Here is a 288,358-nt window from a genome sequence, read left to right on the forward strand (position 1 = left end):
TATATTTTTAGTATCACAGCAGTAAATTATGTCCATACTCCAAAATGCCCAAGAGCTTGAATTCATTCCAAAGAAATGGATCCTCTAACACAGTCACCCTCATGTGTCCAGAGCTTTACTTTTCATCTATTCACATATATTCTATTTGTTCCAGTTTGGTGACCATTCTCCCTGATAAGGAACATAGAGTGTATGAGTTAAGATGCTCTTCATTGGAAGTAACAGAAATCCCAACTCAAAGTGCCTGGAAGGGTCAAGGTATATATAACTTTCAGAGGTAGGTCAGGCTTCATGATTTGTTAATTTGAGGCTCAACAATACTTCGCTGGCTGCTTGTTCTTTATAGTTTTTCAATCTGCTGCTTATAACATCAGCATCACAATAAGCCTGGTTCTGCTTATAGTCCTGAGATGCTATTAACAACAGCAACAGTTTGAATTCCATATTTTCTTATTCATGTTACACTGGACAGGAGAGCAGGGAGAGAAATAGAGAGAGATGGAATGACTGGGTGCCCCTATGTCACAATCCCATTCATATATCAAAGTCGTCCAACTGGCGTTCACCCAGGGAGGTAGGAATAGGGAGAATAAACTTGGAGAAAGTATGATCATCTCCTTTAGCCAGGATTTTGTTAGTAAGAAGGTGAGGGGAAATGGCATAAATGCTGGGTAGGAAGCCAAGTGTGTACACATTAGAAAATAAATCAGAAACAGAGTGATGCTACTAATTATTCTTTGTAATTATTTATCTTTTAATGTTCTACCAGTGACCCCAGGATGTGGTGCTAGAACTTCTGATTACTTGTCCCACACCAAACAATCTGAACACCTTTCTTCAACTACAGCATCTAAAGAAGTGTCAACTTTTTCTAGACTTTTACGTTCTTGATATTATTCTTAGAATTGAGCTCTTAATGTGTATTTATCATTGGTTATAGTCTTCTCTTTCAATCCTGTATTCATGGCTATTTAAAAATGGATATCCAAACCTTCTTTTTTTCAGATGAACAAATAATAATGCTGCCCCAAAGGCTAATGGTTTTCTCATGTTTCTGGCTTCTTTTCATAACAGATGTGGAATTAGAACACAAGTTTCTGCAATCTGTGTCCATGACTATTCCCAGAAGTAACTGGTGACATTCTCAGACAGCTTAATGCAAAAGATCCATTCTTCTTGCCCACTGTCTACTGAACCTCTTTCTTTGTGAAAAGTGCCACTCTTTCAATATCCTCCCTCTTTTAATACATGGGTTAAGGTTTCCAGAATTATGTATCACCCTGATGATTTCTCAATAGCAAGATCACAAACAGCCCCCATATTTCATGATGCTCTGGAAATACAAAGAATTTTTTTGTTCAGTTGAATTTCATTTCTACCACTTTCTTTAGCAAGTTACTTAACCTCCAGGAAGTTTACTCATTTGCAAATTAAAAGTAATGTTACTTATCTGAAATGCTGTTGTAATGAGGCAAATAAAATTAAATATACATAAAGGACTTTGGATGTTAATAGATAGTCAGTAAATGATAGTATGTGAGTGTAATTTTCATTGCTGTTACTACAATTATCTACAAATTATATTGGCTATTTTAGCCAATATCCCTGAAGGCACTGAATTATTTTCCTACCTTTTCTATCTTTGCTGGTAAGAGTTCCTATGCCTAGAATGCCCTTTCCTATTATATAAAGAAAGGTATATCTGCCTTATCCTTTAAGGAACCACCTTTCTAACTTGTTTTTTTTTAATCATAATTTCTTGACTTAAAAATCCAAATGCCTCATCCAGGTTTAGTTTTCTATAACACTTTTCATTTTTTTCATATTACTCATGCCATTCTTTATTTAAAAAACCCTATTAAGCAGACAGAAGTATGCCATTAAAATGAGCTGGGGAGAAAGTGGGTTCATTTAGTTTGCACATAATATGAAAGAGTGGGAGCAATAGGAGGAAATTTTACCTAGACAACAATGTAAAGATGTCATAGTTTTTTTCCTCAAGTTTCTGTATTGAGAGATTTTACCAAAAGTATATGGTGGAAAACTACAAGAAAGCCCTAAGTTATATATTTTCCTTAACTCTGGGGGTAAAATATTTTCCCAGCTCAGGGCAAATTACCTTTGAAACCAAAATCAGCCAAAGGGAGAAATAAAGTGGGGGAAATTTGTTTATTGCTTACAAGCCATTGTCCACTTCTGCTCACCTGTGTCTCTCATGACCCGGCTGCAAAAAGGGGACCCCACCCAACCTCTCCTGGCCAGATATGCCCTTGGTCCCCCTTGTAATTACTTATTGATGTGGAGATGGGCTACTTCTCTCCACCCCTTGGAAACACCTATTGATACAGAGATGCACTAAGGCCAGGTGAGAGATTCTGGAAATAATTCACTTTTACCCCCAGTGCCTACATGAATAAGGCAGTCCCCATCCTATTCTGCAAAAAGTATTTATTATCATCAAACTAAGTTTCTGAGTCACCCAAACTCTTGGATTGAAATCAAGACTTAAAGACAAGTGAAAAACATTTTTGAACAGTGCCTATTAATCAATAGGATTTGATGGTAGAGTCTAAGAAGTGAGTTATGGAAGCCAGAACTTAAAGGTCCTTTTTGGCAGAAGAGACAAACAAAGATGACACACTGGGAGTCCTCCAAGAAGCTCTGCTACGGTGTGAATGGGTCTCACCTACGCCTCATCATCACTCCAAGGAGCACAGGCTTTATTTCTAGGGCCAAATCAGATAGAAAAAAGAGATCTATTAAAACTTTCTCTCCTCATTACAAAATGGTCTAAAAAAAGCATTCAACAAAGTGACATGGAAAAGTTAGCTCAGTAGAGAAATTTGATAGTTCAATCCCAGGTACTGGGGAAATGGTATTCATTACAGAGTTGATTTGTTTCCAAGTGACTACTATGACAGCAAAGTGGGGTGAGTCATGAGAACTTCCCGTGGACTTGGCTGGAGAACTTCCCAATGGCAACTTACACTGAGCGAGTATTTAAAGATGGTCCAAGATAAATTCTGATATATGCCCCCCTCAACCCTAATAGTAGAATCATCCCCTTCCTAGGAAAATGATTTCCTTATCTTGTCCAAGGAGTCACACTTAAACATATCTCTTTCATGTTTCATGTATTTTCTACCCACTTTGCCCTAAGAAAATCAGACTCTTCTGTGTCTGTTTCCTCCTTGGCATTTAGAATTATCTTCTTAGATAATCATCCAGATCAATAACTTCCAAGAAAAATTTAATTGCTCACAATGATGTCTTGAATATATTCACAACTAAATAGATTATGTATTGTTTGAGGAATATGGTACTCCTGTAGCTCATGTCTATAGTTTTGTTACAGTTATTTATATCTCAGCTTCATCCAAAAGTATCTAATAATGCTTTCTATAGTTTTCATGGTATTATCATACAGTATCTCTACCACATACTGAGCTGTCAGTTGCCAAGATGCACGGCAAATTATGTTCCCTAGGTATTTCCCGGACTAGGGAAGGAATATTTAGGTCAGAAGATCTCAGAGAGCCCCATTTATTCCTCCCATAAATATCCCTAAGAAGTTCTCTCCCATTCCTGAAAGTAACGGTACCAAGCACTGAAATTTTCTGAGCAACTCCTAAGTGCTGGACACTTATTTTCTTATTTGAAAAAAAATCTCTGATCTTGATGATTATGGAAATAACCTCGAAGACATTATTTTTCCCAAGTTCAATCAACCAGAAAGTGACAAATCCTGAAGTGGAATATGTGTGGAAATCCCAGTCCATGTGCTTTTTATTATATCCCACCCAGGAGAGTTTTGCTTTGCTTATATCCTCAGCATGGCCCAACTTTATCAACAAGGCATCAACAGCCTGAGAAAGGCCTTGAACTGACCATCAGATAGTTCCAGTACCCCAGACTGGACATTAAGGTGTCATTTGGTGGGCACCTTTGTAAGTCACCTGGGAGTGATAGTGGCTGCACATGGTTGCAGCTGAAGGTCAGGCCAGGAATAAATAGTCTAAAGCAGATAGAGTTACAGGAGTGGCCCTCTAAAACTCAGGAATTACCTCCAGATGGATAGGAATTCATTATGAGCAGAAAAGGATTATTTAGAAGATAGATACAAACAACTTAGTATTAATATGAAGTTGAACAGGGCAAGAGTGGAGGTAGGGGTGAGAGGCATCTTATTTATTCAGATTTTCTTCACTGAAATTCTCTTCTTAATAACAATTAGAATTTAAAACCCACTGAATCATTGGTCATACAACAGAACAAACAAAATGCATATAAAAATTAATCTATGTGACTGCTATAGAATATATTGCCTGTAGGTGGGTGGGGAAGGGATTATTATTTTTAGTTTCTTATTTTTTAAGTTTAGCCTATTACTCTAAGTGTTAAGAATGTGTATCTTCCTATTTTGTAAAATATTTTATGTCATTAATTTATTAAAGACAGTAATGTAGGGTGAAACAATAAGATTCCTGTAGTAAGAGAAAGTCTGTAAGCAAGTGTTGCAAAATGTGAACAAAATTAATTAGCTTTAGTTCTAGTTTCTTTTTGTTTATCGCTTCATGGTCATGATATGTTAGTCATGACTTTGGTAATATTTATTTGTTTCTTTTCTTCTTGTCCACCTAAGGAGACATAAGAGAGAAGCAAATCAATCAACCAATTGATGATTATGGAAATAACCTCAAAGACATTATTTTTTCCTAAGATCAGTCAACCAGAAAGTGACAAATCTTGAAGTGTAATTATAACATCAAATTGTAACATCAGTTATGAAATTAAGTAACGGAAGCCACCAAGGTCTAATGACAAATCCTCAAACAGATGGCCCTTCTTTACTTCAACCACAGTAAGATCAATAGGAGTGAAGACTGTCACATGGCCTACTTTAAGACATAAAGACTATAGGACAATGGAGAAAGTTATATCTCAAGGAGATGGTAAATTCAAAAGTCATCAAAAGTAGTTAGTCACCAAAAATGTTTCGGCTGTTTTCTTCTCTAAGACTACAAGTTGATAGAAGGAATGTTTAGTCTTTAATGAAACTGAAGTACCTATAACTCTGAATCAAAAATATGACTTGGCAAAATTTGAAAGGGTGAATGGAAAAAATGTCTTAGTAAAGCAAAGAAAGTAGTTAACAGAGTAGAATACAAATGAGAAACAAGCTGACTGCCCCACAGAAACCATTCAGACTTGAGGCAGAAGAGAGGCAGTAGGCATGGAGAAGGTGGTGGTGAAGAGGCCGGGCCAAACACATGTGGATTATTGGAAATTCTGGGAAAGGGTTACTTTCATTCCCGTCCTATGCAAATAAATGATTTTTGCCCCTTGTCTCTTTCTACAGGATAGAGATAGTAATACCCAATGGTTATGAAGCACATGCCATGAAACACATTTTTAAGTGCTTTAGTGTAATTACTGGATTTATCCCTCATAACAAGTCCATGAGGTAAAAACCTTTGTTGTCCACTTTTCAAGATAAAGAAATTAAGTTTATTGATGTTGAATAACTCAAGATCAAGACTTAAACTTTAGCAAGCAACTATGACTCAGAAACACATGCTCTTAAATACTGTACTCTACTTTTACCTGCTGGCTGTTTCCAAAAACTTTAAAGTGCACAAGATTCATTGAATTAATTCTGTGACAAACAGGAAAATTGTTATTAGATCCATTTTTAAAATAAAAAATGAAACAAAACAAAACTTGAGTTTCAGAGCTGAAGAAATCACTCAAGCAAGGAACCAAAATGGGATTATATATTATATATACAATAAGATTATATGTAAGATAAATAATAATGTATAATCTTATATGTATCTTATATAGATTATGTATTAATATATAATGTATATTCATAAGGCTTGTATATTATATAAATTATACAAATATATATTATTATATATCATAGTTACATATTTGTGTAATATATTAATCTATATATTTTACATATAGATTACTTGAGATCGGCCCCAAGTCTCCTTTTCTCTCCATTGCCCTACTCTACCTCCCTCATAATCCAGATATCACCAGCAGCAAGTATAGTCCCTCCCTCCCACTGTTTACTGAAGAGAACACTGAACAGTTTATTTTCCTTTCTAAGCTAAAATTTGGAATTTGATTCCAAATTCAAGGTCTTCCAATCTAGTTGATATCCTTGGCAAAACTGTCTTTGTGATATCAAATAGATGTAGATTTAGGGGCTTCTGTAGGACCCTGGGAGGGGTCATTTTGAAATAAAAAATTAACTTAGGATGTGCTAAGCACATGGCCTGTGCTTTCTGACCCAGCCTGAAGCATGTCACAGGGGCAGCAAGGAAAACATAAATAATGCCACCCATCATGTAATACGGTTCAGGAGAAGAAATAAGGTCAAGTCATTAAAGAGAAGAAGGTGAGATCATTATGCTTTAACAAGGCAAACAGTGGCCAGAGGAAGACTGTAATGAAACGCCGGCTGGGATGCTGAAAGCCAGAATGTGAAGACCAGGGGAAAAACAGCTTTCTAATCGAAACCATACGCCCAACTCCGGAAATGAAGACTCAGCTCCAAGCAGTAATGCAAGAAGGGTGAATGAGATTTTAGGAAGTGGGCTGAGGAAGTTGTACATACAGGGAAGGGCAGAGAGCGGCACGTGGCCTGAAGAAGCACCCTGTATTTGGGGAATTAGGAGACAGCTTTGAAACAAAGCTGAAGGAAGGCAAGATTGCATGTGGATGATCAATGCTGGAAATTCAAAATCCAGATTCTAAACTTATGGGAGAAAATCAACCCCAAGAAGGAAATATCAAATCACAGGGAAGAGAAGAGGAAGAGGTTAATAGGAAAAATATTTCAGTTTGCTTCCAGGGGTGTTGAACTGAAGTGTATGGAAATCCATACGTGCCAAGGGAGAGGGTTCTCAAGGACTCGTGTGAAACCCAAAACGCTCTTGATGTTCGGCCTTTAGAATTCTGTTTCCTTGTTGTGACCTACAGCCATGAAAGCTCAAGGGCCTTGGGGGGAGGGCCCAGGAGAACTCAGGTTTCCCTAAAAGCCTTTGTAACTTTCAAAGAACCTACTGTACTTCAAATGCTTCCCCACCTTCATACCCCCACCACCTCTAACACCACCCCTGTAAGGATAGGCACCTCTTCCTTCATGTGGGGGAAGTAATAGGAGGTTTGGTAAAAATTTTCAAGCAGTTAAGACCTTTTTCTAGTGAGCTGATTGATTTGATGAGACAAACGTGGGCAGAATCCATAAGAAAGATGGTATCATCGGTAAAACCACTTCAGGACCAGTAGATATGGGATTTTTAGAGATGGAAATAGTTTTAAAATAAGATCTGTACTAGTCACAGACAGGCTTCCAAAGGAGACATTTGGTTATTTGTTTCACTTGCTTTTCTTCCTAGCTTAACAAATACGATTGCAGGTTTGGAGCCTTCCCTTCCTTAATGCACCTTAGTGTGGAACAACTATACAAATAGAATGCTCTATTTATAGGGAAAGGTGCAATGGAATGGGATTGTTATAATTGGTTGAGAATCTCTACTAGTCATTGTAAGACTTAAATAAATTCATGCCTTTTCACTCCTTCCATTCCCCCATCAATCATTAATGGAATTAGTAGGCAGTGCTGCCTGCTGGGAATCTGACAGTAAACAAGACTAACACAGTCCCTACCAATTTGCATTTTAGAAGAGAAGACAGACTCCCACCTAGTTGCTTAATCAGAGTTGCTGTAAGTGCTGAGGATGGCTTAGCACATCCTGTGTGAGCATAGAACAGGAGACATGAGCTAATGGAGGCAGGGAGGCTCAGAAATCTTCTCCAAAGAAGAGACATTTAACTGAGACTCAGAAATGAATGAGTTGCTGGATATCCCAAGAGCAGGGAGGAGAGCAAGGAGTGCCCTAGACAGAAGGAGCAGCTCATACCCGGGCTTACGGCAGAAAACAGCACATGCTACTTTTATAAAACTGCAAGAAGCCAAGGGGGCACAGTCAGGAAGAGGGGAGGAATCACAGGTCATGAGGACGCTCACAGGCTTCGGTCAAGATTTTGGACTTTCACCTAAGATGACTGGTAAGTAATGATATGTTAAGCAGGGAATCACCAGCTCTAAAGGTTCTTTTGAAGTGTATTTTCATATGTCTCTGGTACTAATGGTCATCATTTTGGCTCTAGTTTCTTTCCTATATTGTGACACGATTTTTCAAGGTGGATTTTCATTACTTCCTTCTTGCTTAAAAGTCTTAGTCCTGGTCAGAGCCATCTGCTGGTGTGTCAAAGCCACCTCGTCCCGAATCTGTGTTCAGTGCCAGCAAGGAGGAAGCTGGAAATCATCTATGGTGGGAATAGTTCCACCATGGAAATGAGCAGGTGCTACAAAGGAGAGCTTTTTAATTCAGTCAATCAAATTTTTCAAACACCACAGGAAATTGCCTACTCACAATTAGAGGAACAGTGATAGAAGGGAGAACATGTATATATTTATATGTGTGTGTATGCATATAATCCCATAATCATATATATATTTACATTTATATTTTATATGTATATATACACAAAAACAATCAAATATATATTTTATAGAGACTATATATATATATATATATACAGTCATATATATATATATATATATATATATATATACACACACATAGAGCTAAAAGAACTTCTTGCTCTTAGAGATGGACAGGCATTTTATTCCTTTTCATATTTTCAAGTACTTTGCATGGTACCTGGCATAAAGCAAATTTCAATGAGTATAGGTGTAATGAATGGGAGAAAATCTAGTATTAAATATACATATTTTAAGTCCCTAACCGCAACTACTCTAACATACACACAGCCATACACACACACACACACACACACACACACACACACACACACACACACACACACACACACACACACACACACACACATACACACACAGCTAAAAAGTCAATCCCAGTGCACTCTGGAAGAGCTCAAAAACCTTGCACATGAGAAAAGCAATCAGTGTGCATGCAGCAGTCTTAATAGGTACATGAATAATTTGCAATGCCATTTTAAAGTGTTCTATTGAGGTCTGAGTCAATGAGCTACCAGACTGGTGGGAATCAAGAGATTATTACTGACACAACTGTGGAGATACATCACATACCACCCATACTCAGCTGGCAGAGTATCTGAAATTCCTACCATTAGAATCATTCTTAAATGATGCAGCAAATCCTGTTCCTCCTTCGTGTTAACTGGCTTTTGAGAATTTTCTGCAGAACTTACAGGAGAAAAGTCTGTCCTTTATGCTTCAGGAGCATTCTGTTTACAGTGCTGTTGTTTCATATCACCACATTTTGCCTTCAGAAATGTTAAGACATTTACTAGCACAAATAAATACATTTGTATCTATTTAAGCACCTTGATTATAGAAATTGTCTTTTAATGTCCTATGACCTCCCCACAAAAACCTTTAATATGTAAACCATTATCTATTTTTATGCTTAGCCTTGCTCCCGGACGAGATGATCGACTAGAAACAAAAGCCCATCTTATCCGTGTTTGTACCCCAGCCTCTAACAGTGTCTGATACAAAGAAAACACTTGATAAATGTGAGTTGAATCAGTGTTAGACTCGGCATCCTCTTGCTGCCGTCCCTGAGAACACGGACCCCCAGCAGCCCCTCTCCTGCCCGCCAGCCGAATCATCTTCCTTTTCCATCCCCATACTTCTCACTCACTCTGAAGTTCAGTCTTTTTTAAAGTCATAAAAGCAGTAAAGAGACTAAACTGTGGGAGATTGACCTACCTACAAAATCACGTCCATTAACTCTGTTTCTTCATCTGCAAAATGCATCCCCAAAGGCCTGCTCTGCAGACTTCCCTAGATGAGATGATAAAGATAATCATGTTTTGGAAATACATGAAAATAGGATGTCACTTCACCCCTTCCTCCTTAAAAAATAGTTTAAATTTAACATTTTGATTTCAGACCCATGAGAATGTGGAGCCACGTGTGGAAGGAACACTGAACCCCACTTATTCAGGGAGCATGCTTTGACTAGCTTCATGAGAACTCAACATGGGAATGCCCCACTAGGTTAATTTGAGGATCTCTCAGACTTAGCCAGACTCTGAAACTTGTATTCATATTTTCAAGTGCCCCGTAGCTGAAGTACCTTACCCCAAAAGACTCATAAAATCATAGAACTTTATCATTAAAATGAACTGCAATGGTCTGTCTTGATCTCTTTTTACATATAGGGTTATAGGTAATCTCAGAGTTTAAAGGCTATCTCATTAAAAGGACATCTACCACAGTTATCACAGTGGAATTTAACTTTATCTTTAGTTGAAATCACTCTTTTTAAAAAATAATAAAGAATGCTTCAGGAATGTACATGTCGTCCTTGCACAGGGGCCATGCTAATCTTCTCTATCAGGGCAATTTTGTTTTATGCGCTGCCAAAGCAAGCCTGATGAAACCACTCTTAAAACCTTATATGGAAGCCTAGCGTGTGAAACAGACCAAGTAGAAATGCTCTGCTTGAATCACAGCGAGGGCAGCATCTCCCTCTCTGCCATCTCAGGCAAACCCTGAGTGCCTTCCCCGTATCTCCCTAGGTTCAAACACAACTGAAAATGTTCCTCAAACGTACTGTGAATTTATCGTCTAGTCTGTTTGAACATCTTTAGACATGAGCAACTCCATACTTTACAAAGTCACTATGTCAACATCTCCACAATTTTGACTGTTTTTTTAAAAGACATTTAACACATGATATTGTGCTCAAATCTCATTGTCTCTAGTTTTGGGACTATCTTTCAATCATGATTCTCAGGGGCATGTAGAATATAATAGTTTGTGGCAGCTGGTGCTTTCCTGTTTTGATCTGTCCACTAAGCTTTGCATCCATCTTCTACCCTATGTGCATGGCCCAGGCTTGGCCCGGTTACAGCATCCAACACACCTACAACAGCAGTTGTTCCAAAGCAAGGAGAACCGGCCTGTCCTGGGTTGGTAACTCCCCTTCTCTGACACTGATACAGATGCTGGTGACATTGTGTTCCGACCTTCTTCTAAAACTGCTAAAATGAGGATAGCAGGAGTCACGTATCCTGCTACCTAGACATTGTCTGCAGTGGGAAAGAATGAGCTTAGCAGGCAATAGAAGCAAAAAGAGAGAGGGTAGGAGTAGCTGGTGGATTTGAATGCTGGGTTCCAGAGCTTCACATTTTGATTTTTACCGTTTCTCCTTCGAATGTTGTGCCTCAGCTTGGTATTCTTCCCAGATATGTAAATTAACAAAGATCTTTTTTGTTTGTTGTTGCTAAACAGAATCTAGAGGTGTATTTGTCCTTTTATACCAAAGCATCCTGATAAGAACAACCATAATGTCTTTTGTACAACGTGGGTCCCTGAAAGTAACTGAACTTTAGGTTCCATGTTTAAAAACGTCAGTGGAAATCCTGTTGACACTCAGACTTCTTTGGAAACTCCTGAGTCTCATTTCCCCTCCTCTATGTGGTCCAAACCACATCTCAGTCCCCATGGTGTTTGGGATGTCCTAGGCCTACAGGACCTCCGTTTTCTTTTAAATGGTGATGAGATGGCCACCTAGGAAAGTCTCTTCACTTGGATGCCTGCTACTCATGAGGCATCAGAGGGAAATTTTATTAAAAGTAAAGAAACTATCATTTATTACTTATTCTTCAACATGCAAACTACAGCAACTGCAGAATCCTATAATCACTACTTCCTATACATCTCAAAAGGAAAATGTCTCTGTAACTTGTAGACCCTGGATGAAGAAACTTTTCCTATTGGGAGGTCCCATATTAGATTTCTCCATATGACTCTGCTAAGTGACCCTAGGATTTTCTTTTATCCTTTGATTTCTCTAGCTATCTAGGGAATCCTCAACTGTTTCTGAACCTTTAGGGTTTTATGAAAGATATGCTAGGCATTCTCGCTTGGATCTGGATATATGTTATAACGTTTTTCAGTCACAATATGTTAGTAGGCCTTTTAGGTTAATACAGTGTTTGTTTCTGAATGTTCAAATTCTCTCTTAGGCACCTTCCCACTCCCCAGCTCTTGTCTTATCACAAGACTTAGACAAAATTTTCTTACAGAGTCAATTACAGTGTCCGTACTTTCAGCTGAAGCCTGGAGGAATACCCTTGACCAAGGTATCTATGGAATCTGACAAATATTCCCCATTTATTTTCATGAGAAAATGGTATCGAAAAATCAAGACACTTAAACTCAGGATAGCCACTAGTGGGATTTGTTCCCAGCCCATGCAACCCTGTGGCTTCTTTCAGAAATTCTGAATTTGCTCATCCTAGAGGCACCTCAGTTCTCAGGTGAGCTAAATTTCTGAGTCTTCTATCAGCCAGGCTGCATGTACGTTAAGGGAAGTGGGAAAGAGAACTACCATTAAATGCACACCAAATGTCTTCCATGAATTGTGGTGAGTTCTTGTGAGTTATCTGTCACAGATCTAAATGAGGATAGCTGAATATAAGTGAAAATAGAATGAGAGTCTACCACCAGCTCTGGAATGCTCCATCAGCAGGAATTTGAGTAGAGAAGGAGCCAGGAAAGGAAACTGAGATGGACTATCCAGTGACTTATGAGAAAAAAACCATTCCATTTTTGCAGTTGTTGAGATATATGGATTTGGAGAATAGACGGAAAGTACGTAAAACTGAGGTCCTTTCAGGAAAGAGGAACATGTCTGATGATAAGGATGCAGACTTTGACAATGGCAATAGTATTGACTAATACTGAGTAATTACAATGTGCCAGGCACTGTGCCAAGCATTTCACATGGACTCTCCCATTTAATACTCAACAAGCTTAATGAGGTAAGGTGCTGATATTATCAGCTCCATTGTGCAGATGGGGAAATAGAGGCAGAGTAAGATTAAGTCAACTGTCCAATTAAATACATGGTACATTTGGAGCCAGAATTTGATAGTAAACTGTTAGCAAAAATGGGTTTGGATATCATTAAGAGAGATGCTGAGATACTTGATAAAATAGCCCTTCTTTCAAGTAGAATTCCTTCTTCAGCTGTGAATGTGAATTCCCCCTGTTCATCAAATTCTTAAGAAATGACTGCACACAAACTTGTTTCTTAGGATTTCTGTATGCATGCACATTTGCCATTAACTACTGTTATTTTACATTTTTAATAATATTCATTTTAATGTCAAGCAATGAATGGTCATTGTGCACAAATATCAAATTTGGATAATCATGGAGAAGAATTAATAGAATTAAAAAATATACATGTTCTTACCACCAAAAATGGAAAAAGAACTGTTCATATTCTAATGCATTCCTAACATGCATATGTTTACACACATGTATAACCCATATTTGCAGCAAGAGTGGAACAAAATGTACATATTGGCTACAATCTGGCTTTTTAGGTAATACTTTTTTTTCAATTATTAAGACATATGTCACATCACTTATTAAGCAAGTCAGTATGTGTTCTGTGACCTTCCATAAAGAGCAGTCAGGGTCTTCCTCTTATGTGTTGATGTGCCTACTTCATCTCTGAGAGGTATTTTCTTGTAGTCTTTTTTCTGGGGGAGGGTATATACTGTGTGTGTGAGGGGGTGAAACCTGGCTTGCACTTCATGTCAAACTTGTGTTCTACCTACATCTAGAAGCAATTCCTGGAGAGGTCATGGGCCTTTATTTTCTTCTTGACTTCTCTACTTTCACCTTTTCCCCTTCCCATAACCTCTGACTTCTTTGTTCCCAGTGTCACCGCTCATGGTTTGTAACGTTGGTGGCAAAGGAAGGAAAGCGTTTATTATTTTCCCTAAGGCCCTGCTTTGTTAAGCCCAGGGTATGTGTTACTTTGTTTTCAGAATTGGGCTTTATGTATATTTTGTTAAATTCCCTAAAGTCTTCTAGACACCAAGGACTAGAAATGAAAAATGACTATTATTGTTACCCTACTTTGCCCAGGACCCCGAGCACCGCATGTTTCTGACTTCCCAGACAGGCTATGCACTCCTCTCACTGACCGTGAGCTGAAGGCCAAGAAGAGCTGTTTACTCCTTTCACAATAATCACAGAGGCTCACGTGGTCCTGAAGAAATTGAAGCTTGTAAAAGTTATTTTAATTCATACATGTGCTCTCCAGTTTTGGCAAGACCTGAGCTCTTTTCTCCCCTTAAAACCGTAAATATTCAAGGGAAAGAAAGAGAAAAATCTCACTGAATTCAGCCAAAGTGATTTGTTTCCTCAACACCAAACACTGACATTTTAGAAGAATCCAGGCAGTGGGTTCATTTATTTACTTTTCATACAGATGTTTGTCTTGCGTATCCAGACCCTGATGATTCTTACTTTATGAGGTTTCTTTTAAAATTGAAAATCAACCCAGAAATAAGTACGAAGTATTTATTTTGCCCAAGACCCTTTTTGTTAGGCACTATGGAAATATGTGAAAGACAGCTCGGAGTAGCAGGAAAAATAAAAACAAAAGACGTTAAATTAGAAATCCAAACACCTGCTTTTGTTCCTTAGAAGTGACAGTATTGTGGACAAGGTAGTTACTTCTCTGGCCACCATTTCCTCACCTGTGGAATAATTATCTTTGTTGTGAAAAGCAAACGTAAGGATACATGTCAAAGACCTTTATATGCTGGGATGTGCACACAAATGATGATGATGGCCAATTATTTGTAAAATATTCTCCCTTAACCTCAAGGAATTTACAGCCTGCTTGGAGGAATCAAGAGGTACAGATTCAAGAATTTGACAGCAATATAATTGTTAAATACTATCAGACAGAGATTCAAAAGATGTTGCAAGACAATGCATGATTAATTGCTGAGGAGACTTGAGAGAGAGCTGTGTGAGCTGGAGTCCCCAGGGGACAAATGGAAGGACTGACTGCTGATTCCCCACAGCTCTCAGCTAAGCATTCAGATTATGGATCTGTGGAAACTCAAGTTAGCACAAAAATGACAGGAGTTTCATGCTTTGAAATCAAATTTCTAGCATTCTGATAAACAGCCTTAATACACGTTCATTATAATTTCACACCTATGATTATGAGTGTTGGGAAGGGAGTCTGTGTTACTCAGTAAGAAGAGAAAAGACTCAGAAATCAGAGAAAATGGAGTTCAAATACCGGCTGCCCCTTTCGTGTTGCATTCCTGACCTTTGCTTGTAATTGTGCATCTCTGGGCTTTTAACTTCTGAAGCCCAGAGTCATACTTACCTCAGAGGCTACTAAGAGTTAATGGAGTTAACTAAGCCGAGGTTGAGTTTTATGTGGGGGTGCATGGGGATATGCCAAAGTGAGGGAATAGCACGCCCCAAAGCCCTGAAGAGAGGAAACAATTTTGAGGACTGGATGAACAAAGAGAACGCCAACGTGTCTACAGCTTGGTGGGTGGGTCGCTGCTTCTGGAGGAAGAGGAAAGAGCCACAGCCACAAGGTGAATATTACCAACTCTATCCTAATGGGTAGTTTAGAGGCCATTGGATTCCCTGAAAGGCATGAGGGGCTGGTAGCAGTGGGAAGATTTGCAAACATGGGAGATTGCTTACCTTGAGAGGTTTTATGGTGTGCACTTCTTTATTCTGGAATATTACAGCTGGAAAATGAGGTACACTGAATGAATAATGTATTTAACCAAATTTAAAATGAAAGACGATGCTGACCCAAGAGTAATTCCTCCCAGGATCCTGTCATCTTGCCTTGGTCACCTCCCACTCTCTGAAGTGACAGTTTCCACACTTACCTTCAACCTTACTAAAATAGAATAACATGGATTTACAGCCTTGGAGTACTAACACATGTGTTTGGGCATTATTTTAAAAGGTGGACTTCCAGTTTTCAAGAATTTTAAGCCCAAGTCAAGAAACTTGGTTTCGGGGGTTAGGGATTAAGGATATGTATACACACACACACACACACACACATGTATGTATCATACATACATATAGGTATCATACATATATGGGTGTATGTACATACATATGTGTGTGTATCTACATACATATATATAAAATTTTGCCCTTCAAGCATCAATTGCTGAACTTTCAGTTTGGGGTTGCATTCATTACATATAGTGACAAACCCAGCAGTCACTGGGATAACTAACAAGAAAAAACACTGTGAAGCAGGACACTGAGGACCTAAAGCCAAGGCCAGCTGGGCCCCTTCTCTGATTTATGTGTTCCTACTGCAGCGAGTTTTCCTTTTAGTTCAAAGTAATATAGTTCCTCTTGTGTGTTTCAACAACTTCACTGAGGAATAATTAGCAAGAAAAAATTCATATACTGATATGGACATAATCCCTAAGCAGACAAACTGCATGGAGAAATAGGGATTCAGTAAAAGCAATGTTGGGTCTGAAACAGATGCCAGCGTCCCCATAATCAGAAATGCATGAATCGAGAAGCCAACATTAAGGATTGTGCTGTTTATTGCAGTTCCCATTTCTAAGATGGTGTTTAACACATTACAAAAAAGTCTTTAAAACATTTTTTTTTAAAGGCAGGTGAGATTACTTCAGTCCCACCCCCTGTCTGCCACCCTTCTCACACACATTTCCTATTCCACTCTAGCTGGATTTGATATAATGATCCAGAAGATGATTATTAGGACTTTTAAACCAAGGAGGAATTATTGCCCAAATCATATTCCTCTTTCCTTCTCTTTATTGTTTATTACTTTCTCACTGCTTGAGGCAGGCAAAATTTGTTATGTAAAAATGAAGTGAAAGTGAAACAGAACCAACATATAGGGAAAAAATCACAAAGTGCTTATCTATGATCTTCTATCCAAGATGTGATGTTAACTAGCTGTGCACAAGCTGAATCAGGAAAAAGCATCGAACTGCATGCGTTAGAGTACAGAAAGGACTAGGGCAGGGAATAAAGTGCAGATTATGCAAGACATCCCCATTCATAGGAAGTATGCCATCATTGTCAAACTATCCTTTTGTTTTTGTTTCATGGGCACAAACCTTGAAATTACTGAAGATGCCAAAGCCTCAAAAGGTGTGAATGCCTAATGCTTCAGGAACCAGAGTAAAGTTTCCAGTACTAGGTCATTATTTTGAGCCCCTTTTGTTTCTACCCATAAAGTCTAAGAATCATAATTTCCTCTCCAATGGAGATGGCCAGATGTGTCCATCATATAACACGCTGTTTGCACAGTGGTTAGGATACAGAATGTGTTCCACAGTGCCTGCATGTAAGTCCTCCTTCTGTGTGCAGTGGCATCGGGGAAATTGTTTGACATCTATGCTTGGGTTCCTTTTCTGTAAAACATGAAAATAATAATACAGCACTTATTACATATAGTTAGTGTATAAGTTATATCAGCTAATATGTATAAAGAGCTTAGATAGTATCAGGCATGAGATAAGCACCACTATAATTATTACTATAATTATCACTACTTCTACTATTACCATGGCTGGACTGAACTGTTCTTGAATGTGGGTTAATTGGGACAACCAAATGTATTTGCAAATAAACACAGTTCATAGCTGATGAAACTGGAGTCCAGAGTACTGAGGGACTCTATCCAAGTTCATTGCATAAGCAGTGTAAACCCATGACTTTTGGATTTCAGACTACTCTTTCTCTGCTTCTTTATCAGTCTTTCAGATTACAAAATTTAATGAGATTCTGTTGATGCAATTTAGAAATTTATAGGTATTCTTGATTCTAAAGAGTGGTAAAACTTTGAGATAAACAATGATCATACAATTTTTGCCCAGTTTTTATGAACTAGGTGCTTTAAGTAAATTATCTGAAATCTTACCGGGTGCAACCTGTTTCATATGCTATAAATGCTTTAAGTGAGATTTCAGATCAAGGAACATACAGCTCAAACTGGAATCAAAATCTTTTCTAATATACCTTCAACACAGATAGGAGGATGGGGCTGGGGTGAATCTCCTGTTTGAACCTTCTGGCTTGTTTTTTGTTACCTTTCTTTATCTTGTTGTAAAGGACTTTAAAAATAGCTGCCTTCGATTTTAAGGCATTATAAAAACAAATACCCTAAAAGTTCTAGGATCAAACCCACCCAGAGAAGTAAACTGTGACAGGGGGTAAGAGTCAGAAGGTAAGAAAGTGATAAGAAATTTGCATTGTGTGGTTCACCCTCACTCAGTTCCCTTGCAGGTCTTTAATACTCTTAATCGTGGGCTCTGACCTGCTCAGTCACCTTTCCATTGCCAAGTCCAAGAATCTCTCTTGCTAGAAACATACTTATCTATAAGCCATGCCTTTTTTCATGCAGTTTAGAAGACATTATTGATGACATATACACCAATTCAATATTCCAGTTGACTTCTTTTCAAAAGAAACTTCACATTAAATATTTGCTCACTAAATATACTAATCTACTCTTAAAATGAGAAAACTTTTGCTGGAGCTACTGATTTTATTTCCTTTATCTTTGCACTTCTTAAAAAATTCCTCCAAAATCTTACAACTACAGACTACTGTTAAAAGAACATATGGGATGTGAACAGTACCCAGGAATGGGTTGTTTTAACTTGTCTGATTTCTCTCAGACTGTTCAAGTTCAGTTGTACAATATCCATCATATCATAGATAAATTCTCACAAATGCCTAGGATGCCTAACAGGTTTTCTTGGTTTCACTGGAGATGGCTGGTTATTATAGGTCTGCTTTGGTTATGTAACTGTATTAATATTATGTTAATGTGTGTGTGCAATTTAATTAGTAGTTTAAGTTACTAATTAAACTTAAGTTACTCTACAAGAAGATATGTCAAAGAAATAATCAATCTTCCCATGTTTTCTTCCCTCTGCTACTTCTATAGCTTTTCTTCTTCCTTCCTAATTACAACCCTTTAGTAGAATTCGTGCCTCATATCGAAAATTACCGAGTATCATAATTCTTCCAAGTGGTAAAGATACCTCAAGACAAATGCTGGGCATAGAAGCCACAGGGCATAAATCTGCAAAGAAGTCAAAAGCTAACCTTTTCAAACAATATTGCTTCTCTCTCACTTACCAACTTAACATTTCCCTGTATGGCCCCGGAAGATGACTGGTTAGCCAGAGAAGGGTAAGATTCCTCAAGGGAGGAACAACCTAAGACAGGCACAGTCGCAGGGGGGCCATCAGGTGGGAAATTGGGGATCAACAGAGGTGAGGCTTAGAACCTCATCCCCCCTGTTTTGAGAGAAATCTTCTGCATCTGTGGATGTTTTATTGCCCTTGTCTAGCTTGGATTAACACTTAGTCTGCAGGCACACACCTGATCATCTATATTTGCTCTCTTACAACACTAAACTATGTTTTCTACCTTTATCTTACATATACCTACCACTTCAGCATTTTATTTAAAATAATAATAATAATAATAATAATAATAATAATAATAATAAGGGAGAAATGTGGGATTCACATATAAATCAAGTATAAAAATCAAACAAATATTCATATTTGACCTGATTGTTTATAGTTCATAATGCGTGATCAAAACCGAAAGATTCTGTGATGACTGCCCTTGTACTGTTCACCATGTAAGAACTTATTCACTATGTAAGAATTTGTTCACCATGTAAGAACTTGTTCGTTATGCTTCAGAAGATTGGAGACTGATGAGAATTAGGCTTGGGGTGGATTAATGATTGTGCATTGAGCATTGAGTCCCCTGTACAGAATCTTATTGTTGTTAACCATTTGATCAATAAATATGAGAGATGCCCTCTCAAAAAAAAAAATTCCGAACATTTTGTCCTTTTCTTTTTCCATTAGTTACTATCCAAATTCAAAATATGATCAATCGGGTAAACAGGAGAGCTGGAAACACAGAGACAGAAGGAGAGGAATAGTCCTCCTCATCGTAACCTTAAGTGAGATGCAATGATTTGAAAACAAGATATGAGATGAAAAGGACTATTAAAATGTATCCTTTCTTTGGTTGAACCTGTGTTAATTGATGAAAAGAAATATGGAACGGTAATTTGGAATTTCATAGACATTATCGCTTACCACAAAGATATTGCCTCAAATATCCCAGATGTAATAAATTCTTTGAGTAGGAACAATGGTTAGACATTCAAATTGGTAACTAAGCAGATTTGAAGATAAAGTTAAAACTACCATCAATCAGATATGCAAGGGTACAGAAATCCAGGTTAAATGACCTGTGGATGGCTGCTCTTCTTAGCTACATCTAAGGGTTGATGCAAACAAAACAACCCTGCATATTTTAAACGCTATTCTCTTCTTATCTAGCACCAGGACTGTTTTATATGATAAAGTGATTAAGAAACCTATATTAAGTAAAACACAGCAGAGGTCCAAGGATTTCCCAATCCATTTCAGCAGGATAAAAAATGATACAAAACTATCGGACAGATGCTGGGTCTAGAAATAAGTCCAGACGTACAATGTATGTAATTGGTGACTCCCTTCAGCTCCTCTTTCTCTCCCTCACTTTCTGCAACAGAGTTCCCTGAGATTTTCTTGATGTTTCTGTTCCTTCTAAAAGACTTCTTTTGTCTTTCTTTGGCTCCCCTGGATGCCAGCTCTCTGCAAATGACTCGCAAACCTGTAACTCCAACCATCTCTTTTATTCTTCTTTGAATAACTGGGTACCTCTAACTGGATGCTCCATATTTATCTCAAACCCAACATTCTCTAGATTGTACTCACATTGTCTTTCTCCCCAACAGTTATAGGACCAAAAAACTGATCATATTACTACTTTACTTAAAATACTCCCATAACATTACATTGCCTTTAGAATAAAAAGCCCAATTCTTTGCCATGGCCTATGAGGTCCTGGGCTCAGCCTGTCTCTCTAAACTCAACTCGTCTCCTACTCTCCTTCCAAATAAATTCCCTCCTGTCATACAGGCATTCTTTCTGTTTAACATGCCAAAGACTGGCTTCTAGGAGTTTGGATTACTTATCTATTTTGCTGGATTTTTGTTTGTTTTTGCATTAATTGGGTAATCAGAAAAAATAATAGTAATATTAGTGAATAATCTAGATTATATAAAGAGCCACATGATGTATGGTGTATTTCTCTTCTGGTATACAACAAGGCAAAAGTCCTATATATTTCATTCTATAAATATTTTCACTATAAATATCACTTTAAATATGGGAAGATTCCTTGCTTGAAGTCAGGAATTAAAATGCATCATTATATCATGTCCCTCTTGTCTCTACTAATTATCTTTGCCCTAAAATCTATTTTATCTGATACCAAGACAAGTGATCAAGTTGTTTTTAATAATGGTTGCATAATAATGTTTCCATCCTTTTAATTCTAAATTATTCATGTTTTATTTGAAATGGATTCCTTATAGACAGGGTATAGTTTTGGTGTCTTATAAGCTCGGGCTGCTATAACAAAATACCATACAATGAGTGGTTGAAACAACAGACATTTGTTGTTTGGAGTTCTAAAGGCTAAGAAATCCAAAATCAAGGTGCACGCAGATTTGGTTGTTGGTGATGACCCACTTTTTGGCTTGCAGACTGCAGCCTTCCTGTTGCGTCTGCCCATGCTCACATGGCAGAGGGATCTAGTGTCTCTTCCTGTAAGGACACTAATACCATCGTGGAGCTCCACCTTCAGGACCTCATCCTAATTACTTTCCAAAGACCCCACCTCCTAATACTCTCTCTTTGGGGTTTAGGGCTTCAAAATATGAATCTTGGCTGGGACATTACAATTCAGCCCACCACAATTGGGTCATGGTTCATTTTGTTTTATTTTGTTTTGTTTTTTCACCCTGTCATTCCCTGGGTTTTTTATTGGTACATGTAGACCATTTACATTTAAAGTAATCATTGATTATGTTAAGGCTTATATCTATTAATTTTTTGTTTTCTATTGTTTGTTTCTTGTTCTGTTTCTCTTTTATTGGCTTCCTGTTTTTACAAGAACATTATTTAGGATCCTACTTTGATTTATTTAATATTTTTAAATATATCACTTTGTATAGTTTTTTTTAGTCATTGCTTTAGGTATAATAATATACATATATACTTAATAACACAATCTACTACTGTTGTTGTTTTACCACCTTCAGTATAGTAAAACCTTACTTCCATTTTTATCCCTTTCCCTTTCCCTTTCCCATTAAAAAAAATATAATTGTCTTAAAACTCTTTCCTCTACAGGCATCAAGCACCATATCACATGTTATAATTTTTGTTTTAACTATCAAATATGATTTAAGAGACTCATGAGGAGAACAGTTGTTTGTTATATTTATTCCTATTTGTATTATTTCCTTGTTCGGCCTTCCTAAGTTCTAAGCCCTCTTCAGTCATCATTCTTTCTGTTTTGAGAACTTCCTTTAACCATTCTTTATAGTTGATTCTGCTAGTGATACATTCTTTCAGTTTTTCATCATCTAGAATTCTTTTCCTCTCTCCATACTTCAAGTAAATTCTCACTGAATATAGGAGTCAACATTGCTAAGTATTTTCTTTCAGTCCTCGAAAAATGTGCCACTTTCTCTGGTAACACAGGTTTCAGATAAAGAAATATATTTGTGTTCCCTATAGAAAGAGTCATTTTTCTCTGGATACTTTCAAGGTTTTGTCTCTGTCTTCAGTATTCAGAAGTTTAATTATGATGAATCTTGGTAAATTCTTTGAGTCTATCGTATTTGTAGTTAGTTCAACTTTTTGAATCTACAGGTTTGTCTTTTGCCAAATTTGAGAACTTTTCAGTCATTATATCTTCAAATAAGTTTCATCTCAACAATCTTTCTCCTTTTTCTGGGACACTGATAGTATGAATATTAGATTTTTGTTATTGTCCTGTAGATTTGTAAGATTCTGCTCTTTTTTTGTTAATTATTATTCTATTTTTTCTCCATTGTTCAGATTGGGTAATTTATATCGTGCTCCATGTTCAAGTTCACTGACTCTTTGCTTTGTTATATTTATTCTACTATCAAGCCATTCAGGGAGATTTTTAAACTTATTCTATTTTTCAGTTCTAAGATTTCCATTTGGTTCTTTTTTTATATCTCCTAATTCTTTGGGGAGATTTTCCAGTTTTCTTCATTGTTTTTCAAGATTTTTTGAAATTGCTCATTGAAGGACTTTTATGATGGCTGCTTTAAAATTCCTGTCAAATTATTCCAACATATGATTCGTTTCAGTATGAGCCTCTCTTGACTGTCTTTTGTCATTCAATTTTTGACTTTTCTATTTCTTGGTAGAAGGAGTGATTTTTAAATATATCCTGGACATTTTGGATATCATGTTAGGAGACTCTAGATGTTATTTAAATCTTATTTTTTTGTAGATACTCACTCTGTTTAGGTTTTGCTTACAGGTCCTTGCCTATTTCTGTGGGCTGTGGTTCCAAAGTCAGGTTTGTTTTCAGAGTCTTTGAAGTGCTGTGTTCTTCCAGGTGACCTAGGCTCTGGTTTGTTTCCTACTGGCACTGTCTAAAGGGATAGAATGTCCTTCCTGGGACCTGTGCTGCTAGTTTAGGGGTCGAGAGAAGACTGGGCCAGTATCGTATTAAGACCTTTTCCAGCCTGTCTGGTGCTAGTCGGGCTCCTGCTTTCTCCCTGCTGGTGCCACCCATGGGTGAGAAAGGATGCTCCCCAGGTGGCTTGGTGAGGGCCTGAGATGTCATTTCCCTGGGCCTGGTCTCCAGGCTGGCCAGTGTTGATGGAGCTCCCACTTGGTCTGCTGGCATACTTGGAGAGGAAAACATTGTCCTGAGCCACCTTCTCCTGCTGGGGAGAGAGTGGGGGATACCAAGCCTATGCCACTTTCCACCACCAGGTTAGAAGTCAGGAGAGAGGCTGGTGTGCTTTTCCTCAAGTCCTGGGGTTCCCAATTAGCCCGCCTTCTTATTTCTGCCTTTCAGAGTGTTTCAGTGGCTGCCTGCTGCATTATTTCCGGATGTTTTTAGTTGTACTTAGCAAAGAGGAAGAGGGACAAATGAATCTATATCATTTTCTCCCAAACTTGAAGCCTCAAAAAAATGTTTTAATAATATCATTGTCATTAGTAGAGACATCTCATTTCAGTTCACACTTTTTAGCATTTTGTTAGTCAGGACTGACATGTGCCTTTTCTTGCACCAAACCCCAGAGAATGATGTGTCTTCTGGTTTTAAATGACTGAGAGTTCATGTTTGTTAACCAGTAAGTCCATGTAACATAAACATAGATTATGTACTTTAGAGACAGACAAATCTAAACTGCTAGATCTCACAAGCTATAGCTGTGTTATCTTAGATAAGTCATTTATATTCTGCTCTCAGTTTCACCAGCTATAAAATGGGAAATTAACTACCATAAAGATCAACTGTTGTGATCAGTTGGGATAATTATATAGAATGCCTCATGCAGGGCCAACTGTATAGTAAATAGGCATTCAAAAGGTCCTAATTGTTTTGTAATATTGTGTCACCAATATTTTACATGTTCTTCATTTTTAATTAAATACATGTCAAGGAGGCTTTTTCTTACCTCAGTAATTACCTATTTCCCAATATCTGTTATCTTTGTAGCACTCAGTTAATTGCTTCTCTTTATTTTAATAATGCGATGAAAATTCATTTCTCTGCTCTATGCTTTTAGCCTCATTGCAGCATAGAAGTTTATAGCCATTGTTATACAATTCCATATTACATTTAAAGGAAAGAGGAGCCCATATTGAGCAGAGTGTGGATAATAACATGTAAGCCTCAAAACTTGGGATTGAATTTACAAACCATTTTGCTTTCATCACCCATTCTTAGGGAGGACACATACACACACACACACACCCCACATACACGAAATGTGACCCAATTCTAGTTTAGATTGTTGAATGAAAAATTCCTTGAAATTTTTTACTACTTCCCTATGTGCTGAGAGAGCACCTTTATTTGTTACAGTGTCTTTTCCCCAGGGCTCTGTGGTCTGGGAAGGGAAACTAGAGAGGCCCGGATTACTGTTAGCTTTTTTTTCATTACTAGCTGAAACCCAGTCCAAGGCTTTCCAGGCACTTGCCTTCCTTAAACATCTGGCAGCGCCCTCCTGTTTCTCTCTGGTTTGGCCCTACGGGAGGAGCCCTTAGATAAATAAACTGAAGCGTGCACGCGGTAGCCAGGAGGTCTCTGCGGAAAGCAGAATCCAACCAAAGCAGCCCCGGGGCCTGCTGTGCCTTTGTTCACTGCCTCTCGGGGATGTGAGCAGCCTGGAGGTGTCTATAGTGAAATCATTGCTGTTCAAGCTGGGTCCACACTTGCCCTGAAAATAACTCATGGCTGGGAATGGCCAGCCAAGACATCCTAACCATCTGCTTTTCTGGAAGAAGAAAAATGTTATTAAGGTCCTGATCTTTTATATGTATTTAAACCAACATTTATTGAGTCTTTGCTTAGTATTTGGATTGGGGTATTTTAGATTTTACCAAGCTAAGCAAAGGATCTTTAGAAGAGCTTATTGGCTGAGACATTGTTTATGTGCCTAAAAAATGAAGGGAGAAAGGAAAAAGGAAAACTAGCAGTTATTGGGTACCTACACTATACAGGGCATGAATCAACCAGAAATAGCTTATTTGTAAAACTGATTTGCAAAATGGGACTGTGGAATTAGAGTGCTGGTGTTAATAAATATACTCTTAATTCTATTCTTGGGATATAGATGACGGAGAACAATTTTATGTGTCTGGATGTTCAGAAGAGATTTACAGTGAATCATGTACCTGGGGAGTAATAGGGCTCTGCAAGAAGGTATTATTTCCACTTCACAGATGAGAAAAATGAGTCTTCCAGAATCATAATATTTTTAATTCATTATTTCCCTCATTCATTAAATAAATATTTACTGAGTGTTAACCATTAGGCATTAATTCTGGATACTAAGAATCAATGAACATAATTGAGAAAATTCCCTCTCCTGAGGGAATTGAGTCCTCTCCTGATATAGCTTACAGTCTACTGGGTAGAAAGTGATAGTAAGTGATATAAATAATATAGCGTGTTGGATGGTGATAAGCAATAAAGAAAAAATCAACATGGAATGAGATAGAACATGTGGTGGGGAAAGGCTGTGATTTTTAAAAAACCGTTTGAGAACTGTTTCACTGAGAAGGCAATGTTTGTGTGAAAATATGAAGGATGTGAAGGAGCAAGCCATGTAGATTCCCAAAGAAGGAGGCATCCAGGCACAGGGAACAGCACCTGTAAAGCTCCAGATGGGGAGGGTCCCTGGTATGTTTGAAGAATGCTACAGAGGCCAGTATGGGTGGAGCAGAATGAACAAGGGGAACTACAAGATGAGGTCGCAGGAGAAACAGTGGGGGACGTCAGACCAGGGAGGGCTTGGGAAGCCGGTGTGAGAGCTTAGGCTTTGACTCTGAGGGAGATGGGAGGCCATGCCATCTGAGTGGAACAGTCTGGCTTGTTCTTTGACCAGATCTCTTCGGCTGCTGTGCAACTGAAGGGCAATGACAAAAGAAGGGAGCTCAGTAAGAAGCCTGGTACCATGACCCAGGGGGCTAGTGATTACCCCCAAAGTCACACGCATGTGGTAGTGGCAGAGTCGGCATTCAAACCTAACGTGCCTGACCTCCTGCAGTGTGATGCCAGTTCTGGCACAGACGGTCTGCCCGAAAGGTCACACTTCACAGGTGTTGATTAATTTTCCATGTGTGGCCAAGCCAGAAAGTGACTCTAAGGCTTGGGCCATTTTGGACTTTTCTCTTATTTTGTGAAAAAAAAAAAAAAGAATTAAAAATTTTTTTTTTAGCATATAACTTAGAATGTATGAAAAAATACTATACAAAGTGTATGCTATGATCTGATTGACTTTGCTCACTCTCATTCCCTCAAGCTTCATCTAGCGTATATCCTGTAGAGGACTTACAATGGAGAACATTTTTGAGCCTAGTAGAAACTGTGATATCCCCTCTGGACTTTGTTAAGTGCTCTTTTTTTTTTTTTTAGCTGATTATCAGCCCAGAAACAAAGGCCCCCCTTCCCTTCCACTTAGGTTCCACTTAACAGCAGGAAGCATGGGGCCACCCTCCACATTCCCTCTGCAGGAGAAATGAGCTGAAGCATCACTGTCTGACGGTCAATCGTTCGGTAACAGCTGACCAAATTACTTTATTCCTGCTGAAAGATTTTCTTGTGGGAGGTGATTCAGCGTAATTTCCCCCCTCAGAGGTGGCTCTGAGGTCTTAAATAACATGCTCATTCATCCTATTTCCTCCGTCCCCAAGACCCTGCCTTAAAATGGGAGGAAGGCAATAACTGTGAATTGGATATCAGACTTCCTAGAAAAAAATTGGACCTTGAAGAGAGTGCATCATCTTCCCATTCTCAGTGGATCCTGATTTGGCCACTGGATTAATCTGCATCAGGGTCAAAGAGCAGGCAGCCTCCTTTGATGGCACATTTCACTGAAGGCCATGGAACCAGTAAGTTCAGGATCCTATTTCACGACATAGATCACTAGACCTCAAAACAGGCTGAGAAGCCAGACCTACACAATCTGAATCTTTGAGAAGGAACTCCAAAGCCAGGCCAATCTGCTGAGCGTCGAGGTCTGAAACCCCCAGCATAAAGGACACACCCAGGACGCTCTCTCCGCTGGCCGCAGGCAGCTGTCTGTAAAAAAGGCTAGATCGGGGCTCAGCAGAGCTTTGTTCTAGTTCTGTCACCATCACATTTTATCTCTAGTTACGTTAGCAATAGTTAGGGAACATTGGGTCTCAAGCTGGGAAGAAACCAAGAGGGCTCCTAAAGAGAAAATCGCTTGATAGAGAGGCTAACCTAGACCTAAAGAGCGTGAGTACCCTAACATCAAACAATGAATTCATTCCAAAGATTAAATGTGGGCCAAGTTTTACTGAGACCATAAAGTCTGCCATTTTGAAATGGTAACACCTGTATAAACTTCACCTTTGCTACCCCTTTCACAGGTTTGCTATATGGACCATATGAGAGAACTGATGTGAAAGGTATGAAAACTTCACTATGGAAGATGTGTATGGTCTGTGGTAGGCGAGGGCATGAGGCATTAGACCTTGATGCAGTCATGGTCACCTCCTACCTGAATAGTAAATAGTGTAACTGACAGAGGAAGGTGGTTCCATCTCTAGGTATGAGCCCCATATACTGAGCCCTATGACTTAAGTGAAATAAGTGATAATGAAATAAGTTAACACTTCAGGATCCTACTAGCTGGCACTAGAGAGTCACTCAGGGTGGCAAGCAATAGAAAGAAGGAAGGTTGATGGCATGATTCATCAAAAGCAAGAATTGTGTGAATCGGCTCATAGCACCCAGAGCACCACTACCATTCCCAACCCAATTCAGAGAACAGCTCTGGTACTTTCACTTTCAAACTTTTCTAATATGGAAAATAAGCTACCAGAATGTCCTATCGGCAGTGATCAGACTAGAGTCACATTTTGAATGAAGCATGTTTTCCTTTAAACTTAACACAGACAAAAAGTATACAGTTGATTGCTTAGAAACCTCTGGTCTCTCACTAGATACCAAGTAGTTTTTAAAATATTAGATCAAAAGAGGAAAATGTAGGCAACATGACACTGGGTATCATGGAATCTGCATGGTAGTTTGAGTCTGTTTAAGTCAGTTCTCCTTCCTAAATTTTATTATTCTTATCTGTAAAATAGGGATGGTTTACTAAATAGCCTTCAATTCTGTGAATTCTATAGAGTGGACAATTCTTTGAAAAGGTAAATTAGTAATATCTTATATTCACAATGAATAAAAGTTTTTCATATCTTCATTTTTATTTGATTCTTAACACAGCCCTGAAATAAGACAGGCATCATTATCCACATTTTATAAATGAAAAGCCAGTGGTTTTCACAATTTCACATTCCTGATCAATGGGGAATGTAGCAATAAAATAATTCAGGTCTTGTTTCTACTCCACTAAAAATGAATCCTTTGCATAAGTAGTTATTGATTGGCTCACCTAAGAAAGGCATTATATTTTTTGCTCTGTTGACTATACAGATGGATCAGAAATAGCTAATGCCCTCAGAAAACAACAGTCTAATAGAAGCAAATATGCAATTAAATTAGAAGTTGGTATGATGTGTAATAAATGGAAATGAGAGGTTTGTGCTGGGAAAGTCAGGGAAGTTTTGTCAAAGGGGAGGTTTGAAATGGGTATTAAAAGTATGGATGGATATCAGCATGTTGAATGCGTGGAAAGCGGCATTCAAGATAGAAGGGCTGAAGAAGGCAAGTTATAAAAAAATGGGAAGTCATTGGGTTTATATGAGCAACAGTCTGGCTGGAGTAATTGGTGCCTGAAGGAGAACAATGACTTCAATTCTTGAGTTAGAGGAAGTTGTCTAAAAGGTCTGGATCAATTCCAAACACCATCTCTTTGATGATGATTAGGCCAAAAAGCCAGAAAAAGCTTTTTGAGAAATTCTTAGACAGAATGACTCAAATGCACTACAGTTCTCTGAACTATATTAGCTGTTCCCACCATAACTAATCTGTGGCCTGTAATTTACTGTAGAACATTGTTTCAGCCTAAATAGCACATGTATGTATGGGAGTCTGTGTGTGTGTGTAGGTGTGAAAGTGAGAATCTGTAACTTCTACTTGATGTCCAATTACTTGGTCTAATTGGGAATTTAAACTCCAGATTTCTGATCACAGTCCATACTTCAGAGGCAGCTTCTACAAAGGTGTCACCTCTTATTATCTCCATTGAGACCTAAGATCACATTAATTAACCTAATGGAAGTTAAAGGGTTTTTATTGACGCAACTAGGGCATAATGGACACGTGAGATGAGTATTGGCAAAATTAGGGGGTTGAATATATGTGGAGTGGCTAGAAATATTGCAGTAACACTCCCTTCTTTTGTAGAGGTAAGTTGTGAGGGATCTATTCATCCAATATATACATTCTATTATATATTCTATTATACCTGTCAGAATAGAACCACATGCTTAGTTCCTAAGAAGTTCTGTAACTTCTGATTTGGACAATCTGTGGGACTCCAGCCAGACTTTTTGCCCGTAACCTACTGAGAATATGGTCACACTTGCCTCAGGGGATCCTTTCATTCAAGGTGCCACTAGAGCACCTAACAAAACCGAGAACTGGGATTCCACTGAGCTTTCACAGGACGTTCTGGGACTTTCTGCTGTTTGCCAGTGGATATTGATGTATAGCTGAATTTGGTCCCATGGTTGCCTGTTTTTGTTTTAACCTGATAGTGAAGTCATGAAGAAAAGACCCACAACCCTAATGTATCCCAGAAAGCTACTCACCAGAAAAAGAACCCAAGAACTGAGAACAGCCAAATTGGCTAAGTGACCTTGGCACCAATAAGCTTCTGAACTCGCAGACATAGCAGAACCCTTAGGAGAGGTGAATCTTGGCAGACGAACTAAGAGATAGACATTAACCTGCTTTTCCATGCCCTCATCCAGAGGCAAATCTCTTTTGCAGGTTCCTCCTAGGGGAGGGGGCCCCAAATTAGGTAGGCGGACCCTGGAAAGAGGCTCATTTATAACATACTCAGAAGAGCACTCTCCAGGTGGTGTGCATGCTCTAAGCTCTTTATATTTATTAATATTAAGTAACCCTGAGTTTATATTTTTATCCTAATTTAATTGACAAAAGAAATGGAAGCAGTGAGAAGTAAAATGTTTACTAAGGTCATATTTCTGGGAACTGGCAGGGCCAAGATTCAGATCCAAGCATTGCCTCCTTAAGAGTCCTTACCTTAATCGTGGGGCACCCTATCGCTTCATATGCAACAGAATATGAAGATCCTGGGAGGCTGGGTTCCCTCACTTCCTTCCCAAACCAGCGGCCAGGAGGCCTAGTGCCTTTCCTGGGAGCCTAGTCCTCAGATTCAATAATAACAAGATCTCTTTAGTTGTGGATATAATAAAGGTTTCAAGTTTCAAAGCATTCTATTTCACATCTCTTGGCTTGCAAGAAGCTTGGAGGGAGATACAGAAGGAACTATTGTCCCTACTTTACACAGATGAAAACAAGCCTTGGGGAATTTAAATAAATTAATGCTACATAACTAGAAAGTGCTAGAGTAAAGATTAGAACCCACCTGGGCCCACTCTGAGGTGGCACAGCCCCCAGTCACCATTAGATGACACCTTGTGGTCACCAAGTGCTTTTTGCCACCTCAAGGTCAGCCTCACACATAATTTTCTCTTACATTTATGTCACTTGATAACTTCCAGAAGAACTTTTCCATATGCTGTCTCATTTAATTCAGTCCTCATGGGCGCGTAGAGTGTGTGTGTGTGTTGGGGAGCAGTAAGTGTTACCCTCTTTCTGCTGGTGGGAAGACTCAGCCTCGAGGAGCATCAATCAGTACATTCTCAGGCCTACAGAACGAATGCTGTGTGTCCAAGACAGAACTCCATGGTCTTCCAACTCTTACTCCACCCATTAGTTTGTGTTCACATGGAGACAAATTTAGAGCTGGAATGCTGCAGATGGGATTTATAGCAAAGTGTCTTCTGCATTTTATCTCCCTCCTTCTCTGTCTACTCTTGGAATACCCCCAGCCCTCTTAAAAGCGCCTATCCATTTTGTTTGGCTATAGTGTTATTACTATTCAGAGCCAGCAAAGAGAGACCATTAAATACTCTTAAAACAGAAAGCATTTTGTCCAGAAACACATGTTGTGACTCCTCACCAAGGAAACGCAGAATTGATGACGTGAGTGGAGGAATGCCTTCTGGCTGTTTAGCAACAGCCTGTGATACACAACTTCACAGTCAATGATTAGAGGCAATGATGGCTTAGCCACTGACCTAATGTCACCGTAATTCCCACCACTATTTGCTTTTGAAACATTAACAGGAATTGAAGTCACTGATCTCAGCAGATTGGATGGAGAGGAAATAGAGCACCAGATGGCAGAACTTCTGTCGTAACAAACTTTTAAGATGAAAGAAAGTCCATTACACTTGGGATCTTGGTTTCTTCATCTGGAAAATGGGAGTTAAGGTAACTAACTTAATAAAAGACGGAGCCAATCTATGCCTGTTTTGTCTTGTAAATCCTGAACCTATGTGACCCAATGATAATGGCACAGAGGCACCGTGGCCTTCACCTTCTTCACCTTTTAGCTGAGGATGAGGTGATTTATGTCGGAATTTGCATAGGCAAACAAACCCCCAGCTGTAAACTGCTTGCCCTAGAGTTTCATGGTTCACTAAGGATTGAGATTCTTGGAGCTCCTTCTGGGTGGCTAAAGGCTCTGACAGATATACTTTCCCAGTTAGTTTCCTGACTGTGGTAGGTATCCCTTTACTTAGAGGCATGATGAAGTTCTGCTGTACCCAGGAGGAGTGAATGAAAGATTTCAGACTGAAATTTTGTGGAACGTAATTGCAAGGGGACTTTCTCTGGGGAAAGTTGCTTTCTTTGCAATGTGAAGTAGCTGGAGGATGGATTACAGATTACCAAAAATACGACCATGGCCAATCTGTTTGGCTTGTAGAGATTCTCTAAAAGAGTAATGAACTTTTCTGAAAGGATTCAATTGACTATGGAAGGACAGACCAACACTACTTCACAGATGAGGTTGTAGAACTAGCTTCATGCCTGACAAAATGGCAGAATGGCAAGGGACATGATCCTTGAATTCCCTGTCTAATATTCTGTTCAAACAGCATCAAGGGCACACTAGAACTTTCAGGGATACAGAACTCACTGAAAAGTTAGGTAGATTAATCTGTCTTTGAGCAACTTGTATCAAGTTTGTTCATTGACATGGAATTTTTTCTTCTAACATATGTATTCAAGTCAGGCCCCAGTGACATGACAGACCTTTCTAGATCTTTCTACATCTGAAGACTCCTATCATGCAATCTTTGTGTCTTCTCTTCATTTCGCTTCCTACTCTCAGCTGATTCCATTGTTCTTCACATAACACGATTAGGTCTCTTAAAAATGTATGTGTTGCATATATTTTTTTATGTATTTATTTTAAGATATATCTTATACATTTTCAAATATGTAATATATATCTTCTATATTTTAATGTATATATTATTGTATAAAACATGAATATCCAAATGGGTATATGATTTATATCCACATAGAATAGGATAAATACAAGACTAAATACAGGCGCCTGAACTCTTCATGTAATGTAGATTTTACTGTTACCTTTGTTCACTTAGCAACTGATGGTCTTCTCAAAGTCATTTCTAGAATCATAGAAGGCTAGAAATAAAAGATATACTGGAAGTCATCAAAATTTTTCCCATATATTTTGTGCATGAGATCTTGTGCCTTTAATGTCACTCTGAAACTCAAGAGTTCTGCCTAAAGTCATGCAGCAAAGTTCCCTGAAACATCTGTCCTTTCTCTACCACTGTCCTTTACCTGACATCAAAAAGTACAAAACATTGTGCTTCACACATAAACACCAGTGGTCATCTCTGGTTTATGTACACACACCTGATGGCAGTGATTCATTGTTTTTATAATTTTTGAAGTCTTTGGCTATGTTAGCTATAGCACACTACTGTTCAGAGCAAATTAAAAGCAATGGATATTAAATGAACGAAGCATATACACTAGGGTTTGAAAAGGAATTTGAAAATCCTCTAGTCCATCTACTGTTTAAGTCATTTTTACTATATTCTGGCCAGTTAGTAAGCCAGACTCTATTTGAATATATCCCATGTCTGGAAGCTAGTGCCTTTCAGGAAGTGTGCAGCACTTTCATATGCTCTGATTGTTACAAAAGGCTACTTAAAAATGAGGCTGAATTGTGTCCCTGAGACTTTTGGTGAGTGAATCTAGTTTTCCTCCATGCCATTCATAAAGTGTTCTATTATAAACAACTGCAAAACCAGAACATCATTCTAGAAATTGGTTCCACACTGATGCTGGTCAGTTGGGTAAATCACAGGCAGCTGTATGGTCAGCACTCAGGAATTATAGTGGCCTGTCACCACTGGCAGAGTGATTTCTTCAGGGGCCATCTCATTATATGGGAAAATGCCCTCAAAGGCCAAGCCTGTTTCTTGTCCTGGCAGGCCTGTCACATCCGATGTTAGAGGAAACAGCAGCAAAGGATTGTGGCTGGAAGAATTGTAAATTTTGCCTGTGGAGAGTCACTGAGGGCAATTCTCCTGAAAAGGATTATTTGTCAACTGCAGTGAGACTCTTTGTTAATAGAGTTTAATTGATATTTGCTACTGGAAAAGAAAGCTGAAAACAGGATATCAGGCAAGCAATTAAATCTCTTTAATAAAGTGTAGTTAATGAGTTGTCAAATTTGGTAGCGATTATTCCCCTGCCACCTTCCCCTCCCTTTTATTGTAAGGATAGGCAGGGCTGTCTTACTGTCCTGGGGAAATGTCAAACAATCACAAGAGAGACAAATTAAATCAAATAAGGCCAGGCAGCTTTTGTGCGATCAAAAGAACAAAAATTAGGAGCCAGGGGACCCAGGTATTTAGCTCAGATTGTTCACTATCTAACTTTTCAACTCTCCTGGGCCTTCATTTATTTGTTTGTCAAATGTGGGTGAGGACTAGGTAATCTCTAAGGTCCTTCTAAGTCTAGTATTTTGATCACATTCTGTATAGTTATGTGTAACTATAGAAATATAGCAGATAAGAATCAAGCATATCTGGATATGTTTGGACATAATTGGAACATAGCAGATAAGAATCAAACATACCTGGCATAGAATCAAATCTCAGCATCCCCAGTAATTAGCTAAATGATCTGGGTTAAGTTAATTAACCTCTGTAATTAGCAATGCTCTCCTTTGTAGAAAGGGCAAATATACCTATATCTACACAGGACTGTGTTAGAATTAAATGAGAGAATGCATATAAACTATCTGACAAAAGCCTGGAAGATGGAAAGTGACCACAAAATATTGGCTATTTTTATTAATATTCTGTTCCATGATGTTTTTTTTTTAATGACAGCAATATATCTAGCCACCAGAGGGCACCGCAGAGATAGCAGCTGGACTTAAACTATACACCTATTTGCTGCTGGAAGCAAGTGATTCCCTGCTCCCTGCACATTTCAGCTCTGAATGTTTGGTCGCCATTTGCAAAATATGTCAGTCTCAGTGACAGTGAGTGCCACAATTTCTTCAGTCTAGGCTCCTCTACTTTTTCTTGCATTCTTGAGGAATCCCTCAGTCAACAGAGTTCTCTTTTAGAGAGAGCCCAAAAATAGACAGAAAAACGCAAACATTTATTATTTACTATGTTAGTCATTGTATTATTCATTGTAATTAATTTTCATAATAGAAATACAAGACATAAGTTATCATTCCTGTTTTACAAAAGGGAAAACTAAAACTCATACAGGTTAAGTAAACTCTTTGTCTCCATTACGTAGCCAGTAAGTGGTAGAAGCATGATTCAAAACCATGGCTGTTTGCCTCCAAAGATTGTGTTCTTTCAAATTGACCATGCTGCCTCCAAAGCTATGTTGAGATAAAACCACAAGATATTGATCATCGAACAAGCCAAAAGTTCCCATTATCTCCTCTACTATTTAATACTGTATTGGACGAAATAGCTAATACGGTTAGGTTATAAAAATCAAATAGAGGAGAAAGGAAAAGTAAAATAATTTCTAGTTACAGAATATAAAATTGTAAATCTGGAATACCTCGATTACTTAATATACAAGCTAGTACAGACAAGATAATTTAACAAAGTACTGTCTTTTCATATTTAGGGTATAAAATCTACATAGAGAAAAACTTAGATATACACAAATATAATCCAATGGAGGAAATAATGGAAGAGCCCACCTAATTTTCAATAGCAAAATAAAGTGAAATAGAACATGTGCATAAACTTAAAAATTAGAAAACCTACACTAGACGTACACACACACACACACACATACTTAAAAGACACAGGGGTAAACTGAATAAACGGGAAACCGTTCCATATCCTGGTTAGAATGACACAACACAAGAAAGATATCAATTCTCCTTATGTTAACTGTTCAGTGTAATGTGATCCCAATGATGATGTTGTCTGCTATTCCAAGGAACAAGAAAAATTGATTGTAACATTTATTTGAAAGAATATTTAAAGAAAAGAAAATGTGAGAGTAGCTGAAAGGCTTAAAAAAGGAAGAGTGGTGGTCCATACAGACCATTAAAACATAAAGCCTTTTTATTCAAAAGACATGTGATATTGGTTCACAAATAGACAGACCAATGAATTGGATGGAAAATCCAAAAGACACAAAAATACACATGGACATTTGTGTGTTATAAAAGGAGTTATCTCACATCAATGGGGAAAAATGGGAATCATTCATAACTGGGCAGACAACTGGTTAGCCAAAAGTACAAACAGAAAATTGGGTATTTTTTCATACCACATACCAGTGAATTTAAAATGTTTTAGATATTGAGTGTAAAACTAAAATCTATATAAATATTTAAATAAAATATGGGTGGCTTCTGTTATAATCTGGGAGATAGAAAAATGATCTAGTATGGCCAAAATCTAGATGAACTAAAGAAAAGTTTGATAAATTTGAGAGCATAAGATTTAAAAGGTAACTTTGTATAAAAAAAGGAATAAAAAAAGAAAAAGGGCAAATGTCAAAATGGAATTAAATATATGCAACATCTGATGAAGGCTATTTCACTGATACATGAAGAGTTTCTAAATATTGGGAAGAAAAATAATCTGACAAAAAATGAGCAAAAGTGTGAACAGGCATTTCACAGGCCAAGACATGTAAGTGGGTCATAAACACTTAAAAATATTCTATTTCATTCATAATAAGAGAAATCCAAAACTACATAGAGATGCCATTTCTCTCTCATAACATGTGCAAAACAATTTAAAAGTTTGAAGACCTAATATTTGTAAAGGCAGTAGGGTATAGGCACTTTCATACATGGCTGGTAGAATTTCAAAAGGATACAAATTCAATGGATGAGAAGTTAGCAATATCTAGAAAATTCCATATGTATTTCCATTTTAACACAGAACTTCCATTTCTTGGAACCCATCCCAAAGATACTTTGGCATCTGTGAAAGGATACATGCCCAAGGATACATGTTGCAGTTGCAGCACTAATTGGAAAAGAATGGAAATCACCCACATGGTCATCAGCAATTATCATGAATTGAATTGAATGTGCTATGTTACAGCCACCATGCTTTAACATACTGCTATAAGGAATAAGGCTTATATCTTTATTACCTCTTTACAAACATATACCGTTAAGGAAAAAGCCAAAGGCATAAAGGAGTACATATAATATAGTAATGTTTATGTAAGGGGAAATATGTATTCATATATACATAAATATATGCATATGTATTTATTTTCATTTTCAAAAGGAAACAATGGAAGAATACACCAAAACTTAATAAAGATGGTTACCTATCAGAGAAGGTAGAAAAGAAGGGAAGGACAAGGAAGAAAGACACACTTCTCTAAGTTAATCTTGTTTTATAGCTTTGACTGTAAAACCTGGAAATATTTTACTAGTCAAATAAACAAAATACATTTTTAAAAAAGGCGGTCTCTGAAAACACACAGAAAAAAAAAACAAATCCACTTATTTTGTGTCAAATTAGTCATATAACTAACTAAATAATCACAGAGGTCTAAGAAGAAAATGTTTTAACTGTACATCTCAGGTGTATCTAAAGGACAAAAAATACAACAAAGAAGCAATACATTGTTAATATTATTAGTGATAATATAGATAATGTAATTTTGAAACACATGTAGACATAAAAAGCATACATGTTAATGTATCAGGAATTGCTAAGTACAGTACAAGAGAAAAGAGATACAAATATAGAATTAGAGCTGAAAAAAATTACATAATCTTTCATTAGAATTGTAATTGTAAATTTTATGCATTTATTGTTTTTCTCTTTCTAAAAAGAAATGCATTGGTTTTGGGCTGTTCTAGTGTAAAGATTTAGAAAAATACAGACTTTCAGTGGTTGATCTGAAAATGCCCCGAAGCAAAAGATATGTTTGGAAAAACACCGAATTGTATGGATAAAAAAAAAATTGCATTTTATTGAGAGTTCACAGTAATGTAAAAGGTGTAAGATAGGAGTGAATGCACTGACACACTAATGACCCAACTGGCTAGCCAAACAGGAGACCACCTTGAGACACATCCTTCCGTGGTAGGTTCATGGAGGTGAGAGTGAATAGCTGCTATCATACCACTGCCTCTAGCGTATCTACCCAGTAAGATGATTCTCTTTCCAGCTAGTCACTGAGAAGACCTTTGGAGCTAAAACTCTGTATATGTGGACATTTCTATATTTGATATTGCATATTTGAGTGTGTCTTTGCTCAGTTTATTTAAGATGTCTATTAATCAGTTCTCAGATTTTTACTTCACCAGCATTATGAAGTGTGAAAGTGGGAAAGACTGATTTTATACAAAAGGTATAAAGTATAACTTCAAGGTGACTACAATTCAACACTGCCAGGTCATAATCATGACTAACTATAATCCAGGGGAATGAGTAATCTATTGAGTTTAGGAGATATTGCTTCAGAATTAACATGTTGTAATATCTTGAACAGTCAGTTGGGTGAATATTCATTGAGTGTCCACTACGTGATAATCTTCTAGCTATAAACAAGGTCCCTGCTCTTATGGAGCTTACATTCTGGTAGAGAGACAGAGAAAAAAGGCGTGTAACTTGTGAATCAACACTTTCAATAAATGTATGAAGAAAAGAGCAGACGGAAGAAAGGGATTAGCATTGAGGAAAAGGAGTTCATTGGATTGGTTAGTCAGGAAACACCTCACTAAGGAGAAAATGAAAAGGAGACAACCAAGGACACATCTGGGAGCAGAAATTATTCCAAGTAGAGGAAATCATCTTCCCTGAGTCAATAATGAGAATTTCAGATCAAGGAACAAACAGGTTAGCGTGATTGAAATATGAACAAGAATAGGAGTATTCATAGATGACGTCAGGGAGGAAGGGAGGGGACAGATTGTGGAGGGCCTACAGGTTTGGATTTTAAGGGCAAACTTTCGGCACGTTTTAAATATGTAATTGTCATGTTGTGATCACATTTTTTAAAGGTCGCCCTGAAGCTTCTGGGTTGAGAACAGAGATAGGAAGACAAGGGTGGCTAATGCGGTGGATGAATTGAGAGAAGATGATCATTTGTATGACAGTAGAGATGGAGAGAAATGAATAGGATTTATAGGGTGAGGCTGAAGTGTTAGGGTGGGGGAAGTAGAAGGAACCAAAGCTGAGTCCTAGACTAATGCCTCAGTCAGCTGGGAGGATGGTAGCAGTTAAGCCATTGACTCTCTGAAGTTTACTTTTAAAAAAAAAAATGTTGGATTACATAACTAAAATGTTTAACTCCATATCTAGGACTTCAGATGTAGATGAAATGATGCCAATACCATTTCCAAGGGAGGTAATAGTAATGAGAGATTTAACAATACAAACTTTGTTTAAGTTCATAGAAATAATTGCCAATTTAAGCTCCACAGTTATTTAAAAATTTTTAACTTGTTAAATTTTGCAAACCTCTGGACATTTGGCATTGTGAAAACTAACTGATCTCCTTTATAATACTGTAAACCCATAAAAATTTGTCCTGCCTTAGGACTTTATTCTTCCTTTTTATTTCCTTTGCTGGACACCATACCCAGTTCTTTGCATGATTGGCTCCTGCTTGAGTGAATGAATTAATAATTAATTAATAAAATAAGAATAACCAAGTACCTAATTCACTGCAGTTTATGAAGTATGATAAGTAAAATACAAGCATTGATTTGAGACTTATGGGAGTTGTATTTTTTTTTGGAATCATTAATATACAATTACATGAGCAACATTATGGCTACTAGAATCCCCCCATTATCAAGTCCCCAAGTGGTAATAATTATCAAGTGGTAATACCCCATTACAGCCACTGTCCATCAGCATAGTAAGATGCTATAGAATCACTACTTGTCTTATCTGTGTTGTACTGCCTTCCCCATGCCCCCTCACCCCACATTATGTGTGCTAATCATTGCTGCTTTTCCCCCTTATCCCTCCCTTCCCACCCATCCTCCCCAGTCCCTTTCTCTTTGGTAACTGTTAGTCCATTCTTGGGTTCTGTGAGTCTGCTGCTGTTTTGTTCCTTCAGTTTTTCTTTGTTCTTATACTCAACAGATGAATGAAATCATTTGATACTTGTCTTTCTCCACCTGGCTTATTTCACTGAGCATAATACCCTCTAGCTCCATCCATGTTGTTGCAAATGGTAGGATTTATTTTCTTATTATGACTGAATAGTATTCCATTGTGTATATGTACCACTTCTTCTTTACCCATTCATCTACTGATGGACACTTAGGTTGCTTCCATTTCTTGGCTATTGTAAATAGTGCTGCAACAAACATAGGGGTGCATATGTCTTTTTCAAACTGGGCTGCTGTATTCTTAGGGTAAATTCCTAGAAGTAGGGGGAAGAAGGAAGGGCATATTATGATTAGCATGCATAATGTGGGGGGTGGAAGATAGGGGAGGGCTGTGCAACACAGAGAAGACAAGTAGTGATTCTACATTTTGCTATGCTGATGGACAGTGACTGTAATGGAGTTTGTGGGGGGACTTGGTATAGGGGAGAGCCTAGTAAACATAATATTCTTCATGTAATTGTAGATGAATGATAACAAAAAAAAAGAGAGAGAGAAAAGGGGGATTGCTCCCTGATAAGATAAAACTAACTGCAAATCAACGATTAATTCATGCTTTACATATCCTTAATTTTGATCTTTTAAAGGGTGTCAGATGATCAGCTATGGAAGTACATTTTCTGGTAATATTCCTTTCTCTTAAAAAAAAAAAAAAGCAGTTCCTGTGTGGTGATCTCCAATAGGTCCTTCACAATGGTATAAAGATCATATCAAAGTGTGGGCAAAGGGTTTGTTTGTGTTTATACAGAGGATCAAAGCCTAATTTGGCTATCCAGAAAACAAATTAAGATACGATATGAAGAAGAACTTCCAACATCAACATCCTCTGGAAGAGTCATTCCAGAAGATGATCATCAAAAAACTTCAACAAAGATCCTGGCGCTGTTGGAGTTGTAGCTGCATTCATCCCACCAGTTCCTGGACTTGCATTTGGAATGAAGAAGGAGATACCTAAGCTGGCCTGTGCATACAGTAAAACAACAAATTTGACTGGATCTATACTGTTGAAACTCAACCAAGAATTAGGAGAAGTGCAAGTTGCAGTGCTCCAAAATCGTGTGACTATAGACTATCTACTGTTAAAAGAACATATGGGACGTGAACAGTTCCCAGGACTGTGTTGTTTTCATTTGCCTGATTTTTCTCAAACTATTCAAATTCAGTTAGACAATATCCATCATATCATTGATAAGTTTTCACAAATGCCTAGGGTACCTAACTGGTTTTCTTGGTTTCGCTGGATATGGCTGGTAATTGTAGGTCTGCTTTTGTTATGTAGCTGTATTCCTATTACGTTAATATGTGTATGCAATTTAATTAGTAGTTTGAAACCTATACATGCTTATGTTACTCTACAAGAAGATATGTCAAAGAAATAATCAATCTTCCCATGTTTTCTTCCGTCTGCTACTTCCAGAGCTTTTCTTCTTCCTTCCTAATTACAACCCTTTAGTAGAATTCGTGCCTCATATAGAAAATTACCAAGTATCATAATTCTTCCAAGTGGTAAAGATACCTCAAGACAAATGCTGGGCATAGAAGCCACAGGGCATAAATCTGCAAAGAAGTCAAAAGCTAACCTTTTCAAACAATATGGCTTCTCTCTCACCAACTTTACATTTCCCTGTATGGCCCCGGAAGATGACTGGTTAGCCAGAGAAGGGTAAGATTCCTCAAGGGAGGAACAACCTAAGACAGGCACAGTCACAGGGGGGCCATCAGGTGAGAAATTGGGGGTCAACAGAGGTGAGACTTAGAACCTCATCCCCCCTGTTTTGAAAGAAATCTTCTGCATCCATTGATTTTTTGTTGCCCTTGTCTAGCTTGGATTAATACTTAAGTCTATAGGCACAGACCTGATCATCTACATTTGCCCTCTTACAGCACTAAATTATGTTTTCTACCTTTATCCTGCATCTACCTACCACTTCAGCATTTTATTAAAAAATAATAATAATAATAATAATAAGGGAGAAATGTGGGATTAACATATAAATCAAGTATAAAAATCAAATGAATAATCATACCTGACTTGATTGTTTATAGTTCATGATGCGTGATCAAAACCAAAAGTTTCTGTGATATGACTGCCCCTGCACTATTCACCATGTAAGAACTTATTCACTATGTAAAAACTTGTTCACCATGTAAGAACTTGTTTGTTGTGCTTCAGAAGATTAGAGACTGTTGAGAATTAGGCTTGGGGTTGATTAATGATTGTGCATTGAGTCCCCTATACAGAATTTTATTGTGGTTAACAACCATTTGATCAATAAATATGACAGATGCCCTCTCAAAAAAAAAAATTCCTAGAAGTGGAATTCCTGGGTCTGATGGTATTTCTATTTTGAGTTTTTTAAGGAACTCCATATTGCTTTCCACAATGGTTGAACTAATTTACATTCCCACCAGCAGTGTAGGAGGGCTTCCCTTTCTCCACATCCTCACCAACATTTATTGTTGTTTGTCTTTTGGTTGATAGCCGTCCTAAATGGTGTGAGGTGGTACCTCATTGTGCTTTTAATTTGCATTTCCCTGATGAGTAGTGATGTGGAGCATCTTTTCATGTGCCTGTTGGCCACCTGAATTTCTTCTTTGGAGAAGTGTCTGTTCAGATCCTGTGCCCATTTTTTTATTGGATTATTTGCTTTTTGTTTGTTGAGGTGCATGAGTTCTTTATGTATTTTGGATGTCAACCCTTTATTGGATATGTCATTTATGAATATATTCTCCTGTGCTGTAGGATGCCTTTTTGTTCTATTGATGGTGTCCTTTGCTGTATGGAAACTTTTCAGCTTGATATAGCCCCACTTCTTCATTTTTGCTTTTGTTTCCCTTGCCTGGGGAGATATGTTCATGAAGAAGTGCTCATGTTTATGTCCAAGAGATTTTTGCCTACATTTTTTTCTAAGAGTTTTATGATCTCATGACTTACGTTCAGGTATTTGATACATTTTGAGTTTACTTTTGTGTAGGGGCTAGACATAATCCAGTTTCATTCTCTTACATGTAGCTATCAAGTTTTGCCAACACCAGCTGTTGAAGAGGCTGTCATTTCCTGATTGTATATCCATAGCTCCTTTATCATATATTAATTGACCATATGTGCTTGGATTTATATCTGGGCCCTCTAGTCTGTTCCATTGGTCTATGGGTCTCTTCTTGTGCCAGTACCAACTTGTCTTGATTACTGTGGCTTTGTAGTAGAGCTTGAAGTCAGGGAGCGTAATTCCCCCCACTTTATTCTTCCTTCTCAGGATTGCTTTGGCTATTCGGGGTCTTTGGTGATTCCATATGAATTTTAGAACTATATGCTCTAGTTCATTGAAGAATGCTGTTGATATTTTGATAGGGATTACACTGAATCTGTAGATTGCTTTAGGCAAGATGGCCATTTTGACAATATTAACTCTTCCTATCAATGAGCATGGGATGTGCTTCCATTTATTAGTTTCTCCTTTAATTTCTCTCATGAGTGTCTTGTAGTTTTCAGAGTATAAGTCTTTCACCTTCATGGTTAGGTTTATTCCTAAGTGTTTTATGCTTTCTGATACAGTTGTGAATGGAATTGTTTTCCTGATTTCTCTTTCTGCTATTTCAGAGTATAGGAATGAAACAGATTTCTGCATATTAATTTTGTATCCCACAACTTTGCTGAATTCAGATATTAGATCTAATAATTTTGGAGTGGATTCTTTAGGATTTTTTTTTTTAGAGGGCATCCCTCATATTTATTTATCAAATGGTTGTTAACAACAATAAAATTCAGTATAGGGGGGTCAATGCTCAATGTACAATCACTAATCCATCTCAAGCCTAATTCTTGTCAGTCTCCAATCTTCTGAAGCATAACGAACAGGTTCTTACATGGTGAACGAATTCTTACATAGTGGATAAATTCTTACATGGTGAACAGTACAAGGGCATTCATCACAGAAACTTTCGGTTTTGATCACGCATTATGAACTATAAACAATCAGGTCAAATATGAATATTCATTTGATTTTTATACTTGATTTATATGTTGATCCCACATTTCTCCCTTTATTATTATTATTATTTTTATTTTTAATAAAATGCTGAGGTGGTAGGTAGATGCAAGATAAAGGTAGAAAACATAGTTTAGTGCTGTAAGAGGGCAAATGTAGATGATCAGGTGTGTGCCTATGGACTAAGTATTAATCCAAGCTAGACAAGGGCAGCAAAACATCCACGGATGCAGAAGATTTCTCTCAAAGCACGGGGGGTGAGGTTCTGAGCCTCACCTCTGTTGATCCCCAATTTCTCACCTGATGGCCCCCCTGCGACTGTGCCTGTCTTAGGTTGTTCCTCCCTTGAGGAATCTTACCCATCTCTGGCTAACCAGTCATTTTCCGGGGCCATACAGGGAAATGTAAAGTTGGTAAGTGAGAGAGAAGCCATATTGTTTGAAAAGGTTAGCTTTTGACTTCTTTGCAGATTTATGCCCTGTGGCTTCTATGCCCAGCACTTCTCTCGAGGTATCTTTACCACCTGGAGGAATTATGATACTCGGTAAATTCGATATGAGGCACGAATTCTATTTAAGGGTTGTAATTAGGAAGGAAGAAGAAAAGCTATAGAGGTAGCATATGGAAGAAAACATGGGAGGGTTGATTATTTCTTTGACATATATTCTTGTAGAGTACCTTAAGCATGTATAAGTTTTAAACTATTAACTAATTTGCACACACATATTAACATAACAGGAATACGGTGACATAAACAAAGCAAATCTATAATTACCATCCATCTCCAGTGAAGCCAAGAAAACCATTTAGGCACCCTAGGCATTTGTGAAAATTTGTCTATGATATGATGGATATTGTCCAACTGTACTTGAACAGTCTGCGAGAAAGCAGGCAAATTAAAACAACCCATTCCTGGGATCTGTTCACATCCCATATGTTCTTTTAATCGTAGATAGTCTATAGTCATAAGATTTTGGAGCGCTACAACTTGCACACCTCCCAACTCCTGGTTGAGTTTCAACAGTACAGATCCGGTCAAATTCGTTGTCTCACTGCATGCACATGCCAGCCTAGAAATCTCCCTCCTCATTCCAATGGCAAGTCCAGGAAATGGTGGGGTGGACGCAGCCACAACCGCAGCATCGCCCGGATCCCTGTGGAGGCTTTTTGATGATCATCCCCCGGCAAGAGTCCTCCAGAGAGTGCTGATGCCAGAAGCTCCTCCTCATATCGTATCTTAGTTCATTTTCTGGGTATCCAAGCAAGGCCTTGATCTTCTGCATAGAAACAAACAGACCCTTTGCCCACACTTTGACATGCCCTCTATACCACTGTGTAGAACTCATTGGAGGTCAGCACACAGAGACTGCTATTTTTTTTTTAATTAAGAGAAAGGAATATTATCAGAAAAGAGTACCTCCATAGCTGATCATCTGACACCCTTTAAGTGATCAACATTAAGGATATTTAAAGCATGCGTTGATCTTTGATTTACCAATAGTTTTATCCTATCAAGGAGTAATCCCCCTTTTCTTTCTTTCTTTCTTTCTTTTTTTTTTTTAATCTTTAATCTACACTTACATGAAGAATACTATGTTTACTATGCTCTCCCCTATATCATGTCCCCCCTAACAACCACATTACGGTCACTGTCCATCAGCTTAGCAAGATGTTGTAGAATCACTACTTGTCCTCTCTGTGTTGTGCAGCCCACCCTCCCATTTCTCCCTCCCCTCCATGCATGCTAATCTTAATACTCCCCTTCTTCTTCCCCCCCTTATCCCTCCCTGCCCACCCATCCTCCCCAGTTCCTTTCCCTTTGGTACCTGTTAGTCCATTTTTGGGTTCTGTAATTCCGCTGCTGTTTTGTTCCTTCAGTTTTTCCTTTGTTCTTATACTCCTCAGATGAGTGAAATCATTTGGTATTTCTCTTTCTCCACTTGGCTTATTTCACTGAGCATAATACTCTCCAGCTCCATCCATGTTGCTGCAAATGGTTGGATTTTTCCACTTCTTATGGCTGAGTAGTATTCCATTGTGTATATGTACCACTTCTTCTTTATCCATTCATCTACCGATAGACATTTAGGTTGATTCCAATTCTTGGCTTGGCTATTGTAAATAGTGCTGCGATAAACATAGGGGTGCATCTGTCTTTCTCAAACTTGATTGCTGCGTTCTTAGGGTAAATTCCTAGGAGTGGAATTCCTGGGTCAAATGGTAGGTCTGCTTTGAGCATTTTGATGAACCTCCATACTGCTTTCCACAATGGTTGAACTAATTTACATTCCCACCAGCAGTGTAGGAGGGTTCCCCTTTCTCCACAGCCTCACCAACATTTGTTGTTTGTCTTTTGGATGGCAGCTATCCTTAATGGTGTGAGGTGATACCTCATTGTAGTTTTAATTTGCATTTCTCTGATAATTAGTGATGTGGAGCCTCTTTTCATGTGTCTCTTGGCCATCTGTATTTCTATTTTAGAGAACTGTCTGTTCAGTTCCTCTGCCCATTTTTTAATTGGGTTATTTGTTTTTTGTTTGTTGAGGTGTGTGAGCTCTTTATATATTCTGGACGTCAAGCCTTTATCGGATCTGTCATTTTCAAATATATTCTCCCATACTGTAGGGTTCCTTTTTGTTCTATTGATGGTGTCTTTCGCTGTACAGAAGCTTTTCGGCTTAATGTAGTCCCACTTGCTCATTTTTGCTGTTGTTTTCCTTGCCTGGGGAGATATGTTCAAGAAGAGGTCACTCATGTTTATGTCTAAGAGGTTTTTGCCTATGTTTTTTTCCAAGAGTTTAATGGTTTCATGACTTACATTCAGGTCTTTGATCCATTTTGAGTTTACCTTTGTATATGGGGTTAGACAATGGTCCAGTTTCATTCTCCTACATGTAGCTGTCCAGTTTTGCCAGCACCATCTGTTGAAGAGACTGTCATTTTGCCATTGTATGTCCATGGCTCCTTTATCAAATATTAATTGACCATATTTATTTGGGTTAATTTCTGGAGTCTCTAATCTGTTCCACTGGTCTGTGGCTCTGTTCTCTGTTCTTGTGCCAGTACCAAATTGTCTTGATTAGTATGGCTTTGTAGTAGAGCTTGAAGTTGGGGAGTGAGATCCCCCCTACTTTATTCTTCTTTTTCAGGATTGCTTTGGCTATTCGGGGTCTTTGGTGTTTCCATATGAATTTTTGAATTATTTGTTCCAATTCATTGAAGAATGTTGCTGGTAATTTGAGAGGGATTGCATCAAATTTGTATATTGCTTTGGGCAGGATGGCCATTTTGACGATATTAATTCTTCCTAGCCATGAGCATGGGATGAGTTTCCATTTATTAGTGTCCCCTTTAATTTCTCTTAAGAGTGACTTGTAGTTTTCAGAGTATAAGTCTTTCACTTCTTTGGTTAGGTTTATTCCTAGGTATTTTATTCTTTTTGATGCAATGGTGAATGGAATTGTTTTCCTGATTTCTCTTTCTATTGATTCGTTGTTAGTGTATAGGAAAGCTACAGATTTCTGTGTGTTAATTTTGTATCCTGCAACTTTGCTGTATTCCGATATCAGTTCTAGTAGTTTTGGAGTGGAGTCTTTAGGGTTTTTTATGTACAGTATCATATCATCTGCAAATAGTGACAGTTTAACTTCTTCTTTACCAATCTGGATTCCTTGTATTTCTTTGTTTTGTCTGATTGCCGTGGCTAGGACCTCCAGTACTATGTTAAATAACAGTGGGGAGAGTGGGCATCCCTGTCTGGTTCCCAATCTCAGAGGAAATGCTTTCAGCTTCTCGCTGTTCAGTATAATGCTGGCTGTGGGTTTATCATATATGGCCTTTATTATGTTGAGGTACTTGCCCTCTGTTCCCATTTTGCTGAGAGTTTTTATCATGAATGGATGTTGAATTTTGTCAAATGCTTTTTCAGCATCTATGGAGATGATCATGTGGTTTTTGTCTTTCTTTTTGTTGATGTGGTGGATGATGTTGATGGATTTTCGAATGTTGTACCATCCTTGCATCCCTGGGATGAATCCCACTTGGTCATGGTGTATGATCCTTTTGATATACTGTTGAATTCTGTTTGCTAATATTTTATTGAGTATTTTTGCATCTACATTCATCAGGGATATTGGTCTGTAATTTTCTTTTTTGGTGGGGTCTTTTCCTGGTTTTGGTATTAGGGTGATGTTGGCTTCATAGAATGAGTTTGGGAGTATTCCCTCTTCTTCTATTTTTTGGAACACTTTAAGGACAATGGGTATTATGTCTTCTCTGTGTGTCTGATAAAATTCCGAGATAAATCCGTCCGGCCCTGGGGTTTTGTTCTTGGGTAGTTTTTTGATTACCGTTTAAATTTCTTTGCTCGTAATTGGTTTGTTTAACTTTTGTGTTTCTTCCTTGGTCAGTCTTGGGAGGTTGTATTTTTCTAGGAAGTTGTCCATTTCTTCTAGGTTTTCCAGCTTGTTGACATATAGGTTTTCATAGTAGTCTTTAATAATTATTTGTATTTCTGTGGAGTCTGTCGTGATTTTTCCATTCTCATTTCTGATTATGTTGATTTGTGTTGATTCTCTTTTTCTCTTAATAAGTTTGGCTAGAGGCTTATCTATTTTGTTTATTTTCTCAAAGAACCAGCTCTTGGTTTTGTTGATTTTTTGCTATTGTTTTATTCTTCTCAATTTTGTTTATTTCTTCTCTGACCTTTATTATGTCCCTCCTTCTGCTGACTTTAGGCCTCATTTGTTCTTCTTTTTCCAGTTTCGATAATTGTGATGTTAGACTATTCATTTGGGATTGTTCTTCCTTCTTCAAGTGTGCCTGGATTGCTATATACTTTCCTCTTAAGACTGCTTTCGCTGTGTCCCACAGAAGTTGGGGCTTAGTGTTGTTGTTGTCATTTGTTTCTATATATTCCTTGATCTCTATTTTGATTTGTTCATTGATCCATTGATTATTTAGTAGCATGTTGCTAAGCCTCCATGTGTTTGTGAGCCTTTTTGTTTTCTTTGTAGAATTTATTTCTACTTTTATACCTTTGTGGTCTAAAAAATTGGTTGGTAGAATTTCAATATTTTGGAGTTTACTGAGGCTCTTTTTGTGAGCTAGTATGTGGTCTACTTTGGAAAATGTTCCATGTGCACTTGAGAAGAATGTGTATCCTGTTGCTTTTGGGTGTAGAGTTCTATAGATGTCTATTAGGTCCATCCGTTCTAGTGTGTTGTTCAGTGTCTCTGTGTCCTTACTTATTCTCTGTCTGGTGGATCTGTCCTTTGGAGTGAGTGGTGCATTGAAGTCTCCTAGAATGAATGCATTGCATTCTATTTCCTCCTTTAATTCTGTTGGTATTTGTTTCACAAATGTCGGTCCTCCTCTGTTGCATGCATATATATTTATAATGGTTCTATCCTCTTCTTGGACTGGCCCCTTTATCATTATGTAATGTCCTTCTTTATCTCTTGTTACTTTCTTTGTTTTGAAGTCTATTTTGTCTGATACAAGTACTGCAACACCTGCTTTTTCTCCCTATTGTTTATATGAAATATCTTTTTCCGTCCCTTCACTTTTAGTCTGTGTATGTCATTGGGTTTGAGGTGAGTCTCTTGTAAGCAGCATATAGATGGGTCTTGCTTTTTTATCCATTCTATTACTTTGTGTCTTTTGATTGGTGCATTCAGTCCATTTACATTTAAGGTGATTATTTATAGATATGTACTTGTTGCCATTGCACTCTTTGGATTCATGGTTACCAAAGGTTCAAGGGTAGCTTCTTTACTATCTAACCATCTAACTTTAACTCACACACTTTGCTATTATAAACACCGTCTGATGATTCTTTATTTCTCTCCCTTCTTATTCTTACTCCTCCACTGTCTATATGTTAGGTCTTTTATTCTGTACTCTCTTGTGTTTCCTTTGACTGCTTTTGTGGATAGCTGATTTTATTTTTTGCCTTTCATTAGTATTTAGTTGGTCTTCTTTCTTTGCTGTGATTTTATTTTCTCTGGTGACATCTATTTAGCCTTAGGAGTACTTCCATCTAGAGCAGTCCCTTTAAAATGCACTGTAGAGGTGGTTTGTGGGAGGTAAATTCCCTCAACTTTTGCTTGTCTGGGAATTGTTTAATCCCTCCTCAAATTTAAATAATAATGTTGCTGGATACAGTATTCTTGGTTTAAGGCCCTTCTATTTCATTGCATTAAATATATCATGCCATTCTTTTCTGACCTGTAAGGTTTCTGCTGAGAAGTCTAGTGATAGCCTGATGGATTTTCCTTTGTATGTGATCTTATTTCTCTCTCTGGCTGCTTTTAATTCTCTGTCCTTTGATCTTTGCCATCTTAATTATTATATGTCTTGGTGTTGTCCTCCTTGGGTCCATTGTGTTGGGAGATCTGTGGGCTTCCATGGTCTGAGGGACTATTTCCTTTCCCAGCTTGGGGAAGTTTTCAGCAATTATTTCTTCAAAGACACTTTATATCCCTGTTTTTTTATCTTCTTCTTCTGGTACTCCTATGATGCAAATATTGTTCCATTTGTATTGGTCACACAGTTCTCTCAATATTCTTTCATTCCTAGAGATCCTTTTATCTCGCTCTGCCTCAGCTTCTCTGTATTCCTGTTCTCTGATTTCTATTCCATTAACAGTCTCTTGCACCTCATCCAGTCTAGTCTTAAATCCTTCCATTGTTTGTTTCACTTCTGTCATCTCCCTCCAAAATTCATCCTTAGCTCTTGCATATTTCTCTGCAGCTCCATCATCATGGTTATGACTTTTATTTTGAATTCTTTTTCGGGAAGATTGGTTATATCTGTATCACCAGGCCCTATCTCTGGCGTTTGAGTGATTTTGGGCTGGACCAGGCTCTTCTGCCTTTTCATGGTGATAGAAGTGATCGCAAGCAAGTGGCACGTGTGTCAGCTAGGAGAACAAAGTCCCTTCCTGCTTGCTGTTCACTTTGTCCTTATCTGCTGCCTGTGCCAGTTAACTGTACACAGGGAGCAGTCTCTGGGTTAATCCCCTGAGCTGCCATGGGTGGGGTGGCCCTTTGGATAGCCGAGGGCACTGCCAGGGGTCACAGGCATGTGTTATGTGCTCTTCTGTGAGAACAGCACCCCTTTGTACCTTCCAGACTTTGTGCCAGCTTCCTCTGCCTGTGCCAGGAAGCTGCACACAGGGGGCAGCCTCTGAGTCTGGCTCGGGCTAGTTGTATGCTGGGAGAAGACTCTGTGTGGTTGCTGTGGGCGGGGCTACTCCCTGGCTGGTCTGCAGCAATGGCAGGTCAGCTGGTTTGCTTGCAGTGCCAGCAGGGTGAATGAACAGCAGGCTGCTTATCACCATGAGGGGCTTCGGAACTGCATTGCCACCCTGGGGGTTAAGGTGCCTGAAGTACCTTAAAATTCCCAGTTTGCTGGGCTGAGTGTGCCAGGACAATTTTGTCCACCTGTCAAACCCTTGTCTCTTTAAGACTTTTAAAGCACCTGCTTTTCTTTTGTTCCAGAGCAGCCAGCTGTGGGGACCTGTTTGCAGTCTCAGTCTTGGATTTTACTTTTCTATTTCTCTAATATCCAGTACACCATGCAATGTGTCTCTGTGCTCCCGGTGCAGATTACTAGGGCTAGTTATTTAGCAGTCCTGTGCTTCCACTCCCTCCCCACTCTGATTCTTTTTCTCCCACTGGTGAGCTGGGGTCAGGGAGTGCTCGGGTCCCGCCAGGTCACGGTTCTGTATCTTACCCTTTTCATGAGATGCTGAGTTCTCACAGATGTAGACGTAGCCTGGCTTGTGCTGTATCTTCTGGTCTCTCTTTTAGGAATAGTTGTATTTGCTGTATTTTCAAAATAGATATGGTTTTTGGAGGAGATTTCCACTGCCCTACTCATGCCACAATCCTGAGAAAAATCCCGGAGTCATGTATTTTTTCCCACTTCTTTAAAGTTATGATTCTTTTCAGTTTTTGAGTGAAGACTCCAATGTGCTTATGGAGCATTCATTAAAATATGATCAGTTGGAATGAAGGGACTGGTGGGTAAAATGTGCTCAAAAAAAGAAAGGGAAAGATAGGAAACACCCATTCCCAAAGGATTAGATACTTGGTCACAACTTGAGTAGCTTCTCTGAGATACATTGTCTGGGAGGAAGAGCATTTGTCAACAGTCTTAGAGGAAAGAAAGGCTGCTGTCCTCCCAGTCCATAACCTTTTGAGGAAATCCCCATCAGATTAATGATACTACAAAAGCCACTGGAATTTCCCATCTCCTCTGGTATTATACACATATTTGAAGAATCTCTGGAACTTAGAAGCTGAGGTTTCCTGACTTTCAAAATTTGGACATGTTTGGTTGCTATTCCCTAGAAGCTAACATTCATTCCCATTTGAATTATCTTAGACATGACATACTTTCTTGGTTTCTAGGCCTAGGTCTGGTGGCTAGCAGGTGCTTGCAATGCATCATTAAAAATGCATGAAGTCTCACTGGTGGGGTTCTTCTCTCGATGTGCAAGAATTTTTATTTCTTCTTCAGAAGGATCTAGTTCTCTAAGTGAAGGCCTATATCCAAAAGAGATACCAAAGTAAGACTTTGGAAAGAGCCCAAGGTGAATATAAACATCCTTTGCAGATAGAAATGTCTAGTGCATGGGAGGTCTATTAAAGCAAAACTTTTCTTGGCAGGCCTATTTCATGTTCATTCTGTGGTACAACTGCTTACAAAATACTGAGATCCTATTCATTTAATCCTTTTCAGATGCCATACTGTAAGGATACATAATATATCATGAAAGTTCCCTTTTTTGGAGCCAGAACAACTAAGAAGAATCTTAAAAGTCTGTCAATGTCTTTATTTTTCTTTAATATATAGCCTTTTTTTTTCTTTCCAATATGTTTGATAAGGTTTGAGATAAAAGAGGTCTATTTCTGACTTTAGGACTAGATATGTACTAGCAGCTTTGATAATTAATCATGTGACTGGTTTTATATCTTCCATTTCATACCTGTCACTGTCTCTTTATCCCACTACAAACTTTGCCTGTAACTTACACACTAACTTGGACCCTATAAGAAGGAAAGACTTTTGCTTAGCATTACATAGCTTAATGGAAATTATTCATTTCTTTAAATAATATAGGACTAACTTCAGAACCATATAGAACATCACTAGAAAACTTTCCCATTTGAAATCCATTCACTCTTTTAAGTGCCGTGGTTTCAACTGGTAATTCATACTTTTTCTCCTTGTCCAGAAGCATATTAGTTTTCTATTGATGCTATAAAAAATTTCACCAATTTAGTACTTGAAGTGGTGTTGATTTATATTTTCACATTTTTTATAGATCAGAAGTCCAGGTTTGCTTGACCGGTTTCTCTGTTCTGGGTTTCACAAGACTGAAATCGAGATAGAAGTCTGCTGGGGTATTAGTGAGCTCTAAGAAGAATCTGCTTCCAGGCTCATTCAGGTTGCAGGCAGAATCCTATTTCCTACAGTTGTGGGACTGAGGTAGCATTTCTTTGCTAGTGGTTAGCTGACAGGGACACTTTCCACCCCCAGATGCCTCTCTTCAGTCCTTACATGTGGGCCCCTAATCTTAGAGCCAGCAACGATGTCTCAAATCCTTCTCACACTTGCAATTCTCTCTGACTTCCCCTTCTGCTGCATCTCTTTCACTCAAACAGAGAAATTTCTATGCTTTTATGGGCTTGAGTGATTAGATTATATCCACCTGGATAATCCAAGATGCTCTCCCTAATTTAAGGTCTATCACCTTAATTACATCTGCAAAGTCCCATTAGCCATGTAATGTAAGATATTCATAATTTCTGGAGATTAGGGCATGGACATCTTTGGCCAAGAGTGAAGGACTTGGATAGGGGAAGCATTATATTCTGTCCTCACCACATACCATTATGGGAAATCCATTCACATGCACTTAACCCCTTTTATCCATGTGTACATCACGGATTAAAGAGATAGGATTCAATTCTGGGTCCTAAATCTTCAGAGAGCAACTAGAGTTTAGAACATGGTTTAGCTTTGGAAAGAGCTGGAGATAAAGCAGAAATTGAGAGGAGGGAAACTGATGCTCACAATTATGGATATGGGTTTGCCCAATTTGGGGCTAAGATTAGGGGGGCTACACAGGCTCCTCTTCACTGATGCTTGGAATTTAAGTGTGAATGGCAGAAAACGATATCAAGGAAAGGGCAAGAGAAATGTACCAGATCTTGTTTTTAGGGATCACAACTTCCAAATGAGGATGTCAAGGTAGTTATGTACTTGGTTTGATCATAATTGATACCTGAACTGTAAGATAACTGAATTAAAGGTAATTGGTGGACCTCAGAGAATCTCTCTGAGAACACGTAACTAACTGAATAAATCAGGGACTTTCTATCTTTCCCACAGTCCTCTTAACATCAGGTCTGACCTCAGTATATGTTTCCCTGTGAAGCTTCATTGATTTGGTTTTTAATAAAATTTGTGGCTGGTTAATGCTAATCTTGTTTGGACTACACAGTCTGAAACTTATTTTTTTATGCACCACCTATTCCACTAGAAACATACCTCTCCTTATCTCTTCATAATTTTTCTCTGAAGAATTTAAAATCAAGTTATCTAGGGTCTACAGTACATCTGAATCTACCTTCACCTTAATCCTAATCTAGGAGCCTTGGACCGGTAAAACATGGTGGTACTAGAGAAAGAATAAATGACTAGATGGAAGATCTTTCCCAAAGGGAAATGGTCACAGTTCTTTCACCACCAGATCTTCCTTAGTGGCTGAGATTTAAGCCCAAAGTAGCAGTCCTTTTCTTTCACCAGCCTTCTTGGCATTGCAATTCACAAACATTTCTTAGATCTTTTCATCGGCAGGGTGAAAATACCGGTAGATGTCTCTGTGTCCTTCGTGTGTTGGCTTTCCTGTGCAATAACATTTTCTCCCATTTCTGATAATAGCACCTTGATTTTCTTGAAGGAAAAATATATTCCCTACTCTTGGTCTATAGAATTAGGATAAGGTTAACCCTGCTCTGACCTCAAAGTATAAGTATTTGACTTAGGTTTGCCAAACAGAGCCAGTGATTTTTAATTCTCTATTTTAGAAGTATGGGAAACATTCTCTTTCTGCAGGACTTCAGAATTGTGAGCATATGAACTGGGGCTTTAGCATGGGGGAAGGAGTTTAAGATCTATTCCATGAGGTAATCACAATAGAGTCTGAACACAGACTAAGTCCCAACCATGTAATTTGAGCTCCTGAATCCAGCCTGTCTGATCTTAAATTTTCTAGGTTTGCAAGCCAAAGAATTTTCTTTTATCCTTAAAACAGTTTGAATTAGGTTTCTGTTATTTTCAGCTAAAAGCCTCCTGACATCTATAGCTAAAATATAGCACAACTATACATCTCATGATATTATGTCTTAGCCAAATCATTATATTTGACATCTGCATGCCCATCTCCACTACCTGATTGGAAGCGTTCTGGGGGCAGTGACCAGCTTTATTTAATATCCCACAATAGCCTTAGTACCCAGATCAGTGCCTAACACAGAGACCTTTCCCCAAAATACATACTTATATTTCAAGAAAGGATAGGAAGTGATCGATATTTTCTTTTTCTTTTTATCCTCAACTGCATTTTTTACAATTTTTAATTACCTCCGTTATTATTTCTTACCACAGAGGAACTGAAATGGGAGTCCAAAGGTCACTGGAAGCCAGAAGCAGGTAAGGGACTGTCCACAGTTCTTTAAATACACCCAGTTATCTGCCAGCCATACTATCACCTTCATTTAGGCAAGACAATATCAAACCTAAAGGAAAAGAAAATAAACCAAAGACCAGTGAAGCTTAAAATATCAGCATCTTTTCAACAGAATTGTGTCCTAATTCAGTTCAGTTACTGCATGAAAAATAGAGATTAGAAAATACCTGGACAATTTAAGTTGAAACTTCCTGATCTTTGAGAGAATTTATCAACCAGCTACTGCTTGAGATCATTCGTGTCTGGGCTTACATACTGGATGCATTGTCTAGAAAGTATTTAAAATCTCTTTTGTACTTTGTTGATGATGAATTTGCTAAATGAGACTCTGGAAATTTATCTTCAAAAAAGTATCTGTCTACACCCTCTCCCATAGAAATGTTCATGAGATTTCTAGGTTCCTATTACCTATTTGTACTGTTTATAGATCCCATGTGTTATTGTAAATTGTCAGTCAATAACAATCCTTTGTGGATAAACTTCCAAAAAAACAATGGCTTTTAACTGGAATTTTAAATTCTAAAGAGGAGTCCTGTTCCCATCATTAACTCTTTAATTAAGCCCCAAATTTTAGAGTCAGCATGTTTTTAATCAGCACATGGTATGCCTTTAATCCTGAGGCACAAAACAGTGCCCAGTACTCACATTTTTGCCAATAGCCTTTTCTTTAATGGTAGTTTTAGTTTTATACATGAAAAAGAGAAGTTTTAAGGCACTACCATAATGATTTTTCATCAAATTGTTAAGTTTGCATTATGACTTATTTTCATAATGTCCCACATATTGTGGCCACTTAATTCCAAAGACCAATGCAATTAGAAAGTGAATTTTTACTTATTGGATTGAAAGAAGAAGGAGGATCACCCTCTGGCAACACTACTAGCTCAGACCCCCTCACACTCCCTTCAAAATCTGTCAAAGCCCAGCCAATCAGAGCCCTACAACATTGTTTGCATGTGAGGAATGGCCAGTTACAATTGCCCCAGTCTTCTGTATTACATACAGAGTTCTCTTGTCTGCCAACATGAATGGTTGCTATCATTACATCAGCCTCCAGTGACTTCAATACATGAATGGCTAGTTTACAGTCCAAGAGTGGATGGGCTTTCCTGTCTTTTTTTCAGGGGCATCTGCCAACCAAAAGGAGCAGGCAGACAAAGTTTTCTTTAAGTATTCTTCCCATGCCATGAATAGGCAATGTCTAAACAGCAGCTCAAGATGATACCGTGGGACATGAAGGACACCCATAGACTTCTGAAAATCTCCTTCCAGAAAGACAGCCCTACCCATACAGGAATGAAAGTAACTTGAATTAAAAGCAGAGCTGTGTCTGCTTGACTTTGAAGGAGAGGCATAATAGAAAGGAGTGGTGGAAGCAATTCAAGATCTTTGAGAGCACAAGAGTGCCATTTTCTGCGAATGGGCCTGTTTACTCTGAGTATCGGCCTTTTCTAGTATCTAACTCTTTCCCAGGGGAGACAGAATAGTGAGCTCCAGTTTTGCCTCGAGTACTCTTTCATTTTATTCCATGTTTATTGTGATTCCATTATCAAAATAATATCAATTCATTGCACATAATTAGACAAATTAAGAAAAACAAACAGAAGTCTATAATACCAGTGAACACAGGAAATTACTGGTATCATTTTGGCACCTATCTTTCCAGTTTTATTCCTATTCCTTTGTGTACATCCGGGACATCAGGCTGAAGATATGAAAGTATCATTTTTTATATCTATTTTTATATCCTGTTTTATATTATCAGCCTTCTTTCCGTACCATTAAATTTCTTTACAAGCATCATTTTAATAGTGAAAAAGTAGTACAAATAATGTAGAGGGTCATATACATGCTCTGTAATTGAATTAATCACACCCTCAGTTAATGAACATTTTGATTATCTCCAAGCATTCTAAATCTTACTAATTTAGTCAATAAACATTTTTCCCTGAGTCCATAATGGACATTTCTCTGTCCCCCTGAGTTCTGCTACTTCCTTCTAAGGAGCGTCTGCTCTGCCACCGCCTCCCTTTGAGACTCACTGCCCGGGGTGCATAGGGAGGAAAGCGTGCATGACACACTCCAGATGTGTTTGATTAAGAGAAAAAGATGAAATATACTGATCTGCACAATAAAAGAAGCCCTGACTATTTCTTAAGCAATGGAAGTATAGTTGAAAGAAGCTTATAGCTTTTAAAAAAGTTCAAGTTAAAAAAAATTCATGAGATGTAGAAATTAAAAGCTTGTTTAAAATAAAATCAGATTCAGTCCTTTAGATCCAAAGACTGAATACACCCAAATGCTTCAAAATACTTCAAACATTTCACATTAAAGAAAATGAAGATATCAGTTATCTATTGCTTCTACTCACGGGTGTTACAAATTTTATTTGGAGTCTTTATGTATGTCCAAGGAAATAAAGCTAATTACAGGCAAAGAAAGGACACAGTAGACTTCTCCTGACCCTTGGGTAGTTTTCCCTCATTCACCAGTCTCCCACTGAATTTAGTACTATAGCAGTTGACAAGTTGCTAATGATTTCTTTATATTTTTGTCCATTTTACCATTTGGGTAGGAAACATGACTTAGAAGGAGTACGCTTAAGTGATCTAGAGAGAGACGCAAAATACCTGGCATATCGCCATGCACGCTAATGACCCGTTGGCTGAATATGGAAAAAGTGACCACAGGAATTTAGCTTGAATTACTTCCTACCACCAGAAAGCCTGAGCATGTCAGATGCAAGGGAAGCCAACAGAAAGAGGAAGTTCTGGTCAGACACACATTGACTCATTTGATAAGTTACTTCCTCAGATAATTTTCTTGTCCAGTCAGAAGTCTCATTCATGCTCATAGAGAGATAGGTAAGGATGGGGCCAAAATCCCTGACATAGTAAAAGTAACGAGTGCTCAGACATGGCCTTGATCGCCCAGTTGACCAGAGAGAAGAGAAGCCCAGGCTTATCATTATCAGCCACAGGGAAGGTGGAAGAAACAGCAGTTTGTAGATATTCCCACTCAAAGATCACATTTTTCTGCGGCCAAAGACACTTGCTATCTCTGTCAGAGACGAGGGTAGGTCCCTGGAATCATACTGAAAATATGAAAGCAGTCACATCTGGAGGACTTGGGCCCCACCCAAGGCTCGTATTTACGATTCTTTGACAAATCAGCCCTTCTCTGGAGCCCACACAGAAGCTGAGTACATACACAGAGGACTGGTGACATTAGGCTGGACACATCCGGGACTCTCCTAGGTACATCCTAGTGACCAGTACAAAGCAACTGGAGCCCCGATGCCGAGCAATCTGGAAGTGAAAACACAAATTGTTTTCCGCCTGCTATTTACCAGAAAATAGTCCACCTCCAAAGATGCTCAGTAGTTGGTCTCTGGTTAGAAGAAAGAACAGAGATTAAAAAAAAAAAAAATGATGAGGGCTATTTTGTTCTGCAGTGTAGGGGGCTTTTGAATATTTGAACCATCTGCTTAAAGAGAACCACTTACATATCACTCAGAACTTTTCAATACACCTAGATCCCAAACTGAATATGACACACTGCAGTATCTTTTTTCTTCTTTTGACAACTTAAAAAACACTCCAACAGAGTGGTTTTCAAACTGAATAAAATTATAAGCAAATCAATAATCATGATTTATAGGCAAGCAAAGTATGGTGACTAAAAGCAAGCATAACCCCAACCTAGTGAAACCAGCACTTTTTGGTGCACACACACTAGTTATGGTGCTACAGGATAGTTGATAAAACTGGTAAGCTGGTTCCATTAATTGCCATAATTTGTGTAAAGCAAGTGAGCCAAAGTGTTGATTTTTATTCCTTTTAATGTGTTGCGTCTTCAAGATCAATAATAGTGGTCCACCTTTCTCACAGTATCATTTAGTTTGAGGATGAAAGACATAGCATTTAAGAATTAAAGTTGCAAAAACTCAGATTTGGAATCAGCATCACTGGGCCAAAATGCCTTCTCTGAGCCAGTCACTGTGCTAGAAGGTTTCACCTTGTTATTTTCAATGTAACATAAAAAAAAATTCATTCTAATAACAGGCACAGCCTGAGATGAGATATATCATCCCTAAAAACTCTCTGTCACTAGAGATGCTGAAGAAGGGAAGATTTTAGGATATGGTGCTAATAGTAAAGGTTTGAGGAATAATATAGTGAAGAAATGAAAGAATAAATGTGAATGTTAGAGTTCATGTGATCCAACAGCCTCAAGTGTATGTGAATTCATGTCAAAATCTTGTTTACAAGTTCTTCAGGCAAAATAATCACATTATTAGCAGTATTTCAAGACATCTATTTACTGGGGTAGCTTCAGCTATCTGCAGACTGATCATTGAAGATTACAATTATGACTGCATAACTCATGTCATGAAGGAATGGATATTTCACTGGGGTACAAATTTAAATGGTGTGGCCCGTGAAGTAGTTGTGAGTCAGGACAGAGGCAGACATGCAAACATGAGCCATTTTGCCAGTGAGTCTAGCTGAAGTGACGCAGAGTCCTCACTTCTGCCTGTGTCTTATCTTCCTCCATTTCTACTTCCAATGACCGAGGTTTACTGAGGATGGGAATATTATTTTCTATGTCAAAAAGAAAATCCTTGACAGTAAATAAGCAAAACAACAAACAAAATTTCTACAGATGTCAAGACGCTTTAGTGAGGTTTAGAAGTATGGTATATATTAAAGAGAGCAGTATCAAAAGTGGTGGCCATGATCTCTAATGTATCCATTACATGCTGTTTCCAAAATACATCTGTGAACTTGTTTTAGCAAATGCTCTAGCCAATGCAAAATTTTCCTCTTCACTGAGGGATAAAATGTTAACAAAAGGTAAAGAGATAATTAACCTAGATCATGAGTCTAGTTTTAATGGAAATATGATTTAACAGGAATGGCATTTAACATTTTTATACCTGGTTTTATATAATCATTATTATAATAACGTAGCATATGTATATGTCATATATGTATAATATGCATTTCATCATGAAGAGTGTAAAGAGCTCTCTTAATTTTTTCCCCATATACTACATTCTGTAGAGAGAAATTTTTGCTAAAATGTGTTTTCTGCACATAGAGATTTTCAAAGCCTTGAAACTTTCCCTTCATGATTGTCACAGCTTTGTATAATGCTACTATTCTTTGAAATGTTGTCAAACATAAATAAAACATCTACCCAGGTAATAAGAACAAATTTAGGCTCATTAATTAAGGGTATTTTATTTCCATTTAGTATATTTGTTTATTCACCAAACACAAAACACTCACCTATGTCAGTTACGGAATCTTCACACACACACAGTCCTTGTTTCTTTGAAGATCAGGGTTAAGGACAGTTGAATTTATTTAACAAAATTGCCTTTGCCACCAACAATGTACTAAGGACTTTTCTAGGTGCTGGGGATATAGCAATACATTTTTTTGTGTCCCTTTATGGGCAGTATTCTAAAAAATTATCTGGCTGGACTGGTGTTATTCTAAAAAATTATCTGGTGTTGATTCACTAAAGAGAAGAGAGGCCACAGTATTTTCTTTGTGAATCACTCTTATCCAACTGGGGTGAAGAGTCCTCATTCCACTAAACCTCATCTTCATTGGCAAACACACTAAATGGGATTCTCTCTCACCGCTATGGGCATTTCTGTTAAAGTAAATTCAACCACTGACAACCACAAGTGGAAATCTGGAATGTTTAGTAGGACCATCATCTGACAGCTCATGCATGATGGCTCTGAAGTCATTTAACTGTACCATGGAGAGAGCATCATATTTGTATGTTTCTCAGAAACATAGCCTACAGATTCCACTAAAAATAGTATATCCTTAATTTGAAGTGGTTTGTTTTCATTTCCCATTATATTAATACAATGTAGCAAAAAGTAAATAAAAAGGGACTATTTGAGCCAACCAGAGTTTAGATTCCACATGTAGTAGATTGTGTCATCATTTACTACCTTTCTTTTAAAAAGTTATGCATCCCTTTCTCTTTCCATGAGACCTGCATGGACTCTGTAAAAAGAATATAATTACCACCCCTCTGAGGCAGGCTTGGCCAATCGACCTTTTTGACCAATAAATGAATTGTGTGCAGAAATGGTTTGTGAACCATGTAAGCAGAAACATTAAAAACTGTCATATGATCACTATTGCCCAAATAGGAACTGCTCCTTTGGCCTGCATCCCAGAATGGAGAGATATAGGGTGCAGAGCCATAGGCTAAAGCAGAATTGCATCTGACCTTCAGTGACATGGAATGTGAGATGTAAAATTTAGTTTCTATAATCCTCTGAGATTTAGAAACTGTCCCTGTAGCATTACAAAGTGAAAGCTAATTGATAAACCACATAGACATTTACATGTAACTAGTAAAACCTAATTTCATTAGTTTATGGTTATCATCATTTCTATTGTATTTCACTTGAGTTAGTCCTGTGTCATCACTCTGCCATTAATAGCATGGAGCCTAGTCTCTTCCTCTTGAGGCCTCCATTTTAATTCCATCCTAATCCTTCAAATTGCTCAAAAACACTGGGCAGTATTGTGAGGACCTGTCCTCTAGGTGAGGGTTTGGAGAGGTGGGTGAGAAGGTGGAAAGAACACTACAAAACTCCAGTAAGTTCATGAGCACCCATGCTTCCTTCACCAACACATGTGGCAGTTATTAAAGATTAGGTCTGTCCAGTCTAAAGGACATCTGTCCACTGATATCATGTTAGGGTGGTTGTCATAAATCTCTTATCATGGCGCATCACTCTTATTTCACGCTGACTTGTTCAGCCATATTTCTTCAAAATATAATCATATGCTGTTCTGGAAGTACCCTTGTTTCTCTGACCTTTAGCCTCATGTTGAACTTAAGACACCAGGACACATACCTCTTGCTTTATGGGAGCTCCCTCCACTTCACAGGATCCTTTTAATCAGGGAACCCCATCCACCATGAGAAGCTTCTCTGACATTGAGTGATGGGATAGTTTCAAATTTGCCCTACAATCCACAAGCAAATGGTAATTTTACAGACATTTTGAAGCCCCCAGTGCACACATTCACATAAGAGATTTTTTACTATGTTTTCTTCTAAGAGTTTTGTGGTTTCATGTCTTATATTATGCCTTTGATTGATTTTGAGTTTACTTTTGTGTATAGGCTTAGACAGTAATCCAGTTTCATTTTCTTGCATGTTGCTCTCTAGTTTTCCCAACACCAGTTATTGAAGAGACTGTCTTCCCCACTGTATATTCATGGCTCCTTTATAATATATTAATTGACCATATATGCATGGGTTTATATCTGGGCTCTCTATTCTATTCCTTGTGCCAGTATCATACTGTTCTGATCACCATAACTTGAAGTCAGGGAGTATAACACTCCCAGCTTTGTTTTTTCTCAAGATTGCTTTGTTTATTCAGGGTCTTTTGTAGTTCTATATGAATTTTAGGATTATTTGCTCTAGTTCATTGAAAAATACCATTGGTATTTTGATAGGGCTTACATTGAGTCTATAAATTGTTTTGAGCAGGATAAGCATTTTGACAATATTAATTCTTCCTATCCATGAGCATGGGATAGCTTTCCATTGATTAGTGTCTTCTTTAATTTCTCTCATGAGTGTCTTACAGTTTTCAGAATACAGGTCTTTCATCTCCTTTGTTAGGTTTATTCTAGGTATTCTTTTTGATGCAATTGTAAATGGAATAGCTTTCTTGATTTCTCTTTCTGCTAGTTTGTTGTTAGTATATAGGAATGGAACAGGTTTCTGTATATGAATTTTGTATCCTACAATTTTGCTGAATCCAGTTATTAGTTCTGATAGCTTTTTGGTGGAGGCTTTAGGGATTTCTATGATATCATGTCATCTGCAAATAGTGACAGTTTTCATTCTTCCTTGCCAATTTGGATGCCTTTTATCTCTTTGTCTTGTCTGATTGCCGTGGCTAGAACCTCCAGTCCTATGTTGAGTAAAAGTAGTGAGAGTGGACATCCTTCTCTTGTTCCTGATCTTAGAGGAAAAGCTTTCAGCTTCTCACCATTGAATATGGTGTTAGCTGTGTGTTTGTTATATATGGCCTTTACTATGTTGAAGTACATACCCTCTATACTCATTTTGCTGAAGGTTTTTTTCATGAATGGATGGCCCAGCTTCTGTGATATGCCCAGACCTGCGATATGAGGTATGTGATATGTAACCAAAATAGGGAGTTAAAGGTATGAGCCAAACCAAAATAAAGCAACAAACTGGCTTCTTCATTATTGAAAGCATCTGGCTTGCTATCAGCTAAGTACTCAAAAATGATAGATGCTAATATAAATGAGATTAATGTTCACATCCTGGATCAACCAATGAACTGGCATAATTTTGGTCTATGCACCACTCGTGTTTGTTCATGGTGATAAGTGTGCGAGGGATCCAAGGTCAGAGCCAATATCAGAATTTACCCTGATGATGGTGGGTCACTTACAACATTTGTATCTCCAAAGGGCAGAGGGTTACTGCTCTCTGAGATTTCAGTACATGGATTTGAAAATGAGAAATTTACAAAGGAAACTGACTCCATTCTTGATCCTTTAATTCTGAGTTGAAGTGAACTGCATCTGCTGGGAAACACTGAGGTCATTTTGACACACCCAGCAATAATGGAAAAAATCATTCCTGCCTCATCACTTACTGGCTGTGGGCCCTTGATTGAGTTGTGAACCTGTCTATGCCTCAGTTTCTTCAAGGGTTACATGGAGATAATAATAATACCTAGATTTTCATAGAATATATTTGGGCACTTAAAGGTGTTATTGCATGCAAAGGACTTACAAGAAAACTCTGAGGTTGTTATTGCTATTAATATTACCATCATAGAATTTTTCCTGAATAATAAATCTCAACTCCAGTGTTTGGGGGTCTATGTGCAAAAACCAAGTAATTTAGTAGAAAGGCACCACAGTTCATTATTTGCCATATTCATGCCCTAGCATAACAGTCAACATCTGGATGGAAAAATAAAATAATAAATTCTTTATTGATTTGTGTCCAGCTGCTTGAATTATCTCTTCTGTCCAAAGTTTGGTATGATGTAGCCACACATTTTTTACACCCTGGCAAGTCAAAAAGAAAAGCTGAAGGGTTATTTCAGGGTTAATTTTATTATGTTTCTCTTTTGCTAATTTCTTGGAAAACACAAACAATAAATTAAAACCCAGGGTAGATAGAAGAGTTCTGTAGTAAATATTGTGATGTCTCTCTCAGATTCCACTTTAATCTGCTGGTATACCCCAATCCCAGCTTCTGTGAGGGTCAACCAGTAGCAGCTCACAAATGCCCTCTTATTTGAAGAGTCCTGTCAACTGTTTCAACTGGAGAGTTTTATACCCACTCCCTGGCCAATGACTGACTGGTGTGATATATAAAGTGCTACCTCGTGCCTACGCAGGACAACACAGCTAGGTGGTAATCATTCAAAGACCTTCCCCTGTGGATCAAGCCAAGGCGAGACTTTATCTGAGAACACTTTCTTGCTCAGCACTTTCCTTTCTCTATCCGGCTTCACTACATTCCTTATGGGCTTTTCCACCAATGCATCTCTTTCACAAGAATTATGACCTCAGATTCAGCATCTAGAAAGGCGAGTCTAAGCCAGCATTACAACCACCTGTGCTGTCAAAGGAATCTGCAGAATAATTCAAAGTTATCAACCTAATATCACTGAGGAGAAATAGAGTTCAGAAACATAGACCCTTAAGAAAAAAACTCACAGAATTAGTACGGAAAGCAACAGAGGAGATGATCATAAAGCAAGGTAATATACCTCAGGCATTAGGAACGGCATATCCTCAGCAGGATGACTAAGGTCGAGCAGCTGCTGTTGCTTCATTTGTTGGTTGGTTTCTTGGTAGATTTGTTGCTGGGGAGATGTTCATCTCCCACTCCTCTCCTTATTTGGGGAGGAATAACTCATTGTGTGAGGAGTTGGAGATGTGAGGATCTCTGCCTCAAAATGCTGATGGGAAAGGTGGGCAATCCCTTTCTGTCTGATCCAGAGAACGGGACTAGGTTACCTAGTCCATGCTTGCTCAAGCAGCCCTCCAATCCAAGACTTTGATGCTTAAGTTTGTTGCTAAGATACGGATGGTTGGAGTTCATTCATGCTGACTGCTCTGCGATCCTGCAGTGGGAGCCAGCAACAATGCCTGGAGATTCTGGCAGGGTCTGGGAGCAGTGGCAGCATCGGGAAAGTACATCTCCTACTGCCCAGGTTCGATACTCTTTCAGTTTTTTTCTATGCTCCAAGCATACATTTCCATTTTCTCAATTATATGAGCTCCCTGTTTTTTCAAAGTCCCTTTTCAGGTAAAAAATAGTACAGTTGTTCTCTTTTGCCTGAGATAAATTTTTAAAGTCCTTACTGATACAACACCCCATATATGTATTTGCACAATGCCAATTTTTTATATGAGCCAAAATATATGTTTATAAATATGAAGAAAAACAACTGAGTCATATAGATCAAGACAACTAATTGACTATTAGTAATGGACTGACCGACTTTGCCAACATTTATTCTGTTCTCTACTTTTTGCTGCCATAGTTGTTGTATTCACCCGTGATATACTAGGCACAGGCATACATGAACAATAAGCATGGGCCTGTCTTTATATATCATAGAGTTTCACAAATGCTAAATAACATAGCAATTAAGTAAACATATGCTCACAATTATTGGTCAGTCATTGCAAATATAAGGCTCAGTGCTGACGTATGACAGTAGGGTCTTCCTTAGTCCAGGGATGGTCTAATTTCCACAAGCTTGATGAGTGAGTGAAACTTAGTAAGCAGAGGGAACAACAGGATGAAGACCCCAAAGTGGAAAGGAGATTGGCTAGCCCAGGAAAGGAACAAGGAAAGCCAGTATGGCTGGAGCAGAATGAGGGGGTCACTGGTATGTGATTGGTGCTAGCCAGATTTGTAGGATCTTACAGACCAAGTTAAGGACTTTTCTTATGTTTTTGAGTGTCAGTTATTTGTAAAACTCCCTGAAAGAACCATATAAGTAAGATACTTTTGAGTCAGAGCTGTGGCAGGCGGTAATGCTGAATATAAATTTGAGAGGACAGGCTTTCTTGTCCACCAAATAATTGGAGATGTAGCAGAAAAGTGGAATTTGGGCAGGTGTCTGTCCTGGGTCATCAGGAGAGGGAGGAACAGCAAGAGCGGGCTTAGAGGGCAGGATGAAGAAGGAGGGGCTCCTCCCTGAGGCTGGCAGGCAGGAGACTGAATCTCAGGATGAGCTGGTTAGGCAAGTGACTCTGCTGGCCCAAGTATGTCCAGAGATTCCGAAAAGGGAGACGAAGCAAGGCAGGAACAAAGCCAGGTCCTTGGGCCATGAAGAAATAAAATCCCAGTAGGGCAAACCCTTGCTGCACAGGGGGTCTGCCACATGCATGGGCAGCTCTGGACCGCAGTGGTTCACCTCAGCCTGAAAGGTGCCCATCTCTTCGGGAGCGAGGCATCCTGGTGGGCGGCTGAGTTTCTTTAGCCCCTAGGTTCATTCTTGTTGTGTTCTTCCTCTCCCCCTGCCTCTTATCTCCGCCTGCCTTATCTTGTCAGATCATCCGAGCCAGGGTTTTCACAGCAGAAAATTTGACACATACAAATAGACACACACTCATACACAACTGAAAAGCTGACATTGGAAACTGCCAACATATCGCAAGCCATTAACTGCTTTCCAGAAACTTCTGGAAAACAGGAGCAACATATTGGGGAGGGCTGAATTTTATGAAAAATTTAAGTGCCCCAGTTCTCTGCTTAATTCCACTGATATGCCTGTTAATGAGATGTGCCAAGTTGGGAAATTAGAAACCTTCCTTATCTTTGTATCAAAGGAACACAGAGTCACGCAAAGAATAGCAAATGTGAGCGAACAAACTAAAGACTCCAGGAAAAAAAGTAAAGGAAATAAATGAGTGTATTGGGGGAAAAATAAGGCAATAGACTTACCAGTAGATTAAAATTTGAAAACAGTAAGAGACAGTTAACACTTAATTCGTAAGAATGGAATTAAGAAAAACAATGATACTAATTGTACATTGAATGTCAGAGAAAATGAGTTGGCAGCATGGACTAATTGGATTGTAGAAGCTAATCTCCCAAGGGAAGGGGTGGACGCTTCATCTTGCATATTAGATGCAAAATTCTCACTGGCAGGAGTTAGGCTAAAATGACCTAATAGGTCTTTTCCAACTCTGATTTCTATCATTTGGCAAGAGAAACCAAGTCAGGAGTTACACAATTAAGCATGCTTGCTGGAAAAATAAACAGAGCCATCGGATAATGCAGATGCCCACCCCCACCACCCAAAAAAAAAAAAAAAAAGGCAAAAAAAGCAGTCAAAGAAATGATCACACCACCAAGAAAGCCATAGGATCCAGCCAGGAGAAGAATTCCTGACATGGACCAGGGATAAATAGATGCTTTCATTCTCCTCATTTTCTTAATCCCCAAATCGGAATGGAAGGGGGCAGCAGGTTTTCAGGGGTGCTGGGAGGCAGGGGCTTTGCATAATCTCCCCCTGAAGGTCTGCTCTGTGTGGAAGAGGCTCTCCTTTGAAGATGTCTGGATAGGATCCAGCAACTTGTCTTCTTCTCCCACAATCTGTTGCCCACTTTCCCTCACCTCTTCCTCTTGGCTCTCCCCATCTCTGGGAAAACGGGAACATTACAACAAGCTTTAGATCCTTTCTTGGAACATTGTGAGGAGGGTATTATATCCCAATAGCCTGTTGGCAAATCCAAGCCCTGTTCAAAGAAAATCCACTTTGAGAACTGAATCTGTAGAAATGTGGACATTCCTGGGAAAATACGTTTCTCCCCTCACTTTTTGTTTTCTTGTTCTCTCTGAGGGCTTACATTTTCTAGTTTTGTTATTTGGTTCAGAGCTTCCGTTATTCTGTTTTTCAGAAACCACCACCAGTGTAGACAGGACAGAGTATATCATACAGCAATGACTGTGACTGTTGTGACTGGCACAGGCTTATCGCCCCGGCAAACTGGCACAATTAGGAGAAAAATAGCTTATGAGTTTGTCATTTGGGAACTCGCAGCAGTGAGTACCAACCCCAGGTCTGAGCGTTTGCTTCCTCTCATCCTTGCCTTTATAAATGCCTATTTTGGGATTTTATCTCTGAATCATTGAAGTTAGGCAATCAGAAAAACCTGGCACGGATAGTCTTACTTCGTGTTTTCTCAAGAGAGTGTAACAGCTGCAACCTTTTGGATAAATAATGTTCATTTTCTAGCCATGAGTGGATTTTTGTAAACCCATGGAGTCCAGGGTAAATTATGCTTTAAAGGCTACCTCTATGTGACTTGCTCCTGTTATCCCTTCTAGCTCTGTGCCGCTCCTTTGAAGACTTCAAAGAGAACATGACTAGATGTAAAAACTACTTAAGGGCAGTCACAAATCCAAGGGCAGATTTTGCACAGATATTGATGAACCCACACAGTACACCAAACATCTGGCTTTTCTTCTTCCATATCCTTCCTCTGGAGTAGGGGGAGGGGGTATACAATTAGCATACATGATTTAATTTGCTCATTTTCACTCAGCAAATATTTTTGAGCAGCTATTATACACCAAGTAGGCTAGACCCTGTAACACTGTAGAAATACACCATTGAAATAAGACCAAAAAGTAGGACGTTATTTTTTAAAAGAGAAAAGAATTTAATAATGACATCTAAAGGTTTGAAAAATGTATCACAAATGGAAGAAGAAAGGAAGGTAGGAATGGAGGAGGGGACAGAAGGGGCCCGAGCTATTTCTTGCAATCATTTGGTTCTTACTACAACAGACCCAAAGAACTGATTCTGTTTCAAAGGTTTTGATTTTATTTCCCTTAGAAAACTGAATAAACGTCCCTCTACTTCTACTACTGGCTAATTTACATAAACTTAACATTTTGTCTGAAATAATCTCACGACAATGGTTACTTTTGTTTTTATAAATGAGAAACCTCCCCCATTATGCCATATGCATTTCCCAATGCATATCTTTTCTTTCTTAAGGAAAAAATATAAATTAAATAAAAAAAGACCAAGTGTTTGTTATCATTTTAAATGGAAGATTATGGAAAATCCTAACTGGGATTTGTGGGATTTCTACACTATTATTGCTGATTATGTTTGATTTCAATCCATCTTTACCTAAGGATTGCAAATACTCTAAGGAAGGGAACCCATCCATGTGAAAGAGGCATAATGATATTCGTGGAAGTTACAATTTAAGGGGGAAAAAAACCCACAAGCTAATCATGCAAGATTTTTTTCAAACACAGAATCAGTTCAATTGAAGAATCTGCTTTTTGTACCATTTCAGAGCCTAAATTTGCAAAGCATGTGTGCATGACCTAGCACCTGAGCTTACCATTAACAAACTGAGTCCCTAGATTTGGGTGCAATATTCAAAGTAAATTGGGAAGCTGTGAATGAAATTAATTTTAAATTCTGGATTTTAAGCTTATTTTCATGTCACTCGACAACACACAGGTAGGAGATAGTGAATTTTAAGAATATCCGAAGAGTCCAATGCAGCAGAGATACTGAGACAAATTAAGAATATCTTCCCTAGGTTGACATCTTCACGACAATTCAGAGAAAATACTTAAAGCTGGCATACTAATGTTTTAAGGAGTTCTAGGTTATATCATTTCTTGAACTATTACATTCAAAAGTTGGAGATTTAACAAAGTTCTATTTAATTAAGCCATGCACATAGGAAAATATAATTCTAATATTTTTTCCAGAAATATATAGCCGTGACAATTCTACATAAGGATATTTTGATTAAAGGATTTTTGTGAATTCTACTCCAGGAAACAAACATACACTTTTCTATTTTTTCCTCTTCTTTCTTCTCTTTTAAATTGTAATCGGTAAAATATAATGCCATAAAACACTACAATGTAATTCTATACTTTCAAAATAACATAAATACTTATTAACCTCTAATAAGCTTACTATTTATTACACAGTCCCAGAACTCCACTCATGACTGACTTCTCAAAAAGTCATGAAAACTGAAAAGTAATAGAAACATATACTGCATATTTTTAAAACTCAAAATGCATCCTGCTCATAACATTAAATATGTGTCCCTATGGATCCTGGCAAGTGGACCAAGACTTACTATATTTAAAAATAACCTACAAATCAAAGCTCCTGATGTTTAATTTGAAATAATAACAGCATGGATAGTGACTGATTTATTAAAATTTCAACCACTCATTTCAGGATGCTGCTGAGCAAGTTATTTTAGCCAGATTTCTCATTTAGATATTTTAAGATATTTTATCTCTGATATTTTAATCAAATGTCTCATTTAGTACAATTCTCTGTTTCTGCTTTGTACAGATGATATAAAATGCATAGAAAAAGATTACTTGAGGGAAAATTCAAAAGAAACCATTCTTTTATCCAGCATTTTCACAAAATAAGGGTAAGAAAACATAGATTTTGTTCACTGTTGCTAAGGAGTTTAATGATCTACAGGAACCACAGTGTAATATTTTCACCCCATCACACATTTTTATATAATGCTGGCTACTGTGGCTGTGTCTAGGTTGGTATCTAATCTACACGCTCTCTCTGAAGCAAAGCCTCTTCAAAGGATTCCTCCCTGCCATCCTCCTGTCGTGGTTAACTCCACTTCATCAGCCCTTCCCATCTTGTAGCTGTCCAGACAGAGCCTGGGTCTCCATTTTCCAAGGGGAGTTTGCAGTGAACTGTAATCTATCTTTCCATTGGCTACGTCTGTAAACGTTGGTGGGCTGGGTGGGTCCAAAAAAGAAAAGAGGATGTTTTCTTTTTCCACTGTTTAAGCCTCTTGTGAGTAATTCCCCACAGCTGTACATAAACACCCCCTTTCTGAGTAGGGGGGAAAGAGGTCTCAGAACAGAACAGCTCTGTTTATCAAATTAAAACAAATCATGGCAACAGCTCCTTACTTTAACCAAAAGGGAGACTCCTAGCCCCGATGTATTTTGTAGGGGGCTTAATTGTACTCTGGGGCTTCAGGCTAGACAGATCCTGAGTTCTTCTTTAAAGAGGAAAAATGATGAAGAGAAGAAAACATGTTTTAAATTGCTGCATGTAAACAAACTGGGATTCTTTTGCAGCTATTATGAGATTGTACAACAATTAAGTCGCTATAATTATAACCCCAAACAATGTTTGACTGGGCTGGCTGCCTAATCAGTGAAGTTGTATTTTCACAGCAGACTAAGCATATTATTGTTAAGATAAATGTTATTGGAAAAACAGCTCTAGAGAATACATTTCTGCCTACAGAGAATTAGTGGTCATTTTCAAAGATGCCAAGAAAATCAGTGCCCACCATTTAGAGGGTGTAAAGTAACACCTCTGGGATCAAATATAAAATATTAAGTTTGTTTGCAAATAACCTCTTGCTGTTAGTAGTTTTAAAATATCACTCGATAGAATTTTCTAGTTTTTAGATCCATTTTTTCTCCTAATCCAATGTAGTTGAGATGAAGGCTTAGTGATTTTGCAGGTTATATATGAGTAGTAGACTATGGAGTCTCAGACTCCTCTGCATAAGCCCATCATAGTCCTTATGATTACAGTAATTGATTGACTATCTGACTTCATGATTAGCTTATGAAGTTTATAAGAATGATTACCACACAATATCCAAAAGACAAGGAACAACAAATGCTGGTGAGGATGAGGAGAAAGGGGAACCCTCCTACACTGTTGGTGTGAATATAAATTAGTTCAACCATTGTGGAAAGCAATATGGAGGTTCCTCAAAAAACTAAAAATAGAAATACCATTTGATCCAGGAATCCCACTCCTAGGAATTTACCCAAAGAGAACAAGATCACAGATTCAAAAAGATATATGCTCCCCTATGTTTATCACAATGCTATTTACAATAGCCAAGATATGGAAGCAACCTAAGTGTCCATCAGTAGATGAATGGATTAAGGAGATGTGGTACATATACACAATGGAATATTATTTAGCCACAAGAAGAAAACAAATCCTACCATGTGCAACAACACAGATGGAGCTGGAGGATATTATGCTCAGTGAAATAAGCCAGGCGGAGAAAGACAAGTGCCCAATGATTTCACTTATTTGTGGAGTATAACAATAAAGCAAAACTGAAGGAACAAAACAGCAGCAGACTCACAGAACCCAAGAATGGACTAACAGTTACCAAAGGGAAAGGGACTGGGGAGGATGGGTGGGAAGGGAGGCATAAGGGGAATAAGGGGCATTATGATTAGCACACTCAATGTAGGTGGGGCAGGTGAAGGCAGTATAGTACAGAGAACACGAATAGTGACTCTATAGCATCTTACTATGGTAATGGGCAGTGACTGCAATGGGGTGGTGGTAAGACTTGATAATATGGGTGATGGCCTCATGTGAAACCTTCATAAGATTGAATATCAATGATACCTCAATAAAAAAAATTATTTCCTAAAATGATAAAAAGGAAAAAAAAAGAATAAATACCATGGCCTGCACTCTGTCTGGTTAAGGTGTGTGTGTATGTGTGTGTGTGTTTGGGGCAGACAATATAGATGGTGGTAAAGGTGAGCACCATCCTGATTGTATAATTATTTGTTCGAAGTATTGATTAATGGCTGAATTGAATTCAGAACATAAACAGATTGTGCTAATACTAACTCCATACATTTAAACCCAGGTGCATTTTGGAAAGGTCTTCCCCAAATGTTCCTACTCTCTGGAAAATTACCTTTGCTTAACAGGAGAGAGGGAAGAAGAAAAGACTTTATAAACTTACAATTCTCTAAGGCTACATTCTCATCTTTTTCAGCAGTTTTACTCAGCTTAAAAGCTTTCATCTTTCTACTTTAGAGTTCCTCAAACTTACCTGATGCTAAGAATTATCTTCAGTAAATCTTAAAAACACAGCTTCTCTGGCCTCAACCCAGCCTAAGGAATTAGAACAGAATCTCTGGGCAGGAGGCTTTACTGATGGAACTAAGTTTGAAAAACATTCTTCTAAACAATTTATGGCTAGCCAGGATATCAAGAGGGTCTTTATTATCTAGAATAATTCTCACTTTTTCCAGAGTCAAGTGGACAATTGTAATTAAGGTTTCTGTTTGTTCAATTTTTTAATGATCTATGTATAGCCTATGCTTCTGTTTTGTATCTTCACATTTATATTTTATCATTATCTTTTAATAGCATCATTAACTTCTAGAGGAAAAGGACTGAGCTTTATTTTTTCTCCACATTTAATCAACATTTATTTGTCCTGGCATGGTCAGACATGGGGGAAGGATGGAGTAATGGTGGTTAAGACATAGTTTCTGTGCACCTACAATTTGACAGGTAAGATTTTGTAAGGTAATACTATGCATTTCCTCCATGGTCGAGCACAGTACACCTCATATAACAGAGACTCAAACCCACTTGTTAAACAAATAAATGAATAAATAAGTAAATGAATTCAGACTTGAATGTATAATGCCCAAACATTATATAATCCAATGAGCTTCCCATGCGGCAGTTTTCTGGCAGTAAAAATGATTTTTGAGAAATAACAAACACAGTGGTAATTTAAATGTGCCTATGAGGTTACAGCTGATAAAGACTTTTCATTTGCACCATCTCATTGCTTCCTCACATAAATCCTCTGAGACAGAAATTGCAGATTTTATTATGAGTTTTATAGTATAGATGAGCAAATTGTACCTCAACAAGCTTAATTAACCTAGTTAGTCAGAGTTGACCTTAAAACAGAATTAAAACTATGGCTGGTATGAGATTGACCCTGGAATGCAAGACTCAACAGTGCATGGCAAACCCAAAGATAAACCTCAGGACACAGAGCACAACACTTACTAAATGGGTTATCATTTTAAACTACTTAACCACATTGACCCCATCTTCTCATTTAATCAACTAGGGTTGATAACCTCCACTTCACAAGATTGTTACAAACATTAAAAGAGCTGTTAGAATGCTTTTTGCAATTTTATATGAGAATTTTGGTTCAACTTCAAACTGAGATGAATGGCTTCACTTTTGAGTACATACTTCTGCCTAATGAATGGACACTCCCCACAAATTATCAGAGGCAAAATAAACTGGTGATTTAACCACAAGTGCTGGGATTGTTCTGGCTGTGTTTATATCCAGCTCTGCCACTTAACAACCGTGTGACCTGAGAAACTGTCAATCTGCCTGTGCCTGAATTATCTCATTGATTAAATGGACATTAGAAATACCATCTATTGTATGAAACACTTGAAGGGAATGATTGGTACTTACATATGAAATGGCCATATCTGCTACATGGTAAGCACTTAACAGGTAGATCATTGATATTGTTATTATTTTTCTTGTATAGATTAGGAGCTGTGAGCTGGAACTCCTCTTAAGGTTTATTTCATTTAGTATTTGGTAAAAAATATACTGAACACCTATTACACGCCAGCCTCTTCTCTAGATATGGGAGGTTCACTCTTGGACAAGACTATGGTCATCTTTTTTATTTTTTTCCACTACCCTAAAAATAAAGTGAAAAGGAACTTTCTCCATTCTGGATTTCGGAGGGTGCACATTTAGTCAGTGGAGGTAGAGGAGGGGGCCTTGTCAGCTGTGGGGTGCTGTGATTAACCTCTGGAAACTCAGAGATCAGCCAGGCCAGGACTCAACCGTGACAGTTCACACAGGTTAGAAGTTCACTTTTTCTTAATTGATTCCAGACTCTCATTATGGACAGTCGTCGTTGGTGGCGGGTTTTCGAGGCAGCCTGCTCTAGGTGTCACATCAGATAACAATGACTTCATTTTCCCCTTGGGTGTGCTCAAAAAACGGTGCTCGCTCAGGCTGCTCCTATTCTTCCTGGAGCAGTTTTCCTCACTCAGCAAATGACAAATCTAATACATTTACATTTGCCTAACTTGTTTATCTCAGGATGATGGAGTCAGCAGTTCTCTCCTAGTTACTGACCTTTTAAACACAGAAGATTCTATGTGGAAGTGGGATAGAGGTCATAGTGTTAATAAAATGGATGTAAATAGCCTAAAATAACACCTCTCTTCTACCTCTAAAGGTTACTGTAAGTATCAAGGAAGATAAAAGATGTTAAGTAATATTTCTCCCAATTAAACTTTCTTATTTTGAGAAAATTGTAAAATCACATTCAGTTGAAAGAAACAACACAGAGAGATCACAAGTACCCTTCACCTGATGTCTTCTTGTGGTGACACCTTGCAAACCCTAGCACAATATTATAACCAGGAAATTAACATTGATAAAATCCACCTATTTGATTTAGATTGTATCAGTTTTACCTACACTCATGAGTGTGTGAAAGCGTGCATGTACATTTAGCTCTATGCAACTTTATCACAGGGTAGGATCATGGATCTACCCCACGGTCAAGGTAGAGAACAATGCCATTACCATCACCTCAAGGATCCCTCATGTGATCTTTTATAACTACATACACCTCCCTCCTCAGCCACCACCCCCATATGGCATGAAACCCTGGCAATCACTGATCTATTCTCCATCTCTATAATTTTGTCATTTAAAGAATGTTATATAAATGCTTCATACAAATTGTCTGAAAGTATAAAGAAGTATAAAAAAATTATTTATAGTAATTTTACTAACTACAAGCCTATGTTATTTTTTTACACCAAACCATATTTTGTAGACAATTATAATTTTCTGTAAGCCATAGGTTTTATGATTGGTTTGTTGGGCCCACTGAAAAGGAAATAGTATTAAACAGTTGCTGGGAAATGGTTGGGGTTTCTGAAGATTTTCCTATGGGAAATAGCCTTGTTTTGACAAAACATTGCTAAGGAGAAACTGGAATCTATAAAACAGAGCTGTTTGCTCTTTCTGGAAGTTTTCATTATTAGCCTTGTACAAATAACCCAGTAGCTTTTCTCAAAGAGATACACAATTATCTAAAATGTGGTATACAGTATACCTTGACAGTCTCTGGAATCAAAGTTGGTATTTTACAAAGACCAGATGCAGCAAAATCTTTTCCCAGTAATTCTGAGACAGGTGTCCCTGAGAAAGAAGACTAAAACAATTGTTCTACTAAACTCAGCAAACAATAATTATTGTAATAATTATCATGAGACATTTTATTTGTAGTATATGTTGAATTAGAAGCATGTAACATAAAATACTTTATGTAATTCTCACAATAAATGTTCATGATTAGTTTTTATCCTATTTCATTGATGAGAATATTAAAGCTTGGAAAGCTTAAATTACTCTCTCAAAGTCCTATACCTTGTGAATGGCACAGCTGATATTCAAACAAGTCTATCAAGCTACAAAGCCCATGATTTTTTGGGAGAGTATGTATTTTACTCTATTTTATTTTTTATTTTATCTCCAATATTTGTATTTTGATATAATTCAAACTATTAGAAAAGTTGCAAGAATGTATGAGAAACAACAATATACCTGTTATCTGGGCTCATCAGTTGTTAAAAATGTACTGAATTTGATTTTTGTTGAAAACAGTTGTGTCAGTAATAGACGTTGTAGACATATTTCTTCAGTCCAGGATTTGAAGATTTAGTTTTCATTGTCTCTTTTAATCTCCTTTGTCCTAGAATAATACCCAAAGCCCATCTTCTTAGCCACTGAGGAGAGCTGCCAAGCACCTAGAGTGTCAATTTAGTGATGAAAGCAAATTAAAGACATTATAGGGTGGCAGTTATTCTCCATCCCTCCCGACGTGAACAAATACTAAATTTTCCCTTTCACAATGGTGGATGGTGAAACTGCGCATAGTCATTATGCAAGCTTTTTCTACAGTGCTGTACATTCAGATCATAAAATATGGACACAAACTTTACTCTATCCAAGGATCTAGAAGGCCTGAATTCTTGTAGCTTATAGAGTCTTTAATGAGCTCTTAAAATATGCATCTCAATTTGTCAGACTTCATGCAGCAGCAAAGGGTCGTCTGCAGAATACCTGGGACAATTAAATATCTTCATTTGGAATAGGTGGACTTGGGTTTGAATCTCAGATCCAGTGTCCTCCAGATAGGTGACACTAACCTTCACTTCTCTAGGGTCCCGTATCAGCATTTGTAAGATAGATTACCTGTATGTATGTTACAAGGCTTTTACATGAATGCAGTACAAGTGATAGGCATCAGCAAAATGCTGTGGCACTAGCAGGCACTGGATATGTATGACGTATTCTGATGTAGGCTATGCTGAAAATATATCCATGCCTATTTTATATCTATAACTACTTTTCCACTGGGAGTTCCCTTTATTTTTCCGGAGAAAATTAAGTCTTAGCAATCCTTCCTGGTTTTGATGGCCTTATCTGCGGTTAGATATGGAGTGCCCTGAGAGATGGCGCGACACACACATGCACACAAGACCTTTACCCTTCATCTCTATGCTGGATTAGCGCTAGAATTACGGCTTATCAGGCATCCCACTTGTGGTTAGAAAACTGTCCTTTGGCTTGACCACAAGCTGATTTTCTCATTCCATGGTTTGCTGTGGTTTCTATGTGCCACATTCACTCCCGGGAAAACTATGTCAATACTCTATATTGTATAATAAACTCCTGAGATCAGTTTCTCCTCCTCACCCTTGTAGCTCAACTCTCCCAAAGTGATCGTTATCTTCTATGGGAATCAGCATCTATATGTTGCCAATTTTTTCCTATTCGCTATTACACAATGACAGAAAGAAAAGCCATTTGTGTATCATGGTTTCATTTGTTCTTTCTTTAAAACTTTTATGAAGCCCTGTGTCTTTTTTTTCCCATTTGTTTTATATTCTCTATTTTATTTGTTTCTGCTTGGATATGTATTATGTCCCTCCTTCTACTCACTTTGGTTTTCATTTGTTCTTTTTCTAGTTTCTTTAGTTGTGAGTTTAGACTGTTTCTTCAGGATTGTTCTTATTTCATGAATTAAGCCTCTGTGTACTTCCTCTTAGATCTGCTTTTGCAGCATCCCACATATTTTGAACTATTGTATTTCTGTTTTTATTTGTCTCCATGTGTGGTTTGAGTTTCCCTTTGATTTGTTTGTTGATCCGTTATTTAGAAGCATGTTGTTTAGCCTCCATGTGTTTGTGGGTTTTTTGTTTTCTTCATGTAGCTGATTTCTAGTTTCATACCATTGTGGTCTAAGAAGCTTGATACAATTTCAATCTTTTTTAATTTACTGAGGCTTTTTTAGTGGTTTATATGTAATCTATTCTGGAGAATGCTCCATGTGCACTTGAGAAAAATGTGTATCCTGCTGCTTTGGGGTGAAATGTTCTGTATATAACTGTTAGATCCATCTGGTCTAATGTGTCATTCAACTATTCTGTTTCCTTATTTATTTTCTGTTCATTTCTGTTCCTTCTGTTCATCCATATCTGTTGATGATATGTTCATTGATATAACTGGGGTTTTAAAATCCCCTATGATTGTGTTGCTATTTCCTTCATTAGGTCTGTTAGTATTTTTTTTAATATACTGAGGTGTTCCTAAGTTGGATGCATAGATATTTATAATGGTTATATCCTCTTGTTGGACTGATCCCTTTATCATTATGTAATGCCCTTTTTGTCTCTTGTTATGTTCTTTGTTTGGAAGTCTATTTTATCTGATGTAAGTACTGATACTCCTGCTTTTTTCTCCCTTTTATTTGCATGAAATATCTTTTTCCATCCCTTCACTTTCAATCTACATATGTCTTTAGGTCTGAAATGAGTCTCTTATAGGCAGCATATAGACGGGTCTTGTTTCTTTATCCATATCTATGGCTTTTGATTAGTGCATTCAGTACATTTATATTTAAGGTAACTGTTGATAGGTATGTACTTATTGCCATTTTATTAATTGTTTTCTCATTGTTTTTATAATTCCTCTCTGTTCCTTTCTTCCTCTTTTATATTCTGCTCTTGTTATTTGATGATTTTCTTCAGTGTTATGCTTGGATTTCTTTTTTTTTTTTAATTCTTTGTGTATTTATTATAGGCTTTAGGTTTGTGGTTACCGTAAGACTCATTGATAGTTTCCTAAATATGTAACAGTCTATGTTAAGTCAATGGCCACTCTATTTTGAACACAATCTAAAAGTATTACTTTTTTATTTTTCCTTTTCCACACTTTATGTATAAGATGTCATAATCTACATTTTTTGTATGTATCCCTTGACTGATTTTGGATATCGTTGTTTTACTACTTTTTTTGTAACTTCATACTTGCTTAGTAAGTAATTGATCCACTCCCTTTACTATAGGTTTATTTTTGCTGATGAAGAATATTTAGGCTTAAGAACATTTCCATCTACAGAAGTCCCTTTAACATATTATGTGAGGCTGGTTTAGTGGTGATGAATTCTTTTAATTTTCATTTATGTGGGAAACTTAATCTCTCTTTCAATTCTGAATGATAGCATTGCTGAGTAGAGTATTCTTGGTTATAGGTTCTTCCCTTTCAATACATTAACTATTTTGTGCCATTCCCTTCTGGCCTATAAAGTTTCTGTTGAGAAATCTGCTGATAGCCTTATGGAGTTTCCCTTGTAGGTAACTGCCTCTCTCTACTGCTTTTAAGAGTCTTTATCTTTCATCTTTGCCATTTTAATTGCTATATGTTTTGGTGTGTCCTTCCTGGGGTTCTTTTTGTTAGAGGCTGTCTGTGCTTCCAAGACCTAGATGTCTATTTTCCCCCCAGATTGTGGAAGTTTTCAGCAATTATTTCTTCAAAGAGACTTTTTATTCCTTTGTCTCTTCTCTTCTCCTTATGGGACCCCTATTATGTAAATACTTTTGTTTGAAGTTGTCACACAGCTCTCTTAGCATCTTCTCATTTTTAGAAATTCTTTTTTCTCTCTGTTCCTCAGCTTGGTTGTCTTCCTATTCTTTATATTCCATCGCATTGATTCTTTGTTTTACTTCCAGCAGTCTACTATTCATTCCTTTCATTGTATTTTTCATTTCAGTTATTGTATTCTTCAGCTCTGAGTGGCTCTTTTTCAAATTTTCTCCTTGTTGAAGTTCTCACGAACATCACCAATTCATTTCCTGAGGTCAATGAGCGTCTTTATGACTGTTACTTTGAAATATTTATCAAGGAGATTGGTGATCTCCATTTCATTTAGCCTTTTGTTCTCATGTCTTATCTTGTTCTTTTGCTTGGAACATATTTCTCTGCCTCTTTTTTGTCTGGGTGTCTGTGTTTCTTCCTTTGTATTAGATAGTTCTGCTATGCCTCCTGGTCTAGAAAGTAATGGCTTTATGAAGAGTATGTACCATGGTGCCCAGAAGCTCAAGGCTCTTTGCTCACTAGTGCCTCATTCTCCTATGTGGTGAAGCCTTTGTTGCTGTTCTGTGAAGCTCTATTTCAATCATTATGTAAGGAACTTTAGATACTATGATCGTATCTTGGATATGATCGTAAGCTGATAGTTTTACGCATCAACTTTATTAGGCTACGGGGTGCCCGGATACTTGGCCAAACATAATTCCGGGTGTTGGGGAAAGTATTTTTTAGATGAGATTAACATTTAAATCCATAGACTGAGGAAAGCAGATTACCCCCTTAATGTGAGTGGGTATCATCCACGAAGTTGAAGGCCAGAACAAAACAAAACAGATGACTTTTCCTAAGAGAGAATTCCTTCCATATGACTGCCTTTAAATTGGAACATAGGTTTTTCCCTGTCTTCAGATTTGAATTGAAACTAGCTCTTCCCTGGTCTAAAGCCCACCATCCTTTGTACTGGAGCTACTCCACTGGTTCTCCTAGCCTCAAGCCTTCTGATTTAGAGTGGGATACATCACTGGCTTACCTTGCAGGGTCTCCAGCTTACCAAATCACCCTGCAGATCTTGAAACTTATTAGCCTCTAGTCATGTGAGGTCATTTCGTATAATAAATCTATACACACATACATTATATTGGCTCTGCTCCCTGGAGAACTCTACTATAGATAGTTGATCTCATTTAATTGTCACTCTGACTTAATTATTCTTGGCCCTCCTCAACTTTGAGGACCCTCAATCTCAGTTACTTTGAGGTATTTACCTAAGATTCCTCTCCTGATAAACAACTGCTGTCTTTGCTGGGGATTGTCTGACTTCAGTGTCCATACCCTTTGCATAAAGGGAGATAAGTTGACAGAGGTTGTATAAGCATCTTCAATTCCACAGTACCAAGCCAGGTGAATTCCCTGCATTCACACACCATGTCAAGAAAGGGTACAAATTTTGAGGGATATCTAAGGTATTAAAGACTTCATTTCTGCAGCAAAAGCCATGATGTCAACTCTGGGCATTTGTTCGCCGCCCAGTGAATCATACCACCTTCAAAATGCTATTCATTTCAGTAAAGCAAACTTCAGTTATCACAACAGTGTTATAATTAATGTTTATCATCATTTTTAATGACTTTAGAAAAGCATGTTTACATTTTTTGATGATGTTTAGAATTCCAAATATCTGCAACTCCATCCTAGCTTTCTTGGCTTGGAAAACCACTACTTTTCCTTGAAACATTTACTGCCCAGATCTAAATGCCTGCCTAGACCAATTAAGACTAGTATCTGTTCACTTTAACACATTTATCAGGCAATTTATCACAATGATTACTATTGTCTCTCCCCAGTTAGACACATAAGAGCATTTTACTGATCTTTACTGACATAGCAGTCTTTTTTGGAAAGAGTGTTTGCTGAATGGCATATATTTGATTGGAATATAGTTAAGAACAAATATAGTCAAGCATGTTCTAAGATAGATGTAAGTAGCATTCACCAAATCCAGTAATTTTTGCCAGATTTACAAACAGCCAACAGAATTTATGTGTTCTATATATCTCCTTTGAAACTGGTAAAGACATTTTAAGTACTGTTAGCTGTATTTGTTAAATATGCAGGTTATAGGTTATTACAAATCATAATATATCAGTTTCCTCAGATCTATAATACGATAATATACAACAGAGTGATAAATATGAGTTTATCCTGAAACTCGTTTGGGTTGAGGTCAAAATGTTTGGAGGAAGACATTTCATTGCATTTAGCTGAGAAAACAAAGGCAGAAATGTGACTGCTGAGAGGGAGGGGGATGAGGGAAAGATATCATTTCTGAAAAATGAAAGGAAAGGAAAAGTAAGACAATTTGCCAGGGAAATGAAAATCAAAAACAGGCAAAGTTGGCTGTTGCTATTTTGTTGTTCTTTAAGAGAAACTGAGATTTTAGGAAACAAGGAAAATGCAGTAAATCAACAGATAAGCTTATTTTGTTGGGAGTGGAAAGACACCTCTTTTAAGTTCTTATAAACTGCTTTGGGGAGGTAGAGGCTTCCTGTAAACTACTTGAAGCACAAACCTTTCAAAAATTCAGCAGGGAAGGAGGACAAATGCAGCAGACTGCTCAGAGAAGGGAATTGTCTTGTATTGAAACCTTTCATATCATAAAGAACTATACATCTTAACCTCAAAGATCCCCCAGCATCACGATATGCTGTGTAAATCATGAAGTACTTTTATATACAGTACTGCAGGGAATCAAGAATATACCTAGTAGGAGAGTAAATACATTTATGTATATCTAAAGGGCATATGGGCAGGGGAGGGAGCATCGGTTCTTGCATCACTCGTTGTTGTTAACAACACCCCAAAAAATGTACTCATAAAATAGTCAACTCAATCACCATTTGAGAAATACACAGATTTATATATGTATAAATATATATATACACAAATATTTATATATTATGTATGATATATAATATCTATAACATATAAGCATATGCTATAAATAAACACATAATGTATTTATAAGTATACTTTTATGTTATATATTACAGTTTAGTTACTCATTTCTCAGCCTCCTTTGTAGCCTGATGGAGCCCATGGAACATTTTTTGCAACTTCCAGGTCAGTTGCTTCAAGCATGTTGCTTGCCCTCCGCTTGTCCTCTTCTTGATCTCCCTGTGTGTCGAAACTTAAAGCAGGATCCGGTGTTGGCCTGGTTCCGCTGATGGCCTGCAGAGCAGTGGCTTGGCCAGCCTGGACCACTCATTTCTACACTGTTACACGAAAGAGAAAGAAGTGAGTTTCTATCTTATTTAAGCCAGTGTGTTTTGGACCTGTTTGTTAGAGGAATATAGTCTATATTCTAACTAATAAAAACATCTTCCCACCTGTCAAATATTAAAATTGAATTTAAAAAGCAAAAACATCCAGTGTAGAATGGTTAGAGAGGAGCGTTTTAAAAAGAAAAAAAGCAAAAACATCCTTAAATTGCAGAAAGAACTCATGCCTAAAATTAACTTTTAGTGCTTTTCTAAGTAAACATTCCATTAGTCCATTTCCTTACCACTTATTACAGCAGCCCCCCTTATCTGTGGGGGATACACCCCAAGACCCCCCAGTGGATGCCTAAAACCACAGATAGTACTAAACCCTATATATTATGTTTTTTCCTATACATATAAACCTAGAATAAAGCCTAATTTATAAGTTAAAAGTAAGAGATTAACAATAACATACTAGAATAGAACAATTATAACAATAAACTGTAATATAACTTACATGAATGTGGTCTCTTTTTCAAAATATCTTATTGTAGTATACTCAGCCTTCCTCCTGTGATGATGTGGGATGATAAAATGTCTACATGATGCGATGAAGAGAGGTGACTGGATAGGCTAGTAATACAGGGTTAGGCTAGTATCAACCTTCTGATGATACGTCAGAAGGAGGATCATCTTCTTCAGGATCTCAATTGACCCTGGCTAAGTGAAACCAAAGAAAGAAAACCACAGATAAGGGGAGGCTACTGTGTAATAGGAAAGTATGCTCTAAAGTTTCAGAGTCCAACAGACCTACATTCAAATGTCAATCTTCACAGTGTAATGAGAATATTATTTAGTACCATCTATGTGTTGGAAACTGGGTTTAGCAGTGGGTATTTGATTTTGCTTAATCTTCAGAAACCTAATGAATTAGCTAGTATTCTCATTTTATAGTAAAATAGTATGAGGCTTAGAGGACCTCATGAGGCCACACTAGGTAAGATAGGGGAGGTGGGATTTTACTCTAGGTCATTCTAGCTTGGAAACCTGTACTGTATGGCTGCTTCATTACAGCTAGCTGAGCCATAGCTCAGGTTCCTTATCTATAAACTGGTGATAATATTTAGCTACTTAAGAGGTTGCTGTGAGCACTGGGTAAGTCTTCATGTGGTTCCCTTTCAGACCCTGACACATAGTGGGCACACAATAAATGCTGGGTGCCTTTCTTCCTCCCTTGATGGTCTGAGAGCTCTTAGAAGGAAGGAGCAATATTCCTTTCACCTTTGTATCCTGTAAAATATCTGGCAAGAAGGAGGTACTTAATAAATAGTAGGATAAGTCAGGAAAATGAGCAAAGCAGGTACAGAACTGGCAAATTAAAAATTGATAATAATAAGGGTCCAGTAAGATCAAGAAGGTGGATCTTTACTATATTCTAGGAAGTACAATAATTACTTCACATGTGTTTTCTCTTTTAATCCTCATGATAGCCCTATGAGGTTGGTTTTCCCAATTTCCCAACTGTACAGATGAAGCCCCAGAACCCAGAGAGATTAAGTAACTCTCTCACAGTCACACAGATGCTGGGCTATGTAGCTTCTACTTGAACTAAGCTTTATGTCCACAGCCCATCTCTCACTCTCTTCCCCATACCAAGCTACAGAAATCAAGAACCTATAAGCCAGCCTTAGCTCATAACACTGCTCGCTTGGGCTCCAGAATGCCCCCAAAAGCCTTGTTCTGCATGTTCAGTAGGGAAGATCACGGTCTGTAGACTCCAGGCGCTTCCCAGCTTGACCTCTCAATGTCCTGCAGTAGCCAGGTGGGCTGTAGCTCCGGCCTCTCCCCTCCAGGGAGAGCTCCTGGGTGGCCAAGCAAGGCCTGTGGGCTTGCACAGCTGCCTTCCGTGTCGCCGTCCAAAGCAGCTGGGCACGTGAGCTGCTCCAGCAGCCTGGAGTCAGATTGTGTAAACTGCCGTATGCTCCTGGCAGCTTGGGGACTAGCTGAGTCCCTTCAGGAAATGAAGGGAAAACTCCAAGTGAGCTTGACAAGAGCTGCTCTGGGGCAGGAAGCAACAGACACTTGACCCCACTGAATTTCCAACACAGTCCCTTTCAAAGGCACATGCTGTGTCTTAATCTTCTACAAATGCACAGTTTTGCCTGCCACAGTGCTTGTTGCCCAGTATATGCTTAATGAAATTTGGCTGAGTGAATGAATGACTACAGGAAGGAGATGCAATTCTGTTTGCTGTTGGTAGGGGCAATAACAAAGTAGATTTATCTGGGGGTCCTTTACCAAGTTCTTGGCACCCAGGGACATTCATCGCCTGCCTCTCTCCCTCACCTGCTTTGCCAGCACCCCACACTACACATTTCCCAACTCAAACTTCTTTTTCTTACCCTATAAAATTTACCACTTTTTGATCCATTAGGTCAAGACCTTTCTACAAAATAGCTACTTATTTGATCAGAATGAAATCGCCTTAGAAATAAACCAAGGGTTATATATTTGTACTAGGAACCTTCACACTTAAAAAAAATAGAACATATTTTAGTTAGAGAAATATTTAAAATTTGTTTGATCTAACCTCCAATATAGATAAAGGGAATAATTCAGTAATAGTTGGTAAAAAGAATCATCCATGAGAAAAGCTGTAGACTGAAACTTCAAATTTAGTTTTCTAAACTTTTGCTAGTGACTATATATTTTAAGAGTGATTTTATGTTTTATGTTTTGACTAAGTAATTATATATGTTTTAACTTTCATGACTAAGTGTATGTCATAAATTGTATATTTCATATGTACCCCAAAAAGAAATTATCTAACCCTAGGCATTTTTGTTTGATTTTAGAAATATGTAGAATCTTGTATGAAACTCTTTGAAACCTAATCAATGAAACCTAATGAAATTATTGAAACCCTAAGAGAGATTTTCCATTTTGACTTTAGATTTTTAAGTGTAGAATGGTTAAACTTATTTCACAACAGGTAAATGCTTGAAACTCAAGAAGATCAAGTATATCACAGATCTCTTTTAGATTTTAGTCTTGAAATGTCCCAGTGCCACCTGTCTACTCACTAAAAGTAACATTTAGTAGGAGACAACTATCTTTGTAAAGATTATGTTTTCAATACTTCTTTTAAAAATTCTGTTGGTCACACCTATGAATATGTGACAAATAGATAATAAGTAAAAAAAAAATCAGGAGCTAGATACTGAGGTGATATATTTGGGCAAAATACATGGGATTATATGTTACTCAATTTCTCATGTTGTCACAAGCTGGATAACAGGAAAATACTTATCGCAGTTAAATATCTTTACTGAAATGTATAAATTTGAGTCCACTCAATAGAATCAAATTCTATCCTGTAATCCAATAAAGGACATGTTGGAGCATACACGCAACAGATAATTATGTCTCAGGATACAGGTAAACAGAATACTATACTTTAAGGAATGTGGGTTATAAAGCAAGATGAACCTTGATTCCAATTCCATTTACCAATTTTTCTGACTTCAAGTGAGTCCACTTCTCTTTTTAGAGCAAAGGTCCCTCCTATTTAAATAGAGAAAAAAAATCTGTAAAGTTGTGAGGATGTGTATGTAAGAGGCCCAGCATACAGTCCTGCACATAGGTGCTCAATAAATAGTGGCAATCTGGATCAGTGGTTTTGTTACTGAAAAAGGTCACCATTGCCTAAACATTAAGTTGAAGAAATCCATACTTCCAGCAGATAGTAAAAGCGTATTTTGTATATATATATATATATATATAAAGGTGTCTTTGTGGGAACATAGATGTTTTAGTTTAAGAGAAAGATATGATATCTTGCAATAAGTAGAATGTGTATTTTTCTAAATAAACTAGGCATAGAGTTGATAAAAGAGAAGTATCCAGGAAAAAGGAAGGACATAAGAGTTAAGAGATGACTACCTTTGGCTGTATCATTGGGAACAGTCCATGTGCACAGACAAAAGTACAGAAATCACCATTCTAGCAATATGTGATTGCATCTTAGGAATGCATCAAGAAAATGACTGTAAACTCTTAATGAATATAAAATAACTGTACTTAGCCATAATAATGAGCCATGCTTCACTAGGGCTTTAATAAGAAGAAGATCACCCATTAAAGTGATAAACAACTACCTACTTTCAAAGAAAGACTATACTACGGCTTCATGTTCTTTTGGGTCAAGTATCAGTTTTGGTAGGTCACTGAGGGTGTGATGACAGCGCAAAGGATCAAGCTTTTTGTGTGTTTTTGTTTAATAAAACATATCAAATACTGGGATTGGAGTAGCATACACATCTAGAGAAGTATTCATTAATTCAGTTGGTCACTGTTCAATATTCACAACTTGGGTGAGATTTGTTGTGCTGCTTTGGCAAATAGTACTTATATACTCGTGAAACAAAATTATTGCATATTCTAATCAAAATGTGATCTACCATTTCATCTCTGCTCTACATTACATCCAACAAATATTGTTCTAATGGGATATATTCTTATTTGCAGAAAAATAAATACACCACGTGATGAAAATTTGGCAGTGTAGTTTTAAAGAATTCAAGGCCTCATGGCTAAGAATCATTGTGCTAGAAAACAAAGAAAATGTCTGTTGAGAACTGAAGCAATTTACTTATAATTTAGGCCAACATTTTTGGGTAAAAGAAGACAGGGTTTTATGTATTTTTTTAGTTTGAACAACAAAATAATAAATGGAAATCAACTAAGTTAAAGCATAAAGCCATATCAATTTTCTACACAGCAACCAGTAGAAAGAAATCTTCATTCATTTTTACTAAATGTCAAAGCCTGATAACATTGTTTTCAGTCTTCTACTGAATTATGTTTGTCTTGAAAGTAATTGTTACAAGAAATTACAGAAGAAGTTGTAAATGAATATATGCAAGTTTTGCTAACAAATGAGCTGAAGGTAATTAGATGACTTGGATTAACTACTCAGTCAAAAAAAAAAGCAAATTTCTGATAGAACAATTTAGCATGTGCATAGTGTAGGTTGTGAGCAGGCAGAATTACCAAATAGTGCCAGTCTATCAAGAGTTCTCTTGAGTTGAAGTGCTGAAATGCAAATTCAGGCTTGTCTGCCTGCATTATACTCAATGGCTTTCCAAATTAACCAAATAATATGATAAAAAGAAGGGAACTAACATTTACTGAGTATATGTCGTTTATGTGTAATTTTATGGATTTCTATTAGTTAATAATGAAATGGATAATAACAATAGCAATGTAAATACAGATCAAAGAATTACTAAACAGGAAACACAAACTTAAAAATCTGAAGTTGCTTAAGAAGAACCACAAAGGAGATAACTTTCTATCTGAAGCCCTCATATCTTACTTCACTATTTACATAAGACTATTAATTTAACATTTTTCCCTTAATTGGAAATCCAGTGCCTACAACTCCAGAGAGCTGTGGTGTCTATGTAGCTTGTCTCACAATATCTGTTTGCTTGGTGTTACATTGATGAAAAGTCTGTACATAAAGCTGAATTTTTCTTTTTCCATCCAACCGTTTGTCCTTGACTTGTGGACAATTTGCTCTGTAGAGATCAATCAACTATAGTCAACAGTTTGTTGTCCCAATATCACAATAAACCCAAAAGGTTTAGATAACCTTTAATCTTGTCATTTCAGGAAAATTCCTTTGTCAGTGATATCCATGTCTTAATATAGTTGAACTTTGTTCGTTTTGGTTGTTACTCTCAGCCCTGCCATATGACCACATGACTGAGGACCCACGAAGGGTGATCATATGTGACTCATTTCCCAGGCCTTCATTTTTCCAGTTCTTTTCCCATTCAATCCTTAGACTTATGTATATACATAAAAATAGACCTTTTTCTTCCATTTTACTGTTTTTAATTCAAAATCATATCATGAACCTTATATATGTACATGTATGTAATTTGTTTCCTTACATGTAGAGAAGAAGATATCTTTCAGAATAATGTCTTACAGAGAGCTCTTCATGATAATGAGAACACTGAATATTTATATACTGAAAACCCACAGTGGCTTTCCAGTCATACTTAGGATAAATCCAAATTCCTTATCATCATCTTCACAAGGGTCAAAATGACCTGGCCCCTGTCTTTCTGACTTCATCTCACAGCCCCTCCTCTTCTGCCGGTACACTCCAAATCCGTGGTCGTCTTGCAGTTATTTCAATAGGTCAAGCCCATGCTGCTGTAAGTCATTTGTACAGCAAGAATGATCTTCACATGACTGTGGTTCTTGCAATTCAGATCTCAGAGAGGTCTTCCTTGCTCACCCAATAAAAACTGGCTAACTATTCATCTACTCGTTCTCACATCACCTCATTTCAAGCTTCTACATGGTATGTATTTTTTTCGTGTTCTATTTATTTTTGTTAATACAGCCTGCTGTTTCACCCCAGAATTTAAACTTCACCACTGTAGCTGTAGTGTCTAAGTTCCTCTTAGTGCATAGCAGGCACTGAATTAATGTGTTAAAGGACTCTGTGTATGTGTGTTTATGATTTATTTCCTTTACCCTTATGGTCATTTTCAAAATATAGGCAAAAAAAAAGAGACAATATATAATGAACCAGCTTCAAAGTTATCAACAGTTTCAGCACTGATATGTAATGAGTACTTTTAAAGTATGGAAAACTTTATTATTGATTGTTCTATCATTCATTGAATCTGTTTCCATCTTATCCACAATAATAGCTTTCATTTATTATTTGAAAACATCTTGAAGGAACATTGATTCAAGCAAAATGTTCTATTAAGTCATGGTTAAAAATAAAGTTGAATAAAATCTCTGTCCTTAACTGTGTTAAGGGAGATTAAGTTATGTACACAGAGAATTAAATACTAGGTATATATATAAGGTGCTCCAAGAGAGGTAAAGAAAAATATCATAATAGATGAGATAATAGTTTTGTTTTCGAACGAGAATTGGATTGAAGAGCTTTACTATGAAGCAGTGTTTTTTTTTTAGGTCTTAAAGAATCAATGAAATTTTAGTAACTGAAAGTATAAGTAAATAGCATTCAAAGTAGAAGAAAGAACATTAGCAAAAATAGTAAGTGCAGAGAAGCAAATATATTAACTGGAAACAGTAAGTTTGGGTCTAGCATAGTTTAAATGCATTAAGAATAGTGGAAGAAAATACTGCAAAGGTGGATTGAAATTAAAAATTTGTCCTTCATTCAGAAGGAAATGGGACTCATTGAAAGCTTTTTGGGGTGGAAAGCACTGTTTAAAAATACTTTAGAAAGGTGAATGTAATGGCAGTGGCAGCATACAGGACAAGTAAGAATAAAATGAGCTGCAAAAGAAGTTAGCAATGCAAAATGTCACAACAGACAGTGCAAATGTTCTAAAATATGATCCAATATTCTTAAGACACTCCTGCCATCTAGAAATGGGTCTCTGTCTCCTCCCCTTTAATCAGGGCATGCTTGTGATAATATCAACCAATAGAATATAACAGAAGATGCTCTGAGACTTCCAAGACTAGGTCATAAAAGGCCATGCATCCTCAATCTGTTCTCTGGGGACGCTTGTTCTGGGAAAAGCCAGCAAACATGCCTGAAATCTGGCTAGCCTGAGATCATGCTTGAGGAACAAAACACAGGTAATCCAGTTGTCTGTACCATCTGAGCTTCAGGAAACAGTCAGCCATGTGAATGTGTCATTTTGAAAGTCCAACCCAGTTGTATCTTCAGATAACCACAGCCCCAAATGATGTAGCATTGCAGGTTCAAGAGACATAGCAAGCAAGAGCTGCCTCATTGAGCCTTTCCCAAATACCTAACCCATAAAACCATGAGTAGAGTGAAACGTTCCTTCTTTACGCCACCAAATTTTGGGATAATTTCTACTGTAGCAATTGTAACAGCAATTTCCCAGGAGGTAAAAAGCAATGCTTGAGTTAGGAGATCAGCAGTTAGGGTGATAAGGAGGATGAGATGTATGAGAGGCTTGTAATTACAGGATTTGGTGACTGATTAGATTTGGATAACAATAGCGGGAGAATCAAAGATATTGTTATTTTATGTCTATGTGACTATTGGCATTCTAGTTCCATTAACTAAAATACATAACTGCTAAAATTGCCCTATTCATTGTTCATGCACTTAATCCATCTTTTACTGAACAAATGATTCCTGAGTGTGTAACATATGTCAATGTGCTGCAAACAAGAGATACAAAGGCCAAAAGGCAAGATTCTTATCCACTGAGTGCTCTCAGGCTAGAAGATGAAACTGCAGGCTGCTTGCTGTGTTAAGTGCTATGAACAGGTGAGCCCAGGTGTGATGAGGACCAAAAGATGACCTATACAGGATGGGGTGTTCTCAGATCAACCAACATCTGTCCACCAGTATCACCTCTGAGAGTGTTCTCCTGAGATTCTGATCTATTCCTTCCTCATCCATATTCCTCTGGTACACATAATTTCACTACTGTTAAATAGACTTTGCCATTTCTTCCTACATAAGTAGCCAGTCTAATTCCCTAGCCCAGTACTGAAGGCTTTGCACAAATGCCTCTCCCTAGGTGGTTGCTAAAGCCCCCACTGAATCTCTCTCACCAAATGGAATTGTTATCTGTCCCCCTAACAGTGTATTTATTATGGTCTCCAGACCTTTGTTATTTGGGCCCACTTGCCTGGAATGTTCTCTCTTCTTCTCTCTTCTCTTCAAAGCTCAAGTAGTTAAAACCAAATTCAAGTCATATCTCCTTTATGACATCATAATATTTTTCCCTTCTGAATCCGCACAGCATTTTGTGACCCGATCATTCATGGAGAGCTTACATTATGCCACCCTATCTATAAGAGTGCCTTGTCTTCCTAACTAAATGTTTGTACAGGACAAAGACCAAAACTTTTCATTTAAATGCCTTATGTCTAGCACTGTGACTTATACCCAGGAGGCATCTGACTAGTATTCTCTAGAATAATAATGCTGATATTGATATTACTTCCTAGTATTTCAAATATAGTTTATTTATTTCATACAGTTGAAGTGGATCTATTATTTACAATTTTATAAATGGTTTCCTTCCTAATTATTTGTCATTTTCTAGGCTGTGATTGTGTATTTGGGAATGAATTTTTTCCTGTTCTCTGATTTTTCGCCCTTTTTAGAAATTTAAAAAAAAATGGTATTATTGTTACCTGGATTCAAGCAAACTTATTCTGTGATTCTTGGATATTAAAAAATAGGCATTATGTTATCTGGACCTAATTTTCCAAATCTTAACTTTCTTATGGGGAGTCCAACATTTTAAATACCCCTTCCTATAAACAAGTATTAATTTAGTTATAATTTTCATTCAAACCAGACCATGGAGAGAGAGAGTATAAATTGGAGCTATCTCTTAGATTATTAGTTAGGGTGAAGAATTTTAACTATATATGTATTACTGAAATATGTAGTAATATGCCAAGTCTGGAGCCTACATAGAAATTGCTTAGTCCCATCAATATGTTAAGGAAAATGAGGCAGATTAATAGAGAAACATGTATTTTCTCAACGGCTGAGGCAATCCTAATAATCTGTAGCGAAGGCTAAAGGTCTAGTTGTGAATGTGTTATTTAAGCCTCCCCTGAGAAACAAAAATAATTGACCCTGATAAAGTTCATGTTGACCAAAATGTTGGTTTATTTTGTATGTGTCATCTTGAAAATCAAAACAACAGACATGTTGCTTCTCACATCCCTATTATTTATTTGCTACATAAGGACAAACAGCCACAAATTGACCCAGATTGTAACGTGACATGAAATTTTATTTTTCACCAGTCCCAAGTTGGCTATGAAATTCTGGTGAAATAAAATGTCAGGGTGTGGTCCCTTTGCTGTTCCACTTTTTTGTTTTTTTCTTTCTCCTGAGCCAGCCAGCAAGAGGGAGAGGACACAACCCTAGAGTGATAGTAAGAGAACCTACAACCCCCACTAGCCAGCCCTTATGGCTCAAAAGTGAATTCTCAAAGGGTGGCTAGGGACCTGAGGAGTCTCTGGATTTTTCATCCGTGCTAAGCATGTTCAATCTGACTGTGCCCCTGCAGCGTCAGTCAGGGAGTAAGCATTCACTTGAAATAGTTAATCCAATCCAGACGTCACCGTGATGGTGTCTCACCCAGGGAGGTATCCTCCCATTCATTTGGGGTAGGCGGTTTCATAACACTAATAAGCACTGGGGGAGGTAGGTTACAAAGGCTTCCTTTTCTGCCAAATATATTTGAATCAATTCCTTTACTATCCGTCTGATGATTCTGGTGATTTGAATCTCTTAAGAATAAACTGAAGCTCAATTTTTTTAGCTCTCTTTTCTTTAGAGGAGCAATACATTTGAGACCATTGAGGATAAATAGAGCATATTGTTGTTTTTTTTAATTTTTTAATTCATTTTATTATCATTAATCTACAATTACATGAAGAACATTATGGTTACTAGACTCCCCCTTCACCAAGTCCGCCCCCACAAACCCCATTACAAGAGCATATTGTTTTTAAAGAAAAATCCTGTGCAAATTAATTCACTTTTGAAAGTTTCAGAATAGGTTTGAGTCATCAAAATGCAGTTAAGTTTTATTTTTGTGGATTCAACGTCCCAGATTCTATCCAACTGAATGAGGATGCTATCAGTTGACATCTGTCAGTAACTTTGATAATCAAAAATTATTGACACCAACAGAGCAGAGAAGTGAGGGTGTGTAGGGACAATTTAACTTCTTGATAATATTGGGAGGCAGATTGGAATGATCTTCACCCCTCTCTCAACACACTCAGTCAAGGGATGTTTCCATAAAACACAGTGCCAAAAAATTGCAGAAATGGAAGGGTGAGGGCAGAGAGGAAAGAAAGCATGAGATGAGGAAAGATTCAAGCTCTTGTCTTTGGCCAATTTATTATCAGTATGAGTGGTCTTACACAATACACTTCTTTCAGCAAAAATTTCTTCCCTGGCATGAAGTTAATGTCAGCAGTGGTAGATGGTATCCCACAGAGCTCAGAAATACTGAAGGCCTCCAGTCACTAGGGTAGAACACAGGGGCGGGGCCAAGTTTACTGAAGGCAGAATATAGGCCTGCCAATTTGATTGTTTGATATTAACAAATATTACTCCACTGTTATAGCCATGATTTATTCTCATTAAAATGCTGTTGATACTTAGGAAATGCGATGCCTTACACTCATATCTACTATTGACAAGTGACCTCAACTAGATCAGTGAATCATTCTATAGCAGAGCCCAGAAAGGTGGTGTTCAGAACTGGGACCTTAATGGACATTTTCTGGGGAGTGATGGGGGAAAAAGTAATGGTCACTTATGGGAGAGAGAAATATACGATTGCAGTGGAATCTGGGAGAAGACAGAAAGTGTAAATGCTGGGAAAGAGAAGGAGAGTACCCCCTTATTAGCAGAAGGAATAAGACTGGTTCAAAGACACACATTAAAATGTAAGTGTATCTAATCTAAGAGACATACAAATGACATCTCTTTTTCTACCACATGTAGGCTTCTGGGGCCCAGAACTAAAGGGTGGAGAGCAATGAATACTGTATTCAGCAGGAGCAGGAGGTTCTCTGCCAGAAGGTGGGAAACTTCTGTGTCAATTAAATTCATTTGAGCCTATTTTCTGGATCTGAATCCCACCAGGGGCTTGTCATTGTATAGACTGTCCAGGAATTAGATACCTGCTTTACAACAATCTCCCAGTTACAGACACATAGCAGGCTAATCTGCAATGAACTCATTTTTCTAACAGAGCCAGGAACAAGGCCTAGAGAACTTTCTTCTGGGAAGTGATTTTGATGGATCCCATCCTGTAGTTGCATGATTAAGGGAATGAAATGTATCCAAATTAAAAACTCAGAGAGTGTCCTGGAGACTCCTGCCCAGCTCCCAGGACCTTCTCTATGTTCCTTATGGCCTTGTTAAAACTAGAAGTCGTCCAGTTTACTGAAGTGCCTTCCCCTACATCTGCTACTCCATAACTTCCCAAGCAGAATAGGCTCCCCCAAGATGCAGAGTGGGAACATAAGTTTAGCTCAGGAAAGCCCTGGGTTTTTATCAAAGAGCTGGCCCAGACCTGTTTAACTAGACATTCTGCCAGAGAAATAACAAGCCTATCAGATCGTAGTGTAACCAACACTGTTGTACCATGATGAAAATTGGGAGTAAGAGGATCATATTGTACAACTGAAACAGCTAGGAAGTGGCAACATCAGGATGAGAACCCAGTTTGCTGACTCTTGGTCCAATGTACTCTTCATCATAATACATGGATTTTCCTGCTGTGATACAAAGACTGCAACTTGCAAATTTGTCTCACCTGTGTTATAGGCACAAGTATGTATTTGATGGTTTCATTGTCTATTCGTATCATCTAAGTTGTTACTTTGTTACTCTTGCTGCCTCTTGGCTGTATTCTGATAAAATGATCAAGGCATTCCAAGAAGTGACTGTACCCAGTCCCCTCTCTTATACCTACAGTCCCCTCAGCTCCTGCTGACTTTATTGTGGCACAAACCCAGGCATGTGACATAACTGAATGTATAGTGTGGTGAGGCTGGAGTCTAGGAGAATAAGGGAATCCCGGACCGGCTGTACAGCCAGGACATGGTGTGTTGCCAATTGCTTCTTGGCTGTAGCACTTTCTTTTGCTCTGAATGAAAAGAGAAAACCTCTCCAAGCTCTTCTCTACAATTCTAATCTTATCTGTCATATTTAATCATTTTTTTACTGGTCAATTATGGTAATAAGATTCACCTCCTACTTCTGACCTAATGGTAAACTGAGGGATTTAAGCTGAGGAAAAACAGCCCTTTCCTGGGAGAAGGTCACAGGATAGAAACCTAGGGAGCAGATAAATAAATAACGTGATATAAGTGCTCAAGTAGAAGTCAGCATTCAGCCCAGAGGCACCTGCCTTCAAATGGGGAACAGGGAGCAAAGGCTGGGGGTGTCTTTCTCAATGAGAACCTAGCTAGGCAGCTGGGAATTAGTTCTTCAGGCAAATCAAAGAAAAGGAGGCATGTTTCTAAGCCAGTAAAATACTATATGTGTAAAGGCACAGAAATTGGGAGAACATAGTCTTTGGGGATCAAAGTAAGCCATCTCTGTTACTAGAATATAGGATCTGAGTAGAAAACCAACAAGAGTTAAGCAAAAGCCTGGTTTTCCAAGGGACACAATATGCATTCTCACCTTTCCAACAGAATGTACTCAGTAGAATTCAGGTAACAAAGATACTGATATTTGGAACAATAACAATTAAATGAGGCAAACCATACAAAGACATGCATCAGCTCATTCATTCTCAGAACAGCCTGCTGTTATTATCCCATTCTACAGGTGAAGCTGAGGCACAGGGAGGTTAAGGAAACTCAAAGTAAATGATAATATGGACTCTGAAGCTACAGTGTGTGTAGCTCCAAGTCTGTATGATACAGATATCCACAACCCATTGCTAAGGGAAAAAGAAAATGACAGCACATGGAAGAAAGCAGGGGTCAGCAAATGATGGCCCACAGGCTCATTATGACCCTTGGCAAGCTTTTTTATGGCCTTTTCATGAAGAACAAATCTTACATTTTTAAAACAATTCTCAAACCAATAATTCCCACCCAGATATTTTTACAAATTAAAGAGAAAAGGTACAAGTCTGACTTAGAGTTCTTTGCCTACCCTCTTGAACTCCCCTTATTCTGTTTAGGGTAGGATGAACTGACAACATTGCCTTCTCTCTCCAACAAGCTCCTGTAAAATGGCACACACAGATTTGCAAATGAATTGATTTTCAGACAGGGATGAAAGAGAAAACCTCAGTTATGCAGCATGGAAAGAACAGTTAACTATGGAGGAAGAGGATGGAAAAATGTTCTTAAATCGCTATTTGGTTGGCCAATGTCCAGCTCAGAGTGAAGGGCTCATTCTCCTGAAGAACAGGGACCGCTCACACCCAATGACTTACACCTTGTAGGTAATCTCTCTCTTTTACTTGTTTTTCCAGACACAAAATCAATCACTGAATACAACCTTTGTACGTTCGGGGCATACACTGTCCAACCTTGTGGCTGTTTGTGATTATAGCCGGCAAAATGAAATATCGTTCAGTAGATATTAACAGTTAAAAACGACAGAGGCAAAGAAAGAAGCAAGGTAATCTTATTTTGGACTTGACTTCCAAAATGAGGAAACCAGCTCATGAGGAAGTCCTTGGATCTCCATGGGGATGCCCAACGCTCTGTTCTACTTGACCCTCAAAGCACTACCTTCATCTGGAACAGGTGTTGATGAAAGAGAAAAAAAAAAATACCACTGCCTGGTATTTCTCTGCTAGACAGGAAATGAAATTTCCCTTGGTTTAGTTTCCTCTCTGATTCGGTTACCCTTTTTTCCAGTTAGTTAGTACACAGTACTTCTGAGAATATCTCCTGGAGAATAAAGGGCATCTCCTTTCTAAGAACAGAATGTGCTGAATATTAGAGTAATAACACTTGTGGCAGTCCTCTGAGTAGAAATTTAGAATTGTAGGATTCTGGAAAATTTAAACTTGAAGGATTCTCTTGGCTCTTGCACTGAGCCTAATGCTACCCGGACCCAAAAGAATATCACAGTTTCTTAAATGTTTTGACAATGTTTCCAGAGTAGGCATCATCTAACCAGAGCTCATGGGCTAATTTTGGCCCTGTGCATGCTTTTTTTTAATGGCTCATTAACTAAGAATGGATTTTACTTTTTTTTACAAACTATGGAAGAATTTTCAAGAGAAGGATAAATTTCAATTCAAATTTCAGTGTGACTAAATAAAGTGTTATTGGAACCTAGCCATGCTCATTCACTTACAAATTATCTACAGCTCCTTTGCACTACAGTGGCAGAGTTGAGTAGTTGCTACAGAGACCAAATGATCTGCAAACTTAAAATATTTACTCTCTGACCCTTTACAGAAAAAGTTTGTTGATCCCTAGTCTGGAGCATTAAGGGACTGAACTGTGTGAGAAGAATATCTCCTTTTCCTAAAACTGAAGTGTATTAGATGTTGAATATTTCTCAGAGGTGTTTTCAAAAATCCAGTTTAGTCTACATGGACCTGTGGGAAGAAATAGGACCACTCATTTCTGGTGACTATGATTGAAACAAACTGAAAATGGGCCTGAATAAATTTACCAAGTTTGGCACATTATACTAAGTCAATTTAACTCACCAATGAGCTACAAATCTCCACTAATTGTGCTGAATGATAATGGAATCACAGTTTTTGTAGGTCAAAATAATTAAATATTGGCAATTTCCTATGGTTCATTGGATTTTATAAGATGCTCTACAAAAAGAGTCTAATACCTGTCTTCTTCATCAACTTTCCTTTGTCAGGTGTTGCACCTGATTTTGCATTATTTTCCAACACTTAACATAATGAATGAGAGTTGTAGCTCTGGGGGGAAGTGGGTCCCAGCCCGGGGTGAATAAACTAGTGAAACCAGTGAAGCTGAAATCAGTCAAAGAAACAGCTAGGTGGGAGAAGCTTTTTATTGCTTTCAAGAGGCCTGGCTCCGTTTGTTTCTCTCCTGCAGGAACTCTCACATGAGGTTCCTCTCCCCACCTACTCCCCACCTTTCCGGGAGAAACTCAGCAGCGGAACCCTGGCGACTACCAGGCACCAGACCAATTGCGCAGCAGAGGGGAGGAGAGAGCAGTTTCTCTCCACCCCTTGTCCCCAGAGGCTGTGAAAGGATCAGCGTGAACGCCTATTGTTACGTAAAACAAGTAAGGCCAGGCAAACTCTGGAAATATTGGAGTTTTTACCCACCTTAGCTCATGTTTATTGACAACCTAGTAATGAAACAAAAAGTCGAAGTTCTTTTTAAACATTCTGCACTAGGAATGGTGTTACAAGAAAACATACTAGTGCTTGAAACTTAAAGGGAGAAGTACAAGTTGTAAGGCATTCCTTCCAACGTGTGTGTTGCTTTGGGAGGCACAGGAAGACATGATAAATTGCCACGAGAGCATAGAATTTCAATCCCTGCCATTGCATTTTCCACTTGCTAGGGCATTTAATGTCAGAGTGTTGTCAGACAGTCCCACCAGGGAGGTCTCCCTGCACCTTAGCTGAGATCTCATCCCAGAAGAGGGTTCTCCAATCAAGAAAGAATTCATGAGCAGTCAAGCAGGTGCAAGCAAAGGATCATTTCTTTTAAGTGAAAGTACAATGGATAAACAGCTTCTCACTGTTTTGCAAAATTTTTTCTCCATTTTACTCTTCGACTGGTCTATAAACTCCATGAAGGCAAAGGACATGCCTAATTTATTACTTGATTATGCATCTTTCAAGGCTTAATATTTTTTCTGGGACATAAGCATACATACACTGAGAGAAAATAGAGGTAGAAAGAATATCCAGCAATTCGGATGATAAGAGCAACCTTGAATTATAACTGAATTACTGTAAAGACATATCATGGCACTTGTGAATAAACAGTCCCAAATATACATTCCCAAAATGATGTTTTCAAAAATGATGAAGGGAAAACTAAATGATTTATAAAAGAAGTTTGTTATTAATTTTTCAATAAGTTTATTTTTTTCACCCACAAGAAATATTCTCCAGTAAAGACCTTTCATTTGATTAAAAACAGACTCTAATAAAAGTGGGTAAGGACCACAGTGATAACCTGTATTCAAGAACATGAATGAAAAGTGCCCTTGAAAGGGAGGCTCACATGTGTTCACATTTGATACTGGGAAATAACTGCGTGATGTTGAGGGGTGATTACTACCAGCTGTGAGCATGTGCACCACACAATAGTATCTCATTTGTATAACCACTTTGAAAATGTCTTTCTTGCTTTCTGTCTCGCAAGGATTTCATAAAATATGGCCAAATCTTTCCCCTTTTACTGAATACTGACCTTTCCAAATTCATATGTATGAGAAGAGAAAGAGTTCAAATCTTGAAAGAACAGAAAAAAGAAACAGAGTTTACATGTTCTTCCCCAAGAATAAAATTGGGAAGACAATATCATCTTACCCTTTCTTCATATTCTGTTATGAAACATTTTACATTATTCTCCAGTGGCACTGGCTGGTTTTTTCATCTTTATGACCTAGAAAACATGACTGAAATACAAGAAAAACTGTCCTGTATAAAAGGTGCTCAGATCTCAATAAAGCATCATTTACCAATAAATTCTTATCATTGGAAATAACTTGAAATATCACCCTGACTATTCTTCTTAATTTCAGTTATGAATCATGTATTGGCCATAAGTCCCTTCAAGAAACCCTGGGGTCTCCCTAGACATGTCTGTCTTTATCCTAGCTAAGCTAGGGCTCTGTAGAAGGATTTCTGGCACATAAGGAAAAGACGAATGGGGAGATTGGAGAGAAAATTTGAGAATCTCTTGATCAACAGGAACACATCTGGTTTTTTCTGCTTTAAATATTTAAAATCCCAATGAGATTTTTGTTTGAAGAAAGTATCCTCAGTTTAAACAAGAAGAAAGAAGAAAAAGGAATATCACTGTCTTAATCTTTTTAACAGGCAAGTTAAGAGAAAGAAGGATATGAGACCCTATCAATGCAGACATCGAGCCTTTTCTTTTTTTTAACCTGATGCAACCAAATTTAATCAAGGGAATAGAATTTTGGCAAAAGCATTTATAGTGTTCTAAAGTGTTGAGTAGCAGAGCCCAGAAACTATGGAACATTTTGTACCTCGAAAGAAAGTTAAACCACAAGCAGTCCATTAACTAATAAGGTAGAAGGTGGTGAGCTCTTTGCCTACATACCACTTCTCTATACCACTCAGACCTAGATGGATGTCCCTGTGCATACAAAGGTCCTTTCACAACTGTTTGAGCACTCAACACACTTCATTTTAATTGGCTGCCTGCCCCCCCACCAAAAAAACCACACATCTCAATATAAATTTTGTAACAGGCTTTATTAGCTTGCATTATTAAAATCATAAGTATGAAAGATTATGATTTATCTTAAGTAATAAACACTTGTTGAATGAAAGAATGGGAAAAAGATATGAAGAGGGGAAACTGGATTTACTCAAAAACACTGAGCTCTCTTGGTTGAGAGTGTCATCTAAACAGTTATATAAATTCATTCCTTGTTCATAATGGTCCACCCAGGCTCATGACAGCCATCTGTAATCTAATAATGAGAGAACAATTGTTCTGGTGTTTAATACATGTATGGCCTCTGAAGCAACATTACCTCTAGAGCAGGTGAGTTTTACTGTTCTCACTTCAGGAATGAGGATGATATGAAGACATACTCCCACCCCTTATGTATAGCTCTCAAGTTGTTCTTTCCATTATACCACCCTGACCTTTGTCTCAAAAGCTTCTTTTCCCTAACATTGAAATGGTTAATGAACACTGTTTTAATCTTATTTGTGCATGAAATTTATACCACAGCTTGAAGGCAATATGTGGCAGTGGATTGTGGATCAATGGGAAGAAGCTCAAATGATCAGGGTGGAAGGGCAGGGAGATTCCCTAACACTGTGGCAGGACAGAGGTCAGCAGAAACTGTGAGCAGCCATGTTCCAAGCCCCAGTCTTTCACCAAGGCTTAGAGATGGAATAGGAGACATTCTCAGAGAGGGACTTGGTGCACCCTAGGCTTTGGACCTCCAGGCAAAGCCAAAAATCCAATGTGCAGAGTGCTTCCTGACTCCAAGCCACCAGGAGACTAGAATGGAAAGCCCACTAGTGATGACCCACATGGACCAATGGAGGGGACTTCTGGAATATTCTGCTCTGTATCAGATCATATGAGGCTTCATACAACCCTTGAAGAAGAGACAGGGAGTAATCCCCAATAATGACAGAGACTGAATTTCTGGGCAGATTGACAAGATGAGAACTCAGAATAAAACTTAGTCTGATAAACCTTTAAACAACATAATGTGCCATTTCTCACATTCTTGAGACTTCTGGGAAAAATCCATACCTAGTATATATTGATGAGGCCATTTATCATTTTGATCATATTGTCCTTTAGCCTTGATTTTCCCTTTGAAAAGGGGACATTGCTTTCTTAGCCTATTCCTATTTTAAAAAACACTATTAGACATTTTTATTTTCCACTGTTAAGATACTGTTTTTTCCAGTGACTCCCAAACCTCACTAAGATTCACTATTACCTGGAGTGAATATTTTTTAAGTGTATAGTCCTGTGTCTTATTCTTAAATATTCAGACTCCTTTGCTTTTTTGCACCCCCAAAAATAATGGTAAAGAGAAGAACACTGAAATCCATAATGCAACATGGCTAAAAAAATGGGGTTGCCAGATTCTGATTCCACCATTCATTGTTTAACTCAATATGATCCACATGCTTGGAAACTTTTTGAAAGAAATAAGAAAAGGGGCAACAAACAGATCAATCACTGATTTGGTCTTTAAGTGTGAATAAAACCCAGTTTTGAGTTTAATGGAATGGTTTAGGAATAAGATTATTTCATCAAAAGAAAATTATTTTCATAAAATGGAAATTTGAAATTTACCCACTGAAGTCTGAAAGAAACTCGAATGTCTACATTTCTACTGGGAATTAATTGTGACAGCAAAGGAATGGAAGTGCTGACAGTACAAATATAACCACCTGTTGCAGAACAGGAGAGGAAGAAGCCAGGTGGGACACATACCACATAAAGGAAATGTGAGCAGCCTCTTGGCTTCCTATGGGATAGAAGGGAATAGGGAAGCTGGAAGCAGGGAGGTTGAGAAAAGGAAATATGAGCTGGTTTCTTACCTGTGTTCCATGTGGAGAAGGCAGGATTGAACAGGAGAGACTGTAAAACAGGAAGACTGACAATAAAAGCGTATGTGTTTAAGGCACATTTAAACTATTAGAATGCTACAGAAACACATCACAACTCCTCTGAAATTACAGGTTCATCTAAATGGATACAAACACAGGAGTTACCTCAGTCCCTATGATTCTAGAAAATTTACATGTCCAGTAAAATGCGCTTTTGAGAAAATAGTACTTACAGGAAAATTAAGTTTTAAACACAGAGGAAACACAAGAACAAAGGCCTATGCTATGAAAAATATAAACTCCTAAGGCTCATGGAAACAAAAGGCTTTATTTAGCCTTTTTGATTACGTCTGATACCAAAGAAGGTGACAAAGAGTATTATTTGTCTATGTTGCTTTTCCCCTTTCTTTCTGACCCTCTGTCCTATGAGGCAAAAGTTGAAAATGAAATATGTTGAAGTAAACATTTAAGGAGAGGGAAAGAATCTGCAAACAGAATACATGGGTCAATAATCATCTGAATGACTGAATGTAACTCAATTTAGAAATTGACTAAAAAGGGTTCCACAGATTTAACAAGCAGCCATTGTATGTTTTGCCTCATTCCAAGTGCTTTATCTCTTCTCATTTCAACTGAGTGAGGCATTATTATCCCCACTGCAAAATAAAAAATGATATTGAGAAACACTGAGTAATATTCTCAAATTCATAGCCCTCTTCAGACGTAAGCATGAGGTGGGCTGCTGGCTCCGTGGGTCTGTAGATGTCCCGTGGCAATCCCGTACTGTGAGAAATTACCCAAAATAGAATCAAGGTTCTGAGAAAATTTTTAAAGAGAAATGTCTTTCAAAAAAAAAGAAAGAAATGCCTCTAAGAAGTAGCATACACATGTCACAAAACCCTGTCAAGCCTTCTCAGAGCATATTGATTCCTGTTAGGATGAAATATTACAAACTCTCTCATTTCTATGCCCAGATTGATAATAGCAATCAGGAGGGTGTTTGGAGGACTGTGAGGGAGAGGCAGGGACACTAATAAAATGATAAGTAGCTGGTAGCCTGCCCATGGGTAGACTTTGACTTTACTTTGTCTTGTTTCCAAGTGACAGAGAAGTTAATTAAATTCACGTAGCAGAGAAACCTATTGGCTCGTGACTCACCTACCTTGACTCCAGTCATAGGCACTCCAGGGCCTCAAACATGAAATTAGGATTCGGGGTCTCTCCATCAGTTTTCTGCTTCCAGCATCTCTGAAGTCACATTTTTTTCAATGTCAATAAAAGCAGAAAGAAAAAGGATACACTTTGCTCCTACCAGTCTCCACCCCCACCCCCACCCCCATCCCGCAATCATTCTCAACGTTGCTCTTAGTTCTGGTTGGCCCTGGGCACAGATATGAAACAGACACAGTGGTCAAAAGGAAAGAAAGCTTGGGTAAGACAGGATGGACCCTTACCTGAAATACGTATGCTGATGTAGCAGGGGAGTTGGTTCCTTTCAAAAAACTCAGGGTGCCACACACAAAAAAAAGGAGCAATTGGTGCTGAGAGGGAAATGAGAACTACCAATGAAGACAGAAAAATCTACTTTAAAAATGCCAACATGGAGAGGAGCCAAGATGGCGGCGTGAGTAGAGCAGTGGAAATCTCCTCCCAAAAACACATAGAGCTATGAAAATATAACAAAGAAAAATCTTCCTAAAATAGAGACCACAGGACACAGGACAACATCCAGACCACATCCACACCTGCAAGAACCCAGCGCCTTGTGAAGGGGGTAAGATACAAGCCCCAGCCCGGCGGGACCCGAGCGCCCCTCCCCCCGGCTCCCGGCGGGTGGAGAGAAACCGGAGCGGTTTTTTTTTTTTTTTTTTTTTTTGGCGAGCGCTTTTTGGAAGCCTTAGAGGGACGGGCCCCCGTTGCTGGGGAGGCAGGGTGGCAGGACCGGTGAGGAGGTGCCTGGGAACGGCGCCGGAGGACAAAGAATATCCCGCGTTTCTCCCTGCGAGACCTGGGGGCGGGTGCCTGAGACCGGTGCCTGAGGACGGAGGAGGTCGCGCGTTTTTCCCCTTTTTTTTTTTCTCTTTTTGGCAAGCGCTTTTTGGAAGCCTTGAAGGGACGGGGACCCCAGTGCTAGGGAGGCACGGTGGCGGGACTGGTGAGCGGGTGGCTGGGACCGGCGCCTGAGGACAAAGAATATCCCCCGTTTTTCCCTGCGGGACCGGTGGGCGGGTGCCTGAGACCGGCACTTGAGGACAGAGGAAATCGCGCGTTTTTCCCCTTTTTTTTTTTCTCTTTTCTGCGAGTGCTTTTTGGAAGCCTAAAAGGGACAGAGACCCCGGTGCTAGGGAGGCAGGGCGGCGGGACTGGTGAGCGGGTGCCTGGGACTGGCACCTGAGGACAAAGAATATCCCGCATTTTTCCCTGTGGGACCGGTGGGTGGGTGCCTGAGACCAGCACCTGAGGACGGAAGAAATCGCGCATTTTTCCCCTTTTTTTTCTCTCTTTTTGCCGAATGCTTTTTGGAAGCCTTGAAGGGACAGGGACCCCGGTGCTAGGGAGGCAGGGCGGCGGGACTGGTGAGCGGGTGCGTGGGACCAGTGCCTGAGGACAAAGAATATTCAGCGTTCCTTCCCTGCGGGACCGGTGGTGGGTGCTCTTTGGAAGCCTTGAAAGGACAGGGACCCTGGTGCTAGGGAGAGAGGGCAGCAGGACCAGTGAGCGGGTGCCTGGAACCGGCACCTGAGGACAAAAAAAAAAAAAAAAAAAATCGCTTGTTTTTTCCTTTTTTTTCCTTTTTTTTTTCTCTTTCTTTCTGTTCCCTCTCTCATTGTTGCTGTTGTTGTTTTGGTTTGGAGAGTGCTTTTTGGAAATCTTAAAGGGGCAGGACAGGTCACTTAGACCAGAAGCAGGGAATCTGGGGATCTCTGGGCACTCTAACTCCCTGGGCAGCAGGGAGCACAGAGGCCCCTTACGGAGATAAATAGTCTCCTGGCTGCTCCCCCTCCAACGGGGCTCCACCATTTTGGAGGAACAGCCCCAGCCAGGCCAAGCCCACAGCAACAGCGGAGATAAACCCCAAAGCAACTGGGCGGGAAGCAGAAGCCCTGTCTGCGCACAGCTGCCCAGCACAAGCCACTAGAGGTCGCTATTCTCCCAGGAAAAGGCTACAAACCAACAAGAAGGGAAGCTCTTCCAGCGGTCACTTGTAACAGCTCTGCAAACTATCTCTATCACCATGAAAAGGCAAAACTACAGGCAGACAAAGATCACAGAGACAACACCTGAGAAGGAGACAGACATAGCTAGTCCTCCTGAAAAAGAATTCAAAATAAAAATCATGAACATGCTGACAGAGATGCAGAAAAAAATGCAAGAGCAATGGGATGAGATGCAGAGAAAAATGCAAGAGCAGTGGGATGAGATGCAGAGAAAAATGCAAGAGCAGTGGGATGAAGTCCGGAAGGAGATCACAGATGTCAGGAAAGAGATCACAGAAGTGAAACAATCCCTGGAAGGATTTATAAGCAGAATGGATAAGATGCAAGAGGCCATTGAAGGAATAGAAGCCAGAGAACAGGAACGTATAGAAGCTGACATAGAGAGAGATAAAAGGATCTCCAGGAATGAAACAACACTAAGAGAAATATGTGACCAATACAAAAGGAAAAACATTCGTATTATAGGGATACCAGAAGAGGAAGAAAGAGGAAAAGGGATAGAAAGTGTCTTTGAAGAAATAATTGCTGAAAACTTCCCCAAACTGGGGGAGGAAATAATCAAACAGACCATGGAATTATACAGAACCCCCAACAGAAAGGATCCAAGGAGGACAACACCAAGACACATAATAATTAAAATGGCAAGGATCAAGGACAAGGAAAGAGTTTTAAAGGCAGCTAGAGAGAAAAAGGTCACCTATAAAGGAAAACCAATCAGGCTAACATCAGACTTCTCAACAGAAACCCTACAGGCCAGAAGAGAATGGCATGATATACTTAATGCAATGAAACAGAAGGGCCTTGAACCAAGGATACTGTATCCAGCACGACTATCATTTAAATATGATGGTGGGATCAAACAATTCCCAGACAAGCAAAAGCTGAGGGAATTTGCTTCCACACAAACCACCTCTACAGGGCATCCTACAGGGACTGCTCTAGATGGGAGCACCCCTAAAAAGAGCACAGAACAAAACACACAACATATGAAGAATGGAGGAGGAGGAATAAGAAGGGAGAGAAGAAAAGACTCTCCAGACAGTGTATATAACAGCTCAATAAGCGAGCTAAGTTAGGCAGTAAGATACTAAAGAAGCTAACCTTGAACCTTTGGTAACCACGAATCTAAAGCCTGCAATGGCAATAAGTACATATCTTTCAATAGTCACCCTAAATGTAAATGGACTTAATGCACCAATCAAAAGACATAGAGTAATAGAATGGATAAAAAAGCAAGACCCATCTATATGCTGCTTACAAGAAACTCACCTTAAACCCAAAGATAAGCATAGACTAAAAGTCAAGGGATGGAAAAACATATTTCAGGCAAACAACAGTGAGAAGAAAGCAGGGGTTGCAGTACTAATATCAGACAAAATAGACTTCAAAACAAAGAAAGTAACAAGAGATAAAGAAGGCCACTACATAATGATAAAGGGCTTAGTCCAACAAGAGGATATAACCATTCTAAATATATATGCACCCAATACAGGAGCACCAGCATATGTGAAGCAAATACTAACAGAACTAAAGAGGGAAATAGACTGCAATGCATTCATTGTAGGAGACTTCAACACACCACTCACCCCAAAGGATAGATCCACCGGGCAGAAAATAAGTAAAGACACACAGGCACTGAACAACACACTAGAACAGATGGACCTAATAGACATCTATAGAACTTTACATCCAAAAGCAACAGGATATACATTCTTCTCAAGTGCACATGGAACATTCTCCAGAATAGACCACATACTAGCTCACAAAAAGAGCCTCAGTAAATTCCACAATATTGAAATTCTACCAACCAATTTTTCAGACCACAAAGGTATGAAAGTAGAAATAAATTCTACAAAGAAAACAAAAAGGCTCACAAACACATGGAGGCTTAACAACATGCTACTAAATAATCAATGGATCAATAAACAAATCAAAATAGAGATCAAGGAATATATAGAAACAAATGACAACAACAACACTAAGCCCCAACTTCTGTGGGATGCAGCGAAAGCAGTCTTAAGAGGAAAGTATATAGCAATCCAGGCACACCTGAAGAAGGAAGAACAATCCCAAATGAATAGTCTAACATCACAATTATTAAAACTGGAAAAAGAAGAACAAATGAGGCCTAAAGTCAGCAGAAGGAGGGACATAATAAAGATCAGAGAAGAAATAAACAAAATTGAGAAGAATAAAACAATAGCAAAAATCAACGAAACCAAGAGCTGGTTCTTTGAGAAAATAAACAAAATAGATAAGCCTCTAGCCCAACTTATTAAGAGAAAAAGAGAGTCAACACAAATCAACATAATCAGAAATGAGAATGGAAAAATCACGACAGACTCCACAGAAATACAAAGAATTATTAAAGACTACTATGAAAACCTATATGCCAACAAGCTGGAAAACCTAGAAGAAATGGACAACTTCCTAGAAAAATACAACCTCCCAAGACTGACCAAGGAAGAAACACAAAAGTTAAACAAACCAATTACAAGCAAAGAAATTGAAACAGTAATCAAAAAACTACCCAAGAACAAAACCCCGGGGCCGGACGGATTTACCTCGGAATTTTATCAGACACACAGAGAAGACATAATACCCATTCTCCTTAAAGTGTTCCACAAAATAGAAGAAGAGGGAATACTCCCAAACTCATTCTATGAAGCCAACATCACCCTAATACCAAAACCAGGCAAAGACCCCACCAAAAAAGAAAATTACAGACCAATATCCCTGATGAATGTAGATGCAAAAATACTCAATAAAATATTAGCAAACAGAATTCAACAGTATATCAAAAGGATCATACACCATGACCAAGTGGGGTTCATCCCAGGGATGCAAGGATGGTACAACATTCGAAAATCCATCAACATCATCCACCACATCAACAAAAAGAAAGACAAAAACCACATGATCATCTCCATAGATGCTGAAAAAGCATTTGACAAAATTCAACATCCATTCATGATAAAAACTCTCAGCAAAATGGGAATAGAGGGCAAGTACCTCAACATAATAAAGGCCATATATGATAAACCCACAGCCAGCATTATACTGAACAGCGAGAAGCTGAAAGCATTTCCACTGAGATCGGGAACCAGACAGGGATGCCCACTCTCCCCACTGTTATTTAACATAGTACTGGAGGTCCTAGCCACAGCAATCAGACAAAACAAAGAAATACAAGGAATCCAGATTGGTAAAGAAGAAGTTAAACTGTCACTATTTGCAGATGATATGATACTGTACATAAAAAACCCTAAAGACTCCACTCCAAAACTACTAGAACTGATATTGGAATACAGCAAAGTTGCAGGATACAAAATTAACACACAGAAATCTGTAGCTTTCCTATACACTAACAACGAATCAATAGAAAGAGAAATCAGGAAAACAATTCCATTCACCATTGCATCAAAAAGAATAAAATACCTAGGAATAAACCTAACCAAAGAAGTGAAAGACTTATACTCTGAAAACTACAAGTCACTCTTAAGAGAAATTAAAGGGGACACTAATAAATGGAAACTCATCCCATGCTCATGGCTAGGAAGAATTAATATCGTCAAAATGGCCATCCTGCCGAAAGCAATATACAAATTTGATGCAATCCCTCTCAAATTACCAGCAACATTCTTCAATGAATTGGAACAAATAATTCAAAAATTCATATGGAAACACCAAAGACCCCGAATAGCCAAAGCAATCCTGAAAAAGAAGAATAAAGTAGGGGGGATCTCACTCCCCAACTTCAAGCTCTACTACAAAGCCATAGTAATCAAGACAATTTGGTACTGGCACAAGAACAGAGCCACAGACCAGTGGAACAGATTAGAGACCCCAGAAATTAACCCAAACATATATGGTCAATTAATATTTGATAAAGGAGCCATGGACATACAATGGCAAAATGACAGTCTCTTCAACAGATGGTGCTGGCAAAACTGGACAGCTACATGTAGGAGAATGAAACTGGACCATTGTCTAACCCCATATACAAAGGTAAAATCAAAATGGATCAAAGACCTGAATGTAAGTCACGAAACCATTAAACTCTTGGAAAAAAACATAGGCAAAAACCTCTTAGACATAAACATGAGTGATCTCTTCTTGAACATATCTCCCCGGGCAAGGAAAACAACAGCAAAAATGAGCAAGTGGGACTACATTAAGCTGAAAAGCTTCTGTACAGCGAAAGACACCATCAATAGAACAAAAAGGAACCCTACAGTATGGGAGAATATATTTGAAAATGACAGATCTGATAAAGGCTTGACGTCCAGAATATATAAAGAGCTCACACGCCTCAACAAACAAAAAACAAATAACCCAATTAAAAAATGGGCAGAGGAACTGAACAGACAGTTCTCCAAAAAAGAAATACAGATGGCCAAGAGACACATGAAAAGATGCTCCACATCGCTAATTATCAGAGAAATGCAAATTAAAACTACAATGAGGTATCACCTCACACCAGTAAGGATAGCTGCCATCCAAAAGACAAACAACAACAAATGTTGGCGAGGCTGTGGAGAAAAGGGAACCCTCCTACACTGCTGGTGGGAATGTAAATTAGTTCAACCATTGTGGAAAGCAGTATGGAGGTGCATCAAAATGCTCAAAACAGACCTACCATTTGACCCAGGAATTCCACTCCTAGGAATTTACCCTAAGAACGCAGCAATCAAGTTTGAGAAAGACAGATGCACTCCTATGTTTATCGCAGCACTATTTACAATAGCCAAGAATTGGAAGCAACCTAAATGTCCATCTGTAGATGAATGGATAAAGAAGATGTGGTACATATACACAATGGAATACTACTCAGCCATAAGAAGTGGAAAAATCCAACCATTTGCAGCAACATGGATGGAGCTGGAGAGTATTATGCTCAGTGAAATAAGCCAGGCGGAGAAAGAGAAATACCAAATGATTTCACTCATCTGAGGAGTATAGGAACAAAGGAAAAACTGAAGGAACAAAACAGCAGCAGAATTACAGAACCCAAAAATGGACTAACAGGTACCAAAGGGAAAGGAACTGGGGAGGATGGGTGGGCAGGGAGGGATAAGGGGGGGGAAGAAGAAGGGGGGTATTAAGATTAGCATGCATGGGGGGGAGGGAGAAAGGGGAGGGTGGGCTGCACAACACAGAGAGGACAAGTAGTGACTCTACCACATTTTGCTAAGTTGATGGACAGTAACCGTAATGTGGTTGTTAGGGGGGACCTGATATAGGGGAGAGCATAGTAAACATAGTATTCTTCAGGTAAGTGTAGATTAAAAATTTAAAAAAAAAAAGAAAGAAAGAAAGAAAAGGGGGATTACTCCTTAACAGGATAAAACTATTGGTAAATCAAAGATCAACGCATGCTTTAAATATCCTTAATGTTGATCACTTAAAGGGTGTCAGATGATCAGCTATGGAGGTACTCTTTTCTGATAATATTCCTTTCTCTTAATTAAAAAAAAAAAAAAAAAAAGCAGTTACTGTGTGCTGACCTCCAATGAGTTCTGCACAGTGGTATAGAGGGCATGTCAAAGTGTGGGCAAAGGGTCTGTTTGTTTCTACGCAGAAGATCAAGGCCTAGCTTGGATACCCAGAAAATGAACTAAGATACGATATGAGGAGGAGCTTCCGGCATCAGCACTCTCTGGAGGACTCGTGCCGGGGGATGATCATCAAAAAGCCTCCACAGGGATCCGGACGATGCTGTGGTTGTGGCTGCATCCAGCCCACCGTCTCCTGGACTTGCCATAAGAAGGAGGAGGGAGATGTCTAGGCTGGCTTGTGCATACAGTGAGACAACGAATTTGACTGGATCTGTACTGTTGGAACTCAACCAGGAGTTGGGAGGGGTGCAAGTTGCAGCACCCCAAAATCTCATGACTATAGACTATCTATGGTTAAAAGAACATATGGGATGTGAACAGATCCCAGAAATGGGCTGCTTTAATTTGTCTGATGGTTCAAGTACAGTTGGAAAATATCCATCATATCATAGATAAATTTTCACAAATGCCTAGGGTGCCTAAATGGTTTTCTTGGCTTCACTGGAGATGGCTGGTAATTATAGATTTGCTTTGTTTATGTCACCGTATTCCTATTATGTTAATATGTGTGTGCAAATTAGTTAGTAGTTTAAAACCTATACATACTTAAGGTACTATACAAGAAGATATGTCAAAGAAATAATCAATCCTCCCAAGTTTCCTTCATATGCTACATCTATAGCTTTTCTTCTTCCTTCCTAATTACAAACCTTAAATAGAATTCGTGCCTCATATCGAATTTACCGAGTATCATAATTCCTCCAGGTGGTAAAGATACCTCGAGACAAGTGCTGGGCATAGAAGCCACAGGGCATAAATCTGCAAAGAAGTAAAAAGCTAACCTTTGCAAACAATATGGCTTCTCTCTCACTTACCAACTTTACATTTCCCTGTATGGCCCCGGAAGATGACTGGTTAGCCAGAGACGGGTAAGATTCCTCAAGGGAGGAACAACCTAAGACAGGCACAGTCGCAGGGGGGCCATCAGGTGAGAATTTGGGGATCAACAGAGGTGAGGCTCAGAACCTCACCCCCCCTGCTTTGAGAGAAATCTTCTGCATCCGTGGATGTCTTGCTGCCCTTGTCTAGCCTGGATTAATACTTAGTCCATAGGCACACACCTGATCATCTGATCATCTACATTTGCCTTCTTACAGCACTAAACTATGTTTTCTACCTTTATCTTGCATCTACCTACCACTTCAGCATTTTATTAAAAATAAAAATAATAATAATAATAGGAGAAATGTGGGATCAACATATAAATCAAGTACAAAAATCAAATGAATATTCATATTTGACCTGATGGTTTATAGGTCATATTGCATGATCAAAACCAAAAGTTTCTGTGATGAATGCCCTTGTACTGTTCACCATGTAAGAATTTATTCACTCTGTAAGAATTCGTTCACCATGTAAGAACTTGTTCGTTATGCTTCAGAAGATTGGAGACTGATGAGAATTAGGCTTGAGATGGATTAATGATTGTACATTGAGCATTGACCCCCCTATACTGAATTTTATTGTTGTTAACAACCATTTGATCAATAAATATGAGAGATGCCCTCTCAAAAAAAAAAAAAAAAAAAAAAAATGCCAACATGGAGACACAAAAGTTCAGCTAAGCTTGTATTGTTAGTTAGAGCTAAGCAGCCTCAAATGATTGAATGCGTGGAGTAGATACCTCTTGAGAGCGCTGCTTACGTTGAGTTTTCAAAAGGTTTAATGTTCAAGAGAGAGAAATGATATCAAACAGGAAGGAGGAAACACTGTAAAATTTAAAAGGTTGCCATGTATATATTTTTACGTGCCAGGCATTGGAATATCACAACAACCCTCTGGAGAAGTGTCACGACAATCCTCATCTTATACTGAAGATAAAGTGAGGCAAAGAGCAATTTTCCGGTGAGATCACTTACTTACTTGCACAGTTTAACAGTATAAGCGAATGGTGACTCAAACTCATTCAGTATGACTCCAGGAACCTCCCTTCTAAACACAGTTAAAGGGTACCCTATACTGTGCAAAATACTTTGGCTAGCTTCCCACATTACTTTTTTTTTAAAATTGGACTTAAAAAGGATACATTGTAGTCATCTAAATTCTAAATCTATCTTGGTATATTTTGACAATATGTTCAGTGTGAGAGCTTACCATGGACTCATTCAAATAGAATTTATAGTTACTCTTTGTCCTCAGTTCCTTTGATTTTTGACAAGATTATTGAGCATCTGCTATGTACCAGGCATTGTACTGTGCACTCAGGATATAAGGTTTGCAATCTATGTTTATATTTCATTCTTTAGCTTGTCTGGCATGCATTCCTTATTCAAAGGTTAATATTTATAATGGTTCTATGAACCTTTTATTAAATATCTAATCCTAAATATTAACATAATAACAATAACCATATTCTCATGAGAACTGAATAGGAAAGGAGAGAATCAGTAGCAGTAACGAAGGATTTGTTTTTGTGTCAGATAAAATACTGGATGCCAAAGTATGTTAACACTTCAAGCTGTTAAATATCCATCCATCAGTTACTCAATAGAGATTGGTAGGCTTTTTTATTAGGCATTATTAAACAATGCTCTGGATTTTTATGTCCATGGTTAAGTGTCTACTCATACAATGAAGAAAACAAAGACAGCAGAAATACTACACAAAAATCTTTTATACAAGAGAACACTTCTTAAGCAGCTTCATAACAAATTCTATTTGGTACAGTAATTTACCCCTTTTCCTTTCTTTTGGACTCCTTTGAAACTGATTTATAGAAGCTATCTTTCCATGTACTTAATCCACTATTTTTAAAATAAGATATCAGATGGGCCAAACAGGAATACTAAATTGTTGAGGCAGAAATGGCATACATAGTTCTTTCTATTTAAGTATTTAAGAAGTGTATCTGTATATGGCAACTTGGGTGGGTGGAGGCTAGAAAGGGGAATTCTAGTGAAATTTATTTCACTCCAAATTTTACTTTCTTCTGTCCCTGAAGTCTAGGCTGTGTTCTCTCCAAGGGCATTTTCTTTCAAAGTTGAATAACAACTTCACTATCGTTTTCATGTTTCTGTTTTCATGCTGAAAACCTCTTAGTTTCATAATCTTTTGAGTCTAGTGGATCAAAAATTATTTCTTTTTCATGGGAAGGTTTCAACTCCAGGTAAAACCCTTACTGTGAGCTTGATAGATATGCTAGAAAAATATACTAATCCTAGAGAAAGATAAATTGTCCTAGGCTTCCTATGAACAAACATTGACTACATTTGAACGTATCTACTCACCAGATGGAATAAAGTGGGTATGAATCTAGATCCAGAGTCAGAATTCCTGGGTTGAAGTCCCACTGTGTTAATTAGTTAGTTCTGACTTTGTAACAAAATTCCACAGATTGAGTAGCTTATTAAAGAACAGAAATGTATTTTTCACAGTTCTGGAGGCTGGAAGTCCAAGTTCAGTGTGCCAGCATGGTCAATCCTGATGAAAGCCCTCTTCTTTCCTGTAGCAGGTTGCCGACTTCTCATTGTATCCTCGCACTGCTGAGGGAGCTCTCTGGGGTCTCCTTTATAAGAGTACTAATCCCATTCATGACGGCTCTGCCCTCACGTCCTACTCACCTCCCCAAAGCCCCACTTAACGTCATCACCTTGGCCATTCAGTTATCAACATATGAATTGGCGGGGTGGGGGCACAAACATTCAGACACAGCAACCTTGGGATTTTACCTAACATTTCTAATCCTTAAAATCATCTATGTGCTGACTTCAGGAGTACCCTGTGCATCAAATATGGTACTTAGCACATTGCCTAGTAAAGGGGAGATAGTCAATAAATTTTGTGTGTTATTAGGGCTGTTCTTAGTATCAGTAATTATAAAACATATATATTCTTTAACAAGAAGATTTGAATAAATTATATGGATCCACAAGGAATAGATAGGATTTCCACAATGGAAAAGAGATTGTTATGAGGAGAGGGAGACACTGAACAAAAGAACAAACAAATAAGAAACATCCATAGAGGCATGGTGGCTAGAAAATAACAACTAATCTATTGAGGCTAGAACATAAAACACTCATTCGTGGTGGAAGTTGTGGAAAGAGTAGAAATGCATTTTTTTTCATAGCCTGGATTGATGGCCATTCTGTGTGTGCCAGGGAAGCCTTGGTTTCCTTCAATGCATTATAGATATACTGCAGTGACCTCAGGTCTGGAAGAACACATGATCCAGGTTAAATTCCTGGTCTTGCTACTTACTTTTGTGCAACCTTGGGAAAACACACTTACCTTTTCTAGTCTCAGTTTTTAACAGATGAAATGGGAAAGATACCACTTTGCACAGTCATTGTCATGATTAAAACTAATAAAAATATGAATAGCAGTGACTATAACCTTGGAATGAGGACCGGGCATTTGGCCAACATCTTTGGATTGTAATTTATTTAGCCCCTCAGCTTTTCCAGGCTAAGGAATGAAGTGGCCATCACACCAGAACCACCTGTGGATTTAGAGCCCCAAACAGAGGCTACCAAGAAAAGCTAATAATTATAAGAAGCAGGATGACGCCTTCGAGTGTTTATAGATTACAAAAGATGGGGCTGAAAACAAATCTTAATTAGATTTCTGAGCAAAGAGAACTCTGATTTACATCTAAATTGTGACAATTTGTCCTACATATCTCTCAGCATTTTTACTAGGAATTTTTTTTAATTCTACATAGTAAAAGATTCTTTATCTTAAAACCTCTAGTAGGTCAATTAATCAAAAAGTCTGTTAAAAAGAGAAAAAGAAAGATAAGTAATATTTATCTAACGAAAATCTTTTTTAAAAGTACATTTAGTGGCCAAACTTTTGGTGTGAGGCCAAGATATTTCCTTAAGTACGAGTTCACTGATTTAAAAATCTGCAGCAACTCACTTATGAAAACCACACCCACAGTGCTTCTATGCCATCTCCACATTTGCTTCAAGTTGGAAAAGAAGCTGTGAAAAGACATTAATTTGTAAAGCAGCCTAAGGGCAGAGAGATCACAGACTGACATATTTCCCGCCCACTTTTTCTTACAGTTGTCTTGCCCATCTGTATTCTACAGCATTTTTAATGCTGCAGGTCATTAATGATTAGGAAAACATAGGGTTTATTTTTCTTAGAGACGCTCTTTTCTTTCACACTCATATTTAATTGGTTTGATTGATTATTAAATTACATAATGGCTATAAAGTCTTAACTGGCATAAACTGGTTTGGGAACCACCATGCTTGACATTGAATTGATAAGCATTCAACTCATGTGGTGGGAATAGAGATGTGTAGCTCTCTGCAGTAAAGCCTGTTAGTTGTGAGCTTTCAGTATACCTCATGGGCTTCAGCCAGTATGATCAATAGAGGGAATGGATAGTAGCATGTAATCTAGCAGCTATATAAACTAAGAGCATATCTACTCTTTGCTAAAGTGTATCACAAGCTCTTATACCAGTTTGAAAGAAGATACCATATTTCCTCAAATCTTCTATGACATAAGTGCACTTCAATAAATGTGATTTAACATAAAGAAGAAAAATTCCTAGCCATATGAAAACTCATTTCTATCTTAGCAGCAAACATGAAAGAAGCAGCTGTTCAAGGTAAGCATCCTGAAAATATATAGCTTTATAGTTCAACTGACTTTTGGGCATTTATTTGTATTCCAGTAGAGGCACAGCACAACCAATTGGAGAGATACCTCTCTCAGTTTCTCATTTCAAATCCCCGTTTGTGATGTTGCCCAAAGCTACACACACACACACACACACACACACACACACACACACACACAGCTATGCAAACACACAAAAACAGGATTGTTTCCCTTGGATTCAACGGCCTGAGTGTTCCCAAGGTAGTCTTACCAGTTCTCATGCTATCAGATTTGGGTTAACCAGGTCTTAAGGCAATTTTGCAGGCAGGTCTAAGAAATATATGGCAGGGTTCTACTAGACCCCAGACCCTTGGGATATCATTTGTTGAATAACAAATCTGTTTTGTATTTGTACACATTTATAATCCATTCCAAAAATCCTGAAATCTCTTTTATTTTCAGCAGAGGAGAGATAACGTTTATTCTCTGGATTGACAAAAAGCCAAACACTAAGATAGAATTTCCTTTTCTAGCAATGAAGATTTTGTAGAGGTATGGGGTCTTAATAGGAAATGTCTTTCTCAGTCCTTCAAAAAGTAAGAGTTAAATAACACTACAATTCAAAATAAATATGTTATTATTTTCCAAGAAATCTTGATTGTCAGCATATTCTTATTTTCTTGTCATCCATGTAGAATCTTTTCATCAGAGTGACACTCAAGTATGTTCCTTACAACTATAATTTTTTTAATTAAAGCCTCATCATTGATACATAATCTTATGTTGGTTTCAGGTACACCTATGCAAACACACAAAAACAGTTCAACAGTTACCAATATTATTAAATCTTCACCCCCTCTACGGCAGTTACTATCTATCAATGTAGTAAGAGGTTACAGAATCATTAACTATTTTCTCAATTCATACTACTGTGCCCGTGACCAACTTATATTTTGACTGCAAATTATTGTGCCCCTTTATCACCTACACTGTCCTCCCAACTTACTCCCCAATCCTTTCCCCATGGTAACTACTAGTCCCTTCTTGGTGTCAATGAGTCTACTGCTGTTTTGTAGAACTACAATTTATAGACAAAAGGAAATGAGTAAGAAGTCAGAACTCCCTAAAATTCCTTGTGGATCCAAGCCTTTTGTTTTGGTGTTAATAAAGTCTGTTCATGGAGCATTTACAGAATTGGCCAACTGACTGGCCAACAATTGTGTGTGCAAGAACTGGCATTATGTCTTCAACTTAAGCATAGTGAGAAAAGATCTTTATTCCCACCACATGCATGTCCTAGGAGCATGTCCACTGGTCCTTAATTACACCTTTGCATATCCTAGGGGGAAGAAGAAAGTAATAAATATATATCAAGTACCAACTAAGCGCTAGGTATCACACTAAGTTTTTTATATACAAAGTGATCTTTCTAGAATAAAACATTTCTAAGAAGTAGTGAGAATTTAAAAAAATCTGAACAATATGTATTTTAGAAATTAAATGATCACAACAAAAAGAAAATAAATATTTCTTTAGTTTGGCACAGCAACAAATGCTAGATTTATAAAGCTCTCTGGAGACAGTAACTTTAGAGTGGCATGGGGAAAAAAATAAGAATGTTACCCAGAAAAATAGAGATTTTTCAGCATTAACAGGTCAAACAACATACAATAAAAATGTCAGCTCCACTGCTCCCTCCAGCTTACTTTGTCATCAGGGTTATCTTCATACTATTCAGATGATGGTGTCAGAAAAGAGATCAACTGAAAGTCTGACTAAGAATTAGATAATAAAACCACTTAATATTTGTATAATGTACAGTTCAGCTATAAAGGGTAATGTGGCTACAAAGAAACCAGTTGCCAGGGAGTAGCTAAAATAAATCCAGAAGTAAATAGCTATATTCAACCAAGCAGGCAAAAAAAAAGAAAAGAAAAGAAAAGAAAAGATCTTGCTTGATTAGAAGACAGAATTGAAGTAGAAACAACCCACATCTCAAGGAAAACAGATAAACAAATTACCATATAGTCACACAACAATGCACTCTTCAGCAATGAAAGGAACTTAACATGCAGAAACATGTATTTCAAAAACATTATGCTGAGTAATAGAAGTTAGACATAAAGAAGTATAACATGTATGAATTTATTTATACAAAGTTTAAGAACAGGTAGAAATAAACTGTGGAGATAGAAATCAGAGGAACAGATGCCTTAGGATAGGAAAACCTGACAGAAAAGAAGCCTGAGGGAAATTTCAGAGGTGAGGGAAATGTTCAATATTTTTCTATCGATTTGTTCACACTGTGTAACAAGCTGTTGCAAACCCTAGTACCTTAAAGCAAAATTCACTTTATTAATCACTCATGATTTTATTGGTCAGTTGGGTAATTTTTATCATCTGAACAAGCCCAGCTGACCCTGGACATCTTGCCTACAATTTTGTATGATCTGGGTGACACAGGAGGCTTCTTTCACATATTTGGTTGTTGGCAGATTGTAAGCTGGGTTGCTTGGTTCTCTTCTGGGTGTCCTCTCACCCTCCTACAGGCCAGCACACGCTCATTTGCAGGGCCATTTATTAATTCAAGCTCTGTTCCAATCTTGACTTAAATGTTATTGACATAGATGTATATACATTATCCAAACATATACTCAAAATCAGTGTATGTTTTACAATATGTAAATTATATTTCCAAGTAAAATGAATAAAAAAGAAAATATATATATATGTGTGTGCCTTTCAGGCAGAAGCACAAATATATTATGGTATATGGCTTATCATTTAGCATGATTTTTGTAGCAAGCAATAGAAAACTTTCACTTAAATAGATATAAACAATAAGGAGGATTTATTGGGTTTTAATGAAAAGACCATTGTAGCTACAGGTGTGGTTTGATCAAGGCTCTAGCTCCAATGTTCTGCAATTACCTCTTCTTTGCTATTTTTCTTATACAGGAGTAGACTGATTTCAGATTGGCAATTTTCATTATAGCAAAATGGCTATAGCCATCTTAGTCCTTACATCTGAACATTGTCCAGAAAAAGATGCAGATTATCTATCACCAACTAGCCAACAAGAGTCAAGGGTTTCACTCTGATTGGACCAACTTAGATCCTAAGCCTAGATAGTAATGGATACAAGCCTGGGTTACATGCTCACCCATGAGCCAGTCCTTGTGGTAGGGAGGAGTACACATGATTAAGGCCGTGTCACCCAGATCGCACCCGTGAAAGTAGGAGTGGATTAACCCTTTCCTGATCCCATGGAACCTACAGAGTGTACAAAGGGTGGAGTAGATGCTGTGGAGGCAATCAAATCACTCAAAGATGGTGGATTTGGGAGAAAATGGTAAATGAGGAAAAAATAATGTAAATTGAATAACCAAGTAAAAAAACTAACAAAAAGAAAGGATTCTCTGGAGTTGGGTGCAATTTCCACTTAGACAATACTGATTACTTTACTTTTAGTTCTAAGTAAAATGTTTTAATAAGAAAAAAATATAAAAGATTGACATGACATGAGCTGTTATTTTTATTTGTATTTTTTTGACACCTACATACAACTCCCTAGTTGAGGTTGTCTTCATCCCATTGCACCTGTTCTGCACCTGTTTGTTTCACTGTTACTATAGAGTTGTTCTGATAGAAGCATCTGGACTTTGGATTATGCCCATTTGGGGACACTAACCTGGTTTATTCTCAGCCTGCAGATTTTATTACTGCACAGTATTTCATGCAGACTACTGCTGTGGTGGAATGATCCAGAACACCAGGATATGACTTTGGAAATCTGCCTAAGAGACAGACAATGGTCTCCTCCCAAATATTTATTTTTATCTTGTGGCTCTTTGTGAGGGAAAATAACAGGCAGGAAGTACTTTTTGACATTCCTACATTCCCTGGTATATGTCAACTTCTACCAGTCAAGAACATTCTCCACCCGAGAATTGCAAATAACCACAGAAAAAGAAATACACTAAACAGTCATTTATACTTCAGTGCCAGTGAGTTTAAGTGCTCTGAGTAAGGGAGAGGGGAGGAAGGTGAAGGTGTGAGGACAGTGAGAAACCCTGGCTGCTTTCAGAGAGGAGGAATCACTAGGTGGGGAAATTCCTGAAAGTAAAACCATTGTCGGCAAGATAAATGGTATCTACTTAATATTTGAGTCCAGTCTACGTCTGGGCTTTATCTCAGCATGTTTAATGTGAATACAGAACAGTCTATATAATGCAACATTGCCTCATTATCTTAGGGAGGACAAGGAGACTTCAAGGGATGGGTAAAACATCCTCAGTATAGAGCCCTACAACCTGTCCTGAATGTCTGCTCTGCCATTTGCTGCCTGTGTGACTCCAGGCAAGTTACTTAGCCTCTCTGAGCCTCCATTTCTCATCTGAGAATTATGAGAATAAAAATTCAAGATATAGGAATAAACCAGTGGGAAGTTCATCTAATATTAGTCACACTCAAGAACCATTGTCAAGAACCATTGGGTGGAGAGGAGGTGAATAAGAAAAAAATAGGGGAGAAATTTTTCTCGTAACTACAACTTTCAAAGCAGAGAAAAGTTTAAAGTGTTCTGTAACCATCTAAGTTTACATCCAGCAGTACAGTAAACACCGAGAGTGGTGCCATAGACACAGTTCCCTTCTTTATGGGCTCCCCAGAGTCACTGAGGAGGTGAGACAAGTGCAAAGATGCATGCAAAAACTAAGCAACGCAAGAGCCAATGTCAGATAAGCAATGTGGCTGGAGCTGTGATAGGCCAGAAGTAGCTCAGGGGGTCAGATAGGGCTGCATAGAGGAAATGGACTCACTCTGTTTCTGAAAGGATGGCTGGATACAGAAGAATGTGATCTTCCCCTGGGATCTCAGAAACCAGTACAGCTGGGCAATAGATGACCTGCTATCCGGAGCAGGAAGCACTTCCTGGCCTTCCTCAGCTGTGCGCCAGAAAAGCACCTGGAAGCTTAGAAAAGAGGCCAGTGTAAAAACTGAGCTGATGTGTGAAACAGCAAGCTGGTCGTGAATCACCAACTCCACGTAAGCGCTGGGCTTTGAGGCCATAACTAATTCAGAACAAAGTGTAGTCGTAGTATCCAAGGGAGGAATACCAGGCGACCCTCATTTAGAGCTGGAAGACACAGCCATGGTTAAATGTACTATTTCCCCTTCTCTGAAGAGGAACCCAAGCTCTGAGGGGCAGGTCCAGCCCAGCAGCCATTCCCAAGGAAGCTACTGCCCTACTCGGGACTCCAAGGGTGGGTTTCAAAGGACAGTTTCACCATAAACATCAGCATCTTTCTTTTTTCTTCTCCTTCTGGGAATAAAGGACTTGAAATTCTGTTTTAATTTCCTCATCAGTAAAGTGAAGAAGTTGGACTGCGGTATCGCCATAAACACTCACTTGCTTGCCTGCCTTATTTTAATTATTCTCCATGCTCTTCAGAACATTTCTCCTTAGTGGATAGTTGGATATTATTATGAAGACAGTTCTTGATCAGCAAAAGTGAAATTGAGAAATAAACGAGGACAGGTATTAAGAGAGTACACAGTCTCATGCACAGGGACATTGTGGTGGCACTGAGGAAACTTGCAAGTCTCCTGCAAACAAAAGATGCCAAGTAGATAAAGCTCTCTTCCTGTGAATCAAGTGACTCCCTAAAGTGATATGTCACCTTGAAAGTGCACAGAGGAAACAGAATAATGTGAAGATAGAATCAGTATTTTTAACCTGCGTGGACAAAGGAACGCAGATCTTTGAGTGTAGCTCTTCCCTCAGTAATATCTGTGTTTTCTTTCACTGCACAAAAGAGTTCATGTCTGCCAGGTGCTTTCACGTGTCACCATGAGTGGCAAGCTTTGACCTCCAAACCCAGGGAGTATGGGTTTAAACTCAAGGAACTGGAAACTCCTTTGTTTTGCTTCACAGTTCCTTGTCTTCTGATTTGCTGCACATCTTAATAGTGTAGACCTGGAGGTGAGTCTTATTTTTATCCATAGTACAAGATTTGATTTTTTTGAATATTAAATGGTGGTATTTTAACTATCTAATGATTTTAGAGAACAACAAACTACACCTTACCATGCATTCACTGTCCCTCTAGGAACTTCTTTGCTGGACAGGAAACCATTTTCTTTCCCAGCCTGAGCAACTCCACTCTTAACTGAGATCTTGATCTTAACCAAACACCCTTACAATAAACCAGACAGCCTGATGTTTGATACCATTAGCCTGTGACCTCTGACGAACTTCCTCAGAAGAGAGCCGATTATCAGACATTAACAAAACTTGGTCATTCAGAGAGGCACCAAAGTCAAAAAAATAGAAGCAGCTTTCGTTAACTTTGAAAAGCAGAAACCTTTCTTAATTCAGTAGGGTGGGTGGGTGTGTTGGGAGGGGGAGGGAGGTGAGAAAAGAAATAGAAGGAATATTTTGAAAGTCATGCTATTATAGATTAAATATTGCTTTAGCCCACCTCACTCAGACCCAACATCTCAACACATCTTCTTCAAGTCTTAAAAGTCGGGGCTGCAATCATATTTTGAAACAGTTTTCTAAAAGCATATACTAATGTTCCTTTGTAATACAAGGTTTGCATAATACGACTAAGCACAAAATATTGTCTGTAACATTGAATACTCAGTTGTTTCCAGTGAACAAAAGACACTAGGGACAATTTAGATTTCTCCATACTAAACACATTGCAGGACAACCTTGTGGTTCAAAAATTTATTTAGACAAAATGTTTCTTCTGTTGCATTTTCTGGTCAGAAGGTCCAGTTTAAAGATTTTTCTCTTAAGTCTTGGCAACCAAAAATTAGATACGAATATGCAAACATTTGGAAAGTTAAGGAAACAAAGTGGACAAAATGAACTCCTTGGTCCACTGTGAGGATTTTCATTTAAGTCAAATTCAGTAAACAGATTTGAGATGCAGCAAATAGAATTACTGCAGCAGCTAAAATTCCACTCAATAAAACATGAAATTGGATGATACTTATTACTCACCACAGTATTATTTTCCCAACAGGAACAAGCAGAGAATTGACTCAACCAACTTTATTTTGTTTGGATATTGAGCTTATTATTTTCTTTTTCTGTTGCCAAAGAATGAAGGAAACCCTGAAACCTGAACTTAAAGTTTTGAGCAATAGTGAGAAAAGCATGTGCTTTTCTGTCATTTTCTCTACTTGAATGAATTCTTCTGGGGAAAAAAACTCATTTTTGTTAATAATCAAAATGTAGTAAGTTGCAAATGGGCTGACAGAAGCACTGTTCTATCAGCCGCACCCACACAGGTGTGAGGTATCCTGTCCAGCCTCGGTCATTTTTAATCAGGCCATGAAGAAAGAGGAAGACTTCAGAACACTTCAGAAGAATGTATTCATGGCAAGTCTGGAAAAAGCCATGTTGGCCGTGGACCTGGGCAAAAGATTGACTTCTACAATGTCTGAGGAGATTATGAAGCACGAAGCAAATTCACACACAGCCTACAAGAACTAAGTTTCCAATGGTAAAGATTGGACTTAAAAGAATGAAAAAAGACAGAATCCCGACTTTCAAGAATTTCATAATCTAGGAGTGGGCCATACATATGAACAGCTAGTTCATGTCGCATGTTAAGTGCAATGCTACTGACTTGAAGAAAGTGTTAAAGGGCAGAAGGAGAGTAAGAATTAGTTCTGACTGAGAATCCAAATTCCACAAATACACTGCCCACGGAGTACGGGCCCATCATTATTGCATACTTTCTTTGACTCTGGAAGGCATTTTTAGATTTCAAAAATATAAAGCACTATTTACTGAGAAGTTGCTATTTGTGAACAAGCCAAACCCATTCACATGAGATCTACACAAGGATTGTGAAAGGAAGGCTTCATTGTCCCCATTTTCACAGCTACGAAAATTAAAATGCAGAGAGATTAAAACTAAAGTCGCACAACTGCTAAGAAGCAGTATTTGACGTAATTCCAGAACTATTTGTCCTTGGACTCAAATTTCTGCCCACTAGATGTCATTTGTCATTCGTAAATAAACAAGATGAAATGGAAGAGGGCTGGGGAATTAGGGAGAAAGGAGAGAAGACTTACAGGAGGACCGCGAGGGCACCCAACATAGAATTTGTGACTTTCCAGTTTTTTGGAGGGCAGCTCCTTTGAGGGGGCTTTTTAAGGGCAAATATATATAATTCATGCACACATACACACACACACACACATGTATGCAGTCCAGAATACTCAAAACAACGAACAAAAAACTTTGCCTAGCAAATGATGCTTACTTTTCTCACAGAAAGTTCTCAAGCCAAGTGTTGGAAAGCGGCTATCTTCCCTCCAGGCCACTTTCTCATAAATAGCACAAAAATGAACTCCTTTTTTCATGAGTCTCAATTATGTAAGAGATGGAATTTTGGATGCAATCATCCCTAAAATCAATGAATCGAGCTGAATCAATCACAGCACGTCCCTGGAGGTAAGGGGAGTGACAGCTCTATGAGAGGCTACAACAGCGGTCAGAGGGGGCCAGAGAGGAGAAATGAAGTGGCTCCCAGCGCTGGTATGGAAAGGGGAGGGCAATTCATGTCAATTAATAAATTAAACAAATCCCATTAACACCATCTTCCTCATTAACAAGATAAATATGACGAGATATTATTTTAAAGCCTCTACACCTCTTTTTTACAACCACACCACAGTTAGTGTGCAGCTCAATAAATACTTATTGAATAGGAAAAAATAAATACATTTAAAAAAAAATAAGTATGACAGAATACCTCCTTCTTTCTTTCCCCATATGTGCTGAGATATGCTTTTGTGATTCCTTTTCATCTTTCAAACAAATGCAGTTTAAATGCATCTTGACCAAACTGTTGTTTTAGGGAGGAGAGACTGTAGGCGAAGGAAAGTAAGAAACATTTCAAACCTGAAGATTTTAATGTTTTCTCTTCTCACATAAGGCTACTGATACTCCCACACATGATTAAATGAGATGATCTAAATAAAACCCTGGCCAAGCAGCCAGCCTGTAAACAGATTTTCACAGAGGGCAATAGCAGTCATTGGAATGACCGCTTTCTAAAAATTATTAATGTGATTTTTAAAAAGCCCCTGGACCTTGTGTGAATCTAATTCTTTCAAATGTAGATTACTTTTCTGTTCTGTTCTGATTCCTACCCCTTGGTTGGAAAATGTATTTCTTAAGATCTTTTTCTATTTAAAGTGGTTCTTTAAACACATTCCAAATTATCTGTAAAATTTCCATTTTTCCCCCCATCTAATCCCTCTTCATATTTCATCTTCTAACAATCCCTTCCGTTTATAAAGTTCACCTCCCCGACAACCCCCTTGCTTTTTCCCCTCTTTCCTTCTCAGTTTTCCCACATGGCTTTCCGTAGTCACATCAGCACCTTTGACCACTGACAGCTAGCTAATCACTGCCCATTTCTTTGCTGACGGCCAACTGGCCTTTGGGGAACATTATGTCACGGTGACATGGAGTCCTTTAGATGTTCACAAGTCAATCTGGAAACTCAAATCCTAAATTGAAAACATATTTCAGCAGAAATGAGATGCAGGTTTCCCTTTACACGTAGGGCTTGTTGGAACCACTCAGGGTGGTGCCATTGCTGGGAATCAGCAAAACAGACAAAGGGGGCCCTGCTCTCAGAGGCCATGACCCAATTCTTTCTTTTGGAGGGTTTCCTATGGATTATTCCCCCACTCCTCCTTTTCGAAGTCTAAGCAGTTTTGGCCTAGATCATTTTGGGGTGGAATAATGGGGAAGGTTAATAAGATCTGAGAATATGCCTCATTGCAGTATGGATGGAGCAACCCACATTTTAAAAATGGAATACTGAACCCTTTCCATATCCCAGCCCCAATTCCTACATACAACAATCAGAGCTGCTCACACCTTTTCTTGAGATGGCCCCCTGGAAATTCCATGCTTTGCAAAGGCCCAGTACTTCCCACAAGGATTTAGAAGAAGTACAAGCTAATGTTTCCTCTTCCATCCCCTTAGAATGAAGATTTATGGGACCCCTCATCTGTGGAGGGTCAGGTGTGGGAATAGCTTCCCTTCTCATCCACATTTTATTCTGAATCCCTCTACTTTTAAGGGCATTTGCTATTTTCAGCTTCCCATTATCATAAAGGTTTGCAGAACAGAGAAAAAGTGTAGTTACTGAAAATAAGACAGATTTCAAATCAGTAATTAAAATAACAACTAAGAGCATGTTCAGCTCCTCCATGGATGCTTCTTCACTCACTGGAAATTAATTACTGGCTTTTATTGCATATAGCTTTCCAGTATTCATAGTATCATCTACCCTAGGTTTCATCTAGAGACAGGGTTGTTGTGAGGGTAATTACCACTAGCAATAAAAAAAATGAGAACTAGCAATTATTCAGCAGTTTCTGTGTCCCAGGAACTTTCCTTAATGTTCATATTAGTTATGGTAATGCGAACTGCTATTACAAAAAGAGTCCCCAAAATTCAGTGGTTCAAACAAGAGAGAACTTTCTCTCACTCACATAAGAGTCCAAGGCTCTCCTCCTTGTGGTCACTTAGAGGCCAAGGATGACAGGTGTGATACCATCTTTAAGACAAGGTCTCCATGTTTGCTAAAGCCCACGTCATTTCCTCCATCAGGAAGCAGAGAAAAAGAGTAAGTATAGAATCCAAATAATTTTTCTTAAGCAAGTGAGGAGGAGTAGAGCTACAGTTCCATTACTGAAGCAAAGGAGAGAATGGATTTTGGTAGACAGCTAGCTGTTGAGATAATAGCAGTTTACAGGGTATTACCTGACTCACTGTTTCAAGAATAACCTTATGACGAAGGATTAAAAGATACGTATGCCTGTAAACACCTACCAAAATGTTTGAAATATTGTAAGGATGTAATAAATTGAAGCTATTATTTGTACTTTCTTCTTGTTATTGCTCTTTGCAAACATTTGATAGTCTGTGAACATATCTGATTTGCATTAAATGGAATGATACTGTGTGGGACTCCAAGACTTTTATTGTTGCTGTTGATGATCTTGAAAGTGGAAATACTATGAATTTAAAGTTGCAAATAGTAATCTCCTTTTGAAGAAGCAAAAGGCTGAATTTGGAGAAGACTATTTCTCTAGTTAGGGGGCAGGCATAAAAGCTTAAAAGACCTTTTTCATTATATAATCACAAAATTTTAAAAAGAATGAAAGAAACCTCCTCTATAATGAAGATATATCTCATCGTTTCAAATTGACTAATGTAACAGTGATAGGTTTGGTGATAGTTGAACTATATGGCTACAGACTCTATTTCCCTCAAAGACATAATCCTTTTCTGTAACTGCAATAACACAGCTCCCTGTCTGAATTTATTGCTTGTTCATAAGGAAATGTATGTGTGTGTCTATGTGATTCCTTTATGTTAGATCCTTGCTTGTGGCTATACTGAATGACAATGTTCCTTTTCCTAGTGAAAATTATTACTCAGTGGTAATGTATGAATGGGAACCCTCTGTCCTATGTTATTTGCACTTAAGATATGAGACCTTACCAAATAAGCTGATGTCCCAGGGTAGAATTAGGGTGCTGCTGCTGACAGTGAAGAAAAGGACCTGAGGCAAAGTAACATCCTTTAAAGCACACAAAATAGCTGTGGGTTAAAAATGGTTATAGATTTTTACATCTAAGTGGTTGTGACATGAGTGATCCAGGACTTTCTTCTCCTGATTTTTACCTTTAATCCAAGAGTGAACTAGCAGGAAAATGAGAATGAAAATCATTACTAATGGCAAATAAAGATTATATAATGACTTACACTTCCGTAAACTTCCACGTACTTAGCTAAAGTGATCAATTCATTCATTAAGCAAGTATTACTGTACCTCCCGTGTGCTACAGCCCCATCCTGTGTGCTGTATGGTAGTGTACAGGACAGAAACAGCCTTTGCTGGACTGGTGAGGCACAGTTTTAAACAATGAAATAATAATGAGCACATAAAGTAGCTACAACTTTTGGTAAGTTCCAGAAAGTCAATAAAAATGATGGCGCTATAAAGACTAACATGAGGAAAAGCTCTGCCTCAGTGAGGGAAGTTCTGGCATTTCAACGATGACGAAAAAGAAGTACTGAGGGATTAAGTGACTGGCCCAAGGTCACCAAGCAGTTAGAGGCAGAACTAGATTCTTGATCCAACCCACAAAGCCGAAAACTGTAAAAAGAGAAATAAGGGTGCTCATGTTTGCATCTGATGATCTGACAAGCTGCAAGACTTAGACTACCCTTAAAATCACCTAAAAGAAAACCACACCCTTTGCTCTCTAAAACCTTAGACTAAGTGGGCCTCTGAGTGTGGAACAGAAACGAGAACATTCTGCTCGCCCTTTCAGGGGCATTAGCAGCAGCCAGGCTTGTGGACACAACGAGTCTGATGGGATAGCATTCAACAGTGACAAATCCATTCACTGTTGCTATTGGCTCTCCCCACGACCAAAATGTCACCGGCTGAACTGTACAAATACTCTATTCTGTGCAGCTGCCCCTCAGCAGCCAGCCCTGCAGATGCCAGGCATGAGGATTGTTACCAGGTCTTGGGGAATCTGCCCTGGCTGCCTAGATAAGGCTCCTATGCCAAGGAATGGTAATCCCTGCCATTTCAAAAGAAGCTCCCCAATTGTCTGGTGCTTTTTGTTCTCTCTTCAAGATTTTTCTAGATGTTTAATTAATGGATTAAGACATAGTGAAAATAGAAAATTTTCAGTTTCATCCCCATTCTTTAGTTCATGCATCTTCCTTTCCAAACATATTTGCAAATGCTCACCTTAAGTTCTACCTCTTCTGTGAAGAGGTTTCTGATCCCTGAGTTAAAGGATTTCCCCCTTTCCTCAATTCCCCCGTCATCCATAATTTCTGCTACTTAGCATGACATTATTAAACACTATGAGGAAAAAAGAGGACAAAAAGGAAAAAAACTGAGCACAGGCCAGTTGTTCCATGATTTTTACAAAATACATCTTCAGAACAAATCTTCAAGGTAGAGACTGTGAAGATGATAATACAGGTGCTATTTACTGAACATGTATCATCTGGCACCCAGCACTTCACCAGACTCCTTGCTTATACAAATCATGGCACAATCCCATGAAGTGTGCTGAATTCTCTCCACTTCCCACATGAGAAAACTGAGGGTTATAAAAGGTCACAAGGCCACTCCTGACCCATACACTAGCTCATACGATGCCTTTTTGCAACTTAGAAAAAGGTCTCTTGAGGTGCATGTATCCCAAGGACATATGGTTTAATAAGTGATTGATGTCTCTGTACTAATAAGAAAAACAAACCTCTTCTTCTGAGTGGAAGAAGCTCTTGTGCCCCAGCACTAGGCTTAAAGAGCAGAGTAGAGGCTGGATTTCAGATCCCACTCTCTTCTGGGCCTGATACCCCTGGGCACTGAACATCCTGCGCAGCCATACCCAGCAGCTCTGCAGGCACATTCGATAAGAAACACCAGAGCTGGACCTAGAACTCAAGAATATGTGATTCAGAGCTTGGGATCTTAACAACAAGCAAGCCTTTTGGTGTAGTGGATTTCTATCTGCAGAGAGCTACTTTTTGAATGCAATATATAATGTCAAGAATTATGTCCAATGAATCTCAAAAGCTCATCATGCAACTTTGCACTCCAGACTCAACTGTTCCTCAGGGTGTTTGACACTGAGAAGGTGTTAAGGGCAGGACAGCAATCCTACCAATCTCCAGGGGTTAGAGGATCAGTAGCCAAACAGCCAGTTCTCCTCTCTCTTCCCTAGGCTGTAAGTGCCCAGGCCCATTTGTCCCCAGAAGCAGTGCCCCAGCTAGGAGTTAACATCAGCACTCTCAGCCCCTGGCCTCAGCACTGTCATCTGAGAAGGTTCTTAGGTTCAACTGATCCTCTCACAACATTATTAAATCAAACCTCTGGTTGAACAAGTGACCAGAGTTAATGAGACAAACCATGAACTAGATCTCAGATACCTGACCTTCCTTCTTCCAGTTCCCTGCTCCTTCCAAGACCCTAGATATCTACTCTCTGTATCTCTTCTGCTTTCCCAGCACTCATTCAGGGCTCCTACCCTTTATTTGGAGGTGTCCCTTTGGGGGATCAGAGCAGAGGGTGGCCAAATTTACTCCCCTGAATTAGCAGCCTGAGAAACCTGTCATAGCACTACAAACCCTTCCAGTGATCATCCTAGCAGCTTAGACTTTCAGATTGGTTAAGAGACCGAGATTCCTCCGTCCAAGCCCTGCCATCTCCACGTGAGAACACTGTCGGGGAGACAGGCAGAGGTGTGCTCAGTCTTGATTCCCACTGCTATGTTCCTTCCATATTTTTTTCCCAACCTGAAATTAAATCCACATCCTTCTTTCCTGCAGAGAAAATTGCTTTTTCATGAAGCCTTGTTTTATTTCAGTTTTGCTCTATCTGCTCTGGTTTTTCTTTTAATAACACAATTAACAAAACAGAATTTTTAAAATAACAGACATATCCTGAAACTGAGTCTAAGAGTTTTTATTGTTTCTGTTTTGGAGGGGAGTTGTAATTCAAAATGTGCAGGAGTGCACAGAGCTGAGAAATACTGGGGAACAAGACAACTGACCCTCTTTTTTTCTGCCCAAATCTCCAGACCTGCTACATCTGGCTGCTCGCCTGCCCTGGGTCTCAGGGTGCCACGGGCATTGCTGTCTGCCACCCACAGAAACTGTATCTGGCCGTGGCGTCGCAAACACGCCCGTAAGTGCAGTTTTGTGGTTCCACGTTTGCAGACAGGAGTCCTGTTTGTTTTGTTTGGGGACTGGGGGGTTGCCCGCCCCTCCTTACTCCCTTCCCGCCCGCCCAAGCAGCGGGGTCTACTGCAGACTTAAGTGACTCAGTGGGCTTTCCCAGCCAGGCCCAGCCTAAACACTGCCCACTTGGCAAAGGGAGGGGGTGTTCCCCCAATTGCTCAGGGACCTGGCAGCAGCCTGGGGAGCGGCGCACGGAATACAGCAGCGTGCAGGCGAGTCAGTCCCGGCTGGAGCATCACTCCTCCGCCCCAGCCCTTCGCCACACGCCCCACCCTCCTCCAAAACACGACAGGAAACTTGAGGAGCGGCGCTCCCCGCTGTCGGTTTTCTCCCTCGGGGCCGGGGCCGACTAATCGCAAACAAGGTCGTGCGCGCGCGGTGCGCCGGGATCTCTTCATGCTCCCAGTGACGCAGCCTCAGCGGAGGCGGGGTGGGTGCAGCAGCTGGGAGAGGCCACACAGAGCACACTCAGGGTCTGGGTGGCGTGGCAGGTGGGTCCCCGGGTTGGACAGAGGCCAGGAGCCCCAGACTACAGTCCCTCCCAGAAAGGCGTATGCTTTGCTAGCTCATTTACTACACGCATTTGCCAGGCACAGGGCTGGGGCTTGGAAATCGACCCTATAAAGGATGGGAGAAAGTAGGAAAGAATTTTAAAATGCAGAGCCTATTAGATGACAGTTTAGTTGGAAAGACAAAGTAGGAGAAGAATGATGGCTGCCCATGCTAGGTGGTGAATCCTTTGAAAGAAGTGTGCAAAGCCCCATCTTCCTCTTGCGTCTCTGATTTTAAAAAGCGCTTCACTCTTGCCCTTAAGCAACTCTGCCCTTTAGTGGGGATTGGGGGAGGAGGGTACTCAAGTGGACATCTTTCCCCACTCTCTCCACTTGGATAATTAGTAATTACCCTTCCAGCTCAGCCTGCCCTCACCTGTGCAGTCTTTCCAACACCTCATCCCACCACTAGGATGGGGAAGGTGCCTCTCCTTCATAGTTCTTGTGCCTACCTCCGTCTTACACATGCATGTTACTTATTACATGTTGATTCTTTGTCTCCCATTAGACTAGCAGACAACTACACTTCTCTCAGTAGTCCTCACTGTAGTGCAATATGTTATGTAACAGGCAGTCCATAAATATCTATCAAATAAATGTATAAGCGTAGCTGTGGAAGACAGCTAAGGTGACCCCCAGCGAGTCACGACCTTGGCTAACCCCCACCCTTAGGTGCCCTGGAACTTGTAACTCGCATCTGAGCTGCATGAGTCAAGGGTGATGTGATGTTGATCCCATGATGAGATTCTGTCGTGTGGCAAAGATGTGATGTCATCTCTGTGATCATTCTGTAGCATTTTTACATCTTGACGATCCAAATCTTCTAAATCTTTATTGTTGGCTTTTTCTATTAGTTAAGTTTATAATAGTTAAAATTGCCAACCATGATTGTGTATTATCTAAATGTTTAGTTCTAGTTTCTTATAGGTTTCTGAGGCTATATCATTATGTGCATAAAATTGGGGAATCACTGTATCTTCATATTCGAATGGCCTCTTTATCATTATGAAATATCTCTCTTTATCTCTGATATTAATTCTTGCCTTAAAGTCTACTTTGTTGATATTAGTATAGCTAGTCTGATTTCATTTTGATTAATTTTTGCATAATTTAAAAAATCTTTTTACTTTCAATATTTCTTGGCTCCTATATTTAAGGTATGTCTCATGTAAGCAGGACTGAACTTTTTTCAAAAAGCTCAGTTATATTGCCTTCGTTGTATTAAGGACATATTGACTGCCTCTTCACTTAATGTGATTGCTGACATATTTGGTTTTAAATCTACCATCATCCTATTTGTTTTGTTTGTGTCACTTGTTCCCTGTTCCTTTTTGTTCTTTTCCTTGACTTTTAAAAAAAGTACTTGAAGTATCAGTCTTTTGTTTCTATTCATACTGATTATTGAAAATTCTCCTCCTCTCAGTTGTACTTTTGTTCTTTTGAAGGCAATCTGTTTTTTATTGAGGTTTAGATGTTCTGTAATTTCTCCAAGATGGAATTTTTAAATCATCCATTTCTTTCCCATTAGCTTATCAGTTATTGTAACTGCAGGGGGAAAATATTTTCCCAGCCCAGGGCAAGATACCTTTGAAACCGAAATCAGTCAAAGGGAAAAATAAAGTGGGAGAAACCCATTTAATGCATACACGCAGTTGTCCACTTCTGCTAGCTCATATTTCTCGGACAAAAAAGGGACCCCACCCAACTTCTCGGATCCAGATATATCCTTGCTCCTCCCACCCTTGCAGCCACCTATTGATATGGAGATGGACTACTTCTCTCCACCCCTTGGAAACACCTATTGATACGAAGATCCACTATGGCCAGGTGAGAGACTCTGGAAATGTTGCAAATTTACCCACAGTTAATTATTCATTTTTTACTCCTTTAGTGTTTTATTGGAAATGGTGAAGCATTCTTATTACACTCTCCCTCAAATTGCACTTTTACCAATCTCAAGACAAATGAAGAGCCTGAGAACATTTTTAATCAATTTACCAGCTTGATTCCTGCTTCAAGGCTTCCATGCTAATTTTTCATGTTTAATTCTGTATATGCTGTGAATCCCACAGGTCATTCATATATTTGTTTTAAAAGTCAACATTTATATAAGTTTGCCCAAATATTAGCTCTACATATTTTCTCTTTTATTTCCAGTACTTTAGGGCTTCCCTTGAAGTTTTTACTTAGCAAAATCGAATTGTCGTCAAGATAGCTACCTTCCTTTTTAGCAATGCAAGGGGTTTAGGATACTTCAACTCTAATCAGCCTTTTCTGTCTTGTGTGCTATTGTTAGCCAATTAGTTACACCTTCACTTTTTAAACCACTCAATTAGGCATTAATTTTTTATTATTTTGCATGTTATTATGTTTCTTTAGGTTTATGTATATGTTTATAAATGAATTTGCTCACTATTCCTTCAGTCATTTCCCCTCCCCCTGGTTTAACTCTCTTCCTTCTGAAGTACCTCCCTCAGCAGTTCTTTCAAGTTTTAGAGGTAAAAGCTCTTTGTGTAGAGAAGAAAATATCTGTGCTTTCCCCTCATATTGAATTAATGTTTTAGCTGGTTATAGAGTCCTAGGTTGTCTTTTGTCCACCCACATTTTGACAACAAGTGATTTATCTTCCCATTGTCTCGTGGCTTCTATTCTTGTTGAGAAATTTGTTTGTTCTCAGACCTACTTTTGTTGCCCTTGAAGACATTTTGTCTTTTTTTCTGGTTACTTTTAAGATCTCTGTGTTAGGTGTTCTATCAAGCAGTGTCTAGGTGTGGATTTATTTATACTATAAGCTTGAGGCATACTTTCTGAAGCTGAGAACTCAAAATTTTGGAAAACTCTCAGCCAGAATCTCTTCAAATATTTTTCTTCTGCACACATTCTCCATGCCCTGCTCCTCCCCAAACTCTCTCTATGCTCTTTTTCAATAACATGTATAGATATATACATGCAGGTGCAAGAGCACGCACACTCATACAGCCTTCGCATTCTATCCTCTATACTTTTAACCTTTGTTTTCATATTTTCCATTTCATTTTCTTTCTTTGGTATTCCCTAGAAAATGTCATCATTTCTATCAATTCACCAATTCCCTCTTTAGCAGTGCCAATTCTGCTGGGTGATTTATCTATAATAACTAAAACTAGGCTTGGTTGCCTTTAATGGAGAATCAAAAAAAAAAAAATGTGCACACACACCATAATATAAATGGTAATATAAGCTTATATTAGTAATATATATGTTAAGTAATATAAGTGGCTTAGTAATATGTTTATTATTTATTTAATATAAAAGATATCCAGAAGTGTGCATTTGCAAGCTTTTATGGCAATTTCTATGAAATCATGGTAATCGTTAGCATTTGGATTCCATTCTTAAAGTCATGGTATATCTCCTGGAAACATAGCCACAAGCTTTGTTCATATTTCATTAGCCAAATTTCTTCACAGAGCCACCCTTGCATGGGAGGCTGGGAATGTTTTTGTTCTGCCTCTATTTGTTGTTTCTTACAGGTAGGAACATTCCCCAGGATTCTATTAGAAGGAAGGAAAGAATGGGAAGAAGTGTAAGATTGTAAGTCTTTGTCACACCATTTAACTGAATATTTATGTCAACATTTTTTTCCCTCCTAGAAATCTCATTTGACTCTCTTTCCAAATTTCCAAAAATCTCTTTCCTGATTTTTTAAAGAGTTCTCTTTTGTTTAATTTCGCCTTTATATTTTTAATTATTTAAATACAATTACGGTAATTCTTTACCTGAGGTTATGCACTGGGTGTGGCCTAATCCTGTGTCTGCCGATACTCATATGCTTGTTAGTTTCTTAATGTGTTTTGAAATTTTAGATTGTGAGCACATTGTTCTCTGGGTTTAATCTTTGGAAATCTGTAGAATAGGATGAATGTAAATCTTTCTATAGTCATTTTGCATTTGTTTCTGCGATGAATCCCTGGTAGAAACAATATTTCTAGCATCAAAATGCACAAAGAATTAAACTGCTGTGTACATTCTCAGTGGAAACTTTTTTTTCTACCTAAAGTCCCATTGGGGAGAGATTTGCTTGCTAGCAACCTGTGCTGGTAGGTGGATTTTTCCACTACTCCGGTCTTTGGAGTCCCATCTTACAAATTCTGGACCCAAATGAGGGATGTCATTGAACTACTGTTCAAATCCCAGTCAATCCATTTCCAGAACCTAAAAACACAATCTATGTTTCTTTTTTTTCCCCTTTATTTCTATAATCATGCACTTCCTTGTTTCCCTGCTATGGTTCCTCATGTTTGTTTCTTGGGCCTCAAATATGAGCTTTTGATACCACCAGAAAAAGATTCTCTAAATGGTATGTGAAGATATGTACCTGATTACCTGGTTTTTACAATCACTGGTGTTTTTCTGTATTTTTTTTTTCCTGTGGTTTCTCACCTAATGATAGAGTATCATTTTGTGTCAAAAACCCTGGGAAAACTTGGCAAGATTCAATTCTAAGCAAAAATGTTCCAAGCAACTTACAAACACCACGAAATATTCAATTTATAATGGAAATGATGAGCTCATCACTCGATTTTGCTGCCTGAATAAAGGACCCTGAACAATCCTACTTTTAAAAGCCCGTAAATCATTTTGGTTTTATAACTACTAATCCTGTCTTTTCAGTTTCTCTCTCACATGCTGGAGCAAAGCCTGTAAAAAGTTACTGTTAGAGCCAAGATGGAAGAAACTCCTTGTCAGTGTCCCATTCAAGGGATAAAAGAATCTTAATCCTTGAAAAGAAAAGATAATTTAACCTACCTTCATCAGTTTTCAGAGGAGGGAGGAGAGAATTAAGTGACTTGCCCAGTATTGCATGGCAGCCTCATGGCAGGACTACCTGCAAGGCATAGAAGCCAGGTGGCCAGAGCACAGTCCAGTCTTTCCACCTCACCATGTTCTTAATTCCATTGCATGTGGCAGGCGGTTTAGTCTGTATATAAAGGTTCTGTGCGATCTGTGTTAACATTTCTACTTGAGTGAGGGAGTGATTCAGAGTGTTGCAAACTAACTCTAGGAAAGCAGTGGCCCTGCGTGTTGATTGCTTGTGACTTACTCCTTATTACCAACTTGTTCTCTTTTATTCCATCAGTAAGAACTGTTCCACAAATTCAGAGCACAAAGGCAGTAAGAGTCCTTTCAGTTGTTTATGTAGTAACATAAAAGCAGGAGGTTTTGGGCAGGAAGAAGTCCCAGATCTTCCTCCTGAGGCTTTACTTTGATTCCCAGAGAACCCTAAGGACTGGGAGAGTCCAAAAGAAGGAATCAAGCAGGTTTCCACATTCATGCAGAGCCAGAGATATCTCACCAGTCCACAATTGCTAATGATGCTTAATGTTGTATGAAGTTAAGGTTGAAAAGATTTGGACAGTTACACAGACAGGGTCACCTGCTGATCCAGATTCCTGAACTGACCACTGAGGTCTTTACAGAAGGATCCCACTAATTCAATTCCAAACCCGTCCTAGGTTAGCCCCATCCCCAGGTCTGGGTCCCATGTTTATGCCTTCAGTTGTCAAATACTGATTAAGTGCCCATCATATGCCAAGTTAAGTGCTGATCTAAGAACCTGGATCCACCTGTGCATGAAGGCTTTTTGTGTGAGGGTCAGGTGCGACCTTTTATTTAGGAGGTAATGGCTCATACAAAGGGTATTTAAGAAAGGGAATGACTTCATCATAGTTAAGTTTTAGGAAGGTGCATCAGAGCAGAGTAGGACAGGCTGAAGGAGAGGAAACATGTAAGGTGACCGGGAGGAGGCTGTCATAATAAATCAGGTGAACTGGTGAGAATTCGACCTACAGTAGTGGCAAAATAGGTGGAAAAAGAAGGAAGCTTTTATAATTTGCATTAGATTGCTGAGCTAACTCTAGGTCTTGATAAATATATTTGACATGAGGCCAAATGGAAAAACTAGTCATATTTTGATTCTTTTTTCATGATGGATTTCTGTTGCTGGGGCTAAAAGCAGAAATAGAGACAGAATATTAGCTGAATATTTGCAATAAGGATTGAATGATATGATTAACTATGAATCATGTGGTCATTATAAAGTAATAGAGTAGAATATCAACTGTCCAATTCACCATGGACATGAAAATGTCCTGAGCTCCTTCAGGAAAAACCCACTGACATCAAATATTTATAATTAAACTGATGATGATGGAATAATGGTCTTTGTCCCAAGGTCACAAAATATCATTGAGAGTTTTCTCTTAGGGATCCTAAATTTGGAGGAAGTGACCCAACCAAACTAACTTAGTCTATTTGCTGAGGGTTTAGCACCATCTAATCTGGGTGAAGGAAAGACAAAACATTTCCCTGAATATAGAAAATGACATCCCTGGAGAGAAACTTACTTCCAACTTTTTGCCTCAGGCTTGGATGCTGAAAAACTTCTGGCAGAAACACAAGTACACAAAAACAAAGGGGCAGGATGGTGAAGATGTGGGCAATCTAGAGAGTTACTGCATAGACTCCAGACTCCAAGAAGGGACTAGTGGTTACCAAAGGGGAGGGGTGGGGTGGGGAGGGTGGGAAGAGGGGCGGGGAGGGAGGGAGAAGGGGATTAAGGGGTATTACGATTAGTACACATGGTGTGTGGGGGGTCATGGGGAAGACAGTGTAGCACAGAGAAGGCACATAGTGGATCTGTGGCATCCACTACACTGATGGACAGTGACTGCAATGGGGTATTGGGGGAGACTTGATAATATGGGTGAATGTAGTAACCACAATGTTTTTCATGTGAAACCTACAAAGGAGTGTGTATCAACGATACCTTAATAATAAATAAATAGATAGATAGATAGATAGATAGATAGATAGATAGATAGATAGATAGATATAGATAGATAGATAGATAGATAAATAAAGAGTTGCTGCATCAACACAGGACTTCCTCTGAGTGGAAACCACATGAATTCTGTGATAACCATATATGAAAGAAAGAAAAATATGTTGTGTTTCAGAACATAGGAAGGCTCTTAGCTCACTATCATAAAATCACTTTGAGAGTGGGGAAAAACATACGAACCCCAAAGCAGCTATTAAAACTATGACAATAACAGATAACAATCCCACATAAATTTATTTTGATGGTTCTACCTTGTGTTCCATCATTTCCCAACTGTCAGACATAAGTTTTAAACTGTTTAACCCCACCTAAGCGTGAAATTAGACAACAGGCTCTGCCTGCAGGGCAACTCCGATGAAACTGCTGCAGATCCCTCCTCTGTGATGTCATGGTTCTTTTCTCATCGGAGAATAATTTCAAGTTCCCCTGCAATGCCCCTGGATTCTACAGCTTTGGATAGATGGTTTATGTAAAAATCACACAACGTTCCCCTTCCCATAAGGAAATCATTGCATGAACTGCATCATTCACAGGGGTCCCTCCCTGCCCCCGAAATAAGACTCGACTGCCTCCCTCTTCTCATTTCCACAGGGACAGGATGGCAGAAAAGGCCCCAGAAAGTCACAGCGAGGAAGCCAGTTGATGTTCTAGATGGAAAATACATCATAACAATAAATCTGCAAGTAAACTATAAAATCGGAAAAGGGTCGATAACTCACTGCATCTGCAGGCAGGAGAGAGCCTCCCAGGGAAAGGAGAGTTTGTCTCCTGATCGTGAAGTGGTTCTGTGGCAAGCACTGTCTCCATTCTGCTGAAGAAAGGAACGAGAGGTCAAGAGCTAATGAGCTTAGACTCTGAGCTCTCTGGCTCCTAGGTTCCTGCCACTTGGCCAGGGCCTCTGTCCGTTGCTGGAGCAGCTGCCTGGCCTGTGACCCATGAGTGAGGGCATAAGTCAGGGGATACGCCCATCCCCATTGCCAAGGCTCATAGGAGGGGAGAGGGCAGTGGTCTAATCTACTGTCTTCCAAATGTACGAGAATGTGTTTTCTCTGGTCAGAAAGAAAGGGAGAAAGCTCAAGAAAGACACAGCAGGGAAAACTGACAAGCATTTCACAGTACTTACAGCCTCCAACATGCTTTCACATGCACTTCTCATTTGCTATAATAGCTCTGTATTTTAATATGAGCTGTTTTTAAAGAGGAAACAATTAAGACTCAGAAAGGGGAGCCCTTTATCCAAGGTTGAGTGGGAAATCAAACAGAAAATCTTGACTCCAAATCCTTGCTTTTTTCTTCTCTTTTTCCTGGAACACAAGGGCTTTTAGATTTTGTTTGGGGGCAGTTTCTTCATGGAGTGTTCAATGGCCAATTTTCTTACATGCACAGATACCCATTTTCTTGGATAATAATAAGTCTTCCCTTTCCTAACCAATTTTGAGTCTAGCATGGGAGAGCTAAGCCAGTTGCTGGTCCTGCCCCTCCTCCCCCTGGCCTTGCCATCAGAGCCCGGACATGAGACTGGCAGGGAGCAGTGCAGTCCTAAAAATGACTTGGAAAGGTGCATGGCACCTATGCCCTGTGGGAGGATGTACATCCCTACACAAGGCTTTCTTCTAACTGCTTGGCTCGAGATCCCAGTTCCCAGATTGGATTTCCCTCTTTTTTCTATCAATCATGCCGTGAAACAGCTTATTTTGCCACCAAAGTTTCCAATGACTGAGACTTCCATCTCCTGGTACAACTTCACAATAATCATGTAGTTGCTCTATATCTTCCCACCCCAACCATGGATATAATTTTATGCCTTGGACACAAATCTCCCCTGCGTAGGTTAATGACATCTACAGTGTAATGTCCTGGTAGCTCCCTGCCTACTTAGACTTTTGCTGATTGCCAGTTAGCCACTCATTTGCCAATTATCTTATCAAATAATAAAAGAAATTGCTATTATGTATTGGGCATGTAAGTGCCTAGTACTGTGCTAAGAATTTTACCTGGGTTATTTTATTTACTTCTTAAAACATCCTTGTGAGAGACACTGATCCAATTTAAACTGGGGCCAACAGGATGCTTGTTCAAACATGTGTGAAAGTAAAGAGATAATCTATTCAAAACAACTTAGCAAGAATGTTTTATCTGATGAGAAATAAGGGTCTAGGTGTTTTAAATCCTTATATTATATTTGTAAGAACTATAAATCCTTAAGTTGTCAACAGAATGAGTATTTGATAGTTGCTTGACCCTTAACCATTCAGGAAAATTAAGATTAGAACTAAGAAACTATGGGACAACTTCCTTTGAGCCATATTATTTCACTTTGGCTAAGTGTCAGGAGAAGGAAAAACAACTAACACAGACACACACACACACAAAGTGGTTTTCTCTGCTTAGATAAACACGAAAGTCTAAATTCTATCAACAATGATTTTGGAGGCAATTGGAGCCTCTGCACTGAAATGCATTGGAACTTCATTACACTGTTAGAAAAGGATACAGTCCATTTACTATTATTTAAGCACATTAATCATTATGATGAAATACGTTGTGAACTAATTCATGAATTACATACTTAGACAATTACAGCGTTGCATGAGGTAATGACTTTAAGCAGTGACAGGAAACTTCTTCCATGTTGGCTGAAATGAATAACTGAATTTCCTCTAAAGGGACCAGAAATTCTGGACACACCCAAACTTCTATAGACATACACCGGTAATGTGAAAATGAGATCCATCCGTTATTACTTTAAAGACCTCACTTTTCATCTTCTACAAGGGCTTGACATCATTGCTCTTGACAATTATAAACTAAGCAGGGGTAGAATCCTGACTATGCTTAGGGAATCTAAATTCCCAGGAATTTCACTGTCTGACCTTATGAGATATCCAATCAAATAACAGTTTTGAAGATCATTCTTTTTACAGTCCTCTCAACAGAAGAAAATGGGTCTGGTTACCAACAGGCCAGTGGTTCCATTAGGACAGAGACTATATTTAACTTTTTAACACTGTACCTCTGTTATCTAACACAATAACCAGCACGTACTAAGGGCTCAGTAAATGATGACTATTCCAGGCACTAAGATGGTAACTAATTGCCTGTGATTTGGAGCTAGTTATTTAATACAATAAGGGAATTGGATTTAAAAGATGCTTACTATTTTTTTCAACTCTGATATTTTACTAGTCTTTGACTGAATTCCCTGTGTGTTCACCAGTTCACTATAATGAGCACAGGGGAAAACAGTGTTTGTTCCAAAACACTTAAATGAAATAATTTCTTTCAGCTTATCTGTGACTCCTCACTCAATCTATCTGCTGTCAAAGGAACGCCCATTACTCACATTTTATAAAAGGTTTCTCAAATTCAGCCCATCGTGGTGTTAATGTGGCTTCTTGCCCAGATGAGGAAGAATATATTTACTTGATCTGATACTGTCTCATTTTGATTCTTAGAATTTTGTTCTACTTTGGAACCTTTATCGGTGCTGTTTAACTTAATACCTCACACACGTTGTAATTTGCTTAAAAGATATCTCTTTTCTCTACCACTAGGAGGCAGTGTTGAAATAGCTCTAAACTGAAGAACGAGCCATCAGCCCAGGGCACGTATTGGACTTGCGCCCTCAAGCTTGGAGGTGTCTCCTAGACTCCATGCTTCAAAAAATAAGAAAAACATCTTACCATCTTCTTCACAGAGAAATAACCAACAGTCCTAAAAGATGATGTTGGAATCCATTTTTTTTTTTAACCTCTCTGCGGTTTTTAATGCCATCATTTGAGGGCATTCCTAAAGTTTAATTTTCCACTTACCCATTCAAAACAATTCATCATTGTGCCCCTAATCACTTCTTTACATTAGCTATTGAATGACTCTCAGTTTCTTAGAGGATGTGGTCAGTCACTTAAGGATAGTCCTTCAGTTCTTTAAAAAAAATGCTTTAATTTTTAAGTAGAAAGTTTGTTAAGTTCTTAAGAAAGCCATAAGCTAAGGAAAGGGGGAGGGAAACAATATGTTTAGTACTAGGAATATGTATAGATATATCAAAATCTCACAGCAACACTATGAAGTAAATATTATCTTTCCTATTTACAAGAAAGAAAACTAAAGCCAAACCTTACTTAAGGTCAGATAGATAATTAAGGGCCCTAGATGCAAACTGGGGCCTGATTCAAAAGCACTACATTGAGTGGCCTTGCAAATAAAAACAACAGCAAAGTACGTGAACTGCAAAGCCGACCAGAATTTGATGCAACAGCCTGTTGAGTCAGAGCTCTGATCTTGATCACAGTCTGAAGACTCATCACTAATGAACACAGAAATCACCCCAGGCATTGTAAAAGGAACACTGACAGGGCACTTGCTGATAACACTGTTTTATTTAGTTTTTATTATGATGGGCTTATTTGATATTAACCTTCCTAAACCTCCTTTTCCCTGATTTCAAGGGCAATTCCCTTGCAGCCCTAAATTGCCCTGTCTGAAAAGTAAAAAAAAAAAAATCATCAAAGCTCTTATCTTTCCGTTGGGATTTCCAAAGGCTAAGCCCCAGGAAGAAAATTTAAGAAGTAATTAGAGTCACAGCCCTCATGGCCTCACACTTTGTCCTAAGCCCCACAGCATTAAAAAGCACAACTATGTCCAGACTTGCCAAGTTTTATTTTCTAATTGCATTTTGAATCTATTGACTATCACCTATGTCCAGGCTTTCAACATGACGAGTGAAATGGCTGAATTGTCTGTACAGGGGATACAGAAGGAAAAATAAAAATCTCTTTGTGATCTCTCTTAGAAGTGCAATCTAAAAAAGTCAAGTACATAGGAGCAGAGAGAACAGTGGTTATCAAGGACAGGGAGGTATTACCCAAAGGGTGCAGACTTGCAATTATGTGGAATGAATAAGTCTAGAGAGCTAATGTACAGCATGGGGATTATAGTTAATACTATACTGAATTTTAGAAATTTGCTGAGAGTGTATTCTAGATGCTCTTGTCACACATATAAAAAACTGACAATGTGCAGAGATGGTATGTTAATTTGCTTGACTGCAGTAATCATTTCACTCTAGAAAGTCATCATGGTGTACCTTAAATATATACAATTTTTATTTAAAGAATTAAATTTAAATTTAAATTAAAAGACTATACAGGGGAGGGACTTCTGAACAGAGAAATAAGTAGCAAGACCATCTATACCGTAAAACTTCTTGCAACAGGAGAGACAAAGGAGTAACACAATTAATTGCCAAGATATCAAATATCCAAATGTAGGAGCAGTTCACCCTTACCCTAGAATTAAGTTGCAGTGTTCTTAGAAGGTATCAGGTGTTTAACAGATTCCTGCAGAATAATAAATAAATACAACCATTGCTCTAGCTGTCCCCCCACCATTTTTATTTGTTAAATGAGTGGTGAAAAATTACCAGTGCTTACTAAAAATGAGGTGCTCTAGAACTCTGGAAAGACTTGGGGAGCCTGAAAATGGACCACCAGGAAAATAACGAGTATATCATGAACAACCGGAGACTTCATAACAACAGAAAACCCCATCACTGTCAGAGTGTGATCTCGAGGAAGGAAATAAGGGCGGCGAGCTCCCTTTTACGGAGGAACTGAGGGGAAGAGAAATAAAATGACTGGCAAAACCCTGCTGTGAAACTCTTTACACTCAGCGGTAGGCGATCATGTGTAATCACCTCCCACGATTTAGACAGTTTCCGGTGGCAATTTAGGGAGGAACTCCTAGGACTGCCCAGGGAAATTGGAGAAAAGAGGGTAAATGCTAATAGCTCTTTGCAGAAAAAGCTCACACAGGCACACCCACACCCACACCTCACACAGCATTTAATGTAATGGCGATTATATAGCCTAAAATGTGGTGTCTTTAAAATGAAAGAAATACTGTGCACCGTACTTTTTCTCTGTCAGACTCTCCCATACAGCCTCCTCTCTACCTCCCTTTGCTGTCATGAAAAACATCAAAATGAAAAAGCTACCGTCAACTATCAAAGCAGGTCAGATGGCAACGGAGGACTAAGATGAAAACCCTAGATGAAATCTTTGGACAAATTCTACTGTCATGTACTTACCTACCAGTATTGGGGTGCTTAAATAGTCACTAAATATGTTTAGGGAATTTTTTAATTCTCATGACTAAGAGTCATCCTAGGTATGGTGAAACGAAATAGTCACATAGTTCTTCCAATTTAAAAGTTAGGAAAAATTTGCATTGTGATAAAATGGTTCCCATGGGATGGAGATCCGTGGACACCTACAAGCCTTCAGCATTTGAAAGGCTGGCTTCTGAGAACCTTCTCTTTTTGCACACTGTTAACAGTCCAGAAACTGGTCCCAGCATAATTGGCCATTTGTGTTTTCCAGCTAGGGGACCAGTGGTGAATGTGGCTTCTAAGCCAAGAGGAGGGCCCCACCCTGAGCAAATTTGGCCTTAAAAGCAGGTCTTCAAAAAAGTCTGCTTCTTACCTGCCAAATTCTCTAACAAAAACACTATTCCATTTTGGAAAGCAAGACAGATCAGAACTAGATCAGAACTAGATCAGAGCACTAGTGCATCTTTTTGTCTCCAATTCTTCCCTGTGAATGAACAGAAAAAAAGAGGCTCAGACCAGAATATACTGACTGACCAGCCTATCAGAAACACGTATCATCACAGAATTACACAATGAAAAAGGACATGATCAGAGGGCTTTGGATATACATTTTCATATAAAAATACACTTAATTTGTGTATAGAAACTTGATATATGCACAAATTCACACTCTTACATAAATAAACATTCATATGTACTGATATACCTAGAAGAGATTTTAGAAGAAAAATGTGGAAAAAATACTTTACTTTTATTTTAAAGAGAAGTGGTCTTTATCACTGATAGCTATTTGACCAAAATCATAGACTATATTCCAGCCAAAGGACATTTAAAAAAAATCTCTGGAAGCATTTGGAATGAAAAGGACAAGAAACAAGCTTTTACAGGGACCAAATTATTTTCTTTTTCACCATTTTTAATTTTATACATTTAGTAAACATTTACATAGCATTTACTATGTACCAGACACTATTCTGAGAACTCTGTAAATATTAACTTGTTTAGTCTTCCAAGAACCCTATGAAATATATGCTATTATTATCCCTATTTGACAGGTGAGCATACTGAGTACAGAGAGGGCAAGTAACTTGCCCTAGGTCACACAGCTACTAATGGTCAAGCTGGAATTTTAGTCAGGCATTCTGTCTGTGAAGTCTGAAGTCTGGGCTCTTGACTGTGCTTCCTCTCTAGGTGAAAATTAAGTTAATCTCATAAAAACCATCACAGATGAGGAAGCTAGGGCACTGAGAGTTTATACAACTTTTCCTAATTCATGCCAAATTTGAACAAAAATATGGCAAGTTAGGACAATAGCACCAGCAAATAAATTTTCACATAAAATTTATTTTTTTTAATTGACATAAGCTTTCCTCAATAAGTTTGTATTCAGCTGGAATTTCCACCAAATATAGTGAACAACATAATTTCCCAGGTATTATCAGGTGCATCTCCAGACCTCTCCGTTCCACCAGTTAGAACAATTGAATCATTAAGTGCCCCATTTCTGATTAAGATTTTAAAAGCATGTTCAAAATAGTTAACTCATACATTAGCTACCAGGTCATTGAAAAATGGTGCAAATATTAGATTGGTAATAAAATACTTTGTTAGGCATATCCACAATGTATCTGCTTTATTATAGCTTGATTAGACTTTAGATAGAAAGACTCTTCTAAAAAAAAATTCACATATAAAGTTTACTCTATTTGATTTTAGGCTAATCAGTAAGAAAAAGATGATGTTAGTAAAGACATATTTCTAGCTTATTAAAAATAAGGAAACAATATTTTCATTCACACACATGTAGAATTTCTGGATGAGAGTCAAAGCAACAATGATAAAATCTTGCTTGACGGTGACGGTACGTAATGCATGTTCATTACTGCCAATAGTGATATGGGACCATATTTCATCATCTTCAATTTGTGCCCTTCTCAAACCCTACTACCACCCCCATAGTTCAGGCTTTAACCTTTCTGAATTTTTAATATTGACTACCCCTCCCCTATTTAATTTTCACAGAATTGATAGGTTGATCTTTCTGGGACACATATAACTTCATGTCACATTCTTCTTAGAATACTTCTGTGGTTCTCTAGTAGCTTGAACACCAAATCATAACTACCTAAATGACTATTTGGAACTACTACCACTTTACTCCTACCCAACCTCTTAGTTATATTTACCTGGGTCTATTTCTGGACTCCCCATGCTGCTCCACTGGTCTATTTGTCTACTGTTTCTCCAATACCAATAATCAATACTGTCTTGATTACTGTAGCTTTATTGTAAGTCTTGAGGTCAGGTAGTGTCAGTCCTCCAACTTTGTTTCCTCTCCTTCAATATTGTGTCAGCAATTCTGGATTTTGCCTATCTGTATAGATAAAAATCAGTCAACTGATGTCCGCTGAATAACTTGTTGGGATTTTGATCAGGATAGCATTGACTCTATAGATCAGGTTGGGAAAAACTGAAATCTTGACATAGTGAGTCTTCCTATCAATGAACATAGAATATCTCTACATGTTTTTAGTTCTTCTTTGATTTCATTCATTAGAATCTGGTAGCTTTCTTCATATAGTTAATGTACACATTACAGGAGATTTATACCTAAGGATTTCACTTTTTGTGGTGCTAATGTAAATGGTGCTGTGTTTTTAATTTCAAATTCCATACTTCATTGCTGGTATACAGGAAAGCAATTGGCTTTGTATATTAACCTTATATCCTGCAATCTTACTATAATTTTTTATTAGTTTCAGGAGTTTTGTTGTTGAATCTTTTGGATCCTCTATACAGATGATCACATCATCTGCCAACACAGATATTTTATGTCTTCCTTCCCAATAATATGTATACAGTTTATTTCCTTTTCTTGTTTATTTTTTTTTTTTTGAGAGGGCATCTCTCATATTTATTGATCAAATGGTTGTTAACAACAATAAAATTCTGTATAGGGGACTCAATGCACAATCATTAATCAACCCCAAGGCTAATTCTCAACAGTCTCCAATCTTCTGAAGCATAACGAACAGGTTCTTACATGGTGAACAAGTTCTTACATAGTGAATAAGTTCTTACATGGTGAACAGTGCAAGGGCAGTCATATCACAGAAACTTTCGGTTTTGATCACGTATCATGAACTATAATCTTGTTTATCTTTTCTTTTACTTATGTCCATAGGATCTGTATAGATATATAGATATTCCCTCTTTTCATTTCTGTCATTAGTAATATGTGTTCTCTCTCCTTTTTCTATTTAGCCTGGCTAGAGACTTTTTGGTTGTATTGATCTTTTCAAAGAACCAGCTTTGGGTTTCATTGATTTTCTCTATTGATTTTCCATTTTCCATTTCATTGATTTCTGCCCCAACTTCTTATTTATTGTCTTCTGCTTACTTTGTATTTAATTCTCTTCTTTTTGTAGTTTCCTAAAGTGGAAAGTTAGGTCATTGATTTTAGATCTTTCTTGTTTTCTAACATATATGTACCCTATTTTGCTACTGTTTTCTTTTTTTTTCTTACCCTGTCCATTGTTCCTATTTTTGTGCCTTTTGAGATTTCCATTTTTTTATGCCATAGTTGATTCATGCTTTTGTGTTTTCAATGAAGTATTTTATATGATTCCATTTTCATCTTCTTTCTTGGAGTATCAGTTATATTTCCTTATTAACTTCTTTTAGTGTTTCCCTAAAGTTTGCAGTATATATGTAAAACTAATCCAATTAGACTTTGAAATACACTATGCCACTTCACAGATAGTACAAATACCTTATAATAACAAAATAATCCTAATTTCTCCCTCCCATCTCTTGTGTCATGCTATCATTCATTTACTTATATGTAAGTATACATAAGCATTTATACATTATGCATATCTAAGAATATGTACATGTAAGATTATATATACACAAGAGTAAATAATCAAATATATTGTTGGTATTTGAACACTGCTATTTATTAGATCCATTATGAATAAGAATAAAAGGTTTTTATTTCTTTCTTTAATATTCCCTTTTCCTTTATATAGACCATAGTTTCTTAGCAATAATATTTCCCTTCTCTTGAAAGAACTTCTAATATTTCTTTCAATGCAGGGCTATTGACAATAAATTCCTTCAGTTTTTGAGAAAGTCATTTCTCCTTCACTTTTGAAAGATACTTTTACAAGGTACAAAATTTAGATTGGTGTTTTTATTTTCTTTCAAAACTTCAAATATTTCACTCTGCTTTCTTCTTGCTTGCTTGGTTTGTGAGAAGTCATAAAATTGTCTTTACTCTGTGTCCCCCTCTGGCTTCTTTCAAGTTTTTAATCTTTGATTTTTCTATAATTTGAGTATTATATACCAAGGTGTAGTGATTTAAATTTTTGTTTGGTTGGTTTATGTGTGTATGTGACATTTAGTGTTCTTGGTATTCTCTGAGTTTCCTGGATCTATAGTTTGGTGTCTGACATTAACTTGGGGAAATTCTCAGTTATTATTGTTTCAAATACTTTTGTTCCTTTCTCTTTTTTTTCTCCCTCTCATAGTCTTATTATGTGTATGTTATACCTTTTGTAGGTGTCCCACAATTCTTGAATATTCTCTTCTGATTTTTGGTTGCTGTTGTTAGTCTTTTTTCTGTTTGCTTTTCAGTTTTGGAGGTTTCTATTGAGATATTCTCAAGCTCAGCGGTTCTTTCCTCAGTCATGCCTGTCTACTAAAACCCTATCAAAGGCATTCTTCATTCCTGTTACAGCGCTTTTGATCTGTAGCATTTCTTTTTTATTTTTCTTAGTATTTTCATCTCCCTCCTACATCACACCTTTGTTTTTGCATACTGCCTCCTTAATCCATTAGGGCCCTTAGCATATTAATCATAGTTGTTTTAAATTCCTGGTCTGATAATTCCAACATTTTTGCCATAGCTGAGTCTGGTTCTGATGAGTGGTCTTTCTTTTAAAACTGTTTTATTATCCTGTCTTTTAGTATGTCTTATAATATTTTCTTAATAGCTTAACATGAGGTACTAGGTGAAAAGAACTTCTATAAATAAGCCCTTATAAATGTGAGGACAAGGTGTTGGGGGAAGGAAAGCATTCTGCAGTTTTGTTAGGTCTCAGTATTTTAGTGGGCCAGTGCCATGGGCTCTGAACTTCACACATGCTTCTTAGTTCCCCTTAGCCATCTCCAGGATGGCTAGAGTAGGCCAAAGTTTGTCATTTCCTTGATATTTCTCTGATTTTTCTGATATGTTCTATAAGAATCTGGTAGGGCTCTGAAGGTACAACTCACAAAATTATGGGCTCCCATGATGATTAAGTCTCCCTGGAGTTATCACTCAGACTAGTCCTTACTGAGCCTCCAGCAATTCATCAATTACTGTTCTGGTTTCCCTACACTGGTACTGTTCCTGCAGAGATTTCTACTTAAGTCAATTGTTAAGTCTCTGTATTTGTTTATCAATCTTTCCAATTTGGGGGCAACAGTTTGCCTTGTGACCTCATTTCTCTAAGCAGAGTTGTTAATTTTTTCAGTTTTGTTCAGCTTTTTACTTACTGTTCAGATTATCTTCTTTTAAAACAATTTTTAATTGAAAGGTGAGGAAACTGTTAACAGTTTCAAAGATTGCTGTCTCTTAAGAGCAGTTAAGCAAAGAAATGCTTAAATACTCTTGGCAAAAATTTAAGTGGTATTACCATTTTAGAAGGTAACTGAGTTAAGCATACACTACTATTTGTAATTATAAATTCTGTCAATGTGTTTTTGGTTAGCCTCTGTTGCCCACATTAGACGGTAAACTACCCCAAGTGGTACCAGAACTTCTTAATATAATCAGTCAGCACAAAGCAAAAATGAAAGAAAGCTTTTAAAAACTTTTCCTTTCAGATTCAATTTCTGAAGAGGGTGGAGTAATTCATGGAAGGCCAAGCTCTGAAACACCAAAAACACCTGATAAATGCGTATATGTGAAGATACTGTTGATCTTCAGAAGTATCAGAGGGAGAGAAAGCTTTCGGGGATGAGTCAGCGATTTTTTGCTCTTTGCTGGAAGCATTTCCTGATCCTGAAATGCTCTGTAACTAGAAACCTGAGTTTGTCCTAGGAGAGGTTCTACTGAGGGACAGAGAAACCAGGACAGCTCTGGGGAGTTGCACATAATGGAAGTGTCAAAATTGAAGACCTGAAAGACATCAGACACAGGACCTGCCTCCTTCTGAAGACATCGTCAAGTTTTGAAGTTATAGGGTCAGGAAAACAGAAAAGTAAGCCAGCACCTCTCAAAGACAGAATAGGAATGCTGATGGTCTTTTAGGGTTAATAAGAAAAAGATATTCTAAGGTTTGCTGGTTAAGTCTTCCAAAAATTGAAGGAAGAAATAACACCAAATTTACAAAAAATCTTCCAGATAATGGAAACAGAGGGAACACTTAACAGCAATTTTGATAAAGCCCAAATAATCTTTACACCAAAACATGCCAAGACCTTCAGAAGAAACAAAAATTACAGACAAATCTCTCTCATGAATATTGATATAAAAGTCCTAAAGAAAATATTAACAAATTAGATGACATACAAAATGTATGTATTGCATATTATACTTCAATCAAGAGTTTGATTTTTTTAATCCTCTCTTTACCCGGCCTCTTCTACTGTCAGAAAACACCAAATATATTGTGAATTACCAATTTTTTTTCTTCTAGGTTCATTTTGAAGTTTCTCTTCTTGAAATCAGCATTAAGTATACTGAGAGATTAATCCTGTGCCACCCACTGATGTAGGTATGAGTTTCGCCCGCCATCACTACTTAGCCATTATAAAACTCTTCCTTGTCTGTTCTCTTTATCTCCTTCCAACTCCCTCAGCAAACTGTTAGTGACGTTGGACTCGAGACAGTTGCACAACTCTTTCACTGTGAGTTCTGGAATGAAGACTTTATGCATCACTAGTTATGTGCATTTATAATGAAGTAGAAGTAATATCCTCTGTGTTGTTTAGTCTATATTTCACTGGCTAGCTGCCTAGAATGACTAAGGAAACTGCCTAAGAAGTTATCCCTTCCTCCTCAAAAGAAACAAAAAAAGAAAGAAAAGGAAAACTCTGCAAGTACGTTCACCAGAGGGAAAATTAATAGGTTTCAAAAATAAGCTGAAAGGAGAAAAAGGAGTTCCCATACGAGTAGATTCCTTACTGCACAAAAGGAAAAGTACTTCATTCAGCCATAATTGTAGTCAGGCCAAACTGTCACTGTGCTGTGGAGATTTGTGAATTGAGAGATGATGCTCACAGGCAAATGCTTGTGTCCCTTCAAATCTTGATATAAAGTTAATTGTATACTTTGGGTTATATTCTACAACACCTCAAGTAATATTGACGACATTAATAACATTTAAGTCAACTCTGAAAATTCATGAATGAATGTATCTCCAGATTAAGCTGATTTTTAGAAGGACTTTGATGCTACTCTATACAGCAAAAGTCCACTGTAAATTAACTTAAGCATTTGTGCGTGTATTTGTAGGCCTATGCTTGGGCAAGCAGCATTATTAAATGTCAAGGGGAAGGATTAAAATGTATGTTTTCCCTGCAAATTGTTTTGGATCATTCCAGCAACTGAGGAGCAATGATTCCCTTTTCTGCTGATGCCCTATATAATTTTCAGTGGCCTATATTTTCTTCTTTTAGGCAATTTTATTGCCTCATTTTCCTCATCTGTAAAGTGAGGCCAATAATACCATGTGCATGGGGTATTTTCAGTGGATTCAATGCAACAGTACTGGAAACAGTAGAGCTTTTAAGAGAAAAGAAGCCTCCTTGATGTTTGAAAGGACAGTACACATGTTTTTAGCTTTATATCCTCTGATTATTGGCTGTAGTTTCATTGTTTGAGATTCCTACAGCCCCCTTTATGCAGCACCTGCTAGGAACACCTTTGAAATAGAGTCATTGACGCAAGAAGCTTCAAATCCTAGTGTGAGCTGTTTTAAAGGCAGTTGGAGCTTAAGAAGTACACAGCCTAAAGGAAGAAGGTGCATTATTAGGACCTCAAGTATAGCAAAGAAGTAGACACCTGCCTTTTTCATACTGAATGAACTTTAGGTTTGTAAACAGTAATAGTGGTATGAGGTATTTCACCCAAACTGAACCTAACCTTCTCAGACATTAAACACCACAAACTCCCTACTCAGAGGCAAAATGTTGGATCTATCATGTGAGCTCTATGAGATCATAGCAATAAGTCATTGCCTTTCTTCTCTCAGGCTAGTTCTCCTGACTTTCCAGTCCCATGTTTATTGGTAGTTTATTCAATACTTTCCCAATACTGGAAACACTGTTCCCCGCTGCTTTATTCCCCTGGCTCTCCAGATGGATTTTGATATCATGTCCTGAAAGATCTCTATCTTTCTCTCCTTTCTCCAGAGACAACCCTATCAGTTGAAGGCAGATTCTTGTCCTTCTATCCATGTAGAAACACATTTCTGGCCTGCTGCCCTCACACCTTTTACAGCCTAGTCCTCCTTTGTGACCTTTTAGGACACACAGAGAAGCAATGTAAACCAACATTGCATCTGATGCCAGGCTGCCTGCATTCCAGTCCTGGTCCCTTTACTTACTGAGTGCACCTCTGTAAAAGTAACTGTGCCTCTCTCTGCCTCATTCTCCTCATCTGTAAAGTGAAGCCAATAATACCACATGGATGGGGTATTTTCAGTGGATTCAATGCAACATTAGTGAAAAGGACTCAGAATAACATATAGCAAGTAGACCATGAATATTGTTCTTTATCATATGGTCACCTTGGTCAATAACCCAGGAACAACAAATCTAGTACTTAACATAGGCCATATGTTTATGTAAGAACAGTAAAAATCACATCAGGAAAATTAAAGATGATGAGACAAAGTTCAGCAAGAACCAGAATGGCCAAGGCCTAAGGGCACAAAGGGGGTAAAGGGTGAGCCTGATTGCTCTGTATCCTCTTCAACATGAGCATCTTCAATTCAAGTCAGTACTCAGGGTTTCCCTGAGTGGGAAAAGGAAAAGCCATAGAGTCAGTCAGTGGGACCAGGATTTCAATCAAGTTTCTTGCATACTCTGTGACAGTTAAGGTAAGATAAAATAATAATAAAATCATTTTGTGGGGTTATTCTGAAAATTATCTATAATAACTCAAAATAAATACCTATGTCCTATATACCCACATTCCATTCAACATTCATTCACTGGGAGCCTCTCCTTTTAAAGGTCCGGTTGGGTCAGTCCCTCCCGCTTATCCCTTGGAGTTTCTATCATCCTGGTAAAGGAGTTGCTTAAGAGATGAAAAGGTTGCAAGCCGTGCTGATGAGTGTAAATTTACTAACTTTTGGAATAGAGGCAGCCCTCCCACTGTGATAGAGAAATGATCCCTGCCATCACGGTGGTGACAGGGACAGGGGTTGGACTGCTTTAAAGCAGTTAAGCAGGACAACAGTCCAACCAAGGACGGCAGGGAGAGACAAAACCCTGGTGGAGTTACAGTTTAAGTTAAACCAGCAGGACATGAGATGTGGCTCTCAGGTATGGCACCCCAGACAACCACCCCAAAATCTTAAGGTCATGAAATCAAAGTGCTAAAGACAACCAGTCACAAGCAGCCAGTCAGGTGTCAGCTTTCGCTGATCACAAAAATGTCCTCTCTTTGCTTCCACGCTTTATGTAAGGTCTTCCCCTGGCTCCTACAGTCTGAGGGCTTCTAAACACTTTTGGTTTGGTCCTGCCCACTGGGAATAAATTTTTGCTCAAATAAACTCTACGCATTTTTAATATGCTTTGGTTTATCTTTTAATATATTGTTTGATCTAACCATAAAGGAAGAAACCACTAGTTGAAATTTCCCAACACTTACAAGAGAAATTTTCCCTTTCCTTAAACAATTTTGAATAGATTTTTGTCTCTTTCACTTAAAGAGGGTTGCCTAATACAAAGACCTACTGATCAGAGTGTAAAGCTTTCCCTGCTTGCTTGTTTAGTACACATGGTGTGAGGGGTCACAGGGAAGACACTGCAGCACAGAGAAGTCAAATAGTGAATCTGTGGCATCTTATTACACTGATGGACAGTGACTGCATTGGGGTATGGGTGGGGACTTGAGATCCCATCTCTCTGAAATTTACAGGATTGCATAGTAGCAAACCTGTTCCCTATTCTGTGATTTGCTGATTTATTCCCAGGAATACCCCATATCTAAGCCATAACTCTGCCATCTCCTCTTGCTTATCTCCCAGTCTAAGGTCAGGAGCCACTGCTCACAAGAAACATAACAGATGGTCCAGGGAGAGGGGTGCACCAAGGGGTCTCTGGGTAAATCAAATATTACTTTGATCACTGTCTTAAAACCATATCATTCAGGAAGGTGTGACACTAGTAAGATTTAGCCAATAAGGAGTAGTAGCAGCCAGCACCCTAAATTGCAGTATGTGAAAGTTTTCCTAATGACACCTGATGAATAATATGCCAAAGTAGCTAGAACATGTTCTCAAATGTGAAATGAAATGAAAAGCAAACAAAACAAAATAAACAGAAGCAGCACCTAACTCATTTGAATTAGAATGTATGCTCTGAATAAATGATAGGTTTTAGAAAATGAATAAGGAATGACCCACCATGACAAAAAGATCTAAATAGATTGTACTGAATTTTATCTATGTCATAGTAATTAGGCTCACATACTTTTTTAAAAATTAAGTTATTATTGATATACACTCTTATGAAGGTTTCACATGATAAAACAATGTGGTTACTACATTTACCCATATTATCAAGTTCCCACCCATCCCCCAATGCAGTCACTGTCCATCAGTGTAGTAAGACGCCACAGATCCACTATGTGCCTTCTCTGTGCTACCCTGTTCTTCCCATGATCCCCCACACCATGTGTACTAAACATAATACCCCTCAATCCCCTTCTCCTGCCCTCCTACCGGCCCTTCAACACTCCTCCCCTTTGGTAACTACTAGTCCCTTCTTGGAGTCTATGAGTCTGCTGCTATTTTGTTCTTTCAGTTTTGCTTCATTGTTATACTCCACAAATGAGGGAAATCATTTGGCTTTTGTCTTTCTCTGCCTGGCTTATTTCACTGAGCATAATACTCTCTAGCTCCATCCATGTTGTTGCAAACAGTAGGATTTGTTTTCTTCTTATGACTGAATAATACTCCATTGTGTATATGTACCACCTCTTCTTTATCCATTCACCTACTGATGGACACTTAGGTTGCTTCCACATCTTGACTCTTGTAAATAGTGCTGTGATAAACATAGGGGTGCATATGTCTTTTTCAATCTAAGAAGTTGTATTCTTTGGGTAAATTCCAAGGAGTGGAATTCCCAGGTCAAATGGTATTTCTATTTTTAATTTTTTGAGGAACCTCCATATTGCTTTCCACAATGGTTGAACTAGCTTACATTCCCACCAGCAGTGTAGGAGGGTTCCCCTTTCTCTGTATCCTCACTAGCATTTGTTGTTCTTAGTCTTTTCGATGCTGGCCATCCTTACTGGTGTGAGGTGATATCTCATTGTGGTTTTAATTTGCATTTCCCTGATGATTAGTGATGAGGAGCATCTTTTCATGTGTCTGTTGGCCATCTGAATTTCTTCTTTGGAGAACTGTTTCTTGATATCCTCTGCCCATTTTTTAATCGGGTTATTTGCTTTTTGGATGTTGAAGCATGTAAGTTCTTTATATATTTTGGATGTTAACCCTTTGCCAGATATGTCATTTACAAATATATTCTCCCATACTGTAGGATGCCTTTTTGTTCTGTTGATGGTGTCCTTTGCTGTACAGAAACTTTTTAGTTTGATGTATTCCCATGAGTTCATTTTTGCTTTTGTTTCCCTTGCTTGAGGAGATGCACTCAGGAAGAAGTTGCTCATGCTTATATTCATTTACATTTAGGGTGATTATCAATAGGTATGTACTTATTGCCATTGCAGGCTTTAGATTCGTGGTTACTAAAGGCCCAAGGGTAACTTCCTTACTATTTAACAGTCTAACTTAACTCACTTAGTATGCTATTCCAAACACAATCTAAAGGTTCTTTTCTCTTTTTCCTCCTTCTTCCTCCCCCAATCTTTATATATTAGGTATCATATTCTGTAGTCTTTGTCTATCCCTTGATTGACTTTGGGGGTAGTTGATTTAATTTTGCATTTTCTTAGTAATTAACTGTTCTACTTTCTTTACTGTGGTTTTATTACCTCTGGTGATAGCTATTAAACCTTAGGAACACTTCCATCTATAGAAGTCCCTCCAAAATACAGTGTAGGGATGGTTTGTGGGAGGTAAATTTCCTCAGCTTTTGCTTATCTGGAAATTGTTTAATCCCTCCTTCAAATTTAAATGATAATCTTGCTGGATTAAGTATTCTTGGTTCAAGGCCCTTCTGTTTCATTGCATTAAATATATCATGCCTCTCTCTTCTGGCCTGTAAGGTTTCTGCTGAGAAGTCTGATGATCCCTGATGGGCTTCCCTTTGTATGTGATCTTATTTCTGTCTCTGGCTGCTTTTAATAGTCTGTCTTTATCCTTGATCTTTGCCATCTTAATTATATGTCTTGGTGTTATCTTCTGTTCCTTGTGTTGGGAGATCTGTGCATCTCCATGGCCTGAGAGACTATCTCCTTCCCCAGATTGGGGAAGTTTTCAGCAATTACCTCCTCAAAGACATTTTCTATCACTTTTTCTCTCTTCTTCTTCTGGTACTCATAATATGAATATTGTTCCATTTGGATTGGTCACACAGTTATCTCATATTCTTTCATTCTTAGAGATCCTTTTTTCTCTCTGTGCCTCAGCTTCTTTGTATTCCTCTTCTCTAGTTTCTATTTCATTCATTGTCTCCTCCACCGTATCTCTTCTGCTTTTAAAACCTTCCACTGTATGTTTCATTTCTGTTACTGTGTTCTGTAATGATTGGATCTCCAACCGGAATTCATTCCTGAGTTCTTGAATATTTTTCTGTACCTTCACGAGCATGTTCCCTAATCTGAACCATCCAAACTGCCAGGGCAATCAATCCTGACCCACTTTTTTGATTTAATCTATTCTTATGACACACACATCTCTCCAGAAATATTCTGGGCAAAAAATATAGCTTTGTCATAAAGTTGATATGCAGCTGTCCACCTTTTAGCTCTATTTTAGTACAAAAAAAAAGGTATGTATACATGGCTTATAATTGATGAAATATGGCCTATAGCACAACTCTGACTTCATTGTTGATAAGTTTGAGCAACTTCTTTCCTTTCTGGACATATCAAGAAAAAAATGGCACTCTGACATAACCTACAAAGGAAAAATTCATGGCATCTTCCCTTGCCAGAGAGAGAAAAAGTACACAGGAAGTGATTCATTATATTTTGATAAAGAAGAGCTTTAACAGAATTCAACACCAAATAGTATATTAGTTTATATGTATGTGTGTATGTGCATATATATATGTATATACACACACACCACTTTTTCTACATGACCCAAATATCCCACTTCCATTTTCACTCAGTAAACGACCAGTTTTACAATTTATGTCTTTTCTTATATTTGTATGTACTTTTCTCCCATCATGCAGCCCTCCATTTGCTAAAATGCTTATATTAAATATACATTACTTTTTTTATATGTGAAGCCCAAAATATGCTTACTGTAAATATAACAGGGAAGAGTCAAAGTGCTTTGAGTTTCTGTTTAATTCAGTTGTTACATTTTAAAAGGATTGGAAAAAAATTTTAAGACTGTTTAAGATGCTCAAACTGGTCTGGTTCTGATTTTGCCACTTAATCTACTACATAATCTAATTTCAGTCTTAATCTATTGTATAATCTAATGTATCACACTAAACAAGTCAATTTGCTTCTTTGGCCCTCCATTTCCCCATCTAATAAATGAAGCATTTCTAAAATTTCCTTCTAGCTCTCTGTCTTTTGACCCTGATATTTAGAAAAACATATATATATATATATATATATATATGTATGTATATATATATATATACATATATTTTTAAAAATTGGTCATTTTACTAAGACAAAACAGACCATTCCCTTTGATCCTAGTTAATCCTACTAATTTGAAAAATCAATCTAGCCTAAAGTAATAATCCAAATGAAAGCAAGAACTTACATGCATACAGATGTTCACCATATTGCTCTTTCCAAACCCCTAAAAGAGGGGGAAGTTAATGTCTGCACACAGGGGAATGGTTAATCAAATTAGGTTGCATCCTCAATGGGATATTTTACAGCTGTAAATAAATGATACTTCAGTAGCAACTTGGAAAATTCTTGATATAATATTGATTGAAAAAAGCAGACTTTCATACTGGGTGGGCATTATGATTTCTTTGATTTAAAAATGCACATACATGTGGAAAATGGCTAGAATGAAATAGAGAGATTATTCTATTTTGTTAGAATGCTGAGAAATATTTAATAGTCCAAATCTTCTGTTTTTGTTTTCATATGAAAAATAGTACAAGGAGAAAAAAGCCTGGAAAAGAAAAGTTATTCTGTTATTTCCTGAATGGAAATATTGATTCCCTTTCTGAGAGGGTATTTGATGCCCCTCCAAGATTAAAAAAAATTTTTTTAATTGAAATAATATTGATGAATAACACTGTGTATGTTTAAGGTGTACAATGTATTGGTTTGGTAAATTTATATATTGCAATATGATTGTCACCATAGCGTTAGCTAGCAACTTTATCCCATCACATAATTATCATGTATTTTTGGTCGTGAAGGTAATTAATAGTTAGTCCTTGAGAAACTCCAAAGTTTATAATAGTTTATAAATAATCTAAAGAGGATATGAAATACACCAATTAAGCCCTCAGAAGAAACTTAAAAACTAAGAGACTAATTTCTCATATGCACCTGAGTTCCAGAAGACTGAAACTCATCTCCTCACCAGTGAATATCTGCCAAGAATTTCTCCCCATCCTCAAGTCAATGAATGTAAATTCAATGTGTGGACCTTGCCTGTACTTCACCCTCTTTGCACTTCTTGCTGAAATACAAACCCTCAACAGACTCATGCATTTCCTGAATTGCATTTCCTCTGCTACACCAAATGATCTCAATTTCTGGAAATTCAAGCTTCCCTCAGTTTACCTCTTTATTTAGGTTGACACATGTATTAGATCTTCAGAACTGATTTATCTACTAGTTGCAAGTTTGTACCCTTAAATGGTATCTCCCAAGTTTCTCCACTCTCCAACCTCTGGCAACCACCATTCAACTGTTTTCATGAGCTTAGTTTTTTTTGCATTCCACATACAAGTGGTATCATATAACATTTTTCTTTCTCAGTCTGACCTACCTCACTTAGCATAATGCCATCAGGTTATATCTGTACTGTCACAAATGGCAGGATTTCCTTCTATCTCATGGCTGAATAATAGCCCATTGTGAGTGTGTATATATATACAAAGAACCACACCTTCTTTATCCATTCATCTATTGACAGATACTTAGGCTGTCCCCACACCTTGGCTATTGTGAATAATGCTGCAGTGGACATGGAGGTACAGATAAGTCTTTGAGATACTGACTTTACTTCCTTTGGATTGTTGTGGGGGGAAGAAATTTCCTCTACCCCTCAAGGTTCTTCCAGCTGGTCTAAGAATCAAATTGACATGAGACAGATTAACAGGAGAAAAAAAACCAAAGTTTAATTATGTATGTACAGGGAAGCCATAGACATGGATTCCAAAGATAGGGAGAATGAGGAACATATGTCATCCTGAACCAAGGAGAAGGGGGTAAGGGTGTGAGACCTCAAAGGAAAAGGGACATAATTCGCAATTAGAAAAGAGTAAATGTTTGATAAACAAAATACTTGACAGGCCACATAGAAACAATGGTGGGGGAAGGGAGGAATTTTAACAGACAGCCAATTCCTCCCTGTCTACCACCCCTAGTTTACATTAGACTACGGCTATCTTTGGTGAAAGCTCTCCTCCTGGAGTAGTTCCTCTATCTAAATTCTTTATAGGCAGTTGCAGGGTGGGAGGTCAAAGTTTCATTGAGTCTTTTGGGCCTTGATCTCAACATGTCACAATGTCACATCCTGGGGCAGCCTGCCTTTGGTTCCCTATAGGATATATATTCTGGAAGAATTGCTGGATCACATGGTAGTTCAATTTGTAACTTTTTAAAGAACAGTTGTTTCTCATAATGGCTATACATTTTACATTCCCATCAACAGTGTATAAGGGTTCCCTTTTCTCCACATCCTTACCAAATTTTGTTATCTCTTGTCTTTTTGATAATGGCCATCCTATAGGTGTGAGATGGTATCTTATTATGGTTTTGATTTGCATTTCTCTGATGATTATCATGTTGAACATATTTTCATATATCTATTGGCTATTTGTATGTCTAACTTGGAAAAAAATATTGCAACTCCAGGGGAAAATCCCTGGGCAAAATACCTTTGAAACTGAAATCAGTCAAAGGGAGAGATAAAGTGGGAGAAACCCAGCTAGATGGTATTATGCTCAGTCAAATAAGCCAGGTGGAGAAAGACAAGTACCAAGTGATTTCACTCATCTGTGGAGGATAAGAACAAAGCAAAAACTGAAGGAACAAAACAACAGCAGATTCACAGAACACAAGAATGGACTAACAGTTGCCAAAGGGAAAGGGACTGGGGAGGATGGGTGGGAAGGGAGGGAGAAGGGGGATAAGGGGCATTACTATTAGCACACATAATGTAGCAGGGCAGCACAGGGAAAACAAGTAGTGCTTCTATAGCATCTTACTATGCTGACTGTAATGACTGTAATGGGGTACGTGGTAGGGACTTGATAATGGGGGGAATCTAGTAACCACAATGTTTTCCATATAATTGTATATTAATAATACCAAAATTAAAAATAAAATGAAATGAAAATAAAGTGGGAGAAACCTATTTATTTCTTCTAGCAGTTGTTCATTTCTGCTCTCTCATGTCGCTTGTAACCTAGCTGCAGAAGAAAGGACCCCACCCAATCTCTACAGTTCAGATATTCCCTTGCTTGCCCTCTAACTACCTACCTATTGATATGGAGAGGAACTACTTCTCTCCACCCCTTGGAAACACCTACTGATATGGAGCTGCACCAAGGCCAGGTGAGAGATTCTGGAAATAATTGTAATTTTACCCACAAATGTCAATTCAGGTCCTCTGCCCATTTTTTTATTGGATTATTTACTTGTTTGCTATTGAATTGTATGAGTTCTATATAAATTTTGGATATTAACCCCTATAAGATATGTTTGTGAATATTTTCTCATTTAGTAGAATGCCTTTTCAATTTATTGATATGTCTTTTGCTACAGAAATTCTTCAGATGAATGTAGTCCCACCTGCTTAGTTTTTGGTGCTACACTTTTGGTGTCTCATCAAAGAAACCATTGCCAAGACCAATGTCAAGGATCTTTTCCCCTATGTTTCATCCAAGAGTTTTACAGTTTCAGATCTTACTGTTAGGCAGGAAAATAGATATGAGTGGGGTGGAGAGAGAATTAAGGCCAGTAAAGCCCACTACAAGAGACTCAAAAAGTTAACCAGTGAAAACTAGAAACCCAGAGTTAATGAATTAATCAGTTAAAGCTCAAAAGGCCAGGAGCAACTTGGCCTTGGCCTAGAATGTTTGAATATTCCCCAGATAAAGAAAAGTATCTGAGCACAGCCCATGTCTTCAATATGTCAATTAGATCATGCCATTGTAATATTACTTTAGCCTGCTGAAAGGCCTGGCTATAAACAGCATAATAAAGACAGGAAAAACTCCATCTTAAAGCTAAAATTTCATTATAAAATCCAAAAAGTTAAGAAGTAAGATTCGTAACATAGTCTTTAGCAGACAGATTAACTCGGCCCACCTGGAGGCTGAGAGGTAGTCTTGATTGATATGCTCCCAAACCAGGAGCTGCTATCCTGGGGGGACCAGAGCAATAAATTTCTTGTGTTAAGCTAATTTTGCAGAATTACCTGGCGGACTTGATAAGAAATTCAATGTCTCATCAAAGATAAACATCTTGAGACCACTTAACAAGTCCACACCCCTAGACCTTTGTCACATTCCTGAAAAATCCTTAAAAGAGGGAACCCCAAACCTTTCAGTGCACACCTCTCCCTGAGGTTGCCCACACTTTAGTGCATAGCCTTAAATGTTTTCCCAGTCTTTCAGCACGCCTCTTCTCTGAGGTAGCCCACACTCCCCTTTCTCCGAGTATGCACTTTCTCTCTTTAAATAAAACTTAAACCTTTTGAGGCGCCTCTCCTCCCTGAGGTTGCCTGCACATTTTCTCTCTTTAAGTAACTTTGAATAAAACTTTGACTCTGCTTCACTACTGTATCTCTGCTCTTCAATTCTTTATTGCTGCAGGGACAAGAACTGAGGAAATACACAACATCCCCCTAGCATTACATGTAAGTCTTTAATCCTTTTTGAGTTAGTTTTTGTTTGGTGTGTAAAATAGGGGTCCAGTTTCATTCTTTTGCACGTGGATATCCAGTTTTCCCAACACCATTTATTGAAGAGACTCTCTTTTCTCCACTGTGTATTCTTGGCATCCTTGTCAAAAAATAGTTGACCACATATGTATAAGTTCATGTCTGGTCTATTTCACTCCATCCCTGTATGTGCCTGTTTTTATGCTCCTACTGATACTTGTAATATATGATACATAATTGGTTCATGGTATAATTTGATGGATCTTGAAAACATTTTACTATGTGAAAGAAACCAGTCACAAAAGACCTCATACTGTATGATCCCATTTATATGAGATGCAGGGAAGGGACTGTGGGTAAAATTGTAATATTTCCAGAATATCTCACCTGGCTTTAGTACATCTACATATCAATAGGCATTCAGAGGTAGAAAGAAGTATGGCTTTAGTGCATTTGCATCATTCCTCAGGGGTGGAGAGAAGTTCTCCATATCAATAGGTAATTACCTGGGCAATGGAGGGCTTATCTGTACCTAAGAGGTGAAGGGAGGGCCGGTTTTGCTTCTGCTGGAGCAGGAAAGAGAGAAGGACCCAGACTGCAGTTTGTAAGCAATAAATGGGTTTTAAACTTTATTTCTCCCTTTGATTGCAGTTTTTAGAGCTATTTTGCCCTGGGATTTCCTTTCCCTGGACTTACAGGGACAAATCTGTGTATAGAGAAGTTAGTGAAATACAGAGAAATCACTATAAATTAGTGATTGTCTAGGGCTGAGGGGGGGGACAAAGGAGGGAGGAGAGACAGCTAACAGGTACAGGATTTCTTTTAACAGTAATGAAAATGTTCTAAATTTAGATTGTGGTAGATGCTGCACAATTCTGCAAATATACTAAAAAATCACTGAAGTGGATACTTTAAATGGATTATTTATATAATATGTGAATTATATCTTAATAAAGATGTTTAAAAATTTTTTAATTTAAGGTACATTGAATATATAATCTCTAATTCCCTTCATTCCATTTTTGTTTTAATTCATTCTAGTCGGACTATACAGCGTCTGCCGTGCTGCCAATGTCCAGTGACCTCTACAGCACTAAATTTGCCAATGATATGTGTTTAACTTATTTAATCTATTGGCAGCCTTTGCCACAGTGATTACTCCCCCCTTGAGAAATAGTGATTTATATGAGGTAGAAATTTGGACATTCAGATGATCAAAATATATTTCTCATATATTTGATCTTCAAGTTTCCTGAAAAGGCGTCAGAGCCTTAAAGGTGAAACAGGTATGTTGTTATGTTAATGAGATTTTCGGATACCCTCCCCCCCAAGGGCGGGGACTGGTTGCCAGGAGGACCAGCCACGTGATTAGAGGGCGAGAACCTTCAGGCCAGTGACTTAGTCAGTCATGACTATGCAATGAAGCCTGCACAAGAGCCTGTGAGCAAAACGTTTAGCCCCTTTTTTAAAATCTTGTTTCCTTCCCTGGGAGAGTTTCCATATTTTCTAATACCTAATGTCAGACCCCAAGCTTCACGAGGACAGAAGCTCTTTTATTGGAGACCTTACCCTATGTATCTCTTTCTCTGACTGTAAACTTGTATCCTTTACAGTATCCTTTATTAAACTGGTAAATCTAGTGTTTTCCTAAGTTCTGTGAGCTGCTCTAGGAAATTAATGGAACCTGAAGAGGACGTCACTGAAATCTCAAACCTGTAGCAGGGGGTCAGAAGCACAGGTAACAGCCTGGAACTTGTGACTGCTGTCAGAAGTGGTGGGGTGTGGAGGGCGATTTGGGGAATCTGGTGCTGTCTCTGGGCAGATAGTGTCAGAATTGAGTTGAGTTCGAAGCCCTGCTGGACACCCCTCTCTTCCACCCCCACACACATTGAATTTGGGTCCCAGAAGACTAAGAGACCCCTCTTTGAAATATATTCTTAATGTAGCTTTGCAGGAAACTACTTTCTTGGTTTTTCTTTTAATGAGTATTCTTGGTTTCCATTTTTTAGATCATTAAACTGACATTATTTGCTGACAGCTCTCAAATTTGTAGGTCTAGGTGAAATTTAGAATGTTCAGGACCAAACTCTGAATCTTCTCCCCCAAAACCTGCCCCAAATCAACCTTTCAGTTGTTCAGGCTAAGTATCTTGAAGTCATGCTTGACTCCTGTCATGCTCTCATTCCACTTCCAATTTTCAATAAATCTCTAAATGTTTCAACTTATAAAATGTATTCTATCTAACAGAATGAATATTTCAGTTCAGTCCATAAATCTTTACAAAGAGAAGTGAATAAACAAGGTCTGTTTCATTAAGGAGATTGAAGTCTGTATTTGTGGAGAATCAGAAAATTAAGCAATTAAAATACAGTATGTTAAGTTTTATGTCAGATATATTAGTTATGAGGTTTGCTTGCATTAAAAGCCAATGTAACTTTTAGAAGATATAAACTTATTTGTCTCTCATTTAAAAAAAAATTTCCTGTCAGTAGGATAGCCCAGGTCTGCTGTGGAATCTCCAGAAAGTTTTCAAGGCTCCAGGCTCCTCCTGTTTATCTTTAGTACATGGCTTCTGTCCTCAGTGTCAGTTTATGGGCTGCGACAGCTCTTGGACGCATTGCCACCACATCTACAGTACAGGCCACCTCAAAGAGGAGCGTGAAAGGGTAGAAAGAGAACTTTTGCCAGCCAAGTCAGCTCTCTCTAAGCAGCTTTCCAGAAGGTCCCACACAGTGCTTACAATCACATTTTATTGACCAAATATTAGTACATTGCCACACCTAGCTGCAAAGGACTAATGGGACATGTATTATTTTAGCAGGACAGGGTTATCCAGTAAAATTGGGGCTCTGTTACTAAGAAGGAGAGACTGGATATGAACTGGTGATCAGCATTCTTTGCCACAAATACGATGTGATACAGGGGTTCAGATAAAAGGTCATAACCTCATTTTCTGGGAGGCAAGAGAAAGATTCAAAGAGAAAATGATTTCTACACCCATTCCAGTTTATCCTGATTTAAAATTACACGTTTACATTTCCCACTGGACCACAAGCCCTGAGAGCAGGCGCTCTGTCCTCGTCGTTTTTTGTAACCTCTGATAGGGAAGCTTTTTTTGCACAGCACATCGTCTGTGTGTTTTTGGTGAATTGAAATGAAGGTGATAACATTTTGGAAGAGGAAGAGGGGAAGGTGTGTCAGCGTTCCTACAACTTTCACTATCTTGCAATTTCATAAAACTTTCACAAAAAGTACCTCAGGCTTTATATCACAAAGGCAGTTTATACAAATAATTATTGGCAACATTTGTAACCTTGTAACTCTTAAAAGGTCTTACTAAGGGCCGGATCCTCATTTTACTTATTTCAGTGAGCAGACTTTTCTCCTTCCCCCACTCCCACCCTCACCCTCCACCCCTGGGTTCTGAACTTGACCAAGAACCTAAAAGACAGGCCAATTTCAAAATCAGGCTAGATGAGAGATCATGTAGGTAAGGAGCAGTGACTCGGGGTTACAGAGACCATGACTAGCCCTCCATTCACAGAGCACAGCTCTTGGACTAGTTATGACTATAAAAGCAACACTTGGATGCAGAACATTAGCATAACTGCTTCCCAGATGAATCACATTAGCTATTTCCGGATTTATGGGGTTATCTAAAGTTGAACATAGCAACTGCTACTATAGAGTCTAAAACCAAACTAAGACAAATCTCAGCAACCGGGGGAAATTTAAAAGCAGCTGCTAACACACCTTCTCTTATTTCATCCCATTTGTTTAGCTGGTTTGAGAGTACATATGGGAAGAATGCCCCTGTATGATGACTACTGATTTACCAAGAAAGGAAACAGAAGCTCTAACAGCTACTTACCTTCCTGTTCGGTTTTGTATCCCATTACTAAGCAATGACTGTCTACGCACATGTTAATTATGGCAAAGCTGATGGAAACTTGGCTGCCATGTCTAGACACTGGCTGAGCCTGGATCTGGCTGGAGACTGTCCAGCTTGAACCTAGATTACATCTTCACCCTCTGAATGGCTTCTTCCCGCTTTACAGTTCTGAGACAGCCTGATAGAGGCACGCCACCAGTTACTGCACTTCTGGCATTTCTGCATTATCAGTTGGGTGTAGAGGAGAGAAAGCAGACTGCGTCCCCTTCAGATTCTGCTTGGGAGATACGGAGAAGCGTGTTGGAATGCGGATTTCCGAGGATCCATCAGATGTGCTCAAAAGTGCTCTTCAGCAGAGGACCTTCTTAGAACTTTTTCTTATCTCTTAGGAAAAGGAGATAACTTTCTGTTACATTTCCGGTTTTCCCATATGATGATTTGTGAAGAAGCTATAAAGTTATGCGTCCAACTTACTGTTTAGGACCGTAGAGCTATGAGAGCACATTCACAGGCTCATGAACTTAGGTGACCTAAACACAACTAGAAGCTTTTCGTTCATCTCCTCAGCCGTGAAGTACTTTAAGCACCTCAAGGAAGGAGAAAAACTACCCTTGTAAACAGCGAAATGCTCCTTTATTTTTAGTTAGATCTTCAGAAGTCACACGTCCAGGACCTGAACTCTAGAACATCCAGGGGGTTGAGATGTTCAGACCTGTGGGAAATGGAATACAGGAAGTTAGGAGTCAAGGCATCACAGAGTTGTCACAGACCTTCGATTTCTAACTCAACACTCATGTTAAAGATGATGAAACCAAGATATGGAGGGGTGAAGTCAGAGGTTTAAAACCTAGTTACAGCACAATGATGTGAACACAAATGGAGTAGTTGGCTAGGGGTCTAATATCTCAGTATCTCAGTAAACTCCATTTATTGTTCCCTTTAGCAGAAATAAGGCTGCATGTTAATAGAAACATAATTTATTTGCTTTTGCCTAGAACTACATCAGCTCAGCATGGTCCACTAGCTTCCCATGGTGAAGTGAAATAATAATATCTAACGAATGCAACATGGCCTAAGGGAAAGAGTGTGAGTTTAATCCTGGCTCTATCAGTCTTTAGTAAATTGGACAAGTTACTTAGACTCTTTGAGCCACAGTTTTTTCATCTATCAAACAAAGATATTTCTCACTTTGCAGGACTGAAAAAAGGATTCCAGGTAATGGATGGAAAGGATCCAAATGGTGTTTGGCACTGTTTGTGTTCAGTAGATAAATAGTAATTCTTATTATTATTGTCATTATAAAATATCAGGAAGACAATTTGCCAACTTGCAGCTGAGAGGGCAGCTCACTGAATCATATCTCTGCAGACAGTCGAATGACTCATTGCCAGCTTTGGCAGAGAAACTTCTTTTCTGTTTATAAGAAATTCTAGCCTTTCCACCTGGGAGCTCATATTCAAGCCTCTGCTTAAGTTATTGATTCCCCCAAGGAAGTGCCCCTCAAACTTTCTTGTCCTGAATTGTGTTCTTGGAGATACTTCCATCCCACATACATTTGTTTTGTTCCAAACATTTCTGGGGTTGCCATAGTTTCTGATACTCATTTCTAATCTGCAAACGAATGTTTGAACTGAGAGGTTACCAGATGGAGGGTGGAAGCATGGTCATGTTATGTCAAACTTTCATACATGATCTCAAGATTACCAGTCAAACCTTCTATTTTCTTTCTTTATACAATAGGATCTATTGGAGCTACTTCACAAATTTGCCATGAGAATATGGACTAATGCATGTTAAAACCTGCGGCTTGCAAATAGCAGGTGTTTAATTCATGTTTATTCTTCATCCCACAGCATTAAACCCAGGCATATATTTCTTTATTCATTTACATCTTCCCTAGGCTCTTTATACATAGTCACCTTACATGCTGCAAGACCTTGCAAGGATCGTTAACCTTATCTTGTCCTTTGTCCTCTTCCCTGACATTGGTTATAAGAGGGGTTGGGGTGGGGGTGTACTGGCTGATAACGTCTATGTTGCTGAGATGATTCCAGAAGCGAGTCATTAAGAACCATGCCAAGACCCCTCAGACAGCCAGGAAGATGAGACTAGTGCATAATTCTGAGAAGTTTCAAGGCCCTTGCAGTATCTGTCCTAATTTCTACATTCCTTTGCCAAGATATGTAACTCATCGCTTGGCCCAATCAGCCAAGGCAGACTGGGGAAACATGCCCTGCCTTCTCCTTGGGCTGTTCTGATAGTAAAGCATTCTCTGCTTCAACCCTGGTGACTCAGAGATCAGCTTACTGGTATCAGGAACATGAATCTGGGTTCAGTCACTGGATGTCCCATCATAAACACTATAATCCTACCAGTCTGGTTAGTTTCCCCATTCTTGACACAGACTTCTTTACCTTTTTGTTCTCTTCTCCTTCCTACCTATCTCCCCTTCTTTTTAAACACTTAATTCCATGTAATTGTAGCAAAGAGCAAGGGGCCTTTTGTAACTGGCTTTTTATTACTGGCTTTATTACTGTGGGTAAAAATGTAATATTTCCAGAGTATCTGGCCTGGCTTTAGTACATCTGCATATCAATAGGTGACCCTCAGGAGTGGAGAGTAGTTAATCTCTATATCAATGGGTAATTACTTGGGCAACCCAGGGCTTATCTGAACTGAGAGGTTAAGGGGAGAGCAGGTTGGCTTCTGCTGGAGCAGGAGAGAGAAATGACCCTGGATTGCAGTTTGTAAGCAATAAATGGGTTTTAAGCTTTATTTCTCCCTCTGACTGATTTTGGTTTTAGAGGTATTTTTGACCCGGGATTTCCTCTCTCCAGACTTAAAATTTCTCCATTTGAACTAAGCTCCTTAAATCTTTTGAAGAAAAAGAAAAAGCCCCAGGGCGGGTGGACTGTGTTATTTAGTTGTGTATGTAACTCTGGTGGGCACTCAATATGGACCAGGAGTCATTGATATGGCTCTAGAGTCTGAATTTACAATCTAAACTTTTCTTGCTAACTTTGGACCTCAGGCAAGTTACTTAACCTTCTCCAGCTCTATTTCCTCACCTGGAAAATGGAGATTTTTTTGCACTTTCCTCAGTGTTCTATTGAGAATAAAGTATGAAATAGATGTATTAAGTGTTCAATACATTTTACATATTTATTGGCAGTTATAACTAAATAACTACTAAAATATCACATGGGGGTAAAATAATCAACAAAAATACACAGGTAATTTGATAATTATTTAACTTGGAGATGAAGAGTTAGATGAGCAAGGGACTCAGGACTTTCTGATTCTTTTACAGAAGAGTACCCCAGCCAAACCACACCCTTCCTTGTCCTCCGATGTCCTTGGTGCTGTGGTTATAATACCTTTGTTCATGTACTTGATTCCCTGTTGAATGCCTCTTCCTTTCCAGCCTGTGGAAATCCATATCATCCTTTCAAGATACACTGAATGCCGAGAAGCCTGTGATATCCCCGTGAATTGCGCCACTGTCTGCCTTCCACATTCCCCCTACCTGCTTCCAATGTAACCCAGGTTGCATGTCTCCCCATCCTGTTACTCCATCCTCATACCATCCTTACAGGCACTACATAAAATTGCCCGATGGGGGAGGCGGAGCCAGGATGGCGGTGTGAGTAGAGCAGTGGAAATCTCCTCCCAAAAACACATAGAGCTATGAAAATATAACAAAGAAAAATCTTCCTAAAATAGAGACCACAGGACACAGGACAACATCCAGACCACATCCACACCTGCAAGGAACCAGCGCCTTGCGAAGGGGGTAAGATACAAGCCCCGGCCCGGCGGGACCCGAGCGCCCCTCCCCCCGGCTCCCGGCGGGTGGAGAGAAACCAGAGCGGTTTTTTTTTTTTTTGGCGAGCGCTTTTTGGAAGCCTTAGAGGGACGGGCCCCCGTTGCTGGGGAGGTAGGGTGGCGGGACCGGTGAGCAGGTGTCTGGGAACGGCGCTGGAGGACAAAGAACACCCCGCGTTTCTCCCTGCGGGACCGGCGGGCGGGTGCCTGAGACCGGTGCCTGAGGACGGAGGAGGTCGCGCGTTTTTCCCCTTTTTTTTTTTTTTTTTTTTCTCTTTTTGGCGAGCGCTTTTTGGAAGCCTTGAAGGGACGGGGACCCCAGTGCTAGGGAGGCAGGGTGGCGGGACTGGTGAGCAGGTGCCTGGGACCGGCGCCTGAGGACAAAGAATATCCCACGTTTTTCCCTGCGGGACCGGTGGGCGGGTGCCTGAGACCAGCACTTGAGGACAGAGGAAATCGCGCGTTTTTCCCCTTTTTTTTTCTCTTTTCTGCGAGTGCTTTTTGGAAGCCTAAAAGGGACAGGGACCCCGGTGCTAGGGAGGCAGGGCGGCGGGACTGGTGAGCGGGTGCCTGGGACCGGCACCTGAGGACAAAGAATATCCCGCGTTTTTCCCTGTGGGACCGGTGGGTGGGTGCCTGAGACCGGCACCTGAGGACGGAAGAAATCGCGCGTTTTTCCCCTTTTTTTCTCTCTTTTTGGTGAGTGCTTTTTGGAAGCCTTGAAGGGACAGGGACCCCGGTGCTAGGGAGGCAGGGCGGCGGGACTGGTGAGCGGGTGCCTGGGACCAGTGCCTGAGGACAAAGAATATCGAGCGTTCCTTCCCTGCGGGACCGGTGGGTGGGTGCTTTTTGGAAGCCTTGAAAGGACAGGGACCCTGGTGCTAGGGAGAAAGGGCAGCAGGACCAGTGAGCGGGTGCCTGGGAACGGCACCTGAGGACAAAAAAAAAAAAAAAAAAAAAAAAAAATCGCTTGTTTTTTCCTTTTTGTTGCTGTTGTTGTTTTGGTTTGGAGAGTGCTTTTTGGAAGTCTTAAAGGGGCAGGACAGGTCACTTAGACCAGAGGCAGGGAATCTGGGGATCTCTGGGCACTCTAACCCCCTGGGCAGCAGGGAGCACAGAGGCCCCTTACGGAGATAAATAGTCTCCTGGCTGCTCCCCCTCCAACGGGGCTCCACCATTTTGGAGGAACAGCCCCAGCCAGGCCAAGCCCACAGCAACAGCGGAGATAAACCCCAAAGCAACTGGGCAGGAAGCAGAAGCCCTGTCTGCGCACAGCTGCCCAGCACAAGCCACTAGAGGTCGCTATTCTCCCAGGAAAAGGCTACAAACCAACAAGAAGGGAAGTTCTTCCAGCGGTCACTTGTACCAGCTCTGCAAACTATCTCTATCACCATGAAAAGGCAAAACTACAGGCAGACAAAGATCACAGAGACAACACCTGAGAAGGAGACAGACCTAACTAGTCCTCCTGAAAAAGAATTCAAAATAAAAATCATGAACATGCTGACAGAGATGCAGAAAAAAATGCAAGAGCAATGGGATGAGATGCAGAGAAAAATGCAAGAGCAGTGGGATGAAGTCCGGAAGGAGATCACAGATGTCAGGAAAGAGATCACAGAAGTGAAACAATCCCTGGAAGGATTTATAAGCAGAATGGATAAGATGCAAGAGGCCATTGAAGGAATAGAAGCCAGAGAACAGGAACGTATAGAAGCTGACATAGAGAGAGATAAAAGGATCTCCAGGAATGAAACAACACTAAGAGAAATATGTGACCAATACAAAAGGAAAAACATTCGTATTATAGGGATACCAGATGAGGAAGAAAGAGGAAAAGGGATAGAAAGTGTCTTTGAAGAAATAATTGCTGAAAACTTCCCCAAACTGGGGGAGGAAATAATCGAACAGACCATGGAATTATACAGAACCCCCAATAGAAAGGATCCAAGGAGGACAACACCAAGACACATAATAATTAAAATGGCAAGGATCAAGGACAAGGAAAGAGTTTTAAAGGCAGCTAGAGAGAAAAAGGTCACCTATAAAGGAAAACCAATCAGGCTAACATCAGACTTCTCAACAGAAACCCTACAGGCCAGAAGAGAATGGCATGATATACTTAATGCAATGAAACAGAAGGGCCTTGAACCAAGGATACTGTATCCAGCACGACTATCATTTAAATATGATGGTGGGATCAAACAATTCCCAGACAAGCAAAAGCTGAGGGAATTTGCTTCCCACAAACCACCTCTACAGGGCATCCTACAGGGACTGCTCTAGATGGGAGCACCCCTAAAAAGAGCACAGAACAAAACACACAACATATGAAGAATGGAGGAGGAGGAATAAGAAGGGAGAGAAGAAAAGAATCTCCAGACAGTGTATATAACAGCTCAATAAGCGAGCTAAGTTAGGCAGTAAGATACTAAAGAAGCTAACCTTGAACCTTTGGTAACCACGAATCTAAAGCCTGCAATGGCAATAAGTACATATCTTTCAATAGTCACCCTAAATGTAAATGGACTTAATGCACCAATCAAAAGACATAGAGTAATAGAATGGATAAAAAAGCAAGACCCATCTATATGCTGCTTACAAGAAACTCACCTTAAACCCAAAGATAAGCATAGACTAAAAGTCAAGGGATGGAAAAACATATTTCAGGCAAACAACAGTGAGAAGAAAGCAGGGGTTGCAGTACTAATATCAGACAAAATAGACTTCAAAACAAAGAAAGTAACAAGAGATAAAGAAGGCCACTACATAATGATAAAGGGCTCAGTCCAACAAGAGGATATAACCATTCTAAATATATATGCACCCAATACAGGAGCACCAGCATATGTGAAGCAAATACTAACAGAACTAAAGAGGGAAATAGACTGCAATGCATTCATTGTAGGAGACTTCAACACACCACTCACCCCAAAGGATAGATCCACCGGGCAGAAAATAAGTAAAGACACACAGGCACTGAACAACACACTAGAACAGATGGACCTAATAGACATCTATAGAACTTTACATCCAAAAGCAACAGGATATACATTCTTCTCAAGTGCACATGGAACATTCTCCAGAATAGACCACATACTAGCTCACAAAAAGAGCCTCAGTAAATTCCACAATATTGAAATTCTACCAACCAATTTTTCAGACCACAAAGGTATGAAAGTAGAAATAAATTCTACAAAGAAAACAAAAAGGCTCACAAACACATGGAGGCTTAACAACATGCTACTAAATAATCAATGGATCAATGAACAAATCAAAATAGAGATCAAGGAATATATAGAAACAAATGACAACAACAACACTAAGCCCCAACTTCTGTGGGATGCAGCGAAAGCAGTCTTAAGAGGAAAGTATATAGCAATCCAGGCACACTTGAAGAAGGAAGAACAATCCCAAATGAATAGTCTAACATCACAATTATTAAAACTGGAAAAAGAAGAACAAATGAGGCCTAAAGTCAGCAGAAGGAGGGACATAATAAAGATCAGAGAAGAAATAAACAAAATTGAGAAGAATAAAACAATAGCAAAAATCAACGAAACCAAGAGCTGGTTCTTTGAGAAAATAAACAAAATAGATAAGCCTCTAGCCCAACTTATTAAGAGAAAAAGAGAGTCAACACAAATCAACATAATCAGAAATGAGAATGGAAAAATCACGACAGACTCCACAGAAATACAAAGAATTATTAAAGACTACTATGAAAACCTATATGCCAACAAGCTGGAAAACCTAGAAGAAATGGACAACTTCCTAGAAAAATACAACCTCCCAAGACTGACCAAGGAAGAAACACAAAAGTTAAACAAACCAATTACAAGCAAAGAAATTGAAACAGTAATCAAAAAACTACCCAAGAACAAAACCCCGGGGCCGGACGGATTTACCTCGGAATTTTATCAGACACACAGAGAAGACATAATACCCATTCTCCTTAAAGTGTTCCACAAAATAGAAGAAGAGGGAATACTCCCAAACTCATTCTATGAAGCCAACATCACCCTAATACCAAAACCAGGAAAAGACCCCACCAAAAAAGAAAATTACAGACCAATATCCCTGATGAATGTAGATGCAAAAATACTCAATAAAATATTAGCAAACAGAATTCAACAGTATATCAAAAGGATCATACACCATGACCAACTGGGGTTCATCCCAGGGATGCAAGGATGGTACAACATTCGAAAATCCATCAACATCATCCACCACATCAACAAAAAGAAAGACAAAAACCACATGATCATCTCCATAGATGTTGAAAAAGCATTTGACAAAATTCAACATCCATTCATGATAAAAACTCTCAGCAAAATGGGAATAGAGGGCAAGTACCTCAACATAATAAAGGCCATATATGATAAACCCACAGCCAGCATTATACTGAACAGCGAGAAGCTGAAAGCATTTCCACTGAGATCGGGAACCAGACAGGGATGCCCACTCTCCCCACTGTTATTTAACATAGTACTGGAGGTCCTAGCCACGGCAATCAGACAAAACAAAGAAATACAAGGAATCCAGATTGGTAAAGAAGAAGTTAAACTGTCACTATTTGCAGATGATATGATACTGTACATAAAAAACCCTAAAGACTCCACTCCAAAACTACTAGAACTGATATCGGAATACAGCAAAGTTGCAGGATACAAAATCAACACACAGAAATCTGTAGCTTTCCTATACACTAACAACGAATCAATAGAAAGAGAAATCAGGAAAACAATTCCATTCACCATTGCATCAAAAAGAATAAAATACCTAGGAATAAACCTAACCAAGGAAGTGAAAGACTTATACTCTGAAAACTACAAGTCACTCTTAAGAGAAATTAAAGGGGACACTAATAAATGGAAACTCATCCCATGCTCATGGCTAGGAAGAATTAATATCGTCAAAATGGCCATCCTGCCCAAAGCAATATACAGATTTGATGCAATCCCTCTCAAATTACCAGCAACATTCTTCAATGAATTGGAACAAATAATTCAAAAATTCATATGGAAACACCAAAGACCCCGAATAGCCAAAGCAATCCTGAAAAAGAAGAATAAAGTAGGGGGGATCTCACTCCCCAACTTCAAGCTCTACTACAAAGCCATAGTAATCAAGACAATTTGGTACTGGCACAAGAACAGAGCCACAGACCAGTGGAACAGATTAGAGACCCCAGAAATTAACCCAAACATATATGGTCAATTAATATTTGATAAAGGAGCCATGGACATACAATGGCAAAATGACAGTCTCTTCAACAGATGGTGCTGGCAAAACTGGACAGCTACATGTAGGAGAATGAAACTGGACCATTGTCTAACCCCATATACAAAGGAAACTCAAAATGGATCAAAGACCTGAATGTAAGGCATGAAACCATTAAACTCTTGGGAAAAAACATAGGCAAAAACCTCTTAGACATAAACATGAGTGATCTCTTCTTGAACATATCTCCCCGGGCAAGGAAAACAACAGCAAAAATGAGCAAGTGGGACTACATTAAGCTGAAAAGCTTCTGTACAGCGAAAGACACCATCAATAGAACAAAAAGGAACCCTACAGTATGGGAGAATATATTTGAAAATGACAGATCCGATAAAGGCTTGACGTCCAGAATATATAAAGAGCTCACACACCTCAACAAACCAAAAACAAATAACCCAATTAAAAAATGGGCAGAGGAACTGAACAGACAGTTCTTCAAAAAAGAAATACAGATGGCCAAGAGACACATGAAAAGATGCTCCACATCGCTAATTATCAGAGAAATGCAAATTAAAACTACAATGAGGTATCACCTCACACCAGTAAGGATAGCTGCCATCCAAAAGACAAACAACAACAAATGTTGGCGAGGCTGTGGAGAAAGGGGAACCCTCCTACACTGCTGGTGGGAATGTAAATTAGTTCAACCATTGTGGAAAGCAGTTTGGAGGTTCATCAAAATGCTCAAAACAGACCTACCTTTTGACCCAGGAATCCCACTCCTAGGAATTTACCCTAAGAACGCAGCAATCAAGTTTGAGAAAGACAGATGCACCCCTATGTTTATCGCAGCACTATTTAAAATAGCCAAGAATTGGAAGCAACCTAAATGTCCATCGGTAGATGAATGGATAAAGAAGATGTGGTACATATACACAATGGAATACTACTCAGCCATAAGAAGTGGAAAAATCCAACCATTTGCAGCAACATGGAAGGAGCTGGAGAGTATTATGCTCAGTGAAATAAGCCAAGCGGAGAAAGAGAAATACCAAATGATGTCACTCATCTGAGGAGTATAGGAACAAAGGAAAAACTGAAAGGAACAAAACAGCAGTGAAGTTACAGAACCCAAAAATGGACTAACAGGTACCAAAGGGAAAGGAACTGGGGAGGATGGGTGGGCAGGGAGGGATAAGGGGGGGGAAGAAAAAGGGGGTTATTAAGATTAGCATGCATGGGGGGGAGGGAGCAAGGGGAGGGTGGGCTGCACAACACAGAGAGGACAAGTAGTGACTCTACAACATTTTGCTAAGCTGATGGACAGTAACCGTAATGTGGTTGTTAGGGAGGACCTGATATAGGGGAGAGCATAGTAAACATAGTATTCTTCATGTAAGTGTAGATTAAAAATTTAAAAAAAAAAAAAAAAAAAGAAAGAAAGAAAGAAAGAAGGAAAAGGGGGATTACTCCTTAACAGGATAAAACTATTGGTAAATCAAAGATCAACGCATGCTTTAAATATCCTTAATGTTGATCACTTAAAGGGTGTCAGATGATCAGCTATGGAGGTACTCTTTTCTGATAATATTCCTTTCTCTTAATTTAAAAAAAAAAAAAAAAAAAGCAGTTACTGTGTGCTGACCTCCAATGAGTTCTGCACAGTGGTATAGAGGGCATGTCAAAGTGTGGGCAAAGCGTCTGTTTGTTTCTATGCAGAAGATCAAGGCCTAGCTTGGATACCCAGAAAATGAACTAAGATACGATATGAGGAGGAGCTTCCGGCATCAGCACTCTCTGGAGGACTTGTGCCGGGGGATGATCATCAAAAAGCCTCCACAGGGATTCGGACGATGCTGCGGTTGTGGCTGCATCCAGCCCACCATCTCCTGGACTTGCCATAAGAATGAGGAGGGAGATGTCTAGGCTGGCATGTGCATACAGTGAGACAACGAATTTGACCGGATCTGTACTGTTGGAACTCAACCAGGAGTTGGGAGGGGTGCAAGTTGTAGCACTCCAAAATCTCATGACTATAGACTATCTATGGTTAAAAGAACATATGGGATGTGAACAGATCCCAGAAATGGGCTGCTTTAATTTGTCTGATGGTTCAAGTACAGTTGGACAATATCCATCATATCATAGATAAATTTTCACAAATGCCTAGGGTGCCTAAATGGTTTTCTTGGCTTCACTGGAGATGGATGGTAATTATAGATTTGCTTTGTTTATGTCACCGTATTCCTATCATGTTAATATATGTGTGCAAATTAGTTAGTAGTTTAAAACCTATACATACTTAAGGTACTATACAGGAAGATATGTCAAAGAAATAATCAATCCTCCCAAGTTTCCTTCGTATGCTACATCTATAGCTTTTCTTCTTCCTTCCTAATTACAACCCTTAAATAGAATTCGTGCCTCATATCGAATTTACCGAGTATCATAATTCCTCCAGGTGGTAAAGATACCTTGAGACAAGTGCTGGGCATAGAAGCCACAGGGCATAAATCTGCAAAGAAGTAAAAAGCTAACCTTTGCAAACAATATGGCTTCTCTCTCACTTACCAACTTTACATTTCCCTGTATGGCCCCGGAAGATGACTGGTTAGCCAGAGACGGGTAAGATTCCTCAAGGGAGGAACAACCTAAGACAGGCACAGTCGCAGGGGGGCCATCAGGTGAGAATTTGGGGATCAACAGAGGTGAGGCTCAGAACCTCACCCCCCCTGCTTTGAGAGAAATCTTCTGCATCCGTGGATGTCTTGATGCCCTTGTCTAGCCTGGATTAATACTTAGTCCATAGGCACACACCTGATCATCTACATTTGCCCTCTTACAGCACTAAACTATGTTTTCTACCTTTATCTTGCATCTACCTACCACTTCAGCATTTTATTAAAAATAAAAATAATAATAATAGTAGGAGAAATGGGGGATCAACATATAGATCAAGTACAAAAATCAAACGAATATTCATATTTGACCTGATTGTTTATAGGTCATATTGCATGATCAAAACTGAAAGTTTCTGTGATGACTGCCCTTGTACTGTTCACCATGTAAGAATTTATTCACTATGTAAGAATTCGTTCACCATGTAAGAACTTGTTCGTTATGCTTCAGAAGATTGGAGACTGACGAGAATTAGGCTTGAGATGGATTAATGATTGTACATTGAGCGTTGACCCCCCCTATACTGAATTTTATTGTTGTTAACAACCATTTGATCAATAAATATGAGAGATGCCCTCTCAAAAAAAAAAAAAAAAAAAAAATCAATTCCAATCTGGCTTTGCCCTATGTACTGTGTAATTCCGGGAAAGTCACTTAGCTCCTCTGAGTCTCTGTCCTCAGCTGTAAGTGAAAATAAAGTTACATGTCTTACAGGGTCAAAAAAAAAAAAAAAAAAATTGCCCGATGGGTTTCTATAGCTTATCTCTATTACATAATGGACTTCTTGCCAGTAGAGTCATCTTCATTTTTTATCTCATCATGTAGGTGACATTCCGGTCTCCTTCCCATGTGATGGGATCATGTTGGATTGATTTGATTGGAAATGACAGCAGTTTGTGAAATCATTTGCCTCTGCTGCTTCTCAGTTCTGGTTAATTTGAAGATTCACTTTAATTCTTACTGGAATTGTGTTGTCAGTTTAGCTTTTTATGTTCCACAATTAAAACAACAAACAGGATTTAGTTAGGGGGGTGCTGCTGTAAGAGTGATTATAAGGGATTTAAAGGCAGTACTGTAGAGACCTGCAAATCAGTACCAAGAATCCACCCTACCTTATTCTCAGCTTACAAAGTTTGGATCCTTTCCTTTTAGGAGTCAGTCTGATGACTTGAACACAAGGATTGGTTTAATCAACAAGCTGCTTCAAATATGTGTGAACTCCCCATCTCTTTGAACGTGTCTTCTAAGAGAGCTTAACCTCATCCATAGGTTCAGTTTTTTTTTTTTTTTGAGAGGGCATCTCTCATATTTATTGATCAAATGGTTGTTAACAACAATAAAATTCTGTATAGGGGGGTCAATGCCCAATGCACAATCATTAATCCATCTCAAGCCTAATTCTCGTCAGTCTCCAATCTTCTGAAGCATAACGAACAAGTTCTTACATGGTGAACAAATTCTTACTTAGTGAATAAGTTCTTACATGGTGAACAGCACAAGGGCATTCATCACAGAAACTTTCGGTTTTGATTATGAACTATAAACAATCAGGTCAAATATGAATATTCGTTTGATTTTTATACTTGATTTATATGTGGATCCCACATTTCTCCCTTTATTGTTATTATTATTTTTATTTTTAATAAAATGCTGAAGTGGTAGGTAGATGCAAGTTAAAGGTAGAAAACATAGTTTAGTGTTGTAAGAGAGCAATTGTAGATGATCAGGTGTGTGCCTGTAGACTATGTGTTAATCCGAGCTAGACGAGGGCAATAAAACATCCACGGATGCAGAAGCTTTCTCTCAAAACGGGAGGGTGAGGTTCTAAGCTTCACCACTGTTGTTCCCCGATTTCTCACATAGGTTCAGTTTTGATAGCAAGGAGAAAGAAGAGAAGGCTGCATTGTCCACATGTATTTGAGTTTATGTGCACTTAAAAAGTTTCTTAAAGGGCTATTTAAAAAGAACCTTTAATATGATTGTCATATTTTACAAAAGCAATGCTTAAAAAGAAAAAGGAAAATGGCTGTCATATTTCTAAAAGGTATTTGGACATTAAAAATATCTCAACGCACGTTGGTACCATATTTAAAATTTTTTCTTGAAAAACATATTGACCTCTTCCTGATTCTTGATTCTTTAAGAAAAATACTTTCATTCATTCCATACAACATGGTATTTTGAAGTTATATATCAAATACATTTTACACAGAAAAAATGATGTCATATTGAAGTTACACAAATCATTGTAAATTAATTCACCACACTTTGAAAATGCCCCAGGTTTTGAAGGAAGGGGGACTGCATGAGCCTGTGTCCCCTCCATCACTGGGGGTCCTTGGGTTATGCTCTCGGTCTCTAAGCCTTCAATTCTGGGTCAATCTCGGTACTTTCTCATAGGGCTGATGTGAAGATTAAAATAGAAAATGAATATCAAATATTTAGCATAGTGCCTGAAGCCTATAAACACACAGTAAACATTTTATTATATGGTTAAAAGGTATATATTAAGTTCCTACTTTGTTGCAGGCACTGTACCAGGCCATGATGATACAAAGACAAGGAAAGGGTCCTGTCCTTAACGCCTACTTAATTTGAAAGAAACCAAGGAAATGGAAAGAATTAAAACTGTCTTCTAGCAACTGACAGCCAGGAAAGTGGGTCCCAGAAGCAAATACAAATCTTTATGTTTCTGAAACTCCAGCTGACCAAAAAACATTCTCTTGATTTTGATACTTAAAAGGTTAGAGGTTCTATTGCAAAAGTAGTCCGCTTTCTTACACTGGTCTCAGAACTTCCAGTTAGAGTTTCAGCAGCCTGAAATTTATCAACAAGGAATGTAGGTTAGTATCTATGTGATACCTTCTTTCATTGTTTTTGCTGTCCTAGACCAATGACTTTAACAACCAGTTTTCTTGGCCTCAGCTGGCTTTCTTTTCTTTCTTCAAGCAACTCCTATTCATCCTTCAAGATCCAGTTCAAAAGCTATTTCCTCTCTGCTTTTTGCTCTTTACCCACATACTCTCAGCAGCATTAATAACACTATCCTTAGTGTTTCTATTGCACTCTATCATAATATCTCCATTATAGTATATAATAGCAAATGATTATACTTTAACATGTTTATTTTTTAAGTATGAAATTTGGGCTATTATGTCTAACCATATTGATATGTATAACCTTATTACATATGTTTTTTGGCATTCAACAAGGATTGGCTCTTGAGGTACCAGAGGACCAGGTTTTAAGTCTGTCACTACTTGTGTGACCCTGAGTAAATTGCTTAATTTCTAGAATTTAGTTTCTTTACTTACAAAATGTTAATTTGGACTAGAGCACCACTAAGATAAGTTTTGGCTCCCAAATGCTATGAGTTTGTAATACTACATAAATTAAAATGTACAGTTTTGTTCTTCATGTATTTCAAAAATTAGAAAACCACCGCTCCGAGGATGTAAGCACTATTAATGGTCTTTAGGAAATAGAGCCTGGGTTTCAGAGAATGTGCTCTAGAGACACGGGATGCTTGACTGAATTCTGCCTCCATTGCTTGCTTGCTTTGTGACTTTAAGCAAGTTGATTAATTTTTCTGTGTTTCTTTTATTATCTATAAAATGGGGAGGTTAATATCTATGTGATGGGGTTGGCATAAAATTCAATTAATTAATAAACTTAAAATGTTAAGAAGAGTGCCTTATTCATAAGAACTATTAAATGTCAGCTCCGATACTTACCCAATATCTCACACCAATTAACAAGACAGGTTCTTGGAATTAAGTCAACTGGTCACATAAACTGCTTTGTAAACTGTAACATATGCTCTCTAATATCAGGGTTTAATTAACTATCAGCAATATACATATACAGAGATGATATGTATCAAGCATCATGATTAATTTTTCCTGCCTATGTTGAAAAATGCCAATACTAAGATTCCATTTAAATATCAGGGAGTTAGGAGGTAAGATTCCTAACATATTTTATTGTAATTGGCCAACAACTGACTCTATCCTAAGGCAGGGTAAGCAGTCTTAAATGGTGCATTTCTACTGCTTAAGGGTAACCACTATCTTGGAGAAGGACAGGATCAAGATATTCCTTGTGTTAAATTTTATCTTAACTGATTATCTAGAGGACAGACTACGGATGGTGACATAATGTCTTTCACCAGAGATAGTTGGCATGAGACCACATGTCAAGCAGTCAATCTGAATTTCCTGATCAGCTTTAGTAATCTGTTTAAGACCCTCTGTTCTCCCCACTAAGGGAAAGTCACCTTGCCTGAAATAATCCCTTTTCTTTTACTAATGACTTCTTGCCCCACCCTTCCTATAAAAGCCTTCCATTTCGGACCTCTCCTGGGAGCATCTCTTTACTTGCTAGGTGAGATGCTGTCAGATTCATGCATCACTTAATAAAGCCAAATAGATCTTCAGATTTACTCACTGAACATCCTGTAAGGTGATGATTACAGGTCTATGATATCTCACCTGCCATTTCAAAAATCAAAGAAGCTCTGAACACTGGAAGTATTTTATAATTCACTGGATGACTTGACATGAACTCTTCTGGATGCAAAAATCTGACTTGAATTGACATAAGGCTACTTACAGGCTTTATTACATTTAGTGTGAACATTTATATAATTTCACTACAGAAATTTAATATTTTTTATAATGGATTGCTGTCCCAAATCCTCTGAGGATATTAATATACATTGTTAGGTTGTTAGATAATATATAGTGTTTGTACGGCATTGCCTTTTATCACTCAATACTTCTAAATTCTGTCTTTTTTAGGATGATGGAAATGTTTTACAACTGCATTGTAGTAACAGTTGTACAACTCTATCAAGTTATTAAAAATCATTGAATTGTATGCTTAAAACAGACCAATGTTATGATGTATAAACTATACCTTAATAAAGATATCTCCAAAGGCCACTATATAATCATTGGGATTAATAATAAGGGAACGTCTGTAACCTTTCCAGTTTAACATAATGCTGACTACGGTGTTTGGTGTTTTGGACTGAAACTGGACCTAGCTGATAAAAGTACTTGCATGCTATCCATACAGGGTTTGAATCCATAATGACATCCGAGGGAGTACTGTAAGTTTTCACAAAACAGAAAGGAAACACTAAAATATAGTCTTAAAAGTAGTAAAGAGAATTCATGAAAAATTAATGAAATTAAAGAAGTTCAAAAAGAATTTCTTTTATAATTTTTCTGAGTTACCCCATTCAATCAGAATTTTTTCTTTCTGATCTTTCATAGAATTTTATGACTGTCTAATTAAGCTTACTAATGACATTTAATAATGTCATCTGTACTTGTTATACAGAATAGTAAGCCCCTAAACATCAAACACAGTTTTAGTCATTTTTTGAATGACTCATGGTGCATGAGTTAGAAAATGCTTAAATAAGGATCTAGTGAATATCTGAATTGTACTGAATCACTTTCTCAAGCATCCACAAAAAGTTTTATTTCTAAATTCCAAAACACACCTGACCCTAAGTTTTGACTAAGAGATTATAGGTCATTATAACATCAGTTTTACAAAAACAGAAACCAAAGATTGGAAATGTTAAATTAATTGTTGAAGAGGACATAGCTATTAGATGGTAGAGCTGGTATTCCAGTCCATGTCTGGTAAACTTAGAACCCAAACCTTTATCTGCTTTTCTTGAAGATGTTTGCAATTGTGGGTATAACATTAACAAATAAGCAATCTTGATTTAAAAAATATATAGAGAGAATATATCAATCAATGTTACAGAAATGTAAAAATTTTCTGAGAATTGGAAATATTCTTCATTTGAGGGATTAGAACATTAAACGACTTTCTTCTCTTCAGAACCTACCTATTCTGCTCTATCAGAATACTCAAAAGAGTAATGAATGTCTTGCTTTCGTCTACTGTCTTCAAACTGTAAACATGACCTAAGGTAAATAAACTCTACAGTCAGGATTAGATAAGCTAGCAAAGAAAATAAAAATGGAAATATTTATCACAAATTGGGTTTTCTTTTTTATCACGCTCTTGGACAAATTACCCCCCAAAGCCCATCTTTGCTTAATACGACTGGATCCCTTACCATTATGTGAGGCCACAGGATGAACTATTAGATTTGAAAAACAATAAATACAGTGCAGTCCAGTTTCCTGGGAAAGATCTAATGTTTTGAGTTGACTTCCTCTCTATCCCTAAAACACATTTCAGAAGGAAAAGACTGATGGATTCCTCATTGGTCTTTTTCCTTTGTATGTTTTGTTAAATTTTTTTTTAAACCAGGCTGTGAAAAGTTGTTGTTCATTAATGAAACTCAGAAAGCAGTCAAATCCCTTTGAAGTTTAAGACAGCATCTGTTCCACTGTCCAAAGAGAGTAGAGAAATTAACATCTCCATCACATGGGTGCCAATGTACTTCAAGTTATTGCCACCCAGAAGTTGCAGGTGCAAGGATCTAGTTAGCTTTGTTTTATGAACCATTTTTATGTGAGTGTGTGTGTGTGCACATGCATGCACAGGCACATGTGGAAAATAATGACCAGTACTTATAAAATGCATGTTAAAAGGTAAATTACAAATGCACTTATACTAAGTTAGAATTGCTCTTCAGTGGATTTTTCTCAGTTACCCATCAAAGCCATTTTGAGTTCAGTCAATAATGATCTAGGTCTTGCAGGAAAAATCTAAACATTCAGGGACAACTTAACTTTTCCAGTTCAGCTAATTGAAAGGTAGATGTTTAAATTGAAAGTGCAAATTCAAATTCAAGCAGCATATAGAAGATGCATATCTCTCTTATCTTTCTCAACCAGGATTTCTAAAGTTAGAATATTAAAAAATAATTATTATTGTATTTTAATTTTAATTTTGCATGTAAATGTACATTAATTTTCAGTCTTTTCATTTGCAATTATGGCATTTTGAGAGGAGGGGGAAGAAGCATAAGTCAACTAATCTGTGCCATCTATCTCTTATAAGCCATATATCAGTAATGAACCTTCTATAATTTCCAGTTTTTGTTTCCTTAAAGTGAGAATCTAGAAATACTTGGAACATAATCTCAATGCAGGAACCTTCAATATTTTTAATAGTTTCTTTTCCATACCTAATTTGATAGCAATGATTCCAATGTTAGTTTTTATACATCTCTTAATTCTTCCCCACACACATATTATGTTTTAATTTATGTATAATTTACTAATGTAAATAATTGCAATAATAACTATCAAAAATGGAGTAAGCTCCTGTTTCTAAGAAGACAGAGTAGATGTACTTTTCCCTATTCCTTCTACTAAGTACAACTAAAAGTCTTGGAAATTATACATAAGAAAAACAATAGAAGACCTTGAAAGATCTATTTTTGAATTACAGAAGGAATATAGACAGAAAAAAAAGAAGTACACAATCCCAGGAACCTGTGGGCCTATCATGAAAAATCTGACACTTGTGAAGATGAAAAGTTTAAGACAATAATAAAAGGTAGAGGTTAAAGTGGCATAAAGAGAGGTAAGGACAGATAAAAACTCAATACTAGTATTCTGTGATAAGTTGGATATATATGTTGTACTACCCAGAACAATTGTTTAGGAAGTTATATGAAGCCATACACTGAAAAAAAGTATAGGTGAAACAAAATGAAACTTTTCAAATATGTTTAAGTAAACCACAGGGAGAAAAGGAAAAAAGGAAAAAAAATGACAGAAAGAGAAACAGAACAAGTAGAAGACAAAAATTTTAATGGCAAACTTAAACCCTATCTTATTAATAATAGTAGATGTTTTCTAAATACATTATATGACAGATAAGCAGAGTACATAAAAAACATAATGCAAGTATATGCAGTCTGTGTAAGAAACTCACTTCAAAATGATGCAGGCAATTAAAAGTAAATGAAAGGTAAAAGGTATATCATGTACACATTAACAGGAAATAGGAGTCTCTATATTAATATCAGCTAAAGTAGATATCAAAGCAACAATAATGATCACAAACTAAGAAGTATATTATGTAATGATAATAGGGTCAATCTACCAAGAAAACATAGTAAATGTCTATGCATCAAACAACAGTTTCAAAATCAATGAAGGAGAAACTGAGACTAGAAAGGAAGAATAAACAAATTCCCAATTTTAGTTAGAAACTTCAACGTCTTTCAATAATTGAGCGAACCAGACAGAAAATCAGCAAAATAGAACTTAAAAACACCATCAATCAACAGAATCTAATCAACATCTATAGGACATTCCACCCACCAAGAGCAGAATAGCAGGATATATTCTCTTCAACAGCTCACAGCACATACTCCTAAAAGGACCATTTTATGGACCATAAAACAAACCTCGAGAAATTTAAATAAAATCACACAGAGTATGTTTTCTGACCAGAATGGAATCAAACTAGAAATTGATAATGGAAAGGGAAGAAAATCACTAAACATATGGAAACTAAACAAAACACTTCATGGTCAGAGGAACTTTCAAGGTAAATAAAAAAATACATCCCATTCAATATAATTAATCTATATATTTAATTAATACACTATAATCTTATCAGTTGTTATTTTGTTCTACTACTACCATTTTATAAATTTATGTGACTAAGAGACAAAAAGGAGATTGCTAATTACCAAAATAAATAACAAATTAAAAAAATAAGAAATATAGAAGTACCTACAATTTAGCATAGTAGAATAAAGTGGGTAGTAATATTAAATTGCTATCCTGGCTTTCATTTGGTGTGTATTATGTGCCATTTCCAAATTCTGTTACCTTTCTCTTAATTTCTTTTTCTTGCTTGGCTTTTTATTGTTGAAAATTTGTCTGTTTAGGGGTTAAAAATGGTAGAACCGCGCACACGTGCGCACGCACGTGTGTGTGTGTGTGTGTGTGTGTGTGTGTGTGTGTGTGTGTGAGATAGCCAAAATGGAAGTCTGTATTTTTTATTCAGATAATCTTAATGCATTTACATTTATTATATTGCTACTATAATGGGATTTATTTTTACCATCTGATTTCATACATTCCAATTATCATACATTTGCCCAAAGAAAAATGACATTTCAGATTTGTGCACTTTGCACATCTTACATTGGTGGCTATCTATGAAATTAATTTATGACCAGAAAACCTGTTTATAAATACTGAGGATCTGAACAAAGGAATGGAAGGTGAGGTAGAAGGGGGAGATTAGATTTGAGAAATATTTAGAGGGTGAGATTAAAATAATTTGAATGTTAATTGTATGAGGGAAATAGCAGATGAAAGGGATGACTTCTTAATCTCTAAAACAGGAGGACTTAATGAAGGGTATCACCATACAATGTATGGTGTATGTAGTACACCATATGTACTACACCATATGTACATACAGATACATGTAGTACAGTTGCAACTAAATGTTCTATTCCTCTCCCTGTGGGTCCTATTCCTTCAGGGCCCCTCCCTGCGGGAGAATTATACTTACCACTCCACTGATGTCAGCCTTGTGTATGGCTTACTTATGCCAATGAACTATGAGTGGAACGGTGATGTCCCACTTCTGAGAAGAAGTTCCTGAATCCACCGTAGTCTGCCATCTTTTTCCTTTGACCTGAGATAAGTCATGTCCAGACAAGAGCTTTTCTATTCCTGGAACCCGAAGTTAAGACTCATGAAGCCAAGCCTCAGTCAATCACATAAAACTCATCAAGGTAGGAAGAATTAATTTTACTAAATATATTGCCAGCTTGATTTAGAAAAACAAGGCATTTAGACATGCCTTATGAGCCTCTGTTAGTACTCTTGTGCTGAATCCTGCAAATGTTTGTGGCAAAACTGTAAAATGGCTCTTAGCAGACACTCAAAAAGCTCTTTGGTGATGAATATGTGATGACAATGAACACAATGACTCAAAATTAGGAGAAACAGCAAATAGAAGACCAAATTGGCCAAAATTTCCAAGAGATAAACTCTTCTGCTGTTCTTCCAATTCTATATAGTTTGTGAAAACAGCATTAATTCAGTTATTTGGAAGACGGTTGGGTGGTCATAAAATAGAAATTTTTTATTTTATTCAGAAATTTAAATTGAATAAAGCCATGAAAAATAACAAACATATCCCTTCTCTTTGCTCTAAAAAAAGAAGCATAAAGATTTATTTTCAGTTAACCACTTTTGTGGACACTCCTACCACAGAAACCTGCCAAAAGGCCAGGCATAAAAATCCGTGATTCAGTCTGACTTGAATAACTGACTCATTGTGTGTGACCTGGGGCCATCACCTGACTTCTCGGCACACCTCGGAGCTTTCAGCCGAAAACACAGGGGCAAAGCAAGAGTATGCTGAAATCCAGATGCTCCATCCAAGTTGGCTTCTTTGGGTAATACATTATGGAAGAAAAAGAAGATTCAACTCTTTCAAAGAACTATTTTAACTTTGGTTTTTTTTTTTTTTTTTTGCGAAGGTAAAATTAACTTTTATTTTTCTTAGTTTAATTGATCTAACAGATAAGTTTGTTCAAAATAATAGTAACAATGTGTTCAATTATGTACACTTGAATATATCCTATATATATGTATATATACACTTTCACGTATGTATATATATGTATAGATACATGTATATAGTTATATAGTTATATCTCCAAAACTATATGTATTTATATAAGTATATACATGTATCTGTACATAAATATTTTTACAACAGTTTTTTATTCCTACCACAATCAAGTAACAGTTTTTGTTGCTCCATATCCATGTCAGCATCTATAATTGTCAGGCTATGTTTAAGCCATTCTAATAATTGTGTAGTGATATCTCAATGTAGTTTTAATTTGCATTTCCCTAATGACTAATGATGTTGAGTACCTTTTCATGTGCTTATTTGCTAGCAATATATCTTCAATGGCAGTGTGTGGTAAAAATTTTGTCCATTCTTTAACTGGGATGAATAGTTGGCTGTTCCTTCCCACTCATACATTTATCAAAGTGAATTGAAAACTTCTGTTTCTGCAAAAACCTGTATCTAAATTTATAATTTATAGAAGTTTTATTCATAATTGCCAAAAATTCAAAACAGTCAAATGTCCTTCAATAGATGAAGGAATTAAAAAACTGTGGTATATCCACACAGCAGAATGGTAATCTAACTTTGGTTTTTAATTCTTAAGTGTAGGGCTGCTTATAATTCAGGTATGCTTGGTGAATACTCATATAACAAATTGCTTCCAAACTACGAACTTATTGCTGGTACTCAATTAGTACTCAGACAAGACCATGGGCATAGACAGAGTAGGGTGAGGGCCTCCGGAAAAAGCAAGGCAAGATATTTACAGTCAAAGCAATGTAACGATGTTAAAGTCCCTATTGAAACTGTGTTCAGCATTATGCAAAGTCAAGGTCACACTAATTCGCTAGGGTAAAGATACTAGACTAGGAATATAGACATCTTCAGTGAGATCAGTTAAAGGTTGAAAGGCCAGGAGCAACTTGGTCTGGAATGTTTGAGTGTTCTGAGAGGGTATCTCAGCATAACCCTTGACTTCACTGTAAACAGCCCTAGCAAACAGACAACACCCCAGCCCACCTTGAGGGCAGGGCAGGTGGTACAAGTCCATACCCTAAGTCCTCAATTCCCAAAAATCCTCAACTGCCTATAAATCTCCTAAACAACGCACCACCCTGGGCTCTCTTGTCCCCTCTGGCGTGAGCCAGGAGCTCTGTCCTCTCACTGTATCTCTCAATAAAAGCCTCTCCCGGGCTCTCCTACCTTGACTATTTGCTAAGTTCATTTTTCAACTCCACAAACAAGAACCCTGGCATCAGTACTTTCAAAGATTTTCTATAGGAATTAAAACCCAAACCTATAGGTTTTAAGTTTTTAAGAAAGGTTGACCATTTAAAAACATTTTTGAATTGAGTATAATCTGTAATACAGTAGCAGGAAGCCTGCCAGAACAGCGGAAATTGAACATCTCCATAGCAATGGAAGGACATGTTCCCAGGCACTTAATTGTCCTTCAACCTTGTCATTGTTTTCAACAACACCAATAATTATGGCTAACGTTTGTTGCACACTTTATCAGAGCTTTAGATGGATCATTTTATTTACTTTCCACATGAACTTACAAAGTTTTACTACTATTCCCATTTCACATAGAAACTGAGGCTTAGAGAGATTAAGCAATTTGCCCAAAAATCACGTAATCAGACAGTAAATGTGTGGGTACCCCAAATAGGTCATTTGGGTCTAGAGTCCCCACTGTTATACATCAGATTACCTCACTTATGGAAATCACTGAATTAATATGCCAGCAGATAACCAATTGATTATATAAGCCTCACCGTGTTCAAGACACACATACTGTCATTAAACAGAGACATTCTTTGGAATTCACAATTGAATTGCAATTTGAAAAAACAAAAGGCATTTTTACTGTTTTGTTATCCTAGTAGAAGTAAGGACAAAAATCTAGTTTTAAAGAGCTATGTGTAAAAAGCCCAGGAAAGCAATTTCTTCATCTACAGCATTTCTAAAGCAGAAACTTCCAAGCTTCAGAGTGCATAAGAATTACCTGAGGAAGCTTTCAAAATAGGCATATTCCCAGGACTCACCACTATAAATTCTGATGAAGTAGGTTTGGGGTTTGGGCATGGACTCTAGTTTTAAATGCAGTCAGGCGATTACCGTGGAGGCCCGCTCTCAGTCCACATTTTGTAGTCTTTAATTTCATTTGATTCTTGGAGCCACCTGGTTTTTCAAAACAAACAACGAGGCTACTTCCCAAACTTAGAGAGGCCTGACAGATTTGATGTGAACAAACAACAGGTGCTATCAGCAAGAGGTGAGTCAGAAACAAAATCAAAATACATCCTGGCTCTCGACTTAAGCATAATATATAGATGGGACGTTGCATAATAAGTTTGCCACCCACACAGATCTGGGTTGGACTCTGGAACTTAAAAATACAAGACAAAAAATGCTTGGGAAAGAACATCCCCATAATTCAGGAAAATGTAATTCCTTTGAATAGCATCACAATTGCTTGCATTCACCCTCAAGTTATCTTGACATCTAAGGTAGACAGGATGTGACTAATCAATACGTGGAGTCACACTTTTTAATGGTGTTTTAAGGCCCGAGGGTGGCAGTACCGGCCCTGAGGTGCCATTGGGATGGTAATTCTGCTAATTGGGTCTTGGAGCTAACACCTCTCTTGGATAAAGATGGGCAGTCTCACTTTGCCTAATGGATTCAGGGTTTTCCTCCTAAGATTGTCAGCCATCTGTATTTGAAAGCAGGTTTCTTACTCTGAAAGCCTGGAATAGAATTTGGATTTTTTTGTTCTCCTAAAAATGTAAAATTGGGTTTCAATGCCAGAGGAAAGGATATGTAATAGATTCTTGAAAAATTTTGTATTACCAGTTTCTTAATCCTCTTGGTTAGCTTTCTCCAAAATGCTTTTCCCTCCGAATTGATGCATTAAAAAAATGAGTGTGAACCATTAGAGAAAATTAAAGGTTTGCTTAATTTTTTCCCTTTGTCTGTTAAAACTCTTAAGAATATGATGTTTCTGATCAGTTAGGAGATTTACAAAGACCAACAATACTTCTCTTGGACGAGGGAATTTTTAGTCTGCCCATGGACAAGTTTTAGGGAAAGTAATCTGTGAACCCCCTGAAATTGTATGGAAATTTTTGAGCATATATTCACTTTTCTGGGAACAGTCACTTATAAAAAAAAATTATCAAAATATCAAAAAAGGGCCTCTCTACCTAGAACACTTCAGCAACTAACCCTTCTAAAAAGAAATTAGTTTACAGAAATTAAGCATATCTTTTTTTAAGATTTTAAAAAGCTAGAAAACTTAAACTTTCTAGGAGTAAAATGAAATGCTACTTCATTTCTAGGAATATTATTTAAGTAATGTAGTTAATCTATTTCTACAATTAACATTATTAGCAACTGCTTGTGGACAAACACATTTCAAATCTTCTCCTTAGTTATTATAATTAAGTCTATTAACATATCAAAGGACAAGTAGATTACAGACTTCCCCTTGAGCTGCACTTTCTGCCTATAATATTTGTCATGTAAAATATAAACCCTTGTTGACAGAAATTATTAGCATGTAAATCAAGGATAATTATTTTGTCCTTTTCTAATTTGGGTCAGAAAAATGGAAGTGATAAACATGTCCTTTAGGCTACATAAAATAGCTTTTTTCCTTCTCCAGTCTGAAACTTATGTGAGTCTGGAGAAAGTTCTTAAATTTAAATAGTCCAAAAACATGAAAGGAAAACTCCCACATATTCAGTGCTTTAAAGTAAAGTTCCCAACTATAAACTTTCCTTTTTCTTTTAAATTGAATCATCTAGGTGGTTGTATTTGGGGATTATGTTGTCAATCAAATCACAATTATTCATCTCAAGTACTTCTGAATATCCCCTTTTTAGGGTTTAGACTAAATCATAAAATATTTTGAAGCTAGTTTTTTCACCTCTGGAAAAGGATGCTAAAAGACAATTACAGAGTGTTTGATGAGGAGGGTAATATTTAAATCATAGCTCCAGTAAGATGCAGAATCTAATTTGAAATGATCAACAATTGATAAAGTACTGTTCTATCTAGTGTAGTGAGAGTTTCAAAAACTATGGGGAAAAAATAAAACCATCCTCTTCCGCCTTTATCAATGAATGAGTGTTTTGATCTCTTCCAATCTGTTCATTCTAATTTGCTGGGTGTCTGATAAGATGCTTCCATATAGCTTTCTGCCCACATCTTCAAGTTAAGAAATAAATATAGTCATACTCTCTTGAAAATTTTGTCTGAATTAATCCCAGAACCTCAAGAGTTCAGCCTTGGAATTACACTCATAGTAAGTAGTCAATCTCCGTGATACCGGAAACCCTGTCACAACCTCCAAACTGGGAACTAGAAAACTAAATTCCAAGCCAATCACTTTCCGTCCTTGCACAGACTCAGATTTTTACTCATACTCTAACTCTTTTAAAGTTCTACCTTTTGTGAAATTGAAGTATGTTGTATTTTAATCCCCACTGGGGTACAGTTTTAGGATTATAGAGAATATGCTAAATCTCCCATGCATATGGAAGCTCTCTAAGTTTTCCAATGTCTATCAGGTTCTGTGAATCTTCTCTGTCATTCTAAACATTTCTATTTCCTATAGCCATGCTTCATATGACAGGGTTACACTTGATATTCCTCCCTTAGCTGCTAGATCTCTTCTCGACGTGCAACAGCGTGTCTATGTTCTTCTGAAAGTAAAATACCCCCGTTTGTACACTACTGCACTTGGTGTGCTTAATATAAACCAGTATTCTTCAAAGTGTGTCTTGAAGACCCTTGGAGACCCCAAGATCTTTTCAGGGGATCAGCAATGATGAATGGTATTTTTATAAAAATACTAAGAAATTATTTGCATCTCTCTCTTTGTTGACATTTACACTGATGGTACAAAAACAATGGTGAATAAAGCTGCTAGTATACTTTAGCATGAAACAAGACTGTGCCATGAAACTGTCCTATCAGTCTCTATTTTCTTTATCCCCATGCACCCACAGGGAAATAAAAAGCAAATTGCACTTACAAAAGTCCTTGATAAAGCAGCAAAAATTAAATGTCAACCCTTGAGTATATGTCTTTTTAATAGTCTGTGTGAAGAAATGGAAAGTACATGGCTTGCTGTAGACCAAGCTACCATGGTTGTTTGGGGGAAAAGCTTTCATGGGACTGTGTCATGAGCTGAGCCGACTACTTTTATCATGGAATATCACTTTTACCTGTGTTAAAAAGAAACACACAGGGCCAGCCAGGTGTCACCTCTGCTGGGCCAAGTCACCAAACCAGGGTTTAATTCTTAAAACTCCATTACAGTTTCAACCTCCCCCAGAAATGCAGCTGGTCAGGTATTTTCTGGTTGGCAGGCATCATCCATAAAATAATCTGTCACATGAGCCTTCTCCATCTTCCCTGAAAGATGAAGTCATCTACCTCGTAAGACTCCCTGCACTTCCCCCTGAGAAAGTGACTTTGCCTGAAACAATCCCTTCTTTTCTTTGGCTAGTAACCGGCCCCCCAACGCACACCCTCCTCCTGTCTATAAAAACCTTCCATTTGTTCAATTCCTTGCAGCATCTCTCTCCTCGCTAGAGGGGATGCTGCCAACTCATGAATCACTTAATAAAGCCAACTGGATCTTCAAGTTTACTTAAACGAATTTTGTTTTTTTAACACTTGAGAGAATAACTTATAGACAAACTTTCATTATTCAAACTTAAATATCTGGAGGACATTTTCTTCTTTTGAATAATGAGTGAAGTGAACTTGTCACTACAATAAAACAGTTCTAATGAAAATATCTGAGCTTTCAAGAAAAAAATAAGAATTTTGGAAAACTTTGCCACTATGACCATGGCAGCTTCCCAATATTTGAAGACTTTTTGTTTGAGATTGGTGGTTCTGATTTTTTTAAACTATGGAATAATGAAATATGTCAACATTTGGAAATCTGCATAACTCAGTGAACCAATATTTTCCAAATGATCAATACATATTACAAACTCATAAATGGTTGTAAAAGATGGCATTTACAGTGTAAGATAAGCCAACAGATTCTAATATAACAGGGTACTCAAAGTTCATTCGAATTGCTTTAGATTCAACACTGCAATTTAACTTTCACAGTAATTTAAAATTATCTTTTAAGTTTTGACATAATATCAAAGAATATCTAAAAAGACTATTAAAATGCTTCTCCATATCCCACTTACATATGTTTGAAGACAGATTTTTTAATACTTCAATCAAAACAATTGAATGATGAAGCAGCTGTCTTCTATTAAGTCAGATAATAGAGATTTACAAAAATGGAAAACAATGCCACATTTCACAAAAATGTTATTAACAAGTCATTGTGTTTATTGTAGATGAATTAATATTTTTATACATTTTCAGTTGCCTTTTATTTCTAAATGGTAAATATTGAGAGCCACCACCCATATAAACAAGTTTTTTTGAAGTTGACAGAAGAATATATAGAGGTTCTTTACACTAAAAAAGCTTGAGAACCATTTATAAGAGAATAATGAAGGTACTAAATCCTTGTTCTAGGAACTATCAGAAGACACTGGCAACAACGTAGCTGCTAACTCACATTGACTCAAGTAAAACTACAACCTCTGAAGTTCTTTGCTATGTTTTCTTGCATAGCTGATAACATAATAGGTAGAGATTGGATAAGGTTTGTCTTAGGATGTTGGAACCTGGACATATGTCATCTTTTGATCCATACATTTTAGGCTTAAAATAGAAGTTAACATTTAAATTGATTACCAAATATTATTCAATTGATTGGCGCCACAGCATGTTTGCAAAACTGGATCGCAGAATCTGTTGCTTATGAATCAGTACTAGATGGCTGGTTGCCATAATTCAGGCCTGGAACTCAGAAAGGAATTCTGGTTACAAGTGAAGGTTTGGGGTGTATCCATGGGCACACAGAATAATTCAGTCCATGAGTCAGTGACTGGACATTAGAAAGCTGGAGTAAGTCAAGTAAGTGAACACAGGCTGAAATTTTAGGTAATGCTTATCAAGAATAATAAAAAGAATGGAAAGCCAGAAGGGTACTATTGTTTTTTGATTACCCGCAAGTTGTTTCAGGAACCAGTGGGTTACAGTAGGAACCACTTGTTAAGAGCTGAGTTTAGGCACTACATTAATCTCTTAACTTAACATATCCTATCATCATAACTTGGCAAAGCAGGGATTTTCTTCACTTATCAGCTAAGAAACAAGGTTTAGGAAGAGTCTGGAAATATGCTTCCAGGATCACACACACATCCCACATCACAGAACCCCACATCAAAGATGGGATTTGAAGTTAAGGTCTTCCTTACTCTGAATCCCCTTCCTGAGAAAGTCTGATAGATAAAATTTTCTGCCTTCAAGGAACTTTCACCTCTGTTTTTAAATTGTGCCAGCGTCTTCCCTGATCTGTTGGGGTTGGGGAGAGGGGAGAAACGGATAGAAATGCATGGATGTGTAATTAGCTTTTATATTCATCCATAATCTTGGATCATTTTACTTTTTCTTCATGGGCCATGAATTACAAGGCAACAAATAACAAATGTGCTTCTGTTTAACAAAGAAACACAGTTTTACTAAATGTTCTCATTGCTTGAACTATTAGCACCAGAACAGCTCAATGCTACCAAGCAATCATCAGCAATCCTGCACTGCATAGAATAATATTCCCGGAAGTTTGGAGCTCAGGTTAAGTGTCCCCATGGGGTCCCAGAGCTAGATATTTGACACCCCACAATCTGCACTCTAACCCCAAATCAGTTTAACCCACATTACATGTAAGACTGCATACGCTAGATAACATTTTATATTATGATTTAGCATTTAAAAACTACCACACAACCAAAAATCAGGAAGCAGGAGTCCGATTCAGTGGGATGAAATTGTGCTCTGAAATGTGGGCCAGTTCCCTGAGTCCAGCCACCTAAGGCACTGTTCAAAGGCTGAAAGGTCTGTAAGGGAAGATTAGTAAATGCGTTTCCCCGGAGCGTGTGAAGCCACCAGGCCATGGTAATGCTTCCCAGAGTCGCCTCCGCTGTGTGGGCGGTGGGGGACATGGGGGCGGGGACGGAAACGCGGAGTACTTTGCAGGTCGACTCCTGGGGACTGGCCTGTCTGACTACCTGGTATTGCAATAAAATTCTTGACCTCTAATCACGTCCCCCGACACCACACCCTGCGCGACCTGGGGCAGAGCCTCGCTCCCAGTTGACCCCACTTTTCTTTGACTTGCTCATTATTGCCCGTCAGGTGCAAGAACCAGTTTTCAAAGCCTAGTCGAGTTTGAAAGAAGTCCACACCTCAGAGGAACGTTGGAAGGAAAAGAAAGAAAATAAATCTTTTACCCTATAATAATTTCAGCGGAATCTCCGAAGACCAAATCAGTTACTTTGTAAACTTACTCTCATTTTTTCCTAAAGAGTGCCACCTACTGTCCATTTTAAGTCATCAAGCGGCTTGTTGGCAAGGAGCGGGGAAAGAAAGGAGGGGAAAATTAATCAGAAAGCTAAGTCTTCCCGGTCTGGGGGAATTGAAGAAAGATGAGAAAAGGTAAAGTCTAAGCAAAAAATTAAAGCATTTTGACTCGTTATCTTCTTAGAAGGTTAGCGAGAAGCAAAAGGCATTTAAGCTATTCCCTTAGAAATGCTTTTTTAAAGCGCGCTTTTTCCAGTCCTCCAGAGCACGATTTTTATTTTATTTTATTTTATTTTATTTTATTTTATTTTATAGTAAAGCGCGCTGTTGGCGTATTTTTACGTTAGGCGACCAGGTTAAGAAAAAAAACCTTTCTCCTGTTCTCGCCCACCCGAAGCAGAAGCTTCTGTGTAAGGGGCACTTTGACATGACGTCAGCTTTCTAACAGTTTGAGTTGGTGGGAAGAAAGGGTTAACAAGCGGTAGACCTGTTGCTGACTTTTTTAGGAGTCGCCGCGGGCTTTGGGAGCCTCTGGGAGTACGTACGCACACGCATCCTAGCTACCTCTCTCGAGGGCGGTTACTTAGCCTAAGGGCACCATTTGGCCTTAAAGCAAATTACTTAAACAGCGCGGGAGTTGATCGCAAAGGGGAATCCTTTTAACTGCGGAGTGCAGGGATGCCGACAAAGCGTGGCCTCCCGGCTCCACCGCTGGAGGAAAAGGGAATCAGGTGGTGGCCAGCGTGTGTGCACTGCATTTCTCTGCACACGTTAGCAATCAAGTTAATTGAATTCATTGGAGTTTAGAACCGGCCTGTAGCTCAGAGAGGGCTTTGAATGGCCAATTTCTCTTTCTCCCTCTCCCCCTCCCCGCCTCCCGGTCGCCCGCCCGCGCTCTCAGCTCCCTCCCTCCCCTCCGGGTTCCCCAGTCCGCACCTCCCTTCTCCACTCCCCTCACCCCCCACCCCTCCTCCGCCCTATTAAAACACCCACCAGCTCACTTGTTAAGACCCCCTTAAGTTGGAGGAGGCAGAAAGGCAACAACTGCGAGGAAGGAGAAGTCAAGACGTCTGGAAAGAATTACCCAGTCCTGGCTTCCAGCAGCCCATTGAACCAGGGACTTGAACCAGCCCCAGCCAAAGACTTTCTCCCGATTCTGCGCTTTCTGGGTTCTGCTGAGTCTTCACCAGGCTTTTTTTTTTTTTTTTTTTTTTGACACGAACAAGAGAAGAGACTGGGGGACTGGAGCAAAAATAATAGTAAAAATAGCAATAATAATAAAGTTAACTTATTTTTAAAGCACAAATTTTAAGAACTAGAAGGTTGAAGTGCAACGGAAATATTAACAAGAACAGTATTAAAATTTCCTTTCAAAGTGGGGGAGAACCAAACATTTAAGACTCCCCCATCCTTTTTAAATGTTGTTTTTAAATTTTTTATTTTTTTTGGCCGGTCGTCTCAAGTTCATCTGATCTCTTATTACCTCAATTTTGGAAACTGCCCGCCACCGACCCTCCGGGACCACACAGACAGGCTGAAGACAACTTTATGACCAAGAGCTGAACAAGGTACGTTACACTGGCGCGGTTCGGTGAATGATGTGGGTGCTCGAGTCAAGGCCAGGGAGAGGGATTTTATCCTACATAAGTGTTTAAAAAAATTTTTTTTAAGTCAGTTTTCGACAGAAAAGTTTAAGGCCTGGAAATTTCTAACAGACTGAAAGTCAGGGTACATTTCATATCACTGTCAGGGTTAGCAATGTATCTCTGTCTTTTCCCATCCCTGCGGCGCTCGCCAGAACCCCGCGGCCTTTCTGGGAACACAGGTAACCTCTCTGCCTGGGAAAGTCTGCGCGTCTGGGGATGTACTTTTCCACGCCACATCTTACGGAGCCGCAGAGGGGCTCCCGAGTTAGGAAACAAGAACTTGCACTGTGTAGGGAAAATGCATTCCTCTCAGCCGCCCCCATCCCCCTTACCTTCCTGTCTCTTCCCACCTTCCTCCCACCGCCTCATTCTCTGCGCGGTGGAAGTCTCTGCAACAGCCCAGGGCGTTTTACTTCAAAGTGGGAAGCCCGCTTCTTACTAAGAATTCAAAGGATTAAAGTGAGCTGGGCGCCCACATCGAGGTTGAAGCGAGCGGGACCCCGAAGGAGGAGACTCGGGCCACCACCTCGCCGCTACCCGCCTCGCTCGGCCACTCCCACTCTTTCTCCGGCTTCCCTTCCTTTGCACTCCCTGTAGCCCGTTAAATGTGTCAGACTGGGTCTGTCCGGGCTCAGCCCGGCTCCGGAAGCCTTACTCCGGCCCGGGGGTCCCTGACGCAGGCCAGGCTACCGGCGGACCCCAGGGGAGGAGGGCGCGCATCCCTCCGCTGCGCGCCGCCCAGGGCAGGGCGTCCGTGGGGACCGAGCTGCGTGCAGGCAGCTGCGATGTCCCGGGAGCCAATTCCGACGTGGCATCGAGCACGCCGGCGCTGCTTTCCGCAGCTGCAGCGCGGGGCACGGCCGGGTGGGGGTTTGGGGGTGCCGTCCAAGCGCCCGGCCCGGAGGTGGGGGCGGGGGCGGGGCCCCCGCTGGGAGGCGACCAGGGGCCGGGTTGGGATGGGTAGTCAGCACCTTGGGCGGAATTCGTCACACGGTTCCCGCCCAGAGTGAGCGAGGGCTCCGAAATGGGTCCCTGCGAACCGGAGGGCGGGCCTGAAAGGAGGGTCTGTGTGAGGGCGAGACCGGGAGGCCAGAGCGGCTTGTTCCTCCGGCCGGGGAAACGGCGCTGAAAAGGATCATTAGGGCTGGAAAGGGGTTGGGAGCGGAGAGGCGGTGCCTGGGGAGGACGCTTAAGACACCCGGGTCCTGTTACACAGCCGGAGGTGCCAGCTGCCTGTAGCGCGCTCCCGCCACCCCCAGATGCTGGCGCGGAGTGCTGGGCCTACGGTGCGACCGCGCTGCTGCGGGTTGCTAGAGCCCCGGCGGCCCCATCCTGCCCAGTCCACGGCCCCTGGGGAGCTTGGCTGCCGGGTGTCTCTGGAGCAGCTGCCCTGAAACGCTACACTCCTCCAACCCACGTGTCTGGCCTGGGATTGCCTGTGACGTCACACCCATGGGGAAGGTGTGACGTAATAGATCTGGAAGCCCTGATTGGCCACGAAGGGCTTCCCCGAACTGGCGGCCTGAGTATATATACACTTTCAGCTCAGAGTAAAGCGAAGGAGTTAGTAGTGAGTAGGGCTTTGCTGAAAAAGTGAGGCGCCTGATACCAAAGATGAACACCGTCCCCGCTCATTCTAGATTTCAAGGTGTCCCCCACCCCCGCCCAACCCGTAGTTTTTCATTGTAGTGAAGGAATATGATAATGTATGTACCTTTGGAGGTGTTAAATAGGACTATGATTTTTAAAAAATTAATTTTAACAAAATATTTAAAGGTCAACATTCAAAAATGCCAGTGAGGAAAGGTTTAAAATTAAAATGTGTATTTGTATAGAACTGACTAGGACAAACATTTATGCCCATCAAATTATTTGTAGATAGACTTTAAAATTTTAAAGAATAGGGTTGAAAAGAACTTTTAAATTCTAAACTTTCTTTCCATTCCGGTGTGCAAGTTAACTCATTATGTTAGTTTTCATTCCCTTTTTCTAGAGGCTATGTAAGATTGCCCATACAACTGAGGTACTTTTTTTTTTTTTACACATCATAGTCCATCAAAGGTTTTCCTAGTATTATAGCTATTCCTCTACATTTGCAATGAAAGATTAACTCTTTAAAGTACCTATATTACATTGTATATGCATTTGCAATCTTGGAACAAATAATTAAGAATTCTAGGTAGACATTTTTGGATTATAATACTGTAATTAGAATATCACTCTGAACAGAGAAAATCTTAGATATATTGACAAATGTATATCATGTGAGTTACTTGTATGGTACTCAGAACTGAAGCCTTACTTTACCAAAGTTATACAGCTTATAAAAATTCTAAGTCTTAAAACCAGTGATTAGGATCAAATTTGAACATCACTCTCCACAAAGCAAAGATGATATATAATCAGCTACCTTCCACGAAAGTGGGAATTGTGCAACAAATGCTAGAAAGTGAGTCAGATTGAAGCAGGTCATTTTTGCTAGGTCTTTAGAATAGTCTCACAACTTTTAATTTCATAAATACTTTTTCCACACACTTATCAGCTAAGATTTGTTTTAAGACTTTTTTTTCTTAATTTTAGGAATATACATACCTTTCACTGATTCATTTATTTATTATTGGAATTGTGGGGGAAAGTCCTTATCTATTCATCCGAGTGGAGGTCCCCTTTGGCAAAGTTATATTATACAGTTACATTTTTAATCTTAGAACAAGTAGTTTGTGAAGATATTAGTTTCCTAACTTTTACATAATGTGTGAGTTGAAGTCATTACAGAATGGAGTACATGCCCTCTGACCCTTTCTGGGTTCCTTTTTTATCCATGCACTGTCCATGCACTCCCAGGCTGTGCAGCACTGAATGACTGACTGCAAGTACAGAGCCAGAGGTAGCTGGTATGACAGCTGAATGGGGGGACAGCTCCCTGTAAAAAAATTGCTTTCACCACCCCAGCCTGGTTTTAATCCTTTCCTCTCTGACAGCTATCTGCATAGAATAAGTGTCATCCCACTGCATGTACCTTAAACTATTCAAGTATATTTGAATGCCACCTATGTGGAATTCCTATATATACTGCCTTGCCCATAGTCTAGGAAAATGTTACTATGTGAGTCAAAAATAAACATTAGGTCACACTCTTAAATATTTCTTTAATCTAAATAAAGTAATTGTGAATAAATACCTCTTAAATGCATATGTTTTTACTACAGATTATTAAAAAATGAGGAAGATACATGCAGTTCACATCTTAATGGAATTCATCATGCAAAAAAATTCAAAGAAGTCATTAAATAACTATAGTGTACAGTGAAATAGGATGTGGCCCTTAAAAAAAAAGAAAATAGCTGTTAATCACATGTCTAATGTGTACCAGCCACTGAGTTAGATTCTTTACATACATTGTATCTAATTTCCCTTGCAAAGAAAATTTTATAAATGCCCTTTTACCTCAGAAAGTTTAAGCAGCTCACTCGAGGTCACAGTGGTAGTAAGGCTGTGTCGATGGAATTTAATTAAATAATTCTTAAATAGAATATCTTTGAACTGGACTTGCTGAAGCTGGATTAGGTAAGTTTTATGGGGGCTCAGTTGAGAAATCACATCTGATTGCGATCAGGAAAGATTTCATAAAGAAACTTGCATTTGTGGTACATATAGCTATGTAGGATATTGACTAATAGAGATAGTGACCAAGAGCCGATGGAGGAACCTGGAGAACTAAGAGTCCATGCCAAGAAATTTGTAATTTTCCCTTTTGCCACACTGAACTTCAGGATGAAGTTTAGGATGGTGAAGTTCAGGAACCAGTAGAGCAGTTGGGGGAATTGGCATCCTAGGAGTAACTGATCAGTATTGATAGTGCAAATGAAGAGAAATATGAAACTCAAAAGCTCTAGATCCAGACACAGCTGGGGTGACAAAGCCTTTGAAAGGCTTATTTACAAACCTGCAAACTTGGCCCCAGGGTCTCTGCTAGGATACTGTGGAACTGGAGAGACAAAGGCCAACTTCAAAGCAGAGGAGAGGAGGTCAGAAAGGGGTAAAGGGAGGGTCATGTGCTCTAATGTGTCCCAGAGAGTCATGTTCTCTAATGCAAAGATTGTTGGGAGGCTTCATTTGGGTGCTCTATCTCAGATTTCTAGTTGAGGACAGTAGCAGAGGCAATACACCGAGGGATGTGTAACAGTGCAAATGAGATCATAAACAATTTCATTGACTTTAACCCAGTGATTGCCAAACTTAGTTGCAATTAGGATCACTAAAGGAGCTTTTAAAACTTCTGGTATTCTGGTAGCATCCCATTCCAGTTAACTCAGAATATTGTAGGAGCCATGTATCAGTAGATTTACAGATTCCCAGGTAATTTGGATGTACTGCAAAAGTTGGGAACTTCTACTTTTTAACCCTTTGCTCACCATACTTTCCCAACCCACCATTAGCAGGCAAATAGATACAAGCAGAATGTTCTGTTACAAAGATGCAGGCTACCATACTCCTCACTAGTGTCACCTGCCTTAAGTTAATATTCCTAATTCTCATCATTCTATGTATGATTTGAGGCCTAGTCCCCCTTCATTCTATACAACATGAGTTTAGGGTAAAGAAAACCTGTGTTCTACAATTCTGCTATTCGATGTGATCATCAGCAATGCATTCACTAAACATTCTTTAACTACTGGCCTTTGTGTCTGTGTTTAAATACTGGCTTCAAGTTAAAAAGATACCCATCTGGTCTTCAGTGGATTTTAGAATATAATGAGGAAGACAGACAAGTGTACTTTATAACTTAAGTTATACTTCCTTAACATTAAGAGAGTGAAGCTACTAGTATCCCATTTCACCTGGGAGTTATAGCTATTCCTTATCTAGTTACAGGAAGTCTGCAAAAAGTTGGTATTCCCATTTAGCAGATGAGGAACTGAGGCTCATGGAGTAGATACCAAAAGGAATTTACTTTCCTACATGTGCTTCAGGTGATTATGATGAAAAGCATACCCACATTGCAACCTACATTTATTCTTACAGACACTGAGCTATCAGTGGTAACAATATTAAAATTACTGAAGTCTTGATCCTACTTCTAAATCTTTGAAGTTCAGATGTATTAATAGTCCAAGGACTCTTGGCCATTTCTTAGAACCCTCAAGTAGTTCATCTAAAGACAGTTAATCTGAGGCAGAGCTTGGAATTGAACCCACTTCTTCCCATCCAGATATTTTTCTCACTATGCTACAGTTATTTCTCATTGACTAACAAACAACAGGTTAAAGGGAAAGAGAATGTGGCTCATTAGGTAGTTTTGGCAGGGCATACTGGCAGATAACATCATTAAGCTGTAACTGTTGATCATTTCATTTTAGGTACTTAAATGAGTTCTTTTAAAAAAATCTGTTTTGTGATATCACTAATTAGCTCCACTTTCATAGAAACTGAAGGTGGCAAGTATTTTTGTGATTTGTTCAAGGTTACTCAACCATTAAAAGGAAGAGCCAGGTGTCTATCCCCATTCAGTGTGGTTTCAGAGGCCAGTACGTGTGGGTGTGCATGCACACACACACACATGCATACACACACACAAGTCATTAGAACCCAAACACAAAGCAGTGTATGGATCAATGGACAGTAAATATTGTAAGCACTAGAATTCAAGTTGATAAAAAATGATCTCAATATCCCTTATGCCATAAACTTGACCCCTGAACTCCTAAGATTACAACTCACAATTTCTGAATATGCTTTTGGGGACTATTAGTCTTTTCTAACTTTGTTATCCAAAGTCTTCTAGAGCTGGTCTGATACACCCCACAATCATGGGCAAGCAACCACAGAGCTTCTTTTTAAAAAAGAAAAAACTGCTGGATGAGGGGTACCCGTAAGGTCTCAGCATGTATCTACTGCTCCTGCAGCAAAGAAAGGAGAGGGACCTGTGCTCTGTCAGTGTGCATTGACTGCCTGGGTCCGATTGGACTACTTCTTTTTCAGAATGTATGTATTCAGTTCCTACTATGTGCTGGACCTTGGTTTTTGGTACAGGGATACACAGTTGACTGAGACCATCAGGCCCCTGTAGCTATCAAGTGTAAACAGGGCTACTTAGAAAATCAAGTGGCCCAGGGAAGAGAGCGGCAGGGCGGAGGAATTGCTCTAGGAGGGAGGTGTAAACTAAGACCTTGGCCTAATCTCTGCAGCCTTTTCTGTATGCTGACTCAGCAGGTTTGAATTCACTTCAGCTTCCCCGAGATCCTGAACAGAAGGATCACTCTATGAAGGTTATGGGAACTCGGTTCTCCACAACGCAGTAGGGCAGTGAGGGCAGCTGTTAACTCCCTCTCATCCAGCATTGGCCTTTTTATTTTTAGTTGGTACAAGGGTGAGGGAAAGGCTCTGATACTACCCAAGCCCTTCTGACTGTGTCCACACAAAGTATATGTGCCAGAAATCTTCTCTGAGTTTTGGCTGGTCTTGTATTGTGCCTGACTATGTGTCAATTCCCCATTTTTCATGAGAGCAGGAAAAGAGTTTCAAAGTTTTTTTCTAGTCTATCTTTATGCAACATATTTATAATCCAGAAACAAAAATATGCTGCTGTTCAGAAAATATTTACTGAGAATGCTTTAGTCACCTGGTATTATGCCACCCTGTGGATTGTACCCCTAGTTTTGTGACTTAGGGCAAGTTATTTAAATATTCAGTCTTGGTTTCCTCATATACATATACATATGTATATGTTATTTGTAACATGAGATTACTAATATGTTTCACCTCAAGTTATTAAAATTAAATAGGCTCATACTATTCAACAAAATAAGACTTGCTCTACCACCTGGAACCTGATAGATGATGAATACATGTTAGCTGATGGAATGATGATGCCAGTGATGATGCTAATAAAGCTATATCCATTCATTCAAAATATTTGCTGAATACTATCCATAAGTCAGTCAATGGTTTATGTACTTGGGGCACATTAATAAAAATAGATTTTAACAATTATACTTTCTTTTTTTATCTGTTGACTTTGTGGAGTGTACGTTAGGGTAAATCAAGCTATTCTTCAACACTTGGTTTGGCCTTAAATTCTATGAAGAGTAGTACTTAGTATTAAGTCCAATACCAATTTAAAAATCAATTATTACGCCAAAGCTGATACTGGGCATAAATCAATAGAGTTTTATATTTTAAAATGGAAAGTAGATTTTCAAATCATCTTTCTATTTAGCAGTAAACTCTGTGACCCAGAATGGAACTAACCATATTTTCCAATTTAACAATAAAGTTTTAGGTCTGACAAAGAGAGTTTACTTTTGAAACAGAGTATTTGAGTTAGGGATTGTCTCAGAAAGTCTCACACATGGTTCCCATAGCTATGAAATCACCCAGGGAAAATGATAAAAACATCGTGTGTACCACTCCTTGGGATCAATGTATTCCCTCAGAAGGCTCTGCAATGTGCCTTTTGCCCTTTGGCCTGTACTGACATGGCTGCTTATGTCATATGAGGCAACCGTGCGATACCTCGCAGAAACATAAAGGTTCAATTCTAGCCATGTTGCTGCAGTTTACTAGCAATTTTTCCCAGGCTTCAAAACGACGTTCTGTAGACTCCAATGATGTAAGAGGGTGTTCCCACTTCAGCTGTGGCCAGCAGATGCTATGCAAACTCTCTGTGTCCACGCGTGCTGATAAAAGCAAGGAAAATATGAATAATGGAAAAGAATGGCAGGCAGCTCTTTTGCTGGCTATGATGATTTTAAACACAAGCGAAACACACACTTGAAGCTTCTCCCTGGCAGAGCATTTTAGTTCCCTTGAAATTTTTCACTCTTGTGAGAATGACTCATGTCTTGGAAACAAGTTCCAAGTCTGGTGCTCTGAGCACCTTCAGGCATTGGTTAATATACCCTGTGGGAGTTTTCAGCATCCCCTTGGCTGTTTCAATTAACAAGGGATCTGTGATCTCTTGCCTTTCACTGAAAATTAAGCATTTTGCTGTTCCCTAGCAGCTGAACTTCCCATTTGTGTTGTAATTATCTTTATCAGGCTCACTGTTACATTCGACAGTCTATGTGTGTCAGAAGTGGAACACACATTTGTGTGTGGGTTTTTTTTTTTTAGCTTCCTCGATAGTCGATACTTTAAATCCCATTGCATTTTGTTTTTTTAAAACACTTTTACAAACACTTGTCAACCACTGTGAAGGGTGGGTGACAAGTACCATCATCTCTATTTAACAAAGCAAAATAATGTCCACAGGCTAGAATCCTGGTCTCCAGACTGCTTTGCATTGCCTGGGCTGTCTTAGTGAGGGTGCACTAAACACCAAATGCCTAGGGTAAACAAACAATAAAAACTTACTTATTTTTTGCCAACATCACAGTCTGTGCAGGTGTTACTGATTGGTGGGTGGCTCCTTCCCTCGTGGCTGTTCAAGGACCAAGCTCCTCCTATCTTAGGCTCTGCAATACCATAGGGCCTTGTTGATAGTACATCCAGGCTTTGGAAGGAAAAGAGAGAATGCAGGAGGAAGCCCACTCTCTCTTTTAAAAGTCCCTCTTACAAGTGGCCCATCTCAGATTTCCAAAGGCTGGAACACCATGGTCACATCAAGCAGTCTGTGCTCAGGAGAGGAAACACAATTTGTGAGCAACCACACAGTTTCCCAAGAAAGTATAATGCATATCCACTCAAGACCACCTCAGTGGGTGACTACAGGGACTAAAATGTGGATAGTACTTCTTTGAGCTGAGCAACATGATGGCCACACAACTAGTAACAACAAAGATAGTACTAGGTGCTATGTGGACATTACTTTTGAACAGGAAAATATAAATAGCATATCCAGCAAACAGCTTTGCAGAGATAATTGCTTAATCTAAGTTTCCATTTAAAATAAATACCTAGCTTTCAAAAACTAGTTGAATTACAGAAAAATATTACATATTAATTGTATGTATGCAAATATGACAAGAACCCGAAAGTTGGTGTTAATGATTAAAGATGGGTACACTGTGTTTATACCAGTTATGTCCCTCACTATAGTTTATTCTTGGAAGAGGAGGAAAATAAACTTTACAGGAAAAAAAACACTTAATATTGTGATTTATAAAAAGAAATATATATTTGATCCTCATCCTGTTTCTGGCACATGGTTCCTAAAACCCTTGGAATTTCCAAGGGTTTGAGAGTGATAGAGTTATCTTTTGTTACATTAAGAAGTGACTTTTGGAAAGCACCTAAGGGTGGGGACTTGTTCCCTGTGGAGTAAACTGCATGACTGAAGGATTGGAACTTTCAGTCCCACCCCCAGAACTCTGGCAAGGAGAGTGGGGCTGGAGCTTAAGTCTTCAGTGGCCAAGATTCAGTCAGTCATGCCTATGTACTTCATGAACACCCAAAAGGATGGGGTTCTGAGAACTTCTTGGCTGGTGAACATGTGGAGATTTGGGGAGACTGTCACACTTGGAGAGAGCATGGAAGGTCCATGCCCTTTTCCTGTTCCTTGGCCTCTGCATCTCTTCAGTCTGGTCGTTCCTGAGTTAAATGCTTTTATAATAAACCTGTTATCTAGTGAGGAAACAAGTTTCCTGAGTTCTGTGAGCCATTCTAGTAGCAAATTTATCAAACTCGAGGAGTCTTGGGAAATTGGTAATTTCTGATACATAGCCAGATGGTCAGAAGGACAGGTCACAAGCTGGGCTCGGAACTGATGTCTGAAATTGGGGGTGGGAGGGGGAGGCAGTCTTGTAGGACTGAACCTTTATTCTGTGGACTCTGATGCTATCGTGTATGTAGATGGTGTCAGAACTGAGCTAAGTTGTGGGATACCCAACTGGTATCCAGAGAGTTATTTGTTGGATATATGGAAAACCCCCTCCCACACACGTTTGGATTGGATCTAGGAACCCAAAAAGAAAAACAAATTGAAAAGGTCCAACAGGCACCACTTCTAGCTCGGCATTGGAGATGCTCTGGGAAATACAGAAAAATGGTCCTTTTAAACCCTAGTTGTTCAAATTGTTATCTAGGAGATACATAAACTGTAGGGAGGAGTACAAAATTGGCTGTTATTAAGAATGGAAATGTTTCAGATCTAATGTGTTACAGCTTTTAAGAGGATGGGAAACAGCTATTGAAATTAAGCCTGATGCTATTTCCTGATGACTTATTCTGTGAACATTTATTGTGTGCCTACTGTGTTGCAGTAAGAGTCTGGATCCCCATGATCTGACCATCTGGTGTTACTGATCGTGGATGGAGGAGAACGGCCATCTGAACAAAGGAATGCAATTCAGAGTTACAGAGGCTTTGATTGATGTGTGTGCGGGATACTTAGGCATAATTTTTAATGTCAACAGAGACTTTGGAAATAATTGAGGCTTAACTCCCTCATTTAACAGATTAAAAGAACTGAGGCCCGCAGAGGTAAAGTGACTCTTAGGGTTACAGAGCTACTTGATGGAAGAGCTAGTGCTAGAATCCAGCTATCCTGATCTCCAACCCTAGCTGGGTGCATGGGAAGGGTGTGAGCTAGGCAATTTGCACTGGAGATGAGATGAAATGACACATGATAAATTAAGCAACATCTGTGGATTTTTTTGCTGGGCAGTATTGGAGGTGAGGGGAAACGGCCTCTAGGAAGAAAGACTGACTGCCTTGCTCACCAGGAAGTTTAGGTCTTACACCTAGCTGAGCCCACCATACATAAAGTGTATCCTTAGTCAAATGACTTAACACACTAAAAATAATGCTTCCTTGTATTTGTTTAACATGTTACCGATTTTGATAGTACCTTGCCCCGTCATCTCAGTTGATTCTGGAAACAGCCCTCTGAGGTGTACCAGAGAGCTTCTTTATCCCTGTTTTATAGGTGAGCAAACTGAGGTGCAGAAGATCACACAGCTAGTTTAGTGAGAGACTGAGTAGAATTCTGAATGCTTCCAGTTCAATACTCTCCCCCAGGGCACTATGTACCTCACGAGTATGGGGCAAGAGTGGTTAACCAAGGGTATCATTTGATTATATTACAGATGCATTGTGAGAGGTTTCTGTGTATCCTGAGAATAATTGGAACCACACTCTTTGGAGTCTCTCTCCTCCTTGGAATCACGGCTGCTTATATTGTTGGCTACCAGTTCATCCAAACAGACAATTACTATTTCTCTTTTGGACTGTATGGTGCCTTTTTAGCATCACACCTCATCATCCAAAGCCTGTTTGCCTTTTTGGAGCACCGAAAAATGAAAAAATCCCTAGAAACCCCCATTAAATTGAATAAGACTGTTGCTCTTTGCATCGCTGCCTATCAAGAGGATCCAGACTACTTACGAAAATGTTTGCAATCTGTGAAAAGGCTAACCTACCCTGGGATTAAAGTGGTTATGGTCATAGATGGGAACTCAGAGGATGACCTTTACATGATGGACATCTTCAGTGAAGTCATGGGAGGGGACAGGTCAGCCACTTACATCTGGAAGAACAACTTCCACGAGAAGGGTCCTGGGGAGACGGATGAGTCACATAAAGAGAGCTCGCAACATGTTACCCAGCTGGTCTTGTCCAACAGAAGTATTTGCATCATGCAAAAATGGGGTGGAAAAAGAGAAGTCATGTACACGGCCTTCAGAGCACTGGGACGAAGTGTGGATTATGTACAGGTAGGTTTCCAAATTACTGCCAGGGCAAACATACATTTAAATAAAGCAGCTTTTGTGTCTCTCCAGTCATATGCTATAGCCCATCCTTGTCCCTACTGAACACAGTACTCCTTTCAGTTCATTTGAAAACAGCATGACTGTTGAAAGCACATTTTGAAAGAGAAAAAAAAAAACTTGTAAAACTGTTAAGACTATCTATGAAAATGCTTAACTTGGGCAGTGCTACTGGTCGGGAATCAAGATTATTTTGAACAAGAGACCCCCTCCCTTCCCTCTTTTCCCCTCCCTTCCCTCCCCCACCTTCCCTTCTCCCCCACTCCCTTCCCTTCTCTGCCCCCTTGGTCCTGCCAAGGCAAATCCCACATCATTTTCCACACTCTTAAAATCCCCAGCCTTGTAAGAAAATAGTGTCTGCTGAGCAGAAGGGTCTTGAGAAAGTCTTCAGGTCCAAAGGAAGGCTATGTTTTCCACAAAGACCAGGCAAAATGGGCATGGTGGGAAAAATGTAAAGGGTAAGAATTCAAAACTGAGACACAGAGAAAGAAAAGGAAAATGAAAAAGGTACAAAAAGGATAAAAAAAAACACTTACCAGAGCAAAACCAAAGTAATGTTTACTTCACTCCCCAAACAGCATTACCTCACTCACTGCAACTTGACCTTTGAAAGCATTTGTGATGGTGTTTGTTTCCTTGAAAATTAGACAGGCTGAGTCTCTCATTAATGCCCTGACTGCGCACTTGAGAGTTTCTGGTCTTCTAGTTCTCACTGAAGCTTTCTTTAGAATGTCAGTAGGGTTCCTGCAACTTTTCTAGTTGTAATTTTTGCAGATACTTTAGATTTTGGCCAGGATGATATCAAGAAGGGAGAAATGTCTCCTCTCTTAAAAATGAAATCTTAGTTTTCAGAAGACCCATTATACTCCTTAGGGGACTCTACTGCTGCAAAGTCATGCCTGGGGGTCTTTCTTTGTAATGAGATGGGAAAGGGTGCTGCTCACTGGCTTCAGGGTCCGTTGACTGAGGTTCTAATCCAGGTGTTACTTACTGGATGTCCTTGAGTGGGACCACCTCCCTGAGCCTCAGTTTTCTAGATAGAATAAATTCATCCTCAAAGGGGTTTGAAATAATTACTTCAAAACTGTATCCAAGATACAAAGTTTAAAAGGTAGCAAAAGTTGTTACTGATGGCATTGTCAGTTAATTTGTTGTTAATATTATTGTTACTTATATGATCACCTAGTCCTTGAAATTAATAGTACATGTCAATGGCCACCAGAGAGTGAGTTTTGGGTTAATATCTGAAGAGTTTTGAGGCATTTCTTTAGTTGATACCAATTTGCATATTAATCTCCTAATGATTTGATAGAGTTTCACCCTCAAGTTTCTCTTAATTTCTAGAACTTTAACAATTAAGACAGATTAACAGAGTTAATCCAGGACATTTTTACATATTTATATAGCAACATCAGTCCCAGATGAAAGGATGAAATGACCCTTTTAAAGAAAGGGATGACTGGGGAACTTAGAGGATTTGAAAAATGAAGCTCTGAGCCCCAAATGAGAAAATATCTGTTTTGATATTTTGCCTTTCTAGCTAAAACAATTGCTGTGTTTGTCATTTTTAATCAAGATGTCATTGTGTGGGTTTTCTTCTTTTTAAATCTGCTCCTCCCAAACCCCCTTCTCCCATCATTCTTGTTTTGAATTTTGTTTGTATCCCTGACAACTTGACATTGTGCCTGTCCAAGAAAAAATAATACAAAATGTGAAATGTTAGAGTTAGGCTTCCTGCTAAAGCCCTAATCAGGCTTAAAAATGTTCCTTCCCTCAGGCTGAAGTGCTCAGATAGACTGGCCCAAGCAGTAGCCATTAACTGGGCCCTGAATCTTCCTGAGAGTCTCCATCCATTTCAAATGCTCAAATACGGGTAAAAACCTTTGGCATTCTGAAACCAGGTAATTCATCCTGCCATCCCTCATTAAATCCTCTGATACCCTGTGTACCCTGTAAAAAAAATGGAAATGTCCTAAGGTTCAAACTAATATACTCCCATCTTCCATTCCGACCCAAGGTCAGAGAGTTGAAGGGAAGAAGGCACAGAAAAACAAAGGAGAGGCGGGTGTCAAGGAATTTGGCTGCTGTTACAAGCAATTGAACAGGGAGTGCAGGTTGGTTAGGGAAGGAAGGAAGGAAAGTTCAGGTGCTAATACACAGGAGAAAATAGGGGCTGGAGGACGAAATTGACCATCTGCTCAAACTTGCTAACTTGGCTGGAGATGCTATTTAACTGCAGAGAGATGGCCAAAATGACTGGTTTCCAGTTGCAGCTGGGTCTTTGGCACTGGTCAGCACTCTTCACTTGATCTTGAATAGATGTCTTGCTTCTTGCTATTTCATGCCTCTACCATGTTCATTGACTACCAAACTCATCCCTGCTTGACTGCTAACAGATGACCTTATCTCCTATGAAAGAGAAAATCAGAACTACAGGGGCTGAGTGCTGCCAAAGTCTTCCTCTCTCCTGCTTCCAGTTTCAAGGGTGCTCGGCCTCGCTCTCTTTCTGAAGGTTAGAGTCTCTGGTCAGGTTACACCCCTGGGCGCTCTGCCTCGCTCCCCCTGGTCACCTCCAGAATGAGGCTTTATCAAGTCCTGCCTCTCCCTCCCTCCCTCTCAGCTTCCCTGTCTAGTCTTATTTACTGACTATGGTCTCAGCCTTAAAGCCAATGGAATAATGAAAGCTGGCACAGGTATGGAGAGAAGAAAGCTTTAGTCTAGCAGAAATCCAGTGTGCTAACATTCATCTTTGATGCTCATGGCTGCTTGCAGAGATAGAGAAGATAGGAAAACAGAAGAAAAATAATGAAGTGGCAAAAGAAGATGATGGTGATGAGAAATAGAATGAGGAAAACTTTTACCTAGAATCAAAAGTATTTTCTGGAGAAAACTCTTTTTTCAGAGAAGGACAGATTCAGACCTGAATAGCGCTTAAAGTAGGGCAAAGGTATTTCATAACAATTAAAAATAGCATTTATATTAGCTTTTTTATATACCAAAGTAACACATTTTTATGGTAGTATGTTTTTAAAAATACAGAACAGCACAATGAGCAAAATTAAAATCATTTGCAGCAAATATGTGACCCATAGATGATCAAATTTAGTGTTTTCCAGCATATACTTTTGTATTTTCCTCTTACTTTTAAAATAATTTGGGGATTATTTGTTTTACTTTTTTTTTAACTTAACAATACTAGAAGACTTTTAAGTATCCTTTGCCATCTAGATTATATAATTGCTTTATTCATATATCCTATCACCCAAAGTGGATGTTAACAACCTAACTGACCACTAGTCAATACGACAAAGGAAAAAACAGTATCCCCTGATGTGTGCATTAAGGATTTCCCAGGTAGGAAATACACAATGACTATGAACATTTTCTAAAATGATGATTATAGGAGGCAATTTTATGGTTTAAATCTGGCAGCATCCTAGGTACCTAACATTCTTTTGAGCAGGAGAAAAGTAAGACTCAAATCATTCACAGTTGTAGAGTTGACACTCATTATTCATGGGTTCTGTATTTATAAATCATCTTCCTCAACTAAAATGTGTTTGTAACCCCCAAATCGATACCTGCAGACTTCTGTGATGAGTTACAGACTTGCAGAATGGCAAAAACAAATTTGATGTTTAGGTTCCCATCTGGGGTCAAGTGAGACTGCTCTGCCTTTTTCTTACAACTTTTATACTGGAAACAAGTAACTTCTCCGTAGTCCATTTAGTAAGATGTTTTTCATATTTTTGTGCTATAATGTGTATTTAAGAAGAAACACACAAATAAAACAAGGTTAGGTATTGATCAGTAGACAAAAATATGACCAGAGGCCCAGAGGAACCTAACACTGTATTTCTGCGAGAAGCCAGTGTTTTGGTATTTGCTAATTTGGTGTTCACAGAAATTTTGTAGAACATAACTACCATGAATAATGAGAAGCTACTGTATCCAACATTTGGTTGGTTCCTGTTCTGTATAGAAACCTAAGCAAATGAAATATTCTATGAGTTGATGTTGAGAATGTTATGTGTCTCTTTAAAAAAACATTTCTGAATGCTTTTTTCTTTATTAATTGAAATATAGCTAATAGACAATATTATATTAGTTTCAGATGTACAACATAGTGATTTGACAATTACATACATTAAATGCTCACCATGATGAGCATAGTTACTATCTGTTAACATACAAAGATATTACAGTAGTACTGAATATATTTCTGTGGTTATATGTCCCTTTGTATTCTTCATTTTAGAGGATAAGATTAAGAGCACATGGAACAGGAATGGGAAAATCAGAATTCTACTGTTGACTGGTGATGGGTCCCAGTTAGCTGGTAGAACGGATGATCTCTGAGATCACTCTCAGCTCAGGACTCTAACTCAGTACAGTTTTAATTTCTCTGGCATTTTCATTTATTTCTAGCAACATACCCAGGCTTTTATGTAAGAGTGTGATCAAAGCGAAGAAGGGTGGACGGGTGGATATCAGAATTCCTTTTCATCAGTTACCATCACACTGCTCACTTTCATTGTTAATCTGCCCTTTCTCTCAAAGTTGGGTTCTTGAATGTAAACACTGATGTAAGTGCCACCATTATGGGATTTCCTGATTCCCTTCTTTAGAAAGAGGATTCCAACCGTTTGGGATAAGGGTATTTCTCCGCTTAAGCCTTAGAGGTGACAGCATTTGGTTTCCCGCTTTTCCAGATGGTTTGTCACTTTGCTTTGCACCTTCTATAACTTTGAACACATGTTTAAACTTTCTAAAAAGGAAAAGAGAATAATCAAATGATTCCTTTTAACCTTAATGCTTTGAAAAGATTCTAGGCTGATCAAAATCAAGAATTTCATAACAATTTAGGTAATGCCATTCTACCAAAGGAGACCCACAACTTCCAAATTCCTTTTTAAAAGAACAAGAAAAGAGGGCCAGATAGCTTAGATGTCTCTGGTGCGGAGCCTCTCCCTTGGCTGGGTGTGAGACCCAAGCCAGGAAACAACTTACGGTAAAAGCGGGTCATCCTCCCTGACCCCAACCCAAAAGAATGATCATTTTTCTTTTTCTTACAACATTTTTTCCCCCTTTTCCTGGAATGATTTTACTGATTAACTTCAGTGGGTCTTTTTAGATCTGAAATCCTTAGATTTTACAATTTTCCTATTTGCCACTCCAAACACTTGCCATTTTGTATTTGCCACTGAGGCTGGTAAATTTGGCTGTATGCCTACTTGTATATTCTATTTATCAGAATCCAAATAAGTAGAAAATAAAGATTAAAAAAGAGTGAAATATCATGCAAGATTGGTAAAACTTTAGAAGTCATTTGTAATGACTATACATGATGAGTATTTGACTAACCTTTATTGGTTATCTGATAAATTTTAAATTGTGTGCAATATTCTGTTTTTGTGAAGATTATCTCCTGCCCTAATTCCATTGTTTCCTTCCTCCAGCATGAAGGTGGTCCCCTCATAAGTTACCAGTCATTTGTACCCTTTCACCCGACAATTCAGCTTTTGGAGTCTGCATTAAAAAGATAAAATTCTCTCAGGTATTTCGGTACTTCTGAAACCAAAGATTATGTTCCTATTTGAAGTAGCATCTCATTCAGCAGATTCAGTGTCACTGAAGAAATACCAGGTCTCGATGCAACAAACACTTTAGAAAGTTTCAACAGGTCCAAGGTCTACCCTTTGCTTGCTACATGACAAACTTTCACACATTGCACTCCACGGGTACATTCCAGGCTATACAAGCATCACAATTAGCTGCTCTCTAATATTTATATTTCTTTTACCTAGTAGACAGCCCACTCTGAGGACTCTTACATTGCCTTCCCAGATTTCAGCTTGGTTAAATTTACCGGTATTGGACTACGCATTGGTTTCCGCTTCTCCCAGTGAGTCATAGCTTATTTATAGCAACAAAAAAGACTCCTGACATTGGACTAGCTACTTAGGTTTTTGCCTCTGCTTTTAGTTTATCACGTCTTAGTGTGTGTATGTGTGTGTGTATATATATATATATATGTATTTGTCTTCCTTTCATTGAGCATGTATTGTGAGCCAGCCATTAGTAATTGCTTTACCTGTACTGTCTAACTTACTATCATAACAAACTTAGCTGGATGTGATTATCCATATTTTCCACCTGAAGGATGGAGGCTTAGAAAGGAGAGGTAAGGAGTGTAAGGTCAGAAACTAGACCTGGTGGATTGGGACTTAGATCTATTTGATTCCAACATATGCGCAGTACACTCTTTTCCTTTCAGTAGTGTGCTCACTCTGGTATTGTACTGTTAGGGGTTCAGGGAGACTGGCACCATCTTGTTTGCTACTAAATAATTATTTGTGATTTTGTGTTCTGGTCTATTTCTGTTACAGAAATGTTTCAGGGGGCAGGGGGAGTGAAGGGAGCTTTCCATTTACTTTGTGATTAAGTGGTAGCAGGGAAGCTGGGTAGCAGGGGCAAGACCAAGAGTGAATTGCACACACTGTAGAAAAAAGTCTCACTGGGTTAAAGTTAAGATGAAAGGTCAAGGTTAAGACAGGGTTGAGCCTCATAAGCAGGCAAAGAATCAAGGCAGTAGCAACAGAAAGGGTCTTAATTTTTTTTCAACCTGTTTCTGCATTGAAAACAGCCAGAGTAATTAAGATTTCCTCAATCTGTGGAGCCCCTAATGGCTTTTGAAGTGGTATGGGGCAAGTAGGGGTGAGGGTGGGAGCGGATCCCCCAGTCAGTCTGAAAGGAAACACATTAGAGTAAAACATGGAGTTTTGGCATTTTAGACTTGGTTGGGTCTTAGAATTTGAAAGACATTTGACAGAATAAGTAACACTATTTGTAGAGGAGATATTTATTTAAATTATGGTGAGGTAAATTAAGATCAGTGACATAACTTGTAGTGGATTTACAGTCTTAAAGAACTTAGATAATAAGCTACAGACCAATAGTTTATAACTATTATAGATAACTCCAGACATATTTGAATTTGGTTATTGTTGTAAGGTTCTCAATATGTAATCACTTCCCATGTTCTTTTAAAGAGTCTCTACTGAGCCACCTATTTGTGATAATGATTGTCAGGATCTTTGAGATATGGGTTTGCTTAGGGAATATAAAAATTTGGATTATTCCCTTATGCTAACAGCATACTTCTTTCCAGTCCTTTGTAATTTACAAAGTACTTATATGCAGTGTCTCTCTCTGGTACCGTGATGATGGCAAATGGCTTGTTCAAGATCATAAGAAATAGTTAAGATATAGGACTGAAGACTTAACTAAGGCTTTTTGATTCTGAGCATTTGTTCTTATAATAGGCAGATCTTGGCTAAAGAAAAAAACTATTAATGTTTTATACTTTTTATGCAGTTACTGTTATTTATAACAAAGAGATGGAGGCAACCTTTAAAAACAACCTACTAGAGTTAAAATTGGGGCTTAGAATATATTTGATTTCAACTCTTGTTCTTTTTTTTAAGTTTTATGAAACAGAACCCTCCCCCTGTAACCAATTATTTTAGTTCCAGGGTTGGCAAACTTTGCTTGTAAAAGGCCTGACAGTAAATACTAGGCTTTGTAGGCCATATGGTCTCTGTTGCAACTATTCAACTTTGGTACTTTAGTGTGAAAGCAACCATAGATAACATGGAAAATGAATGAGCATGCATGGGTTCCAAAAAGACTGTATTTATGGACACTGACATTTAAATTTCATATAATTTCCAAGTGTCTCAAAATACTCTTTTGATTTTTTTCAACTATTTAACAAAGTGAAAACCATTTTTAGTTCATAGGCCATATCAAAACAGGTAACAGGCCTGACTTGGCCTGTAGCCCTTAGTTTGCCAACCCCTGTTTTAGATAGAAAAGGGGAGGGCCTTACCTCTTGGCTAGAATAGGAAGAGCCATACGATCTTAGGCACTTTATGTGATGATTCTGTGTGTAAGACTGAGGTGGCTGGTTCCTCCCAATAGTGTGTCTTTATATCTTGACATTTTCCACTCCAGTCAAAATTTGGGGACTTTGCTTCATTTCCACATCTAGTGAGAAATCTTATCACTAGTGATTGTGGTTTAAATAAACTACAGTGATAGAGTCAGTGTGGAAAGATGTTTTGAGTTGTTCTCTTAATTATTTCCTGTGTGCAGATCGTGTCCTGTCATTTTTCTTGTGTAAGGTTAGGCTCCATGTGAACTGTCCCCCACACCTTCTAGCCCATGGCTAAACAGCCAACGTTTATGAAATTACATACTTGAGCTCTCCTCACCAAATATTAATTGGTGAGGAGACAGCTAGAAATCCTATTCCTACTGTCCAGATTTTAAGAGGGGCTAATGTTACACTCTCCACACACCAATAAGTAAATGCTATTAGGTTCATGAACACGCATGCTTTGACAGATGTCAGTGGCTTTCTGGTTGGCATTCTATCACCAAATACAACATCCAGAAACTGCACTTCCTTAAAGCTTTGAATCAAACGGATAACAAACTCCTACCCAAGAGATTTCTGAGAGCTTTCCCTCTGACAGCTAGACTCACTATGGGAACACACTTGGATAATTTCTGGCGCTTAACTGTTGGAAACTGGGAGGAACAAGACCAGTTTAAATATTCAGAACCTCATAAGTTTGGTTCAGGTTTAGTCATTTCAAAGAGGCAGTTCCCTTGGCTTGCTTTATGCTCACAAGCAGGCGGAGTTACTTGCACATTAATTCTAGATTGCCCCCTTCCTGTTGTCTTTAGGCTTATTTTAGCTTTCTGGTTTTACCTCTCCCAGCTTGAATCAATAGAGGTGGGTGTGGCCATGAGCTCAGGATACGGTTCTAAAGGCTCTAAAGGCGGCTTAACTCCCGCTCACCTTTCTCCACCCTTCTTACAGGCCCGCCCGGTTTGTAGCCATATACAAACCAACAATAAACAAGCATGGGAGAGGCAAAACATTGCTTTTGAAGGAATTCATTTAGGCTTCTGGGGCTTGGAATGCTTAGGTACAAATTCAGATATTAGTAAAATCCTGTTTCCTACAGTGAAAAACTAACGTGGAGCTACTGCCTAAATTTTTTTCTCTGAAGTGAGGCTGTGCTGGACCAAAATAAGATACCATAAAATAACACAAAACAAAAACAATAAATGGGTGCCTATTTTGAAAATAGATGCTTGTATGTAAGTAAATTAAAACAAAAATTCATACATTAGTACTAAAGTTGCTGTAATGTTAATTTTATCACACTGTAGTAATTAAATAAATCCAGAGAGGTGATCACTTTGTAACTGGGTACCCCATGTACTCTGTAAGTTCCAGTAATGCATTTAAATTGCTGTTTTTGCTAACATTCTTTGTTAAAATTAAAATATATTAATACTTTCATCAGAAAAAGATAGTAGTAAAATTAACAGATGCATTTTCAAAATGTTGAGATTCCTTAGCTAATTATATGAAGGATTCAAGCTCTATATACACATGTATATAAAGTCCCCTTCAACTCTGAGAGTTTATGGTTCTACAAAATATCTTCTTAGTTTTGTTTTGCTTTTCCGTTCAAATCTAGCATATCAAATCCCTATTTTTATAGTTTGGAGAACTGTTAAAATAATTACTTTTGATATAAATAAATAAATGTGACTAAATAGGCTAAATCCTGATCAAATCCATACAGTATAGCCAGATTCAATGACAAAATAATTGGGATTGCAGGTAACAGCCAGTCTCTGCCAATCATCTCACTTATTGTCTGGATGGGATGTGAAACTGGTCGATTACATATCAGCGCTGATCTAATTATACCTGTCCTGGCCTTACTACATCCCCCAGAAAAGAGCACTATGTCTTACCAGTATTAATCAGGGCTAGAGAGGTGGCAGCATTTTTCCTCCTGATATTCTTTGATCATATGGAAGAGGCTCTATCCACAGGTGTAACCCATCTGTGGAGTAAGTAGTAGCCTTTTTCCACATGCTTTACTCCTTCCTCTGTAAGAGAAGAGAATTAGATGGGTGAGTACTGAAGGAGTAAGGGGTAGGCCCCACTCCCTCTTCCCCTTTCTGGGAGCAGGCTACCACCTAGGAGCAGGTATCATTCATGCCTTTAGAAAGGTCATGCACCGTATCTGCAGGAGGAGGCTGGCCCCACCTAGATGCTCTAATACTGGGGAACATAGTAATGAAGTGCATGAAGTGCGCTTACTCCACAGATAAAAGCCCTATCCTTCCTCTATATCAGCTTTCTGAGTTTACAGGTGATATTCTGGTTTCTTATCTCCCATACTTTTTTTTTGTTTCATTTTCCAGTTGGCTCATAAGTCAGACTAGAAAGAAAAGTACCATTTATAACCCTGTCTCCTTGGGCCTCTAATTTAAATGTCAGGGGCTCAATGGCTAGAATAATTTCAATAATTTTCTTAAAGTTGTAGTTGGTTTGGTTTCAGAATTGCTTTTTTGATTCATAGAAAGATTGTTTTTATGAACAACAATTTACATTTCTAGCACGGGTTAAGATAATTTACATCTACTTTTATAGACACAAGGTAAGATGAATATTTAATACTCTAGAATAAAAAGGTGGTCTAAAGGTCATGCTACTCCCCTTCCTGATGCACGGCCATCTGTGAAGCCCAACTCATAACGGTGTCTACAACCAGCTGCAGGAGAATTGCTTTCCTTTTATTCAATATATTAAACTAGGGGGGAAAGTCACTTAGCCATGTCTCCCTTCAATATTGTTACGGGATTTTCCAATCACCATTCAGATTATAAGGACAAGTTGCCCAAAAGTCTTATTTAAGGCAACTGGAAAAAAAAAAACAGACATGTAGGGTGACCAACCCAAGATGTTTTCAAGGTCCTGGAAAACTAGAATGTTCACTGGGACATAAGACTTTCATTGATAAAATTGGGAAAACGGGACAAGGTGGTCACCCCACAAGACATACGTAGCACATGACTTTATCTGTTCTATCCAGCAATGTCATTAACTTGAATATTGAGTGTGCTAAAAAACAAGCTCTTTGTATTGGTCATGCTATAACAAACTCTGTTATTCCTGTGATATCTGCCTATTGAGGACTTGTGATCTAAGGCTGAAGACACACTGTATGCCCAGTTTTGACTGTATGGAGTCCACTCATAGTTCCACCTTCTCTCTAACTCTTTTTCTGCTTTTTTGGCAGGTTTGTGATTCAGATACCATGCTTGACCCTGCCTCATCTGTGGAGATGGTAAAGGTTTTAGAAGAAGACCCCATGGTTGGTGGTGTTGGGGGAGATGTCCAGGTGCATATGGCTTCACTTTTTTTGCATGAGTCACTTTTAGTAGCACTCTTACTCCTTGATCCATTGGACACATAAGTACCACACACCAAACTCTCTGCCAGGTATCGTTTCTGGTGCTGGAGACACAATAGGATATACCTTGGAACCACTTTACTGCTCTTCTCTTGTTTGAATTGAAATGTTAGGATTTCTTTGCTTAATCCTGGGGTGTAACCCATTTCTGTGGTGGCCAATAATTTATATGTAATACATGTGAGTTTGTAATGAGTTCCATCTTATCTTCTTCAGCCATAATTTAATGTTCTGGTAATATCTGATGTTGGAGTTCATTTAGTTGCAAGGGTTAAAAAATGAAGTATGGCAGAGGATGGTTTCTATATCTTAAAATGTATGTTTTTGAAAGTGACCGATACATGGTTGATCAAAGATCTAAATGAGAAAACAAAGGAAGTGAGAAAGGCAAAGGAATTATTAATAAGTGGGTTTTGCATTTATTACTTATTTCCCACAATTATCACTTCCCATTATTTGCTCTAAATGGAGAAACAATCAGTGAAGAAAAAATATTAATGAAGGCAACTTGAAATTTTCAGGATGGGGGAAATTTATGTGAACATAAAATGCAGTGTATGTGAACATGAAAATGAATCCTTTGCAAATGAGAGATTAGGTTTCAGCAAAGAGTGAGAAACATGGAAATTTGGCTTTAAAATTTAGGTATTCTGTTGATGTATAGCCCATTTCATATGTGAAAAGGTGACTGAAGACAAAGAAAATGTACTAGAACAGACAAAGAAATAGCCTGGTGATAAAAAGGAAGCATGCAAAATTCAAATGAAAATTGAACAAAAACTAAGAGCAGAGAATTTGGAAATGTTGCCAAGAAGAAGCTGATCATTTTCAATAGCCTTTACATAGAGCATTACTTCAGGATTTAAGTTTTGTAGGGAGTCCTGAGCAAATCCTTTATCACTGGTGCTGCATGAAAGGTGGAAGGATGGAGAAGGAAAATTAATGAATTGGATGAGTTGGAAATTAACCAGAGCAGGAGAGACTAGGGCTTAAATACCTTCAAATCTTTTTTTTAAAATTAAGGTATCATTGACACACAATCTTACTATGAAGGTTTCACATGAGCAACACTGTGGTTTCAACATTTACCCATATTATCAAGTCCTCCCCACCCTCCATTGCAGTAACTGTCAGTGTAGTAAGATGCTATAGAGTCATTACTCGTCTTCTCCATGCTGTACTGCCTTCCCCATGACCTACCTATATTGGGATTGCTAATTACAATGCCCCTTAGTCCACTTCTCCTTCTTCCCACCCACCCTCCCCTACCTCTCCCCTTTGGTAACTGCTAGTCCTTTCTTGGGTTCTGTGCCTCTGCTGCTGTTTTGTTCCTTCACTTTTGCTTTGTTGTTATACTCCACAAGTGAGGGAAATCATTTGGTACTTGTCTTTCTCCACCTGGCTTATTTCACTGAGCATAATACCCTCTAGCTCCATCCATGTTGTTGCAAATGGTAGAATCTGTTTTCTTTCTATGGCTGAATAATATTCCACTGAGTGTATGTACCACATCTTCTTTATCCATTCACCTACTGATGGACACTTAGCTTGCTTCCATATCTTGGCTTTTGTAAATAGTGCTGCAATGAACACAAAAGCCTTCAAATCTCTGATGGTAGAAAAGAGTGGGAGAAGAATTTAGAGGGTGAAAACTAAAGCCTAAAAAAAAAAATCTCAGTATTATAACAAGAGCAAGAACACAAAGAGGCAAAAAGAGGACAGAATAATGGAGTAGAAAAAATGCTTATCATTAAGGAGTCCCAGCGCATGAACACAACTTATCAAAATTAATCTAGTAATGGAGAATCAGAGAAAATAAAATATAACCACGTCAAAAAGAAGGAGGCTAAAATAGGGTAAGTTAACCTCACTCTAGGTAGTAATCTGATAATGGTGCACATTTTGTTGGTATTTTTAGCTAAGGCTTACCTTTTACTTCTTTTTCTCCTTTTTGCAGATTTTAAACAAGTACGATTCTTGGATCTCCTTCCTCAGCAGTGTGAGATACTGGATGGCTTTTAACATAGAAAGGGCCTGCCAGTCTTACTTTGGGTGCGTCCAGTGCATTAGTGGACCTCTGGGAATGTACAGAAATTCCTTGCTGCATGAATTTGTGGAAGACTGGTACAATCAGGAATTTATGGGCAGCCAATGTAGTTTCGGTGATGACCGGCATCTAACGAACCGAGTGCTGAGTCTGGGCTATGCAACAAAATACACAGCTCGATCCAAGTGCCTTACTGAAACACCTATAGAGTATCTCAGATGGCTAAACCAGCAGACGCGCTGGAGCAAGTCCTACTTCCGAGAGTGGCTGTACAATGCGATGTGGTTTCATAAACATCACTTGTGGATGACCTATGAAGCAGTCATCACTGGCTTCTTCCCTTTTTTCCTCATTGCCACAGTAATCCAGCTGTTCTACAGGGGTAAAATTTGGAACATCCTCCTCTTCTTGTTAACTGTCCAGTTAGTAGGTCTTATAAAGTCATCTTTTGCCAGCTGCCTCAGAGGAAACATCGTCATGGTGTTCATGTCCCTCTACTCGGTGTTGTACATGTCAAGTTTACTTCCCGCCAAAATGTTTGCAATCGCAACGATAAACAAAGCTGGGTGGGGCACATCCGGAAGGAAAACCATTGTTGTTAATTTCATAGGACTCATTCCAGTATCAGTTTGGTTTACAATCCTCCTGGGTGGTGTGATTTTCACCATTTATAAGGAATCTAAAGGGCCATTCTCAGAATCCAAACAGACAGTTCTAATTGTTGGAACGTTGCTCTATGCATGCTATTGGGTCATGCTTTTGACGCTGTATGTGGTTCTCATCAATAAATGTGGCAGGCGGAAGAAGGGACAACAGTATGACATGGTGCTTGATGTATGATCAGACGTTCACTTGACGTTTGCAGTCACACATGAAAGCTTGGTTCCTCTGGGGACTGTACAGTATTGTGGCATCCGATAATGCCACCAAAGGAGACATATCACTGCTGCTGGGACTTGAACAAAGAGATTTCTATGGGTTTATTTTGATTCCGCCAAAGTAAATGATACATCAACAAGAAGAAACTCAGATTTAGTCTGTTATATCTAGGAAAATGGGAAGAATTCTTTGTTATGCACTTTTTCCTTACTGTACATCTGCCTAACAGTGTTTTGCCCTATATACCTCACTAGCCATGCTTTATGTGGGTTATCATGGAAGAAAAGGATTTTGGAAACTCAAGGAAAAGTTCTTTCAACATAGACAACCTAACTTATGGACTGTGCTGATAGCTATTTTTTTTTTTTTAAAGAAAAGATTCTCTCTTTTTAACTCTACCAAATGAAATGCCAAAGGAAATTTTAGAGGCCATTGGCTATGCTGTATTTTTATATAATTGTACTGTTTTAAAGTTTTGTATGCCAATTTTTAAAGCAAATTTTACATACTCTATATTTTACTTCTGCCAAAATACACCTGTTCTCCCTTTTTTTTTATAAAATAGGTTTTGAAAAAATTCATACTTAAAAAAAACCCCAAAATGTGAAGCTTGGTTGACTGATGTTGTTCATGATAGAAAGAATAAAAAGTGTGTGTCTTTCTCTACCTTTTAAAAATTGAATAGTTTATTTCTGTGAAAAAAGTATTTAAACTTTCGATATTTTAACTAAGCATTTCTTTTAGAGAAGGCCAAAATACCTGTCATACTTTGGGAGGAGAAATAACATACTGTATACAAAAAAGAAAATCATTGAAGATCAAGGCCAAAGGGGTAGAAAAGTGCAATTTTTTCATAAGATTTTAAAGAAAAGGGAATAATAGTGCTCTAAGGAAAACACTAGGCCTCCAGCACTGGACAAAACATGAATATCAAAGATGAATAATCTTTGGGGATTCTGGCTGTGTTTTCCCAGTAAAATGGAAAATGGAAAAATATCTGTTTAATCTGGACAAGTATAATGCAATTCATCATTTTGATCTATGGCCTGAATTAATGGGATCCTGTCTATATATTGAACATATTTACCTGTCTTTTTTCTGCTTGCCAGTACATTTTACATGTTAGCGTGAGGTTTACACGGGTGAGTTGGATAAATAATAAGTATGAAGTATATGGATTCAAAATTAGTACATTCACGCTCCAAGCGTCCTGTTTTGCTTTCTAGGGAGGATCTTTTTCTGAATTATATAATTGCTTCATCTCTCCTTTTCTTGGCCTACATAAATGTTTACATATTAGAAATGATATCAAGGTTTAATAATAAAATTTGGCACATAAGAAAACTGATGAACCAGTTACCGTGAATCCAGCTAATTTAGCTACTCCAGGGCCTCACTTACGCAGTGTGACTTGACAAGACCCATCTTGCGTTGTAGCTGGTGCTGTGCAGACCTGTGTTCAAATACAAACACATGAATAAGTTGCATAACAAGTATTGTGATGAGGCAGAGACGTGAAGGAGTGTTCGACCATGTGCTTCCGCCTTTCTGCTTCCTTTTCATGCAGCCATCTGTGGTCCATCTATCCTGCCTAAGAAGAAGCTGCACATTCTACCTTGGGAGTACAGAAAGTACCCCACGTTCTGCAACTCAGAATCCCTGATTGGAGAGCTTGTGGGAAACAAAACACCATGCCAATAAATGAGACTAAAACTTGAGTTTGCCTTTTTAACTATTTATGTTTTAAGTTAAGCTTTGATAACATTCAAATGTCAAATTCTCTCATTCTTATAAGAGATTGAATTAATTGCCTGTATTTATTTTAGCAATTATTCAATGTATTTCCAGTATAGGATGTATAGTATAATTGATTTTTTTGTAAATAAAATATTTTTGATAAGATTATTGCCTTTTTTTCCAAGGGAAGGGGGAACTTCAAACAAAACAACTTTGTTTTCCTGATGATAGTGGTATGGGTTTAAGAATGGGGTCTATAGAAAAAACAGAATAAACACAACATGGTTGGTCAAAGATAGAAGTCATTTAACATTACTAAGTCATAAGGTAGAAAATCCCCCAAATTGGTGTGGTTTGGAAATAAGGGGAAATTGGGAGAGAGAGACTGCTGTTGCAATGAACATAACCCATGTCTCTATAATCTTTTCATCTTGGGAGCAGCCCAAACTTAAGACATAAGTTGTTTTATTACCACAGATATTCAGAAAGATCATAAGCTTATTTTATTATCAAAAATTGAAATTTATAATTTAAAGTCTAATGAGGGCAATAAAATGAATTAGGGCATTTCTGAACAATGGAACATCATTACCCATTTAACTTCTCGGAGAATATGAGGATGTTGGAGAAATGTTAATGTTAATATATATATATATAACCATTTGTACAGTAACATCCCAATTTTGTAAAAACTTGTTTAAATGTGGTTGACTCTACTATTGAGAATATGACCAGTTTATATTCTGTATACATTTTTGTATTTTCCAAATACTATAATCATGTATTGCTTTTCTATCTGGAAAAGGAAATAAATACTGCTTTTTTAAAAAGTGGGTTGGGGCATCTAATAGCATTCCTGGTTTGAGGAGCTTTGATGGTAATGATTCAATTTTTTCACTTATCCCTCAAATTCATTTTATTTCCCAGTTCTATTATTTGGTTCCTAAGAATCCTTCATTCCCTCAGTACAGTTATATTATAAAAAGAGACTATAGCCTCTGAACGTTACTGGCGGTAGACCAGAAATGCTGATGATTCTAATCCCAATAATACATGGATTAAGTCACGTGGTACTATATTGGAGGTTGGTAAGCTCAATATAAAAAGCCACGTAGTACATGCCACAAGCTTTGCCGGCTAGTATGTGCTCTGTCACGTGACTGCTCAACTCTGCCCTTGTAGCCCAAATCATCCATAGGCAATATGTCAGTGAATGTGTGTGGCTGCTTTCCAATAGTACATTATTTGTGGACACTGCAATTTGAATTTTCTATATATTTTTCATATGTTGCAAAATATTTTGATATTTTCCAAACATTAAAAAATTAAAACTATCTTAGTTCACTAGCATTACCAAAACAATGAGCCAGATTTGGACTGCAGACTATAGTCTAATGATTCTTGATTCTTAAGAATCTCTTTACTTACTGTGTACCATTAAATACTGTGACACCTAATTTTTGGGCATGTACCATGTGTCTTGTACTGCCAGAAGCACATTTTACAGATCAGCTAGTTTAGTTCTCATACCAATCACAATGAGTTCCACTTTTATTGCCATTTTATAGGTGAGAAATCTGAGGCTTAAAAAGATTTGGTAATATGAGATTGTAAAGCTAGTGAATTGTGGTGGTGGAATGTAAGTCCAGCGATTCGGATGTCACACTTACCCCGTTAACTACCGCTACTCAATAAGTCATCCTGTCAGCGTCAGCATCACCTGGGAATTGGTTGGAAATACAGATTCATGGGCCTTCCTCAGACCCACTGCATCAACATCTCAGGCTGGGCCCAGAAATCTAATGATATCCTCGGATGACTTACATTGAAGTTCAAGAAGCATTGCTCTACTTCATATCTCACATTGTTCCCCTCAGATGAAGTATAATTTCTATGACACTGTCAATTCAAATATTTGTATTTTCTTATTAAAATTTTCTTTTAGTATCATATGTACATGTTGGCAGATGTCTGGTTTTAATTAAGTTTACTGAAAGTGGTGGGTGTGATTTTGATCTCTGATCCTTTAAATAGAATTAACACATTTAATTAAGATGCGGGCTGTATTTAACAAAGTATTTGGACTTTATAGAAAGTAAATTTGAAGGTGGATCATAGAATAATACACCTGGGAGAAATACTAGAAGAAGGTGTTTAGATTTGTTCATGGTACATGCAGATATTTTGAATATGGTGCTAATAATATTGTAAATGTAACTACTTTATGGAGTTTTGGATTGGAACATCCCACAGTCCCACATAAACAATTATGTTAAGAAATATAATTTGGTTCAAGTGTGCATATAATAAGCTGGCATTGTTCTTCCAGGCACTTGACAACTTTCATTATCTTCCAAATCTGCCTCCTGTTTCACTTCCTCAGTTACTGGATGGCATTTCCTCTTCCCAGCTGCCAAACGCTATTTTCAGCTCATTGATAATGCCCTATAACCAGCTAGTCACTGCAACTATTTGATTCCACCTCTGCCATGTCACTCCACTTCAGCTCACCCTGGTTAAGTCCTTCCATGGCTCTTACCTGAACAGTTGAAAACACCTCCTAACCACTTCTCTTTTCCCCATTTCTATTTCATTCAGTGGATTCTCCACATATTTTGTCAAAACTATCCTTCTAAAGTCTAACTGTGAAGACAAAGGTTTAACTTCATATCATTTGTCAACAAGATAAAAGCATTCCATCTTCAAGAATGCCTTCAAGGTGATAATTATTTACATCCTCTCTTGCAGGGCTCAATCCTACTGTGTTGTGGTCCTATTAAAGTAGATCGTTTTGTTCCCTCTTGTACACACTTTGACCTTTTCCTTTATCTTTGTTCACATTTTCTTTCAACCTGAAATGGCTTTTCCCTTCTCCCTGCACCCTATATCTACATGTCAAATTCTTCCATACCTTTCATTCAAGGCATGATATGACTATGGTTTCCTTCTCCAAATACCTCAATTTAAAGGGATCTCTCACTCTCTTAATATTTAATTTTTATCTCTGCCATTAGCTCAGACTCTGCTGCCTTGTGTTCTGAATATCAGTGCACTTGATAAAATCCTGGTGGACTAAAAGGTTTTTGAGGCTGCGGATATATGGTCATCACTTTTGAATCCTCCCTGGTGACTAGCATGGCCAGTTGCTCCATAAAATGTGGTAAATAAGCAAATGAATACATGAAAGAACAGGGAAAGAAGGATGCACTCAAGTAACGAATCACCTTTTAGGAGCATTTGGGGTCTTCTTGGAGCTTTGTTGCAGGAAAAGCTTTGGGGTCTGAGGGCTACACTTCCTTTTGCTCTGGGCATGGGCTGATGCTTCTGTCGCCAGAGAGTGCCAAGAAAGAAATTTGGCACTGTCTACCAAGTTCAGGCGTTCATTCAACAGACAGTTTTTGAGTGCTATTACATGCCAGCCTTTGCTGATTTCAAATTAAAATATTCCTGTCTTCAAGGAATTCTTTCAGTTTCTCCAGTAAGCCATGCCCCTCCTGTGCTGGGAGCACTTCCAAAGGCTCTTCCCAGCCTCACCTCCTTCCTACAATCACCTGTCTAGTTGACTCCTGTCCTGCCTTTTAGCCCCAGCTCAACCACCACTTCCTCAGGCGTGCCTCCTGCAACTGCTGTGAGCAGGTAGGTTCATTCCTCTACACCATCATTGCATACAGCACCTCAGGGCTATTTTTCATTTTCATCTCTGTGGCTCCTTGTTAATATCTGTGTCTCTTCTCAGAGGATGAGCTCAGTGGGGGAAGGAACAGTGCAAGACTGTATTGGTATCACATCATCTGGTCTTAGCACACAGTGTGTCGCTGCGTACTAAGAAACCCAATACAAATTTGTGGACTGAATAGAGAGGGAATGACATCCCCAGTATAGGTTGAGAAACAACTACAGGGTTAGAGTTTTATATATATAAAAGTCAAACTTTTAGGTTCTCATTTATAAAGAGCTTTTTCATCCCTGGTTAGACTTACAGCTTAGGATAGGAAGAAAAGAGAGATGATGGAGTTTTCATCAGTTTAGGGAGATGAAATCTATAGGTAGGGGGCTATTCTTTTGGTTGTGAGAAAGGTGGAGTGGCAGTTCAATAGAATTCCTGTAATGAGGATGTGCAGACCTTGACAAAAATTACATTTTTAACTAACTTATAACTTAAATATTAAATGCCACATTTCCTATTTCTGTTCATGATTCATGTTCTCCTTGATGTAATTTCGAGACACGAGAGACCTTTGTGATTGAGGCTCCTCAAATCTGCCTCTACTTGCCAACCTGACATATTGAGACTATTCTTAAACCCATTTCAAAAGGACTTGTAAATTGTAAAGCTCTCAGGAGGGAATTAAAGATTAGAACATACTAAAATGTTCTCTCATTGAACAAAAACATTTTTGATACTAGGTTTTGTCTTCAAAACATAAAATATGTATGTGTATCTATATTTATATTTTAATAATTGTATTAATTATTAATATGTGTTAATAATTGCTTAAATGCAGCACATGTAAGAACTTCTGTATACATGCATGTCATATATAGTTTTGGAGCCACCTCTTTGCATGGCTAACTCTTACTCGTCATTTAAGATTCAGAGGTCCCCATGACCTAGGGAGGGCCTCTCAAACAGCAGAAGCTCAATAAACATGGATTGGGTGATGTTAAGTGTGTTTCTGTAGGAAAAAATCATTTATCAAGTCTGTGCATATAAATATATACATTTTCACTTTATAATAGTTCATTTACTCATGCTCTTATTTGATTTTCAAAACTCTGTTAGGTGTCTAGTATATAGCAGACTTTGTGACTAGAAGGAGTAACTTCCTGTTAATGCAGTAAATGCTTGCTGTATCACTGCTTTGAGATGTTCAAAGATTGCCCATGAAATAAAATGGTTCTATTCTCAGGCATGTTTAGGGTACACTGAGAATATCAAGTTTCGTCATTGCAGAAACTCTCAGAAGTTTTCAATGCGCCAATGAGCTTTGTGATTCTGCAAGAGAGGCCCATCCTACACAGAAGCCCTTACACTCAGATGGCTATGATGTCCCTTTCTCAGATGGGATGGTAGTTAATATCTGGATTAACGTTATTGTCCTGCAGTACCTAGTTTAGGTAACAAGGTGCAGAATTCCTGACACCACAAGTTTGATTTGTTTTCACTCATGATCTAGAAAGAAACCTCAGAGCTTAACTTCCTTATTGCTTGAGTAATCAGCACTGAGTGGAGGCCACAGGGGTCAGAGGAAAGAGCCTTAAAGGTATATTTGACTCAGTCTCTGAGCTACAGAAACAGACTGTTCTCAAGAGCCCAATTTACCCACTTGCTGTCAAAAAGCTCTCCACGTGTTGGCTTAGGCAAACCTCAGTGACTTGTTTGAGCTCTGCAATTCAACGCAACAAAGATTTTAATCCTGGGAAAATGTACAATGAGTGGGTGGGCCTAATCTCTGAAACAGTTTTGGCTATGTGTGAGCACTGATGGAAGAGATGCACGATTGTTTTATAAACTGAGGGAAGGGTTGCATTTGGTTCTCTGTGTTGGACTGAGTTGACTATTGAGTCACAAAATTAAATGTGATCATTTTTTAACCAGGTCAGAAGAGAATTTAACCAGAGGGAAATTAACCAGAGAGTACACACATTCTCTCTCAGAAAGAACAGAGGCATGAGTGTGTCACAGACCTACACATCCCACTTTTCCAGACAATATGTGATGGGTCTCTTGCATTAAAGAACAAAAAACATAGTTGAAAGTTTTAAGGAAATAAAAATCCTATAAAGGGATCTTTGGGAATCAGAGTTGAATGGCCATTTTCATGAAGCTATTAAAAATCACTAGAAAGGAAAAATTAAATTTCATTTAGTCTAACTCAGCTGCCTCAAGTCTCTATTGGAAAGAGGCAAGGTATAAAAAAATAAAAGAGTGGAGAAGTGCAGGCTCCTTAGTTCAATGAAGCAAAACTATAATGCAGTTGATTTTAACACCATGCTCAAGGCTGCACAGCTGGGGCTCCAAACCCTGGAACTACATCCATGTCTCTGGGCCTACTTCATAATGCAGAAAACCTCAAACCTGCCGTTTCTGGGCAGCATCTCTACTTGCCAACCTGACATATTGAGACTATTCTTAAACCCATTTCAAAAGGACTTGTAAATTGTAAAGCTCCCAGGAGGGGATTAAAGGTGGCAGCATAAGAGGTGAGACAGAGAGCTCCTCCCAAAACCACATATAATACGAAAATATAGTTAATACAGCTAATCCTAAAAGAGCAACAGAAAAGAAGGCTGCGCCAGACTGCATACACCTGGAGAACAGAGCAGATCTCATGAAATATGATAACACACCAAAGCCTTGATCCGGCAGGACCGAAGCCCTTCCCCCACTCCAGCTCACCAGCGGGAGGAAGAGAAATGGATAGGGGAGCGTGTGGAAGCCTAGGACTGCTGAACACTCAGCTCTGGAGATCTGCTTTGGGAGTACAAACCTAGATTGCATGGTGCTCTGGAGATTAGTGGGGTTGGAAATCTAAGACAGGTGGAACACTTGGAGAGACTGAGATTCCAGTCATTTGTAGAGGACAGGGATCCACATCCAGCTACTCTGGGACAAAGGAAAGGCGGGCAGTCTGAGAAGTTTCCCAGCAGCGAGAGGGCAGCTGAAGGGGTGGGGACTGCACGGAGCTTGCTGCTTGGGAGAAGGGATAGGTGCACAAGGTTGTCTGGGCGTGCTCTGCCCAGCAGGTTGGAAACTATCATGATCTTCAGGTGCTCCATCCCCCTAGATGGCTACTTAGCTCTGAGGCCCCCCACTGTGATACGCAGCCTGCTGCATCTTCCTCTTGCTTGCTGACACCAGCTCACAAACCAGAAGCCCCTGCCCTGGCATCAGGCCGGCCAGAGGGAGGCCCTGCCTATGTCAGCTATAAACACAAAACACAGATGCTTACACCTGTGTGCTTGGCCCACTGGCTCTGACAGTAGAAACAGGCGCTGCAGCTGGGAAGCAGGAAACAGCTCTTTCCTCCCGCCAGACACCAACACCGCTACTCTGCAAACCCCAACATCACTCCAGGGACTGAGCAGCCACAGAGATTAGAACTTCTGGGCACTAGAGGGTACAACTTACAAATATGAAATGTCAAAGGAACCTGGTTTAAACCAAAATCTCACAAAATACAAGAAAAAGGCCCAAGCAAAACTGAATTCATGAATCTTCCTGAAAGAGGGTTCAAAATAAAAATCATAAACATGCTCATGGAGGTACAGAAAAATATTCAAGAACTCAGGGATGAATTTAGGATGGAGACTCAATCATTAAGAAATTCCATATCTGAAATTAAATATACAATGGAGGCATTTAAAAGCAGATTAGATGTAGTAGAAGAGATGGTAAATGGAATAGAAATTAGACAAGAGGAATATAAAGAAGCTGAGGCACAGAGAGAAAAAAGGTTCTCTAGGAATGAAAGAATATTGAGAGAACTGGGTGACCAATCCAAATGGAACAATATTCGCATTATAAGGGTATCAGAAGAAGAAGAGAGAGAAAGGGATAGAAAGTGTCTTTGAGGAGGTAATTGCTGAAAACTTCCCCAATCTGGGGAAGGAGATAATCTCTCAGGCCATGGAGGTACACAGATTTCCCAACACAAGGGATCCAAGGAAGAAAACACCAATACATGTAATAATTAAAATGGCAAAGATCAAGGATAAGGACAGACTTTTAAAAACAGCTAGAGAGAGAAAAAAGATCACATACAAAGGAATATCCATCAGGCTATCATCAGACTTTTCAACGACCTTACAGGCCACAAAAGAGGGGCTTGATGTATTTAATGCAATGAAGTAGAAGGGCCTCAAACCAAGAATACTCTACCAGGCAGGGTTATCATTTAAATTTGAAGAAGGGATTAAACAATTTTCAGGTAAGCAAAAGCTGAGAGAATTTACCTCTCACAAATCTCCTCTACAGTGCATTTTAGGGGGACTGCTATAGATGGAAGTATTCCTAATGCTAAATAGCTGTCACCAGGGGAAATAAAACCACAGCAAAGTAGAACAGTTAATTACTAAGCAGATGCAAAATCAAATCAACTACCCCCAAAGCCAATGAGGGATAGACAAAGAGTATAGAATATGATACATAATATATAAAGAATGGAGGAGGAAGAAAAAGAAGGGATAAAAAAAGAACCTTTAGATTGTGTTTGTAATAGCATACTAAGTGAGTTAAATTAGACTGTTGATAGTAAGGGAATTACCCTTGAACCTTTGGTAACCACACATATAAAGCCGGCAATGTCAATAAGTACATACCTATCAATAATCACCCCAAATGTAAATGGTCTGAATGCACCAATCAAAAGACATAGAGTCACCGAATGGATAAAAAAACAAGACCTGTCAATATGCTGCCTGCAAGAGACTACTTCAAACCCAAAGACATACACAGACTGAAAGTAAAGGGATAGAAAAAGATATTTCATGCAAATAATAGGGAGAAAAAAGCAGGAGTTGCAGTACTTGTATCAGACAAAATAGACTTCACAACAATGTCATGAGACACAAAGAAGGACATTACATAATGATAAAGGGGTCAGTCCAACAAGAGGATATAACTATTATAAGTATCTATGCACACAACACAGGAGCACCTACATATGTGAAACAAATACTAACAGAATTAAAGGGGGAAATACAATGCAATGCATTCATTTTAGGAGACTCCAACACATCACTCACTCCAAAGGACAGATCAACCAGACAGAAAATAAATGAGACAGAGGAACTGAACAATGCATTAGAACAGATGGACCTAATGGACATCTACAGAACATTCCATCCTAAAGCAGCAGGATACACATTCTTCTCAAGTGCACAGGGAACATTTCAAGAAAATATCATATACAAGGACACAAAAAGAGCTTTGGTAAATTAAAAAAGACTGAAATTGTACCAACCAGCTTCTGAGAACACAAAGTTATGAAACTAGAAATAAATTATGCAAAGAAAATGAAAAATCCCACAAACATATGGAGACTTCACAACATGCCCCTAAACAACCAATGGATCAATGACCAAATAAAAACAGAGATTAAGCAATATATGGAGACAAATGACAACAATAATTCAACACCACAAAATCTGTGGGATGCAGCGAAGGCCGTGCTAAGATGAAAGTATACTGCAATACAGGCCTACCTCAGGAAAGAAGAACAACCTCATATGAACAGTCTAAACTCACAATTAGTTAAAATAGAAAAAGAAGAACAAATGATGCCCAAAGTCAGTAGAAGGAGGGACATAATAATGATTAGAGCAGAAATAAATAAAATCGAGAATAATAAAACAATAGAAAGAATCAATGAAAGCAGGAGCTGGTTCTTCAAGGAAATAAACAAAATAGATAACCCACTAGCCAGACTTATAAAGAAAAAAAGAGAATCTACAAATATAAACAGAATGAGAAATGAGAAAGGAAAAATCACTATGGACACTACAGAAATACAAAGCATTATTAGAGAGTACTATGAAAAATTATACGCTAACAGTCTGGATAACCTAGAAGAAATGGACAACTTTCTAGAAAAGTACAACCTCCCAAGGCTGACACAGGAAGAAACAGAAAATCTGAATAGACAAATTACCAGCAATGAAATTGAATTTGTAACAAAAGAAATACCTAAGAACAAAACCCCTTCACCAGATGATTTCACTGCTGAAATTTTTCTTTAAATTTTTTATTAAGGTATGATTGATATACACTCTTACGAAGGTTTCACATGAAAAAACAATGTGGTTACTACATTTACCCATATTATCAAGTCCCCACCCCAATGCAGTCACTGACCATCAGTGCAAGATGCCACAGATCCACTATGTGCCTTCTCTGTGCTACACTGTTCTACGCATGATCCCCCACACCATGTGTACCAAACATAATACCCCTCAGTCTCCTTCTCCCTCCCTTCCCACCCACCCTCCCACACCCTTCCCCTTTGGTAACCACTAGTTCATTCTTGGAGTCTCTGAGTCTGCTGCTATTTTGTTCCTTTAGTATTGTTTCATTGTTATACTCTACAAATGAGGGAAATCATTTAGCATTTGTCTTTCTCTGCCTAGCTTATTTCACTGAGCATAATGTCCTCCAGCTCCATCCATGTTGTTGCAAATGGTAAGATGTGTTTCTTTCTTATGGCTGAATAGTATTGCATTGTGTATACATACCACATCTTCTTTATCCATTCATCTACTGATGGACACTTAGGTTGCTTCCATATCTTGGCTATTGTAAAAACTGATGCAATAAACATAGGGTTGCATATGTTTTTTTCAATCTGAGAAGTGTATTCTTTGGGTAAATTCCAAGGAGTGGAATTCCTAGGTCAAATGGTATTTCTATTTTTAGTTTGTTGAGGAACCTCCATATTGCGTTCCATAATGGTTGAACTAGCTTACATTCCCACCAGCTTAACTGCTGAATATTATCAAACATTTAGTGAAGACCTAATACCCAGCCTCCTTAATGTTTTCCAAAAAGTAGAAGAAGAAGGAATACTTTCAAACTCATTCTAAGAGGCCAGCATTGCTCTAATACCAAAATCAGGCAATGACACCATAAAAAAAGAAAATGACAGACCAATATCCCTGATGAACTTAGATGCAAAAATACTCAACAAAATATTAGCAAACCAAATTTAAAAATACATAAAAAAGATTATTCATTGTGATCAAGTAGGATTTATCTCAGGGATGCAAGGATGGCACAACATTCAAAAATCCATCAATATCATCCACCACATCAACAAAAAGAAGGACAAAAACCACATGATCATCTCCATAGATGCTGAAAAAACATTTGACAAAATTCAACATCCATTCATGATAAAAACTCTCAACAAAATGGGTATAGAGGGCAAGTACCTCAACATAATAAAGGCCATATATGACAAATCCTCAGTCAACATCATACTTAACAGCAAGAAGCTGAAAGCCTTTCTTTTAGGATTGGGAACAAGAAAAGGATGCCCACCCTCTCCACTTTTATTCAACATAGTTCTGGAGGTCCTCGCCACAGGAATTAGACAACACAAAGAAATAAAAGGCATCCAGATTGGTAAAGAAGAAGTTAAACAGTCCCTGTTTGTAGATGACATGATATTGTACATAAAAAACCCTAAAGAATCCACTCCAAAACTACTAGATTTTAATATCTAAATTCAGCAAAGTTTCAGGATACAAAATTAATACACAGAAATCTGTTGCACTCCTATACACTAATGATGAACTAACAGAAAGAGAAATCAGGAAAACAATTCCATCCACAGTTTCATCAAAAAGAATAAAATACCTAGGAATAAACTAACCAAGGAAGTGAAAGACCTATACTCTGAAAACTACAAGACACTCATGAAAGAAATTAAAGAAGATACCAATAAATGGAATCACATCCTGTGCTCATGGATAGGAAGAATTAATATTGTCAAAATGGCCATCCTGCCTAAAGCAATCTACAGATTCAATGCAATCCCTATCAAAATACCAACAGCATTCTTGAACAAACTAGAGAAAATAATTCTAAAATTCACATGGAACTACAAAAGACCCCAAATAGCAAAAGCAATCCTGAGAAGGAAGAATAAAGCTGGGGGGGATTATGCTCCCCAACTTTAATCTCTACTACAAAGCCACAGTAATCAAGACAATTTGGTACTGGCACAAGAACAAGCCCATAAACCAATGGAACAGTCTAGAGAGTCCAGATATAAACCCAAGTATATATGGTCAATTAACATACAATAAAGGAGCCATGGACATACAATGGGGAAATGACAGCCTCTTCAAAAACTTGTGTTGGCAAAACTGGACAGCTACATGCAAGAGAATGAAACTGGATTATTGTTTAACCCCATACACAAACGTAAACTTGATATGGATCAAAGATTTGAATATAAGTCATGAAACCATAAAATGCTTAAAGGAAAACATTGGCAAAAATCTCTTGAATATAAGCATGAGCAACTTTTTCCTGAACACATCTCCTTGGGCAAGGGAAACAAAATAAAAAATGAACAAGTGGGACTACATCGAGCTAAAAAGTTTCTGTGCAGCAAAGGGCACCATCAACAAAACAAAAAGGCATCTTACAGTATGGGAGAATATATTCATAAATGACATATCCAATAAGGGGCTAACATCCAAAATATATAAAGAACTCACACGCCTCAACACCCATAAACCAAATAACCCAATTGAAAAATGGACAGAGGATATGAACAGATACTTCTCCAAAAAAGAAATTCATATGGCCAAAAGGCACATGAAAAGATGCTCCACATCACTAATTATCAGGGAAATGCAAATTAAAACCACAATGAGATATCACCTTACACCAGTAAGGATGGTCAACATAGAAAAGACTAGGAACAACAAATGCTGGGAAGGATGCTGAGAAAGGGAAACCCTCTTACACTGTTGGTGGGAATGTAATCTAGTTCAACCTCTGTGGAAAGCAGTATGGAGGTTCCTCAAAAAACTAAAAATAGAAACACCATTTGACCCAGGAATTCCACTCTGAGGAATTACCCAAAGAAAACACCTTCTCCGATTGAAAAAGATAAATGCACCCCTATGTTTATTGCAGCACTATTTACAATAGCCAAGACATGGAAGCAACAACCTAAGTGTCCATCAGTAGATGAATGGATAAAGAAGAGGTGGTACATATACACAATGGAATACTATTCAGCCATAAGAAAGAAACACATCTTATCATTTGCAACAACATGGATGGAGCTAGAGGGTATTATGCTCAGTGAAATAAGTCAGGCAGAGACAGACAAATACCAAATGATTTCCCTCATTTGTGGAGTATAACAATGAAACAAAACTGAAGCAACAAAATAGCAGCAGACTCACAAACTCCAAGAAGGGACTAGTAGTTATTAAGGGGGAGCAGTGGGGGAGGGTGGGTAGGGACGGAGGGAGAAAGGGATTGTGGGGTATAATGACTGGTGTACATGATGAGGGTAGGGTCACAAGGAAGACAGTGTAGCTCAGAGAAGACAAATAGGGACTCTGTGGCATCTTACTACACTGACTCCAATGGGGTATGGGGGGGGGCGACTTGATAATAAGGGTGAATGTAATAACCACATTGTTCTTCTTGTGTAACCTTCATAAGAGTGTAATGATACCTTAATAAAAAAAAAGGGTATGGGCACATCTGGCTGTGCCTGGGGATTGTGGGGGGGAATTGTAAAACTCCCAGGCTTATGGGTCTTTCATATTTAGATTTTAAATAAAAAGCTATCCAGGGTAGTCTAAGACCTGAAATTTTCAGCACCATTAATAAATAGCATAACATATCAAAAATGGAGATTCTGAATGCCATAAAAGGTCAGATCCCATTTATGAGATCTTTGAAGTCTATAATAAGAAAACTATTTGTGGCCTTATTTTGTGTTAATCATATTTAAGTAATACAGTTCTACATCTATACCTGTTTATGTAATGTTTTTAAATATATTTACATGCACTCGTTATCACTAAATTTAAAGTTCTTGCCCTAAAACAAATTGTTGCCATATTCCCCAGTTTGGAAGGGCAGAGGCCAGAATGGTTGGAGCTCTGACTTATTGTGTGTTTGGGCTTTCGTTGCAGATTGATGCATTTAAACTAAGTATCCGCTCTGCTGCTTATCACCTGTGTAAACTTGAGAAAATTACTCCACTTCACTGAGCCTTATTTTCCTCATCTGAGTAATAATGGGCATAACACGTATCAAAGTTATGTGACATCAAGAGAGCATATAAAAAGTTCCTCAGAAAAATCCTTGCCACATAATAGGAGTTCAGTAAAATTTTCTTCTACATTTTCTTCCTTCCTAAATAACTAACTTCATTAGTTTCTCTCCCTCCCTCCCTCCCTCCCTTCTTCCCTCCCTCCCTCCCTCTCTCCCTCCTTCCTTCCTTCCTCCTTCCTTCCCTTCCTCCCTCCTTCCTCCCTCCCTCCTTCCTTCCTTCCTTCCTTCCTTCCTTCCTTCCTTCCTTCCTTCCTTCCTTCCTTCCTTCCTTCCTTCCTTCCTTCCTTCCTTCCCTCCCTCCCTCCCTTCCTTCCTTCCTTCCTAAAATGTCTTTACTCAGCAGACCAGTGGACCTAGGGCTGGGACATTTAACTCAAATACAAAGGAATTAAACCTCTTAAAACATGTATTTTAATTTACCCATTTGTTAGTTTCTAAAAAAACCTTAAGATTTTCTTTAAGAATAGATGGACCTCTCCTTTAGACATGGAGCAGGTAAACTGTGACAATGTCTTTTCTGTTCTGACTTCCAGGAGAGCACTTAATACAATTTTTTTTCCTGACGTATAACTGCTTCAGAATGTCTAAAACGTGGGCGCGGACCAGCATGAAGAGTATGGCGTTGGCATCGACGGTTTAGAGGCCTGAGGCCACTGTGCTCTCTGGTAGACAAGTGGACATTCCAATTTCTTCATTTGTAAAATATAAGAACTCCCCTGCTACAAACCTCATAGGGCTGCTGTTGGGATGATACAAATAATAGAAGGGAAAGGCCATCAAAAATTCCAAAAAACTCTTCATATTTGAGTTCCTGTTATTAATTCTGAGCACTAGTAGGAGACATCCAGATTTTTACTATGACAGAGGTCAGATCTGGGCCCTGAGTCTACTGGACATTCTCTTCATCCTTACTGCTACCGCCTCAGCGATGCTGCCATCATCTTGGGTCTGTTTTAAGAGGCATCGGTCTGTCTTCTTCCACTCTTCTCCTCTGTATTTTTCCATGGAACAGTCAGTGTGAGATTATATCCCTCACCTGCTGAGAAGCCTTCAAATGTTTGATCTCAAAACACCATTCTCCACAAGGTCCTACATGATTGGCCTTCTGTGTCCAGGACCTCTTGCTGACTACCTTTCTTCCTTCTTAGACTAGACACTGGCATTCTATCTGTTCTTTAGACAAAAGAAGGTGGTTCCCACTTCAAGATCATTACCTGTTGCCTTGTATTTTGCCCCAAGTACTCTAAGAACTTGGTGTGGTCAGTTTATTCCTGTCATGTAGGTCACCTCCTCAGAGAGTCCCCTCCTAACCATGGTCTAAAGTGACAACCCCAGCCCCCAGTCACTTTCTATCACATCATCCTATAATTCGTCTCAAAGTATTTATTGTAAACTAGAATATTTATTTATTTGTTTACTTGATTATTCTCTCCTTCAGCACCTACATTGTACATATAATCCAGAGGGCAGTGACATGATCTCTATCTCAAAGCCTGGAACAGAACTTGATAGATAGAAAGTGCTCAGTGAATATTGCTGGATACATGCAGGTATAGAACAATGCTGAATGCTCAATTTGTGTAAATCTTGTACCTGCTTACCCAAAACTGAAGCATAGAATAGGCTACAGACACACCAAGTGCTTAAAGAATGGCTCATTTGTTATTCATATTTTAAAAAGAGATTCTCCCCCTCCTCTGCTACTCATTTCCACAAATCAGGAACTTATCCTACAAGTTAGACTCAAGGAAAAACTTAAAAATGTATGGTTTTGTTATGTATAGACAGTGGAACTAAAGTTTCCTTCCTCCCTCCCTTCCTTTTTTTAATGTTTTAATCAATACTGCATCAATGTGTAGTTAAGGAAATACACGAGGGTCTTAAGGTTTTTATTCTCTTTGATAGCTAGCAACGTTTTTATGTCTGAATATCTGGAGAAGATAATTTAAGAAAGGGAAACACACTAATTCTGTATGCACCGATGGCCACAGCTATTGCTTGCCCAATTCTCAGCCCCACTCAGGAAAAATCCCACCCAGTATTGCCAAGAATCTAGACAGTGGATGCTGATTTAGGGCCAGTAATAGTCTTCCCAAGTAGATTTTTGGCAGAAGAAACAGAGCTAGAGATTAGGGAGTGTAAAGAGGGCTGAAAGCTTCCATTTACCTTCCAGGACCATGACTGAGCCTGATCACAGTGCCATCACCCTGTTCCATGGCCACCTTCCAGATTGTTCAGAACATAACTTCTGGGCATATAGAGCAGATATCTCACTTCATGGATAGAAGCCCAGCCTGGAAAAGGACCAGTTAAGGAAGCATCTCTACCAGAATGATACTATCTGGCAAGGAACAAATGATGATGCCATCAGTATAATCCATCTTTCCTTCCCATGTTTGAGTCATTTCCTTCCTAGACCAGATAATGGGCAGTCTACAGAGTTTTGACTGGGTGAGAATATGTACATAAACACTGAAATATTTCTTAGGAGTTGCTCTCGCCCTGCTGAACTTGAGGAGGCAGAAAAATATGGGTTCTTATAACTATAGTACCATCCCTTTCCTTTCACCATTGTCAGTGAGAACATATAAACATTTTTTTTTACTCTAAACCCACTGATAAAATCATTATTATTTACTATTTAAACTAAGTTGACAGATGTGAATGTGCAATAGATGGAGGCTTTGATTTGGAGTAAAAATTAGTAGATACTCATTTTAACTAGTTCCTATCCATGTACTTGGTCAATTTCTTTAAGCTTCACTTTGCTTGTTACTTCATCCTACAAGGCCCTGGTGAATAACAACGTCCTTTGTGAAACTTTTCTGGTGGTCATTAAATAAGAGTTGGAGACTCCATCCTTTATTTCTAAATGGTCCTTGCACTTTACAATAAAAATAGCCTTAATATACTACATTTAATTATTTAAACTTTTTCTCTCTCTATTAATAGTTAGAGGCCTGTCTCTTTCCCATCTCTGTAAACATATCTACCAACATGAAATGCTTATTGACTGAGCACTTTGTATTTGCTGACCAAGTGAGTGAATAATTGATCTTGTTGTTTATTATAATTTAGCAAAAAATACAGAATGCTTAGGTCAATACATAAATATTCATTGAGTGTCTACCAAATGACAAGCAGTTTTGAATACATGATTCCATTTAGCACTAACCAAGTTCTATATAGTAAGCATTAATAACCCAATTTCACAGATGAGGGAATTTGGACTCTAAGTTTTTCCTAAGTTCATTAACACATGAAGGCATTAACACATGAAATTAAAACACAGTAGTTCTCTTCAAGTTTGATGCTTTTCCAATCTCTCATCACCTCCTTACAACTGTTTTCTTCTATAAATTCCAATGATATTAAATTAAATCATATCTCAGTAAACACATTTTTGCAGTGTTAAAATAATGGAGTCCATTTATGTCACTTTCTTTATTAAATAAGAGAAAGATATCTATGTATCTACCAGTACACAGTCTTGAGAACTTCAAAGACTGATGCATTTGGGATTAAAGCAGTCAAAAGCATGGTTTGGCCTAATGATATGAATTAGAATCCCAGCTTTATCCCATTTATAGGATGGGTGGCGCTGGGAATGCTACACAGACTCAGTGAGGCGAAGTTTCCACTTCTCTAAATCATCCTTCTCTTTGTTACAACAGAACAAGACGGGCTAATTAAAGTAGAGAAGGAATATACTGGAATCACTCATGAGGAAAGGCCAGAGAACCAGGCAAAGGGAAGGGTAGAGGACAGTAGCTCTGGATAATGAAAGGGACTTTTTCGTCCTGATTCCTACATGTTCTCGTGCCCGCCTCCCACAAGGAGTGAGCTACCAACCTGTTTCTGTCATTGTGCTGCTCTGCCCTCAAGATTGAAACTCTCCCAAGGGAGATGCTGATTGGCCCATCTACCCTTTGGCTAAATTCGAGCAGAACTCTGCAGGAGCCACTGCCAACAGCTCTGCACGCGGTCAAAAGGAGGTGATTCTCTGAAAGGCAACAGAGATCCTCTTATAAAAACCAAAACCAAAACAAAACCAGGAATTCTTAAAACAATAGACATCTATCGAATTCCTTCACAGGGTTATTGTGAAGATCAAATGCATTTAAAAGGTTTAACAGTGCTGGGCTGGTAGTAAACATTCACAAATGTCTTATTCTTTTTAGCATTACTGACAGAGGCACCTTTGTCTTAGAGAAATAAAATAGCATCCTGGTTCAAGCAGAATGCCTAGATTTAGAAATTGTTCTTTTCACTATCCCCTGTGCTATCAGTGGCAAGTTAAAAACCTTCACTTTCAGTGTTTGTAAAAAGATATCATAAAAGCACTAATCTCAAAGGTGATTTCAGTTGTCTGTTGTGTATAACAAAACATCCCAGCTTAGTGGCATGAAACAATACTTTATGATTTCTCACAGTTCCGAAGTCTGGGCTGGACTCAGCTTGGAGGTACTTCTGCTTCACATGGTTGTCATTTGGGGCTGGAATTTTCAAGATGGCTTTTTCACTCCCAGATTAGTCATCTCAGCTGCGATGTCTGGAACACATCGACTTAAGTCCTGATCACAATAATTTCTTGTAGGTTTTACTGACTCCCTGAAGTCACAATATTCTGCTTTGTTGGTTAAGAAGGGATTCATATGCTTTCAACACCAGACATTTAAGTGACAAGGTAAGAATTCTTTTATAAAAGACTTGTTACTTCAACAATTTCAGTTTCATATGTAGACAAATAATAGGAGAGGCACTGTAACAGGGGCCAAACATTTTCTCCATTTAATGGGCTTTCGATCTGTTGAATCTTGAATGCCTATTAGACTGAGGCTCAAGGTTTGACTTTACAAAGAACTAAAAAGATACTTCAAGTTTGAAAAATCTTAAAAGCAGTGTTTATAATCACTCATTTGGTTCATAAAAGAACTTTGGTTAAGGAGCCTTGTTGAAGGTCTGAAGTGCATCCTAATGAATGAGAGCAACAAAGCTGGGAAGTTGCCTTCCCTTAGTAACCAAATTGAGTTGATCTGGCCTGGGATTATTTAGGAATGTCCATGTACAATATTTTCCAAATATGATTATTTTCAGTGTTACATGTCTTGCTCTCATTATTTTAGACTCTAACTAGCTAGTAAATTTGATCTCATTTGAATGCCTGGCACACAGGAGTGCTCCATGAAATTATGTTCCTTCTATATCCCTAGCCCAGTATATTATTAGAACCCATTTGGTTTCAAATCAGAGGATAAAAGGGGCTTGTGAAGGATATTTTGTAATCATCGGTCTTTATTAAATACATGAATTGGGAATAAAAGGTCAGATCAGTGACGTAACCATCAGATCATTTTTCATATATGAGATTCTTCAAGTCAGTGTGTGCCAGGCTGCAGGCCTGCATAAAGGCTTGTACACCCTGAAGGTGAGTTCTATGGCAGGTGCAGAACTCTTGAAGCAGCGCACAAAAACCAGCACTAAGCCAGAGCTCTGGATAAAAATACCAAATGGTTTGGGCTATGAGTTGTAGAAGCGGAGGTGGTGAAAGAAAAGGAGGGACAGTCTGAGGGAGGAACTAACACATCTGACTTAACTCCTGCTGACAGGAGTTTCATTTGTTCAGAGCTTACTGCCTAAGTGAAGAAGGTTTCTTAAAGATACTTAATCCTCTGCCTCCATTCTGGGGGAATAAAAAAGGCCAAATTAAAAAAAAAAAGTTGAGGGGCCATATGCCACGTGCACAGCTCTCTGCTGACGTGGCAGAGAACATGGCATTCTGGAACACATAATTGCATACGCTAAGTTCCTTATAACAAAGAGGAAGGTGCCTGGCAACCTGCCCCCATTACAAAGTTTGTGCTCAAACTTCAGACTCCCCCAGGGTTGGCCATGATGGTTTTCATTTAGGCCTTGTTGGGCCCCCCAAGTAGAAGTCTTGGAGATTGCTTCTGAATCAACTCTGTCATGCAATACTCAGGGTGCCAGATTTGAGCAAAAGAAAGAAAGAAAAAAAGCAAAACAAGAAACACCCTTGACGTCCAGAAGGGCTTGGCTCAAGCCTATGCACATAATAAAAAATAACAAGGAAAAGAGTGTGTGTTTGTTCTTATAAACTGTGGAGTCAGTGCTTTTATTTATTGTCAAACTTCTGTATCAAGCCTCAGTCACAGCAGTTGTTAAAGGCATCCAAGCAGAGCTAGGAGCTGAACAGCGAGGTTGGGGTTCTATGAATTACTGCTTGACAAAGCTGTGATTTCAACACTCAGGCTAATTACCCCAGGCAGAGAAGTCTTACCTTACTTCTGGCTATCTCAGACAGAGAGACTGGATTCCACTTTCAGCTTAGTAACTTAAGCCAACGTGGGTGCTCAACCTCTACTCTCAATTCACACTCAGAACAGGTTGTCCTCAGGCTTAGTCTACTGAACACAAGAGGAAAGAGGCAGCAAAGAGGAATTTTTTTCTGCCTTTGAAACTTCAGCTGAACTCAGGCTTCAAAAGGCGAATGAGAGATTCCCGTATCCTGTGTCCCTACTCTTGACCTGTTCTGCAATTCAATCTCCAAACAAAGTTGTATTTCACTTTCACTCCAGCCTTTAGGGATGTTGTATGAGCCCCCATCATCTATGCCAGTCCCCAGCCCTTAGGTTTAGATGGCATTGTGCCAGCTCTCTGATGGTCTGAGGGTTGAGTGATTAAATGCTGTTAGATGTGGAGAGCAGAGGTTTTGATTGCACTGTGCGGAATCGGTTTGTCTTTCATCAAAATTCAACACCACTGTTAAAAAATTGCAATAAGCTCAGTTTAGTCAGATAAATCTTGAGTCTGTTTTCCCCATCTAAAAGATAGAGAGAAGAAAAATGCAAACATTTGTTGAATTCTTACTATATGAAATGTGTTCAAATCACTGTATGCTCACTTCTAACCTCACTTATGCAGTCTTCATAATATTCCAATGAAGCAAGTATTCTTATCATAATCATGACCCTATTTTATTGAGAATTACAGAGAGCAGAGTGATTAAATATGCCCCAAGTGGCAGACTAGTGGATAAGAATTTAAACCCAGCAAGTTTAGCTCTAGTGACCAAGTGCCTAATTAGGATGCTGTATTGCTTCTCCAACTTTGATCGAAACAAATAGTACCCAACTAAGATGGTAATGGTGATGCTTCCTTGAGTTTTACGTAAACAGGTCTTAGCGCAGTGCCTGGACCATAATAAATACTCAACATTTACTACATTGTTGTAACATTATTGATGAGGGTGATGACAAATGGCTATTATGAGAAGATGATAATGTTAATAATGATGAAGTTTGAGAAAATATACATCCATCCTTCTCAAGAATATGTCAACTTCTTGAGGATAGGAATGCAGAACCGTGGAGTTTCTCACTACCTTGAACTGATGGAAATGGAATGAAGCTTCCATCTCTTTAGAAATAAAGCCCTACTTAGGGCTCCACTGTCATAGTGAAAATGAAGGGAGAATAAGAAAGGAAAAGAGAAAAAACAAGAACTTCTCTGTCCTCCTTCCCAAATGTGACTTATCCCTCAGGCCCTGCACTAGATGATCCCTATAAATTTGCTAGGTGGGTATTATTTTACATTTCACCACTTAAGATATTTGAACATTACAGAGGCTAAGAAACCTTCTGAGATACCACAACCAGAGAATCTCTGAGCCAGGATTTAATCCAAGCCCATGATGCCATGCTGCTGTGGGGGGTAATTCAGTGATTGCAGAAAATAATTGAAAGAAAACTGCATAGGGTTCCCAAGGCAAGAATCATTCTTGCCTCATCACAGCATTCTCTCACTTGGCAAACATTTACTGAACATCATATAGGTAAGATGCCTGGGCTGCCTGATGGCTCCTAAAGACCCTGCACAGCAGGACATTCAGAAAGTGTCTAGTCATCTGAAAGCAGAGCTTCAGAGCTATAATAGCAGGAGGCAGCTGTCCAGGAAGATATCAAACAAGTGCACAGATTTATAATTCCAAACAGTTGGGAATCTGTTGTTTTAAATGCTTGACAGTTCCTCTTTAGTTCTCTATGGGTAAAAATAGCTCAATTGCCAAGAAACCAATGAGTGGTTATAAGTTCTCATTAAACAGAAGCACAAATTTGTTGTTAAATTAAGCAGTAAGTTATAAAAGATTGCTCTTTAATGCTTCAGCTTATGTTTAAACAATGAGTCCATCAACACCCTAAAAATATGATTTCATGCTTAAGATATGTTCTCATGTAATCAGTGTGTTCTTCTCTTAATTTATATTATTTCCCTTTTCCATATCTAGACGATGGGTTTGGAGGTTATTATAGATATTTTCTGTTCACCTATATGTTCAAAGTCTGTTCTTAGTAAAAAGTTTTACAAAGTAATCATGTTCAAAATTGATCATAGATTTAAATGTAAAACATACAAATGTAAAAATTTTAGATAATGACAGAAAAAAATCCTTGGGACCTAAGTCTTGGTAAAGAGTTCTTAAATCTGATACTCAAACCACCATCTTTAAAAGGAAAAATTGATGAATTGTATTTCATCAAAAGTAAAAACTTTTGCTCTAAGAAAGATCCTATTAAGAGAATGAAAAGACAAGCTATAGATGGGAGAAAATATTTGCAAACCTCATAACTGACAAAGGACTAGTATTAATAATATATAAAGAACACATAATACTCAACAGTAAGAAAATGAACAATCCAATTAGAAAATGGGAGAAAGACATGAATAAAAGAGCATATATTTCACCAAAGAGGATATTCAGATGGCAAAAAGCAAATGAAAATTTGCTCAGTACCATTTGCCATTAAGTGAATGCAAAGTAAGATCATGATGAGATATCCCTGCATACTCTTAAGAAGAACTAAAATAAAACAGTGACAATACTAAATGCTGGTGAGGATGCACAGAAACTGGATATCTCATACATGGTTAGTGGGAATACTAAACTATATAGTTACTTTGGAAAACTGGCAGTTTCCTAAAAAACTAAAACTAAAGCTAAACATGCATTTCCCATACAACTAAGCAATCATACTCCTGGACACTTATTCCAGAGAAATGAAAAATTCTGTCAACACAGTTGGTATATGAATGTTCATAGCAGTCTCATTCATAATTGCCAAAAACTAGAAATAATCCAAATGTCTTTTAATGGTTAAAAGTCTTTTAATGGTTAAACAAGTTGTTGTACATCTGTACCACAGGCTATTACTCAGGAATACAGAGTAATAAACTGTTGATATGCATAACTTGGATGGATCTTAAGAGAATTATGCTGAGCAAAAAAAATACCCTTCTCAAATAACATATGCTATGTTATTCCACTTATATAATAATCACTAAGTGACAAAATTATAGAGGTGGAGACCAAAGTTGAGGTTGACAGTTGTATGGAAGAGTATGTGTGCCTATAAAGGGGTAGCTTAAGGAGATCTTTGTGGTGATGGAATAGTCCAGTATCTTGGTTGCAGCGATGGCTACATATATCTATACACATGATAAATAAGATATAGAACTATATGTACATATTGTACCAATGTCAATTTTCTGGTTATCATATTTTACTATGGTTATATAAGATACAGCCATTGGGAAAAGTAGGCCAAGGATACATGGGACTTGTCTGCACTATCTTTGCAACATCCTGTGAACCAATAGTTATTTCAAAACAAAAAGTTAAAATTAATCCAAAAATAACTGGTTGCATTCCAGGCAATTTCTGGGCTCCATTCATCCAATCTCTCTATACTCACATAAATGTTGATTTAGTAGCTCTTTTCCCTGAACTTTATCTTTCAGTCTGGCCTATCTCTTCAGTTTGTTTCTCTACAGCATTTAACTAGCTATGACATCCATGCTGTAATCACAATGGTGCAGTGCTTCTTAAATCAGAATTATCTAGAGGGCTTGTTAAAACACAGATTCTAGGCTCCAGCTCCAAATACTCAGATTCAGGAATCCTAGAACAAATCTAAACCAATAATTGACATATCTAACAAGTTCTCAAGTGATGCTGATGGGAACTGCACTTAGTACCACTGGCACAGTGTTTTGAGTATGAGGCTGATGGTCAAGACACCTGCAATCTAGTCTCTACCCTGTGATATTCATCAAGACAATCTCTCTGAGCCTTGGTGTCCTAAAATGTTAGGTACTTAGTTCATAGGATGTCATGAAAGAAATGAGCTATGGCATGCTCTTGATGTAAGAGAAGTGAGAGCTAAGGTCACAGAAGTACCCAGGGGCACTCAGGTCTAAAGAGTCATATCTCTTTACTGTCATCTTTGCACCACCACAGGCAATCAATTCTGTAACTCACTTGAGAATCCTGACTATTTTATACAACTGATACTTCTTGTAATCTCAGCTAACTCAGTGCCCCCATCCCCCTACTCAGTGACACTGAGCTCAGAAACTACCCACTAATTCAGCTCGACTTTGGGGTATGATCTTGCCTCAAAACCTACTATGGAAAACATGTATCTGGGGGTATTTCTAGGGGTGTGTTGCCACGTGCAGTGTATAACTTTACAGCACCACATGCTGTTTTAAAAAACAGTTCCCTAGTCAAACTCTTGTAATAGACTATATTTCAGGAGACCTGGGTTTTCAGGTCTAACTCACCATTAAAGGCTCTCTGAGCCTGGGCAAGGCTCGTGTCCTTCCTTCTCCTCAACTGTCTCATCTGTGAATAAGGCATTTGACTAGCTGGTCTTTAATGTCTCTGAAATCTCTAGGATTCTGAGTCTGAGTTTACTGAGGAGATTTTTTTTGAAAAGATCATGTCACCAATCTGTCCCCTGCCTTGCTAATCAACAGCAGCAGTGAGGAGCAGAGGGAAATTCATAGATACGGAATCTGATTCAAGGTCAAATTCTGGTTCTGTTAATTATCAATAGTGCAATCTTGTTCAACTGATATCATTTCCATGAACTTTTGTTTCCTTGTCCACAAAATGGATATAATAATGCTTACTTCACAATTTAGTTACTAGGGTCAAATACTATATAATATATATAAAGTTACAGGTGTAAAGCAAGGTAGCATTCTCTGATCCTTCTATATTCCCTTTTCCTATTTTTTTCTCTCAACTTTGCTTCCTTTTGTCTTACATATTCACTCACAGAGTTCTCTTTTATATATGACCTTGATATATATTTTCTCTGTACTAAGAGGATAAAGCCCTATTCATTAATTCACCAAATATTTAACTAGTTCCTAACATATGGCCGGCAAATTCTTGGATCCATGGGAAGTATCTTAAAAGGGTAATTTCGTACTTTTCCCAGTCCAAACTCCTTGCTACAATTAATTCTTGAATTTATTGCTGTATTCTCCATCTTCTTTATGTGACCACATCATAACAGTTTCCTGGCATCTGAGAAGCCAACCCAACATCAGGAAAATGACTAGAAACTGTTGGAGCTCTCATAGTAATTTTATATTCATTTTCTCATTTGCTCCTCCTAAAAACAACCCAATGAGTATGCAATCAAGGATTTTAGGTCCATTTTACATTATGAAAACTGAAGCACAAAGAGATCAGGTCTCAACCTTCAGCATTATATGGTTTTTGTTTTTGTTTTACGCCAAATTAGTTCATTTCTCTTGCAGAGACTAGCTAGCTATGAACCAAAATCACTTCCTCTTTCTGCATACACAGATAGACATTTCCCACTCTCCCTTGCAGTTAGGTGTGACCGCATATTTGAGTTCTGGTCAATGGCATGTGAGTGGAAACGTGTTGAATACTTCTTCTGGATCTGCTTCAAAAAAGCTTCCAGGAGGATCCTGCATGTGTTATATGTTTCTGTTTGTTTGTTATGACATTACCCTAACTTAGAATCATTTTCTATCACTCCTATGTCTCTGTTTCTCCCTTTCCCCACACATCATGTACCTACGCCTTCCTGCCTCATGATGTTCTCCTTTAGTAAAATGTATTAACCTTTTTTCTAGCCTATAAGAGTCACATCATGTGAACACTATGTGCTCCATGATGCCTCCCCCCAAAAATTCTTTCAAGTGCTCTATCTTTAAATATCCATAGCATCAACAATCAGTACTATACATTTCACTATTTGATTAAATCAGAGAATATTGATCATGTATGTTGGGTTTCACTCAAATCAGATTGTCTTAGATTACCATATACCCAAGATACCCCATGAGATATTGAATAGACATCAAGGACTTAACACATTTCTGCTGATGCAGTGAACATTACTGGTGTGATAAGCAAAACTGAAAACGCCTGACCATTTCCTGGTTATTTATTAATTGTCAGTGACTTATTGAGTACCTATTGTGAGCTTGGCATTACTCTAGAAACTAAGACTAAAGTAAGCAAGCTCACTCCCTCATTTATCTTCCCTTTGGAATAAATGTCCTTTCAATTTTTTCCTCCTAGCACTGGCCTTCTACGCATTGACAAGGGATAGCTTTATGATTTGTTGAATAGACTTGCCTTAAACCCAGATAATTTGATGGTCAAATCCTGGTTTCTTCATTTACTTTCTGTGCAATTTGGAGCAATATTCCTATTCTTCCTATACCTTGAGTTCTGCCACTATAAAACAGAGACAGTCATGTGTAACTTGCAGGGTTGTCATGACAATGAAATAAACAGCATATATAGATAAAGTGCCTACACCTAAATAAATATAGCAGATGCTCAGTGTGGCCCAGTCTTGGGAAAAAGAGGGCATCTGTCCCCATGGATATATTGAATTAGGCGGCTAGTCCAGAGGGTCCTGAGTGCCTCTCTGCCTTGTGTTTGAGAATTCCTAGTGTTTCTTAGCCGGGACCTTTACAGAGGGAATATGGATGCAGAGAATTTGTTTAATTTTTTTATACAGGAGGAGGACAGAACAAAACTGCTGATTTATTAGATATGAGGGGTTGGGGAAAACTGACATTGTTTCTAATTTTATGCATTTGTTTCTAATTTACTTACCTTAACCCTTTAAAAGACAAAAGAATAACCATGTAAGCCTGTTTCATCCCTATGTCATGATGAGTGTACAGTATGTGAAATCTCCATACTTGTAAATGAGACCATTTTAGGGAACATGAAAACACAGCTTTCAGGCTTTGAGAAGCCCTGCACCAGGCCAGGATGGGGGAGATGTAGCGAAACAGCTGCACGAGAGAGGGATCAGCGATTTCAGTTGACTGCCAGCCCCACATGAGTCACCAGTGTGTGGAGACTGCCAAGATGATGATTTGATCTAGGGCTGAATTAACAGGACTGTAGTGTCCAGACCAGAGGGAGTGATACTCCTGCTGTGTCAGCCTGAATCAGACCACGCCTAATGTATCGCAGCTCTTGTTTACCCCAAAGACCTCATTTCTTTATAGTGCACTCTACAAAGAGGTGTTACTGTGTTATGGGAATGGATCATCTTACGTTTGTATTAAAGAACTTAATCTTTTACCTTATTGCCTTATTGCTACCCTAGGATATACCCACATAAGTTGTGTTGTTACTTGATATGTACATGTTTCCATCTTTGAGGGCTAGGAATGTGTCCTCTTCTGTAGTAATATATGTACCTGGTAGTGTAAATGGGGAGAAAAACTTCTAGTTCTACCTTTTTATGAAAATGGATCGGCTTCTAGAAGCAGTGTCTGCTGTATTGAACTAGAACATTTTAATCAGACTTGAATTCAAATCCTGTTTAAACTATTTATAAATGAGAAACATTAGACAGTTGCTGTTTTAATGTCCAGTCCTGTATTTTGTTGTTAGAGTGTTTTTCATTATATCTTTTTTGTGCCTCCAACTTACCAGACACAAACCTATAGATACATATCATCCTTATCTTCCTCTTACACAAGCAGTAAGTTTTGAATCCTGAGAATTATGTCTCCTTAATAAAGCAGTTTTGGAAGTAAGCTAGGTGGAAGTAACAGGGCAATGTGGAGATGGGAAGATCCCTGATTTCTGGAAAGATAACATACTGGGGATTTCAGGCACAGCGATAATCAGGCACTAGGGATTAGAGAGAATCCCATTTCAAGTTAGCAGAGTTAAAGCAGATGAATTCATGCCTGGAAATGGGGTCAAATATAAAACGTATTAAACCATCTCCCTTACCCTCCCTCTCCACCCCAGCTATTAATCTGCACACAAGATTCAACTAACAGCCATATGAACAGTGAGAGAAGCCAAAGGCAATTCACACAGAGATTTGCTGGAAAATACCATGTCTGGATAGATCTGTCCTTCTTTCAAAACTGATAAAAACCAAAACAAATAAAACAAAAAACTCTCAACTTAGAAACTGTGGGGCCAATAAATATACAAAATGGGAAGGAGTACATTATCCTGATGACTCAGAAGGACCTACATCTAAAATATATTTTATAGGAAGCAAAAAATATTTTAAAATAAAATCTTGAAATAGAATGTAACAGATTATTTATGAAATAGAAGAAAAATTCTATGAAGATAATATTCAAGAGCAGAAATAACAGAATGAGAAAGAAGATAATAAAGGAACAAGGTGAAATATGCAAATAAAATAAAGATAGTTTTGTTAAAACACACAACAGAAACAAATAGTAAAATAAACATCAGGGAGTTTTATTTGGTCAGAGAAGTTCTGACTAGGATAAATCAGTGGGGAGAAGGACAATAGTGAGAACTCTCACAAAAAAGAAGCAAAAATGGCAAATAAAATTGAAATGATGAGTAAAGATGATGGCTATTAGTGGTCATCAAAGAAATCTGATTAAAACACAGTGAGATAATACCACAAACCCTTAGAATGGTTAAAATTAAAAAGGCTGATAATATTATGAGTTGGTGAGCATACTCAGTGGTAGTGGGGATGTTGAATGATAGAACAATTTTGGAAAGAGTTTGGCATTTATTTTATTTTCAAGTTAAAAATACATTTACTATACGACCCAGTAATATCACTCCTAAGTATTTATTCAAGAGAAATGAAGACATATGTCCAGACAAAGTCTTGCCCGTGAATGTTTCAGTTTTATTCATAGTGGCCTTGACCCATTAGTTTGGGCGGCTGTAACAAAAATACCATAGAGGGGTGGCTTGAGCCATGGAAATGTATTTCTCACAGTTCTAGAGGCTGGGAAGTCTGAGCTCAGGCTGCCAGCAGGCTCAGGTCCTGCTGAGGACTTGGTTTGCAGATGGCTGCCTTCTTGCTCTGTCCTCACACTGAGAGAGAGAGAAGCAGGAAGTTCTTTCTGTCTCTTTGTATAAGGTGCTATCGTTTGTATAAGGGCTCTATCGTTATGACCTAATTGCCCCCCAAAGTCCCTCTCTCTCCAAATACCGTCACTGGGGATTACTTGGAATTATGGTTTCAACATACGGATTTTGGGAAGACACAAACATTCAGTTCATAGCAAGACATAAACAGTAAACAATTCAAATAACAACCAAGAGGTGAATGGGGAAATTAATTGCCTCAGTGATAAAGGCAACAACATGGATGTGTCTGAGAGGAATTATGCTGGGTGAAAGAGGACAGAAACAAGACCACATACCATATGGGATATGACTTCTTCTGATTCTTGTTTCCTGGTATGACATTATATATACACACACTACACACCCTGTGTAATCTCTCTTTGAGCATCAGCTGGACTTAGTGACTTGATTTTTTCTTACTAGTTCAAAAATAAAATTTCCAGTTGATACTACTCTGTGGAAATTCCCTTTTATATTTATCTGTATATGTTTGAATCATGATACCCCTTTCTGGAGGTTGAGGATTTACCTTTTACTGGACCTCACCCTCATTTCCTTCTTCCTAGTTTCCCAGTATAATTATATTGTATTTTTAATGATAATGTTTACCTTTTTATGACAGCAAACATTGCTTATTGATAACTTAGTACTATACTGTGATCATATTTCATTCTCTTACAAATTCTCTCCCCTCCCCATGAGGTCATAGTGCCAATTATTCACTTGCTTAGTTTTCTTTTTTTTTTAAGGTATCATTGATATACAATCACATGAGCAACATTGTGGTTGCTAGATTCCCTCCATTACCAAGTCCCACCACGTACCCCATTACAGTCACTGTCCATCAGCAAAGTAAGATGCTATAGAGTCACTACTTGTCTTCCCTGTGCTATACTTCCTGCCCCATGCCCCCACTTCATTATGTGTGCTAATCATAATGGCCCTTAATCCCCTTTAGTTTTCTATACATTTGTTTTTTTTAAGTGGGCCACCAAATCTTCACACATTTATGAACTTTTTTCAAATGCTCGAACATACCAAATAACCCACCATTCCTAACCCTCCCCCACCTGGCCTGCCTGGATACCACCTTCCTGCAGCCCTGTGTCTGCTGCTCTAATCTGGATGGGTTGCTCGCTCATCTGGTGCAGAGTTTTCAAGCTAAGTACTTCTCTTCCCATCCTTCTGTTTTGCATCTTTGACGTGGATCCTGTGTCCTCCCCTTGGTTCATTTCCTCATTTTGCTGAAGCACTTCTCTTTGCAGCTTCCATGTACATTATGTCAAGTCCAAACATTTTCCCTAGGGGAAGTATTGGTACCTTCAGGGATGATACTGAATATATTTAATCAGCAATATAGCCAGAGGAGAAGGGTGTGCCAGGCAGCTGAAAAGTGTGGAGGAATGAGATGGTGGGCATGTGTCTAAATGTTACTGAAGTATAGTTAATAGATAATAATATATTGGTTTCAAGTACATAACATGGTGATTTGACAGTTATACACATTTTTAAATATTCACCCCCACTAGTGTAGTTACTATCTGCCAAAATAGAAAGATGTTATAGAACTATTGACTATATTCTCTGCTGTACTTTCATCCCCGTGACTAATTTATACCATAATACAGATTTTGTGCCTCTTTATCTCCTTCACTTATTTCACCCACCCATCCCAACATTTTCTCCATGGTAACCACCATCTGTTCTCAATGTCTATGAGTTTACTGCTGTTTTTTGTTGTTTTATTTTGTTTTTAAATTCCATATGTGTGTGAAATCATATGGTTTTTGTCTTTCTCTCCTGGCTTATTTCACTTAGCATAATACCCTCTATGTCCATCTCTGTTGTCGCAAATGGCAGGATTTCTTTTTTTTTTATGGCTGAATAATATCCCATTGCATATATACTACATCTTCTTTACCCATTCATCTATTGATGGACACTTTGGTTGCTCCTTAGTGAATTGCTTTTAATGAATAAAATATGGCAAAAGTAACATGATGCTACTTCTGAGATTAGGTTCCATAAGATTAACTTCCATTTTGCTTCTAATCTCTCTCTGACTCTTCTCATGAGCTTACTCTGATGAAGCAAGCTGAAGAGACCCACATAAAGATGGCCTACAGAAATGATCACCAAGAAATGGAAGTTCTCAATACAACAGCCCCTGAGGAACTGAGGTCTGTCACAAACTACATGAGTTAGACTGGACATGATTCCTTCCCCATTTGAGTCTTCAGGTGAGACCTTTGCTCCATCTGCCTTACAAAAGACCCTGAAATAGAGGGCTCAGGAAAGCCATACCCAGCTGTACAATCCATGCAAACTATAAGATAATAAATGTGTGCTGTTGTAAACCACTACATTTTGGGACATTTCATTCTGCAGAAATAGGGGGGAAAAAAAGAGAATTTGGTATCTTGAAGTAAGGTATTTCTGTAACAGGTAAAAATAAAAAGGAATGAACTACTGATAACATCATTATCATGAGTGACTCTTAAAAACATTAAGTTGAGCCAAAGAAGATAGAAACAAAGGACCATACCTATTACATGACTCCATTTATGTGAAATTCTAGAAAAGGCAAAACTAATCTAGAGAGACAGAAAGCAAACCAGTGGTATTTTTAAGGCTGGGAGTAGGGAGGAATTGCCTGCAAAAGGGTGTTGAGAAACATTCTGAGGTGATGGAATGATTCTATATCTTAATTATAGTTTTGATTACATGAATTTATGCATTTGTCAAAGCTCACCAATTTGTACATGTGCATTTTTTGTGTATGTAAATTATATACTTTCTGTATTCCAACATACCTTAAACACAATTAAAATATAAAATAATGGCAGGGAATATTTACTCAAGATAACATAGGTAAAGAGTTAATATCCTTATTACATTGGAAACATACATTGTTTAGAAAAATGGGTTAAAATACCTGAAGAAATAATTCAAAGAGGTACATATGGTTAATATACTTTTGAAAGTATTCAAAGTATTATCAATCAAAGAATGGATTGTAATTTTCTCCTTATCAACTATAAATTTTGAAAGGATTTGAAAAATATACTTAATGATCTGCAAGTGTGACCAGCATGTTGCTACAGTAGAATCTCTGCAGTCTTCTCTGGAAAAAGCAATATTCTCCTAGCACTTCAGTACAAATACTCATACCTTGATTTCAGTGCTTGTATTTCTTGGAATATCTGTTGAAGAAATACTGGGATTTTCACAAGCATGCATATGAAAAGTCTTATGGTTCACAGCCTTCTTCATAATAAGAAAGACAGAAATAATCCAAATAGTCAAGGACAGGGAATGATAAAAATGTGATGACCTATGGAGTATAACCTGTGTAACTTATAAAAACATGAAAACCCATATGACTATATAATTTATAATGACACTGGCAATATTTACATTATAATATGCATTCAAAGCAGAACAAAAATAGGATTACTGTCATCTCATTTTCTTTACACAATTCTGCATTTTCCAAAATACCTTCAATAAGCCTACATTAGATGTATAAATAAATATTGTCTGTTAGGAAGTATAGGTATTTTGGAGAGTACTCCTAGGCAGGGCTTGGTGTTCAGGGCAAAACTAGATCGAGAGGACATCAGGGATCTTGGGTGAATGCAGCAGCTTCTTGGGGTACAGATTTGTCATAGTAGCAAGTGAAATAGGAACAAAAAAGCTATGGCAGTTTTGTAAGGGGACAATTCATGATATTTGCATCTTCTGTATTTATTTCCATTTTGTTATAGTTTAATTTTTGCTTCAGGTTTTTTAGGAAAGTCCTCCCTCATTAATTCCCCCAACTTACTTGTCTATACATCCTCATATATTCTGCCAAACATAAACTTGGCATTAAAAAATACCAACAAAAATAAAATACTTCTGTGTTAGGTGCTTTAGGAGAAAAATACTATTTACAATGATGTTACAGTCCACTTGAGAAAAAAAAGATAGATGTTTAAGAAAAAGAGAGAAAACACCCCTTAAAAGCTGCATGCATGTACATGTCTGATTTGGGCTCTTATTCTGTTGCCTATGTGGTCTACCAGTCATTGCACATAAGGCTGTTTATTTTTTTGTATCTCTAAATTTTTTGCTGGTCATGTACATGTAATTGATCCCATACTCAACAATATCTCTAAACCCACATGAATTATATTTTGTAGATTACTTTATATGTTCTAAATAGATAATCACATCATTTATGATCTTCGCAGTTCTGTATCTTTCTAATTCTTAAAATTTTATTTATTTTTCTTTTGCTGAACTGGCTAACATCTGCAGTGCAATGTCAAATAAAAAGCGAGAGCATGCTTCTAATAGTCCACCATTAAATAAAACATTTGCTCTAAAAGAAAAAAAGTAACACCCCAAAATCAGAGATGCAGCCAGAAAGTGCTTTAAGCGGTCAGTAAAGGGAGCGTTGAAGATAGGTGTGGGATTTGGGCAGGATTTGGTTTCCTGGAAGCAAAGTCAGGCTGAGCAGCCAGGAATGGAATTGCTAATGTAGGCCTGCAGGGAGTAAGATAAAGTTCTGGATATCAAGTGGGCCCAGGTCTCTAAGGGTCCACATGGTCCCTTGTCAGCACGTTTCTGTTTCCAGGGGAAAGTCTGCAGACAAATGCTCAGATCAAGCCCTTACAGTTCACAAAGACATTTCAAAATATCTCATTTTGCACTTAGTGACTAAAAAATAGCAAGGTAATACTGATACAATGGCTAAAAGAAGAAATCCACTTGGAAGGTCAAGAACAACCCAATATAACAGCTAAGGTTTGTCCAGGGTTTGCTGTGTGCCAAGAGCGCTGCATGAACTCACTCATTATACCTTTTGCAAGAATTCCATACGCACACTATCAACACTCACAATTTCATATCTCACCGTACGGATGAGAAATTTGAAATAAGGAACATCACAACTTTCATGTATTAGGGATGAAATTGTGCTCCCAACAGAGGCACCTCCACAGGGGAGAGGAGAAAACCACTGACCCTGGAGATTGTTCTGTTAAAAACCTCCAACCAGGTTACATTTCAGCTGTGTTAAAGGGTGATATTCAGTCTGAAGAGAGACTGCGCTGGGCAATAGGAAATGATGCCTTGTCTGTGGCTGAGAGAACCCAGAGCAAGCTCACCTGGGTCTGAGCAGGGAGGTTTGATTTGCATGATTTAATTTTTATAGCTTTGTTCAGTTTTCCATAAAAATAAACGTTTTTTCCATATAGTTGCGTGTAAATTGTGTCGGCATAGGTGATTTCACACACCCTCAGTGTTTTTTTGTATTCTCTAAAATACTGCAATGACATTGTATTGCTTTTGTAATAATAAATATTTTTAAAAATAAATAAGCAAGTTCAACTATGTATAGTAGACAAGAAAACACAGTATTATGTGTCGTAAAAACTGAAATACGTGTTTGAAAACTTTTTGCTACTTCTCCTATGTCATCTCATTTTCCTAAAGACAGTATTTATTACATTTATAATAGAAAGAAAGGAATTTTTTTACATCAAAGATTTTTATTTAAGTTTCAGATGAATTATTATTTCCAAAACATGCTTCCTGCCCCATTTAGACAGGAACTCCCCTCACTATACATAAATAAGCAGACTGCAAGTAAGATGAATGCATTTTAGTCTGATAGTATCAAAATATCCTTTGAACCTTGTCAATATTAGTGGGTTTTACTAACAAATGGACCTTTTTTTTTCAGATTCACGGTCCATGGATGGGCGCACACACACACACAGTTTTTATTGATAGATCATGGTCCACTTATAGACTGATCAGTGGATAAAATACAAGGACATTTATTTTTATTGCCTTTTTATCACAACCAGATTTCTTAACATTGATGATATGTATTTTCAAACATACTGAAAAGTTGAAAGATTTTTACAGTGAACTTTCATTAATTCACCTCTTAGTGTCAATAATTATCATAGTGCTATTCTTGCTATATTGCAAATTTGTCCATTTATCCACCCAACAATCCATCATTTTTATTGGATGCACTTTAAAGTAAGTTGCAGACATCAGTACCATCTCCCCTTAAACACTTCAGCAGGCATATCTGTGTAACTAATTTTTACATTTTTGTGTCTTTTTCTTTCAAACTGAGACTTTTTTTTGGAGATTCACAGCAAAATTGTGGGGAATGTAGAGATTTCCCATATACCTTCTGTCCCCAGCACATGCATAGCCCCTCCCATTATCAACACCCCCACCAGAGGGGAACATTTGCTAATTTATGAACCTACATCAGCACTTCATTAACACCCAAAGTTTATAGTTTACATTCCAACCTTTTCTTGCTATTGTACACTATGTGGGTTTGGACAAATATATGAAGATATGTATCCATTATTAATGATGTCATACAGAGTAGTTTCCCTGCCCTTAAAATCCTCTGCTCTGCCTATTCATCCCTTCTCACCTCAACCCCTGACAACCACTAATCTTTTTACTGTTTCTATAGTTTTGTTTTTTCCAGATTGCCATGCAGTTGGAATCATACAATATGTAGCCTTTGCAGATGGCATCTTTCACTTAGTAATATGCACTTAAAGTTTCTCTGTGTGCTTTTCTGGCTTGATAGCTCACTTCTGTTTATTGCTGAACAATATTCTACTGTGTGGACGTACCACAGATTATTTATCCATTCACCTACTGAAGTATATCTTGGTTGCATCCAAGTTTTGGCAATTATGAATAAAGCTGCTATAAATATCCATGTGCAGGTTTTTCTGTAGACATAAGTTTTCAACTCCTTTGAGTAAATACTAAGGAGTGTGATTACTGGATCATGTGATAAGAGTATTTTTAGATTTGTAAGAAACTGTCAAATTGTCTTACAAAGTAGCCATACCATTTTCCATTTCCACCAGCCGTGAATGAGAGTTCCTGTTGCTCCACATCCTCACCAGTACTTGTTGTCAGTGTTTCCAAACTTTGGTCATTTTAATAGATGAAAAAAAATTTTTTTAAAGATAACACCTTCTTTCTTTAAAACGGAAGTTTAAAAATTAGAGAAAAAAATCCATTTCTTGGCTTTATATTCCAATTTCAAACTTATTAAATATTACCCTTGTAAATATTTTTTTTGCCCTATAGTTTTGACTGACATCCATATACCTGAATGTATCATACCCTGTGATACAATAAATTCCTAGATTATTCAAGAATGCCAGACTGAGCACTCACAGTCACAGGTGAACTTTTTATATGGGGAGGCCAGGGATGCGAGGAGAAACCAGACTATAAATGCAGGTCTCACATCTCTTAGACACACCCCGAATGCCCCACACCTCTTACTGTAACTCCCACATGCCTTTCCTCCCAGACCTTGGGGTCAGTTTGGTATCATAAATGTACTGAGATGTACTAAACTGTTCATAAAAAATGAGTAAGTGGAAGGCATACATGGGTTTTTTTTCAGTCAGTTGGAGGAATAAGACATTTTGAAAAAATATTTTTAGCATAGTCAATGCACAGACTAATGTTTCAGAGTAAGGAGAAAAAACTGAAGGCCAAGATACTTGGAGAAAGCTTCATGGAGCAGCTTGTAATCTTGAAGGAAAGGTTGGACTCAGACAACAGAAAATGAAGGAAGAGAAGGACATTTTGGAGAACAGCCACAATGTAAGCGTGACGTGACTTATGGGAAAGCAGGTGTACTTTGGGGCTGGAGTGGAATGTTTTTTGAGACATCATAGTTGCTTAAGCTCTCATTAAGCAATTTCCCATCAGAAACTCTCAGGTCACCACCATTCTACTATTTCCTTGGCCCTGATCAAATCTCACACTTGTTCTATCATTTACCTGTAGTTGCATCATTTATACCATTTCCTTCTCATCACCTGGAGGCACAGCTTATGCTATTTGACTTGGCACTGTTTTGCTCCATTGAGCAATATGGTGGACATTTATAACACTAGAGAAATCACCACATAATGCAATTATTGTTAATGTTGTTGTGTTTTGTTGCATTTTATTTTCCTATGAGAATGTTAGGTATCCTGGATAGAAGACTTCAGTTGAGTGTAGTAAAAAGAGCACTGAACTGGGAGTCAGAAAACCCGCATCCTTATCTTATTTCTGCAACTACTGTATATGAGGCCTTGGCCCAGTCACTTAAATTCTCTCTGAGGTTGTAATCTCATACTAGTTAGAAAGGACCTTCTACAGAATAGCTTCAAGCACAGGACTGAAATATCATCATTAAAGACATCTTAAGAGGGGAAGACTGGAATTTTTTCAGCTTTTAACAGTTGCCTTTAAAAGCATATTTTCTGTTGTGGGGAAGGGGATAGATGATAAAAGCAGATGAATGGATTTTTGAGGATGACCGAGGTCCTGAGAGCAGTTCCTTATAGGAGACTCAAATCTGTGTCTTGGAAATGGGGAGAGGTTGACGTCAGGATGTAACATTTAAGAAAAGACATCTAGTGTGTTTTCCCCGTGCTCTTCTTTTGGAGAAAGAAATAGGTAACACAAGGCAACACAAACTAGAACAACTAGCATAACAGTTACAAACAAAAAAACCGAGCAGGGATTTAGCAAAGAAAAAAAAAAGCCAGACATTCAATGCCTCTTCAACTCAGGACCCACACAATACACAAAAGCCACAAGCATCAATCAACTAATTTTAATTGAGCACTTGTATGTCAGGCAATCTGCTAGGTGCTGAGAATATACCTATGAAAAAGGATATGGACTATGAAGCTCTCCAAAACTGCTTTTGGCTCTGCAACTATGGAAACAGAACCTTCCACAGAACCGCATTTCTGCATTGAGTTTCCTCAGATGTTACATGGAATACAAATAGGCCACTATCTGAAGCCCTCTTCTAGAAATTCTAAGTTGGCTATTTCCCTGGTGAAGGGGAGACTACAAAGTTGGCCTTGGAGGATGTATTGGAAGTATTAGTAATGGAAAAGTAAATGTACTCAAGAATCCAGTCCTTGGGAGGCTTTTGTGAGGTGGTTACCAGCGGCTCGTGGAAAAAAGTGAGGGCCGCTCAGTATTTCTGCAATGCACATGAAAAATAAAAATTGCTTGATTATTAGCAGGAACAGTTTTTTTTTCTGTCACCATCAAGGGCTAATATGGCACAATATGACTTTTTTTTTCTGTTTTTCTTTTTCATTGCTCTTTTTAAAGCAATTTAAGTTCTAACATTGAAAACAGTCTTCCTTTCTGACATTATCATACAAACATATTTTATGGTTAAAAAGCAAAGTATACCAACCAAAAAAGTCTAACCAGTGAGATCCAGTTAAAATTTCTTTGTGTATGTGTATATACATTGACAAAGAAGCTTACGGAGCGTGAGGGCTCTATAAGCGACCCATGACAATAATATACCTTGGGTTTAAAATAATCTCCTCTGGCATGCTGTATCTTGTTGCTTCCCAATAGAAATAGCTCACACCAGCTGTTTCTTTCCACTCCCAACAGCCCTAAATGAGTAAATATGAGACAAACGGCTGTTTAGTCATCTTGTTGGCATCCAAATTCTACATTGGTCTCCTTCAGTTAGAAAAATATTTGGTGTATCCTGGTTCAACCTGCTGCACTCATATTTACAGTCAGAAAACACAGTCCTCTTTCTTAAAATATCCTGAAGTGAGTAATGCAAAAAGGCCCGGAATGTTACAGGCCAAGGATTAATACAAACTGCAGCGTTTGTCCACTGTGCACTCCGTTTTCTTCCTTGACAGTTCTTAACCCTCTTGAAAAGCAATGGCCTTAACAACACCTGCCTGCCAGCGAAATTGCAGACTACGGTGTGTGTGTTTCATTTCACAGACCCTAGAGAAGTTTAGCTCAACTCTGTGGGGCTCTGCTTGACAGCGGTGAGAAGGGTCCAGTCTCTTCTCCACTCTCCACAGACCTCTGCTTTGAAGCTGACAGCCTGTCCAGAATAAAGTGTAGGGCATTTACAGTGTCCCCTGACAGTTGTAGCCTCTGATAAAATAAATAAACTCCATATGGGCACTTTCTTTCCTCCTTATCTTCTGCCAGCAACAGCTATTTAGTGTGGCTCACATTCATGGCCGCATGAGGCTATGGAAAACCGTGTCTCTGGCTAGCTGACGGGATGGTTGTTTACATTATGATGGAAGACAGGATAGGATCGTTAAAATAAACTCTCTGATTTCCTGTCACTTCCTTTCTTTATCTTTGAGGCTAACACACTTCCACACAAAGACCTCTTCGTGCTGGCTGCTCTGTCTGGTAGATGGTTCTGCCATCTGGATCAATTCTTTTCTCTAAAACAAATATAGTGTAGTGAGTTCTCCTGTTCTTATTTTGACCTTCTTTGGGGGACCCTGCAAAATCACATGGGTAAAGAGGGGCTAGCCCCTTGTTACCGAGGTTATTGCAATGATTCGCAGACCCATTATCTGCATTTGGAATGATTAAAAAAATTTTTTTAAAGTAAAAGTACAGATTCCAGTGATACTTAAACCCTCATGAATCTCAAATACCTTATGCTAAAGGATAGAATGGTTAATTAATGACAAAATGACAAAAGAAGACACTATTTATTTTTCAAGCAGAGAAATAAACACATCCTCCCCCCAACTCCAACCTGTGAGCCATATCAGGCTATTACCAGCTACATTGTATATATGGCATATGTGTGTGCATTCATGTGTGTGTGTATGTGTGCTTGCACGTGCACATGATTGTGCATGTGTAATGAGCAGTTAGTTTGGGAAGGGTGTGAAAGGCAGCCAAATAAGGGCAGGGGGACGCTCCTAAGTTTTTTGAAATAAATTTTAAGGAATCTGTTGATCACTGTAAAGAGAATGAGAACTCTTTACCTTTGACAACAACAGTGACTTGGACTGGTGATGTTAGTTTTGGTAATTCATTCTATTGTTCTGAAAAGGTCCTTTTATCTCTATCTCTGGCATCTGCATTTTTCTACTTATTATATAATTGACAAATAAAGTTGTACACATTTCAAGTGTACAATGTGATGGAAGTGATATACATATACATGGTGAAATGTATACTGTAATCTGACATCTGGCTTAGTGCTTCCCAGTCATCAGGACCCATGGCCAGCTGTCCTGTGGCATGGACTCTGTGGGGCTGAGTACAGGTCCAGACAATAGCTGGAGTACTTCACCCAGCTCTTAGGACAATACAAAAATAGGGGTTTAGGGTGAATCACTAGTTCTAGCAAATTAATTCTCTCAAATACGGAAAATAAAAGAACATGTGGACCTCAGTAGGTCAATGTTCAATTGAGCAGATATTTATTGAGCACTTCCAATGTACCTAGAACTGTGCTAAATATACTAATCTATATTGCACATGTAATTTGTATGTGTATTATATATAATGGGTTTATTTCACATAACATATATAGTTATACATGGCATATTATATATATGTATATCCACACACATATATAGTATCTCATTATGTTCTAACCATATAAACACATATGAAACAGAAAATAGGATTGAAACTGAGTATCAGTTATATCAGTTATATCAACTGAGTTCTGTTGAACAATCTTTAGTAATACTCTTTAAGGCTACCCTAGCTACCAACAAGGATACATCAAAATGAGTTTTGTTATTTTAATCTAATATTGAAATTGCCTGGTTCTTGACAGTCCATCAGGATAATACAAATAGGTTTTTGCCCCAGGCTTCCTCTCCTCTGTGCTCAAGCACACATGCACGCACACACATGCACACACACACACACACACACACAGTCTCTCTTTCCTATGTTCATATAGGACTTTAATTGTCCCTGAGACCAGCCCAAGTAACCATCTCTCAGCAATGTATCTATCTGCATGACCCTCATCAGTGTCCTTCCCTATGGAGCTCAATGCTGTTCCCAGGTTCCCAGCCTAGCCCCACCCCCAAATGACTGCCCTATGGTTGGAATAACAGCTGGAACTGGTAATAGACAGGCATTTGTACAGCAACCTCTCTCTTCTGGGTGTATTCAGCTCTTCCCTCTTAGCTTCCTGGATAGTGACAGGCTTTCTGCCAAGGGCTGAGATCACCACACTCACCAGGAGAGTACACTTTGGACTGGTGGTTTTGTTGGCTTTTATAGTTCTCCATTCTGACTGATTCTAGCATCTTTCTCATCCCTTTTCCTGAGAGCCTTGTTTGTTCTTATTGGAGTTTGGGGGAATTCAGACCATACTTGTCAGAGGAGTTTAGAGAGGGTAGTAATCAGGGAAGGAGTTGTTAGGGAGACAGGAGACTTGAGATGAGCTTTCAAGAATGAGTGGGGTTTGTTTGATTTTTTTTCTTACAAATCCCCAAGTTTTTCAAAAGCCATCGGAATTATAGCCCTGTAGAATTTTACAGCTAAAGGAAAATTTATGGTCTTAATGTCAATTACCTCCCATGTCAGGTGGGAAGATTGAAAAAATTATCTAGGTTAGAATAAGCCTATGAAAGAAGAGATAATTTCCCAATTCTGGGGTGGTGTGCTGTTGGAACATGTCTTAGAGCAGAGCTGCCACATGGCTTGACTAAGGTGCCATTATCACGAGTTGGGGATGTACAGCCTGCATGACCATGCACGGAGGTCGTCTTCACGGACACCTGGTGTCTCTCACATTTCTCACAATACAGTCAGCCTGTATATCAGAGAATCACAGCTTGTTGTGGACAAGGAACAAATATAAAACTGTGACATACATAGAGTGCTTTGCCCTACATCCTGGCTCTGTCCCCTTCCCTGATTCCATAGCTTCCCTTCCTTTCCTCCCACATCCTAGCTGTACCTATCCAGCAACCACCTAAGACACCTATAGTCTTATTTTCACATGTTTTTACATCCAGCCTAATCTTGAGTTTCTCTCTGTTCTTTGTCATGCTGAGTTTTTTGTTTTGTTTTGTTCAACATTGTAATCCCAGCACCTAGAGATGGGTGCTAGCAAGTACACTTAAATATTTATTTAATGGATTAATGAAGTGTGTTAACTTACTCTCTACCTGGTTTTTCAGCTTCCCAACTAGAGATAGTTATTGGTGAACTGGGTCTTATTTTTTATAAGCTAGATTGAGGATTTTAAAAAATCTCCACTCTAACAAGAATGCCCACATTTCTAACTTCTGTTAACTGGTTCTATTTTCTGAAGCAGCTCTCTGGGAGTCAAATCTTGAAATCTGAATATAGCAAGCATCTTCCACAAATTTTACATAACAACTTATCAAAATTCTGTCACAGTTGAATAGAAAGATGGCAGAAAATAAAAACTGGATTCAGAGCATTGTAACTAACAGAATATATGATAAACCATAAAATACGTTGAAAAATATGCAATGGGGATGTGTCTTTATAGTTTAGTAGAAATTATTTTAATTTACTGCTAGTATTGCAATGAAAACAAAATGTTAGAATATCAGCACTGAAAAGATTAAAAAGGCCACTACTCTTCAAGGTAGAAATAATGAATTCTTAAAATGGCAACCAATTAAGGTCCAAGATATTTCTTATCTGAGGAGAATTTTTGCTGTATTCAGGTAGGAAAACCCCTGTAGAACTTAAGTTTTTCTCTCTTATTTCTCAGAGATTATGATCCTTCAAGTTAAAAATTAAAATGGCCATTAATGAAAGAGCTATATTTGAAATAAAAGTTATTACAACTTCCTGTTTTGAGTCTGTGTCATTTTAGGAAAGTGTTGACTTGAGGTTGCGTACTGTTTTTTTCAATAAGCTTTTTTTCCAAGTAGGAAAATTTCTAAGTATCAGTCAAGACCGATCCATTTTGAATGTAAAATTAGAATATCATGGCCTGTTGTAATATAGCTGCTTCTAAATGATTCATTTGAATTGGAAAGGGTGATTTATTTATAAATGTATCACAACTCATTTGTGTCATCTGCCTGCTCCTGTATTGCAAATACTCCCACTATGGCTAATTTTAAGCTTGCAGTGTGACTTCACTGACCATGGAGTTGGCAAGAGGTGATAAGTAGTATGTCATTATGTGGTATATTTACCATACAGCTATGATCAATCTACATAATTTCAGAGCACAGATAATAGTAAAATGTGCTAAGATAATTAGAAAGCAATACATTTTGAGTATTAACTTTGTTTTAAAACATGATTCACTTAATTATAAGTTAACATAATTCAAATTTTAGTAATGGTTACATTAAACAACAGGTGTGCAAAGTTCCTGAAAATTTATCAGGTGGCTCTTGTTGAGGACAGGGTCCAAGTCTTTCCTATGGATTCACTGTTCTGTATTCAACAGTAAGTGGATTTTTACTGCTATACATTTCCATGAGTTCTCTGACAATAATGATAGTTCAATGAACAAAAATTTAAAGATTCTTTGTTAGTCAGAAGTGTTGGCAGAGGGTTTACATGGCCATGGATAATGTGTCCAAAAAATAAAAATAAAAGGAAAAAGAAAATTCCTTATTTTTCCATATTTTAGATAACTGGTTGCATTCACACGAATATTCTTCCCTCATTCTAATTTAGACAGACTTAAGTACAAACAGAACATGTGGAGAAAATGAGAACTCTTTCTTGGGAAACTGTTAATATTTGATGCATTCTGTGTCTGTGGTCAAGTCATGATATAAAAATTTCCTTCTGTGGCTGTTTTGAGGCCTCTGGGACATCTGTCCTTAGCTCTCTACCTTATTCCCTGAGAATTCCTAGGCCTATTCACAAAATGACTCACCAAGGAGACTGCTGGTGCTCAGAAAGGGAAGGGGAAAAATAGGTACATTGCACTAGTGTGAGGAATCATTGCAGGCAAACACATGAAACGCTGTTCAAATGACAGCCTGTAACATTGCTGCTTATCAGTCAGCTCGCTGTGCTCAGTAGTATGGTCACTGCTGATATACAATCAGTATCTCATGGTTTCTTGAATACATCTTGTCTCAGTCTGCTTGGGCTGCTATGATAGAATATCATAGCCTGTGTGGCTTATAAAGAATAGAAATTTATTTCTTATACTTCTAGAGGCTTGGAAGAGCAAGTTCAAAGTGCCAGCAGATTCAGGGTCTGGTGAGAGCCCACTTCCTTGTTCTAGATGGAAGTCTTGTTATGTTCTCACATGGTAGAAGGGGTGAGGGAGCTGTTGGGGTCTCCTTTATAAGGGCACTAATCCCATTCATGAGGGCTCCACCCTCATGACCTAATCACCTCCCCAAAGTTCTGCCTTCTAACACCATCACACTGGGGGGTTAGGAATTCAACATATGAATTTGGGGGGGCAGAGCACAAACATTTAGGCTATAGTATACCACATGGTTATTATTGTTTTCATATAACTTCAAATGTTAAAAATAATTATATGCTTGTTTTAAAAGATACAAGCTTTCTGTATACGGAAAGTAAGCTAAAAATAATACATATAAATAACCCCTGAAGGGTTTGATGTTAACTCCCATCAAAGTCCCATTTCTGTATTGCAGTATTGCCTTTTAGCTAATGGTTTTATCAGACATTGATGATCACCAGTCTATTCGGTTTTTATCACTGCTGCAACAAATGACCACAAATTTAATGAATTGAACAACAAAAAATTATTTTTCAATCCTGCAGGTTTAAAGTCCAAGAGTCTCACTAGACTAAAATCCAGGTATCAGCAGGGCTGCATTCCTTTTGGGGAGCTTGAGGGGGTGAATGTGTTTTCTTGCCGTTTCCAGCTGCTAGAGGCTCATAGCTCTCTTCCTCTCTCTTCAAAGCAACAATGGTGCATCTCCCTGTGCCCTCTTTCCATGTCACATCTTCCTCTGTATGACTGTTGTTCCCTGCCCCCAATATTTCTGAGATAGTAGGTATGGGATGGATGCCCAGAACTTTCGTTTTAATAAGTTCCCAGATGATGGTGGTGCCCCTGTTCAAACTATACTTTAAAAGTGACTTCTAGACTCCAAGAAGAGACTATTGGTTACCAAAAGGAAGGGAATGGGCAGGCTGGGTGGGGAGGGAGGGAGAAGGAGATTAAAAGGAGATTATAATTAACACACATAATATAGGGGGGGGTCAAGGGGAAGGCAGTATAGCAAACAGAAGACAAGTAGTGACTGTGTAGCATCTTACTATACTGATGGACTATACTGCAATGGGGTGTGGGGGGGCCTTGATAATATGGGTGAATGTAGTAACCACAATGTTGCTCATGTGAAACCTTCATAAGATTGTATATCAATGATATCTTAATAAAATAAATAAATGAATAAAAATAACTGTTCTAGATCTGTTATTTCATGAGGATTTATAAAAATACTTATATTCTATTAGTAATTATATTTTAAAGTGAATTTCTGTTTTCACTGAAGTTGCTAGATTAAATATAGGACTCCCAGGTCAATCTGAATTTCAGATAAATAAGGAGTAACTTAGTAAAAGTATGCCTCATGCAATATTTGGGACATACTTATTCTAAACAACTTATTTCTTGTTTTTCTGAAATTTAGAGTGAACTGAGCACCCTGAGTTTTTGTTGAATAAATATGACAACCCTAATTTTCATCTGGAAGGGGAAAACAGGGTTGCTTCTATCAGTGAATAATCTATGAGTGATAAAAATTTAGATATACCTTTCCTCACCCTTTTGTCCCCAACTCAGCTGGCGATTCTCTACTAATCACTTGCAATGAAATTATAAACCCACTTAATTTTTTTAAACTCATTAGAGTACCCCACAGAACTGATTAGATATTTTTGACATAGCTGCCCAGAAATTTAGCAAGAAATGGCATTTTTGTTCTCTTTTCATATGATATCTGCATATTCCTTGTAGGGTTGTTCGGTTATTCCCTTAGTAAGCACCTACATGATTACTTCAAAGGTGATGGTGATGTAATTTATGGCAGTGTTTTAATAAACATAGCCAAAGGAGACATGTTTCTTTTAAGCAGGTAAACATGAAAAAATACTGCTCTGGCCAGTACCCATTGCATGCTTCTCTGGCTCCTCCTTATTAATTAAGACAATATGGGTTAGATTATCTGTTTTCATGTAGCCAAAAGCTTTCCAACTCTCACAAAGGACAGACAGACCGGAAGGAAAAGATTGCTGCTGATTTCTGCTCCCACCAGTCCAATTTTATATTGCATCCAAGAAAATCACAGTCTGGTAGGTGAGACAAATATCTACATCAGAGGTTCCCAGACTGTCTTATCCGTGGTGTTCTTAATGTTTCAACAATTTTTTTCACAGCACCTTTAGGCCAAAAAAAATACCTAAAGAAAGTTCCCTTTGTTAACTAGTTAGGGCTAAGCTACTGAGTAAGTATGTATGTATTACTAGCCAATTTTAATTTAATTTAATTTTTAAATTTAAGTAAGATTGACATGTTATATTAGTCTCAAGAATAGAACATAGTGATTCAACTTTTACATACAACTTACTAGCCAAAAATAATAAAACACACACTGAAAGAAAACAATATTTTATTTTTATTTTTATATAGCTACAATTACTAATGAGACATGCACTTCTCAGGTATGGCACAACTTCTCAAAACTGAGAATGTGATTGGACATCATTACCCTCACTTCCTGTTCCACAGTGATTTTTTTGCTCAGTATTCGCCTTTATCTCAGCAACCGTAGGAAACCCAGTTTTGCATATTTATGATGTCATTGAAAGGAATGTTGTGGTGAAACAAAGTTACCTGGAGCTAGAGGTTCCTGTATTGTGGGGCAGACAGAATCACAGTATTTCCATAAAACTTTTAAAAATATGTCATGGCACTCCTATAAGTTTGTTAGGTACCTTGATTCCACGATTTAGAAACTCTGGGTCTTTGTAATAATGGCAATTCAAGCAACACAAAACTAGACAAAGTTCAATTTTTTTTTCTGTAACTCAGCAGTTCGAGGACCTTATGTAAGTTACTTACTACCCCTAAGCCTCACTTTTTCATATTTGTAATGAGGAAAATAATAATACAACATGTCATTTATTCTGGTACAAAATAAGTACTCAAATGTTAGCTACTTTTGTTATTATTTGTAATGACAGAATTACAAAAAGGCATATCTTTAGTGTGAAAGGGGGAGTGATTAATTCTTTCTGAGGTAATATGGAAAAAGTGTAAAAGTAGCAATTCCTGAATATAAGTTTGAAAGGTAAAGGAAAAAATTTTAAGTGGATAATTTTGGAAAGACATTTAGAGCAGAGGTGATGTATCCAAGGAAATAACTGGAGAATAAGTACAAGAATGGGGTGTAGCAAGAGATGAGGCATCCTTCTGGTTAAAACATCTCACATGGCAATAAGGCAGTGTCCAGTGAGATTTTTTTCTTTCTGAGGGTTTTTAGCTCTTTGATGAAAGTCAAGATCAAAATAAACTTTTAGAATCAAAGATCTTTAACAGAACACCTAGATGGGGAGTTTGCTTTAGTAATTAAAATTAATTTAAATAATAATTAAATTATTTAAAAGCTGTACATAAATACTCATGATCCTTTAAAAATTCAAATGATTTGGGGATTCAAGATGGCAGCATGAGAGGTGAGATGGAGAGTTCCTCCCAAAACCACAAATAGTATGAACACACAGTTAATTGCTACAACTAACCCTAAAACAGCAACAAGAAAGAAGGCTGAACCAGACTGCATGAACACACCATGAACAGAGCAGACCTCAGGAACACAAGGTAATGTAGGAAAGCCTTTATCAGGCGGGACCCAAGCCCTTTCCCCACCCCAGCTCACTGGTGGGAGGAAGAGAAATGGAGCGGGGGAGGGGGTGGAAACCTAGAACTGCTGAACACCGAGCTCTGGAGGTCTGCTTTGGGAGCAGAAATCTACACTGTGTGGTGCTCTGGCCATTGGGGAGCTCAGACAGGTGGAGTGCTTGAGAGACACATTGCAGCCATTTGTGGAGGAGGGGATCCACACCCAGCCGCTCTGGGACAAAGGAAGGGCAGGTGGTTTGAGAGGTTTCCTAGCAGTGAGAGGGCTGCTGAAGGAGCAGGGTTTGCATGGAGCTTGCTGCGTGGGGGAGGGGAGAGCTGGACAAGGTTGTCTAGATGCGCTCTGCCGAGCTGGTTGGGAACTTTGAGGAGCTTCAGGCACTGCATCCCCCTGGCTGCCTACTCAGCTCCGAGGCCCCCCCACTGTGACACGCAGCCTGCTGGCACAGGTTTGCAAACTGGCCATCACTGCGCTGGCGTCAGGCTGTCAGAAGGAGGCTCAGCCTACAACAGCTATAGACAGAAAGTACAGAGGCTTACTTACACCTGTGTGCTTGGCCCACTGGCTCTGACCCTTGAGACAGGCACCATAGATGGGAATCAGGAAACAGATCTCTCCTCCCCCCAGGCACCAGCTCCACTCCCCTGTGACCCCAACCTCATTCAAGGGCTGAGCAGCTCCAGAGACTGGAGCTTCTGGGCACTAGTAGGCACCACACAGAATTATGAAATGTCAAAAGAACATGGTTCAGACAAAATCTCACAAATCCCAGAAAAAGGGCCTAATGAAACCAAACTCACCAATCTGCCTGAAAAAGAGTTCAAAATAAAAATCATAAACATGCTTATGGCGGTTCAGAAAAATATTCAAGAACTCAGGAATGAATTTAAGTCGAAGATTCAATCATTAAGAAATTCCATATCTGAAATGAAACATACAATGCAGGGATTTAAAAGGAGATTAGATGTAGTAGAAGAGACGGTAAATGGAGTAGAAACCAGAGAAGAGGAATACAAAGAAGCTGTGGCACAGAGAAAAAAAAGAACTTCTAAGAATGAAAGAATACTGAGAGAACTGTGTAACCAATCCAAACAGAACAATATTCGCATTATAGGGGTATCAGAAGAAGAAGAGAGAGAAAAAGGGATAGAAAGTGTCATTGATGAGGTAATTGCTGAAAACATCCCCAATCTGGGGCAGGAGATAGTCTCACAAGCCATGGAGTGCATAGATTGCTCAACACAAAAGGACCCAAGGAAGACAACACCAAGACATATAATAATAAAAATGGCAAAGATCAAGGATAAAGACAGTTTTTTAAAAGCATCCAGAGAGAGAAAAAAGATCACATACAAAGGAAAACCCATCAGGCTATCATTAGACTTCTCAACAGAAACCTTGCAGGCCAGAAAGGAGTGGCATGATATGTTTAATGCAATGATGCAGTGGGGTCTTGAACCAAGAATACTCTACCTGGCAAGGTTATCATTTAAATTTGAAGAAGGGATTAAACAATTTTCAGATAAGCAAAAACTGAGAGAATTTACCTCCCACAAACCACTTCTATAGGTTTTAAAAGACTAAATAAATGAAGTGGCATACCATATTCATTGGTTGGACATTTCCTCACAGTAAAGATGTCAGTTCTCCCAAAATTGATCTGTAGGCTTAACACCAATAGTTATTAAAATCTAAGCAAAATTATTGGTAGACACAGAAAGATTATTCTAAAATTCATATGGAAAGTCACAAGGCCAAAAATAGTTACAACAGTTTTGATAAAGAACGAAGCAAGGGTGTTCATCTCTACCTGACGTTAAGGCTACAATAATGAAGACCATGTGGCAATGGCAAAGGAACGGACACAGAGCAATGGAAGAGACTAGAAAGCCCATCACCATTTTATAGATGAGGAAATTACGGTCTTAAGAAGTTAAGTATGCTGCCCACTTTATCCACTTTACTGTTGATAGGATTTGAGTAGTTCAAGTTTGGGACTACTATAAATAGTGCTGCTATTTGAAGGACAGAGCCAGAATTTGAACTTGTATTTGAGTCTGTCTCTATTAATAAAAAAGAAAATTAAAATAAAAAGTCCTTGGCAGAAATGTGCTTGTGTGATTATATCCTGGCACACACATGCACATACTATATATATATACATACATAATATATATTTTGCTGTTATATATATACCCACTACAGATACAAATGTAATGCAATATATTTTATTATTACAGTTAGTACACATTTTTGTTATTATTATATACTGTATGTAATATATGTTGTAAATATTATAAATATTGTATATATATTATAAAATAATATAATACATAATATATGTGTGTGTGTGCATGTATATGCCAGGATTATTGAGCTCTGGATTATTTTTAAAGCATTCATATATACTTAGGGACTAAGAACACAAGCTTTGAATTTGCAAGATTTTTTTTCATTTTATACTTTTTATTAAAATGTGTTGCCTTTCATACATATATACAGAGAAGTAAAAAAAAAATTGTTAAGTATACACCTGGGTAAGTTTTCATAAAATGAACACACTTGTGTAACTAGCCTCGAGATTGAGAACACAACAATCATCACCTCAGAAGCTCCCAGTACAGTTACAGTCATCCTGCAAGAGAAGCTGCTATCCTAACTTATAATTCTATAGATTCATTTTGCTTTTTTTGAACTTAATATAAATGAAATTACGACATATGTACTTTTCTGTGTCAGATTTCTCTCTACATTACTTTTGTGAGCTTTTCTGTATTGTTACACTTAGGTGTAATTTGTTTACTTTCATGCCATTTTCTATTATTCCATTGTGTAATTATACCTAACTTTATCCACTCGACTGCAGATAGCATTTGAATAGTTCAAATTTGAGACTACTATAAATAGTGCTATTAACATTATTGTATGAATCTCTTAGTGGACCTATCATCACAGTAGGTATAGATATCCTGGAATGGAATTAGTACTATACTCATGTTCATTTTAGTACTTAGGCTCATCTTATATTTATGTTCATCTTTCAGTGAACATATATTTGCCTTTTCCGGGGGAGGGGTCTGTATACTTTCAAGTGGAATTACTTGTATGCTTACTTTCAAATTTAGTAAATCCTACCAGTCTTCCAATGTGGTCCTACCAATTTACACCTCCGCTAGCAACGTATGAGTTTCCTTACCCACCTTTGGTGTGCTCTGCATTTTTCATTTTAGCCTTATTAGTTGATGTGGAGTGCAGTGTTTTTGTACTTACTTGCCCTATGTACCCTTCTGTGCCTGAATTTTTTGGTATATATAATGGGGATACTAAGGACACTTTATTTCTGAGAAATAAATGAAATAATCCATGCAAACGTTTGACTGGCACAAGGTACACGGTCACAGATACTATATCCCACTTATCACCATCATCACCACCAGCACCATCATTGTTATCTGAGAGGATTATTAGGTATTCAGCAGAGAGAAAGCAGTTTTGTAGACAAAGTGATCAGTCTATGCAAAGTCAGGAAGGCAGAAAAGAGTCTTCTATGCTGGATGAACACTGAAAAGTTTCCTCTTTCACTCCACGGATGTTTGGTCAGAGTGGGAGACAGAAGTGTTTGACTAGCAACTAACTCAATTGTTCTGTTTCAAAAAGAAGGTTATTAAGTGCCCATTTCATTGAGTGGATTATGCATCTCAAATGAGAAGCAAATAGTCAGTTATTTAAAAGAGTCTGCGTCATGGGTGTCTCCTCCGTAAGAATGAAGGCAGAACAGTGCCTGTACTGTGCAGAGGACAGCCTGCTCTCTGTCTGACCAACGGGGCTTTTTCTTACTTTCCTTTCCAGATAAATGCGTATTATTAGGAAATCCATGGAAAGCCCCTTCCTTTGTAGGTTAGAATATTTCCATGTCCCTGAGCATAGAGAATATCCCACGCTGCTTCCAATGGAATGCAGAGTCATACTCTCGTCTCACTGGATTTCACCTCTCAACATTGTGCCAGGCAGCCCGCAGCAAGCACAGGCTTCCCGGACTAAAGCCCGATTAGGTTCTGCTGTGCTGAGCAGCTTATCAACAAAGTTCACATACTCCAAAACAGCTTCCCCAGATTGTATTTGGGTGGGCTTTGCATTTTGAAATTTGCTTGCTTTTTTATGCCTTGGCACTGTGCTTTTAAGAGTAAAGGATGCTTAAGCTCATTTCCTTTGCTTCCCTTTTTGGGACTGGAAACTACAGTTGCTGGCTTGAGAGCGCTGAGAGTGAGTGAATGGTGACTTTGGCTGGAAGGGCTTCATGTGAGAAGCTTGTGGGCCAATATTACAAAAAACATCTGCACAAATCTTCTCTTGCTCTCAGGATCTTGTGACCAATGATCTGGCCTCACACCAACTGGCTAGCCTTTTATTTCTGAGCATAGTGTGACACAGCTGTTTAAGGTTATTTCTATTGAAGCCAGAAAGAAATCCCCATCTGTAGGAAGATAGGAAAATGATGATGAACTTGGGGAAGGGACTTCTTTTTTCACTAGACTGGACCCTTCTTGATTGCAAAACACAGCAAAGCTAAGATAATGAAAAGAGCACAGTACTGGCATAGGATATACATCAATGGAACAGAACTGAGAGTCCAGAGTAACCACTTATATCTATGGTCAACTGATATTTGGCAGGATGGACAGACAATTTGATATGGAAAGAATAATCTTTTCAACAAACAGTGCTGGGAGAATTGGATATCCACATGCAAAGTATGAAGTTGGACTCCAGGCTCAGACATACACAAAAATTAACTCAAAATGGATCATATATCTCAATGTAAGAGCTGAAACTATAAAAGTTTTACAAGAATGTTCATGGCCTTGGATTAAGCAATGGTTTCTTAGATATGACACTAACAGCTAAAATGACAGAAGAAGAAAAGAGATAAAGTGGACTTCTTCTGTTTCTTTTTGTATTTCAGTCCATACCAGAAAGAAACCAAAATGCTTACAGACTTGTAATATTAGTTAGAGTAAACTCAGTTGCCCTAAACAGACAGAACCTTAAGCCTCAGTGACAACACCGTCAGAGTTTATGTATGCTGCACATGAAGTACAAAAATGCATGTTCATGACATACGTTTCTTATGTGGTTTTGCAATCTGTAACTTGTGGTTTCCAGGGTCATCTAACTTGTCCACTTCAAGCCAAAGAGGGAAGGAACGTGGAGAATCTCTTAGAAGGTTTTGGGCAAAGCCTACAGGGATGTCTGCTCACATTCCATGCCCTCACCTAATAGTGCCATGGAAGGTGCAAAACGTAGTCTAGCACAAGAAAAAGAGAAATAGATTTGGGATCAGATAGCAGTTTCTAACATTTGTTCCTACCATGAAAACAGTCATTAAGAGTCTCACATCTTAGAGTCCAGGTTTAGGAAAATACAGTAATAAGAGAAGCTTAGCATTTGAGTAATTATTCTGCAGGTGACATGATGCTCAGCAATTTACCAGTACTATGGCAATCAATCTTCATGTTAGTCCCATGAAATAAGTACTTTGTCATCTATATTTTACAAATGCAGAAACTGAGGCATAAAGAGCTAGACCTTGTTAAAGCTGTATAGCTGCTAACTGGTAGTACTTGATTCAAATCTAGACAATGCTGACTCAAAAATTCAGGCTGTGCAAGATGATAATCCTTTCTAAGAAGGTAAGGGAGGCTGGGGAGAGAAAGATGAACAAGAAACGAAAAAGCTAGAATCTGAATTGTCAGGAAGCCATGGCCAGACACCTGGGAAACGCAAGTGGGAAAGGCCTAGTTTCTTGCCATTATGCTACACTGTTGCTTGTTACAAACAGGCCAATGGAAGCAGCACCCAGTGGCCTACTAATTTCCGGGCTGAGCCAGAATCCTAGTGTGAGATGTAGTGTAACAACCTACTAATTCCTCAGCATTTTCTGTAATTGAAATTTATGTATTCATTAAACTCATGCCAACAGTATGGTTCTACTCTGTGAGTCTACTGCAAACGTGTATCTGATGCAAGGGTAAGCATCTGTGTTTGGTAGTTCCCATCCCCAAAACAGATCTTGGCTATGATGTCTATAACAATTACTGAAAAACATTTCAGGAACAGCAATTGTTCAAGTTAACAAATGGTCCTTTCCAAGTCCTTGAAGGACCTGTGGAGCCAGCGCAAAAGCAGAGTTTGTCTGGTGCCTTCAGGGTCATGATTGTACAGTGTCTGTTTTTGGAAAGGCTGGCAGTTTGGAATAACTATTTTGTTATTACCCCCACCTTGAAGTCCCTTTGTGACTCGCTGCTAACAGTAAGATAACCCTGAGAGTCCTTAGCAGAACTCCCCAGGTTCTCATGGATCTGACAATTTGCTACATAGGATGGTGTATTAGTTTCCTATTGCTGCTGTAACAAATGACCACAAGCTTGCCACCTGCAAATTGAGTGGCTTAAGACAATGGAAATATATTCTCTTTCAGTTCTGGAGGTCAGAATTCTAAAATCTAAATTCCAGGGCTGCATTCCTTCTGGAGCCTTTTCGGGGTTGTCTTGTTGTCTTTCCTCTTTTAGCTTCTAGGGGCCTGCATTCCCATGACTCACGGTCCCTTCCTCTCAGCACTCCAACCTCTTGCTTCTGTTGTTAAATCTAATACTCAGTTTGATCCTCCTGCCTCCCTCTTTTTTTTTGCTGTTATTATTTTAATGGAGACGAAATTCACATAACATAAAATTAACCACTTTAAAGTGTATTAGGGGCATTTAGAATATTCACAGTGTTGTTCAACTACCATCTGTAGTTAGCTGCAAAACATTTTCATCACCCCAAGAGCAAATCCTGTATCTTTTAAGCAGGCACTCCCCACTGCCATCTCTCTCTAGCTCCTGGGAACCACCAATTGGCTTTCTGTCTCTATGAAGACAGATCATTTTTTTTCAAAATTTTTATTAAGGTATTATTGATATACACTCCTATGAAGATTTCACATGAAAAACAATGTGGTTACTACATTTACCCATATTATCAAGTCCCCTCCCATACTCCACTGCAGTCACTGTCCATCAGTGTAGTAAAATGCCACAGATTCATTATTTGCCTTCTCTGTGCTACACTGTTTTCCCTGTGACCCCCTCACACCATGTATACTAATCATAATGTCCCTCAATCCCCATCTCCCTCCCTCCTGACCCGCCCTCCTACACCCCTCCCCTTTGGTAACCACTAGTCCCTTCTTGGAGTCTGTGAGTCGGCTGATGTTTTGTTCCTTCAGTTTTGCTTTGTTGTTATACTCCACAAATGAGGAAAATCATTTGGCACTTGTCTTTCCCCGCCTGGCTTATTTCACTGAGCATAATGTCCTCAAGTTCCATCCATGTTGTTGCAAATGGTAGGATTTGTTTCTTTCTTATGGCTGAATGGTATTCCATTGTCTGTATGTAACACACATTCATCTACTGATGGACAGTTAGGTTGCTTTCATATCTTGGCTATTGTAAATAGTGCTGTGATAAAGATAGGGGTGCATCTGTCTTTTTGAATCTGAGAATGTGTATTCTTTGGGTAAATTCCAAGGAGTGGGATTCCCAGGTCAAATGCTATTTCTATTTTTGGTTTTTTGAAGAATCTCCATAGTGCTTTCCACAGAGGTTGAACTAGCTTACATTTCCCCAGCAGTGTAGGAGGGTGCCCCTTTCTCAGCATCCTTGCCAACATTTGTTGTTCTTAGTCTTTTTGATGCTGGCATGTGAGTTCTTTATATATTTTGGATGTTAACCCCTTGTCAGATATGTCATTTACAAACATATTCTCCCATGCTGTAGGATGCCTTTTTGTTCTGTTCTGTTGGTGTCATTTGCCATACAGAAGCTTTTTAGTTTGATGTATCCCATGTGTTCACTTTTTCTTTTGTTTCCCTTGCTTGAGGAGATGCATTCAGGAAGAAGTTGCTCATGTTTATATTCAGGAGATTTTTGCCAATGTTTTCCTTTAAGAGTTTTATGGTTTCATGACTTACATTCAGGTCTTTGATCCATTTCAAGTTACTTTTGTGTATGGGGTTAGACAATAATCCAGTTTCATTCTCTTGCATGTAGCTGTCCAGTTTTGCCAACACCAGTTGTTGAAGAGGCTGTCATTTCCCTATTGCATGTCCATGGCTCCTTTATTGTATATTAATTGACCATATATGGTTGGGTTTATATCTGGGCTTTCTAGTCGGTTCCATTGGTCTATTGTTCTGTTCTTGTGCCAGTACCAAATTGCCTTGATTATTGTGGCTTTGTAGTAGAGCTTGAAATTGGGGAGCATAATCCCCCAGTTTTATTCTTCCTACTCAGGATTGGTTTGGCAATTCGGGGTCTTTTGTGGTTTCATATGAATTTTAGAATGATTTGCTTTAGTTCATTGAAGAATGCTGTTGGTATTTTGATAGGAATTGAATTGAATCTGTAGATTGCTTTAGGCAGGATGGCCATTTTAACAAGATTAATTCTTATCCTTGAGCACAGGATGTGTTTCCGTTTATTGGTATCTTCTGTAATTTATCTCTTGAGTGTCTTGTAGTTTTCAAAGTATAGGTCTTTCAAATCCTTGGTTAGGTTTATTCCTAGATATTTTATTCTTTTTGATGAAACTGTGGATGGAACTGTTTTGCTGATTTCTCCCTCTGCTACTTCATCGTTAGTGTATAGGAATGCAACACATTTCTGTGTATTAATTTTGTATCTTGCAACTTTGCTGAAATAAGATATTAGATTTAGTAGTTTTAGTTTTGGAGTGAATTCTTTAGGGTTTTTTATGTATAAAATCATGTCATCTGCAAACAGGGACAGTTCAACTTCTTTCTACCAATCTGGATGCCCTTTATTTCTTTCTGTTGTCTATTTGCTGTGGTGAGGACCTCCAGAACTATGTTGAATAAAAGTGGAGAGAGTGGGCATCCTTTTCTTGTTCCCAATCTTAAAGGAAAGGCTTTCAGCTTCTCACTGTTCAGTGTGATGTTGGCTGTGGGTTTGTCATATATGGCCTTTATTATGTTGAGGTACTTGCCCTCTATACCCATTTTGTTGAGATTTTTTATCATGAACAGATGTTGAATTTTGTCAAATGCTTTTTTGGCATCTATGGAGATGGTCATGTGTTTTTTGTCCTTTTTGTTGATGTGGTGAATGATGTTGATGGATTTTCTAATATTGTACCATCCTTGCATCTCTGGAATAAATCCTATTTGATTATGGTTGATGATCTTTTTGATATATTTTTAAATTTGTTTTGCTAATATTTTGTTGAATATTTTTGCATCTATGTTCATCAGGGATATTGGTCTGTGATTTTTTTTTTGGTGATGTCTTTGCCTGGTTTTGGTATTAGAGTGATGCCAGCATCGTAGAATGAGTTTGGAAGTGTTCCCTCTTCTTCTACTTTTTGGAAAACTTTAAGGAGGATGGGTATTAGGTCGTCACTAAATGTTTGACAAAATTCAGCGGTGAAGCCAGATGGTCCAGGTGTTTTGTTCTTAGTTTTTTTGATTACCAATTCAGGTTGATTGCTGGTAATTAGTCTGTTCAGGTTTTCTGTTTCTTGCTGGGTCAGCCTTGGGAGGTTGTATTTTTCTAGAAAGTTGTCCATTTCTTCTAGGTTATACAGTTTGTTGGCATATAATTTTTCATAGTATTTTCTAATAATTCTTTGTATTTCTGTGGTGTCTGTAGTGGTTTCTCCTTACTCATTTCTGATTCTGTTTATGTGTGTAGACTCTCTTTTTTTCTTCATAAGTCTGGCTAGGGGTTTATCTAATCTGTTTATTTTCTCGAAGAACCAGCTTCTGCTTTCATTGATTCTTTCTATTGTTTTATTCTTCTTGATTTTATTTGTTTCTGCTTTAATCTTCATTATGTCCCTCCTTCTACTGACTTTGGGCCTCATTTGTTCTTCTTTCTCTAGTTTCATTAATTGTGAGTTTCGACTGTTCATTTGGGATTGTTCTTCTTTCCTGAGGTAGGCCTGTATTGTAATATACTTTCCTCTTAGCACAGCCTTTGCTGTGTCACACAGATTTTGCCATGTTGAATTATTGTTGTCATTTGTCTCCATATATTGCTTGATCTCTGTTTTTATTTGGTCATTGATCCATTGGTTATTTAGGAGCATGTTGTGAAGCCTCCATGTGTTTGTGGGATTTTTCATTTTCTTTGCATCATTTGTGGTCTGTGAAACTGGTTGATACAATTTCAATCTTTTTGAATTTACCAAGGCTCTTTCTGTGGCCTCGTATGTGATCTAGTCTTGAAAATGTTCCATGTACACTTGAGAAGAATGTGTATTCTGCTGCTTTTGGGTATAGAGTTTTGTAGATGTCTGTTAGGTCCATCTGCTCTGTCATGTTGTTTTGCACCTCTCTCTCCTTACTTATTTTCTGTCTGGTTTATCTGTCCTTTGGAGTGTTGAAGTCTCCTAGAAAGAATGCATTGCATTCTATTTTCCCTTTTAATTCTGTTATTATTTGTTCCACATTTGTAGGTGCTCCTGTGTTGTGTGCATAGATATTTATAATGGTTATATCTTCTTCTTGTATTGACCCCTTAATCATTATGTAACGTCCTTTGTCTCTTGTGACTTTCTTTGTTTTGAAGTCTATTTTGTCTGATACAAGTACTGCAACTCCTGCTCTTTTCTCCCTATTAGTTGCATGAAATATGTATCTCCATCCCTTCACTTTCAGTCTTTGTATGTCTTTGGGTTTGAAGTGAGTCTCTTGTAGGCAGTGTATAGAATAGTCTTGTTTTTTAATGCATTCAGTGACCCTATGTCTTTTGATTGGTGCATTCAGAACATTTCCATTTAGGGTGTTTATCAATAGGTATGTACTTATTGCCATTGTAGGCTTTAGATTCGTGGTTATCAAATGTTCAAGGTTTACTTCTTTACTATCTAAGAGTCTAACTTAACTCACTTAGTATGCTGTTACAAAAACAATCTAAAGGTTCTTTTTTTCTCCTCCGTTTTCTTCTCCCTCCATTCTTTATATATTAGGTATCATATTCTGTACTCTTTGTCTATCCCTTGACTGACTTTGTGTGTAATTGATTCAATTTTGCATTTGCTTAGTAATGAACTGTTCTACTTTCTTTACTGTGGTTTTACCACCTCTGGTGACAGCTATTAAACCTTAGGAACACTTCTATCTATAGCAGTCCCCCCAAAATAGGTAGAGATGGTTTGTGAGAGGTAAATTATCTCATCTTTGGCTTATCTGGAAATTGTTTAATCCCTCCTTCAAATTTAAATGATAACCTTGTTGGATAAAGTATTCTTGGTTTGAGGCCCTTCTGCGTCATTGCATTAAATACATCATGCCACTCCTTTTTGGCCTGTAATGTTTCTGCTAAGAAGTCTGATGATAGCCTGCTGGGCTTTCCTTTGTATTTGATCTTATTTCTCTCTCTGGCTGCTTTTAATAGTCTGTCCTTATCCTTGATCTTTTCCATTTTAATCACTATATGTCTTGGTGTTG

The 288,358-nt window shown here is 38.4% G+C and overlaps 1 protein-coding gene, 2 long non-coding RNA genes and 1 other non-coding gene across 4 annotated transcripts; 1 reads left to right on the forward strand and 3 right to left on the reverse strand.

Annotated features, from left to right (window-relative positions):
• Positions 1-10,363: 10,363 nt before the first annotated feature.
• LOC118970002 (U6 spliceosomal RNA) lies at positions 10,364-10,466 on the reverse strand. The gene has a single exon (XR_005057817.1). It is a non-coding gene; the product is annotated as a U6 spliceosomal RNA (small nuclear RNA).
• A 72,804-nt stretch (positions 10,467-83,270) lies between these two features.
• LOC140845453 (uncharacterized) lies at positions 83,271-87,625 on the reverse strand. Its single transcript, XR_012124214.1, has 3 exons — positions 87,579-87,625; positions 84,586-84,788; positions 83,271-84,080 (listed from the first exon to the last, which is right to left on the reverse strand). It is a non-coding gene; the product is annotated as an uncharacterized lncRNA (long non-coding RNA).
• A 26,622-nt stretch (positions 87,626-114,247) lies between these two features.
• Positions 114,248-203,396, reverse strand: LOC140848015 (uncharacterized). The gene is made up of 3 exons (XR_012128464.1): positions 201,714-203,396; positions 168,974-169,706; positions 114,248-123,243 (listed from the first exon to the last, which is right to left on the reverse strand). It is a non-coding gene; the product is annotated as an uncharacterized lncRNA (long non-coding RNA).
• Positions 200,691-231,333, forward strand: HAS2 (hyaluronan synthase 2). The gene is made up of 4 exons (XM_017680727.3): positions 200,691-201,303; positions 212,409-213,035; positions 224,267-224,368; positions 226,398-231,333. The coding sequence occupies exons 2-4, from the start codon at positions 212,409-212,411 to the stop codon at positions 227,325-227,327; spliced, it is 1,659 nt and encodes a 552-aa protein (XP_017536216.1). The 5' UTR covers positions 200,691-201,303; the 3' UTR covers positions 227,328-231,333.
• Positions 231,334-288,358: the final 57,025 nt, after the last annotated feature.

Source organism: Manis javanica, chromosome 2 (genome assembly GCF_040802235.1).
Source record: "Manis javanica isolate MJ-LG chromosome 2, MJ_LKY, whole genome shotgun sequence".
NCBI classification, from domain to species: domain Eukaryota; kingdom Metazoa; phylum Chordata; class Mammalia; order Pholidota; family Manidae; genus Manis; species Manis javanica.

Coding starts and splice junctions, on each gene's coding strand:
- HAS2 (XM_017680727.3), top strand. CDS start 212,409: ATGCATTGTGAGAGGTTTCTGTGTATCCTGAGAATAATTGGAACCACA. Junction 213,036..224,266: donor GAAGTGTGGATTATGTACAG/GTAGGTTTCCAA, acceptor CTTTTTTGGCAG/GTTTGTGATTCAGATACCAT. Junction 224,369..226,397: donor GTGTTGGGGGAGATGTCCAG/GTGCATATGGCT, acceptor TCCTTTTTGCAG/ATTTTAAACAAGTACGATTC.